This window comes from Diadema antillarum, unplaced genomic scaffold, assembly GCF_040938485.1.
Source record: "Diadema antillarum isolate AM-2024a unplaced genomic scaffold, OU_Dant_1.0 seq00001621_RagTag, whole genome shotgun sequence".
Lineage (NCBI taxonomy): Eukaryota > Metazoa > Echinodermata > Echinoidea > Diadematoida > Diadematidae > Diadema > Diadema antillarum.
The window spans coordinates 147,805-436,162 of NW_027272332.1; the positions used below are offsets into that span (position 1 = coordinate 147,805).

Consider the following 288,358-nt stretch of genomic DNA (forward strand, 5'->3'; position numbering starts at 1 on the left):
CACTCGGTTATCAAACACATTTTGATAACTTATTTGATGATCAAAATCCATCAAAATTCATCTTCCCTCTGAAAATTTGGCTGCCATATCCTGCATGGTAAGCCCATTAAACTCCAAAATTGTATATTACCGAACAGTATACATGTAAGTAGATTCCAGGGAAGCCACCATGTTTTATTACTTGCTCGCCTATTAATACTCTCAGCATCAATGATTTGTAGAAAGAAACAATTGAACAGAATGAATTTTGTTAACTGTATATCATTAAATTTGGGCGTATAAGGTGTGTGTATTTTTTATACATATCTAAGCAACTTGATTCCTTGATGTTATTTAGTTATTTTGTCCACGAGGAGACTGCAAAATACAAGCTTGACCTTTCAGCACGTCTCCTCCATTTCCTGCAATTTTAATTTCAGTGCAATTTCATCTGCTTATGACCTACGTGTTGCGTAGTATTGCCAATTTAATCTATTTTTCTTTGTTACTACATTGTATTGATATAATTGTGTTACTTTATGTATGTAAATGTTTTGCGTTTTTGCAAATGAAATGAAATGAAATGAAATATATGAAATTAACCCGAAATGGAATAGTTCACAGCTACGTAATTAAACACATACCCTTAACATGCCAATATAGTACATGAATAGTTGATAAGTCTGTGGAAAAAGTTACCCACGTAAATTGGCAGTTGTGAGATGACTAACGGAGGAGTGTATATGGGAATATGCCCCTCCTACAAAACACGTTTTTATATTGACACACACTTCTCACTCACAAACAATGATCTCATGCACACACAAAACCAACATCAGAAATGAAAAGAAAAGCAGCTGTGCAAGCATTAGAAAAAAGTTTTACGAATCTCAGCCATCTATCAAAAGTCTATACTTTAAATGTATTGCAAAAACAAATTAATAAAACATTTTAGAGCTACAGCTTAGAAAGTATTCGTTCATGTTATCTCTCCAATGACCTCTCCATGATTGAACTGCTGGGAACGTTCTGAAGGTGGAACATGATGAATATCAACACATTTCTGTGATAAATGATAATAAATAATTATTATCTCTTTTATCAATGAATCTTAATGACCTTTTTTACACCTATTACGATAAACACTTTCTTCTACACTTACCTACTAGTGGGGCAGATATCTAACAAAAATTGGTCGAAATGCTCACATCCGGCGGAAAGTATGAAATTGTGCATATAGGGGTATTTTGGGGCGCTGATTTCAAAAATTGCCGGATCCAAGAGATCTGACCACTGGGTCGGCCGCCATTTTGAATTCCAATATGGCCGCCATGACGAAACGACGAAATCCCTATATCTTTGGTTCCACGTGACCTGTAGCACTGGTATTTGCTACACAGGGGTATTTCGACATTCTCAGTTCAATAATGGATTGATATTTGATGTCTAACAAACCACACGGCCGCCATTTTGAATTCCAAGATGGCCGCCAAGAAGAAACGTTGAAAAGCCCTAGTTTGAGTTCTAAATGACAAACGGAGCTGAAATTTGGTGCACCAAGGTATGTGAACATAAAAAAGTAAATAAAAGACAAATTTGTCATGCCAGACAAGCTGCATGGCCGCCATTTTGAATTCCAATATGGCCGCCCAGACAAAGTGTTGAAAATCCCTATCTTGATCGAGTTGTAAATGAAGAGCCACTGGCATTTAGCACACAAAAGTATGTTAACATGTTGGATTGAATAATGGATAAATTGAAAATGTCCGGCAAGCTGCATGGCCGCCATCTTGAATTTCAATATGGCCGCCCAGACGAAAATCATGAAATCCCCTATCTTGAGTGCCAAATGGCATATAGAGGGAAATTTTGTTGCAGCATTGCTGCACACGTTTCTTATGCATTGTGTAGGCCATATATCTTACAGCAATAATCAACAGTTGTGCAGCCATACGTTTCAGTTTCGGCATCAGTTTCAGTTTATTTTATTTTAATTACGGCAATTTGCTTCAGCAAAGCTGTTCTTCTGCAAATCCGAGTATATCTGAGCAACATAAAAATAGCAGAAATAGATACAAACTACATAAATAGTAATAGAGAAAGTGACAAGTGTCAGGTAACAACAAAAACAACGAAACATTTTAAAAAAGTAGAGCAAAAGAAAAAAACGAAAACAGAACAAAAAGCTACAGTGACATAATATTTCGACAATATCAAATAGAGACAGAAAGAGAAAAAAAGAGAGAAAAAAATCCAAAGCAGTTGCTTTGACTACAGAAGGGATATGTCAAGAGCTTGTTTGAAGCTGGACAGAGAGAGCCTACATTTCAAATCATAAGTTAACCGATTCCAACACTGGCCTCCTCGAATAGACAGAGTTCTTTTCCCAACCTTTGTTCTTGCCTTATATCATATAAATTCTTCACAAAGTTTCGAATGCCTTTATGAGGTCAATGGAGACCATTCCAACCATTTCACTCTTATCTAAGTTATGGAGCATTTATTCTTTGACACAATAAGGAAAGTTGCCATAGTGGAATGGACATGTCTGAAGCCTGATTGATTTGGGTTTATGATATAATTGCTATTCAAATAATCATATACAACTGGTTAAAGTTCAATTACCTTTGTAATAACAGATTAAATAGATATGGGTTCTTAATTACCCATCTCACTTTGACTGCCACTTTTATACACTGGCATAACTTTTGAGACCTCTCATTGTTCTCGAATGCAATCACAAATGCATGAAAGATTACATATATTCCGAAGTGGTTTTGGAATTATACGCACATCAGGTTTTACCAATGTTATTGGCATAGTGTCCATTCCATATGAGTTTTTCATTGGCATACTTTTAACAGCTGTCACAATATCTTCTTCAGTCACATTTTCAAATGAGAACAAGGAACTCCCTTTCAATCTCATCTTCAACTGCTCATCTCGAAAGCATTGTCCTGAAAGAGAGAAAAAAAATCCTGAGCAGTTGCTTAGGCTGCAGAAGAGATATTTCAAGAGCTCGTTTGAAACTGGACAGAGAGAGCCTACATTTCAAATCATAAGCTAACCGATTCCAACTCTGGCCTCCTCGAATAGAAAGAGTTCTTTTCCCAACTTCTGTTCTTGTCTTACATAATATGAATTCTTCACAAAATTTCGTATGCCTTTATGAGGTCAATGGAGACCATTCCAACCATTTCATCCTTATCTAAGTTATATGGAGCATTTCTTCTTTGACACAATAAGGAAAGTAGTCATAGTGGAATGGACATGTCTGAAGCCTGATTGATTTGGGTTTATGATATAATTTCTATTCAAATAATCATACAACTGCTTAAAGTTGAGTTTTTCAATTACCTTTGTAATAACAGATTAAATAGATATGGGTTCTTAATTACCCATCTCAATTTGACTGCCACTTTTATACACTGGCATAACTTTTGAGACCTCTCATTGTTCTCGAATGCAATCACAAATGCATGAAAGATTACATATATTCCGAAGTGGTTTTGGAATTATACGCATATCAGGTTTTACCAATGTTATTGGTATAGTGTCCATTCCATATGAGTTTTTCATTGGCATACTTTTAACAGCTGTCACAATATCTTCTTCAGTCACATTTTCAAATGAGAACAAGGAACTCCTTTTCAATCTCATCTTCTACTGCTCATCTCGAAAGCATTGTCCTAAAAGAGAGAAAAAAAAACATTCTGAGCAGTTGCTCAGGCTGCAGAAGAGATATTTCAAGAGCTCGTTTGAAACTGGACAGAGAGAGCCTACATTTCAAATCATAAGCTAACCGATTCCAACTCTGGCCTCCTCGAATAGAAAGAGTTCTTTTCCCAACTTCTGTTCTTGTCTTACATAATATGAATTCTTCACAAAATTTCGTATGCCTTTATGAGGTCAATGGACACCATTCCAACCATTTCATCCTTATATAAGTTATGGAGCATTTCTTCTTTGACACAATAAGGAAAGTAGTCATAGTGGAATGGACATGTCTGAAGCCTGATTGATTTGGGTTTATGATATAATTTCTATTCAAATAATCACACAACTGCTTAAAGTTGAGTTTTTCAATTACCTTTGTAATAACAGATTAAATAGATATGGGTTCTTAATTACCCATCTCACTTTGACTGCCACTTTTATACACTGGCATAACTTTTGAGACCTCTCATTGTTCTCGAATGCAATCACAAATGCATGAAAGATTACATATATTCCGAAGTGGTTTTGGAATTATACGCATATCAGGTTTTACCAATGTTATTGGTATAGTGTCCATTCCATATGAGTTTTTCATTGGCATACTTTTAACAGCTGTCACAATGTCTTCTTCAGTCACATTTTCAAATGAGAACAAGGAACTCCTTCTCGATCTCATCTTCTACAGCTCATCACGAAAGCATTGTCCTGAGCAGACACATAGTTCTGTGCATGGTAGATTGGCTGCGGAACATCTGCAATTTCCAGCACACCGTTTTTTACACTTGCACTTGACCAGCTCTCGGCACCCTTTTGACGCTTCTGGCATTACTGTCCAGAATGGATGCCAGACATCATCGTCATTTTTCGCCCATCCCCAATCTGCAGGCGAAGGCAGCTCTGGGTTTGCAACTTGGGACTGTCCCCATACGTGACCAGCCTGGAAAACTGCCCTTTTCACATGTTGACGAAGAGCCTCCCTTGTAGGTGGAATATTCTCCAGTTGTCGGCTTCCCTGAGTAAACAGTTGTTTGCGAGCCTCGTTCACTTTCTTAAGAGGGGAGGTTCTACTGTACAGGACAACGAACAACCTCTCTATGTTGTCCATGTCATTGTTTGTCACTTCTGCTGGTGCATTTAAGAGACGACTGGAGACCTCCGTCAAGTTTGGCACGGAATTCCATGTGTCCCACACTTTCTTTTTGCCAATGCCAGAGAGAGCAGAAACAGTATCGCATCCGGAAACAGCGTGCAGGAAGAGAAGCCCCCATGAGCGTTCAGGACCAATGTGAGTCGAAATAGTGTGAGCAGTAATGTGCCTAAAGTTCTTACCATGACCAAATGCCAACCACATTGCACAACCTTCCGTTTTGCTCGCCATTGCGATAGCCAACACAACCACATCCGTGTCAGTTGCTTGAATGGTGATACTTCGGTAGCCCTTCAGATATGCATGCCAAGCATGGAGCAGCATTCTCGAATCAGCTTCTTCGTGTGTACATGGTTGAATTTGACAAACATCAGAAGCGGGCTTTGATTTAACCTCGTCTTCATGTGTTGTAAGTAGTGTCTTTCCGTCTGGAACCATCATCATTTGCAGAGCAGCTGCAAGGAAACTGAACAATGACAATGAAAACTTCTGTCTTGGGTGTATCATGAGGTCGTGGTGCTAAGGCTTCCAGACATGGTACAAGATCAGCTTTTCTGGTTGCCGGGCGCATTGTGCTGATATTTTCAGCCAGTGCCGGGGGCCAACCATGACACTCGTGTTCAAAGAAAGCGTCAAGATCACCATCCCTAGCTTGGCATGAAATGTACATGCGAGAGAACAGCTCAACATTACTTTTCACGTTTGCGATGTTTGTCTGAGACTTTCTAGGTGATTTCTTTGTCTTTGATTTAAACAGTGCAAGATTGTTCTTTCTGATGTTCTCATAGAAATCGACAGATGGGTCTTGGATTCTCTTCTCAACAAATTCCGCAAATTGTGCTTTGTCAGTTTCCTCAACGGATCGCATTGCGGCAATCACCTCATCAGGCATGATGACCTTGTTGTCAAGCACATACAGGTCCTTACTCTCTTCTTTGGAAGGTTTTCCTAGTTTCTCGAACGAATCGATTGCATTGCTGAGGTAATGCAAACGATTTCTGGAAACTAGGCAATTGTTCGTGGTGGCGGACATCAGTTTCCTTCTGAGTCTGAAGCTGGTCCTCAAATTCACTGACTATTCTTGCTATTTCTGAGCCAGCCACCATCCACCGGCGAAGAGCTGCTTCATTTTCGGTGATCCCAATGATTCCACCATCACCTTTCACTATGGAGTTCTGTTGTTCGTGTATCTGATCGTGTGCCAGACAGGAGAATTTGTGTGATGACTTCTGAGTTACGAAATTCCCCTCGACGAATGCATGGTAGACGTCCTCGGCATTGTTGGGAAGTTCCTGAAGGTCCGTTACATGAACTCTTAACCATCTGGCGTAATGGAAGTGATCCATGGCAAACATCCATGGGATAATTGCCGTGAGGGTCTCCACATACAGCAAGTAGTTTGCTTCCCGTTGTGATCTAATGAATGCCAAAAGAAGACACTCCAACTGCAGGACTTTGTTCCAGTAACAAAACTGGGGATACTCTCTAGCCATCTTCTGGCTCCAAAGATCAAATGTTCGCAAATTCTCAGTTGCACATGTCGTTTGGTAGTCATTATATGCTTTTCGCTGCAAAGCGTACAGTGATGCCGCGGTGACTTGGTGTGCCCATTGTGACCGCGATGTTTGCGAACCTTTCTGAAGACTCTCAGCTCTTCCTTCTGTTGATACACCTGCACTGGTCATTACACTAGTCCAACCACTCCCATCGAGGAAGTCGCCGATCACCTTTAGCAAAGCCATCTCCACATGATGTCCTCCAAGCATCACCACAAATTTGTCTTCACCATACATGCTTGGCCATGTCCACTGAATCTTCTAGCATAGATGGGTTGATCAACTGTCAGAACCGGAACTTGTCTTGGGTTAACTAATTCGGTTGCCTGCTTGATTAGGTTCATGCCATGTTTCACCATTGTTAGTGTGTGAGCACTCTCTCGAAAAAGAGGTAACAACCCAGTAATTGCAGGTGGCCGAGGAGCTTCATCCTGTAGATGTGCCATGTACGCTGACCAGGAGATATTCTCTTCACTCTCATGAGCCTTCATCTCCAGCAGACTTTGTACAAACGAAAGCCACTCTTTTTCTTTGTCCTGTATTCCAATGGACACACTTGGAGTGGGCGGAGTCTTGGGTTTCCTTGGAATAGGAAGATGAGATGGAAATGCTGCAGGAGGGGCATCACAATAAGATTCAGGCAAGGCGGTTATGGCTTTGGGACGCGTTTTCTTCTCACTCTCAGCAACATTCTCATGATTTCGAATGGTACCTCGATTGTCCTGTGACACATGTTGCGTCAGTGATATCGCGGTTCCATGAAATGAACTTCGTGCTGATACTGATGATGGGTTGTGATCTATGTTGTCTAGGTTTCCTGTTGTGAACAACCCAGTTCGCAATGCAGTCGGACACACCACCCCGTCCTGTCGGTATATCTCGATAACTCTGTTGGCCTCATCTGTGGATACTTGCAGTATGCGATCGTAGGAAACGGACAAACCACGTTGAAAAAGAACGTCAACGAGATCCCGTTTTCTTGTTTTGCTATGAATGAGGAGACCCAGGTAAAGGGGCAGTGATGTTTCACGCTCCACGTTGTGACGTAAGCCTCCTGCGGCAGTCTCCGCCCTCCCTCTTTTTACGGTGTTGAACGTTACAAGTTGGGTCAAGGATTGTACAGGGACGCTCAAGCTTCTGTTCATCGCCGTCTGTTTCTGTATACTTGTTCCAGCAAGGATCATTTGCATCAACGCTGTCAATGATGGTGGGGCGTTGTTGTATGATTCCTCAACTAGGGATCCATTGAAATGATATTGCCTTTGCAAAATATCTTTGCGCACAATCTGCGCAGCTCTCATGAGAATGACTGCGTCGTCATCTGAGCGTTGTCTACAAGCATTCAGTAGAGCCTCACCAATATCCTCTTTGAATGTCAGCACCACTTCAAGATTGCTTTTATGTGCCTCAAGTTGTGGCAGCTGTCTGAGAAGCTTGTTCATAAGGTGAGTTGAATTGATCTTCTTTGAAATATTGCCTCCTAGTTGTATCAGACGTTCGTTGTAAAGCTTGGTAAGATCGGATAACTTGAACAGAGTGTAACTATCATCTTTACACTTCATTTCTTCCAAGTTGGATATCAGTTCGGTCAATGCTACTGATTCTGGTTGCATGGTTTCACTTGAACTGGTTCCCTCTTTTTTTCTTACAAACGATCTGTATCTGGTGTGGAGAGCAGTCAGGCACTTCTTGTGATATACATCAGCACCTGATGCCGTCATATCACGTACTGACAATTTAGCCAGAAGTTTTGCATCTCTCAGTTCTGTCGCCATCATTCGAACATTGGAATCTAGATTGAATGTTGCTGCATTGCAAACTGTTTGGTCATGACTGATAATTCTATCACAAAAGAAACATGTGCTAGCGTTACTCTGTTCAATGGATGGAGATGCGAAACTTGTTCTAAGTCTTTTCTTGACAGGCGAGTAAGTTTCATCAAGTTTGAGGTGTGCACTTCGCTTCTTTGCCCTTGATTTCGCCCTGCCCACACGTGAACTGCTACACCGCACATAACAGGTTTTGTGCCATTTAGTAGAGCGGTTAAGCCCTCAAAATCATGAGAATTGTGCAAAATTTGACTAAAGCATGAAACTTTCACCAGTGTTAGTACATACCATGAGATTCATTTTAAGATCGGGAGGTAAGTCTGATTTGACCTCTGATGACCTCCAGAGGTCAATGAACTTCAAATATCAGAATATTTATGTTTGAAGGCATTTGTGAAAGATAGGCCTAGACGTTGGTTACGCTGCACTAAATATGCATTTGTACTACAATTCTTCTGATTCCACAGGGCATTGACAGGTTTCTACCTTTGACCTCTGATGACCGTTAGAGGTCAATGACCTCAAAATACCATCATAGTGATCTATGATGTTATTAGGTAATGATAAACATGATTAAGATGTGTAAAACAAGCTATCTGTTTTACAATGAAACTGTCTTCATATTCCAAAGAGCAAAGACAGGTTTCTACCTCTGACCTCTGGAGACCTTTAGAGGTCAATGACCTCAAAATATCATAATATTGATCTGTGGTGGCATTAATTAATGATAAACATGGTTAAGATGTACAAAACAAGCATATCTGTTTTACAAGAAATTGTCTTCATATTCCAAAGAGCACAGACAGGGCTCTACCTTTGACCTCTGGTGATCTTTAGAGGATGTACAAAACAAACACAATTGTAGCCCAGATGGCTACTAGCACATGTTTATAATAAAGGACAAAATAGAATAAAATAGAATAGAATAGAATAGAGTAAAAGAAAACAGATCACTGCAGTCGTTTTCCTAGACACCCTGTGACACCAATATGCTAAGTATTTTCCTCTTCTAGGAGTTTTTAAAACCGTTTACTAGTATCTTCCTTCCAGCTGTTCCCTTTTTTTCAAACCCCCCTCTTCCAAGAAAATTCTATGGTGAAAGGAATTTATGAGTTTGACATTGGCTACTTTCCCCGTTAGTGGTCAGCACTCTCCATCCCCAAAGCCCCGCGCCAAATTACGGGAAATAACGTGATGACGTGTTTTTGCCCTCTGATCCCCAAACATAAATGACCCTCTGAGCTGGAAGGTGGCCCTCCTACCAGAATGTATTCCTCTATTCTAGCATTTATTGTTTAGTGGAGTGGGTCAAACAGGAACTCCAAAGACAAATTCAGGGACAACGACCCAGAACAACGATGACGTTGGTTGTCATAAGGACACTAATATTCATTTGGTTTGTCATTTTGATATACAAGAAACAATAAAGTCTTTACCAGTGGTTACAGAGAAGAAGTGAATGAAGAAACTAACAGACAGTGGGCGAATTAATCAGAAATTGAGATGAATCATTACAAAATTGAATTCTCACAGAAACGAATAGGAGGAGCAAATTGAACATTTTGACCAATAAGGAATTAATTTCTAGTGAACACCACGCCCCAATATAAGATTGAGCCAATGACATGCTTTAGAGAAAGGAAGTTTGTTAGTAAATTAGTTATAAAAAAACATGTCTGAGCCGAGAAATCAGTTATAGTGGCAAGCACAATGGGAGCGGCTTCACACTATATAGTGAAGCAAAGGCTGCAGAGCATTTTGGAACTTTGAGGAACTTTGAGAATAGTTGGAGACCACAGAGATAAAGACAGGAGTTCCCCTTCCTTGGTACATCATGCCCTCTCCAAGTCAATCAACTAATCTTTATCGACGCTGTGAATGTGATGAGGATCTGACTGCCGTAACTGAATCCGCGAGCAGCAGCACATGAGGAGAAACTGTGCGTCACGATAAGACAAAACTTTGGTTTACGCCAATTTGGAGTGCAATCACAAACTCCAAATAGTCAACTGGTGTCATCGGAGATGTTAAAGCGCCCTGTCAGACTGATACAAAGTGGACAGTGATGGTGACGAAGAGTCTAATGAGAGCGCGACAGCATACCACTCAACGGACGGCCCAGCCACACTGACGAGATCGACAATGACATGCAGACGAGGACCTCATTCGTCGACCGTACCGATGTCGAGATAAGTGACCACACCTACTAGCATCATTTCTCCCTACTAACTAAATCCCTCCATTTCCCATAGAATAAGACGGTATATGAAATGGTCTCAAAAGCCGTAAAGACGTTCCTAAGTGATGAGTGGAATGCTGAACTAAGTTGTGAGGAAAGAAACTTGTTTGTGAAGAAGTTTTTTGTTTCAGACCTACAGGAAGGCAGGTCGTTGGAATAAATATGCCGTTAGTAGCATTGGTGTTATCCATGTAAATTTTATCATTCTAACGCATTTTGCATTTGGTGTTGTGGAACAATATTTAGTTTCTTCTACTTTTGGAATTTTGGTGATGATTGGTGTCTATGTGAGTATTTAACCCCCGACCAGTACAGAGAGAAGGTGACAGACCAATCCAATATCTATCCGCCTCTGTACAATAATTGGTCGCCGGCTTGGAGAATGTAGTAAGGAGTTTTAGGGAACTTACACAATAATGACGTTGTCTTCATATATTCCAAAGAGCACAGGCAGTTCCACCTTTGACCTCTGATGACCTCGACAGTTAAATGACCTCAAATTATCAGAATATTGATGTTTGACATCATGATTAATGGTAAACATGATGATGTTCTATAGAGAGCATTGGATGGTCCTATTTATTAATCTGGTCTGGTGCATACTGAAAACGGAAAAAGCATAATTAAAAAATCGACCATTGACCCTTGCCAAAAACGCTGCCCCGGAGCCCTACCCCACCCCCACACTTAAAACACACACACACACACACACACACACACACACACACACAATTCCGCCGCCCCACTTAAGGTGTACTCTTTAGGAAAATTGAACATGAAATTGTAAAGTGCACATCACCATGTCCCCGGTGAAGAAATATTAATTGCACTGTATAATGCTCTCGCAGATCTGTCAAACCTGTACCGCCCCACCCTGACAAAAGGCAGCAAGTGACAAATGCGATTTATTTCTTATAAATGAACAAAATAATATTGCGCTGGCGATTCCAATGACATATCTCACAGGATTGATTTCTAAGCCATATTTTTTTTTCAGGAAAATATCACTAAATCGGATTTGAGCAATTTGTGGAACCCTCCCCCCCCCCCACTAAAGTAGGACAGTATGTGTATATATGTATGTATATATATATATATATATATATAGATAGATAGATAGATAAGAGAGTAATCATTTAAGAGGAATTACTTTAATTTACGTTTGAAGACATTTCAAGAGATGTAGTCTGATTTGTTAAGGGGCAAATCATTCTAATGTTTGCAGTCTTGTAAACATACTTGTATCTTTAGCGAAAACTGTTCGAGTACGTGGACGGTGATAAGTAGGCCCCTATGAATCACTCCGTAGAGTAAATTATATATGAACCAAATGGTTTCTTTTGAACATGTGTTGTGTTAGAAAGTTCTTGGTAATTCTTTTCCTGGCAAAATGTGTAAATTACATGAAAATTCCGATTTAAAAGCATGTGATGGGAAATGTAAACAGTATGTGCGAATGCTTCTATGTTTCCTGCTAAACTTATTTGTTAGTGGGGAAAAGAAAACAAAAGAAAAGAGAAGTCTCGCTCCACCACGTCTACATACCACAACGCCTACGGATATCTTTGTTTCACATTGTTAGTGGGGAAAAGAAAAGAAAAGAGAAGTCTCGCTTCATGAGAGATGTTCAGATCCCCCTCTACACCACAACGCCTATGAATGTCTAGGCTGAAGGTGGGTTTGATTGTCTTATAGGGCCTATAGAGCACCAACAATAAGTGCAGACTAATTGGCACGCTATCTTTTGAATAGAAACAATACTTTGTTTCACACAAGATGATAGTAGAAAGACAACTGATAATCATCCGCTCATGTGAAATCAAGCAGAACTTTTTTTCAAAACATTTCAAGAGGCATCTTGGTGAGTTACAGTCTGTTACACATGCCAGTATAATGTGAAAAACAAATTGAAGGCCACCTACAATACAGCCTCGCATTTTCCGACATCACAAAAACTTTGATCAACACGTTCCATATGTACCCGTGATGGAGAGGGAAAATAATAAACAACAACATCGCAAGATTGGTGCATTTCTGCCAAGACAACAGACAGGAACTGATTCCACGTAAAATACATAAACATGTATTTTGATTTTTCCATGCATTTTTCCCATATCATTACACACAATCATTATACACGCATACTTGATATGGTGTTCAGCTCACTGTGTGCAGACTGAGCACGACCCGATAATTCAGAACCTCTACCTGAGAAAGGATTGTAGCCTATCCCGCGAATCAAAAAGAAGCTTTCTTATATCATCTCGTGCATCCTGTACTCTATGTGCAATGCACTCATCATAGAGACAAGGTTGCCTTCACCCAAACTGTTTAGATATTGCCACTGGAAGACTCTGATGACTGATCGCATACAGTGGCTGTGCACCTATAAGAACGCTGGGCTGACCTCAGGATGTCTATCCAGTTAAGTCGTGGAGGAGATCCTGGTGTGCCGATCGCGTGCTTCACTGAAGACGCAGATGCTGCCCTGTCTTGAAAGAGATCAAGGGTATGGATCTAGACCAATTTCAGCAGGTTACACTGAATCATCACTAACTTGCTGGCAGAGAGTCTTAACCGGATCATGCAGGTGATATTACCCGCTGTCAGCGTACCTGATTCACACATTGGATGCAAACCGGATGGCGGCATATTGGAAACAACCAATATTGGGCATGGGGGCACAACTCTTGGCCAGGCCCAAGTGTTAAGGAGTATCGAGCATAAAGAAGACAATTAGAGTAAATACTAGTTCCACTCCTATTTTGAATTGAGGGTACCTAAAGAGGTCATTAAAAAATGCCCAAAATTGCCTGACGTAATGACCCAACTTAATTGGATGACAATAGCAAGTTGCAAGACACAGGGTTGCTTCATGTGGAATGCATGTTATGCCTCACAGTATGTCGCTTTCCAAATGGTCCATGACGTCACTTATATGCTCCAGGACCATGAGTTATTCATCGGAACCATGCAGCCCACGAGCTTGACACTGACCGACACAGGCCCGCCAGCTCGAAACTAGGTAGCATTGCCCATGAGCTTGACACTTATACTTATAGTATAGGCAAACCAGGCCCATAAGGGTCCGACACATGGGGGGGAGGGGGAGGTCCACAAGACCTACACTGAATAGATTAAGCTTTCTGATGTAATACATATGTTAATCTCGTGGGCCTTGTTTTCGTCGAGTGTCGAGTTCACGGACCGCTCAGCTTTGGGCCTATTATATTTGATGCCGAGCTCATTGACCTTGTTCATCTAGTGTTTAGGTCACGGATGTATGACTCGTGGGCTGCGTAACTCATGTGCTGTACGACTTGGTTGTTTGGCTTGTGACGTACACCTGATGAGGTGGGCCTGTTGTTTTCTAGTTAGCATCTGTCATCCTTTCATCCAGTTCAAGGGACTTAGTTTGCCATATGCCTGTTCACAAACCATTAAGCATCAACCCAAAATATGGTACTCCTCTCCCCACCTTCCATGTTTAAGCGTACAAATTTTGTCCAGTGCAAATTGGATAATGTTGCGCATAATTTCATGCAAGCTAGTCTGCATAACTAACCCAAACATAAATATTATATTTGAGGTCACTGCCATCACTGATGAAGACATGTAAGCTTCATTTCTGAAGTAATTGACCGCTCACATTCCTGAGACCTGTTACTATGAACCAGTGCTTTGTGGAATATGCATACATATACTTTGATTATAACGTCAAGGCGTGATTTGTACATGATTAAACATTCAGGATTAAACCAATGAAGCCAAACATCAATATTTGCAGTCCTACACAAATTTTGATATTCTAAAAGTCTGACCTCACATTGTCCTTGGAGGTCAAAGTTGGATATACATAGGGTACCGTGATGGCCAATGTTCTGTGGGATGAGAAGACACTTCTTGTAGCATAAATGCTAATAGCATAATGCATAATAGCACACCAGGTATACAGTTAACCATTGAATATACATCAAATATCAATATTTTGATATTTTGAGGTCATGACCTGTCACAGTCCTCAGCGGTCAAAGGCAGAGACGTGTAAATAATTTCCCTTGATCTGAGGAATAGGAAACGATTCAGTTGTAACACAAATGAATGTTTAGGACATCGTTATCATGTTTATCATCAACTAATTGCACCAAATATCAAAATTCTGATAATTTGAGGTCATTGACCTCTGGAGATCATTAGAGGTCAAAGCTAAAAACCTGTCCAGGATCTGCGGAACATTGAGGCAATTCCACTGTTTAAAAAAAAGGTTTTAGTACATCATTGCCGTGTTTATCATTAATCAATGACAAAATATCAATATTCTGATATTTTGAGGTCATTGACCTCTGCAGGTCATCAGAGGTCAAAAGTAAACCTGTCAGGGTTCTATGGAACATGAAGACAATTCCACTGTAAGAAAAATGAGTCTTTAGTACATCATTACCATATTTAACATTAATTAATGACGCAAAATATCAATGTTTATCAAATTTTGAGGTCATTGACCTTTGGGGGTCATCAGAGGTCAATTCAGACTTACCTCCCGATCTTAAAATGAATCTTATAACATGTACTAACACTGGTGAAAGTTTCATGCTTTAGTCAAATTTTGCACAATTTTTCGGCTTATCTGCTCTACTAATTTGGCAGCATGCGCAGCTAGGGTTTCTGCAATACCACAACCGTCATTTAGTCTGCAGATGTTTATCCCGCCAGGCAAGGCATCTAAATGATTCAATGTCTTGAGGTTTCGAGCTAGAGTCTCATAAACATCTCTACTTGACTGATTGCTCGCTCTACTTGCATCTCTTAGTGGTTCAGTCTCGGAACGTTCCTGACGAAGAGCGCAAATGTTCCAGTCTATAGGACTTGCCATTGTTGACGATGTCTTCTTCGAGTCCAGTAATTGATAATGAGAGAAAGAATGTGAAATAAAGAAATTATTGGAATGACAACAGTAATGCTAGATTCTGTTTCTGTTACGGTCTTTATCTTCTCAGTGCCTTTTATAGAATAACAAGTCTTGCGGAATATTTCAACGTGCTTACTGGTACATCAAATATACCCTACGTCTAGTAGACGTACTGAAATCATGTGTTTATATAAGTATAGATGGACAAGAACATACATGTAGAATATGTAACAGCGTCAAGAGGAATGAATGTCGCAAGACTATTTTGATAAGAAAATCAAAGCATTTCATAGTTATACATTTACAAACTTCATGAAGCAGCTAACAATAAAAATACAAAATACAAATAAAGCTAACATATTCTATCAAAAACTTCGAAATTTTACAGCGTGCAAACTGCCAGTAACTGACCTTGTGTCAACCTTTTAGAGACAAAGTTTGTCTTTATCATGATCATTCTCAATTCATTCTGATATCAAACAAATAATGCAGAAATGCAAATGTGTCAGTAGAGATGCATCACGTACAGGGGTATTTTATATGGTGCAACATGCACAAGGCACAAACGACTGCATGTTCCAGGACATTTTTACCCCTATAAGAACAAGCTGCATCTGACCGAAAACGTCACGACCTTAAACCTAAGTATTATTTTCTTTATATAATACGGTTTAATGAACAAATCTCATTTACCTTTATTTGGTAATATCAGTCAACTACATGACGTAGGCGAGTTCCCACGATGTCCGTAGGAATGTATTCCAAATACGGTACACAAGACTTGGACATTGTTTACAATGAATAAGTGATTGAGCGCGCATTTGTAATTCATTGGGTGCGCACTGCTGGAGTATGTAGGCCTACATTATGACGTCAGTGAACGTGAATTACGGCTTTTTGCTGCACTTTTTTTTTGCACCACGTGCATGCGGGATCTAATTAAGTCCCGATGTTTGCTTGGGCGGCCATAATGGAATTCAAATGCCGGCCATGCAGGTGGTCAGACACATTTCGATTGACCAATTATTCAAATCGGCACGTTCTAAAGAAATCTGGGCAACAAAATTTACTCTATTTGCCATTAAGAATTCAAGATAGGGAACTTCAACATTTTCGTCTGGGCGGCCATATTGATATTCAAGATGGCGGCCATGCAGCTTGCCGAACATTTGAATTCATCCATTATTGAATCCAACATGTTAATACACTTTTGTGTCCAATACCAACGCCTCGTCATTTACAACTCAAGATAGGGATTATCAACTGTACTTTGTCTGGGCGGCCATATTGGAATTCAAAATGGCGGCCATGCAGCTTGTCTGGCATGACAAATTTATCTTTTATTTACTTTTATATGTTCACATACCTTGGAGCACCAAATTGAGCTCCGTTTGTCATTTAGAACTCAAAATAGGGCTTTTTCAACGTTTCGTCTTGGCGGCCATCTTGGATTTCAAAATGGCGGCCATGAGGTTTGATAGACTTCTAATATCAATCCATTATTGAATTGAGAATGTAGAAATACCCTTCTGTAGCAAATTATCAGTGTACAGGTCACGTGGAACCAAAGATATAGGGATTTCGTCGTTTCGTCATGGCGGCCATATTGGAATTCAAAATGGCGGCCGACCCAGTAGTCAGATCTCTTGGATCCGGCAATTTTTGAAATCAGCGCCCCAAAATACCCCTCTGTGCAAAATTTCACAATTTCCGCCGGATGTGAGCAAATTTTTCACATATCTGCCCCACTATACCATATCTTATTATGAAAAAGTATATAGCAACAGTCTGAGACAGAAGCAGATTAATATTGATTCATCAAAGCATGAAATTGGCAAAGAAGGACAATTTCAATCTTAGGGACGCACCGACAAAATCAATCTGTTGTAAGCAATAAATAGAGCATGTGATTTTCTTTTGTCTGTGTGTGTGTGTCAATGTTATAGTGCGTTTTCGAGGAAAGAACACCCAAGTGAGATGATATGATAATTATGATGTGTTATTCATATTGCAGGTCAACAAAGGCGTTGCTCGTGTAACAAATGCCACTTTGTCCTCGTATGAGATTATACCGAGGAATAAATCCTTCGTGGTTGGCGACAAAATTCGAGTCGTTATCACGGCCAGGGATGAAAAGGGTCGATCGCGGCAGATAGGAGGCGACTTCTTTCGCGCCAAGATCGTCTCCAATGAAGTCAAGGCATCTTCGCGAACGGACGGCGAGATCGTGGATCTCGGCAACGGGACATACCATGCCGACTTCACGCTACGCTGGCCGGGGAGGGTACAGGTCTACGTAATGCTGGTTCTAGGTGGACATGCCGCGTTCATAATGGACAGAATGCAGGCTGAATTTCCCTCACGAGCTCGATATCTGGCTAAATTCAAGAAAGGGGAAGTCCTCGAGGTCACCGGTTGCGATATTGACCACGTGGCAAATAAGGTAATCATTCACAAAATTAATGGGGGAGGGGAGGTTACCGCCAAAGAGGTATTTACAGTTTCAGTATGTTCTGTCACTCTGCTTTTATATCCCTTTGTCTCTGATGAAAAGTGGACTTCAAACTCGGGAGTGTTATATCAAACATTTTCAAAGCATTATGTTTACACAGTACATGTCACATTACATGTATATTCGTCTAATGGTACCAAATCAAAGGATCCCTATCAACCATTGATATCGCCCGGAACAGTGATGTAGGCCTCCGTCAACATTACACACCATGACATTTCTTTAATCGTAATTTCTCATCCCTAGGAGGCAACTCGCGCATGTCTCGTCTTCATTGAATTATTCTTTTTCTTCGCAGACACAGTATTCCGCTGAAACAGCATTGTCCAGTAATATAATATTGTGCTCAATCGAAATACTAGTTGTTTTATTGAGGTAGTCTAATACATAATATGAGACTATACCCATACTCCCTCTTTCAAAATAAACACAAGTCTTCCCTCTATAGGTTCTTAACTATCAGCTCTTTGATGATGATGACGACGATGATGATGAAGATACGATGACGATGATTGTTTTATAATCATTATCATTGTATCTTTCATCTATCTTCATCGTCATCATATCTTTTACAATCAATGATATTCTTGAGGTATGAGTTTTCTTCAATTTGTCTGCCCTCTGTACAAATAAGATTTGTATTAAAAACAAATACAAAAAACAAAAACAAAAAAGGCCGGGAGTCAAACCTGTCATCTACTGCTTCTTAGGCAGCGACACTACCACGGGCTATCCCTGGTTGACAGCAGTGATTCGATGAACTTGGAACAAATAATACCCAAGCTCCGAAATTCCGACATTGTTATGTTAGTTATACCAAGGCAGACAAGGCATCTAAAATGAAAGTTCGATGAAACTCATACCTCATATCTTCACCAATCTGTCTAATAATCCCTCGCTTTTGATGACATTCTTGTCATTGTCATTATCGTCATTATTCAATTATCATTTTCATTGTCAGTTTGGCAATAAACTGCTATCAGTATCATCATGATTATTGTTGCTGTTGCTGTTCTTTTTCTCTTATTGTTTAGAGCAATGAATGCGATTTTACGGATAAGGGATCCGTGGTGCCGTGGTTCTGTGAAAAGCCGAGACACCCGAACCTAACGTGTGAGGACTGGTATTGGCACAACTCGGATAACAAGCTCATCTCGAAATTGCAACTCACATACTTGCGCCCGGAGGAACAAGTGTTTTTCCAAGAGTAAGATTTTTGTTTTTACTCTCGAGAGAAAGCCGATTATGACTATGTCGTTTGTATGCCTGTGATAACTGGATTAGTTGATATGTTAAGTGAATGTTGACTAAGAGCTTTGAAGTGGGGTTCAATTCATTCATTAATTTTCATACATGTTCAACAAAAAAAGGAATAAATATCCAAAACATATGATTCTAATAACCCTCCCCCAAACAACGAGAACATTCATATTTCAGATAGGCCTATATGAAAATAGCCACAGCACAATCAAACTATAGGTTGTCATGCAAATGGGCATGATATACTAGTATACTAAAAAAAAAATTAAGAATGGAGGGGAAGTTAAAGCAGGGCTAGTATCATTCATCTCCCTTAGAGGGGCATTTCAGACGATTTTTATAATTTCAAATCATGTAGTACATAATTTGACAGCTACATGTATAGATTTGTGGAATTTATTGTGGTCCTTGAGCAGAGAAACAATACTCTGAAAAATCTTAAACAAATTGCACTGAACAGTGTTGATGACATAGGAGCCGCACATATTTCAGAAATGTAGCAGTGTAAAGCCATTACAATACTACTTGCTCAACAAGTTCACCTAATGTGTAGCATGTATGCATGGTATCTTCTTTTGTTCTGCTTCCTTGAGAACCAACTCATGCATACTTATGGTGAGGCTGCCATGTCATCATCCTTGTTCATTGCAATTTGTTGTAAAGTTTGAAAACATTCGTATTCCTCAACCCAATCACTATCAATTCTGAAATTCTGTACGCGGTATAACTGATTTATAGTTGTTCAAATGTAAAAGTCTGAAAATTATCCGGAGGTCTCCTTTAATCACAGCTAGCAATTGGCAAATATGAGAAGGTACCGTAAAAGGTTGGCTGCAAAGAAACGTACATTTGGATACGACAAAATATGGGACATCGACAACAAAAAACAGAACCCTAACAAAACCAAATGGAGTAAGGAATGGGGGTGGTAAGGAGTTAGAGTTTGAAACGGATCATTTTGGACTCGTAAAGAAAATTGTCGATGGAAAGAGGCAAAACCTCGACAAAACTTCAATTTTGGAGGGAGAGGAATACGCGCACTGTCATAGCATCAGAATTGATTTGAACGAATTGTATAAATCACAGTAAGAAAATGTACAAAGGTTTGATGACTGAAATTTTGAAAGTTGATGGTGATCTTCTGATAAACCGTTCCTGATGAAAGGAACTTCACAGAAACAGTTTCAGCATGTTTAATCTAGATTGAAATGACGCATTACTTGGCGCAGATTTAGTGCTGTTATCTGCAAGGGAACTCCAAGATTTAGGACCAGTAAATGTAAAATAAAAATAAACGAGGATGATTCTCGTTAACGGCAGGTAAAATGTTCGTTTCATTCATTTATTCATCTATTGGTTTTGCAACTTTTTCATAAACAGAAATTTTTACAGAGAAAACACATTCAAGATATCAAAGTATAAGGGTTTTTTTTTAAATATATATATCATCGAGATATAACATGACACAGACTTGACAAAAACAATGAGCAATATAGATTTGTTGGATGCGACGGCAGTCGTTGACAAAAAAAAAAGAACTTAAAAGCGTGACAACCCTGAAAGCACATCTATAAGTTATATTTACTTTAAAACTTAATACATATAAGAGGCAGGTGCATCGTGCAGTGGGAGCATGAAGGGCCTAATAAATAAATGCAAAAAACCTTTACACAGTATATTTGATTAGTGAATTCGTTTGAGTGACGGGTTGTATAATAAAGAATTATCGGTTTGTTTTTCTGGAACATGTCGGGAAAACTAGCTGGCAGAGTTTCATATTCTATAACGTGTACAGTTTGGTGTACATTAATTGACCTAGGAAATCAAAGTTCAAGTGACTTGAAAAAGTCTTCGTTCATACAGCACTCACGTGGATTATACACACATGCAAGCATAACATTCATATATATACATAAAACACACACACACACACACACACACACACACACACACACGCGTATATATATATACAGTAGGTCCCCCCAAAAATACAATCTGATTTTCGCATTGATAACACACTAAATGATTAAACCGTCTAAATGCGACTTCAGAATCTTAAAACATAAGATCTGAGCTCTATTTTGCAGAAAACCCCACTCAAGTTGGTTAAGGAGTCACAAAGAAATTTGGATTATTGTAAAGCACGTCATGAGTCTGATTCTTCCAAGTTTAGCAATTGATTGGATGCTCTTGGAACTGCATATTAATGTGTAAACACAATAGACAGAACTTGGAGGGAAGAGATTCCTGACATGCTCTACAAAATTCCTAATTTCTCTTTGACCACTGAAGCAAATGGAATGGGGCTTTTAGTATGATGTGGGCAATGAGTTATAGTTTCATAACCTGTAATTGTATTTGGAATTATTCACTATCTTTAAAGTTATCGTTGCGGAGGGTGCCATGTATTTTTGGGGACATATATATATATATATATATATATATATATATATATATATACATCCTTATTTTCTCCCAGTGGTTGTCTATTTATTTCCATTCCACTAAAACAAAGACAATAATCATCATAAATTGGCGCTGCTATAACAAAGTAAGCTAATTTGGACACAAATAAGAAAAGAATTATATCTTTCCTGTCTGTTTTTTTTTAGAGAAGAAGAAATCTTGAAGAACTTGATAATAATTATAAACAAATAGCATTTCAAATATATATATATATATATATATATATATATATAGCTGAACAGTAGGAACCATTAGTCTGGTAGGAATGGGGGGTCCCCATGCACCCTCCGAACACATTTTTAAAACTTACTTTTTTGTAACCCTTAGGGTGTCTAGTTAATGAAATTTTTTGTTCCCAAGAAAAAATCGTGTCCCATGGGGGTCATTGGCGGCCATCTTGGCAGCCATCTTGGATTTTAGGGAAAATCATGAATTTCCATAACTTTTGAACTACACAGCATACAATTACAAATAAAGCATTTCTTCAGGGTAAATGTGACATGAGGAATCGATTGAAACGATTATTTACATGATTGAAGAAAAACTGAAACAAGAAAAGCCAAAAAATATGACAATTTCAGTGTCATTTACACCGAAAAATACCCAAATAGTTTTACTTTTGAATTACATAACATCCAGAGACAAATAAAACATTTCTTCAGAGTAAATACGGCACGAGGAGTCGTTTGAGATAGTTATTTACATGATTAAAGCAAGTTTCATACTAGAAAAGTCCAAAAATGCAAGAAATATTAGTGTCGTTTACTCTAGAAATTGACCAAATCCTATAGTCTTATATATACATACTCATACCTCATAAGAGTGACTGACCACTTTGTCTTAATAGTCTTGTAGTAAAGGGGGATCTTCATACACCCTCCTTTTTGGTATCCCTTAGGGTGTCTATTAAATGATTGTTTTTTGTTTTTTTGTTTCCAAGTAAAAATCGTTTTTCATGGGGGTCATTGGCGGCCATCTTGGATTTGCGAGGAAAATCATTAATTTTTATAACTTTTCACATTTCCAACATACAGGGACAAATAAAACATTTCTTCAGAGTTAATATAGCGTGAGGAATCGTTTGAGATAGTTATTTACATGATTAAAGCAAGTTTCATACTAGAAAAGTCCAAAAATGCGAGCAAAACCAGTGTCGTTTACTCTAGAAATTGACCAAATAGTCCATATACATGCATGACAATCTCATACCTCATATGAGTGACTAACCACTTTGTCTTAACAGTCTGGTAGTAATTTTTTTTTTTTTTTTGGAGGGGGGGGGGGGGGTCTCATGTACCCTCCTTTTTGTATCCTTTAGGGTGTCTTTATGATGATTTTTGTTTCGTTTCCAAGTAAAAATCGTGTCACATGGGGGTCATTGGCCGCCATCTTGGATTTGCGAAGAAAATCATTAATGTCTATAACTTTTGAACTTTCCAACATGCAAGGACAAATAAAACGTTTCTTCAGGGTAAATGTGGCATGAGGAATCGCTTGAGATGGTTATTTAAATGATTAAGACCAGTCTGCAACAAGAAAAGTCCAAAAATGCAAAAAAAAAAAAAGCAGTGTCGTTTGCTCTGGAAATTGCCCAAATAGTCCATATACATGACAATCTCATACCTCATAAGAGTGACTAACCACTTTTGTCTTGAAGGAATGGGGGATCCCCATGCACCCTCCTTTTTTGTATCCCTTAGGGTGTCTATTGAATGATTGTTGTTTTTTTTCAAGTAAAAATCGTTTCCCATGGGAGCCATTGGCGGCCATCGTGGATTTGCAAGGAAAATCATTAATTTTCATGACTTTTGAACTTCACAACATACAGGGACAAATATATCATTTCTTCAGGGTAAATGTGTCACAAGGAATTGATTGAGATGGTTATTTACATGATTAAAGCAAGTTTGATACAAGAAAAGTCAAAAATATGAAAAGTTTAGTGTCGTTTACACTGTAGAGTACCCACTATATAATCCGTTTATATACATGACACAAACTACTTCACAAGTGACTTATCACTTTGTCTTTAGATCATAGCTCAGATCTGGTGTTTTGTATCAAAAAGAACATTCAACATTATCTTTAAAAAATCAACTCCAAGCATTCTGACTTCTCACTTGTTGAAATCAAATGAAGAATGTAAGCACTATGGCAATCCATATGCAAATACCCCTAAAATAGCAGATCAAAAGAGGTGAACATACAGATTTTGATCACAACATGTGAAAGTGACCGTTGATAATCGACAAAAATAGAACCTAAAATGAAATTGAATACTTTTTGTGTGCATTCTATTTCACTTAATTTGCATATGAAGAGTTTGAGTTGGGGTATTTTCATGAAAACAATCACTCTGCCAAGATGCTCTGCCGATTTCAACAATTTAGGTGCCAAAATGTTATCATTAAAACTTATTGAGGATTAAGTTAAAAGTGATTCATTCAAACGTATTTGTTCAAAGCCTTTCTGTCTGAAAATAAACATATGAATTTCACTTGACAGCCAGAAATCCACTCTGTGAATAAAGAGTGCTATATCAATGTGGATTGCGGCAACTGATTTTGGAATATTTGCATACGAATCGCTGATGTGCTTACATATGTATTCTATTTCAACAAAAAGAAATTTTAAATTGTTTGAAATTAACTTTTCTTTTAAATTCTTTTAAAATTTGTCTGATACAAGACAAAATATTTAACCTTTGATCAACAGACAAAGTGGTTAGTCACATTTTGTTACTTGTGTATTGCAGTATGTGTTTTCCATGAAGTATGGACTTAAAGTATATCGAGAAAAGTAACACAATATGACTTCACTTTGTCAAAAGTATTCTGAATTCTCATCCTGTGCAATTATACAAAACACAGAAGCGGTAAGCGATATGATAGCTTTTGGTTTCACACTTCTGTCATTTCTAGTCATCATCAAAACGATCATTGTAATTAATGTCTGGCTGCTCCTCTTCATCCTCCTCCATCTACGCAGTAATTTTTTTAAGTAATCAATGAGGGAAGTAGTAAGGATAGGACCAGTTAACCACACCGGGTCCATGATATACCGAAAGCTGTCTTCTGCCACCCTTGTCCAGGATCAAAGGGGTTAGCGCGCCATAGGACTGGCTGATCAGCTCGCTTAAAGATGGCAAGGTGGTGGTTCACACATTGACAGTGTTGGATAAGATTGCCTCTGCCAGGTGGGAGCATGGAGAAAACCACCTTGGATTTGGTCATCAGTTGCTCGCCCTCTCCCATCATCTGCTTCAGCATGATGCTGCGGACGCCATTAATAGACTTCTCCCGGGCCTTGCTATAAACATTGGCATGTGAATGCTTTAATGTCATTTGTCACCTCTGGCTCCACAGACTACCCATCACCAAGATTTCTGAGGAAAAAGCAAACAAACATAGGCACATAATGAAGTCATATTTTAAGATTTCAGTAGTGTTTATTATGATAATACAGAGCAAGTTACTAGATTTCAGTAAAATACTTCTGGAATTATGATATCAGACTACTCTCACATGAATGTTATGTGGTACATGGGGTGGCTTTGTAGATTATTTAGGGGTCCAACGTACCTTGCTCAACCCTTGAAGGTACTTAATTATTACATCTTCCCCGGTAAACACATACAGTCCAAGTATTGTGGTACAGTAGTCAGCTCATTTTGATTCTGCATTCAATTTCACTGACATTCACTATCTGGCAATACTTGACAGTCCGTTTATAAAGGAAGATACTACATTGTAGAAGTGAGGGCGATGGATTAAGCATGGAGCAAGGGGATCGAAAATGTCTGTGTCAGTAGTCCTCACAAAAGCTACCTTGCACCTAAGCTTAGGGGCGCACTTGAGGAAGAGCACGACCCTGGTGTCCGTCTGATCCTCTTGGTTAGACAGCCGCTCATGGATATCGCTTATCGTCTCCTGGAACATAATTATCATTGTGTAAACAAAAGGAATGTAACAGAAATCACATTCTCTGAAGCTCAAGTGATTCCTGTTACATTATTTCTATTCACACAATGATGCGTCCCAGGAGACAATCAGCTCTATCCATGAGCTGCTGTCCAACCAGGAGATGGACACCAGGGTAGTGCTCTACCTTGAGTATTCCACTGAGCATGGGTACAAAGCAGTTGTGGTGAGGACGCCAGACACAGACATTTTCTTGATCCTCTTGCACCATGCTCACTCCGTCACTCGCTCTATATTCCTTGATAAACGGATTTTCGAGCATTGCCAGATTGTAAATGTCGGTGAACTGGCATACAGAATCAAAGGGAGCTAACTACTGTACCACAATACTTGGACTACAAGTGTTTACCGGGGAAGATGTAACAAGTGCCTTCAAGGGTAGAGACAAAGTCGGACCTCTAAAGAATCTACAAAGCCACCCCATGTACCACACAGCATTCAGGTGAGAGTAGTCTGATATTATAATTTCAGCAATATTTTACTGAAATGTATTAAATTGTTCAATATAACATTTGATAAACACTGCTAAGATCTTAGAACATGACTTTATAATGTGCCAATGTTTTGCCCCCCTCATAAATCTTGGTGATTGGTGATCTGTAGAGCCAGAGGTGACAGATGAGATTGGAGCATTCGCATGCCGAATGTATATGGCCACGAGGCCTGGGAGAAGTCTATTAACAGCAGCATCATCCTGAAACAGATGGTGGGATAAGGCGAACAAATGGCGATCAACTCCAAAGTGGATTTCTCCATGCTCCAACCTTGAAGATACAACCTTATCTCACACATTTAATGTGTGATCCATCGCCTTACCATCTTAAAGAGAGCTGACCAGCCAATCTTCTGGTGCTCTGTATTGCATGACCCCTTTGATTCTGGATAAGGATGGCAGAAGACAGCTTTCGGTATCACGGAGCCAGTGTGGTCAAGTGGCCCTATCTTTCCCACCTCCCTCATTGACTTGCTTCAGAAAATTACTTAGGAGATGAAGGAGGATGAAGAGGATGAGCTAGACATTGATTACGATGATGGTTTTGTTAATGACTAGAAATTACATTAGTGTGAAATGAAAAGCTGACATATCGCTTATGTCACAAATGTACACACTAGTAGTTATGTACATATGATGTACTGTATGCATGGTTGTTTTAATGTGTATGTACACAGGTTGACCAGAGGAACATTCTATTTGGTATAGATATAGTACATACCGGCTGACTAGATTAGTGGAGAATTTTCTAGGTGGTATACAATGTAGCTACAGCAGGGGCGGCGCAGCCGTGGGGCCGTGGGGGCTCGGGCCCCCACACTTTTTGTGCACCATACAAAGGAATACATAAGGTGTCATCACTTTGGGCCCCCACACTTTTTTCAACCCGGAAGTACGTAAGAGGCATTACAATGGGAGGGGAGGGAATGAGCTGAGGACCTTTTTTTTTTTTTTGCTTGTCAGCTGAAGAAACCCGAAAGTGGACGGGGACGTAAGAAACCCGGAAGTGAACGGGGAGAGATGAGCTGAGGATCTTTTTTTTTTTTGCTTGTCAGCTGAAAAAACCCGGAAGTGGACGGGGAGAGGGAGAGATGAGCTGAGGACCTTTTTTTCTTGTTTTTTTTTTTTTTTTTTTTTTGCTTGTTAGCTCATGAAACCCGGAAGTGGGCCCCCACACTTTTGAAAACAGTGCGCCGGCCCTGTACAGTACATGCATGTGACAGGAAATACATGTACATTTTAGCTCACTCAATCTAGAATGGTATCTCACCCAATCTAGAATGTTCCAGGAAGTGCTTACATATTTGGCTGAGTGATGCGCTGTCCCTGTAGCCCAATGTGATTGGTAGTTATTTTTAGTAGGCTGTTATGCACATAGTTAGACAGTGAGTCAGCTCGGATTTCTAGAACCGTCTTGGACTTGCTAGAATATACAAGTGTGTGGCCCCAGGTTGGAGAAAATTACAGAATCTTTAAGAAAGGGGTGAATGGATAGTATTGTAAGAAGGGGAAATTCTGAGGTAGGCAGAGTACCCAACACCTCTGCTCTGAGAATTACGTCACTTCTGGCTCTGAAGCGACTTGCTATAGTCATTCCTGTGTTACCAGCTGACCTGCTATACAAACTGTGTTTGTGGAGATTAGGCTAGGGAGACATTTTGCCTGTAGAGAATTATTTTGCCTTCATTGGTGATAGACTCCATATTCTAATGTCAACGGACATTGCTACGGCAAAGCTGTGACGGGCTGGATTCCTAGCTGGATATTATTAAAGTGAATCATTATTCAACGCATCGACTAGACGCGGTCGTCATAACGTTGGATTTTTGTACATATTTCGCTGTGGACATATACCCTGGATATACTTAATGTGGACTATTAATTGTAACCAGCGCCTCTGGATTTACGTCGGAGGAATCATTCATCGGTGAGTCACAGATCATTCATCGGTGAATCGCAGATCATTCATCTGTGCATTGAGCATCGTATTTGGACATTTCCAGGAGATTACATGGATTTTGTGATTTGAGATTTGGCTGTAATACATGTAAGTGATTCCATTACTGATACATAATTGTTTATATTGATTATTATTGTACTGATGTTAAAAACGATTACGATTACCCACAATATCACTGTTAATAAACCGCTTGAACATTAGTTTATTGTTTCTTTTTTCTTTCTCAGAGTGATTTTGGTCGTAACACTTACCGCTTCTTTTGTTTGTACAGTTACACAGGATGAGAATTCAGAATACTTTGGCAAAGTGAAGTCATACTGTGTTACTTTATTTTTCCAATATAAGCATATACACACGTCACAGATGTAATCACTTTGTCTTCTGATAACAGCTTAAATATTGTGTCTTGTATCAGACAACTTTTAACAGAATTTGAAAAGAAAAAACTTAATTCCAATCAATTTGAACTGTATTTTGTTGACTTTGAATACAGAATGTAAGCAGAAAAACGATTCATATGCAAATATTCCTAAATAAACGTAGCAGCAATCCACATTGGTATAACAGTCCCGTTACACAGGGTAGATTTCCGGCTGTCAAGTGAAAATATTTGCTCTTTGTTTTCGGACGATAAGCTTTAAACAAATACATTTGAATGAACTGCTTCTATAACCCAGCCTTAAATAAGTTTAAATAAAAACATTTTGCCAGCTACATTTTTGAAATCGACTGAACATTTTGTGTTTTCATGAAAATTTTTCATATTTTTGGACATTTCTTGTATCAAACTTGCTTTCATCATGTAAATGACCACCTCAATTAATTCCTCTTGCTACCTTTCCTCTGAAAAAAATGTTTTATGTGTCCCTGTATGTTGTGTATGGTTCAAAAGTTGAACTATTTTGGTACTTTTCGATAAAAACGACACTGAATTTTTCATATTTTTGGACTTTTCTTGTATCAAACTTGCTTTATGGGAAACGATTTTCACTTGGAAACAAAAAAAAATCATTAAATAGACACCCTAAGGGATACCAAAAAGGAGGGTGTATGAAGATCCCCCTTTACTACAAGACTATTAAGACAAAGTGGTCAGTCACTCTTATGAGGTATGAGATTGTCATGTACTATGTATATGGACTATTTGGTCAATTTCTAGAGTAAACGACACTAGTTTTTCTCGCTTATTTTTGACTTTTCTAGTATGAAACTTGCTTTAATCAAGTAAATAACTATCTCAAACGATTCCTCGTGCCGTATTTACTCTGCAGAAATGTTTTCTTTGTTATTGTATGTTATGTAATTCAAAAGTAAAACTATTTGGGTATTTTTCGGTGTAAATGACACTGGAATTGTCATATTTTTAGGCTTTTCTTGTTTCAAACTTGCGTTAATCATGTAAATAACAACTTCAATCGATTCCTCATGTCACATTTATCCTGAAGAAATGCTTTATTTGTAATTGTATGCTGTGTAGTTCAAAAGTTATCGGGAAATTCATGATTTTCCCTGAAAATCCAAGATGGCTGCGAAGATGGCTGCCAATGACCCCCATGGGACACGATTTTTTCTTGGGAACAAAAAATATATTCTTCTTATATATATATATATATATATATATATATATATATAAGAAGAAAGAGTCTCAAATACGCCATGGATCCAACGAGAAGTTTTTTTATTACAAAATTTTCGGTCTGCCTCAGACCTTCGTCAGACCTTCTTTACACTGTTTCTTATAATTACAACATTCGAAGTCCAACACGTGGAAAGTTCCAAGATGAACATATATATATATCAGATATCTTTATTAAGACAGATGCACACATAAAGAGCTTTATATCGTGGACTATCAGGAGTGGAATTAATGACAATGATAATAATACAAAATAATAATCCAATTCACTTGGTTGCTTTCACCCGCTTTCTTTATCTCTCACAGTTATAAACGTTTCTTAATCTGTAAGGATTGCTATGTTGACGTCAAAGAAAGAAACTTTTCTCAGCTTTCCGGTGAGTCGTCTGTGGAGACAACACCCGTTCGAGGTAATTTTTTGTTTCGTTTTAAGAAGTATTAAGCTTATCATCGTGGTGGTTTAGGTTTCGGAACGAATAGTTCATTTCAGTTCAGGTTTATTTCTGAATGCGATTTTCGAACCAGTTAAGAAGAAATTTAACGAAGTGGCAGCATAGGGTATATGACTGTGAATGACAATTTATGTGTTTAGATGTATCCATATTCATTATGTAGTACAATCGTACAATCGTTAATTCGAAAACGAAATAAGATTCGCAATTCCGAAGGTTCGTTACGCATCTTCTTTTCATTTTCGGATTAACGAACCTTCGGAATAACGAACCTTACTTCGTTTTCGGATAAGCAAACCTACGGAGTAGCAAACCTTTGGAATAAGAACCTTATACCATTTTTGGACTAACAAACCTTCTAGACATTATTTTGTTTTTGAACTAAATAACTTTATAAATAATGAATATTTTGGGGAAAAAACCACAAATGTTCGTATTGTTCGTATTTTTCGGATTAGCGAACATCTATGTATAGTTGATTTGTGTGTTTCGGTTTAACAAATCTTCGGAACAAGGAATCTTATTTCATTTTAAGATTAACGAACCTTATTTCAATTTAGGATTAACATACTTTGGGAATAAAGAAAATCACTTGGAAAATGTATTAAGACATAAAGCAATGTCAAATTGAAGGTACACAATAACGGGGAACATTTCGAAAAAAAGAAGAAGGTAGGAACAAATTATTGGAAACGCATTGAACCATTTTCGTAAGCAGAGCTTGACGCGGAAGATGACCGCGAGTTAATTTACAACACAAAGATTTCATAATTATGAACATGTAGGGACCTATACGTCAAAAAAAATTGCCGCTCACTGAATGAACAGCAACCGTGCAGTGCAGGGGGTGATGATGGTAATGTGTAGAAGTAAGCCTACGCACTGTTTATAGTAACGTGGGAAGCATATTGTACTATCATGTCCTCAAACCTTATTCATCACTATTTCATTTTATTCCGTCTTTATACACCTCATAAAAAGAATCTCTCTCTAAAAAAAAAAAAATAGCATATAGAAAAATGTTAAGTAGGAATATACATGTATTAAAAAAAGGATATTTAGGACCATAAATATTTGGATGTTGAATTGCGAAAGTCACACGCTCGCAAGGATCGTATAGACTCCAAGATTATTGAGACCATCATTGGCCGCCACAGACACCAAGATGCCCCCTTGCACACCGCCCCACCGGACGCGAGAAGCACACCGCTAACGATCAAGCCAACGGCAGACCGTGACATCTTAAGCTGCGTTTACCACATGTTCCCGGCGGTCTATTACGTGCCGCCCAGTTTTTTTGCGTCCACCCCGTTTTGTCACCGCATCCAAAATTCCTCATTAGTCATGATTGTTAGCCCCGGGACTGCAGTTGCAAATATTTGACAATCTAAAAACCAGACACGGCACCCACGGCAATCACGGCCTGGCGAGTTTGCCTATCCCGTCTCACCACTTCGTTTCAATTCAAGTCTATCCCGTTTTGTTCACGGTGGCCTGAAACGGGGCTGCCGTGGTTGCCGGGAACATGGTGTAAACGCAGCTTAAGAGCTTGTTGTCGTTAAAATGCCCCACAGAACTCAAGGAGTATCCCGAAAGTCGCACTCCCGAAACCCGCCGCAACCACTGCCAACGGCGTACCAGAGATCAGAGGGCGGCACTTCAAAAATAAGGTCTACACCTCGAGACCGTGATTAATACTATAGTAACAATACAAACCCCGGGTGTAAACTCTAAATAAACGGAAGAAGCTTATCATTTGATTTTATTACATTCCTCATTGCTCACACAATGTGCCTGTCTATAGGGAAAACTATGAGTTTTATGCACTACAGGGGAAAATGTTGTGTAAGAAATGCAATGTGTCTACTGTGACTTTCACACTGCATGATCCCATTAATAATTGCTCAAAATAATCAGAAAATACTCAATTTCATTCAGGCGTAACTTGATTTCTATGAATATTCCTCAAAAGTTTACAAAATGATTGTTTGTTTGTTTGTTTTATTTCCGTCATAAACATGCATACAGATATAAAAGACAACATATACGGTACAGGGAAAATGATGCATATTGCATAGAATGAAACATACATTGTACATATAGCAAATGAATAGTGTGACACATCATCGATATACAATTAACAACAAAGAAAGAATAGAATGTACAGTAGGATTATAGAAAGATAACAGCTGGATAGCCCATAATCAGCTGCACTTTTCTGGTGCCGCTGGTCTTCCATGGGGACCAGTTATAAAGAGGTATGGAAAAGAAAAAAAAAGAGTAGAAGATTACATATTACTATATAAACATTTGATAAATACAACATTATAATAGTCTCATGAAAACTTAATGCAATAATAGTATACAAAATGTCAAGGCAAAATACGCTTTCTTGAAAAGTGTAGATACATTTTTCTTGTGTATCAGACATATATATATAATATATATATATATATATATATATATATATATATATATATATGTAGATATATAGATAAGTCTACACAGATGAAATTAAACCAATTCAAAAAGGGACCGTTTAAAATCCTTCAGTGACTTGCAGTCACGGACAGCATGAGGAAGGCTGCTATATAGTTTGGCTCCCCTGTAGAAAAATGCACGTTTGCAAAAGTTTGTCCGAGGTTTTGGAAGGCTGAGGCTACTGTGCCAAAATTGGTAGGGTTTGGGGGAATAAGATATATTTTCGTGTAAATAGGTAGGTGTTGAATTATTCCAAATCTTGAATATCATTACTCCGACATGAAATTTTTGACGGGATTTTAACGTTTCCCACTGTAATATATATCTGACAGAAAAATGTAATTTAGGATTAATATTCAGAATAATTCTTCCTGCTCTATTTTGCAGTTTTTGCAGTTGATTTATATGTTTTTCACAAGAGGACTCCCAAATAACATTTGCATAATCCAAGGAAGAATAACATTGCGATATATTAATTTCAAAGAATTTCTGTTTATGAAATATGTCAAACGACGAAGAAAAGAAATCATACGGCCTACTTTTTCACACAGATAATTTACATGAACGTCCCATCTGAGTTCGTCATCAATGTACAATCCTAGGTATTTCAAACTTTTAACCTGATGAATTTCATATCCTTTTATGCTCAAATCCAAACTGTTATATCTTTTCAACATATATCTATTACCAATTAACATACTCACAGTTTTATCATAATTAATTTTCAATTTTGTTCTTACACATCCAACTATCTAATACACATAATTCCTTATTCAATATTGTTTGTACTGTTTGTGGGTTTTATGAGAAAAATAGATAACGGTGTCATCCGCATATAAATGCACATTACATGAATCAAATATGGAAGGTAAGTCGTTGATAATGATAAACAACAATGGACCCAATATCGATCCCTGTGGCACACCGAGCTTAATATCCAGTTCTTCAGAGGTACAATTTCCTATACTAGTTACTATTTTTCTGTCAGATAAATAATTTTCAAACCATTTAAGGGTGGGGCCGTTAATACCTATTGTGAAAAGTTTATGCAGCAGGCATTTAGGGTTGATCATATCAAAAGCTTTTTGGAAATCTATACAAAAACTGCACCAGTGTATAATCCGTTATCCAAAGACTTCAACCATTCATCGGTTACTTTAATCAGTGCCTTGGAGGTTGAATGTCTACAGGTTCTACTACAGTATCAGCTGATTCAGAAATCAAACTGGTTGCAACATTGGCAAAATGGTGATTAAATTCGTTTGCTATGCTTTGACACTGACTGGGTGGAGGCTGAGAGGAAGAGCATTTCTTCGGTAATACTGATGATAAAGTTTTCCATGAGTTGTAATAACTTTGATCTTTAGTTAATTGTTCAATAAAATATTTACGTTTATATGAATGATATGGATATATATTTCTCCTTTCAAAAAAAAATAAGTAGCAGGCTTCTTATGCTTAACCCTATCAAATTTATTTCCATTCAACGAAAATCGAAACATTGTTCAAACATTTGCAAGAGATTCATGTAGACGAGATAAATTATATAACACTATATATATATATATATATATACATATATATATATATATTCAATATACCAGACACAGTACACTGGCTAGTATACATGCCTCATTTGAAACCCAAACTGTATTTCATTAGTCAGCAAATGATTGGTGTCTTTATGTATTCGTTGAAATGAGTTCAAGATTTATCTATTTTTTATCGTATAATAATATTCTACCAGGGTTAATCGCCCCATCCAGTGATATGTAAAAAAAAAAAAGATGATAATGAAATGTCACCTGCTGTATAACACATGACCACCAGAAGCTTTAGTATCTAATATGTACACTCAGCTAAAAAAAAAATAATAAGAAAGAAAGAAGGTAAACACTTTTTTTTTCAAGTTTATATTTCTCACAAAATTTCTAACTACATGTTAATGTATTATATACCATATGAAAGGTAACTTAATTGGCTATAAACTTACTACGTCAATAAAAAGGAAAAATTTACGCTTGGTGGAATAACTTTGTTTGACTCTTCAAAGGCACAAAAGTAGAAAATGCAAAAATGAACAAGTTTTCATTCATGCGTAAATACTCTTCCACGTAACAATAAGAACAAAAAACAAATGTAACACATGAAGTCAGTTGCAAAATATACCGATGATCTCTATGTATAATAAAGTTAAAGCCCAAATATCAATAAAGGCTAAAAATAATGGAGGAAAATCCAAATTCAAATGGAATGAGAAAAGAAGCAATATTGAAAAAATGGTACGCTCTTGAATTGATTTCTCAAATTAAGAAAATTATATACGATAATAGTGGTTCTTGAATTTAGGAATGAATTCTTTTTTTTTTATTCACGTTCCATATTCCACATTTCGTACAAGTTTTATATTCCATTTGATTTGAAGCAGAAATGTTTTTCACACAATGGTCAGTTTGAACCAATAATGCACAAATGTATAAGGACATATAATTAACGTGTAATATGAGGAACCCACTAAAAAGCAAAGCTTGTAGGATGTGGGTTCCAAAAATATAACATAGGGTTTTAGCACAGTATATCAAAGTCAGAAGTGACGTAACATGCAAAATTCAAAATATCGAGAATATTACAATGTTTACGGGATGTACAAAGTATAGTATATGATGTTTTATGATTAACTTATGGTATAAATGAATTCTTAAATTGATAAACTGAATGAATGAAATGAAGACATTCTATTGATTTAATCATCTTTGTGCCCTTGCTCCCTATGTCATTTGAAGTTTGAGTTGACAGAAAATCTCTCCCGTATAAAATCAATACGCACATATTACTGGTATACCATAATATTTTGAAGAATTTAATCTCCGAGCAAGTTCAGTCCATTATTTCATCCCATTTGAGATACCTGTGATTAAACCTGCGAAAAATAAAGAAAAGAGTAAGAAAGATACGGGACTTTTCTCATCACCGAATATTTCTTGTTACGCAACAAGGGAGTTATCGTATAGAACAAGTTTATTTGTGCATTTCCTGATAATGGACTTTCTATAAAGTGTTAAAAAATAGCGCTTATACCACGTTTTGCGATGAGACTCTGGTATCGTAAATTGGACTTGTTTCCTTTTAATGTTTGGACACGTGCGGATAATATTGACCTTCATATGGATGCCGTTGTGGTGCAATAATGTTGTTCATGATGGTTATGCAGATTGTGATTGGAAGTATAACCTATTTGAGACTTCAACAACTACATATGTGTCAAAGAGGTAATGAAAATGTGTACTAATATTGTAGTAACAAGTAAATACATCACTTCGAGCAATGAGCTTCAATTGAAGCTCCTAGCTTCGAGTGATATGTAACCATATTTTGATTTTCTGTGATTTTTACCTCTGGTAGTTGTTAACTCTATAATGACATTGTTACCTCTGGTTTACCTATTCACACCTTTGGCATTTTACCTGTGGTACTATTAAAGCATACGGGGTTACGGTATTCTACCTCCATAGATTCATTCACATATTGTTGCCAACACTTCTTTTTCTCTTTTTTTTTACACGGATGTGTATATAATCAGATGTGAAGAAATATGCATTGTAATTCTATTTATATTCTTCGAATTGCGTTGTGAACGAAACATTAGTACTTAAATTAAATTAAGCTTGGCATTTTTGTTTTGTGATCTCTTAAATAAAGGAGCAATTATCTACAATGAGGTTATAAAAATCAAGATCAGAGGCTAGCTGTCGGATCTACCATATCAAATTGCAGTTGCTTATTTTCTTCCTCAGCACTCAATACGGATCATGGAAGGTTTCCATGGCAACGACCTTGGAGCAGTCTCCCTCCATGTGAACCTACTGGGATCCAGAAATACGAGTCGGTTTCTTCCGGATATTTCTACCGCAACTCCTGGTTCTCCAACCAGTGCCGAAATCGCAGGTTCAATTTTACAACCGCTAGTGACTGCGTTAAGAATAAAACCATTCTGATAGTGGGCGATTCCACGTCACATCAGATATATAAATATATGGCAGCTTTTTTGAAGCACCAAGAGCTTTCCTCTCATCGATGTCGCTATCATGGAACGCGGCAGGACATCAAATTCAATTTGTATTTCAAATTTCACGGTCTCCCAACACGGGGAACCTCTGGAGGCCCAAGTAAGTGTAGTAACTGGAATGCGGTGGAAGTTTTAGACGAGTTAGAAGTCGTGCCAGACGTGTTGGTGTTAGGTTTACACCATCATTTTAGCGTGATCTCCCTAGACCTCTTTAGAGAGAGACTACGCAAAGTGCGGGCTGCTGTGAAAAGGCTTTTAGAAAGAAATCCTCGGCTTCTTCTCGTTCTCAGAAGCGCCAACACGAGGTCGTTTAAATCACTTCCAAGTATTCTATCCGACAACGAGTGGTACATTTACCAACTGGACAGAATCTTGAGCGAGATGTTTGCGGATTTCCCGAGGGTGTGTCGAGTTGATCTGTGGAGTATGACAGTGACACAGTTTGATAAGGAAAATATTCACGCCAAGTCAACAGTTATTTCAAATGCTGTAGATATGATTTTTTCCTACATTTGTCCAGTTTGACGCATATAATGATTGCAGCGTCTTAATAACTGCTAACGATATTGACGGTGAAAAAAAAATTGTTTGATTCAATTTCTACATTTTTTTTAAACAGTAATGTTACAGGTACAAAGACAATTAACCATAGTAACCGAGTGAATCTGAATCTAACACTGTATGGAAATACTTGGAAATGTAGGTATTAAAATGATTCGCTAAAATGTACATTACTTTAGGTAGTTCCATGTTTCTTTGGAACTATATTTCGGTGAGGTAATCATCTTTGATAGTTATATGGTACCGCTTAGCTTTCCTAACGGGCCTTGAGTATAGTACAGCCAGAAGAGCAAAATACAAGAAGAGAAAATACAAGTAAACTAGTATCGTTCGTCAAGTGTGTGTAGGTGTGTGCGTGTGTGTGTTTGTGTGTGTTTATGTGTGTTAACTGTTTGTGAAAATGTACTGATAGTTTTGGTTTGTCGTAACAATAATGGCAATATACAATAATCCTATACATTCCGCATTAATGTTTAGTGATTGGCCTACATAGCGTCATGTGACCATTATCACTGACTATGATGTTAAAAGCGAAAATAGGGAACCATACAGGTGTATGGCATAACGTGACGCCATTCATGGTATTTTGTGCATGCCATATCGAACACCGGTGTTTTATGAACAGCGTGTACAAAGTGATGTCACATTATTAGTATATCTCAACCTTATAAACAGACCACTATGTATTCATAACAATGGTGAGGTGGTTGGGTGCATCTACCGTGAGGTGGAAAAAATAATACTATGTAGAAAGGCTGCGATACACGATGAACATTCTCTTTCGTGAGTGAATGAGGGTGTGTAAATGAAGATATGTTGGTGTATGTTATGTTCCTATTTATGGTGAGGGGAGGGGGTAGAGGACGCGGAAGAACGATTTTCCCCTCTCTCTCTTCTTTGAGATTAATCATGTATGTGAAACGATGTTCTTTGACCAGTTATGAAAAAGTGCTCATTATATTCTTAACAATTATGTAGATATTGCAATTTACATTTTAATCAAACTATCAGTGTGTCTTACAATGAGTTTTATAAATAATATTTGTAAATGCTGTATAGTTGATGTGAACATTTCCAGAGAGAGAGGGTAATAAGATATCACCCCCAAAAAAATCAAAAATTGCACACATTGTGGTTCTCTAATAGTCTACTCTACATGTTACTTTAGCAATGCTATCTACAAGTGGAGTATTTGTTTGTTCGGTTAGTTTTATTTCTACATTTTTATCATTTCAATACGAAGTGACATTATAGATGATGTTTTCAACGTTACGGATAACAAGATATACAGTGTAATATCAGTGCAAATTTAGTTTATTAATGATGATTATTAATTGACGTCAAATAAAACGAATATTTAGGAAGAGAAAATGCATCAGACCACATTTTATCGTAAGCGTATGCTTGAAATGACAGTGGCCTGAGAAAGTGGTAGTGAAAAAAGTTAAACGAAAAAGGAGTGGAAAATATTGTGCATGGAATCGAGCAAGGTGCAGCGTGCTGTGCGTGGATGTGCATGGACCTCACAATAATACTTGATTATAAAACTTTAAAAAAATATATATTAAATAAAAAAAAAAGTTTTTACCAAATCTGGTTTAACAAAAATCATTAAAACTAAAAATCATCAAACGAAATTCAAGAATAATTGCATGGAATCCATAATGCAAATGAAATATTCAAAATAAAATTATTACGTCATCGTACAGACATATTATTATCAATTCAATATCTAGACAATATCTGGGTTTTTTTTTTTTTTTTTTAGTTGCCTTAAAAGAATAAAGGGCTATTCGTGATTTAAGTGTGACGGGTAATGAGTCCCACATGTCAGGACCATGTGCATTATTGTGTTCTAATAAGGATCTTGGAAAGACGGAAGTCAGATGATCGTCGTGTGGGGTAAGAGTATATAATTATTACCATTATAAGCGAAGAATGTTTCAAATAAAGATAAAAGTAAGTGTGTGACATAATTAAACATAAAAATGAATGTTTGGAATGTGTGGATGTCTGTAACTTCGAGTGTTTTCTTGTGGTATGACTTTAAAAAATGGACTGTGAGCATAATTATTGAATATTCTAATTGCTTTCTGTTGTAACAACGAGAGTGCTTCGATCTTGGTTTTGCAGCAGTTCCCCCAAACTATGTTGCAATAATTCAGATGCGGAAGAATTAAAGCATTGTATAAGATAAAAAGAGACTTTACGGGTATCAGATCCATCAATTTGTATAATAATAATATATTTGTAGATATTGAATTTGATACATTAACATGATCATATTGGCGTTTATAGTCACTCCTAGAAATTTGACTGAAAATTTCCTAAGAAGAGATACCATTTATCATAGCATTGTGATTTACAGGTGAAGCATGAGAATTTTGAAAATACATAAAAGTTTTGGTTATCTTTAATGATAACTTATAACATTCGAACCGTAATCATGGTAACTGAACTTTTGCTAAATCGGAATTGATCGTTGTAATAACAACGTCGACATCTTTATGTGAAGATAATATATTAGTGTCATCCGCGAAAAGATCAAAGTCAATTGTGGAAAAGACGAACAATGTTGTTGCTATACAAAATAAACAAAAGAGGGCCCATTGAGCCCTTCGGAATTCCGCATTTCATTTTCAAATGTTTGTGAGTCTATAGATTGAAAAGAAATATTGCTTTCTATATTTTGTTAGGTAATCTTTGAACCATGGCAAAGATGTGCCACACACTCCATAATTTTCTAGTTTATGAATCAAAATGGATTGGTCGATCGTATCAAACGTCTTGCTAAGGTCTTGAAAAACTCTACTCTAACACAGTGTTCCTTATTTGATAACGCATTTATGACTTTGCCGTGTAATGTATAATGGCAAAGTTTGTTGAATAAAACTTTCTAAATCCAAATTGGATAGGATTCAGTATGTTGTATTGTTTAACAAAGTCAGAAAGTTTTACGTAAGATATCTTTTCTAAAATTTTGATAGAGAAGGCAAAATTGATATGGGCGATAATTTGGTGCTAACGAAGGGTGATCTTTTTTGAATATCGGTATAACTCTAGCAATGTTTGAAGAATCTAGGCAAACACCAGAGGTATTTAGACAGATTAAAAATACCAATGAAGAGTTATTATTTGATGTATTTCCCTCAACCAAAAAACAAACAAACAAACAAACAAACAAACAAACAAACGAAAACTTTAGTATTCCGTCAGATCCTGTAGATGTATTCGGTTTTAAAGAATTAACAGTATTCAAAATTTCTTGGTGATTATTAAGTCGTAGATATAATGATTTCTGTAAAGGTTTATCCAGATAATTTTTACAATCTCCTCGCAATGCATCATTTTTTTATGCTAAATTATGACCTATATCAGCAAAATATGAATTGAAAATGTTTGAAATTTGCTCAGGGTAACTTAAATCCTTACCTTTATACCAAATGATTTCGGAAAATTATTTTAACTTTGGATCCAATGAGATCTTTAGCAATATGCTAAAGAAAATCAGTATCCTTTTCTTTTTTTAACCTATTTCTTTTTAAAGAATAATACGTCTTAGGGGATACACGTATCAATGTGGTTAACTCATTTCCATACTTTTTAATATTTTGCCTGATTTTCATTAGATGGCACAAAAAATCTTAAAGTTGATTGCTAATACCAATAAAAATCATAATTCACTTGGTACTCCGGAGATTTTTACATCATTTTTAGGGGTTTCTGTCGGATTATAGGATTTTTTTTTTCATAATGAAGCAAAAATATAATAGAACATATGCCTCATTTACATCATTCGCTTGATAAATATCAAATCATTGTTCTTGAGTTAAGTCAAATTTGAACATTCAATATCATAATCAGATTCTTTCTTACGCATATTTTATATCTTATTGGGCATTTTTACGCGTACGTTAAATTACATTTTTCTCTGGTAAAAATAGGACGGTGATCAGACATGTCGCTATACAATATACCGTTTGATCTGTGACATTTGAAAAAATGCTATCAGTCATAGTTTCAGACGTGAAGGTAATTCTAGTTTATTCATTGATATGTGGATGTAACGAAAACAGAGAGCTTATGTGTTGACTTATAGGCGACGAAAGATCGATGTTATAATCTCCCATGAGGTAAAGCATGCTTATTTTCTTGCGAAATGTTGCACGGACATGAGTAACATTATTTTCTTCCGGACTCATGCTTCCCTCAGAACATAGTGCTATTCATGTTCCCTCGGAGTCATTAATTTTATTCTGAGCCTCTCATTGTGTGGTATATTATGTCGAATTATAGTTGCTAGATACAATGTGCATTGTCGCACATTGTGGACGAAATTCTGAGCGCGAGAGAGGCGCTGGTGCAGTGCGGATCACTCACCATGTACCATAAATGTGGCTGTCTGTATATGATTGTTCGATGTCGTTGTGACAATATTCCCAGACTGGTGCAGGCTTTCAATATACTGACAGCAATTTGCTTCTCCGATATCACTTTGGATGTACTTTCCTTGAGCTTCTCCCTTTCTTGCTTTAAGGATCCTATCTGTCAGACAAAGGTATAAATAATGACCGAAAGGATACATGGCAAAATATTCTTCCTTGTGGGTGCGTATATATTGATGTCAACATGTTTCTACCTGGTTGATATTGATTCATCAGTTGCGTTTTCGTCGCTCTTGCCAAAACTCACGGAACGGCAGTTTTCAAAGGTTAGTTTCTCTATTCTTTATGCTGACATTGATTGTACGGTAATTTTTCTCAAGAGCTGTTGGTTTTTTTTTTCGCAGTATGAGGACATCACAACCATTCATAATTTCTTTCTCTTTCTTTTCCATTTGCGAAATGGTTCCATAAGTAATGACTACTCTAAGGACAGCTAATAAGCAAACTAGAGGGATTGGAGGAAAGTATTGTAAAGACATTTAAACATGGTGATAACGAATGAAAAGTCTTAACATGTCCCATTTTTAACACTAAAATAACTGTATTATCTTTTAAGAGATTGTTATGTATGTATAAGTACAATTGCATACCAACTGTATGGCATTATTTACTTAAAACCTCTGGCCATATTTCCGTAATTGTCCGTAGCTGGATGAGTTATCATAAAACACTGTTATCAATATCATCAGAATTATTTATGTCCACAAAATTGTGACATTTTGTTTTCTCGCATACACATGTCCATCCCATTCTGGTTGGCCTAAACCCGAAAGCTGTCTGATTACCCAAATGTACGCTGTAGCTTCCAGAGAAGCGGGGATGTTTCATATAAAGAATTTGCTTGCCTGCGTACCATTACTCAAAGCATATCAATATTTTTTTTTCAAACTCTTGTGGAAACACAAACTTTGACAGAATGATTTATATCAAATGTATCACTGAATACGGCGTATACGGCGCTACACAAGTCTTATATGCAAATTTATGGTTCATAGCTACACATGATTAAGCATATACCCTTCAACGTGCGAATAGTACGCAAATCGGTAGGAAAATTGCCCACGTAATGCCCCAGTCACACAGTGCTTTACGATGGATTACGTCCGCCGCGGATAGATACGAATAATTGGACGCAGGGGGACGCAGCGTGGACGCAGGCATCCGCAGGGACGTATGTAGACGTAACTGTCCGTAACTCATCCGTAAAGAAACGCAAAATGACGTCGCCGAACCTGCGAAATTTTGAAATGTTCAAAATTTCGCAGAGGGACGCCACGGACGCAAACTTACGCAAGTAACCGTAACCAATCGTAACTATCCGTAACTGAACGTAGCTACCCGTGGCTTGGACGCCGACCATCCGCAAAAAAATTTACCTTCCGTCCGTTTGCGTTCGCTGACGTCCACCGTAAGTATCCGAAATTAACCGCAAGTTAACGTATCACAACAGTTTCCTCCGCTTACGGATATTTACGGACAGCTACGGATGTTGCGGACAATTACGTCCTTCGACGTTTTCCGTTTTCCACTCGCATGGGAACACAGAGACTCGTGGGAAGGCACACTACTCCTGTTGCCAAGCTGCAGCGCCTTTACCTGAAGGAATACTACAACACAGTCGGAGCGGTGGAGAGGCAGAACTACATGGTCAAATTATGAAATTTCTCCCACATACTGGTCATTTTAAGTGGCACCCATATACCATGTATACTCATGACATCGGTTGACTCTTGGTGCTGAACTTTCTTTCTTGTACTCTTCGAATGTATATTTTTTCGAAAAAAGCAATATTTTGGGTAGGGGATGGGGTGATAGCATTTTATTCACTTTTCTGGCCGGGGAAGGTGTGGGACAGGGGCAACTATATAAAATGAGAACGAATTTAGTATTTCTCTGTAGTCTTACCCATGCACTTTACGCTCCATCGAATGTGTATTACATTTTTTTTTGTGATAATAATAATAATAAAGGACATCTATATTGCGCAGCTACTATAATAATATACTTTACTGCGCATTACAAAATGACATGCATACAAGAAATTCAAACAGAAAATACATTACTTCAAGAGATGACTTGATATTGTATTTGGGTATGGGAGGGGTGTTTGAAAGTTTTGATGTCTTTTTTTTCTGTAAAATTGATAAGCATTGCTTTATTATAAATATCTCCTTAACATAACCCAGTAAGTCATGAATATCGCTGAACAACGACAGCGTAACCACAGTTTGTCTATTCCATGACTGCAAGTAATATTTTCTCACTCTAATGTTTAACTTTTCGATCTATATTGTATTTTATTTGTGGTATAGTGATGTTATATGTGACCCTGCACCACAAAACACACAAAAAGTCGCCACACATGAAATTTTAGTTGAGAGCATATTCTGAAAGAGCAGACTTTAAGCTTTAAAATGATGTATTACTCAAATCAAATGGACTCTCCTAACCTATCTAAATAGTGGAAAGAATGCACACACTCAGAAAAAGTGTAAACTGAGAAAAGAGGCTCTGAAGTACAGTGTCTATTCAAGCGCTTAATCTTTATCAAGCCGTGCTGGTTGTGCGATGAATGGGACAAAAAACAGGATGGAAACCACCGGAGTAACAACAATGAGGGGATTATCAGATTAAACTGAAATTGATGATAATAATAATAATAATAATAATAATAATAATGATAATAATAATAATAATAATGATAATGCTAATAATAATGGATCGATTATAAGAAGGCTTATGATATGGTGCCTCATTCGTGGATCGATGAATGCTTGCAAATGTTCGGACTTGCAGATAACATCCGAGCTTTACTGACAAATTCTATGAAGGCATGGTGCACAACCCTCACATCGAATGGCAAAGATCTTGGTCAGGTGAGAATACAACGAGGAATATTCCAAGGGGACTCACTGTCACCTCTCCTCTTCGTTATATCACTCATTCCACTTACAAGCGTTCTGCGAAATGTATCGGCCGGTTATGACCTCGGAGGAAATCATGGCTCCCTCAATCATCTGCTGTTCATGGACGACCTTAAGCTCTTTTGTAAAGACGAGAAGCAGTGCGACAAGCTAGTTCAAACGGTTCGTCTGGTCAGCAAAGACATCGGCATGGACTTCGGCATCAACAAGTGCGCTACCCTGGTTATGAAGAGAGGGAGACGAGTGAAGAGTGCAGGACTACCACTCCCTGATGGAAGAATACTACCGAGTTTGGAGGAAGGAGAGAATTACAAATACCTCGGAGTGTTGGAATCTGATGATGTCTCGAACAATGCTATCAAAGTGTCTGTGACGAAGGAGTACTTCTCACGTGTAAAAAGTGTACTAAAATCACACTTAAATGGCGGACACGTGATCACAGCTCTAAACACCTGGGCGGTAGCAGTTTTGAGATACACAGGAGGAGTGGTCGAATGGACGAAGGCGGAACTGGCTGGTATGGATCGGAAGACAAGAAAGATGCTCTCGATCTACAAAACCCACCAAATGAGTGCTGATGTCGACAGGTTGTACCTGCCAAGGAAAGAAGGAGGCCGAGGGCTCGTGAGTGCGTCAGATTGCGTTGAAATGGAGCAAATCAGCCTCAACAATTACATAAACAGCAGTGAGGAAAAACTCCTTCGAGCCGTTCTGGTTGAAAGTGGAAATAATGTAAACGCCATTGATCCACTTACTTTCAAAAGCCAGAAACGAACAGAAAGATCTGCAAAGTGGAGAGAAAAGCAGCTGCACGGGCAGTTTTGCAGAGAGACGGAGAACATCAGCAGTAATGACACATGGTTATGGCTGAAGAAAGGAGAACTGAAGAAGGAGACAGAAGGACTGATCATCGCTGCCCAAGAGCAAGCACTGTCAACAAATGCTCTGAAAGCCAAGATACAGAAGAGAGATGTGGATGCCACATGCAGGATATGCCGAGAAAGAGACGAGACAGTGCAACATATCGTATGTGGCTGTAGTAAATTGGCGCAAAAGGAGTACAAAAGACGACATGACAAACTGGCACACGTCCTTCACTGGGAGCTTTGCAGAAAACATGAAATACCATGTGAGAGCAAATGGTATATGCACAAACCACAGAAAGTTTCTGAAAATGATCAAGTTAAAATCCTGTGAGATTTCGATGTTCAAACTGACAATGTCATCCAGCACAGGCGTCCGGATATCATCGTCGTAGAAAGGGCTCGACAGATGTGCACAATCGTCGATGTCGCGGTACCGGGAGACAGCAGAGTAGCCGAGAAGGAGAAGGAAAAGATAGAGAAGTACCAAGACCTTGCCAGAGAGCTTCGCCGCCTGTGGAATATGAGAACGAAGGTGATCCCTATTGTCGTTGAGCACTCGGAACAACGCCAAAGCAGCTGCGACGGCATTTGGACGATGTTGGTGTGCCAGATCGAGTGCAAACGCTCCAAAAAGCAGCATTGCTGGGGACGGCACGAATCCTGAGAAAAGTACTGGAAGTCTAAGGTTCCAGGATGGAACTTGACGTGATATTAATCTCCAAGAGATATCTTGTGAAGCTAGAGATAACAATAATAATAATGATAATGATTATAATGATGATAATAATGATAATAATACTAATGATAATAATAACAATAACAATAATAATAATAAAAGTAATAGTAATAATAATGATAATAATAATAATAATAATAATAATAATGATAAAGCCTTATTTACCCAGGGTAGCCAGGTCAAGATCGGCTCGGTTGACCCATTTCACCTATTTTCAATCCTCAAACAAAATCAGTGTGTGCGACTTTTTGTTCGTTTTGTGATGCACGGTCACAATATATTCTTTACATTTATGACGTTTATTCATATTTGAGTTGCACAAAAAAATTCAAACTTCAGTTCAAAATTTCATAAATCTTTTATTATTGTAAAGCAAATTAAAGGATTACGATTTTTTTTTCACAACTTGTACGTAATACAATTTCAGTTTTCCCCAGTATACAATGTAAGACAGTCCGAAATGATTATTGTAGTCCGGTTTGGGCAAATTCCTCCAAATCTTACCTTTCGCAATTACAAATACTGCAAAATAGATCACTTCGTATTGTTATGAATGTTGATTATATGCATCCTTCTGATAATTTATATGATACATTGAAATTAGATCGGCTACATGTAAGATGGGCTAAACAACTAGCATGTACAATGTACCGTTCATTACATGAATTATACCCTCCCTATTTAAATCAAATGCTTTGTTTTCGACAGACTGCTTATAGCACAAGGTCCGGCCCATCCAAATTGAAACTCATTCAACCGAAGACCAATTATGGTAAACGGTCCCTATCTTATCGAGGGGCCAAACTTTGGAATGAGCTTAATTATCCCTCTTCAACAATTGTATCAATTGAAGCATTCAAACGTTACGTAAATCACAGCCCCGACATACCCATTTTTGCAGGATAATGAGTCACCGCAATTAGTAGATTATTTGAGATTGTACGAGAACGATTTTTCTCACCCATCCCCACCCCCATTCCCCGATTTTTGATGTTGAGTATATCATATTGTTTCTAATTTCTTAGTATGTAGGGGGTTTTTTCCCCTTAGTTAAATTGTATAGCTCATGCCATTCTGGCTTGTTATGTAATTTTAGTTGTATATGATTGATTGATTTGTTGTTTGTACTGATGGCATGTTTTGTATTTTGGTTGGACCCCTGTGAAAACCAGCTTTTAGCTGACCAGGGAATCCATCCCATGAGTGGAGAATGAATAAATAAAATAAATAAATAAATAAAATAAAATGTGATAACCTTGCTGTCATAATACACTGACTTAATAGCAGGAATCGTAAGAGAAAACCAAATTGTCCATGATTATTATCTGTAACAATCTGTAACTATCCGTAACTATCCGAAAATATCCTCAACTCTCCGCAAGTGTTCAGAACTATTATGTGCCAATTCGTAAGAATATCCGCAAGTGGACGCAAGTATTCGCATCTGGTCGTATCTGTCCGTATCGCCCGCATTTTTTGCCCGCATGTTTTGTACAAATTTCTGGTGACGGCAAAGGATCCGCGGGGGTCCGCGGAAAAAATGACTTTTTTGGACGTAACGCCGGACGCAGAGCATTATGTGACTGGGGCTTAAAGTGGCAGTTTGTGTTGACTTTGCATGGGAGTGGCTTGTGGGCCTCTCTTGTAGATTTGCACTAACATACACTCACCACACATAAAAAATTATCTCCTGTACACGGATAAAGCCAAGAGATGTCTGTTTCAGCATTGGAAAAAAAAAATCAAAATCTTTTTACATCTTCGTACACGATACATATATGCATGTTGGAAAAAACAACAACATTACAATAACATTCCCAGAACTCGCTCATCAATAAGTTCGGTGGGACAGCTTAAAGGCTCGTTCATTGATTTTGTCGTTCTAAACTCATGATTTAGGGCCTATCAGTTGTTTATACACTGCTGGAAACTTTCCGATGCAATAACTCGGAATCAGCTCAGAAAAGTGAAATCCATCACTGCAAAGTATCGCTATGACACTACACCTCTTTACAATAGGCCAATATATAATATCTCAAAAGACATGTCGAAAAGCGAAACTAAATGCAGAAATGTCACTGTCCCTATATACATGTACATCAATTACACTAAAAATCAGTTCAGTTCAATTCCATTTAGGTGTTAATTTAAATTTTGTTTTCCTCTTTCGACAAAACATAACATACACTTCATTCTTTTTCTTCTTTACACATAAATGAAGACGATAGATTGTGAGATGAACGGTATACAATAATATAGCGAAACTTTATACTAAATTATCAAATCGAACAATTTGAAATGTACCAAAAATTGACATTGATTGAGGGACCAACTGAAAAAAAAAATCATGTAAAATGTGGGCAATGGTTGCACCTTGAAGGGAAATCATAATATCGCAACAGATCTGTCCTGATATAGTCTGGTGACCTGTTTTCCACCAGTCTTGTCGACCAGTAGGAGTATGAGATCATATTATTCGTTCACAAGCTGCAGGCAGAATATATATATACATATGTATATATATATATATACATATATATATATATATATATATATATATAAAACGAGAGTAAGGAAGAGGCGGTAGACGTTGCTTTTGAATCCTCACAATTTGATTTTACTTCGAGCTTTCTGGCTCTGCCCTTTATCAAGACTGAGGACAAATCGGACAAAATACAAAACATGGTTATCATATACAAAAAATAATGATGATCAAGGTGAAAATAGTGAAAATAATAACGACAATGATAGAGGTAGAGAAATAAATACACTAATGGGAGTGTATAATATGCTTCAATCATATACATAATATAACATGTACATACAATCACAAACAAGCATACATAAAGCACTTACAAATGCGTATGACTAAACATCTGCGCACACACATGTACATAATAGATACGAATATGTACGCACAAACACACTTGTAAATCTTCTTTTATATGTCAAGACAGGCAACAATATAAACAATAACGGCGATTAATGGTATCATAATGGTAATTAAATCAAGGAGTGTAGGTGTAAATAAGCGGAACATAGGCACAAAAAAAGAAGAACAGAGCACATCATAAGTTCTTAACCAGAAATAAGTGTACAGGAAGGGAAGAACAAAATCTATAAATACGTACGATGTGAGATGCACAGTTCACATTTGGCCTGGTTTCATGCCGGCAGTCAATTGGCAGCCGGTTGTGGGGAACCGAAACATTCTGGTGGTATTGGAGAAGATAAAAACGGGGTTTTTTATCTTCTCTTATGAAAATCCACATTTACGTAAACCTTGTTTGTTTTTATTTATTATTTCCGAATCATATAAAACACAATCATGCAAAAATAGTCAAAATATCAGGATGGTCCAATTTCAGTGACATTATTAGAATACCACTGTTCTTCCTTGGGGCCCTTCGATAACAAAAATACACACTCCTAATTTAGCAGAAAACAGAAAGCAGAAGGAGAAACATGAACAGAAACAAAAACAACAAATAAAAAACGAATTAAAGTAGACAATATTCCAAAGATATATTCATGGGTTGAATGCAATCATATTCACAGTGAATGGCAAGACAATTTATTCATGGGTATATTCGTTCAAAATGATAATTAAGTAATATTCTAAAGGATCTTAAAGTCATAACATTTCGTATTTTGAGAGGTAATTTATAATAACATAAAACAGCCCTGTAAAAACAAAATGCTCTTTTACAGCTATTTGTTTTTGGTCTTAAATAGGCAGATTCAAGTTTTGATTAGAACGTGGTGTATAATCGGATGTTTTGAACGTGATGTTTCCAGTCAAATAATTTGGAGTAAGATTATTCAATATTTTGCATACCATAGTCCATAAATGTTTTCTATAGCAGCATTCAAAAGATTTCCACATCATTTTTTTTGGTGAAAATGTTGATTGGAAACATGAGGAAATGGACTAAACTAATTCTGCCACCTCTATTTTTTGAGGTTTGCAAGGAAACAACACAACTTTCGGAAGCTGACTGCCATACAACATCACCGTAATCAAAATGAGGGAGGATGACAGTTTTATAAATCGTAATAAAAAAAAAATCGATACATATAAAACGTGTAATTGTCCGAGAAACCCGATAAGCCCACTCATTTTCTGACACATATTTTCCATGTGAGCATCCCATGTCAATTCATTATCTATGTCGATTCCAAAATAAATTGTATTTTTACTTTTTTATTCTGATATCACTTAATTGAAGGTTAAGAGCGTGTTTATTTTGATAACATGATGTCGTGTGGCAAAGAGCATACTACTTACGGTCTTGATAATTGAAAAATAACTCGTTTTGAGGCATCCATTTATCTAAAGCTTGTAATTTAGTGTTCAAAACTGATTCAAAAACATTTTCATCTTTATCAGAGTAATATGTTAGTGTGCCATCTGCATAGAGATGCACTTGACACTAGATAAATCATTCATGAATGTAACGAACAACAATGAGCTACCAATATTTGATTATGATAAAACAGTAACACAGCAGAAAATGTTGAATCTGCAAAGCATATAAAATTGTCAAAGAAGGACACCATTATGTAAACCTAGAAACAAACCGACAAAATCAACCTGCTTTAAGTATTTTTTTTTTTTTGTAGTGGCGGTGATAGAGAGTAGTAGTCCCTTCTTTTTTTGTGGAGAAAAAAGTAGAATATGATGTTTCTGTCATTTATATTGTAGGTCAACAAAGGCGTTGCTCGTGTGACAAATACTACTACTTCCTCGTATGAGATTATTCTGAGGAATAAATCCTTCGTGGTTGGCGACAGAATTCGAGTCGTCATCACGGCCAGGGATGAAAAGGGGCGATCACGGCAGGTAGGGGGCGACTTCTTTCGCGCCAAGATCGTCTCCAAAGAAGTCAAGGCATCTTCGCGAACGGACGGCGAGATCGTGGATCTCGGCAACGGGACATACCACGCCGACTTCACGCTGCGGTGGCCGGGGAGGGTAGACGTCTACGTAATGCTGGTCCTAGGTGGACATGCCGCGTTCATAATGGACAGAATGCAGGCTGAATTTCCCTCACGAGCTCGATATCTGGCTAAATTCAAGAAAGGGGAAGTCCTCGAGGTCACCGGTTGCGATATTGACCACGTGACAAATAAGGTAATCATTCAGAAAAGGGATATACTCATTGCCTTATAAACTACGTCCGGTCACTCTGCTTTTATGTCTTTTTAACTTTGATGAAAAAGGGCTTCAAACTCGGGAGTGTTAAATCGAAATTTTTCAAAGCATTATGTTCAGACATGTTCATTACATGCATGTTCGTAGAAATATCGCCGCATTTCATCTATTATACGTAATCATGTAACCAACCATGAACTGTAACTGTTCACCTGTACCTCGGTGAGAAATATTTTGTCATGCCTTACTGGTCAGGGTTTCAGGTGAACTAACTTTGTGTAAGCCTTTAGTGAAAGCAGACAGACCTCTCCTTTCCCTTTCCCCTTTCTACTATCCTATATATCTCTAGGCAAGTCATCCCTCCCTTCTATTTTGTCTATGTGTATTATGCACGAGGGCTGCACGCAAATCAAGCCCTACTGTATTATTCATTGTACGGTTGTATTGCTGATACGTTTCTGCTGTACATTGTGTAAAGGCAATGAAGAAAAAAAATATTTTGTTAACAACTGATGTTTATGTATATGTATGGCTCCAACAATGTATGTATATATACATGTACATGTACGTTCATGTAAAATGATAAAACAGGAATCAATAAATCAAATCAAAAATCAAAATATTCGTTCAGTGGCACCAAGCCAGAGGAACCGTATTGACCATTGTTATCATGAGCAACTGCTCCGGCACAGAATTATGTGTCCCAGATTTATATATATTATTTTACATTATTACCTATATGAGGTAGTTTTGCGAGGCAATTGCAGTTAGTATTTTGCAGGGTCAAAAGGTCAGCAGTCAATATTCATTGGTATTTTGCTTCTTCCGGGTTTCGCCATTCACTTTACACAGGGAGGTGGGAAGAGAAGGAGTGGAATCTCTCTTCCCACCTCCCTGCTTTACATGTAAACATTCCGATCGACCACGAAGAGAACACATTCAAGGAGGTCGCTGCGTGTCGATTACACGCACCGCAGAAGAACGCCGATAAATCAACTCATGAGGTCGACCACTTCCAGCAGCACTACGCGTCAAACAATGACTAGTCCATTTGTGCTCAATAACTGCACAGTGACTATCACTTATTGCAACTCTCCAAAGTGAAACAGAAGCAAAAATAAAGTGTAAAAGCGTTCAGATGTTTGAAGTTCGCCTGTTACAACTACATATGTATCTTTGAAGTTGGAGTTGAATGATATACATTGATGAACAATTTTTCAATTATTCGACATGTTGGTGATGATCTACAAGTAGTCAAATGTGGCTTGTTCTATATCATAGTGTATAGCCGTATTCACATATTTTCCTAATTTACCTAGGGGATAGGTAATAATTATGATATTGACTGGCCTTGAGGGAGATACCAGACAAATATTGCCCGCACTGAAAGAATATTGCCCTCGTCTTCGACTCGGGCAATATTCTTTCAGTTTGGGCAATATTTCTGGTATCTCCCTCGAGGCCAGTCAATATCATATAAATATATATAATGATATATATAATAACATATATCTCTTTAATATCATTTGGCCATCTCTCAGAGACAATATGCATGTTTCGTCTTCATTGAATTATTCCTTTTCTTCGCAGCCACTGTATTCCACCGAGACAGTATTGTCCATTAACATTTTGCTCCCTCGAAATGCCTATGTTGTTTTATCGAGGTAGTCAAAGGCAGCAGAGGTTTACCATCACATCAAATGAGACCTTTGGTACTGATCTCTAAAAATTTACCTGCGGTAACTTCAGAAACTTTTAAAGAGATATATACCGAAAATTGATTTTCGTCATTAAAAAAAATTAAAGATGCATGTCAGTCCTGAAGGTTTGTAGATTGCACTTAATCAATGCATTTGATAGGATGATGCCAATTGAATTTCTGGGATCACCCATGCATGTCCTTTAAAGTAAAACCCAATTTCGTTTTGATAGCAGAGAAGTATTTATCTCATAATCTGCAATTTGAAACGGCACACAGATTTGGGATTCACTGTACACGCTATCAACTATCAACTCTAGTAATATGATATATATTTTATGGAAAACAATTATTTAAGTGACGTCAATTATGTATGACACGTTTAAAATGGGCCTCATATAATGTTATCTTTCGGTAGACATTACTTCAGAACACATTACGCACCCTAAATCTGTAGCTGCAAAAGGATGTTCATTCATTTGAAAACTGAGAAGAAAAAAAAAAGGAAAAAGCCCAACAATTCTAGTTTTTCTCTTTGAGGAAAAAGAAATCTGACAAACTTAGGGCAGAATCTCGAGCTCCATCGGACCTGATATTTTTATCCATGAACGTGTAGTTTAATTGAAGAGAGTTTCATGCTTTTCCCAGCAAATGACGGAATTTGAGTAACTTTTGCTTCCAATTCTCTGCCTCACACATTGTCATGTCACAATGGCTTATGATTTCGTGTTCAAAATATGTCATGACTTTTCTTTTTCCCTCTGGTGTTTTCCATACATTGTGATGCCACGTTTTGTGGGGGTCAAACAAAAGGTATATAATCATATGAAATTATTGATGACACAAACTGACCACACACTGTCCATTAAAATGAATTGAATTGAATTGAATTGATTGCTTAATTGTCCACAATGCGAAAGTGGAAATGCGCCTTCCACCAGCGTTACACACAAGAGATACAAACAGATAACAATTGTTCATTGAACACGTACGTCACAGATTACTAATAAGATAAACCATAAATGTTTTGCATTACTTGTTGCAGAAAAATAAAATAATAACCATTATATTCATAGTACATATTACATATATCTCATTCAATTCATTCATTTAAATAAATTCTATAATTATTATACTTATTATCAAAAATTCAACTTTCAACAAATCTTTCACTTCTAATCAATTTTTTTTCACATATGCCTCAAAACCATAATACCTACCAAATATAATTTCAATTACTTCAAAACTGAGAAAAAATCTAACATAACTACACCTATAAATCATCATAAATACCAATTTCAATAATTACTGAAATACTATAAAAATTATTCAATCCACAAAATTATGATGAAATTATGATTACCATGGCAATGCTTTATCCGACAAACACCCGGCAAAAATGATGTGTTCCATATCTATACCTCAAAACCATAATGCCTACCAAACTTAATTTCAATTGCTTCAAAACTGTGGAAGTTGTTCACTCCACAAAATGCGGTTACCATGGCAACGCTTTGGCAAATACAAACACAAAGAGTGTCTTACATGACTACACCTATGAATCATCATAAATACCAATTTTAAAAATTAATTACTTAAATACTATGAGAGTTATTCAATCCACGAACGAAAAACAAACGAACAAACCTGGAATATTCATTCATGAACGGAATTCCCTGATGGCATGGCGATTAAACGTGTGTATGGAATTTGGCACGAATGACTGGCGAGAACGTGCACGATTGGTGCGAGGCACGCGCAGTCTGATTCCGGAGCGATTGTACACATAGTGCACATTGAGAGGGTGCGTTTTGTCCCCAACGATCTTTTTGATTTTTGACAAAAGCCTTTGTTCAAAAATGTCTTCCATTGCAGGCAGTTCCCTGCCTATTACCCTTTGTGCCACCCGTCTTATGCGATCAATACGATTCTGGTTCTTTTGTGTTGTGTTTCCATAGTAACAGATCAAATTGTAAATAAGTACACTCTGGATGAGGGCCTGGTAAAATGATTTCAGGATTGATCGGTCAACATGCAGATTATTTAACATTCTCAGAAAGTAAAGCCTCTGATTTCCCTTTTTACACAATGTTGTGACATTATCAGACCAATCAAGGGTGCCCGTGAGTTTTGTTCCTAAGTATGTGTATTCCTCCACTTGTTCAATCTCCCTACCATTTATAACGAGAGGCGTATGTTGTCCCCTTTTCTTTCGAAAGTCGAACACCACTTCCTTGGTTTTTGACGTGTTTAGACGTAGGAAGTGTGAGTCGCACCATTCAGAGAAAACCCTGACGGCTGACACGTACTCATGGGAGTTCTCATCTGTCAAAAATCCTGTGATTGCAGTATCATCAGCATATTTGATTATGGTACAGTTTTCATTGTTGCTTACACATTTGCTAATGTACAAAGAAAACAATGCGGGGGATAACACACACCCTTGTGGTGCGCCTGTGCTACTTATTCTCGTACTCAGTGACTCCCATCTTGACGGACTGTGGTCTGTTTAACAAAAAGTTATGCGTCCACAGCACAATTTGTGGGGGTACATTCATTTCTACGAGTTGAGTTGCAAGGAGGTGCGGTTTGATTGTATCAAATGCGCTTGAAAAATCTACAAACAGAGTTCTCACAAAATTCTTATTAACGTCCAGATGCTGATATATACCATGAAGAAAAACTAAAACGGCATCATCTACTCCTGTTTTGGCGGTAGGCAAATTGCAGATTATCAAGATGACTGCCAGCGTGGTTCATGAGGAGTTTTAACATGAGTCTTTCTAGACATTTCATAACACTGCATGTAAGGGATATCGGCCTGTAATCCATGAACTCGGCATGTTTGCTACTTTTAGGAATAGGCACAATTGTGGAGGTTTTCCACAGGGTTGGCACCGACACCTGGTCAACAGAATTTTGGAATAGTTTTGTATAAACGTATGAGAGCTGGTCCTTACAACATTTCAACACTTTGTTACACACTCTGTCCGGGCCTGGGGCTTTATGTGGTGATAAGCTACCGAACAATCTCCTCACTTCATGTTCTTCGATAGTCAGTTTTGACACACCTCGAGAATCATGTAAGATGGTTTGTATCATGTCTACGGCTTTCTCATTCTCATAACTGAAGTCATCATCAAACCTGCAATAATACTCATTGAGACCTTCCACAAATTCACTTGTTTGGTCATGTATTGGCGTTTTCCTATGGTTTCTGTACCCAGTCAAATCTTGCAATGTTTTCCAGGCTAACTTTGGATCATTGTTTTGGAAACCCTTTTCAATTCTTAATCTTTGATCTTTTTTGCATTCTACAATTTTCTTATCAATCTGCTTTTGCAACTTTTCTTTTGCAATTTCGTTGCCTTGAACCACTGCGATTTTCTTTTGATTAATAAGATTCTTCAACTCTATCGTGAACCAGGGTTTATTGTTGGGAAACACTCTCAGTGCTCTCCGTGGGATATTCAATTCAACACAAAAATTTATGTACTCTGATATAACATCTGCTTGCTCATCTAGTGACAGTCCGTTGTCCAGAAATAGATTCCAATCTGTACAATCGAGACACGCGCGCAACTTCTCTGTGTTGTCATTCGTCCAAGCGTAGCGTTCTTTAATGACAGGCTTGCTTCGTTTTAGCTTCTGCCTATATTTCGGGATGAGGTGAACATTCTTGTGATCCGATTTACCAAGCTGATAACAGGTTTTACTGACGTAGGCATTTAGACCGGGGGCCCAGAGCATTTATTCAGCTGAAAAGGGTCACACTTTTTGATGGTCTCATCATGTAAGGATGTGGCCAAGGGTCAATAAAATGAATTGCTGGCAAGTCACATCCTGTACCGTAAGCCTAGGGACCACAAAAAGGGACCCCGAAAAATGGATTTATTCAGCCGAAGGGGGTCACGGACAAAAGTTGGTGGATATTGTTCCTTTGGGTGTACTTATCATGAAAACAGCAATGCCAGCTATTTTATCCTGTACGGGGCCCCAGACAGTAGCCCCAAAGGGCCCCAGAAATATGGTGTTATTCAGCTGAAAAGGGTCACGGCTAATTTCTTTTGCAATGGAAGTAGTTCCCATCAGAGATATCCAAAACACCAATGCCAGCTATTTTATCCTGTACGGGGCCCTAGACAGTAGCCCCAAAGGGCCCCACCCCCCATAGGCCTACGTATAAACACACACAAACATTGATTTTATTCAATTAAAAAGAGTCACGGCTAATTTCTTTTGCAATGGAAGGAGTACCAATCAGAGATATCCAAAACACCAAAGTCAGCTATTTCATCCTGCACGGGGCCCCAGACAGTAGCCCCAAAGTGCCCCACCCCCTATAAGCCCTACGTACAAACACACACACACACACACACACATTGACTTTATTCAGCTGATAAGAAAAACGGCTAATTTCATTTGCAATGGAAGTAGTACCCATCAGAGACATACAAAACACCAAAGCCAGTTATTTTGTCCTGTACGGGGCCCTAGACAGTAGCCCCAAAGTGCCCCCCCCCCCCCAACACACATACTCACACAATAGTTTCATTCACCTGAAAAAGGGTCACGGCTAATTTCTTTTGCAATGGAATTAGTACCCATCACAGAAATCCAAAATACCAAAGCCAGTTATTCTATCCTGCATGGGGCCCCAGACAGTAGCCCCAGACAGTAGCCCCAAATTGCCCCCTTATCCCCTCCCCCTCCCCCCCCCCCCCCCCACACACACACACATTGATTTTATTAAGCTGAAAAGGGTCACGGCTACTTGCTTTTGCAATCGGAAGTACATTGTAGTACTCATCAGAGATATCCAAAGCACTAAAGCCAGTTATTTCATCCTGTACGGGGCCCCAGACAGTAGCCCCAAAGTGCCCCCTACACACACACACACACACACACACACACACACACACACATATATTGGTTTCATTCAGCCGAAATGGGTCACGGATAATTTCTTTTGCAATGGAAGTAGTATCCATCGGATATCAAAATACCAAAGTCAGATATCTTATCCTGCACAGGGTCCCGTACAGTAGCTCCAAAGTGTTTTGCTTTATTCTCTTTATTGTTTGCATCTCTTCTTCTTAAATATGCGCTCCTTCGTCTTCATTTTCGCGACAACGACAACGCGTCCTCCTCCTCATCATCAGTTTTGCTGTTCTGGCAAACATTTTCCAGCGTATCGGCTACGTTCGATTTTAGAGCGGCGAGAGCGGAAGACGTGCAAAATTGAGTCTGGGATAGCGTAGGAACAGCGTAGCTAAAGCGGCCAACAGCGTTATCGAAGCAGGAATGAAGCGTCGTAGGAACATGCCTTGATTTTATACGAGAATAGAGAACTTAGTGAGAGCGTCGTTAAAGCGGGAAGGTCGTGTTTTGATCAAGAAAGCGGCGCAGCAGCGGGACCATGTCGTCGGTGTCTAGTTTAGACTATATTTCCCGTTCTTGTGCCGCTGTTACTACGGTCAGAAAAACCTGTAATTGTTACGCTCATCCCGCGGTATTTACACTGTCACTGCTCTCTCCCCGTTTGAGCTACGATTCAAAATAGGTCAATCTTGATGGGGAGATGAGGAAGAAATTTTGAACCAGTTCAAAATTTCTTCCCGATCTGTAAAATTGCCAGATCCAACCCCATCACCCAAACGCTGCTGCTACGATGCTCCCGGTCCCCGTACACTTTTGCCGCTCTCTCCCGATCTGACAGATTGAATAGATCGGGATGCAGATCTTGATAGTGGAATTACATGTGGGGACACTTTAGGAACACTCCGTGGGGCCCCGTACAGCTTTATAACTGGTTTCGGTGTTTTTGATACCTCCTTGAGTACTACTTCCATTGCAAAAGAAATTATAGCAGTGATTCTTTTACACACACATTGACTTTATTCAGCTGATAAGAGTAACGGCTAATTCCATTTGCAATGGAAGTAGTACCCATCAGAGACATACAAAACACCAAAGCCAGTTATTTTGTCCTGTACGGGGCCCCAGACAGTAGCCCCAAAGTGCCCCCCCCCCCCCCAACACACATACTCACACAATAGTTTCATTCACCTGAAAAAGGGTCACGGCTAATTTCTTTTGCAAGGGAATTAGTACCCATCAGAGAAATCCAAAATACCAAAGCCAGTTATTTTATCCTGCATGGGGCCCCAGACAGTAGCCCCAGAAAGTAGCCCCAAATTGCCCCCTTACCCCCTCCCCCTCCCCCCCCCCCCCCACACACACATTGATTTTATTCAGCTGAAAAGGGTCACGGCTACTTGCTTTTGCAATCGGAAGTACATTGTAGTACTCATCAGAGATATCCAAAGCACTAAAGCCAGTTATTTCATCCTGTACGGGGCCCCAGACAGTAGCCCCAAAGTGCCCCCTACACACACACACACACACACACACACACACACACACATATATATATTGGTTTCATTCAGCCGAAAAGGGTCACGGCTAATTTCTTTTGCTATGGAAGTAGTATCCATCGGATATCAAAATACCAAAGTCAGATATCTTATCCTGCACGGGGTCCCGTACAGTAGCTCCAAAGTGTTTTGCTTTATTCTCTTTATTGTGTGCATCTCTTCTTCTTAAATATGCGCTCCTTCGTCTTCATTTTCGCGACAACGACAACGCGTCCTCCTCATCATCATCAGTTTTGCTGTTCTGGCAAACATTTTCCAGCGTATCGGCTACGTTCGATTTTAGAGCGGCGAGAGCGGAAGACGTGCAAAATTGAGTCTGGGATAGCGTAGGAACAGCGTAGCTAAAGCGGCGAACAGCGTTATCGAAGCAGGAATGAAGCGTCGTAAGAACATGCCTTGATTTTATACGAGAATAGAGAACTTAGTGAGAGCGTCGTTCAAGCGGGAAGGTCGTGCTTTGATCAAGAAAGCGGCGTAGCAGCGGGACCATGTCGTCGGTGTCTAGTTTAGACTATATTTCCCGTTCTTGTGCCGCTGTTACTACGGTCAGAAAAACCTGTAATTGTTACGCTCATCCCGCGGTATTTACACTGTCACTGCTCTCTCCCCGTTTGAGCTACGATTCAAAATAGGTCAATCTTGATGGGGAGATGAGGAAGAAATTTTGAACCAGTTCAAAATTTCTTCCCGATCTGTAAAATTGCCAGATCCAACCCCATCACCCAAACGCTGCTGCTACGATGCTCCCGGTCCCCGTACACTTTTGCCGCTCTCTCCCGATCTGACAGATTGAATAGATCGGGATGCGGATCTTGATAGTGGAATTACATGTGGGGACACTTTACGAACACTCCGTGGGGCCCCGTACAGCTATATAACTGGTTTCGGTGTTTTTGATACCTCCTTGAGTACTACTTCCATTGCAAAAGAAATTATAGCAATGATTCTTTTCACTTAGAATGAAATAATACGTGAGCACTTTCCAGCTACTGGCTGGGGGCCCCTTAACTGGATGGGTTTGTGTTTTACGTATCTCAGCTGTTAATTCCACTGCCAAGGAAAATAGGCATACATGACTGTTTTCACCTAAAAACAATTAATTCATATGGGGTGGGAATACCTTGGGGCTATACCTGTCAAGGGCCCTGCATCCGGGCCAATATCGCACCTCTTTTAATCGAATTCTTTAATGTTGAATTAAATTTAGCAAAAATTTCGCCTAGATGACATGGTAATTCAATGTCATATTAATCTCTTCATTCAAATTTATTTTGAAACATTCACATTACCTCTAACCTTATTCTAAATAACACTTTTTCAACTGAAATCCATATATAAGACAAGTACCATTCCACTATCCGTTCATTCATAAATTCATAATGATATAGTCACGTGATTACATGCTGCGCTCGTTCATTCAAATTGATTTCTGGCCATCTAATTTAACATGTTCTGCAGTCAATTAAACAGATATGTTCATGCTTGGCCTCTTTCCTTATATTCTTTCGTCGTAGTTATTGTTTTGTAAGCATCATAGCATTTCATGTTTTCGTATTCGTTTAAGAGACTTTGACACCATTTTTTAACGTGCTTTTTGAATCCAAAGAAGTAAGAAGCCACAAATTATCTGGCCGTTACGAGCGCTTTATTACGAGCGGTCGACCGGTTACAAGAAGTCAAGGTTATGATCCTCAAATGTTTTTTTTTTTTTATAATTCTTTCTATGTCTTCTAGAGATATACGTCTGTATATATTGTGCTGTCATGACTACAAAAATGAAGTTAAGCTGCATTACTGGTACACGCATAGGCCTATAATGACATGTATATGAAAGAGAAGGAGCGTTACCAGTCTGGTTACAGAACAACCAAATCCAGTTATACTAGATAAGAAATATGACACTTTTACTGCTTTATAACAGTAATTTATAGATGAAACGAAAACACAAATAGAAAGACATGTTAAAAACATCTGAAACAAAGAAATAGCATGATTTGAATTTGAATGAACACGTTTGGAATTTGACTGTCTTTCGTGAAATTTAATGACTGAAATACACTTTTCGGCAAGTCAAGGCGAATTTGAATGAACGTAGGGTACCAGCCAATTTGAATACCCATTTTACGAATTCGAACCTTCTATCAAAATTAATGAACCAACAAAAGTGCGAAATTGGCTGGGAAAACCTAACTGGCTTTGATGTTTTGGGTATATCTATGATGTAAACTAAGGCCTACTTCGATTGTAAAAGAAAAACAACTATGACTCTTTTCAGCTAAATGATGTCATAATAATTATGTGGGGGAGGGGCACTTTATGGCTACTGTAACCTGTGCCCAGTACTAGATGAAATGACTGGTTTTCGTAATATGGTCATCTTGGTTGTGCACTCTACAGAAGTATGCTTCCTTTGCAAATTTCTTGAGTGTTTTGCTACTGTAACCTATGGGACCCCGTATACAGGATAAGATGACTTGCTTTGAATAGTGTTTGTGATATTTCTGTTCAGTAGGCCCTGATATTAACGTTACAAAAGAATTTGTAAGACCATTTTCAGCTGATTCACAGTACATGTATAATGGATGGGACACTGTGGAGCTACTGTCTAGGGCTCTGTGCAGGATGAAATAACTAGCCTTGGTGTGTTGAATATCTCTGATAGGTACTTCTTCCAGTGCGGTCTGGGGCCCCGTTCAGGATAAAATAACTGGCTTTGGTGCTTTGGATATCTCTGATGGGTATACTTCCATTGCAAAAGAAATTAGCCGTGACCCATTTTGGCTGAATGAAACTAATGTGTGTGTGTGTGTGTGTGTGTGTGTGTGTGTGTGTGTGTGTGTGTGTGTGTGTGTGTTGGGGGTGCACTTCGGGGCTACTGTCTGGGACCCCGTACAGGATAAAATAACTGGCTTTAGTGTTTTGGATATCTCTGATGAGTATGCCTACTACCAATTGCAAAAGAAAGTAGCCATGACCCTTTTCAGCTGAACAAAATCAATGTATGTGTGTGTGTGTGTGGGGGGGGGGGGTAGGGAGCAATTTAGGGCTACTGACTGGGGCCCCGTGCAGGATAAAATAGCTCGCTTTGGTATTTTGGATATCTCTGATGGGTACTACTTCCATTGCAAAAGAAATTAGCCGTGACTCTTTTCAGCTGAATGAAACTAGTGTGGGTGTGTGTGTCGGGGGGGGGGGGAGCTCCTTTGGGGCTACTGTCCGGGGCCCCGTACTGGATAACATAGCTGACTTTGGTGTTTTTTTATATCTCTGATGGGTACTCCTTCCATTGCAAATGAAATTAGCCGTGACTCTTCTCAGCTGCACGAATGAAATCAATGTTTGTGTACGTGTGTTTGTACGTATGGCCTATGTGGGGTGGGGCACTTTGGGGCTACTGTCTGGGGCCCCGTACAGGATAAAATAGCTGGTATTGGTGTTTTGAATATCTCTGATGGGAACTACTTCAATTGCAAAAGAAATTAGCCGTGACTCTTTTCAACTGAATAAAATCAATGTTTGTGTGTGTTTGTACGTAGGCCTATGGGGGGGGGGGGGTGGGGCCCTTTAGGGCTACTGTCTAGGGCCCCGTACAGGATAAATTAGCTGGCATTGGTGTTTTGGATATCTCTGATGGGAACTACTTCCATTGCAAAAGAAATTAGCCGTGACCCTTTTCAGCTGAATAACACCATATTTCTGGGGCCCTTTGGGGCTACTGTCTGGGGCCCCGTACAGGATAAAATAGCTGGCATTGCTGTTTTCATGATAAGTACACCCAAAGGAACAATATCCACCAACTTTTGTCCGTGACCCCCTTCGGCTGAATAAATCCATTTTTCCGGGTCCCTTTTTGTGGTCCCTAGGCTTACGGTACAGGATGTGACTTGCCAGCAATGCATTTCATTGACCCTTGGACACATCCCTATATGATGAGACCATTAAAAAGTGTGACCCTTTTCAGCTGAATAAATCTTCTGGGCCCCCGGTCTAATTGTGAATGTTCCCGACACAAGTCCAAGGTTGAATGACCCCTTGTTGATACGTCAATGTATTGTTCATAGTTAGGTAATTCCTCATTCAGCCGGCATTGATTGAAGTCCCCCATTATGAAGATCGGAGCATCTGGTGAGGAGTTCTCAATAGCGTGTACATGGTTGGCAAGGTGACGACTCGCCGTTGTTACGTCGGCTGTCGGATGAATGTAGCACACTGTGATGAATATTTGCGGAAACTCACGAGGAAGGTAAAATGGCCGCAAACCTACGGTTATGTATTCCACATCCGGCAGACACGTTACATCTTTCACGGACCAGTTATTACACCATTTCCTATTGATGTAAAGACACACTCCACCTCCTCTTGATTTGCCTGAATTCGATGTGCGATCTCCTCTAACAACATCAAAATTAGGGATTTCTATCACATCATCTGAAATGTTTTGATTTAACCAAGTTTCGGTGAATCCCATCACACAAGCATCTCTGTACTCATTCATGTAGCGGGTCAGTGTATGCAATTCATCAATCTTATTTGGCAGTGATCTCACATTTCCCAAAATGACGGTTGGTAGAGGTGGTTTAGTACCTCTTCTTCTGGCACGAACTTTGACACCTCCCCTCTTACCTCGTTTCCGCGGCTTTACGTCGCTAGGGAAGTTATCATACCCTTCTGGTTTTACCGACGGGGTGCAGTGGCGTAGGGCATGGAGATCGACAGAGGTGTAGACAAGGCTACTTGAGTTGCCTTCACTTTCCAGTGCGAAAGTTGCAGAAAATGTAGTCCAAACCGTCACAAGCAACAACAACATGATAGTTGCAGTGGTTTTCTTGGTCATGATGAACATAGTCAAATAAAATCTACTGCCACTTGAAGAAATTTCAACAAAAATACCACAAAAGTGAAGAGACGAAAAAGCTGGTGGTGGTCGCCCGCTGAGCAGCGCCCTCAAATTGTGTATTTACAGCATTTGCTGGGGTGTTATCCAACGCTTCCTTCCATAAATCAATGCCATTTCCATATATATGTTACACCTTCATTAGTACATTTCATGTGGTACTATTTTCGGTACAATACATGTACATACTAAACATTAGGTATCAATTTGAATAAATAAATGAATAAATATGAATAAGAGAAAAGAGAAATGCGTAGGGAAAACTGACAGAAAAGGAAAAACTAAGAACGAGCATGTTAAAAACAAAACAAATGTTTGTGCTTCGATTTCAAAAGCGATTGGTATTCTTAGTAGGTTGGAACGCATTTTCACATAGAACGAAGAACGTTCTTTTAATCTTGTATGATTCTTTGGTTTTACCACAGTCATATTATCAATTAATGTAATATTGTATGGGGTAACTGTAATAAATCCAAAATTAATTCATTATTCATTTGCAGAATAAAGCCATCCGAATTTGCACACATTCAGCTTAATAGTCCATACCAATCATTTAAACAACTGAAAATATTAAAAGTATATTATTGTCAAACCTATCAATCCGCTATTTTTATGTTCAAATCCATCAACAAATTACTACTTCTATGACACTGTACGTATGTTACTTGTATGTATCTGTATGTATGTTACTTGTCGCCCATAGATCTATCTGAAACCATGACCTTAGACTGGGTATGGAATTCTCTGCCGGAACGAATTAAATCATGTATATCACTTTTTTTCTTTCAAAGAAAACATGAAAAAGCATATCATATCAAATTATGGGGATTACTCTATATCTAACTATTGTAAACCAAAAAGGGCTACAAGACCCCCACCACCATTGATGACCACCACAACGAAAATTCCAAAGTTACCCGTCGGCATTTGAGTTAACTTAATTAAGGCATATAAACTTTCAATGGCACCATAAACTATTATCACATGCAAATCCACACAAAACATGAAATGATATTGTGTGTCATTAGTTGGAAGAAACACAAGCATTCTCTGAAAAAATGATAAGTAAATAAAAAAAAAAACTCGCATTATAGATGTATAGCTTTCCATGTAGGGTAATTTCAGTTTGCAATCAGCCTTGTAATGCACACAAAAACATGACAGCCTTGGGTTGGTTTGTATACACACGTCATAGACGAAATATGTCTCTACTTCAGCAGGTCAAAAGTCATCGAGTGTGTTTCCTCCGTTGATAAACGAAAGAATGATAGTCAAGACATAATAACATATTTCACGGTATCCATAACAACAGAGTGGGTGTTTTTCATGTATAACTTTAGTTAACCGACATTCATGTGTATAATTTACAAAGTTATCACCTCGGAAGTTGTAGAAGTGAGTCCATTGTTCGAGCAGTTATAATAATAATAATAATAATAATAATAACTATTTCTTATTGAGCGCTTTTACAGGACCTGATCAAAGCGCTGTACATACATCAACAAACAACATTCACAAAGCATAGGAACATACTTAGTAGTTACAATTGAAATAGTTCAGTCTTGAGTTTCCTTCTAAACATTTCCTCTGAATCACATAGACGGAGTTGTTTTGGTAGAGTGTTCCAGACAACAGATCCAGCATGTGAAAATGTACGTTCGAAAGCTTTGGTTTTTGCTTGTGGGATTTGTGGGACTGTCTTATCATTTTGTGACCGGAGTTGATATCTGGTGGCTGTAGGGGTGGTTAGTAGGTTGGATAGGTATTGAGGAGCGGTATTCATCATGCATTTATAGACAAGGAGGGCTAGTTTGAAATCGATACGCTCTTTGATGGGGAGCCAGTGTAACTGCTTCAGTAAAGGAGCACTCGGGGATCTTCTCTTTCAGGCGAGCCGCTCGATTTTGGACTTTTTGGAGTCTTTTCACATCACTGACATTCATATTTGCCAGCAGAGAATTTCCACAATCAAGCCTGCTCAGAACTAGAGAGCGCACTGCATGGTTACATGCATCTTCTGTAAGATACTTTCGAACATGAGATATGTTTCTCAGATGGAGGTTTGCTGTCTGGCACACTCTACTGACATGATCTGTCATCGACAGTATCTGGTCAAAATGAACACCTAGATTTTTTACAGTGTGTGATACATTGACAGTAGTGTTTCCAAGCCGAATGCTTGTATCTCCCGTAGGGCGTAGTCTACTAGATGAGAGAACAATGCTTTGAGTTTTGTCCTCATTTAACTTCAACATATTACTCGCCATCCAGTGCCTTAACTCATGGATGCATTCCTCCAGTTTAATCCGGGCTTCGTTCAGACTGGCAGGATTGCGTGGATCGAAAGTACAGTAAATTTGTGTATCGTCAGCGTACAGATGATATCGTAGGCCATGTCGTCTGATGATATCAGCGACAGGTCTGATGTACATTGTGAAGAGTTGAGGCCCAAGCACCGAGCCCTGAGGGACTCCGTATCTTACAGTATGAGGCTCAGAGAACTTTCCCCTAGTGACGACACGTAGAGAGCGTCCGGTAAGGTACGATGTAAACCATTGTAGAGCTGTGTCTCTGATCCCATAATCAGACTGAAGTCTTGCCAACAAGATCGAATGATCTAGGGTGTCGAATGCGGCACTTAGATCTAGCAGCACAAGTATGACTGCCTTCTTGTGATCAATCTCTTGCAGAATATCTTGCTTCACACGAAGTAATGCCGTCTCAGTGCTGTGGAAGGCCTTGTAAGCTGACTGAAAGTCCTCATGCAAATGGCAATCACGTAAATAAGATGTCAATCTAGAAGATACCACATACTCAGTTACTTTCGACATGAAAGCGATGTTTGATACTGGCCGGTAGTTTTCCATGACTTTCTGGTCCAGTGACGGCTTTTTCAACCGAGGAAAGACGATAGCCTCCTTCAGTTTATCTGGGAATACACCGGAATTCATGGATGTGTTTACAATATGACTTATGACTGGTACGAAAACATCGACATATTCCTTTAAAAGCCAGGTGGGTAATGGGTATGGCGACCTGATCTACTTTTTTGATAATATTGTGGTGAGCTCAAGTAAACATACTTCCTTTTGTAATACTTAAAGGACAAGTTCACCTTCATAAACATAAGGATTGAGAGAATGTAGCAATATAAGTAGAACACATCATTGAAAGTTTGAGGAAAATTGGACAATCCGTTGAAAAGTTACGAATTTTTGAAGTTTTTGTGCAGTAACCGCTGGATGAAAAGACTACTGCAGTGTGTGAATAACTTAGATGTCACATGCGTACAACAATATAAGGAAAATATAAAGAGAATTTCACAAAATTTCATCTTTTGAAGTGTTCTACTAATATTGTTGCATTCTCTCAATCCTTATGTTTATGAAGGTGAACTTGTCCTTTAAGAACAATACACTTGACACCCTCCATTACCTTCCATTGGTGATATTGATCTGGAATGATCTTCCTTGCATGGGAGTTACTCGGACCATGCATGAGGTTGCATTGCGACATGAGTTTGAGGAAGTAACCCTCCGTTCAATTTTCGTGATCTTTTGATAGCAATGGCAATTTCGAAGGAACTCGTAGCATTGAAAACATTACTTACGACATGCTCCACTGCCTCAACGTGAGACGCTTTCAGTGTTTTCAAAGCATTTGTTGAATATATTCTGACAAAGCACACTCCATTCTCACACATCCGTCTCAAGAATCTTATTGCATGAGTGGAAGAACCGTGAGAGAGTGGATAAGGCTATAGTTCAGTTCATCTGCTCAAGAGGGGCCATGTTAATAAGACTAGGTCTATGCCATTCCCAGGTCGAAAAACCAGCACAAAGCAGTAGAAACCAGTAACCGTTTTTGACTAGTCTCTACTGGTTTTCAACTGGCCTGAACTGGCCTTGAAACTAGAAGGCAACTCCAACTTTCCAGTAAAGAAATAAACACTTCTCATTGAAACCAGTTGATATCAGTTGAAGTCACACTTGTACCAGCTTATATCTGTTGAAGTCACCTTGGTTACCAGTTGATACCAGTAAAAGTATACTGGTACCAGTTTATACCAGTAAAAGTCTACTGGTACCAGTTGATACCAGTAAAAGTCTACTGGTACCAGTTGATACCAGTAAAAGTCTACTGGTACCAGTTGATACTAGTTCAAGTTAAGTCTGATTGTGCAACAGTTGCTAACAATTAATGCCAGTTGAAGTATTACTGGTACCAGTTAACAACAGTTCAAGTCTGACTGTGTACCACTTGATACCAGTTGAATTCTACTGGTATAAGTTGATATCAGTTGAAGTCACACTTGTACCAGCTTATATCTGTTGAAGTCACCTTGGTTACCAGTTGATACCAGTAAAAGTCTACTGGTACCAGTTGATGGCAGTAAAAGTCTACTGGTACGAGTTGATACTAGTTCAAGTTAAGTCTGACTGTGCAATAGTTGCTAACAATTAATGCCAGTTGAAGTATTACTGGTACCAGTTAACAACAGTTCAAGTCTGACTGTGTACCACTTGATACCAGTTGAATTCTACTGGTATAAGATGATATTAGTTGAAGTTTTACTGGTTTCCCAGTTGAAACCAGTTCAAGTCTCACTGGTACCAGTTAATACCAATTGCAGTCTACTGGTATAAGTTGACATCAGTTGCAGGCTTACTGGTACCAGTTAATAAAGTCAAAATCTTACTGTCTACCAGTTGATACCAGTTGAGGTCTTAGCATGGTACCAGCTGATGCCAGTTCCAATTGATCCCAGTTGAATTCTACTTTTTGAATTCAGTTGACTAAACTGGTGTATTATTTGCCAGTTTCCCTCTAGTTGACTCAAGTTGAAACAAGTGGAATAAACCGGCACGCTGCCCTAAAAACATACCACACTGTAATTGACTCCAGTTGAAACAATTTGGAACAAGCTGGACCAAGCTGGACCAAGCTTGGTCAAAAACACAAAACAAGTGGATTCAACTGGCACCAATTGAAGTCAGTTGACATTTCAACTGGCAAACTGCATGTAGACCATTGTGTGTGTGTGTGTGTGTGTGTGTGTGTGCAGTGTGTGGGTGTGTGTGTGGGGGGGGGTGTTTATGTGTAAATAGTGAGTTGACACTTGAATACCTGACTGGACTTGCTTATCAGTTCATCCACGATCAAGACCCATTAACCAGCATTGAAATTTTGATACCAGTTGATTCCAGTTGATTTCTATTGGTTTTACTGGTTCTACTGGGCATGGATATTCATATAAAGCTATTTAAATTCTATTCGTGGAAATAGATAAAAACCGGTAACATTTAATGTTTTTTATACACTTTGAGCTGTATTAGAAAATCTATCTAATTTCATTCACAATTTCAACTTGTGTTATAAAGAGATAATTTCATTGTTTTATGATAAAAGTGTAGTCTACTTGGTTACCATACCTTAAAGCATTACAACTAAATGCCCCTATAGGGCTTTTTACACTTGTGTTTCTTAACCCCGGACTTTCTCTGACCCAGGACTATCGTTAGTCCCGTACCAATTTTTTCAGCTTTTTACACTGGCCAATTAGTCCCGTACTATCTCTTGTCCGGGGCTAAGGAGAAAACTGACCTTTTTACACTCGTATTTCTTAGCCCCGGACTTTCCAAACCACATGAATATTCATGATTACGCTGTGTACTGTACACGTAAACGCACGCATCGGCAGCACTTAATTGCCTCGTTTCTGATTGGTCAGTGAGGGTCGGACTTCGTCTCCGTCGCTTAGCCCAGGATTATTTTTTCGTTCTGTTTATACTCACTTGCTTGGCACCGCAATTGCGGTGCTAACCCCTGCTATTTTGCAGGGCCAGATAGTACCATACTATCGGTGGGGCTAGCCCACTTTGGCAAAAACGAGTGTAAACAGAAAGTGGGCTAAGGATAGTCCCGTACCAACGGTGGGGCTAAGGCCCCCCCCCCCCCTTAGCCCCACCGTTGGTCCGGGGCTAAGCAAAAATTTACAAGTGTAAAAAGCCCTTATGTAAATAAATGTAATATTCCTGGTACTAGCTAGGTAGAGGGTGTAGCTGTACCTTTATGTATAGGTTTTAACGCTAGCTGATTCATTTGTTCTGGTAAACACCAATACCTCAAAAATAACTCAACACATAATCAAATTTGTCAACTGGATGCCAGTTGCTTCCAGTTGCCTCCAGTTGATACCAGTTGATTCCAGTTGAATGGATACCAGTTGATACCAATTGATTATATTAACAATTTCCACATCCAACCGGTACCATTTGGCTGAACGGGCAGCCAACTGGATTTTCGACTCAAGGGCTTTTTACACTTGCAAATTTTTGGTTAGTCCCGTACCAACGGTGGGGCTGGGGGGGGGGGGGCTTAGCCCCACCGTTGGTACCGCACTTTCCTTAGCCCACTTTCTGTTTACACTTGTTTTTGCCAAAGTGGGCTAGCCCCACCAATAATCCCGTACTATCTGGCCCTGCAAAATAGCAGGGTTAGCACCGCAATTGCGGTGCCAAGCAAGCGAGTGTAAACAGAACGAAAAATAATCCGGGGCTAAGCGACGGAGACGAAGTCCGACCCCCACTGACCAATCAGAAACGAGGTAATCAAGTGCTGCCGGTGCGTGCGTGTACTTGTACAGTGCACAGCGTAATCATGAATATTCATGTGGTTTGGAAAGTACGGGACTAAGAAATACGAGTGTAAAAAGGTCAATTTTCTCCTTAGCCCAGGACATGAGCTTAGTACGGGATTTATTGGCAAGTGTAAAAAGCTGAAAAAAATTGGTACGGGACTAACGATAGTCCTAGGTCAGAGAAAGTACGGGGTTAAGAAACACAAGTGTAAAAAGGGCTTCAGTGAAATATGAGAATAAACGGAAGCTCACTGAACTAACAACTAAAATGCTTCATTGTCATTCAGATTTCATAATACCGACTATTTGTCATCTTTTGACTTCTTCTGAGGGTGTTCGAGACCTCGAGGTCACTCTCGACAATATAGGATACGTGACTCTCAATCATCAGATTACAAATGTGCTGTCGATCTGCCTCATACGGTGTTTGTAAAATTGGAAAGATAAGGTGATGTTATTATCTCGATAAGTCATCTACCGACCGATTAGTGCATGTATTTACCTCTTCACACTTGGATTACTGCAATGGTCTTCTTGCTGGTCTCCCGAACTCCCACATAGCACCCCTTCACTGAATACAAAACACTGCAGCTGGACTTATCACGCGAACTAAAAAGTCGGATCATCGTTATCATCCCAATCTTACGGTTCCTTCACTGGCTTCAGATCCAAGACAGAATCATCTTCAAAATTCTCCTTCTCATCTTCAAAATCAATCACAACCTTGCTCCATCCTATCTTCAAGATTTCGTTTCTCTGCGCTCTTCATCATCGTCCTCCACAACCAGACGTCTTCTTTCCACCACCACTGCCAATCTCCAATTATCCCCCGGACCTTGTACCAGTATAAACACTTTATGGGGATCGTGTTTTTTTCCTATCTTGCCACTTCACTATGGAACAATCTCCCTATCAGTATCCAAGAGACCAATACCTTAGAATCATTTAAGTCACTCCCTGAAGAGTGTCTTTTCAGGCAGTCTTTAAAATGCTTGCAGTAGTAGTAGTAGTAGTTGTAAGTTTTGTCGATATATATTGTCTCATGTAGTTATATGCAAATGTATTTGAAGAGTTTGGTTCCAAAAGGTGCTGAATCCATCATTTTTCAATTGATTTAGCGCCTTTTGGTTAAAAGGTCTTCATTTGTTAATTTCATTTTCTACTTCCCTTGTTTTTTCTCTGTTTTCACTTTCATAGCGCTTAAAATACGATGTTAAGCGCTTAATGATATACAATGTATACTATTACTTTTATTATCATCTATAAACATAAGGTTTGGGTTCAAATCTTGCCTGGTGTATTCATCCGTGATCGAGGTGTATTGTCCGCAATGTCCCTCTTGACCCAGGCGTATAAATTAATGGGTACTTGACAATACTGGGGTTTATTTCAAGATGACAGGGCCTGTGGTAGAGCTGTATTAGCTCCGAAGAGGCTAGCCGTGTAGCATTCAAGACCATCAGATCAGGGTGCGGTAAGCGGGCTAAAATCAACCTGCATCATCATGATCATGTGGGTCATAAGGTATCTCTCGAGGATCTTCTTCAAGTGCCTATTCTGCTGGGATGAGAGCTGTCAGGCAGTTGGAGGATGCTTCATTATCACGTCAGGCTAGATGTAGGCAGCGGAAGGATCATCTTGCAAGAGGCTGTACGAAATCAAGTTGCATCCTGCAACAGATCGGACTACCTGGGCAGCTATGAGATCTCCCAGCATTACATCGGGCTTTTCGGAGCTGGATTACATCCTGCACGAGATTATTCTGTTGAGTAGCTGAAGACTCTTTCAGAATTGCCAGACCAAGGCAGCTGGAGGTTTGTCCTTCAATAGATGAAGTATAGCTAGTCAGCTGGAGGATCATCCTGCGTCAGGCTCTAATGGCCCCATCACACTAGAGCGAATGCCCAACGAATTCGAAAATTGGAAGATGACGTTCTTTGTATTCATTGGCTATGGGATTCGGAGAGATACGCTGGAGATTTTTCACACGTTAAAAAAAAAAATGGCTCCAGCGTAAATAGTGGAGGACTATACTGAAGTGGTGGATACTTGGAAGGTGCATGGCGTTGGTGCACGGCGTCAAACGTGCGTCTTCATACCCCAAAATTTCATAATATCAACAATAATGAAAGACTCAAGGCCCTCTTGTTGCCTTGACCATTACTTCTGTGACGATGACAATTGTAATGTTAATAATGGGTTGTTTATCTTAATCATCAGTGTATATTTATTGTATAACATTGTATCTATATTGTATCATTGTATTGTAGTTAGTTGTCTATAAATCTTCTTAAAACTAAATGTATATTATTTAGTAATACTTTAAATAATCTTCCTAATAATATAAAAATAGATGATATAGTTATAGATGAAGTTGCATCAATGAAGTTTTTAGGTTTGGTTATTGACAATAAACTTTTATGGAAGTCACATATTGATAGTATTTGTCACACAATATCTCGAAATATTGGTGTTATTAATAGAGTTAAATATTATTTTTCTATTCCCACCCTTTTAATGTTATATTCAGCTTTGATTTTACCTTATTTGAATTATGGCATCATAGCTTGGGGGAACACACATCCATCATATCTCGACAGACTGTCCCGTCTCCAGAAAAAAGCTCTTCGAATAATTTGTCATGTTTCTTGGAGAGCCCACACCGATGTTTTATTTTCTGAAAACAAAATTTTAAAGATAACTGATATTTATTATTATTGTCTTGGCCAATTTATGTATAAACTTTCTAATAATTTGTTGCCGTCTGTCTTCACAAGCATGTTTGCGAGAAACCGCTCGTTCCATAAATATCCAACTCGTCACTCAGATGAATTCCATCTGCCTTTAACTAGAACAATGTTTACACATTCTATATTTACATTTGCTGGACCTAAATATTGGAACAACCTTTCTAACAGTTTGAGGACATCTCCAAGTTTAAGTTCCTTTAAGAGTAATCTGAAGAAAAATATTTTGAACAGTTATAAGAATTGTTGATTCTTTATTGGTTGCAAAGAAGTGTAAAATCCAACCTTATATTCTATTGGAATTACAGCTAAGCGGCTCCATCCATCCACTACCTCTCGTGTCCTTCTATTTTTTTTTTGTCTCTTATCTTCACACCACGCATTAAGCTGCTTTCTCCCCCCCCCCTCTCTCTCATACACACACACACACACTCACACACACACACACACACACACACACACACATACTATTTTGTTTCTCTCCTCTCTTTTCCGGCATGACAGCGACTTAGTGTAGTGTAGGGAATTGTAATATTGTATGGGGAACTTGCGGCTCTACAAAATAAATTCTATTTTCAAATTATAAAAGAAAGTCATACGTATTTGTACTGGATCGCATTTCTTGGCTTATACTGATTCTTTATTTCATGAACTTAAAACATTAAAGGTTTTTGATTTGAATATTATTCAAGTAGCAGTAATTATGTTTAAATATATTCATGATCAACTTCCATCATCGTTCAATGACATGTTTAGGTTTAATACTTCTGTCCATTCGTACCCTACTCGTATATGTAGAAATTTCCATCTTTTGAATCCTAAATTATTAGTGACACACAAATCTATCAGACATTCGGGTCCGGACATTTGGAATAATCTCCCGGACAACATAAAGTCTTGCTCAAGTATTTATTCTTTGAAAGCTTCACTAAAGCGGTATTTGACACAATCATATTCTCCCCACTCATTACGTTATTGAATTAAATCAAGTTAGTAGCATGAAATTTCTAGGGCTTTTTATTGATAGTGATTTATCTTGGAAATCCCACGTCAGTTATTTAAGTAATATTATTTCTAAAACACGGGTGTTCTTAATAAACTGAAGAGTGTTTTTCCAAGTCAAATTCTGCTTAATCTTTATTCTACTTTGATTACTCCGTAACTGTGTGGGGGAATGCACCTAGAAATCTGTTTGATATACTGTTCCGTATTCAAAAACGCGCCATCAGAAATATCAACCATAATGTCGGATATTTGTCCCACACGAATGATCTATTTTTCAAAAATAAGATACTGAAAACATCAGATTTATTCAGTTACAACGTCGGCATATTTATGTATAAATTTTGTGCCAAGGAGTTACCGGATGTTTTTACTCGCATGTTCAGGAAAAACTATTTGATTCATAATTATCCTACCCGCCAAAGTGACGCATTTCATCTTCCACGTACTCGAACAATTTTCGCTAAAAAAACCGATAATGTATACGGGCCCTAGACACTGGAATGACCTCTCCCCAGAAATAACAAGCTGCTCGTCTTTATATTCTTTTAAACGCAAATTAAAAGAGTCTTTATTGAGTGTATATCTTGCAGAAACTGAATAATTGCAATGTCTTATGTAATATTGTGGTATGTTATTGTCCGATCAAACATTCTTGTCAACACGCTGCAGATTCCATTTTGGGTCTTGCCGTCAGGCTCTCCGAATTCATCATTAGCAATTCCACATTCTACTTCGTTTCCCTCTCTTCCTCTTTCCCTCTGCCTCTCTCTAACTTTCTATTCAGAGCTTGAAGGCAGGCGCCAAATGACTTAATAGCTGTACATGTTACTTTTTGTGTCTTGCTGATCATATCCTTGCGATAGTTTTAACGCAACAACAGTTTATAGTGTTCTATACCAAAGTAGGCTTTATAATTACGCAAATCATGTTGTACTCCGGAAACCAATGATAGCTCGGTCACAGTAATGGTTCACATTTTAGTATATTTTTTTTTCTTCTTCTTTTTTATCACATAGGCATACCCCGCTTTTTTTTACTTGGCACCATTACATCATCTGGTCTTATCTTCTATCCGTTCTCCGTTTCTTTTTCACAAACACTGATTACTCGGGGCTTACAGCCAAACAAGCTTGCTTTCATTTAGGTCCCTTCATACTTCTCTTTGATCAACCCCATTTCGATTTCGTTTTTGACCAGTTATCATTACATGTAATTACTGTGTTATCACCATATATATCGTTTGTTTTCTGCACATTGTTTACAAGGTAAAAGAACTTGTTTGATTTCTGTTTTAAAGTTCATAAATGAGAAGTATGAAAAATAAATGAATTGAATTGAATTGAATCCGCTATTTTTATGTTCAAATCCATCGACAAATTACTACTTCTATGTCGCTGTATGTATGTTACTTGTATGTATCTGTATGTATGTTACTTGTCGCCCATAGATCTATATGCGACACCATGACCATGGACTGGGTATGGAATTCTCTGCCCGAACGACTTAAATCATGTATATCACTTTTTTCTTTCAAAGAAAACATGAAAAAGTACATTATATCAAATTATGGGGGTTACTCTATATCTAACTGTTGTAACCATAAAGTGGTCTATTTTCTTTTTGTTTATGCCCCCCCCCCCAAGTCTCTCTACATCAAACTATTTAATAAACGCAATTAAGTTTTAATTATTGTAAATGGCACCTCGTATCGCGTGCCTGCTGGGCATATTCACTTACACCAGCACTCACCACACTCACCTTACTCTCTAGTATCTATACAATTTTTGTTGACACTGCAATGTGGTGACAGAATACCTGACATTCTGGCGTTTTCCCCTTATTTTCTTCTGTTTCGATAAGTATAGGACCTACATATTGAATGTTTTGCCCGTTTTTCTTCTCTTTCAAGGCTGTCGTATCTTCAAGCTTGTCGTATCGTCAAGCTATATGATTATTTGACGACAGTCTTCTGCATTCACATTCCCAATACATATACCATAATTCAGTCAGATAACTGGTATCACTATCCTGAGTAGACCCTAATTGACTTGTTTTCTTATTCTTTCCTTCAATCTGCTACCAGCCCAGTGTACGCGTAAATTTCAATTGGATACGTTTTGACGTACACACTGGATGCCTCATTGTGTTGAAAAAAAAATGAATGTATTTCATTTGTGATATGTATTCAATGCTGAAAATTCCGAGAAAAAAGATTTAATTTGAATTTAAAAAAAGTTGAAAAAAGGATATAGAAAGACAAAAAGGATATAAAAAGAAATGTACATAAGATATTACAAAATCGCACAATACTAAATACCTCATTCAAAACAATAACAAAGGCGCAACATGATATCACATTCTACACAATAATTAATCCGTCCATGTTCCTCTGGTTAACATGCCGACTATTCGTGAGGTCTAGGAGGGAAAGGGGGCATACAAGACCCCCACCACACCACAAAAATCCCAAAAGTTACCCCTCGCCGTTTAAGTTTAACTTAATTAAGGATTATAAACTTTCGATGGCACCATAAACTATTATCACATTGCAAATCCCCACAAAACATGAAATAATATTGTGTGTCATTAGTTGGAAGAAACACAAGCATTCTTTGAAATAATGATAAGTAAAAAAAAAACACAAAAAACTCGCACTATATATGCATAGCTTTCCATGTAGGGTAATTTCAGTTTGCAATCAGCCTTGTAATGCACACAAAAACATGACAGCCTTGTGTTTGTTTGTATACGCATGTCATAGACGAAATGTGTCTCTACTTCAGGTCAAAGGTCATCGAGTGTGTTTCCTCCGTTGCAAACAAGAGAATGATAGCCAAGACGTAATAACATATTTCATGGTCACCATAACAACAGAGTGGGTGTTTTTCATGTATAATTTTGGTCAACCGATGTGTTTACATAACCGCCTCTGTATTTGCAGAAGAGAGTCCACTGTTCGAGAAGTTATGGTGTCCTTTGTGATCTGCTTTTTTAATAATATAATATGGTTAGCTCAAGTAGACATACTTCCTTTTGTAATAGTTAAGAACAACACACTTGACACCCTCCATTACCTTCCATTGTTGAAATTGATCTGGAATGATCCATCACGCGTGGGAGTTACTTGGACCATGCATGAGGTTGCATTGCGACTTGAGTTTGAGGAAGTAACCTTCCGTTCAATTTTCGTGATCTTTTGATAGCAATGGCAATTTTGAAGGAACTCGTGGCATTGAAAACATGACTTACGACATGCTACACTGCCTCAACGTGAGACGCTGTCAGCTTTTCAAAGCATTTGTTGAATACATTCTGACAAAGCACACTCCATTCTCACACATCCGTCTCGAGAATCTTCTTGCATCAGTGGGAGAACCGTGAGAGAGTGGATAAGGCTATGGTTCAGCTCATCTGATCAAGAGGGGCCATGTTAATAAGACTAGGTCTATGCCATTCCCAGGTCGAAAAACCAGCACAAAGCAGTAGAAACCAGTAACCGTTTTTGACTAGTCTCTACTGGTTTTTAACTGGCCTGAAATGGCCTTGAAACTAGAAGGCAACTCCAACTTTCCAGTAAAGAAATAAACACTTCTCATTGAAACCAGTTGATATCAGTTGAAGCCACACCTGTACCAGCTTATATCTGTTGAAGTCACCTTGGTTACCAGTTGATACCAGTAAAAGTCCACTGGTATCAGTTGATGGCAGTAAAAGTCTACTGGTACGAGTTGATACTAGTTCAAGTTAAGTCTGACTGTGCAATAGTTGCTAACAATTAATGCCAATTGAAGTATTACTGGTACCAGTTAACAACAGTTCAAGTCTGACTGTGTACCACTTGATACCAGTTGAATTCTACTGGTATAAGTTGATATCAGTTGAAGTCACACTTGTATCAGCTTATATCTGTTGAAGTCACCTTGGTTACCAGTTGATACCAGTAAAAGTCTACTGGTACCAGTTGATGGCAGTAAAAGTCTACTGGTACGAGTTGATACTAGTTCAAGTTAAGTCTGACTGTGCAATAGTTGCTAACAATTAATGCCAGTTGAAGTATTACTGGTACCAGTTAACAACAGTTCAAGTCTGACTGTGTACCACTTGATACCAGTTGCAGTCTACTGGTATAAGTTGACATCAGTTGCAGTCTTACTGGTACCAGTTAATAAAGTCAAAATCTTACTGTCTACCAGTTGATACCAGTTGAGGTCTTAGCATGGTACCAGCTGATGCCAGTTCCAATTGATCCCAGTTGAATTCTACTTTTTGAATTCAGTTGACTAAACTGGTGTATTATTTGCCAGTTTCCCTCTAGTTGACTCAAGTTGAAACAAGTGGAATAAACCGGCACGCTGCCCTAAAAACATACCACACTGTAATTGACTCCAGTTGAAACAATTTGGAACAAGCTGGACCAAGCTGGACCAAGCTTGGTCAAAAAACAAAACAAGTGGATTCAACTGGTACCAATTGAAGTCAGTTGACATTTCAACTGGCAAACTGCATGTAGACCATTGTGTGTGTGTGTGTGTGCAGTGTGTGTGTGTGTGTGGGGGGGGGGGGTGTTTATGTGTAAATAGTGAGTTGACACTTGAATACCTGACTGGACTTGCTTATCAGTTCATCCACGATCAAGACCCATTAACCAGCATTGAAATTTTGATACCAGTTGATTCCAGTTGATTTCTATTGGTTTTACTGGTTCTACTGGGCATGGATATTCATATAAAGCTATTCAAATTCTATTCGTGGAAATAGATAAAAACCGGTTACATTTAATGTTTTTATACACTTTGAGCTGTATTAGAAAATCTATCTAATTTCATTCACAATTTCAACTTGTGTTATAAAGAGATAATTTCATTGTTTTGTGATAAAAGTGTAGTCTACTTGGTTACCATACCTTAAAGGGAACATAAACCCTAAGAGAAATGTGGATTGAGTGAAAGCAGCAACATTAGTAGAACATATCAGTGAAAGTTTGAGGAAAATCGGACAATCGATGCAAAAGTTATGAATTTTTTAAGTTTTGGTGTTGGAACCACTGGATGAGGAGACTACTAGAGGTTATGACGTATGAGTGGACAATAATATAAAGAAAATATAAAGGGAATTCCACAAAAACTCACTTTTCTAGCAAAATGAAAGAGTACTTGACTAACCGCTTTCAGAAAGTAGGGGAATAATTGCTACCCCTAACATATGTCAGTATCAAGTTGATGGAATGTGTAATTTTCATGAAAAATGAATTTTTATTGAATTGCCTTTATATTTTCTTTATATTGTTGTACTCTCATACGTTGTTGTTATTTTGATTTTTTGGCGTGTATCATTCATTTATGAATATTTACGTGTGAGCAGTCTCCTTACCCAGCAGTTCCAACACCAAAACTTTAAAAATTCATAACTTTTGCATCGATTGTCCGATTTTCCTCAAACTTTCACTAATGTGTTCGACTGATGTTACTGCTTTCACTCGATCCACATTGCTTTTGGGGTTTGTGTTCCCTTTAAAGCATTACAACTAAATGCCCCTATGTAAATAAATGTAATATTCCTGGTACTAGCTAGGTAGAGGGTGTAGCTGTACCTTTATGTATAGGCTTTAACACTAGCTGATTCATTTGTTCTGGTAAACACCAATACCTCAAAAATAACTCAACACATAATCAAATTTGTCAACTGGATGCCAGTTGCTTCCAGTTGCCTCCAGTTGATACCAGTTGATTCCAGTTGAATGGATACCAGTTGATACCAATTGATTATATTAACAATTTCCGCATCCAACCGGTACCATTTGGCTGAACGGGTAGCCAACTGGATTTTCGACTCAAGGGCTTTTTACACTTGCAAATTTTTGCTTAGTCCCGTACCAACGGTGGGGCTAGGGGGGGGGGGGGGCTTAGCCCCACCGTTGGTACCGGACTTTCCTTAGCCCACTTTCTGTTTACACTTGTTTTTGGCCAAAGTGGGCTAGCCCCACCGATAATCCCGTACTATCTGGCCCTGCAAAATAGCAGGGTTAGCACCGCAATTGCGGTGCCAAGCAAGCGAGTGTAAACAGAACGAAAAATAATCCGGGGCTAAGCGACGGAGACGAAGTCCGACCCCCACTGACCAATCAGAAACGAGGTAATCAAGTGCTGCCGGTGCGTGCGTGTACTTGTACAGTGCACAGCGTAATCATGAATATTCATGTGGTTTGGAAAGTACGGGACTAAGAAATACGAGTGTAAAAAGGTCAATTTTCTCCTTAGCCCAGGACAAGAGCTTAGAACGGGATTTATTGGCAAGTGTAAAAAGCTGAAAAAAATTGGTACGGGACTAACGATAGTCCTAGGTCAGAGAAAGTACGGGGTTAAGAAACACAAGTGTAAAAAGGCTTCAGTGAAATATGAGAATAAACGGAAGCTCACTGAACTAACAACTAAAATGCTTCATTGTCATTCAGATTTCATAATACCGACTATTTGTCATCTTTTGACTTCTTCTGAGGGTGTTCGAGACCTCGAGGTCACTCTCGACAATATAGGATACGTGACTCTCAATCATCAGATTACAAATGTGCTGTCGATCTGCCTCATACGGTGTTTGTAAAATTGGAAAGATAAGGTGATGTTATTATCTCGATAAGTCATCTACCGACCGATTAGTGCATGTATTTACCTCTTCACACTTGGATTACTGCAATGGTCTTCTTGCTGGTCTCCCGAACTCCCACATAGCACCCCTTCACTGAATACAAAACACTGCAGCTGGACTTATCACGCGAACTAAAAAGTCGGATCATCGTTATCATCCCAATCTTACGGTTCCTTCACTGGCTTCAGATCCAAGACAGAATCATCTTCAAAATTCTCCTTCTCATCTTCAAAATCAATCACAACCTAGCTCCATCCTATCTTCAAGATTTCGTTTCTCTGCGCTCTTCATCATCGTCCTCCACAACCAGACGTCTTCTTTCCACCACCACTGCCAATCTCCAATTATCCCCCGGACCTTGTACCAGTATAAACACTTTATGGGGATCGTGTTTTTTTCCTATCTTGCCACTTCACTATGGAACAATCTCCCTATCAGTATCCAACAGACCAATACCTTAGAATCATTTAAGTCACTCCCTGAAGAGTGTCTTTTCAGGCAGTCTTTAAAATGCTTGCAGTAGTAGTAGTAGTAGTTGTAAGTTTTGTCGATATATATTGTCTCATGTAGTTATATGCAAATGTATTTGAAGAGTTTGGTTCCAAAAGGTGCTGAATCCATCATTTTTCAATTGATTTAGCGCCTTTTGGTTAAAAGGTCTTCATTTGTTAATTTCATTTTCTACTTCCCTTGTTTTTTCTCTGTTTTCACTTTCATAGCGCTTAAAATACGATGTTAAGCGCTTAATGATATACAATGTATACTATTACTTTTATTATCATCTATAAACATAAGGTTTGGGTTCAAATCTTGCCTGGTGTATTCATCCGTGGTCGAGGTGTATTGTCCGCAATGTCCCTCTTGACCCAGGCGTATAAATTAATGGGTACTTGACAATACTGGGGTTTATTTCAAGATGACAGGGCCTGTGGTAGAGCTGTATTAGCTCCGAAGAGGCTAGCCGTGTAGCATTCAAGACCATCAGATCAGGGTGCGGTAAGCGGGCTAAAATCAACCTGCATCATCATGATCATGTGGGTCATAAGGTATCTCTCGAGGATCTTCTTCAAGTGCCTATTCTGCTGGGATGAGAGCTGTCAGGCAGTTGGAGGATGCTTCATTATCACGTCAGGCTAGATGTAGGCAGCGGAAGGATCATCTTGCAAGAGGCTGTACGAAATCAAGTTGCATCCTGCAACAGATCGGACTACCTGGGCAGCTATGAGATCTCCCAGCATTACATCGGGCTTTTCGGAGCTGGATTACATCCTGCACGAGATTATTCTGTTGAGTAGCTGAAGACTCTTTCAGAATTGCCAGACCAAGGCAGCTGGAGGTTTGTCCTTCAATAGATGAAGTATAGCTAGTCAGCTGGAGGATCATCCTGCGTCAGGCTCTAATGGCCCCATCACACTAGAGCGAACGCCCAACGAATTCGAAAATTGGAAGATGACGTTCTTTGTATTCATTGGCTATGGGATTCGGAGAGATACGCTGGAGATTTTTCACACGTAAAAAAAAAAAAAAAATGGCTCCAGCGTAAATAGTGGAGGACTATACTGAAGTGGTGGATACTTGGAAGGTGCATGGCGTTGGTGCACGGCGTCAAACGTGCGTCTTCATACCCCAAAATTTCAAAATATCAACAATAATGAAAGACTCAAGGCCCTCTTGTTGCCTTGACCATTACTTCTGTGACGATGACAATTGTAATGTTAATAATGGGTTGTTTATCTTAATCATCAGTGTATATTTATTGTATCATTGTATTTATATTGTATCATTGTATTGTAGTTTTTGTAATATTGTATGGGGAACTTGCGGCTCTACAAAATAAATTCTATTTTCAAATTATAAAAGAAAGTCATACGTATTTGTACTGGATCGCATTTCCTGGCTTATACTGATTCTGTATTTCATGAACTTAAAACATTAAAGGTTTTTGATTTGAACATTATTCTAGTAGCAGTAATTAGGTTTAAATATATTCATGATCAACTTCCATCATCGTTCAATGACATGTTTAGGTTTAATACTTCTGTCCATTCGTACCCTACTCGTATATGTAGAAATTTCCATCTTTTGAATCCTAAATTATTAGTGACACACAAATCTATCAGACATTCGGGTCCGGACATTTGGAATAATCTCCCGGACAACATAAAGTCTTGCTCAAGTATTTATTCTTTGAAAGCTTCACTAAAGCGGTATTTGACACAATCATTACGTTAAGATAACAAATACTTATGGTGAAATATTGGGGTTTTTTTTCTATCTTTATTTTCTTCCTTCAACTGCATCTTGCATTCACACCTGCAACTGCACTGCACCCATCACCTGATCACTTTCCTCCAAGAGAGTTGTGTCGTTGGATAGTTATGAGGCCCCCATCCATTTCAAGCTTAATCGCTTACGATGGCGGTCTCCTGCATTCAATTATCTCTGTTATTTACTGAAAAGTACTGTATATTTCAATTTATGTTTCTGGGTATGTATACTGCTCAATGCAATCACTCATGAGTATCTATTTGTGTACTGTTATCGATTTATTTCACTGCACTTGCTATTCTTTGTCTTTGTGCTTTTGAAATTTATATTCAATCTGTATTTGATTGAATGCGGAAATAAGTCAAATCAAATCAAATCAAATCAAATCAAATCAAATCAAATCATTATCGTCACCATCATCATAGCTATAATTATCATCAATACCATTCCTGTCATTATCATTATTTTCATTATCAAGTATTATTTTCATTGTCATTGTTGCAATTACTACTGTCAGTATCATCATGACTATTGCTGATGTTGCTGTTCTTATTCTTTTATTGTTTAGAGCAATGAATGCGACTTCACGGATAAGGGATCCGTGGTGCCGTGGTTCTGTGAAAAGCCGAAACACCCAAACCTAACCTGTGAGGACTGGTATTGGCATAACTCGAATAACAGGCTCAGCTCGAAATTGCCATACACATTTTTGAGTCCGGAGGAATATGTGTTTTTCCAAGAGTGAGTTGTTGTTGTTGCTGTTGTTGTTGTTGTGCCTTATTATGACTAGGTGTAATTATCACAAATTATCCATTCTCTTTCCTTAAAGAAGCCACTTGTGTGTGTGTAAGTGATAACTGGATCAGTTAATATGATTTTAATGAATAATGATTAAGAGTTTTAAAGAAGGGTTCCGGAAAAACGGTTATTATACATGCATGCATGCATACTGATATCTACTTATGATATATATATATATATATATATATATACATATATATATATATATATATGTATATATATATATATATATATATATATATATATATATATATATATATATATATATATATAATATAAGGGCCTATGTGATATTTTTTCCATTTAAATGTATGTATGTATATATGTATGTATATATATATATATATATATATATATATATATATATATATCAGGGCTCAACACTAGCTGTTCGGGGCCCTAAAATTGACATCTGAAAGTTTGTTGGCCCGAAATAAAAGCATAAATAATGTAACAGTTCATTTTGAATCTTAATTGCCCGATCGGACCACCAAAAGATAAATTTTATGGCCCGACACCAACTTTATAGTGGCCCCGCCGGCTACCACTAATGTCGAGCCCTGTCATATTGATCTTAATTCCACTCCATGGAGTCCACAAGGCTCGTTATGTAGACATCTGTCTTAGTAGGGGCATCTGATATACAGTCAAATCTGTCTGTAGCGGCCCCAAGGGAGAGTGGCCGTTATAGACAGGTTCTCCGACATTCCATACGTGAAAAATCGGATAAGAAATAAGGAAGATATGACATTTTGAAATTTCACATCATTTTCTTATGAATATTCAAATGAGCGATTTGATGATGTCATACCCTTACAGCTCTTCATGTATCTAATATATGAAATTCGGAAAAAATTTTATTTTTAGCTTATACAAGTAAAAGCATGTTTCCATATCAAGATATATCAGAGTTGAAATTTCTTCTTTTTTATTTTGGGTGGTTTCAAGGCAAGTCTTACATTTATACAGCTGAAGTATGAGATTTTTGTCATTTCTGTATATGAAATGAATAAGAAATTGTGAGAACATGACATCATCATCATCTTGCTTATATTCATAAGGACTGGTCAAGATATGTTTTTCGGAAAAAAAGGGAAATTTTGTAATGTCATATCTTCCTTATTTCTTATCCGATTTTTGTCATTTGTCATTCTGATAGGGAATATTCTTCTCTTTCTTTTGACATTTATTTATTTTGGGGTGGATTTCCTCTTTAAGTACTTGCATTTATTGTATATGTATAGTATTTATTTGTGTAATCAGGGCTCTAGATCAGCGATGGTCCGGGACCACTAAGAATTGGTGTCGGGCCACCAAATGTATCTTTTGGTTGCCCAATCGGGCAACTAAGATTCAAATGGACTTTTACTTTTGATTTTATTTCTGACCACTACAGTCATATCTCTTCCGGGCCACCAGAATTTCAGACTGAAAGATTTTAGTGGCCCGAATGAGCCACCAGACTAAAAAAAGATACTGTCTAGCCCTGAATATGGTGTAATATACTTTTTTTTCTTTATCTTTGACAGGTATAAACGCTTCTTGACCTGTGAGGACTGCTATGTTGACGTCAAAGAAAGAAATCCTTCTGCAATGACCAGTGAGATGTCTATGGCGACAACACCCGTTAGAGGTGATTTTTCGTTTGTTCTAAAGACAGTGCTTAACATTTTGGTGGCTCGGTTTAAAAAATAATTCAGTTCAGATCAATTTCATTTTTTGCATTCCATTTTCAATATAATTCAACAAAATTTGATAAGTTTTCGGCATAATTAAGGTAGGCCATATATATAAATGATTCCTATGCATAAACATCTAATAAACATGCAGGCCTGATACAATCGTAGGAGAAACGTAGAAAATAATGACATAAAACAATGTCAAATTGAAGGTTTGTACACTATATAGCAGAGGGAATACTTCGAAATTCAGTTTATAGGAAAATTATCTGAAATGAAGGAGACCATCTTCATAGACACAGCTTGACGAAGAATATAAATGGCCACAGGTGAAGTTCTAATGGAAAGGTAAACTATCATAAAGTACCGTATACTCTAAATGTTGCCATTCACTTACTAGTTGAACAGCAGTATTGAGGATGTGCGGTGCTGTGAGGTGTGGGTTGTGCTCAAGCTGTGATGAAAGAAAGGTCCCCCGGAAGGTCCTTCTCTTATAGGTCCATGATTATATAACACATTATGCATGGCCTGTGTAGTCCATGGATTATAAATTATGAGCTAGCTCTTTCTGGAACACCTTTTTTCTATTTTGTTGTAACTATACTTTGAATCTGTATCAATTGTTCTGATTCTAGTAGTAATATAAACGAGAAGAATCAGTCGTTCCAGGGGCGGATCTAGCTTTTTATAAGGGGGGGGGGGTTGGGGCGGTATGCGAGGGAGCGTAGCGACCGAGCCCGAGCGAGCGGAGCGAGCGAGGGGGGGGGGGGGGGGAGGGTGTGGGGAGAATTTTTGTAAATCTGTGTGTGAAAATGGCGTTTTCTTGCATCTAAAACACCACTATTTTTGGTATAGAGGTCATTGCCAAATTAAAAATTACAAGTTTAAAAAAAAGATAAGATTTAAAGAAAAAAAATTGTCCCCGGAGGTTTTTTTTTTTTTTTTTTTTTTTTTTTTTGGGGGGGGGGGGGGGGTTGCATCCCCCAACCCCCTCCCTCTAGATCCGCTTATGCGGTCATATCGCGTTGTTAATTTCAATGAAAAATCTTGAGAAATGTCTATTAAGGTGGTGTGAAAATGTCTTTTAACCTTCGCTATAAGTGATCATTTTGCAATAGTTTTTTTTTATTTTAGCCCATATGACTTTTTAAATTTGGCATTACAGTAAAGGTGAACATTTTCTATTCTCTTTGAAAATAATGAATTTTTGATACCGCATGGCATATCTTCATTTGGCTGTGAAAGCTTGTGATTGGTCTATGTGAATTATGTCAGCTGGCCTGCTATGAAGGTCACGCTCCGAATCTAAAGCACATGTGAGCTGAGCTTATTCAGCCAACCAACCAATCAGAAGACTCGATTTCTAGTTTTAAAAAATTAGTAAATCTCGTCTGTTCTTTGCTTGAGAAGAGCGTGTTACTGACATGATTAGAACGTGCACCACATTAATAATTATATTTATGTATATATAAAAACAAACAAACAGAGACTTTCAGCTTTTTTGAGATGTAATTCCTACATTTGAGTTCACAATACACCATGATCAAGAGAAGCCAAAAAAGAAAATATTTTTGCTATTTCAAGCCATCTTTTTTCTCCTAAAATTGCACTTAATACAATTCTTCCAAATTTGATGTTAAATATAAGGGTTGGTTCTAAAAGTAAAACTTTTCATCTTTCTAGAAATTTGATATTCAAGTAATGTACTTGATGATTTTAAAGTATTTTGATATTTGCAATACTGTATTTATTGTGAGTCGACTTTGTGAGTATATCATTATGCCCATAATCTACTTTGTCTACGGACATGATGTTGACTGTTTGTCTATTTAAATATTTTACGGCAAGGACCCCTCTGCAAATCAGCCCATCAGCCCAAAATCATATAATGAATAAATAAATGAATAGATAAATAGTTAGATATATAAATAAATAGATAAACAAGTAATCAAATAAATGAATAAACAAATAGATAAATGAATTGATTAATGAATAGATATCTAAATGAATATAATATGTATAAATGAATAATAAGTAAACGGTGCATTTTTGCCACAAAGAAAATTTTATGAATCATGAGATTTCACTCGATCAAAGATTTAACTTCGGCAGGACTCATATAAAAAACGGCTATTTTTTAATAATAAGGATTATACAGACCTGCCGACTAACTGTGACGTGGGAAGGAGGTTGTATTTAAATATCATGTCCTTAAAGGTAAGGTGTAGTTTTGGTTGAGATGGGGGATTCAAATTTTAACTTTTTGCGAGATGATTAGAAACCACCTATATAAAATATTAAGGAGCATACAATACATAAACTACGAGGAGGAATTAAAAGTTTATTTGATGAAAATCGGTTTTGAAATGGCCGAGATATCCAAAAACAAAGTAAAACAGAGTGGTCCTAATAATTTTTTTTTTCTTGATATCTCAGCCATTTCGGAGCCACTTTTCATCAAATCAACTTTTAAATTATTCTTAAAGTTGTTTGCTCTTTCATATTTCATAAGAGGTTTCTCATTATCTCACAACAAAATTGGAAACCAAAGCCCCATCTCAACCAAAACTATACAACCCCTTTAAACTCGATGTTCAATGCTGATGTTCATTATATACAACCACAAAACACTCGAACGTACACACGGATTAAACAGCATGCTGTCACTAACAAAATATCTATAACAATGAACAAAATGCAATATCACTTGCTCATGAACCGTTTATAGAACGGATTATACTTATATTGCTATCTCTATTGAAAAAAAAAATGAAAGTGTTTTTGGCTGTTTGGAAGCATTCAACGATGTAATTTTACCAGCAGTAAAAGGGTGGAATTGTATTGCATTAATTCTGCCTTATCATCATGCATGGAGCCGGTGCCGTGGCTGTAGCAAGGTGCGCACCATTTTTTATTGTTATGCTAATTTATGCTGCGTGATTGCACAGTTGGTGCATCATAATAGAAAGAAGATTAATTTCCTTTTAGGGGAGCCGCGTGGATGAAAAGAATGTGAATGTTGGAACTTTAGATAAACCAAAAATATCGGATAAATATGTTGATCAAACAATTCCTGAATTTGTGTCGAGAAGGCCTTGACGACCATGGGGACATCACACGGAACGAAATTTCACAAGACTGGAATAGGCCGGTTCTGGTAATGTATTCAAATTTTATGCATGCTTTGTTCACAAAAGTTGCCCTAAACAACAACAAAGCTTGTCGGAATCTTGCCCTACTTCGCAACAACTATACGATTCCTGCCTATGGAACTTCTTGTAGTCCAGTCAAAATACGACAAAAAGTGGGTTAACCCACAACTAATTGCAACAGAAACGATTCCACTTGCATTTGACCCGGAAGAGCTATCAAAATAACATATTAAAAGTTCCCTAAAATTCGAGTGGTGGATCAGTGTCTAATTTGCATAAATTCAAAATGGCCGCCATACAACCTGTTTATGCCTATATCTCGGGATACGTAACCAATAGAAAGTAAATTCCGGTGTCTAAACCTATGTTTTTTAGGTCAAGGAATACAATTATGTTATCTGTAGCAACTTTCAAGCATCCCTTTATATAGTTTTTGCATATATTTGCATATAATTACATGCAAAATGGCCGCCATATTGCCTGTGCAAGCCCGTATCTTCGTATACCATTAATGTAGTACACTCAGGAATAAGTCGCTATATATCTGGACATAAAACCCACAAAAAATATATTCTGGTGTCTAAACCTATGTTTTTTAGGTCAGGGAATACAATTATGATATTAGCAGTAACTTTCAAGCTTCCCTTTATACATTTTTTGGAATATATTTGCATTCACTAAATGCAAAATGGCCGCCATAATTCCTCTACAGGCTTATATCTCTATCTGTAAAAGGTACCCAGTGGTGGTGTCTATGGTCTTAATTTACTGCTGAAAGTCACTGTTGTAGAAAACGTTCCAATCAGGAATAATTACCTATATTTCACTAAAAATTTGCATATATTTATACATAAATCTATTCAAATTAAGAGTAGCTTATATCCATAAGCTACTCTACAAAAGCTTCGTGAGTTTGGACATTTGTTTAGAGAATGTTCTTGTCATATCAGGATACCATGTCACTCACTCACTTTCTGAATAAAAGACCCAGGGGTCCAGCCCTCACTCGAGTATCTCAAGTTCACCTTCCATGCATTCTTACAGACTATTACTTGGGAGAGAGGAAATTGGAAGACTTTGGGAAGGGCCATTTCTACAAGCCTTTAGGGACCTCCATGGCCCAGGGAGGCATGATGTTCATATATTCATGACACTAGCGATAAATGCACCTACAGTACTAAGTTTGTTGAAAATTTGACCATATGTTTTCAAAAAGAGGATCAAAAATCAAAAGTGGCCCCCAATAACTGGTCCCAGCCCCAAGGCATCCGCACCTATAGGTAATATTTAAGGTGCCTTTGGGCATCCTGTGGCCTGGGGTGGAGGGGGGGGGGAGGTTGGGGTAGATGGTACCCGTGATATATGTATATATATATATATATATATATATATATATATATATATATACATACGAAGTATGGTGGCAATGCATTTCAGTTCAACAGTGCTATTTATTCAGACCAAATTTTCGACGGATACATTCATCTTCCTCAGGATCGACAATGACAATTGTGAAGAAAGACGAATGTTTGCGTCGAAAATTTGGTCTGACTAAATAGCACTGTTGGACTGAAATGCATTACCACCCTGATTCGTCATCTTTCTGTACTGGTACCAACACATTGATTACAAGTATCATTATATATATATATATATATATATATATATATATATATATATATATACTGACATCAAAGGACTTAACCACAACATGGCGGGGTGGTGCAAGGACAGTAAATCTATTGACAGCAAGTCTTGCATATATAGACGTGGCTGGTGTTGGGTAGCACCCCTTTAATCATCGAGCTTTCAGGCGAAAAGCCCTTCTTCAGGATTGTGTTGGTGCTGAGTGTGGTCTTGTAGTGTTGTCTGTACACAGACAACACTACAAGACCACACTCGATGATTAAAGGGGTGCTACCCAACACCAGCCACGTCTATATGTGCAAGATTTGCTGTCAATATATATATATATATATATATATATATAATGTGTAATATTTCGAAAATAAGTTAAACTGTGAAAGTAAACTTAAATCTATATGCAATCTCCAAGATATTCAACTTTGTACATTATACCTAGCTCTGTTACACTTGGTTCTACTTTTGTGTGTGTGTGTGTGTGTGAGGGTGTGTGTGTGTGACGGGAGTTTTTTTTTTATAATAGATTCCTTAATTTCGGGGTTCTGGGACCTTTCGGAATATGGTGTCTATTTGAACACCTTGAAAGCCTATCATCCTTGGGATGCTACTTGCCTAGTTTGTTGAAAATCTGTCATTACATGGGTTTTTTTTAAAGAGAACCTAGCTGGAAATGGTTTTTGAAAATGTATGCATGACCGACGACCGGACAGTAGAATATAAATGATGGCTATTTGCAATATTAGCTTGAATCTTTTTTGCTGTCTTGAACCTTTGGCTAAGATGAGTCACTTGATTTCAAGAAAACTTTCGTTTCCTGTACATCATTTTTATTTTCTAGCTTGTGATAATACAGATACTAAGGTATGTAATGTGATCTCTCAAAATAGAAACACGAGTATACAAAACTATAGCTTACACTCACAGTGTTTTATGTGTTTACCACAAATTCTGGACTAGGATGGTGTGAAATTGCAGTTGATTGATTTAAAGCAAACAGGATCTCGGCTCTATTTCATACTGAAGCGTGGTAAGTCTCACGTTTGTTGTAAACTGTGTCGATGTCTTTCGAGAATGCTTCTTATTCCTAGTCACCAATTAGAACAGCATAATCTCACTCCTCACATATTTTAGAAATACAACATTACAAGTGTCTGATATATAATGGCCCGCATCTGACACTGGTATGGGTTGTGTGCAGTCAAATCTGCTTGCCCTGCAACTATACACTGCCAGTTGCTAACATCCTGTCTTGCAGTTGCATCAGACTTTCTTCAGGAGTTCTTAATAGCTGCACTGTGTCTGTAGTGATCAGAACATATTTTTGATTAAACATCTTCCTAAAATCGTCCCAATTCCAATGATTGTATGTCATTTCCCTTCCACTGTTTAACTTGAAGAAAAGCTGGAGGGAAGGGACCTTTTGGAAGGGTTAGGAACAGAAAATGATGTTATGTATTTTGTTTTTTATCTGACTTAAGACTGCTTTTTCGCCAGCAAAATTGAATTCAGCCTTCATGCTGCTCGCATTTCTAAAAAACAACAACTGTGTGTTGGTGAAAATGTTATTAGTGCGAAGCCTCAATGCAATAGGAAACATTTCTTTTAATAAAGCTGCAGATACAACATGAAAAATGGTGAAAGTAAGACGTATAAGAATTTATATGTGTTGTATGAGCTTGAAGCCAATGAGAAGGATGCTGTTTGTATTGATCGACTGATGAATCCAGAGTACTAGTAATAGAAATGTTAAGGCATTTCCTTTTTTTTTCTTTTTCTTTGTATCTGGCTGTAAATCACAATGTTTTACATTTTCAGTGAGTCACTGGGTGAAACCGTGCAAAAATATGACAAAATCCACTTCCATACAAATTATCACGGTCATATGTTGCTCATTGATAAACATGCCTTTACCAAAAGTTTTGCAACAAAGGACACAAGTATCAACTAAACATGGATGTAAATCATCGTAGGTAAGAAAAAAGATGTTTGAAAAAAAAAAAACCTGCTGAATGATTTAAGACCAATTTTTGTGTACCGTAAGCACACTTTGAAAGCTATATGAGATATGTCCAAACTCATTAAACTTTTGTAGAGTAGCTTATGGATAATCATGAACTTGATGACATGCCCCCCCCCCCCCTTGGCAAAAAAAAAAAGAGAGAAGAAATAAAGAATTGCAACATAGACACAAGTAATAAGCAGTAAACATGAGGGCAAATTACAAAACATAATACATTAGATATCATGCAATCATGAAATATTTTAACGATTCCTACTACATAATTTTAGACTTTAATATTTGTGTACCTATTGAGCACACTTTGGAAGATAAGTTGAATCTACAGTTAATAAAGATATGTTCTATTCGATGCTACTTACAGTTGTTCTCTGTTTTGAGGCTGTATCTCAAGAAAATGTGAGTACAATGTAATACAATACTTTTAATAAATGCAAGAATATACACACTAGGTGTAGGATAATCATCAAGGTTTTAAATGGTATAACAATTTTCCCTTGATATCTTGGATGAGACATTACAGTACAATCAACCTTCTGCAGCTTGTATTCGTATATCTGAAATCATATTCACGGTAGTAATTTGAATAGATTTATGTATAAATATGTGCAAATTTTTAGTGAAATATAGGTAACTATTGCTGAGTGGAACGTATTCTACATCAGTGATTCTCAGTAGTAAAATTAAGACCACAGACACCATCACTAGGTACCTTTTACAGATAGAAATATAAGCCTGTAGTGGCACTACGGCGGTCATTTTGCATTTAATTGAATGGAAATATATGCAAAAAAATGTATAAAGGGAAGTTTGAAAGTTACTGCTTATATCATAATTGTATTCCCTGACCTAAAATACATCTATAGGTTTAGACACCAGAATTTATTTTCTGCGGTTTTATGTCCAGATATATAGCGACTTATTCCTGAGTGTACTACATTAATGATATACGAAGATACGGGCTTGCGCAGGCAATATGGCGACCATTTTGCATGTAATTATATGCAAATATATGCAAAAACTATATAAAAGGATGTTTGAAAGTTGCTATACATAACATATTTGTATTCCTTGACCTAAAAAACATAGGATTAGACACCGGAATTTACTTTCTGTGGGTTACATATCCCCAGATATAGGCATAAATAGGTTGTACGGCGGCCATCTTGAATTTATGCAAATTAGACACTGATCCACCACTCGAATTTTAGGGAACTTTTAATATGTTATTTTGATAGCTCTTCCGGGTCAAATGCAAGTGGAATCGTTTCTGTTGCAATTAGTTGTGGGTCATTTCATATTTTGACTGGACTATTGGGAGGGAGGTGAATGCAATGCTTCGTTACTAGGTTGGAGGAAAAGGAACATCCATAAATTGTAATACATTATTGCAGAAACTGTCTACTGGATGTCAGGGGGTGTATAATTCATTTCATTTATTTTCACTTAATAAAACATGCTAACATAAAAATGTAACAATAGTATGACAAGTATAACATAACAATGTGATAAAACAAACAAGCAAACAAAGGACCAAAGTTATAAAGTGAAGAGGTTAATGAGAAGGCAATGGGCCTTATTTAAAAGTAACCCCGGGAAAGTAAATACAACGTTGTGCCTCTTTTTTCTATAAACTACAACTGACAAAAACGTCGGCACACGCACGCACACACACATGCATACACAGACAAAACATACACCAGCACATTAGCAATACAGAAGATGCCATTTTAGTCTGGGTGCCAAAGCCACTTTTTGGGCCTAACCTTGTTTTACCGTCCACCCAATGTTTTTTGAAGGTTTTACCCTATTTCGGGGGTGCTGAATCCGAATCTGGATGATGCAACTCTTGCATCCTTGAGGGTTTTGAGATATTCAAGATGGCCGCCAAAATGGCCGCCAAAACCGGAAATTCCCACGTATTTCCTTCTTAATGGTGAGATATTGAAAAAAATTGATGGATTTACCCTATTTCGAGGGTGCTGAATCCGAATCTGGATGATGCAACTCTTGCATCCTTGAGGGTTTTGAGATATTGAAGATGGCCGCCAAAATGGCCGCCAAAACCGGAAATTCCCACGTATTTCCTTCTAAAAGGTGAGATATTGAAAACATTTGATGGTTTTACCCTATTTCGAGGGTGCTGAATCCGAATCTGGATGATGCAACTCTTGCATCCTTGAGGATTTTGAGATATTCAAGATGGCCGCCAAAATGGCCACCAAAACCGAAAATTCCCACGTATTTCCTTCTAAATGGTGTGAAATTGGAAATAATTGATGATTCTCCCTATTTGGAAGGTGCTGAATCCGAATCTGGATGATGCAACTCATGCATCCATGAAGTTTTTGAGATATTCAAGACGGCCGCCAAAATGGCTGTCAAAATGGCCGCCAATTAAAACCGGAAATTCCCATGTATTTCCTTCTGAATGGTGAGAAATTGAAAACAATTGATGGATCTACCCTATTTCTATGGTGTTAAATCCGAGTCTGGATGATGCAAACCTCGCATCCTTGAGGGTATTGAGATATTCAAGATGGCCGCCAAAATGGCCGCCAAAATGGCCGCCAATAAAAACCGGAAATATCTATGTATTAGCTTTTAAATGGTGAGAAATAGAAAACAGTTGATGGTTTTACTCTATTTCGAGGGTGCTGAATCCGAATCTGGATGATGCACCTCGAGATAGTCAAAATGGTCGCCAAAATGGCCGCCGAAATGGAAACTCCAATGTATTTCCTTCTTATAAATGGTGAGAAATTGATAACAATTGATGGTTTTCGTCAATGGCACAGTTTGAACTTGCTGTATATACAGTGAAACCAGCTCTACTGGATATCTTTGAGTTGGTACGATACAAGTGTGCCAGCAATAATTAACCCTTCAAGACTACAGATGCGGTTGAATAATTGCAAGATTACACTGTTTCCTCTACATATAATGGATAAGTTTTGAACACTAACAATTATGGACAAGACATGTTCATCTAAATCATATTGTGATAGTGATGTAGAGAAGTGTACTGAAATTACCCAACATTACCTGCCTTAATCCATGAGCAGTTTTAATCTCTTTATCCATGAACACTCAAATTGGTTATTTGGTTTATATTGGTGGTCTTGATGACATTGTTGAAGACACGAGTGGGACATTTTTATTGTTATGCTTCAATTTTTTCTTCAATATGATGTAACATTATGTATGTATATATGTATATATAATCTATTACAAACACACACGAGGGGACGGACAAATCACAGGTAACGCGCCTTGGAAAAAAAAAGCTAGATAAAAATCAAACGACCACATGGAAGGTAATAGTTGATAATCCAGTACTTACGAATATCATAATCGCGCAGAGTGCTTTTGAAATTACCCTTATTGATATCTACTATAGTGGTCATGGATGCAACCATTTCCAATGACCTAATCAGAATATGCGACAAGTTTCACAAGAATACGAGGCGAGACTCGTCAGAATACAAGACAAGTTTCAACACCAAATACCAACATGCCATAATTTGATTTTACTCTATTGATAGCCGAAAAGGATTAACTTTACATCTATGGAGCCATATTATTGGAGACCACAAGCATTATTTCATAACAAGTATGCATAAAGACATTTTCAATCGTATCTTTCTTTGCGTTTGTACGTTTCAGTATGATGTCATTATCACTTCTTCTTTTTTTCCAGTACGTGTTAAAGTTCCGTTTGAGACATATCGGAATATCTCAGTATATTACAATACCATTGTGACTGTCATTTTGACTTTCAATAAATTTTGGCTGATTTGACAAATTCGCTCAACTGAGTTGAATTCAAGAATACGAATTATTGCTTTTCACCCTGCATGGGTTTAATCTCCCGCTTCGCGTTGGAGCACAATACTTCACCATTTCAGTATAAGAACATGTTAAGGAGTTTCCGTTCATACAGGACATTAGTTGTCCGAAAACCTTCAAAGACCTTCAGCACCCTCGAAATAGGGTAAGACCATCAATTTATTTTAAAAATTTTACCATTAAGAAAAAATATATTGACATTGGAATTTCTGCCACTTATTTTGGCTGTCATCTTGGACGTCTAAAAACCCTAAAGAATGGACGAATTTCAACAACCAAGTTTCGAGGGTGCTGAATAGGGCCTAAAATTTACCAATTTTTGACAGTTATTTTGGCGGTCATCTTGGACATCTCAAAACCCTTAAAAAAGAACACGAAAGTTGCATCAACCAGGTTCGGATTCAGCACCCTCGAAATAGAGTGAAACCGCCACTTGTTTTCAATTTCACACCAATTAGAAGGTAATATAGGGCTCACATGGAAATTTTCGTTTTTGACGGCCATTTAGGGGCCATTCTGGCGGCCATCTTTATTATCTCAAAACCCTCAAGGAAGTAAGAGCTGTATACTGGAGCTTCAAATTCAGCAAACTCAAAATAGTGTAAAACCACCAACTGTTTTATATTTTACACAATTTAGAAGGAAATAGGGGGTCTACATATGAATTTCCGTTTTTCGCGGTCATTTTTGGCGACCATCTTTATCATCTCAAAACCCTTAAGGATGCAAGAGTTGTATCCTGAGCTTCGGATTCAGCACACTCAAAATAAGATAAAAACCACCAATTGCTTTCAAATTGTCACCATTTAGAAGGAATTACATGGGAACTTCCGTTTTGGGCGGCCATTTTAACGGCCATATTGACTATCTCAAAATCTTCAACAATGCAGGAGTTGCACCATCTAGATTCTGATTCAGCACCCTCGAAATAGGGTAAAAAAAAATCAATTGTTTTCAATTTCTCACCATTTAGAAGGAAATACGTGGGAATTTTCGGTTTTGGTGGCCATTTTGGCGGCCATCTTGAATATCTCTAAAACTTCATGGATGCAAGAGTTGCATCATCCAGATTCGGATTCAGCACCCTCGAAATAGGGTAAAACCATCAATTATTTTTAATTTCTCAACATTTAGAAGGAAATACGAGGGAATTTCCGGTTTTAATTGGCGGCCATTTTGGCGGCCATCTTGAATATCTCTAAAACTTCATGGATGCAAGAGTTGCATCATCCAGATTCGGATTCAGCACCCTCGAAATAGGGCAAAACCATCAATTGTTTTTAATTTCTCAACATTTAGAAGGAAATACATGGGAATTTCCGGTTTTAATTGGCGGCCATTTTGGCGGCCATCTTGAATATCTCAAAAACTCCATGGATGCAAGAGTTGCATCATCCAGATTCGGATTCAGCACCTTCCAAATAGGGAGAATCATCAATTCTTTTCAATTTCACACCATTTAGAAAGAAATACGTGGGAATTTTCGGTTTTGGCGGCCATCTTGGCGGCCATCTTGAATATCTCAAAACCCTCAAGGATGCAAGAGTTGCATCATCCGGATTCGGATTCAGCACCCTCGAAATAGGGTAAAACCATCACTTGTTTTCAATATCTCACCATTTAGAAGGAAATACGTGGGAATTTCCGGTTTTGGCGGCCATCTTGGCGGCCATCTTGAATATCTCAAAACCCTCAAGGATGCAAGAGTTGCATCATCCGGATTCGGATTCAGCACCCCCGAAATAGGGTAAAACCATCAAAAAACATTGGGTGGACGGTAAAACAAGGTTCAGCCTCTGGCACCCAGACTATTTTCACAAACGCACCCCTATCATGCTAATCTCTTATCAATTCAGAGTGATAATAGTTACGTTCAGACGGGAGCCCTTAACCTCGAAGTTAGGAAACTTCGAGGTTAGAGCTTGTAGTTAGGGACCGTGAAGACGCACTCGTAGTTAGGAAACCTCGAGGTTTGCTCGATGTTTCGAGCCACGAGAAATCTTATGGTTAGCGCTCTAACCACGAGCCGCGGGGGGTCCCCACTCGTAGTTAAGCACCGTGTGGACACAAAAAACAACGAACTCGAAGTTAAGAGTGACCTCGCCGTAAACTCCAGCCCCCACAATTTCCCTCTGCTTCCGGGTCAACCTCCCAAACGTACACCACAAATACACTACACGTGAAAAACCTATGACGCACGACACAACAACATCATCTTTTCTTCCCATGCGCTTGATCTCTGAAACTGAACACGTCGAACTCGCTACTGTATTCTATATTCTTCTCCGACGCTAAAAAAATGTTTTCGACGAATATCTTCATAAAGGCATAAAGTCATCAGTGCAGTGCTATCTCTGCATACCATGACAGAGGAAAAGAGTACCTGTAAGCGAGTCCGACAGGGTTGGACTAAAGAATAAATAGACGCCTTGTTAGCAGTGTGGGCTGAAACTTCCGGTTTTGTGGTTTTAACATCGAGTGGGACCCACTCGTAGTTACGGGGGGGGGGGGGGGGCAGAAGCTTAACCTCGAGGTTTCGTAACCTCGAGGTTAAGATTCGTCGTGTGGACACACGTCGTAGTTAGGGGGCAAGAGCTAAACCTCGAGGTTTCCTAACCTCGAGGTTAGGGCCTGCCGTCTGAACGTAACTTCTAGTTACGTTCAGACGGGAGCCCTTAACCTCGAAGTTAGGAAACTTCGAGGTTAGAGCTTGTAGTTAGGGACCGTGAAGACGCACTCGTAGTTAGCAAACCTCGAGGTTTGCTCGATGTTTCGAGCCACGAGAAATCTTATGGTTAGCGCTCTAACCACGAGCCGCGGGGGGTCCCCACTCGTAGTTAAGCACCGTGTGGACACAAAAAAACAACGAACTCGAAGTTAAAAGTGACCTCGCCGTAAACTCCAGCCCCCACAATTTCCCTCTGCTTCCGGGTCAACCTCCCAAACGTACACCACAAATACACTACACGTGAAAAACCTATGACGCACGACACAACAACATCATCTTTTCTTCCCATGCGCTTGATCTCTGAAACTGAACACGTCGAACTCGCTACTGTATTTTATATTCTTCTCCGACGCTAAAAAAAAATGTTTTCGACGAATATCTTCATAAAGGCATAAAGTCATCAGTGCAGTGCTATCTCTGCATACCATGACAGAGAACAAGAGTACCTGTAAGCGAGTCCGACAGGGTTGGACTAAAGAATAAATAGACGTCTTGTTAGCAGTGTGCGCTGAAACTTCCGGTTTTGTGGTTTTAACATCGAGTGGGACCCACTCGTAGTTACGGGGGGCAGAAGCTTTACCTCGAGGTTTCGTAACCTCGAGGTTAAGATTCGTCGTGTGGACACACGTCGTAGTTAGGGGGCAAGAGCTAAACCTCGAGGTTTCCTAACCTCGAGGTTAGGGCCTGCCGTCTCAACGTAACTAATGATTACTTCCAGAATGCCTTTCAAGTAAAATACGCTTGAAAGCTTTCTTAAAACTTTTTACCGTCTTCTTACATTTCATAACAGTTCTATTTACTACATTTAAGATGAATGGCCTGTGAACTGTTGTCGCTGCTCATACACACACATAGTCCCTTGCGAAATAATGTGCATGGCCATTAAAATCATTATACAGTGTACCATGAACGCGCCGTGCTCGCCCATGCTCATTCTTTAGGTGGATAATGATTACGTAGGTCCAATCACACGGAAACATTCTCCCCCCCCCCCCCCCCATACACACATATTCACAAAGAGTTTTGTAATAAACGTGTATACTGATCTACGAAGGCTTTGTTGATGTGATATATCAATATGCTTTGTGGTCGCACTTTTGTCTAAAATATCCTTCAAAATTTCAATCAATGAAATGATGGCTATTCTTGTTCCTTGGTGGTGCAAGGTTCCATGAGCTTTTCGGCTGCTCGGGAAAACCTTTGTCATGTTTGTTCTCGCGTTGTTCACAAAATGTATAAAACATATACAGAACATTTCTTTTATCATGTACGTGTGTTGAGACAAGGATTGTCGCCCCCGGCTCGGGGCGACAATCCTTGACGGAGTTGGCGTCAAGGATTGTCGCCCCGTCACAGATTGTCGTCTGGCGACAATCTGTGACGCTTGTGCAGTTTCCAATTTTTGACCTCGATGGCGACAATCTATGATGGCAAAAAAATTGTTGCGTGTGTGGTGGTTGTATAGTGGTAGTGGTTTGTTTGTCTGTGTGTATACGTGTGCCTGTATGCCTACGTGTTCATGTCTGTTTGTGTTTTGATGTTTGTGCGAACGAACTTTTTTGAGCAGCAGGCACTACTGTGGCAATGAAAATGCCTTCAACGTGTATGAGCACGTATTATAGAGTTCACAGCAGCGTTGATTTCAAAATAGTATGGGTGTGTCAATTTCAGCGGTGAGGCGGGCTAGGAGAGAGAGACCGAGAGAAAAGGCATACGAGGGAGGTACCCTCCAAATGTTATCTGTCCTTGTTAATTTTTTCACTGTAGTCATATTCTTCCATCAGTCTTAACTATAACTTCCATATCACTATTCTTTGTCATATGCATTGTAAACAAACACCAACAAACACTCAAATCCTCATAATGCAAATAAACCACCTCTCCATTTTTTTTTGTTTTTCCTTGATATTAATTGATTTCATTCAAATCATTCATAAATCGACCCATTCTGAGTACCATGTAACATGAACAAAAACGTTACAAATGGCAATTCGAATCACAAACAAATCCATTTGTCAATTTATACTACAAATAATCTCACTTCAACATAGATAACTCGATTATAGACCAACCCTACTAACAATTTCTTCACGAGAAAGTTTTGACATGTAGGGCCCTACCAAACCTATATCCCTTGAATATATTGGTTTGGATCATGTAACACCTTCTTACTTGCAAGGGCATATACATAAAAAAACCCACACAAATCACATTATACGAATCTAAAATGAAATCAGTCATAAAAAACCCGACCAACCCCCCCCCCAACCGAAACAAATCTACATCTATCCTAAATATTAAATCCTACCGAATGTCATACCATTTATAACTATCCTTCTTCAAATCAAATCCCAAACCCACCAACCCCCGATTAACCAAAACCTGAATCATCCCACACCCACATTCACCAACCTACACACATACACACACACAGGTGCTGTTCGTTATTCCGAAGGTTCGTTTTTCCAAAGGTTCATTTATCCGAAACACACAATTCCCTATACCTAGAGGTTCGTTAATCCGAAAATGAAAAAGGGTTCGTTAATCCGAACATTTGTGGCGTTATTCCGAAGGTTCGTTGATCCGAAAATGAAATTCGGAATAACGAACCTTCGGAATAACGAACCTTCGGACTAAAGAGCCTTCAGAATAACGAACCGTCGCTATAACGAAATGTAACCCCCCCCCCCCCGACACACAAACCCGAACCGATACCACCTTCCTTCCTGATGAAACTACTGCCCAATGTTGATACATAAGACATAATGGACCGTATGCATAAAAGCAGCATCCGCCCGCACGCAAGCACCACTCCGAATTCATACAAATCCGTCAAACAAACTCATCAAAGTCAAAGCTGCTGATAAAATCAATATAACGCGTATACCCATGCCAGCAACAGCTTACTAGGTATCCCTCCCCACGCGCAGCCAAAACACAAACGCTGACATAATAAACACATTCTTCCATCATAGTTATACACTTACACACACACACACACACACACACACACACACACACACACACACACACACACACACACACACACACACACACACACACGCACACACACACACACAAACGGACACTAAATTATCATGTGCGCGCCCACATACTTCCTTGAAACCTCACCATGACTTTTTACATGGCATGTTTGCATGCATGGATGTAGCCATGTAAGTTATGTGTTGGTATTTCAATGACTATGTCAAGAACGATATAATAATACCCAGCAAAATGTGCTTCGAGGGCGGGCGACAATCCTTGCCGCCAGCCCTCGTCACAGATTGTCGCCAGACGACAATCTTTGACGGGGCGACAATCCTTCACGCCAACTCCGTCAAGGATTGTCGCCCCCGAGCCGGGGGCGACAATCCTTGTCGCAACATATGTGTTTTTATTTCAATTATTCTAGCTGTTGGTGAAATGCCGATACTCCCCTACTTTTGTTCCTTTATTAAAGAAAATTGCGGTTTATACACGAAGAAAAGGACAAAGAAGGCCCTATCAACCTTCCAACTTTTTGCTTACGCTATCCTAATTTTCCTCACGTTAACGTTATGTAAACAATTGTAGTTTAACATTCTCTTCAGAGTTGTTCTATGTATTTACTTGCTTTTCGTCTTTATGATGGTCGACAACTCCTCCAAACGACACATCCTAATTCTCTTGATCTGTTCCTTTCTTATTCGCTTTCATTTAATTCGCAGCAAACCCTCATGCTGGCGCTCTCAAAAACAACTACCTCTAATTTTTTTGTTTGTTTGTTGTTGTTGTTGTTGTTGTTTTCAGCTGCCTAATGTTCCCGTTCAGAGCGCGACTAAAAACGGATAGTCATTCTGCGGCGTCGGTAGCGACATAATCCCTCTTCTCCGTAAAATATAAATTTCCCTGTGCCCTTGGCTCTTGTTGTCATGGAAGCGGGGGGGGGGGAGGAAATGTGTGTGTGTGTGTGTGTATGTGTGTTTGTGTATGTGTGCATGTGTGTGTGTATGTGTGTGAGTGTGTGTGTGTGTGTGTGTGTGTGTGTGTGTGTGTGCGTGTTGAGAGGGAGGGAGAAGATGTTTATTGAGGGAATGATATTGCTCGGGGAAGATGACTGCGTTGAAGCATATAGCTTCCGTTATCAGTGATTATCATTTCATACAATTAGGATGGGCTGGAGCGACGCGACGGTCCGCAGCGATTTCTGTCGTTAACACAATGTATTGAATGGTGTATCATCTAGAAGTGTGATAAGAACTATATTTGTAATATCGACCATAGATGTAACATACTGTATTTGCATCCTAATTGTAATATCAACCCTCAATGTAGTATATTTTAACCCCATGTGTATAATAAATCGTGTCAACCCTTTAATGTATATATCCAGACCCCTATAATACATTTTAACCCTAAATCAACAGGAGACAATCATACAGTATTATGTAATACATTTTGAACCCTAAATATAAAACCCTTTAGGCTATGGGCTGTAGTAGGAGTGGTGATGTAGACTGGTTACACTTTTTGTGATGGTACAGTTTCGGTTGAGATGGGGCTGGATGTTTTTAACGTCTTTTGATGATGATTTTTTTAAGGTATTGAGAAACCTCTTACGAAACATATAGGAGCATGATGTAATTCTAAGAGGATTTCAAGTTTATTTGATGAAAATCGGTTTTGAAATGGCTCAGATAAACAGAACTTAAGCGATCCTAATCGTCATCATGCTAATAAAAGATTTACTTTGTTTTTGGTTATCTCAGCAATATTTCAAAACCGATTTTCATCAAATAAACGTTGAATTTCTCTTGAACTATTGTATGTTTGTTAACATTTCATAAAGTGTTTTTGAAGTATCTTTGCAAAAAGTTAGAAGCTGAATCTTCACCTCAACTAGTACTATACCACCAACTTTATCAAGCAATGGCAGGAAAATTTAAAATCAGTCCTCGGTTTTCTCATGCAGCTTGTTCGGCTGTCCAATGTGAAAACCAATACATGTTGTTGATTCACATTACATGTATCTTGTTCCACATAACATCGAGACAAAAATTCAGACTTCGCTCAAAGTAAGTTTGGCTAATTTATATTCATATCTTGTTCGAGACTCATTATATGAATGGCGATAGGAAGAAAGAAAGATACCACTAAATAGATAGATAGACAGATAGGTTGATAAATAGATAGAAAGATAAATAAATAAATAGATAGATAGATAGATAGATAGAAAGATGGATAAATAGATAGATAGATAAATAGATAGATTAGAAGATAGATAGATGAATAGATAGCTTAGGTAGATATATAGACAGATAAATAAATAGATAGATAGATAGACAGACAGAGCCGAGACAAAGACAAGCAAAGAGAAAAAAAATATCGTGTCGATATTACACGAAGGGGTGGATATAACATTTAGGGTTAAAATGTATCACAAAGTATATTTTAGGCTGATATTACATTATGGTTTATATCACATTTAGGGTAGATATTCAGGGTTGAGTTGTATTACATTCAGGGTCGATATGACATTCAGGGATGTCTTCGGTTATTACACTGGAAGGTTAGAATGCATGACATTTGGTGTCGATGAATTAATCGCTGAATCAATGTTGCCTATATTATCATGCAAATTGTGTATGATTATAGAAGAAAACTATTATTTCAGAGTTCAGCAACCACGCAGGTCTGCAGCCAGTGACATGTTCACACTGTCATCATTCAGATTGATAATCATATTTGATTTCCTGCAATTCGTGGCTCTGGTATTTCTTTTTTTAACCTCTGACATTGTGACTTCTAGTATTTGTACCTTTGGTATCTTACCCTTTTGCATCAACAATAAAAAAATGTGAAATTTTAACATATGGGAATTCTCCGAGAATTTTTACCTGTAGTATTTTACCTCTGGATTCAATTTTTTTTTTCAAGAGCAAGGCTTTTGTCAGTCATCAGACATGAGAATTGTGAATAATATATTCACTCAAAGTTGTGTTGTCAGCGAAGCATTGTTTGACGAACTTTGATTTTAAAAAAAGAACAACAAATTTGAATTGAATTGAATTGCAATTTTATGTGAAAGACTTTGGGAAGTGGGTCTGACATAGACCCGAGGCTAGATATCGAATCGATGGGTTACTAAAAACACTATTCAATCAATTCAATTCAATCAATCATAGTTCATTTCCAATCAACGAATGTCAAAACATAGTACAAAGTATACATGTCATGAAATAATATTGTTCAAACATTTGCATGACTGGTAGATTCATGTAGTATTCGAGATGAATTATATAACAACATATATATATATATATATATATATATATATATATATATATATATATATATATACATATATACATACATACAATAATTAGGAGGAACAATGCATATATATGCTTCGTGCGGAAAATAAATTCGATTTTCGACTATGTCCCAATCGAGTTTACATTTCTCTTTCACAGCACTCAATACAGATCACGGACGGTTTCCATGGCAGCAACCATGGAGCAGTCTCTCGCCATGTGAACCTACTGGCATCCGGATATACGAGTCGGTTTCTTCCGGATATTTCTACAGCAACTCCTGGTTCTCCAACCAGTGCCGAAATCGTAGGTTCAATTTTACAACCGCTAGTGACTGCGTTAAGAATAAAACCATTCTGATAGTGGGCGATTCCACGTCACATCAGATATATCGCTACATGACAGCCGTTTTGAAGCCCCAAGTTCTTTCCCCTTATCGATGTCGCTATCATGGAACAAGGCCGGACATCGACTTCAATTTGTATTTCAAATTTCACGGTCTTCCAACGCGAGGGACTTCTGGAGGCCCAAGTGAGTGTAGTAACTGGAATGCGGTTGAAGTTTTAGACGAGTTAGAAGTTGTGCCAGACGTGTTGGTGTTAGGTTTACACCATCATTTTAGCGTGATCTCCCTAGACCTCTTTAGAGAGAGACTACGCAAAGTGCGGGCTGCTGTGAAAAGGCTTTTAGAAAGAAATCCTCGGCTTCTTCTCATTCTCAGAAGCGCCAACACGAGGTCGTTTAAATCACTTCCAAGTATTCTATCCGACAACGAGTGGTACATTTACCAACTGGACAGAATCTTTAGCGAGATGTTTGCGGATTTCCCGAGGGTGTGTCGAGTTGATCTGTGGAGTATGACAGTGACACAGTTTGATAAGGAAAACATTCACGCCAAGTCAACAGTTATTTCAAATGCTGTAGATATGATTTTTTCCTACATTTGTCCAGTTTGACGCATATAATGATTGCAGCGTCTTAATAACCTCTAACGATATCGACGGTGAAAAAAAAATTGTTTGATTCAATTTCTATTTTTTTTTTCAAACATAAATGTAATAGGTACAAAGTCAAATGACCATAGTCGTGATAGTTACCGAGTGAATTTGAATCTAACTGTGTATGGAAATACTTGGAAATAGGTATTAAAATGATTTACTGAAATGTACAACATGTACTTTTGGAATAGGGAGTTCCATGTTTCTTTGGAAATGTCTTTCGGTGAGATAATCATCTTTGATAGTTATATGGTACCGCTCAGCTTTCCTAACGGGCCTTGGATAGTACAACCAGAAGAGCAAAGTACAAGAAGAGAAAATACAGTACAAGTAAACTAGTATCGTTCGTCAAGTGTATGTAGGTGTGTGTGTGTGTTTTTGTGTGTGTTTATGCGTGTTATCTGTTTGTAAAAATGTACCAATACTTTTGGTTTGTCGTAACAATGGCAATATACAATAATCCTACATTCCATATTAATGAAATGTTTATTGATTGGCCTATAGTACATAACGTAATGTGACCACTATAACTGACTATGATGTTAAAGGGGATGGCTAGTAACTGATCAGTGGGAATCGGTGGAAATACCGGGGGATGATTGTTCCAATACTTGTGGGATTCATTTAAGAGTACATTATATATCTATTGTTGTGTGAAAATCATGTGCTTCAGAATGATTTCATATTCAAGTAATGTGCAGTTTAATGCCCCGTCACTGTACAGGCATGCCAGCCTGGAACCATTAAACTACACATTACTTGAATATGAGACCATTCTGAAGCAAATGATTTTCACACAACAATAGATATAAAATGTACTCTTAAATGAATCCCACAATAATTGGAACAATCACCCCTAGCATTCCCACTGATTCCCACTGATAAGTTACTAGCCCAGTACTGTACTAGCCATCCCCTTTAAAAACGAAATGCCGATCGGGAAACATACAGGTGTATGGCATATAACGTGACGCCATTCATGGTTCATGGTATTTTGTGCATGCCAGTGTTTTATGGACAGCGTGTTTAAAGTGATGTCACATGTATTCATAGCGATGGTGAGGTGGGTGGGTGCATCTACTGTAAGGTGAAAAAAAAAAGAATTTGCACAAAGGCTTCGATACACGATGAACATTCTCTCTCGTGCGTGAATGAGGGTGTGTAAATGGGTGCACGTCACGAGACCGACACCCACGAGTCATGCAGCTCACGAGTCATACAGCTCATATGTCATACAGCCCATGAGTTATACGGCTCACGAGTCATACAGCCCATTAGTTCGACACTAAGACAAGGCCCACGAGACCGACACATTGCGCCCCGTGTTGTATCTGTCGAACTCGTGGGCTGTTTTTATCTAGTGTCGTACTTGATGGGCTGTATGACTCGTGAGCTGTATGACTCATGGACCTGTTTTCAATGTCAAACTTATGGGCTGTATGATTCGAAGGTGTCGGTCTAGTACGATGACCCCGTGTAAATGAAGATATATTTGCGTATTATATATATTATATTTGTTCTTTTATGACGGGGGGGGGGGTATAGAGGAGGCGGAAGAACGATTCCCCCTCTCTCTCTCTCTCTTCATGAGATTAATCATGTATGTGAAATGATGTTCTTTGACCAGTTATGAAAAAGTATTAATTATAAATTATAATCTTAACAGTTATGTGGATATTGCAATTTACATTTTAATCAAACTATCAGTGTGTCTTACAATGAGTTTTATAAATAATAATTGTAAATGCTGTATAGTTGATGTGAACATTTCCAGAGAGAGAGGGTAATAAGATATCACCCCCCAAAATATCAAAAATTGCACACATTGTGGTTCTCTAATAGTCTACTCTATACTTTAGCAATGCTATGTATATCTACAAGTGGAGTATTTGTTTGTTCGGTTAGTTTTATTTCTACATTTTTATCATTTCAATACGAAGTGACATTATAAATGATATTTTCAACGTTACAGATAACAAGATATACAGTGTAATATCAGTGCAAATTTAGTTTATCAATGATGATTATTATATATTGACGTCAAATAAAACGAATATTTATGAAGAGAAAATGCATCAGACCACATTTTATTGTGAGCGTATGCTTGAAATGACAGTGGACTGAGAAAGTGGTAGTGAAAAGAGTCAAACGAAAAAGGAGTGGAAGATATTGTGCATGGAATCGGGCAAGGTGCAGCGTGCTGTGTTTGTATGTGCATGGACCTCACAATAATAATTGATTACTATATATATATATATATATAAAGATTTTACCAAATCTGGTTTAACAAAAATCATTCAAACTAATAATCATCAAACGATATTCAAGAATAATTGCATGGAATCCATAATGCAAATGAAATATTTGAAATAAAATTATTACGTCAGACATAATTATTATCAATTCAATATCTAGACAAAATTTGTGTTTTTTTGTTTTCTTTTTATTGTCTTAAAGAATAAAGTGATATTTGTGATTAAAGTGTGACGGGTAATGAGTTCCACACGTCAGGACCATGTGCAGTATTGTGTTCTAACCAGGATGTTGGAAAGGTGAAAGTCAAATGATCGTCGTGTCGGGTAAGTTTATTACCATTATAGGCGAAGAATGTTTCAAATAAAGATGAAAGTAAGTGTGTGACATAATTAGACATAAAAATGAATGTTTGGAATGTGTGGATGTCTTCAACTCTGAGTGTTTACTTGTGTTTGAAAACGGGAGTGGTATGATCAAAATAATTGGACTGTGAACACATTCTGATTGCTTTCTTTTGTAACAACGAGAGTGCTTCAATGTTGGTTTTGCAGCATTTCCCCCAACCTATGTTGCAATAACTCAGATGTGGAAGAATTAAAGCATTGCATAACATAAAAAGAGATTTCAGAGCTTTCTATTTGTATAATACTATAATAGAACTTGATAGGCCTACATCGAAGGGGATGGCTAGTACCCGATCAGTGGGAATCAGTGGAAATGCTGGGGGATGATTGTGCCAATCCTTGTGGGAATCATTTAAGAGTATATACATGTACATTATATATCTATTCTTGTGTGAAAATTATTTGCTCCAGAATGGTCTCATATTCAAGTAATGCGCAGTTCAATGTTTCCAGGTTAACATGCCTGTACAGTGACTGCTCATACATTTACACATAGTCCCGTGCGAAATAATGTGCGTGGCAATTTGAATACTATAATAACACATACCATGAACGCGCCGTGCTCGCCCATGCTCATTCTTTAGGTGGATAATGAAGCTATAGAGACCCAGTATAATAATCACCAAGGGAATGATTACGTAGGTCCAATCACAAAGAAACACCCCCATACACACATATTCACAAAGAGTTTTGTAATACACGTGTATACTGATCTACAAAGGCTTTGTTGATGTGATAATATCATTGCATTAAAGTGCTTTGTGGATTATTGTTCCTTGTTGGTGCAAGGTTAAATGAGCTGCTCGGGAAATCTTTTGTCCTCTCGTTGTTCACAAAATGTACAAACGTAACGAGGCCCCCTATTCTCTTGACAGAACATCTTTGGTATTATGTACGTGTATTCATCACAATTATTCTAGCTATTGGTGGAATGCCGATATTCCGCTACTTTTTATTCCTTTTCTATAAAAAAGAATACTGCATAAACATGAAGAAAAGAACCAAGTAGGCCATATTAACCGTCCAAATTTTTGCTTACGCCATCCTAATTTGCCTCATGTTAACGTTATGTAAAATAATTGTAGTTTGACCAACTTGAGAGTTGTTAATGTTATCTACATGCATTTATATGCTTTTTGTCTTTGTGATGGTCGACAACACCTCAAAACGACACATCCTAAAGTGCTCTAGATTTATTCCTTTCTTATTCGCTTTCATTTCATTCCATGCAGTAAACCCTCATGCTGGCGCCTAAAAAACAAACAAAAAAAAAAAAACAAACAAAAAACAAAACTCTAAATGTTTTGTCTGTTTGTTTGTTTGTTTTAGCTGTCTAACGTTCCCGTGCGGAGCGCGACTAGAAACAGTTAGTCATTCTGCGTCGGTAGCGAAATAATCCCTCCTTCTGCATCAAATATTGATTTCCCTGTACTCTTGTTGTCATGGATGCGGGGGGGGGGGGGGGGGGGGGGAGAATGTGTGTGTGTGTGTGTGTGTGTGTGTGTGTGTGTGTGTGTGTTTGTGTGTGTGTGTTGAGGGGAAGGGAGAAGATGATTACGTTGAAGCATATAGCTTCCATTATCAGTGATTACATCATTATACAAGGATGGGTTGGAGCGACGCAACGGTCCGCAGCGATTTCTGCCGTTAACGCAATGTATCGAATGGTGTATCATCTAGAAGTGTGATAAGAACTGTATAATTATGTAATATCGACCATAGATGTAACATATTTGCACCCTAATTGTAATATCAACCCTCAATGAAGTATATTTTAACCCAATGTGTATATATGTAATAATCGTGTCAACCCTTTAATGTACACTCAGCATGCAGAAAAAAGAAAGTAAACACTTTTTCGAATTCATATTTTTCATAGAAGATTTTGATGAAAATCATTGTCTTATAAAATATATTAAAGGTAATTCAATTGCCTGTCAAGCTAGTAGATTAATACAAAAGGAAAGTTTATACATGAGTGAACACATTCGTTGTTTTCCTCCAACACACAAAAAATAAAAATTGACATGTTGCCTTTCATTTGCAAATGCCCTTCATGATAACAATGACAACAAAAGACCAGTAAGCACAATTAGAGACATGAATGAAATAACAAAATGAGTTGTGCGCTCTTTATCTCTTTATAACTTCCAACAAAAACAAAGTTGGAAAGTAAAGGGGGAAAATCTTCTGTCAACTCAAACTTCAAATGGGGAGTAATATGCATAAACATGGTTAAATGAACAGATTTTTTTTCATTTAATTCTTTTATTTTTCTAAGACAAATTCAAGAACTAAACAGCATTGACAATTTTCCCATTTGAAAAAAAGAAACAACTAAAATTTCTGCCATTTTTGTTAATTATTGCTTCTTCTCTTATTTCATTTGAATTTAGTTTTGACAGGAAGATTCTTCATTTTTCTCCATTATTTTTAGCCTTCATAGATCTTTGGGGATTTAAAGATATCAGAGAGATCATAGGTTTATTTTTGCAAGTTAATTCTTGTTGCTGTTTGTAGGAAATTTGTTGTTTGTTCTCGTTGTTATATGGAAGAGCTCCTACGCATGAATGACAACTTGTTCAGTTTTGCAATTTTTACTTTTGTGCCCTGGAAGAGAAAAGCCAAGGTGATCACTCATGCGTAATGTTTTCCTTTTTGTTGATCTACCGGGTTGATAGCCAATTAAATCATCTTTGATACGGTTTATAATACATCAACTTTTAGCCAAATATTATATAAGAAATGTAATCTCGAAAAAAACTGTTTTCTTTTTTTTTTGTTGCTGAGTGTATATACAGACCTCTGTAATACATTTTAACCCTTGAATAAATCAACAGGAGACAATCATACTGTATTATGAAATACATTTTGAACCCTAAACATAAAACCCTTTAGGCTATAGGCTGTAGCAGAAGTGGTGATGCAGACTGGTTACACTTTTTGTTATGGTACAGTTTTGGTTTAGATGGGCTGGAGGTTTTTAGCGTCTTTGGGTGATGACTTTTTTTTAAAGGTAGTGAGAAACTTCTAACGAAATATGTAAAAGCATAATAAAGTTATAATTCTAAGATGATTTCAAGTTTATTTGATGAAAATATCAAGATATCCAAAACTGAAGAGATTCTACCGTCGCCATCATATAATAAAAGATTTACTCTTCTTTTTTCTTTCTTTTTTTTGGTTATCTTGTTGTATATCACCCCATGTTGTAACATGAACTGAAAATCACCATGTCTTAGTAAAGTAACATCGTTCTGTTTGGTCTCGTGTAAAACTATTTGTTACTTTATATATAAGTAAAATCAAAATTTCTCTCACTATCTTCGATTTGTAAATTGTAGACCTTTAACGAAATGTTCATTAATTACCTTTGACTGTATGGGTATTTTGACAATTTGTTGTCTGATCAGAAATACTCAAATATCACAAGGAGAAATATCAATCTGTTGATATTTCATGCTGCCTGGTGGCTCTTTCCAACTTGTTAGAGTGTCCTTGCAGACATCGCTTACTGTATTTGAAGTAAACCAATTCCCTTCATGTACTAACGCATGCCAAGGTTTTGAAAAGAAGCAACGGGCTTGACACGACCTCTTTCTAGGATGTGTTCGTGGCAAATTGTTCAAATTGCAATGAGAATAGTCTTACCTTCCGTAAAAGTATTCATATTGTTATATATCATTGTGCTTAACACTCAACGCTCACAGTTCCTAGCTTTCTCCATTTCCTTCCATACCTTCACAACTTCTAAATAAAAAAAAAAGTGGAATTGGGTTATTTGTCAGTGTCAATCTCAATCACTCAAAGTCACATCTTGACAAAAAAAAATAGTTGAAATATCATAATCTATATATGGCACGTATTTAGATATTTTGTTGGCCATATATTGAGTGAGAATCAGTGTATAATGAATCTATTCACGTTATAGTTCCTTTAACCAGAAACACTGGTTTTAGACCATAAACGTGTCTCATCCGTTACTATGGTAGCATCTCATGCATTTTGAAAGATTTATCGGTGTTTTTTTTTTCAGTTTTCACAACGTACAGTGTATAGCGTTCTGCACTACCGTTTTCATACTCCCAGTTTTCTATGTCGCCTTTCAGCGACTATAGAACAGAATGATCATCCATAAGGTCTTTTGTTTTGGATAAAATACGTTTCATCTGTATTGTTACATATATCTTTATGTTTGCAAAGGAATTTCTAGTTAACAATACACATTCGAATTTGACCATAACTACACGTGTCGCACCTGTTGCTATAATTATGGTAGCATCATCTTTTTCATATTCACAATTTTTCTATGTTAATTATAGTCTTTCAGCCACTAGTCAACATGCGTGGGCATAATTTAGGTCCTTCTACCAGATACAGATATTGGAAGTATATTGTAACATCGTTTTTCCGTTTTCACAACGTATAATATTATGCTGAATTATCAGTTTCATATCTACATCTTTTTTTTAATCTTTAGTCTTTCAGCCACTGGTATGATGAGGCCTTTTGTTTTGGATGAAATAAGTTTCATCTATATTGTTATATTGTATGTTTATGTTTGCAGAGGGATTTCTAGTTAAGCAGACACATTGGAATTATACCACGACTGTGTCTCACCTTTTGGTAAAATTTTATTGCACCATCTCGTGCCTATTGTATAGTAGTCAGCTTTCAATTTTTCACAACGTAGCATGCTGAATTATCGCTTCCATATGCACAATTCCCTGTGTTCTCTTTAGTTTTTTCAACAATTTGTATGATTATTGATGAGGCTATTTGTTTTAGATAAAACTTGTTCATGTTTTGAATGAAATACGTTTCATCTAGTAATTATATGTTTATACATGTATTTGCAGAGGGATTTCTAGTTAACCAGACACGTTGGAATTAAACCATGACCGTGTCCCACAGCTTGCTATAAATAATGTAGCATATCATGCATGCTTTTCAACAGCTCGTATACATACAATTATCGAGGAGGCTTTTTATTTCAGATGAAATATCTTCATACACATGAATGTACTTTATTTGTGCAGAGGCTTTTCTCACATTGATATTAGACCAAGGCCGTGTATCACCTGCCAGTGCCTGTTGCCATGGTACACAATGTATACGCATTTTGTTCGGCGGTTTTTTTTTTTTTCAGTTTTCATATTCACAGTGCAATTGCGATTGTTACCTTTATTTTTTTCAACAACTAGTATGATTATTGATGAGGCTTTTGTTGTTAATAAATGTCATTTCATCTATATTCACTTTTCTCATTTCGTCTATGCATAATATGATGATTAAAAATATCACACACACACACACACACACACACACACACACACACACACACACACACACACACACACACACACACACACACACACACACACACACACGACTATAGACATGCAACAAGACACACTGAATATTGCAGTATCGATGACATTACACTCGACAGCTGCTCGAGGTGAATTCTCTTGAAGTATAACAACATTAGGGACTGGAAAATACCAGAGGAGCTGGAAAGGGGGAAATACGTAATAACAGATACGAGTGTGCAAATTTAGCGGTCAATTTAATCTAACTAAACAATTAGAATCAAACAAACCTCAATACAAACAGATAAATAAGCAGAAATTTGAAGCAAAAGAGCTATTAATGACCCATTCGACACATTGTGTCAGTCCAATTAACTTGTGAGAAAATAATGACATCCTGCCAATTCAGAACAAAAAGAATTGCGTCTATAACTTGTATCGTCCATCCTTCATGAATGCAACATTCAACATAATGGGCAGGACGGGTGATTAACAGCCATCGGCAGCTTGCTCCCTATAGGACCAAGTACCATATACCATGGTGTGGAATACCATATGGTGTGGGAAGGCTGGCTCGACTGCTATATTTGAGAATCCACGTAACGAACTGGGTACAGATTTATCACTGATCTCTCTCTATTAAAGGGATAGTACAGTATTGGTGGAGATGAGAATTGGGCTTTTAACTTTTTGCGAGATACCAAGAAAACACTAATAATATAGTACAGAGCATACCATTTTAAGAGGAATTCAAAGATTATTTGATGAAAATCGGGTTTGGAATGACTGTAACATCCAAAAACAGAGTGAAACAAAGCAATCGCAATAAAGTGTGGGTCTCACACTTTATTACAATCGCTCTTTTTTGGATATCTCAGCCATTTCAAAACCAATTTTCATCAAATAAACGTTGAATTCCTCATAGAATTACATGCTCTTTCATATTTCATAAGAGGCTTCTCATTATTTCACCAAAAGATGTAAGAAATCTGAAATTAGGTCTCAACCAAAACTATACAATCCCTTTAAAGTACACACACACAGCCGAAGATTCTCGACTGGAGTCGACCGTTTCCGATGAGCGCAAGCTTTGATGCAAATATTCTATTCGCTGATGGACACTATTTGCGATGTTTTCGAAAGTGCCTTGGTGGGCAGTGAATGAAGCTTGATTCCATATAGTCATCAAGGAATCCCCAACGCTACCAGGTCTAAGCTTGCTCTTATAATAAAGTGATTCCTTATCTCGCTTTTACACCATGTTCCCGGCCACAGTAGTCACGTTTCAGGCCATCGTGGACAAAACGTGATGGACGTAAAGCAACATGGTGGGACGGGATAGGGAGACATGGCAGCTTGTGATTGCCGTGGATGCCATGTCAGATTTTTAATTAAATTCAGAGACTCCAACTCTCCCGCTTTCAACGGGAGATCTCCCGCCGAAAGCCCATTTTTGCAAAATCTCCTCTTCTCCCGCTTGAGATTTAATTTCTCCTGCTTGAAATGATTTCTTACTCTGTGTCATCGTATGTTGTAAAATAAGCCTTAGATAGCACGAGATAACATCTAGGACCCCAGAGTTGGACCCAGGCAGCAAGGAACTTCGCGCACATCAAGTTGGAGTCTCCCGTTTGCTAGGGGTTTCAGGCGGGAGAATCTCCAGATCAGAAGATGCTTGGGGTTGGAGTCTCTGTTTAAAATTGCCACGGCAGGATCCCGGTACTAATGAGAAACCCTGCCGTAATAAAACAGGGTGAACGCAACAAAACGCGGTGGCACGTAACACGCCGTAACAAAACTTGGAGGCAGTCCGTAGTGGGACGCGATGGAAAATATCTTGTAGTCTAGCCTGACCAGATGCCGTGAGAAGGGCATCTGATAGCTACATGTTATAAACAGGAGTGAAGACAGACTGGAATGAATTAGACTAGAATACGGAGGGGGAAAACAATGCGCGCTACATTTCGGGCAAACGGGGCTGCCGTGGCCGCCGGGAGCATGGTGTAAATACAGCACTAGTGGCCAAATGAAATAAATCCAAAACAACACTAGCATGGTGTTTTTGGTGGCTCACATGTGTAATTTTCCTTTTTTTTTTTTTTTTTTTTTTTTGCAGGCTAATATTCAGTGTGATATCAGCAAGAAATTCCCTCACAAAAGTGGGGATGGAAACAACGTTTAAGGATTACATAATTCTACATGTGGCAAATCTCACTCTATATACACTATGTTGATACTGACACTGCAAGAAAGAGTCATACATGTATTAAACCAAGACTTTAGACTTTCTGATACAAGTATCCAATTTAATTCTAAAAACATCCAGTAATCACAACTGAGGGAAGAAGGCAAATAAATAAAACATAAAAAAGTTAACTCACCCTCAATATCTCACCTTATACAAATGAGATATAAATTCTATGTTGTATGATGTAAGTCAAAACAACCTCAACAAAAGCAAAATAAAACAAAAACAAAAGACCCCCTAAAACCTGAAAAGGTTTAAAGCATAAAGCACTGAGTCTGCAAGACCACAGAGGTAGTGGATTTGCATGTTAAGATTTACATGCACATTAGGACACGCATTGCACAACATTCGTTCACAATCTCATCACTTCTTGGGAATCAATATAAAAACATGATTGGACAAAACTCTGATTCCTGATTAAAGGAGAATTTACCCCAAATATACACAGCGGAACCTCATTATAGGGAGGTTGGACAATACAAAACCCTATAACGTGATTTTTCTGGTTCCTACTTTTTATAGTGAATGTAGAAACATCAGTGGTAGGTTGTATACATCTATGAAGTTCAAGGAAAATCTGACAATCCATTTAAAATCTATCAATTTTTAAAGTTTGGGTTATATCCATGTGCTGCAATTGCTGGATAAGATAACAATTTGTGATGTCACAGTAGGGCAATAAGAAAATACAGAGAATGCCACAGTTTTGATTTTGTACGAAAAGTGCACATCCCCCCTCCCCGCCTTCTCATAGAGTGCTCTTCCATTAAGCTAAAAAATCAAAGTTTGCCCAATTCTCTTTATATTTTCTCAATATCATTATTCTACGGTGACATCATGAATTCATGCAGTCTTCTTGTCCAGCAATGGCAGCACCAAAATTCTAAAAAAAGTTTTGAATGGATAGCCTGATTTTTCCTCAAACTTCACTGATGTGTACTACTAATATTTCTGCATTCATTCAGTCCACACATGTGAATTTGAGGTGATTTCCCCTTGGACACAAAAAAACACGCTCAAGATTGCCTCCAAAAATATATCTCTTCTCGTAACAAGTCATTCCTTTTCTCTCTGGTCGCATATGTCTCCACTTAATCTGCATTTAATAAAAGTACAATGTATCTTATTGTAATAAAACTGTCATACAGTACATTATTATTTCAGGATTTGCTCTCACATCTTCAGAGTGAGATTCTCAAATGTAGAGCACAGAAAGTGCATGGTCATTTCTTTGTTAGTTTGATAAAACTGCACAATTTTACAGGGATTGAAGGGATCTTTTAAAAAATGTTCGAATTATGCCTTGGCAATGACCACAGCTACTACAATTTCAAACAATGTCCTTATCATGCCTGGCCATGGTATTATGTTTGGTTGAGTTCACTGAAATATCTCTTTCAGCAGATTACTGAATGAGAAAGGAAATTTTGCCCTTTCACGTTAACCCTTTAACAGTTGTCAAATTTTGGCCAGGTTTAGGTACTCTGCTACTATTAAATACACATGCCACGATGTCACAAAGTTCCAGGTTTCTTTAGAAATTTTGAAAGTGTGAGCTAAACAGAGCATAAAATAAAAGGCGAAAAACCCCACCACATTATATGCTATCTGTTGTATGCTATTGAATGCGATGCCTTCTCTCTCTCCTACTACATTGTACAAGAATATCCCTTAACTTATGCGAAAATTAAATCCAATGATCGAAACCATGAATTTTGGCCTATAACCCTTTTGCCCTCAGGAAATACAGTTCACTCTCATTATTTCAAACACAGTTATTAACTAGAAATGTTGCTATGGCGACTGGTATGCCTCCGCCATAATGCATGGTTCTTTGAATAGGTTTATAGCACAATGTCTTGACAATGACATGTGTGATGACAGTTTCACATAACTGGCAAAATATTAAAATGACAGGTTTGTCACAAATGCATTGAGTGTTCACTTTCCTTGAACTAAGTTTATATGGATAAATGGATATACTGTCTAAGAGTGCAGGTATTTGGGGATTTGAGGATTTGTACCCAACTTTTGACTCTTTCATAAATTTAAAGAAGTAAAATATAGCACTTTCACTTGACCTTTGACCTTTTGGCAAAAAATTTCCAAGAGAATCTGTATTGGGTATTACATACACTAAGTTTCAAGAAAAAAAATCCTGCAGGCATTGCATAGATAAGAAAGTTCAACATTTTGACGAGTTGACCTTGACCTTTGACCCATGACCTTTGACCCATGAACCCTAAATTCCCTACATGATCACTGCCAGTCAGTAATGCATATATACTAAGTTCCATGAAGATACCTTTAAATATTTGTGAGATATGGAGAAAAAAGTGAAATTTTAACATTTTCACTTGACCTTTTACCCTTGACCTTTGACCTCATGACCCAAAGCTCTCTCTCTGGGGAATCTTTATTTGGTAGTTCATGTATACACCAAGTTTCAAGAAAATACCTCTAGACATTGCATAGATATAGAGGAAATAGTGAAATTTTGAGCATTTGACCTTGACCTTTTGACCTTTGACCTTGAGCATGTGCGCCCGAAGGTTGATAGGCACAACTTCGCCCACTCATACATATACATGCCAAGTTTCATTAGGATACGTCTAACAGTTTTTTAGATACGCTGTCCACAAAATTGATTACGGACGAAAGGACGGACGGACGGACGGATAACCCAAATACATAATGCCTCCAGCAACACTTCATGGCGGAGGCATAAAAAAATGGCAACAACAAAGTAAAAATTCAGGTCTGAAAATCCTCATCTTCGTATCTTCATAAACTGTGTGCTATTTGTTCAGATATAGCAACATTTTGATACAGTGAATAAAAATTGCCAGTCCCAACGGCTTTCTTATAATTGGAGTCACCTGTATGTGTGTAACTTTTACTCATTATGGACAGTTTATATTCAGCTTGAATTATCATAACTTACAATTATAAAGACTGAACAGCCCTGCTGAAGTCATGTTTGGAAAACTTACTTTTTAAAACTAAGATAGAGTGACCTTTCACATAATGTCTCAACATTCATACTCATATTAATGCATATACATGTAATTGTCTACACATATCTGTTTCTACCATTTCTAATAAATTATGTTACTGCTAAATATTTCTAGTAAGGATTGCAGCTGAGAAGTGCCACTTTTGGCCAAGGTTCATTGACCTTTGAACTTTGATCCTGGCGACTTTCCAGAAAATCTTGTTTTGTGTATTTCATTCAGCAAACTTGAGCTAGGCACCCAAAAAATCCACTGAAAGTTTTTTTATGATAGCATGGTTGTAACATTTGGGGCCAACAGACAACCCAAAAAATTGAATGTTTTGTTGTTTTCTTTTTTGGGTGGAGATATAAAAATCTGACACATCTGAACACTTTGTCTCATGCACCTTTGAGAAAGGTTGGACTGACAATGTTTCAAGTGGTGACACAACATTTGCTCCAAGGACTTAGGGTTAGGGTTAGGTTTGTGATAAGTTTTTAGATCTAGTTTGATGTGAGGATTAGGATTAGGGTTACAGTTATGTTTGTGGGTAGAATTCATGCTTGGTTTAGCATGCAGATATTCTATGGCAGCTTTTGTTTGAGGAGCAAATGTCATGGAACCCTTACAAGCAGAATCAGAGGCAAAGTCAAAGGCCCATGATAGAGCCAAACATCAAGCTGACATATTCAATCTGCTGCTGAGGGACAATAAAATATTCTGAGTAAGATTTCATACACACAAATCAGAGGTGACTATTAACTGCACTTTGAAATGTTCATAATGATGGGGCACACATTTGGACAGTCTCTGGTTGGAAAGGTGCCGACCCGTGTCAAATTTCAAACTTCTTCCACGACTGAGGCCCGGCTTTCTGAAGCTTGATCTCCACCTTGGTTCCAAGCATGTTGACAACACTGCTGCTAGGATCAACAACCTGCAAAGATAAAAGGAACATTTTGTAATGGGGTAAAGCCCCCTAACAATTTTGGAAAAATGAGGAATAAAAAGAAGCAACACTGAAGAGCATACAAAATAAGTATACAGTGCACTCTTGTTATAACGAACATGGTTATTACGAAATAAAAATTCAGGCCACAACATTATCGGCTCTATGTATTTTTATTATCTATTTGTTCAGTTGTCATGAAATTTGGATGTAGCGACAGAAAACTGCTGGTCCTGAGGACTTAGTTACAATGGGAGCCCTTTGTACAGTGCACGCCCGTGATAACGAACACGGTTATAACAAAATTCCAGTTACAACGAAACAAAAATTCAGGCCGTTGCATTATCGGTTCTATGTTTTTTATTGTTGATTTGTTCAGTTTTAATGGAATTTCGATATGATGAAAGAAAACTGGCGGTCCCAAGAACTTCGTTATTATGGCAGTTCACTGTACATACAAATGTATGAAGTCTGAAAAAGAAATTAGCTATACAACCAAAAGTCTGAAAATCCTTAATCCAACCTAAATTTCCCTAGGCCTAGAAGTTACTGCTTCTTATCTGTCACATCCAGGCAATTCACAGGCTGAAAAAAATATGCGAGGGTTTCAAGCTTTGAGCTGATTTTATCATAAGATTCTATTATTGGTTTTCTACTGACACTTTGGAATAAATTATTGACTTGCTCTCACTTGTGAAGCTCTACCAGTGATCAAGATTGAAGAAAACCACAGGAGTGCAAGTACTATCATGATAATAGTACTGTTATCATATTACTGCAAGTACTATACTGATGCCACTTTCATTGGAAGTCATATGATTATTCATAGTTCAATAAAAGTGAGCTGAGCAGGGCAAATCATCCTTTTATCTTCAGTTTTCTATTCCAGTTGTATAGTATCTTTGTTGATTTGTGATTTAATGGTGAATAAATAAACAAACAAACAAACAAAATTACCCCTTCTAATGTGATCTTCTTCTCAAATTCGCTCTTCTCCTGGCCAAAGACTATGTGAACGTCGAGGGAAACTTGGTTGGCCTCGATGACAGTCAGACTTGGGTCTGCCTTCTTGCAATAGACTGAGAGAACGGCAACTTTTCCCGTCTGATGCCAATCATGCCTGATTTGATGGGGAAAAGATTACAAAAATATACAAAATACACAAAAAATACAATTTGTTGTAAGGAAGAGGGCTTTATTGGTGGAAAGTTCTACAGTTGTGACATGTATATAAACATATTTTTTGGGTGCAAGTTTCTTCACTTTGTCTCCCTCCATAAATTAATTTCGTTAAGATCGCAACTGCTGATCAGTAAATTAACAAACATAATAATATCTTTCTTTCATTCAATATGTCCAATTCACATAGGTTTCATGCTGTGAATGCTTCTTGTTTTACAGTATGTTCCTGTTTAACCAATACATGATGCATCATTTGCAGATTGCAGATTGCAAGAATGGTAAACAATACAGCTGGCAACTTGAAATGTCACCTCAGCACCTGGGCCAACAATAATCTATTCACGGCTTCCTAGCTCAACAATGACTGATTAATTCTACTTCCTAGGAAATTCACCTGCATGATACTGTCTTCTTTTCTGCATTGTTGTCACTTTTAAACACGTGGTCACCCAGAGAGCAGCCCTCCTGGTTCAAGAAATTGTTGAAATCTGACGTCTTTCGGTTACAACACGACCAGTATTTCATCCTGGGGGAGAAAAGAAAAGTTCAGTTTTCAATAGGGCGCTTACATTGACAAAGATGTTTTACAAGGGTGATTACCATTTCACCTGCATGATACCATCTTCTTCTCAGTGTTGTTGTCGTCATTTTTAAACATGTGAAATTTATCTGTCAGCAGTGATTACCATTGACAAAGAGGTTTTACAATTCATCATTTCCAAATGATTACCATTTACGAGGATATTACAGAATGTTCTTCATGACTAATAGAATCGTTGGTTCAGCCCCCATAGAAAAATCGGAAAAGGACAATGCCCCTTCTGTGGGCAATGTCCACCATCAGTTTTGCAAATAGGTGACACATGCACAAACTTAACCCTATTCCAAGTGGGGGGGGGGGGGGGGTGTCAAATTGACCCCCCTCGACATTTAACACCACGATTCCGCAACGCGCAAAGATTTTGCCGTGTCGTTTCATGACTTTTTTTATTGAAGTCTCCCGCATATTTTGAGACCAAATTTGTGACGTCCGGGTACACTGTTCTGAAGTTACATAATGTTTTGCATATGCATGTCAACCCCAAAACGGCTCAAATTCATGATATTGTGTGCAAATTCAATGCAAATTGTGTTTTTTTGTTAAATTGATATAAATTAGATTATTTCAACTTCTAACCATAGAAATTAATCAATTCTAGCGTAGATAAGTTTGAAAAAGTGCCTGCAACAAATTTTGGCAAAAAAACAATAGAAAACAAGAGGTCGAAAAAACAAACAAATACATAAGAAATTAAGAAAACAATAAAAAACAAAAGAAATTGATTTTGATTTCGCTATTTTTTTTTACAAGAAAATTGTTTGATGTGTCTTGAGGAACTCTGACACAAAAATTTAGGGATCCTTCAGTTATTTTAATGGAGTTATAGGTGAATATATGATTTCATGCATAAATTTGCATAATTAATTTACTAAAAATAGAAAGGCAATATTTTTCTATCGTATGACCATATTATCTTGTAGTTGACATCCGGCTCTATCTTCATGAAAAATTTTGCGGAGATCGGTTACGTGGTTGTGGTTGTGGGCATTATTGAGGGATGGTATAGTATTGGTTGAGGCGAGGATTGGGCTTTTAACTTTTTGTGAGATACTGTACCAAGAAACTACTCATGAAAAAGTACAGGGCACACCATTCTAAGTTTATATGATGAAAATCGGTTCTGGAATGCCTGAGACATCCATAAACAAAGTAAAACAAAGCCATCACAATAAAAGGTGGGTCCCAGCTTTCATTCAGATTGCTCTGTTTGGGTATCTCAGCCATTTCAGAACCAATTTTCATCAAATAAACTTTGAATTCCTCTTGGAATTACAGGCTCTTTCATATTTCATAAGAGGTTTCTCACTATCTCACCAAAAAACGTAAGAAACCTGAAGTTAGGTCTCAATCAAGAGACCCTCTTCCTCACCCTTCATGAAAGATGGCAGCTCCGGGATGATGCCTGCATCTATCGGTGTAGCTGCTTGGTCCTTGGTACTCCTGCAGAGAAATGTGGCAAGTTTAGGAGGTTAAAGTTTTGCTGGCAAGCCTAGTAAAGCAGCAGCCAACCGTCCTACTGGAAAATTCTTCCTCCATGTATTATTTATCTCTTCAGCAAATTTCATGCGTGAATGAAACAAAGCAGAAATGGAAAAGTAGATTCTGGCATATTCAATGGGGCTGGCAGGGGCAAGAAATGTATCCATTTTATCATTGTTGGATAATCCCACAGTGAACAACTCCCCATGGGCCTACTTGCCTTTTTACCAAAATGTTTAAGACATTAAGACATCACTGAGAATGCTGGGACACAGGAAGTGTACTCTCCAGGATGATCAATAACAGCTTTTCTCACACAGAAATAGCATCACACCATGAAAATTTAATAAGGTGAATGACAAGGAATGTTTGCATGACCCCATTTTTTTTTTCAGTCCGAACTGGGCGGGTTTGTGCTTTTGAGCAAAATGTGCAAATTTGGCATGCCTTTGACAGAGTTGGGCATGCAAACATGGCACATAAATGAGTAAAATTGGAGATTCTCCCACCTATATCCCAATCTGGGGACTGGAATGTCCATTACCGCTGTTGTCCAGTGCCTGCTTAAATTTTTGGTTTATAGATGATGTTTTCTGGTGCTATCTTAGTCCTACAATATTTCTTAATATATTTGACAGAACTAAAGTTGGGTGTGAGAAAGCTGAACTCTAAGTGAGAGAAAAATATGTCTTCAGCAGGAGACACATAGCCAAAGTGGAGGATCGCCTGCAGAAAGCAGTACAGTTGGAGTCTCTGAAATCAGATTTTTACAAACACTAGTATCCAAGATGATAAAAAAAACCACACACGCATGCATAGAATACAACTTGCTTGCACATGTCACCAACCTACTCACTTTTTGGCAGCCTTTATTCTTGCATTGTGTTCCTATTTTAATTTCCTGAGAATTATGTGACGAACCTGTTTGAGAGAGAGAAAAAAAAAATGCATGTAATGTTGCTTTCCCACAAATAAGTTGAACTTGATGAAACCACTTTGTTTTATGTACTGAGTACACCAGTGAATAGTTATTTTTTTTCATGTTTCATAATGTCAAGACATTATTGAGAGATCATCAATGCTGCCAAGACCCAAAATGCATTCAAATGCAGTGACTTACCATTTGGACAAACTGTAACAAAGACTGCAATTAAAGGTGTATGTAGGAAAATGTGGTGTTCAAAATCAAACAAGCTGGAGCAAAGTTGGATGACGAAGTTGTATCATCCCATAACTTTCTCTTTAAATCACGCACAGCAATCATGCACCTAAGGCATAGAAACTTTGGACTACAAGAGGATTAGAAGCTGAAGGTTTTATATTTGGAGAGCAGGGAGTTTAGAAAACTGAGTGAACACAAAATCTGTTTCCCTTGTCAATGAGTACCAAAAGACATTTCTGCTAATAATTCTGTTCATTCATTTTCTTATTACTGCATGCAAAAAACAGTTTGCATTTGAAGCACACTGTGGACTCTGACATAATCCTCTCTTTCATTACTTAAATTTGTAGCATCCTTGGGCAAACGATCCTGCTCTAGATTAAGATTTACAAAGAAAAGATGAAATACACTAAAAGTATCAATTATAAACTGAAGTAACTTGCCTTTTAGTTTAATTTTGAATGAAAAAAAAATCATAATTACCGTACAAAGGCCCCACTTAACATTGGTTGCTAAATAACAAAACTGTAGACAAAGTTTCTGTCAGCCCTCCCACCTTTGCTTTCTACATTCATCGACATCTTTTCCAGAGCAGCTCGAAGTGCTGAATCTACCGACACTGGTAGTCTGATTTTTGGTTCATCGGCACTGCAGGATGAGAGGAATACTTTATGTCACACAGAATACAGACGGAAAAAACATTTTTTTAATATGATGAAACAAGTGGGATATGTTTGAAAAAAAATGTTCCATAGCTCTGTCTATTTCTTTCAAGGTCCTACATTGCAGCTCATTTCATAACAAATGCTGTGAATATATTTCACTGTTCTTTCACACTTCATAAACCTTTGATAAAAGAAAAAAAAATCTGCACATCTTATAAAAGTTATGTAAGGAACTTATATCTTAAAAAGTTATATAGTTTCAAGATGCTCTGTAATGGAAATTTCCCCATCTGATAAAATCACACAGCATACAGAAGGAAAAGCCATTTTTTAATATTCCAATAACTGAGATATATTCAAAGAAAAATTCTTCAGCTCTGTTTTTTTCTTTCAAGGACCTGCGTTGCAGCTCATTTCACATCAAATGCTGAATCTATTTTATTGTTCATTCAAACTTCTTAAACCACTGATTCAAAGAAAAAAGAAGTTCTGCACATCTTGTTAAAGTTATGTAAGGAATTAATACCTTAAAATGTTATATTAGTTTCAAGATGCTCTGTGACATTCAGGAAATTTCCTCATCGGATAAAACCACTCACTGAAACAGAAGTTTGCAAAATCAGTTGACTTTTCAGGCTCACATGTAATGAATAATAATCATGATTTATGCAAGACTTCTGTCAGCAATATTTTTTTTTCTCCATTTTTGTGACATCAGTAAAGATTATGATGTTCCTTTCTCTGCACAATAGACTACCAAACAAACATACAAAAATATAAAATATTACACAGCAGTAAAAGTGGATATTTTTGCGCTCAGCCGGGTAAGAAGAATTTCAAAATCAAGACATCAACTACTGAAACACATGGCAAGCAAAAATATTCATGTGCTTTTATTTTCGTGCTAGTTTCTGGTTCTGCGAAATGCGCAAAAATTTCAACACCCTGAAAATTTCCACTTTTACATTATTGTTTAACAATTATCAAAGTAGGCTAGACACTTATACTGTATTGTCCTGTCTACCAACAAACACTGTAATTTTTAATAGAGGACTCATACACTGACGGAACTTTGAAGTCTTCACACGTGTAAATGTCTATAAATTTTGAAACCTCACTCAAATGAGTAAGTGCAATGTGGCAAGATATCAAATAAAGTGACAATGGTATAAACTGTACCTCGGTCTCTCTGCTGGATCGGCAGCTTGTATGGGTTGACGAACAGGAGGAGGTTGAATGGGCTGGATTAAGAAATATCCCAACAGTAAAGAAAAAGATACAGTAAGACAGGTTATGATTTGGTGTCGAGAAAAATGCCTGTTGCTGCACCTGATTATAGATGAACTCACATTTAGTGAGATTTACTCAGTAGTTTATGCATTATTATACAGAGCACTTGTTAGACCCATTGCAATACATGGGGCAGAAAGCTGGACATTGAAGAAAACAGACAGGGATAGATTGCAGGTTTATGAAATGAGATGCCTAAGAACTATTGCCAGGGTATGCCTTATGGACAAAATAAAGAACAGTGACATCATAAGGCAGCTCCAAATTAACAATGAAGTGACAACAAGCCAACACAAATGGTTCCGCCCTGTTATTTGGATGTCAGAGAACCAATTGCCCCTGAGGGCATACAAGAACAACTTTGACACTCCAAGACTGCCTGGACGCCCCCCATTGCGCTAGAGTGACCAGATCAGAAGTAGAATACAGGATGCTGAGGAGCTGGCCAGGGAAAGAGACATGTAATTATGTATGGAGGAGGGTCACCCGAAGGAGTGCAAGGGGACATCACGTCCTGTGCAATTAAGTCAAGTCACATTTAGTTGGATACCAGATCAATCCATCACGCAAAAACATACATAATCTGGCTACAAAGACATTGTAGTCCAAGATATGAAGTCAAAGCAATGCTCCACACAAATGGCAGTTTATAGTTTACACATTTTTGCATCATGGGGTTGACAGAAACTGTGATGTGTCAGACAATAAATTGCAACAGCACGAAGACACTTTGTTATAAGATCTAATCTTACCCAATGAGTATCCCTACGGCAATTCAACATATGTGGCATCAAGTAAAAGTCTTTTTCCATTCATATTAAAAAAAAAGAAAGAAAGAAAAGAAAAGCACTCCAAGAGCGCAGACCTCCGCCAAGCAGCTCATTTCCGTCCATACATAAATGCTGAAAATCGCTAAAATATCGAAATGAAGCTAAGCTGCATCAAAAAATAGAAGCTACAGCTGTAAGAGTGTTTACCTCATCAGTTTCCTGCTGCGCTGCTCCTCGAACATGGCACGCGCTTTGGTATGTGTTTAATGCAAACTTCAAATATGCGCATCTTCAACTCCCAAGTACATTGACCCTATTTGCCAGAATCTGAAGAAAAAAAAATCCTTCAAAACTTCATAAAAATTCCCAGATCACTACTAAAATTTAATCATCTATTCCTTGTGTCATTATCAACTTTTCCAGTAACTTTCATCCAAATCTGTTCGCAAATTTTTGAATTATTTTGCACACAGACAAACCAATGCAGACAAAAACATAACCTCCTTCCTTGGTAGAGGTAAATATCCTTGACTTTCACATAATATACAGGTGTATATGCAGAACAGTTCTGTTTTCAAGTAATGTTCGCTTAAAGTATAACTCCATAAGTACGGGAAAAAATACATAATTTCACATGGCAGTAACATAAATCCAGGCAACACTGTCTTAACTGGTAGTTCGAAACAAGAAACAACAAACAAACAGCCTTTGCAACAATTGATAACACACCCTTTTCATGTTAACCCATCGAGGACGGTTTGATTTTGCCACAACACACATTTCCCACAGACACCTGCCCGAGTATACTTGGGACTCGTCCTCAACGGGTTAAAGACTGATCAATGTCACTGTTGTCACTACACTGTACCTGTGGTAACGGTTCATCGACATCATTGGACTCTTTCTTCGGTTCTTCTACTGGTTTCACTGGATTATGGTTGGACTTAGAACATCCCTGGAAAGAGAGAGAATGAAAAAGTTGATGAATGCTCACAAATGACACTGTTGACCAAGTATACCCTGCCATACTTACAATGCATCTCACATCAATAGTGCAGTCTTTCCTCAGAAGAGACACTAGGCTAAACCCTCATGTCTGGTAAGTACCAAAAATACTTCACACATGTTCAGACAGAAATCATGACAGTTAAATACAGATAAAGTGATGAAAACCAGGTTAAAAAATAAAAAGACAAAAAGGAATATTTCAAGTACACGTACATGTACAATGCTCCATAGTAGGCCAGCTACATTTTGTATCTGCCATGTAAGTTTCCTTGCTGCCAAGCATGGATTAATTGTTGTTGGACTGATGCCAAAATGACCAGTATCTTTGTGTCATATTTGAGCAAATACAGAACCAGTCTCCATTTATGTATTAGTAGGCTTCTCTTACTTATCTTATCTTATCTTTTTATTTTTAAGAGATAACCACTTTCAGTGCTTGCTAGATGCATGCATAGCTGTGCAGCTCACTATTCTTCTGTTCCCCTGCCAGCCACAAAAATTACAATTATTAAAAATCAGGGAGGTGAGGGTGCAGACTAGAGCACAAAGAAACCTTCAGGATAATGTGGCTACAATCAAGAGACCACAAGAGTGTGATGTATCTTAGGAGTAAGCACGCACCGGAATATTCAGGAACTCTGTGAAATCAGTGGTTCTCTTTTTGCAGCACGACCAGCCCTTCAGAGCATCGTGAAAGACGGGCACCCCAGGGTGATGCACACATGCCTCTGTCATTGACATCAGAAAAGAAAAGGAAACAGTTTATTCAATCAGTAATTACTATAGAAACAACTGTGCACATTGCATTACGTTAATGTTAATGTGCTCGGTAACTGTACACCCCACCACGCTTTTGATGTTCATACAAAAGAGTTCATTAAGCATTCTCATTACATGGATAGAAAATCTGTCTACATTAAGAGGACTCTTATTATTTAACATTAGGTTCTAATTGATGAGGTATGAGTTTTGTTCAATTTGTCTGCCCTCTGCTCTGTACAAAATAGAATTTGTAAGATCGCAACTGCTGATGCTGATCTTCATTTTTTAACAAACATGTCAGAAAAAAAAAGGTACGATTTCTGAAATAGATGAAAAGGAGGATCGACCCCCGCTGGTACCAGGCATTTTTCCAACATGTTTGTTAAAAAATGTAGATCAGCAGTTGTGATCTTACAAATTCAATTCTGTACAGAGGGCAGACCTACTGAGTACTGAAGAAAACTCATTCATCGTATCTTCACCCCTGTGCTTCATCTCATGCTTGAATAATATTAACTGATTTTGACAGTTCTCCTCCTGTCAAGGCAGATGTACATAATGCAGAGACTCCAACCCCAAGCACCTTCTGATCTGGAGATTCTCCCGCCTGAAACCCTTAGCAAACGGGAGACTCCAACTTGATGTGTGCGAAGCGCGAAATTCCTATGGTTCTAGATGCTCTCTGGTGCTATCTAAGGCTTATTTTTTTAACATATGATAGAAATAAGTAAGAAATCTTTTCCAACGGCAGACAAAGAGCCAGGGCGGGAGAAATTAAATCTCAAACGGGAGAACGGGAGATCTTGCAAATATGGGTTTTCGGCGGGAGATCTCCCGTCGAAAACGGGAGAGTTGGAGTCTCTGCATAATGTAGTCTTTGTGGAACATTATTTGTACATCGTATAAATTACCATGGCATTGATACATGTGTACTGATCCCAAACAACCCAGACACACCCGATATATCCTATGTTATTCACTATTTGGTGTTTGGCACTTCACAAAAGGCAATAATAATTTAGGGTAACTTTAGGGGTCTGTGTACGGCTATGCGGCTTAGTGATGATGCAAGCAGATTGAGTTCAGCCGGCCCAGGGCCAAAGTAGTGTCAGAATTAGATGACATATCTATTTCCAAACATAATATCAAGTCATATACACCCGCAGTGAATGATATGCCATCGCCATATCGTGATACGATCAATTACAGAGCTAGCTCGCGCTCGGCCTGGTAGCTGGGAGGATGTTTCTTACCAGCGCGCCCGGGCGCCGGCGGCTCGCCCGCATGCGGCGGGGCTGAGACGGCGGCAGGTTACGGGAACCCACCGCAATGATCACATTTCCGTACCCAGTGTGAATGAATGAATGAAATGTATTGTTGGTGATGCTACGACTTTGCGAATGTTCTCGATCGTCTTGAAGAGTCCCAGAAATGCGCGAATAACTCACCTGGTCCATCCTGATCTTGAGAGTAGTTAATTCCACAACCCTTATTAAAGCACTGTAACCTTTCTGTAGCCGTCGTCATTTTGGTAAACTGCAAATGTATCCACGTTCGAATCTTCGTTGCTGAAAAGATCGAGAGGAACGAAAGCCGGTTCCGTGAAGAATCACTGTGTTTACTTGCACACACATGCCAAACGTAGATTGAGTGTGTGCGGGGCATTCGGCAACAAAGATAACAGCCCAAAGAAAATCGACACATAAACGAAAGCAACAATGATATTCGTTTTTTAATATGTTACCTTCTTTCTTTTTCTTTTCCCTCTTGTAATTCCTTGATTTTCTAGTTTTATGTGATTTGTTTATTTTTAAGCTAATTATGTTATGTTCTGAATCTTAAAAATCGATAAAAACTTAAATAAAAAAAATGTTCGCTTTAGTTCCTTATGACTGTCGGAAAATTCAGAGCTCATTACACAAACATTTTCATCATTCCTTTTTGTTAAAATTGACTGAACAATTAGGGTCAGTCGAGTTCTCAACTGGTTGCTCTCCTTATCCAGGGGCGGATCTAGTCCCAAAGATCCCAATATTAAATCATGACCACAGTATTTCTGTGGTCATGACAGCATACAAAAACAAACAAACAAACAAACAAACAAACAAACAAACAAATCTTTATTTATTTATTTTTTTGCTGACACTTCTCTTCCCAATTCGGCACACACACACGCACACACGCACACACGCACACACACACACACACACACACACACACACAAGGGCTTCACACTTTCTGCTTTCACTTCTTTCCAAAATCCGATGACAAGCAAAAAAAAGACCCCCAAAGCAAAACAAAAAACCCTTAAATCACATCTACTATTGAAATAGATTAGCTATACAGTTGTATCATTATATGAAGATGTACTACTACTACTACTACAGAGGAGGCTCGGTATGCTTATTGTGCCAGACATCGCTGGTCATCGCTCGTTATATTCTAAAAAGGTACAAAACCGCCTGGGGAAGTGTATAAGTGGGACTGATGAAATCAGTTTGTTTTTACCAGGCTCGGTTACAAGTGTATATATTGGATCTATTTATATTGATTTTCCTCTGTACAGTGTCGACGAATCACTCTCTCTGTGTGTGTGTGTGTGTGTGTGTGTGTTTGCGTGCGTGTGTGACCGATTGATGACTGCTCTTTAGCACATTTCAAATATCATTATCAGCGAGGGGGGGGGGGGGGGACTCATGTTATATTCAATGTTTCAGGGTGGTTTTTTTTTCTTGTACGTCTGTATATAGAATATGTTATAAATGTTTATATGTTATAAATGTTTTAAATGTTATAACTGTTATAAATGCTGTAAATGTTATAAATGTTATTAATGTTTATATGTTATATATGTTAAATAGTAGACCCCACTCACAAGCTGTGCTTTTTGGGGACTATGTTTGGTTTGGTTTTCAATAAATTAAATTGAATTGAATTGAATTGAATTTGAACCCAACAACATTAAAAGGTCCAATATTTTCTGCAAAGAGAAAGAGAAAAATGAGGGGAAAAGTCAGAACCTATATTTCTGCAAAAAAAAAAGGGGGGGCGGGTCCGGAAACTGTTAAAAAGGAGACAGATTTAGAAGTTGCCGGAATAATATTTTTGCTGTAGCCTGACATCATTTTTACTCCCTATCCTATCCGCTATCCATGGGCGAGACGAGGCACCTTGTCTATGCCGAAATATTACTCGCAAATTTTAGGGGCCGAGCCTATTGAACTCGCTCCATCTCACCGAACCGGAAGTGTGATGAACACTACGACAAGCACAACGAGAGAATAATAGTCTTTATCTTCAGAACTATTGAATGACAGTCTGAATTAGTTTTGCATTGATGATAGTTCAAACTCTAAGATACTCTTTATTTCAATAATCAAAGAAGCTTCATAGGTCAATTTTATTCTTTATTAAACTTTTGATTTATAGTTTCTATTTGATTTCCAATTGGCTTAGGCTGTAATATCAATAAAGTTAATATAGGAAAGACTAAAGTATCTTGTTAAATTGTTTATGCTGCCCTCTCTAGGCCACTTGTGATCAGTTTCGCGGGAACTACGACGAGCGGGCTGACTTCTTTTCAATGGTCGAGATATCAACAAAGTACCGTAAGTTCTATATAAAAATCCTTGTTAGTGTCGTTTTTGTGTGTGTTTTTATTGAGTTATCATCGCCCTGTATTTCATAACTCTTTAACTCATGTACGGTCAGTTTTCTGGTCGAGATTCGATCTTACAAATTGGCAAACAGGTCCTAATTATGATCATATCTCGGGCGGCTCGGGCCGCGGATTCCCGTCCTGTGCTGTGCGAGCCGGAGCTGTGCGATGCATTGCCACTAGTTGCAACCCGACGACCCTGCCGCGCCGCTAGCTGCACGCAGTGCAGTATACAGTACGCCGCTGCTAAGTAACTGCTGTTTTTAGTGTTGCTGATGTTGTAGAAGCCAGGGACGTGTTACAGAGATGGAGTGGCAACTCTTCGTAATTCATGCAAACACATGTTTGGGTTCAAGGCGTTACAATCATATTGACAATGGGATGTCTAGCATTCCACTACCCTCTACGCTTTGAAGTCATGCTCCGGCACCGCTCTATTAGTAGTAGTTGCAAGACGAAATTCGGAGACGAAGAACGCATTTTACCTTTCGTTGAATTACAAGTGCTCTTTATTTCACCGTAAAATTTTGAATTTAATACCATTTGATTTAGAATAGTTTAGGAAAGAATTCAATATTTTAAACATGTATTTCTAATTTCTTCGTAATGCGCAAATCAAAATGAAATGGAAATTAACATGTTATTGTTACTAAATGTTAGGCCCTCGGGAAAGACCTGCTATAGAATCTAGTGCTATGTAGGGTAAATACCTAACGTTAATATTTTTCTATAATGCGCACATTTCCGCATATTAGTTTTCTATCTTTTAATCTGGGATATTTTGATCTTTCAAATAAAGTGCTCCGCTAAAGCGTGTTCCAGTGTGCTTTTAAACTATTTGCTGTTAAAATTGTCAATTTTACACTGCATTTTGATTCGCTGCTCCAATTCAAGGTACACAAATGCATTGTTGCCATCACATTGAAAGAGAGAGCGAATTGCAGTAGGGGCCAAGTATTTCTACATTTGTAGATGTGAAGGTGCTAGTTTTAATTATTGATGCTCTCTTTTGTCAAAGCACATGGGTAACACCTGTAGTTGAACGCGTAACTTCTCGGCGGTGCCGCGCATGACTTCAAAGGAGAGCAGTGGTCTCTCCTTCTCTAGCACCTCCCTGTAGAAGCCTAGACTTCTACTTGCCGGTTCGTCGTAACAGACATAGACGCGAGTAAAACATGACATAGGCGTGTTAATATTGAAAATGTTCACCGAAGTTATATTTTATGGATTTAATTCTATTCCTGGCTTGCCTCCCAAGCCAATCCTCAGACTCAGAGTCAGAATACTGCCAGATAGGGCCTACTTGTGAACTTGTTGAAGTTGAATAGGGCTCTAGATAGTAGAATTCTAGTACTTTTTGACTGGAGACTAGAAATTAGAAATAGAATCTAACATTAGTGACATTGTTGCGTGTTGTGTAGTATCAACACTGCTGCAGCTGCTGACATTACTTACACTAGTAGGCGTTTCTAACAGATCAGAAATGTACCTTATTGGCGAAGCAACCCGTAGGGGGTTCTAATTTAGTCATTGTTAGTACCTAGTTGTATTAAAGTTTCAAGTTTCGAGAACCATGCCAATCTAGTTTAAACAGTATAATGGAGTCATTGGTGTTCTGAACACTCACCAGTATTGCTCACTGTTTATGATTCTTAAGTTAAAATGAAATTGTAGTCTGTATATAGATAGATCATCGATCATTTAGATGCTGTAATCTTTTTAGGACAGCCACAATGGAGACTACAAGTAGTAGAATCCCCTGGCCCAAATTACTGCAGTTGCATCTGTTTATTAATTTCCATCATCAGTCAAAAATATACAATGACAGAAGGTTCTATAAAACTTGAATGGTACGGTACTTAGTTAGCTGAACAGAATTATGTACTGACCGTTTGTTAACGTGTCATGTTACACAGTGTGTCAATACACTCACTAGAGCTGTATTTATTTAATCATTTTATATAATCAATATAGAATGCATGTACTATAATAGGGCAAAATGGTGCAGATAAATGGACATTGAATTTCAATTGTCTTGTCACCTACACAGATGAAGGTTGAGACTCCCGAGATTTCATGGCACGGACGCGATCCCGTCTACAGCATAGATTTCCAACCTGGCAGTCATTCCTTGCGCAGGATAGCAACAGCAAGCACAGACACAAATGTCCAGGTATCTATTACTTTAAGTTTTAAATTCTGTGGCCAATAACAACAAAAGATATCCATGGTTAATGTTGGTACTTGTCTTGTATCCTAGGCAATCTGGCCACTTTCTGAGGGTGTTTCATAAAGAATTTACAATTTGTAAGTCTAACTTTATGGTAAGATTGACTAAAAATTATGGAATACTGTGTGTGTCTTCAATGTTGCTCAACTTTCTAATAAAAATGAAGATTTTGGAGACTTTTTCATGTACAGCCATTGATATTCCATAATACAAGATAAAATGAATAAAAAAGAATTATTCTGTAAACATTAATGATAATTTGAAGTGGGTGGTAATTAGTCTAATAAAATCGAGCAGGGAAACTAGTGGCGTACCATAATTTTTAGTCAATCTTGAATTTTAAGTTGGACATCAATTCTTCATGAAACACCCCCTGGAGAAGTAGATATTTACTATGCCTCTCATAAATCTTCATTCAGCTACAGTCATTGCAGATACCATACATGTAGCAACAACTATGCATATTAATACTGTTTAGTCATCCATTGCTGTAGACCTGATCCCATAGCAGAGCCTGCAATTATTTTGAATGACATTTTTTTTTTTCAAGGTGGGTTGGCCTGTCATCAAGCAGAGCCTTGTGACAATTTAAAATTTCTGAAGTTTGAGCCCCTCCTATTAATTGCAGGTGATCAGTAGAAACAATAGATTGCTCACAATCACAGATATTCATATATATTGCAGTTACCAGGTATGTCGTGAAGACATATTATGATAGCATTGATCATTAAACAAAGCTGTTTAGTCTACCCACCTTCGCTAATTTTTTTTTTCTATTTTTGAATCACCATCCTTTTGCTTTGATGAGCTTTTGTTGCATTCTTTTTTGTTGTTGTTTGTTTTACATTGAAATGAATAAAAGTAGTCTTGCCACGCCTACTGCAGAGAAAAAGGGAAAGAAGTGGTGGTCGCTGCACACAAAGTACAATTCCTCATACCGCAACAGCATGATATAGTTGCCAATCATTGGTATTGTGATATTGGTATTACACTGTATTAGCGTTTCCATAGTCTCAAGTTTTCCTTGCATTTTTGCACATATAGATCACAATTTTTCTTTTTCTCAACTCGAATGTCAGTGACTCTATCAGGGTAGTGAGATGAAAGGTCACATATATACATACTACCCTCTACTACTCCTCACAGTCTTCTGACTTTTTCTTGGAGGTCAGATTTTCATAAAATCATTGTCTGCAGCTCATAAACTTTAGTGGACTCACTGTCTGAAACTTGCTTCAAGTTCTTACCAAGGCAAAATAGGAAGTTACAAATCCCTTCCATAAATTTCCACTCAGCATGTACAGTATCTTATATACAGTAGTTGTCAACAACCTCAAACCTTGGCTTCCTATTAAAGTATACATCTCTCTGTTCCAGTTGTAGACATTTGTCCAGGTTTGGTTGGTATACTGTAAAGGACAAGCTCACCTTCGATGTGGATTGAGTGAATTTCGCGTGCATTTTGAGGGAAATCTGATTCGGTTCAAAAATTATGAATTTCGCGAGCGCCAAGACTACTATAGTGTGCGATGTCACATGCGTACAACGATATATGAAAATAAAAAGAGAATTTCACAAAATTTTGCTTTTTGAATAAAGTGCACATTTCTTGGACTTGTTACTGATGTATACGTTAAGGATAATATTATTCCCCTTGCCTTCTGAAAGAGAGAAGTTGAGTGTTCTTTTGTTATTCGCGAAGTTAAAATAATGTGAATTTTCTTTTGCGTACATTATACGCATTGAACACAAGCTACTGCATTTCGTGAAAATTTCATGACTGAGCCTTTAAAAATTCATAACTGTCGGCTCCATTTTCGCGAAATCTGTCATGCCGTGTTCTACTATATCATGCATTTCAACCCACATGTATGGATGTAGATCATGACCTTTAAACTCAGCTTTCTGTATCTCTCCTGGTGTTGTGTGTTTTTGTCCAGGTGTGGTATGTGGAAGTAGACAATGACGGCAAGGCGCAGCCCACGTTTGCAGCCAGCCTGTCCAGACACACCAAGGCAGTCAACGTGGTGCGCTTCTCTCCCGATGGGGAGCTGATTGCATCGGGAGCTGATGGTGAGCCAAAAAATGAATGACATTTCCTTTGTGTTCTAGTTCTTGTTTTTCGTCCCTTAATGGCAGGATATCCCCCAGCAAGGTCTTATTGCTGAATTTAAGCAGGTAGTTGACTGTTCGTAGTATGAAGTGCTCGAATTGCGACTGAAACATGACTCTGCCACAATTTTTTAGTATGAGTACATTTTTGTGCTTCAAAAAGGAGGCTTTTTTGCCTCATTATTTTATGTGTAGTTCTAACAGGAGCACCGGAGGCTGTTTGCCTCATTATTCTACGTGTAATAGTTAAATGTCTGCTTGTGAATATGGGGTACCTATCATTATTTACTTTGTCCCTTTTTGTTGATTTTCTGAGTGTGATATTGTAATGCATTTGATTTCACCAGGTCATTATCTATTTGTTTATTCATCAAGTTGATAATTTGCTTATGCATTCCTCTTTCTCCCAGAATCACATTTATTTCATTTTGAGGAATATCTATGGTTCTGACATTGAAACAAATTGCTTCTCTCAAGATTGTCATTGAAATTAGTTGATTTGCTGTAGCCCACCACATAGCTATATGAAAGTCTCTTTTGTTGTTGTCTTTTTAATACCATGCTGATTATTCTGTATATAGCAAAACAAGTCCTCTATTGATTAGATTGTTTTGACCTCTTTTGAGTGATAGTTAATACCACATTTTGCTGTTGTTTGTTTGCTGCATATTCTTTAAAATCTGTAGATAGCCTAATGATCCTGTGGAAGCTGCAGGATGTCGGCATTGTGGCGCCCTCGTTTGGCAAAGAGGATGAGGACTGCAAAGAGACCTGGTCTGCCATCAAAACCTTCAGGTACATGAGTTCCTATTTGCTTGTTTGTTTGTTTCTTTATTTGTTTGCATTTTTGTTTTGTCTGTTCAATGTTTTGATTTTTCATTCTGTAAATGATGGCATGTGAAAGATCTATATTTTGATACTCTATATCATGTGAGCATGAGAGCCATACATGTATGTACACCGTAGAAGCTACCACAATAAAAAAAAACCAACTATACAAATTAGTAAAGGCTATAGAGTACAATGCAACATTATGTCCAAGGAGATGTACTGTGTGTTGGAACTTTTCTCTTCTGCCACCAATACTGAATTTTCACTCATATGTTCTCTCTCTTTTTCATTCACCTTTGCCTATTTGATGCAGAAGATGTTGAAGTATATCTTCCTTGCCCAGGTTTCAAAATGTCTATTAAAGGGAGGCAGTCCTGAGATTTCCAGTGTACTGATAATTAAGAATAGTAAAAAATATAACCTTTCACCAGTTTATATGTGTGGAAATTAAAAACTGTCTCCAAACGCGATTTTTGACAAATAATTCCTGCAGGCGATCATATAACAGCCTGTAAAAAGATCCTACGTCGTTGATGCCCTACTCTCAAGTTGACAGGCGTGCCTCTAAAAACCAATTTAAGTGTTCAAATGATTAGTTGTAATTTTATCATAAAATGTGAAAATATGTGATTTATCATTTTAAACAAAATATTTCAAGCTTAGTTAAATATAATTCATGTAAATTAATATTGTAAACCTACATCTATATATATATCTTTAAAATCAAATATACCATGTACTTGACATCAAATAGGCACTGTCCTTTTCTAGCTTCTGTCCGTGTTGCATACTACTTTGCATACAAACCACTCTCGCGCGCGAATTCTTACCATACTTATGTACACACAAAGAGATTTTTCTCCTCCCCACCAGTTACTGGGGAAAATCTCTTTGTGTATACAGTACTCTATCTAGCTGAATTTGGCGTTCAGACCGAAGATTACCATAACAATTGGCGTACGCATAACGAGCAGAACACGGCTGGGAAGAGTTGTGCCTCGGTGACGTCGAACTCTCCGCCAAGACTTGCTCATAGGCATAGTCACCATGCAGATTCACACTTTTTCAACAAAAAATTACGAGCTTATCTGGTGATTTGAAAGTTTGTTTTTGGTGAAAGTAGTTCATTTGAGGTACCAACAACAACATATTTTTTTAACCCTAAAAAGACTGGGCTATTTTGGTAGCTCGAAAGACTGGGGGGGGGGGGGGGGGGGGGAGGGCCTAAAGGGCCCCCCCATAAGATCTCGGCTGTGGATCGCGCGATCGCTGCGGAAATTTGCACAATGGTAGTGTGCGATGTAATCTACAAGATCGTATATCTTAATTTTTCAAGATAGTCTTCTTTTATTTTATTTTGATTAATTATGCTAATTTATGCGAGAAATCAGACTCTTTGATCTAAATCAGTAAATAAAGCTCCAAAAGTGCTCATTTTTGGTCTAATTATTCTTTATGGCATTCTTAGTAAATACTTGAAAAAAAATTCGGTATCAAAATTAATTTCTTATTTATTTTATTGTTTTATGAATTTCTTATGTATTTCCTTGTTTTTTCGACCTTTTGTTTTTTGGTTTTTTTTAAACAAAATTTGTGGCAGACACTATTTGAAGCAGAATACTCCTAAAACAAATTAATTTTAGCCATTGAGAGTAAAAATAAGCATATTTATATGAACCATGTGAAAAAACTCAATTTGCATTGACTTTGTACACAAAATCACATTTTTGAGCCATTTTCGGCCTCACGGGCATGTACAAAACGTTATGTAACTTCAGAACAGTACCCCCGGGCGTCACAAATTTGGTGTCAAAATGTGCGGGAAACTCGAAAGAAAAAAGTCATAGAGTATCATGGCGAGAGCATTGCATGTTGCAGAGAAATCGCGCGAAATGTCGAGGGGGGGGGGCCTTTTAGGCCCCCCCCCAGTCTTTTTAGGGTTAAAATTTGTGAGGACTGCCTCACTTTAGATAAAATTGTCATTTCAAAATGTACTTTTCAGATCCTTTTGTTGCTGACGAATTACTGTTGCTATTACACGCTATTTTATTATTTACTAAATAGCTTCGGTTTTACAATCTTGTTTTGTTTGTAGGGGTCATTTAGAAGACATCTATGACATATCCTGGTCGTCGGATGGTTCAAGAATCATCACGGGATCTGTTGATAACAGTGCCATCATCTGGGATGTGCAGAAAGGTGAGTCATAAAATAGCTGTGACAGAGAGACTTTGAAGTCACAGATATTCAGAAATTTTATGAAGTAAGAAATGCCTCATCCATTTAGCGAGAATCATATCAATTCTACATGCTGTGTTGTTCACTGAAATTATAGAATGTGGTGATAATGTTGCTGTTGATGATGTGTTCAAAGCTTTGCTGAGTTTGGTGCTAAAAGACGGCAATGGAACTGAGCTTATTTAGCTCCATTGCCAGCCGTCGGCTCACCTCAAATATCACAATGTATAGGAGCTAGTTATTTTGTTGTTATATTTGTTTCATGGAAAATGAATAAAAATATCTCTTTGAGGCGTATCTTTTACTTATATATGTAGTACATTGTATATTGTTTGCTCTATCTGAAGAAAACCCATACAATGTAGATGAGGCTGGAAGCAAAAGAAAAAAAAACCTTATATACAAACTATAAATTTGTATCATCCATATAGTCTCTATTCTCATTAACAGTAATAGTCTACCTCTACCCTGATTCCTTCATATTACTAAAACCTTGATATTCATTGTTCTTTACACCCTTAGAGTGAATCAAGTGTGGATCATCGACTCTATATTATTTCAGCGTTTTCCAGAAGAGCTGAAATGATCCTGATAATTGTCTATTCTTTGCAGGAGAAAAGCTGGTTCTTCTAAAGGACCATCGCAGCTTTGTGCAGGGTGTGGCATGGGACCCAAAGGACAAATTTTGTGCTACCATCAGCTGCGACAGGTAGTGTTATTGGTGTCTACAGCAAGTGTCCATTAACTGTAAACACAAAATTATTTGCATATTTTTTCTCCGAATTTTTCCCCAAAGTTACGCTACTTTTGGTAAACACAAATTCTAAAACCCCTCTTATACAATTTTGAGTGCAGCTTTTGGCTGGTCCTAATATTCTAATGCCTATGTGTTTTGCTGACTAGTAGCTTTCTGTGTAGGCAGTATATTGAAATGGATCGTTTGTGTTTGCCAGTACATTGATTTTCATGCATGGAGATGTCAAAAATCGCATTCTATCTTTTGTGAATTGGATGAAATATTTTACTTAGCAATTATGCAACACAATTAAAACCTGCGATAACATATTTCTCTTCTGCTCAGAGGGAGAATTTAATTATGTGCAAATAAAGATGTTTACAGCAGGCAAAAAGTTTTACTCTACAAACAATCACAGCCTTGTGAAGAGCAGAGCGTTCAGAATAGAGTGGGCAAAAGATTGACACATGATAAAGGGACTTATTTGTGTAATACTGTATACACCATACATTTCGCGAGTCTAAATTTTCGCGAATCGGGAATTCCAGACAATTTGGCGAGTGGTTAAATTCGCGATCGTGGAGTCCTGTACTGAACGGAGAAGTGTACACGCGTACGTCACATTCACATTGGGATCAGAGTCAATATTTTCGCGTGTCTCTTTAATTTCGCGAATAGCACCTGACTCGCTAAATTCGCAAAAATAAAAACCTTGCAAAATATTCGGCATATACAGTATGTCACTGAAGACTGGTATGAAGATTTCTACCTGCGTTTTGGTCCACAATGGAAACTCCAAAACCCTGCATTTACTGTCACCATTCTACGTTTTTCTTTCCCTCTTCAATGATCCATTCTGAACTTGGACGATTACATAAGCTTTGAATTACATGCTTTATTTAGGGTATTAGTGTCTCAGGTGAGTGATTTTCAAGGTAATCTGCAAGTATCCATGTTTTTGTGTGTGCTCTGGCTTCTTCACAGATCACTGAGGGTGTACAGTCTCCAGAGCAACCGATGCATGCATCACATCAACAAGATGTCAATGGCAGCCACTAGTAATAATGGCGAGGTAAGACCAGTTCCTGTATCATTTGATTGTGTGTGTGTGTGTGTGTGTGTTTGTGTGTGTGTGTGTTTGTCTGTCTGTAAGGCTGTCTGTGTACTGTAAAAGTGGACTAATTTTACGCGCTTGGCTGGGTCAGAAGAGTTTCGCGTGTTTTTAATTCCGCGGAATCAAGACATCACGCACAGGAACGTATGGCAGGCAAAAATATTCGCGTGCTTTTATTTTTGCGCTAGTTTCTGGTTGCGCGAATGCGTGAAAATTTCCACTTTTACAGTACCTGATGCTGGCCATTTCTGTACATGCTATCTGTTCCCATTTAAAGCCAAAAGGGCTCAAAATTCATCTTCTACCAGTTGGAATTTGCTTGAATACATCCAAAGGATCTACCCAGAAACTCACCAGGCTGACATGATTTGCCAGGATGACGAGTTGTTTTGGAGTATTTTGACATCAAAAGCGTAGAATAATTTAATCATAGTTCATGACTTTTATTTCAGTAGAATTCTCTCCATTCAGTATTGTGGATAGGTAGAACGTATGCGACGATTGATCGTTTCCTAGGAGTTGTGTATTCCAACAAGCTCTGTTTACTCAAGAGCGGAAGATCGATGAGTACTGCTGTTGCCCAATATGTTGATTATTGATAATTTGATTGTAAAAAATTATGCAGCAACCACAACCGGATTTACTCTTAGACTGTCCGGGGAAGCTTTTTAACTAATATTTCACATTTTCATCATTAGCCAACTGAAATTGTGTGACTACAGTGTTATTTCACACATTTCTAATGATTATGTGTGCATTTTATAACAAAAATTAACAATTCTGCAGGAACATGAGAACTATATTGTCACTTTAATGAGAACATTCCTTATTAGGAAAGAAGAAGCATTACAGTGGTAGCCAACCTTGGTGTTCCTATCTTTGACAACACCATTTAAAGGGGTGTATGGTGGGAGATGGGTAAAAATTCTTATTTTTTATCATTTTCTCCCAATACCATGACGCAAATCTCTCGTTTGAAGAGGCTGCACCCCCGTAAATAATGCCAGTGTATATCTTGGCAATCAATGACTTAAAAACCAAAGATATAAAACACCTGTTTCTTGACCCTGGCCTAATCTAAGCATCAGTCATCGCCACAGCGCCACAGGGGGGGGGGGGGGGGGGGGGGGGAGGGGGGGGGCACCGCGAGAGGAGGAGATTGTTTTGGTTTTGGCATGGGCTATGTAGCTCCATGGTGCGTGTGTGTGTATGTGTGTGTACGTGTGCATTACACATTGTCAGCTCCGGCAAACTGGGAATGCTCTCCTTCTTATTCCTGTATTTTCGTTATTTACGGGTCAATTTTTTTCGTTCGAAATGTAAAATGGATGACCATAGAATTTCTCAATAGAATATAAAATTGAAAACTTTAGAAAGGATAGAGAAAATTGAGTTCACTTTGAATGGTCTGCCACAGGCAGATATCCTTATCATGCTCTTACGTAATACGACAGCTGCTGGAGTCATTAAACCCTGGCTTGGCCTCCAGGTTTGTCATGCCTGAGCAGAAAGTTAATTTGCAATGGACAAATACTTCGACTCCCAACTCCCAAACGAAAAATCTTTAACAAGGTATAGCACCCCATCAGCTTCATGGAAGTGGGGTCTCGCCTCAAATGAGGGATTGACGGCATGCTTCCAATTTTCTGAATTGTGGGCTCGGCAGGTATGCATTTCTTTTTGTTTGTTTGGGATTGAAATGTGAAATGAGAATTGAGAGTAAGCTGAAGTGGGCTGATGGTACCTCTTGTCATTCATATAATACCGACCACTGTCTGTAGTAGCCAGTCCTACATGACGCTGTATGTGCGTTTATTTGTCAGGCATATGCTTCTGTAGTTGCACAGTGACATAATCAGTAGTACGCTCAATTATCTTGCATACGTGCTGGGGGAATTTGAATGCATATCTATGGCATAATGGAAATCCTTTGTGTTTTCAGAGCATGATGAAGCAGTACAGGATGTTCCACGATGACACCATGAAGTCCTTCTTTCGACGTCTGACCTTCAGCCCCGACGGCGAGCTCCTGATGGTGCCCGCTGGTTGCCTGGAGATGGGAGAGAGCATCCTCAACACAACCTACGTCTTCTCCTCCTCCTCCTTCTCAAAGTATGTTCTCTGCCTTTACCACAAACTTCCAGTACACTGAACAGATCCATGAAGCTTGAGTGCAATTTAGAAATGAAAATGGATGGATTTTTCCTCTTCTTTCCCACTATCATAATTATCAGTCCTTTTGAATACCATTTACTTTCATATTTGCAAAGGTTGTCTTCTTGCAAATTTGTGACTCCACTGGCTTGTGTATTTATCACCACATAGAAATTGTATTGCCACCTATTTACAATGTGTGTCAATTGTCTCAGTACATGTGACTCAGTGCAAATACATCAGTCATGTACAATCTATGCAATAATTTCCAAGCTGTTTCCTCCAGTTGGCAAAATGCTGCAATACAAAGATTTAGATTTAGTAATGAGGTAGATATATGATATATATGTGCTGTCTCTGTGCTGTGTAAGCCTGTAAGATGCAGCCAAGAATGTTTTGTGGTGGCTTCTGTGATCATATTGCTATTTTAATGGGAATTCATAATGCAGAATGTGACCATGTTAGTGCACCGTGGTACATGCATAGTGATAGCAATCACTTCAAGAGATTGTATTAAGTGAAGTGAAAACTGGAATAATCCACTCATTTTATACCCCCGCCAAACAAAGTTTGAAGGGGGTATATAGGAATCAGCGGACGGTCGGGCGGTCGGGCGGTCGGGCGGTCGGGCGGTCGGTCGGGCAGTCGGGCGGTCGGGCGGTCGGTCCGTTGCAAATCTTGCGTCGCGAACTACTTCCTCAGTTTTCAACCGATTCCCATAAAACTTGGCACAGATGTGTGCCTTGGGTTGTAGATGTGCAAGACGTATTTTTTGACAGTACCCAAAAGTATGTTGCCATGGTAACGGCATATTATGGGGGAAAATGGGTACAAATCTTGCGTCGCGAACTCCTCCCACAGTTTTTGATCAATTTTTATGAAATGAGGTACAGATGTTCATCTGAATATGTTAATGTGCAAGACACATATTTCCGCAGTGGCAAAAAGTGCGTTGCCATGGTAACGGCATGTTATTGGTAAAATATAGGGCAAAATGCTTCATGGCAAAACTGCTTCATCAGTGTTCTTCCAATTCTCATGGAATTCATATTGAATGTTTGTCTTAGGATATAGGTCAGCATGACACATTTCTTGACATGGACAAAAAGTATGTTGCCATGGTAACAGCTCACATATTATGAGCCAAAATGATGGAAAATTTTGTGTTGCAAACTACTTCCTCAGTTTTTGCCCAATTTCCATGAAACTTGGTACAGATGTGTGCCTTTGGTTGTAGATGTGCAAGACGCATTTTTTGACAGTACCCGAAAGTACGTTGCCATGGTAACAGCATATTAATGGCAGAAGATCAAGGAAAGATCTTGCGGATTTAATTACTTCCTCAGTTTTTTGATCAAAGCTTATGAAATGTGGCACACACCTTGATCTTGGTGGGAAGATGTGGAAGACATATTTTTCGGACGTGTCGGAAGCTGCGTTGCCATGGTAACGGCATATAAATGGCAGAAGATCAAGGAAAGATCTTGCGGATTTAACTACTTCCTCTGTATTCGACTGAAGCTCATGAAATGTGGCACACACATTGGTCTTGGTGGGAAGATGTGCAAGACATATTTTTTGGACGTGTCGGAAGCTGCGTTGCCCTGGTAACGGCATATTAATGGCCGAAGATCAAGGAAAGATCTTGTGGATTCAACTACTTCCTCAGTTTTTGACAAAAGCTTATGAAATGTGGCACACACAATAGTCTTGGTGGGAACATGTGCAAGACATATTTTTCGGACGTGTCGGAAGCTGCGTTGCCATGGTAACGGCATTTAAATGGCAGAAGATCAAGGAAAGATCATTCCTTGGGTAAGACTGTCGTCACGGGGCGGGGGTATTAATCACCTTCAGTGATATTTTTTATTGTGGCAAGGATTGAGCATGCATTGATGATCAAATGAGAATGGAGGGGAAGAAAAGGAATAATGAGAACTTTGGGTCAAATTTGAGAGTGTTGCAAGTGAGAAGAGTCAAAGGCAATTTGGAGGAATAGCAAATATGAATGCAGATTTAGCTGCCAGAGGACACGGGAGAATTACATTTTTTTCACTCTTGTTTTAAATTCAAGCTTAGGTTATGCGCTAAAAACTCAAATCAGGTCACTCCTTCTCTTGTGAATCATACTTATTTGTTTGTTAATGCCAGTGTGCTGCTTGTGATACAATGCATTGCATAATGAAATCAATTTAGGTGGCAACCTGCCTGTAAAGACCACCTTCTAAGTTTCCCTGGGGTGGATGCTCCATGCAGGTTGGACCGTAATAATGTCACTGAGCATATCCTCCTTTTACCCCCACCAGACCAGTCCTGCACCTGCCCGGTCCCAACAAGGCCACCATCGCCGTCAAATGCTGCCCGGTTCTCTTTGAGCTGCAGACCGCGACCAAGGCAGACGGGGAGGCTGCCAAGAAGGTGGAGATGACTCCGGTAGACAATAAGGATGGAGCAGAGAAGTCGCAGAAAGATGCAGAAAGTATGAGCAAGTGCTTCATTCACAGAGACAGTTAGGCTTAATTCATTAGCTTTGGGACCTAGGTAGAGGTTAAATATTGGATCTCTCCATTATATCAGCCTTTCAGGGTAAAGGGGACTGAGCAAGAAGGTAAACTACCTCACTGTTACTTGGGGAAGGAGAGAAGTACATTAATAAAGAAAGTTTAAAAAAAAAGATACACAAGGAATGCATTTTTAAATGTTTTTTAAAAGCAGAAAAAGTTTTACTTCAGTATGCAGTGAAGAACCCCCCCCCCCCCCTATCGACAATGCATGGTAAAACTCTACTTTTGTATGGAATTGGACTGTATGTGATGTATCTGCAAGATGTTGGTTTTTATTCACAGGATTTTTCCTATTCTTTCCTTCTTTTAACCACATACCAAGAATGTCATGTAGGATTGTTTTGTGTGTGGGAAAAGTGTCATGAAAACTTAATGCCTCCGTGCAAATTGCAATGGCAGTTATATCATTATCTTCACTTCTCAAAAAATCCACAGTTCTGATCAAAATATCATGTTTCCATGGTATTGGAAAGCAGAATACTACTTATATCTTCTTTTTGGTATTAGATGGGAGACTACAGGAGGTAAAACTTTTATTCCCTCTGCAAATTTGCAGAAAATCAAAACTTCTCTATCAGAAAAAAAAAAAAAATCACTCCAGATGGACATTACTATCCTCACTTGGCTCTTGACTTGATGATCCATTATCTTGATGTTCAACTGGCAGTATGCTAGGAACTACTGGAACAGATGAGTTGATTACTGGCCTGCTTCTGTTTGTCGATAAAACTGATGAGTTAATTTGCGTAGATGCCTGTCATGAATATTGGTTATAACATCGTATTCTATCATCTTACTCTACGCCATACTAGGTCCCATGGATACTGGGACCACAGCCCCTGCTGCAGCACCATCATCATCGTCATCATCATCACATGGTTCCAAAGCAGATGAAGGCCAAGAGAAATCTGATCCAAGTAAAGAAGTGAATGAGCAATTAGCCAAACAGACCCCAAAACCAGAAGTAAAGCCAGAAGAGGCTCCCAAACTATTTGAGTGAGTATGCTGAAGAACTATACCTTAGCTCCTGGTATACAATATATTCTTTGCAACTGATTGGCAAATTGCCTTTACACATCAACGTAAATAAGCACTAAATTGATCAGTGTTTTAGTAGTAGCCATGATAAAAATCATGGGCGTACATACTCGAGCAGGATTCGAACTTACGACCTCCTGATCACCGGACAGGCGGCGTCGCCCGTCAGCAAGTGTTGGTTATAATCCTTATAGCATGCAGCGGGTACTGCTTTATTATTCAAATTCAGATGACGCCTGTGCGGTGATCAGGAGGTCGTAGGTTCGAATCCTGCTCGAGTATGTACGCCCATGATTTTTATCATGGGTACTACTAAAACACTGATCAATTCAGTGCTTATTTACATTGATGTAGGGCAATTTGTCAATCAGTTGCAATGAAAACATCTCGACGGAAGAATTTCATGAATTTGAACAATATATTCTTGTCGACATTCTTGTAATGCACAGCTTCATTGCAGCATTGATGTCTATTTAATACAAGAATAATGTTGGATCTCTATTTTACTCTCAACAACTCTCAATGAAGCAAATAGAGTATGGAAGTGTGATTTCATAGTCATTCATTGCCATGGAAACTGGTTGTAAACAACCTCACATACCCAGAATATCTGTGAGTACAGTGATTGCTATAATTAAACCGTGCTCGAACAAAAGACTGTGACATCATCACTTTTGTACTCTGTGCTTTTGAAAAATTGCGATATCAGAGATGCAGAGAACGAGCATGGGTTTAAATTTCAATCCTCATAAGCTTGCATTGGGTATTGAGTGTATGGAAGTTCTTTGTTTTTCTTTCCATTTCAGACGTGAGAGATTATGGTACAATTTTTGACCTAGCTCAAAATTCTTGAAATCCTTGCATCAAGAAAAACACTTGAGGTTCTTTTGAATTACTTTGTCTTTTTTGTAGTCTGCCGTACCGCATCGTTTTTGCCGTGGCAACGGAGGATTCCATACTCCTGTACGACACTCAGCAGAACATCCCAATTGGTCTCATCTCCAACATCCACTACCACCAGCTCAGTGATGTCTCTTGGTAAGATCCTAAATTCTCTTTTTGTGTGTTTTTCACCTTTGTTATGCCTCCGCCACAAAGTGTCGCCGGAGGCAATTATGTTTTGGGGTTGTCCGTTTGTGCGTCCTTCCATTCGTAATCAATTTTTGGGGACAGCGTAACTAAAAAACCGTTTGAGGTATCATAATGAAACTTGGCATGTATATGTATGAGTGGGCGAAGTTTATTGTGCCTATCAGTTTTTGGGTGCCCATGCCATAAGGTCAAAAGGTGAAGGTCAAATGCTCAAAAAAATTTTACTATATCCCCCATATCTATGCAATTCCTGAAGGTATTTTCTTGAAACCTGGTGTATACATGTACTACCGAATAAAGATCCTCCAGAGATAGTTTCGGGTCGTAGCTTTAATGGTGATATCAAATATCAGGTAATCAGCAAAGTCTGTTTCCAAGTTTCTAATCATCCAAAATCTGGCAGAACTTTGCATGCCTGTATTTTGTCCATTTCTCAGGGAGTCTGGCATTTAGTCTGGCATTTAATCATGCTCCTTCCTGTGGGAAAATGTGAGATTTCAATTCGGAACAGGAGCTGAGGTACAAAGCATACAGTATATAATTACATGCATCCACTGTCACTGATACAAGCAGTAGTGTCTCACTCATTTTCCCATTCTTTGTCATTCCAGGTCACCTGATGGCAGGATTTTGGCCACCTCATCGACGGACGGCTACTGCTCATTTATAACCTTTGAACCTGGTGAACTTGGCAAACCCTATACTGCACCCGCCCCTGCTGTTCCTGCTGCAGACAAACTGAATGATGTAAAGTCGGCCCAAGCCTCGCCCGTGACATCAGCGGCGAGTATGCCCGAGCCGACCAATCAGGGCACATCGATTTTGAAAACAGCCAATGTGAAGGTGCAGGAGCCCGTGACAGTGGTCAGCTCTGTCCCGAGATCGTCCAGTGAAGGGAGTGGGGAGGTCAAGAGAATAACACCGATCAGGGTCCAGCCATCAGGGTTAGTACAGAGACAGTCTTAGGTACACTCAGAGGATGGACTTACCGTAACCGTATCCCTAGGTCCAGTTTGTTCTGATCACGATGCATGAAAACTGTTAGACATTTTCACTTTCTTAAATAAACACTATCTTAAACAATAATCTGTTGTGATTGAGTAAATTAAACAGATCTGAGCTCAAAGTAGTGTTGAAGACTGAGTTCTCATGTCCTGCATATCTTTGCACTGGCATGGAACATTATTTCTTTCTGTTTGTTGGTGTTGCTTGTACATGCTACTTTACTTATCTCTGCCATTGATATTTATTTCTGTATTTCAAAATATGCTGTGTGAAAGAGCCAGAAATTACTTGATTTAGGCACATGGGCAGCACTTGCATCCAAGCATTCACTTTGTAACCAGTGATATCGCATACATGTACTTGCAACTTGCACTCCAATTATAGGATACTAAACCTCTCCAATTTGGGTTGATTTAATGGTTATGTAGTCAATATTTTAACTAATCAATGAACATCTGGATGTTAACAGGCAAGAAGTGTTCATGGCAACAAATTTGCATGGATTCCATGAAGATTTATTAGAATTAACATCACGTCTGACTTAAAGGAGTCTGGGTTGATTTTCCAGTCAGGTAGTCAACATTTCAATAAACCAGTGAACATCTGGACATAAACAAGCAAGGAGCTTTCATGTAGCAACAAATTTGTACTGATTTTATGAAGATGTGTTAGAATTTACATCACGTCTGACTTACATAACATGTGGGTTTGGTTTACCTGTTATGATTATGCAAATTGTCCAATTGTAGTACCTTTGTTTGAATCTACAGGGCAAATGCAATCAAGAAGAACTGTAAAACATTTCAGGAATGGTTTGATTCTTATTATTATTCAGGTCTGTCAATCAGCCCAGGAGAATTCAGCTCACCACCCTGTCATCGCCAACCACCACTCCAGCAACTGCAACGTCCTCCTCCACACCTCCGTCTCAATCCTCCGTGCCAACACCCAAGAGTCCTCCGGTAGCCTCAAGCGCCCCTGCTCCATCCAAACCAATTGAAAATGAGAAGCAGCAGGAGCGTCATGACGGTTCGTCCACTTCAGAGACAACGAAAGATGTTGGACAATGTCCCAAATTGTCAACACAGAGCAAGGTGAAAGGTGATGATGAGGTCATTGACCTCACAGAGGAGGATGAGGAGGAAGAAGAGGAGGAGGAAGAAGAAGAAGATGATGATGACTGCATCGATATGATTGAAGTTGAGGAAGATTTTGCCCCACCTGCAAAACCTGTTCCAGTGAAGGCCCATCCACTGCCCCCCAAGCCATCAGCGCCGGCTTCGAGGAGAATAACCACCATCAAACTGCTCTAGGCAACCGAGGTCACAGTTGGTGTGTGTGTGTGTATGTAGTGCCAAATACACATCCCATGCTATTGACTCTCTCTCTGTAGAATGTACAGACGGATTATGTGTGATTAATGTACCACAGAGTACTAGTCCGTGGCATGCGTTGCTGGTTCTTTGGAGAATTCAGCTCATTATGACTTCCTAAGGACTGCATTGTGATGCCGCTGAAGCCAAGATGTCAATTCACCAGGTCACCAATAGCGAATAGGTATTATTTTCTCTAATCAATTCTCATTCCAACATAACAGCAATGATAACATGATATTATTTTTTTGGGAAAAAAACCCCATAAAGATTCTGATACTATACACAGGATGGTCTACCTTGTGTTCAAATGTCTACCACAGTTTCTTTTCTTCATTAAATCAGCAGCAATTAGTCTAACCATTAGACGATGGAATTCAAGTCAATGCAAGTCTGATGAGCTGACAACCAAGCTACTCTTAATTTTCAGGACTTGCAGTCAATTACAACTGAGTAGAATTAAGTCCTTTTGTTACACAGGTGCTACCCAACTGATACAGTGATGTCATGCTTGTACTGCATATTCCATTTGATGCAGAGGCCATGTGTAATAAGCACAGTGGCATCTAATTTTATTTGAATACTCTTGTGCATCAGGCATTGAAAAACACTTACAACATCAAATTTTTAGGCTGATAAAGAGTACAACTGACTGCATGACTCGGGGAAATTGTCATGTGTTATTACTATTAGTGATTGCCAAGTAATGTCAGTGCTATTGTCTGATGTGCTGCATGTATTGTCTCCAATAAAGATTCAAGCAATGCAGATGGAAAAGTAGGAGTGTAATGTGTGTAAGGTCTGGAGACATTCATTGCCTCTATGTGCGCCATGAAAAATTGGGAGGATAATGAAGATGCATTAATGGGCAACCTCGCCTAAGTGAAATGAAAAAAAAAAAAATGCAAAAAAAACCTTTGACTTACACAGTAGAATGGACGCATATTTTTATTCATCTGGGGTAAGATTTTTTTTCTTTGACTTAGCCAATTTGTTGACTTGTGTGTCATCAAGTTACGGGAGGTCGACTGTACATTCCTGCTTAACCCTTTTCTGTGCCAGGGACTTTGGACAGTGTATACAATGTTGTGGGGTTTTCTGTGCCAATCAACACTCAGAGCACAGAAAGGGTTAACACTCGGGGAGGCAGCTCCCCTGTAAGTTCATTCCTTCGAAGAAAGTAGTCACCATTAATCAGACAGTATTTCTACTAAAATTCAAGAGATTTTGTGGGGAGAAAATGTCTACCATTTCATAGAAGCTTTTCCCCGTTTCAAGCATCAACATGCTTTGTATTTACAAAGTTGCATGGGAAATTGAACAGTGACTTTTCTACTATTTTTATGGAGGATGTATATCTTGTACTCAATGAAGAGTTATTGGTTGTTTTTTTAATAGTCCCACATTGAGCATGAGGTCAACATTACTAAAAAATAACATCCTTTAGTGATATGAATGAGAAGTTTACAGTTGTATTTCAAGATTATCTTGTAATGCAATGAAAAGACAGTTTGCGCACAAAACTATAATACTATTGCAAAAGTTATTTGCATTTTTATTGAAGTATCAAATGACCAGCAAAGATATAAAACGTGTCACAGAATTCCATTACAGAAACTTATGTACAAAATTGTTGTATAGTTCAGCTCGCAGAACACACAAGAGTTGATGAATTTTGAGAACCTCTCAACAGTAGTAGAGTTTAAAGATTTAGAAAAAAAAATAAATGTGATGGTGCAGAATACCAGCAACACTAAAAAAAAAAGTTGTGACATGCTTGATAGTGAGCAACACTTGAGCACCAATTGTGACGTGAAATAGAAAACTGTACCTAACATGTAATAATATGACAACTGCATGCTGCACAATACATGGGTACATGGTTCATAAATGTCAATTAGAAAGTAAGACTGTTTGATATGTGAATCACACATGTCTGACTTGCTCCCTTTATACCCTCCCCTCCCCCCCCCCCCCCAAAAAAAAGAAGAAGAAAGAAAGACAGAAAAAGAACTCCACTCTTAATACCGTTACCATACGCTTGTAACTTGTATTAGGCTTAGCAAATTTACCTCCACTCCAATATAGAAGCATTGTATCTCATACTTACCTACCCTGGCATGCATGCCATCATTTGTAGGTACTTCAAATAGCAGACTGTGTATATATAATAAGCTCTTGCTATTCACATCCCCTAAGCTTCTAAATCATTGGAAGGAAAATGTAATGGAAGCACTTTCCTTGCAGTGCTTAACATGACTGCTTCTTCAATTTGAAACACTACTCATATACAAAGTAGTTGAAAATTTGATGCAGTGAATCAGAACGGAAATGTGATGCACCATGCACATACAAATGTATGTCCACAGAGCAAGTCACATTCAATGTGCACAAAATTATTGGAATTCCTTGTCAAGTTTGGATGCTCTTAAAGGACAAGTCCACCTTCATAAACATAAGGATTGAGAGAATGCAGCAATATTAGTAGATAACATCAGTGAAAGTTTGAGGAAAATTGGGCAATCGATGCAAAAGTTATGAATATTTTAAGTATCTGCGCAGTCACTGCTGAAAGAGAAGACTACTACAGTGTATGATGTCACATGCGTACAACTATACAAGGAAAATAAAAAGAGAATTTCACAAAACTTTACTTTTTGAATAAAGTGCACATTTCTTTGACTTGCTACTGACGTATGTTAAGGGTAATATTATTCCCCCCTGCCTTCTGAAAGAGAGAAGTCGAGTGTTCTTTTGTTATGCGAGAAAAATGGAAATATGTTGAATTTTCTTTATTCTTTCTTTATATTGTTGTACTGATATGACATCACAAGCTATAGTAGTCTTTTCATCCAGCCGTGACTGAGCAGAAACTTAGAAAATTCATAACTTTTTAACGGATTGTCCGATTTTGCTCAAACTCTCACTGATGTGTTCTACTAATATTGCTGCATTCACTCAACCCACATGTCTATGAAGGTGAACTTGTCCTTTAATGACCATGTAATGAGTATTGAGTCATTGTGACTGAGAGAAGTCTCAAGATAGAATTTATGCAGTTTTTTTCAAAAATGTAACAGGATTGAGCTATTTATTGGCACTAGACAACCTGTAATGTACAAAGATTTTTGTGTGTCTGTGTCCAGTAGACATGTACATATCAACTTGTATAATCTACATGTAGTAGGATAAGAGAGTAGCAACAAATAAAATATTCTTCAGGATTTGTAATACTGTTATCTGTTTGTCTCTTCAATTGCAAATACCTTTTTTTTTCTACTCTGATCATGTCCTTGATTTTTTAGCGGGAGGGCCTAGCCGTAATTTATCCATATAGACTTTTGTAAGTCTTTAATATTGAGTGATTTAAATGTCTTATCAGCAATACTGATTAAAGGGGATGGCTAGTAACCGATCAGTGGGAATCAGTGGGAATACTGGAGGATGATTGTTCCAATCCTTGTGGGATTCATTTAAGAGTACATTATATATCTATTGTTGTGTGAAAATTATTTACTTCAGAATGGTCTCATATTCACGTAATGTGCAGTTTAATGTTTCCAGGTTATCGTGCCTGGTCAGTGACGGGGCATTAATCTGCACATTACTTGAATATGAGACCGTTCTGAAGCAAATAATTTTCACACAACAATAGATATAAAATGTACTCTTAAATGAATCCCACAAGGATTGGAATAATCATCCCTAAGCATTCCCACTGATTCCCATTGATCAGTTACTAGCCATCCCCTTTAAGAAGATGAATACAATCACATTTTCAAACATGATATTTATGCACAGCCATACAAGTGTAGACATTACTATTTAAACAGATATGGCAAGCGGGAGCAATAACTGCTTTCACCTTTTACCTTACATGCTTAGTGTGATTCGTGGCCGCAACCCAGCAGTTTTTTACGAAGTCGCTTACATGTATTACGTCGAGTTCTGTTAGGGTCTCATTGTTGCATTTTATGAAATGAGTTAAGGCAGCATACAAAAGTATATATTCACACAGCTTTTGCAGGAAAGCAATTTAGGATTGCCTGTCTTCCAGAGGTGTCCATCTTCTGGTTGTCGTGTCTTTTTTGAAGAAAAGTGCCAAAAACGTCCAACACAAGGCATTTGTCTATTCTTTTCTGAACCTCCAATAAAGAATGATGTGCCAATTAAGACATCACACCAATTTCCATTATGTTCAATGGAAATTTGTTAGGAAGAGATCTGGTAAAACAAAAAAAAAACTAAGCATACTGATATGAAATACTGGAATGGCAAACTCCTTTTCTTTTGTCCCTACAAAATGAAATACCTCTTGCTATTTTTGGCAACTGATACAATTACAAACTACATGATATAATTGAACAAATTTGCCTGTTCCCATTAATCTCTTCAGACAGTGTTTCCACTGCATTGACAAGAAGGAAACAATACGAAAAGACATCTTGATCCCTTCCCTTTGGTGAGCTCTTTTAACTCGCCTTCATCTACGAGGATAGACTGGCTACGTCAATACTGTCTGTAAGTTCAGTGCTCCCATTTGAACCAAACACACAAGCTGTGCACATCTTGAAAGGACAGAATGCTCTGCATTGGAGAAAATGAGCAAGAATTTTAGGAGCTGCACGTCAGTTTTCAGATAACTAGAGTGCTACATGTGCCAGAAAGTGTGGTTGGTTAGCCAAATACAGCGGTCGTGACTGAAGACCACACTTCAATGCCACTCCCATCTCACGTTTCAATCATGCGTGAAAGGCGACCGATTCATCAAAATCACGCACATCAAGTGGAGGTAAAGGAATGAGACGGTCGTACAGTGCACTCCCGTTATAACGAACAAGGTAATAACAAAATTTTGAATACAACGAAGTAAAAATTCAGGTCGCACTCCTATCCGCTCTGTGTTTTTACATTATATATTTGTTCGGTTATACGTTGTAACAAAATTTTGATATAACGAAGGAAAACTGCAGGTCCTGAGGACTTTGTTATAACGGGAGTCCACTGTACAGTCACTGCATTGGCACCAGAAGAGAAAAGGTGGCTCTGTAAAACTGAGGTGACATAGAGTAATGGCATGGTTCTTCCCACAGCGGACCACTCATTCTCCGTCGGATCCTTCCAGTTTCAGAATGATGTTGCGGCAAGGGGCGTGGCAGGAGTCCAGTCGTTGAGGGCGATGACGGAATCCACTTCAGCGACGTATTTCCTCCTCCTCTCTTTCATCCTAAAGGGCTCACTAAAAGAAAAAAAAAGGAGAAGAAAATCATGAGGGTAACATCAACAATAATGAGCTCATCAGTCATGAACTTTCATATTCTTACAAGATAGAATTGAGGTGCTTGATAGTTTCATCCATGCTATTGCACTGCATCACTCATGATGCAGATAAATTTTCCTCCAGTTGGCTACATAATTATATGTAATTTCAATAAGGTTTTTAGTTGGTGGTCTCAAGAGGCTTAAAGAAATTGAAACTGAAGCTGATTTAATATCCTGCAGTGGAGCAATCCAGTGGCGCTTTTAAAATGTTAATACTTCATTTTATTCATTTTGCACTGACTGGAAGTACTTCCACGTTACTGCTTTAGTGGTTAACCCTTTCTGTGCCAGGGAATTTGGACAGTGTAAACCACGCTATAAGGTTTTCTGTGCCAATTGGCACTCAAAGCATGCAAAAGGTTAACAGAGACTCCAACTCTCCCGCTTTTGACGGGAGATCTCCCGCCGAAAGCCCATTTTTGCAGAATCTCCCGTTCTCCCGCATGAGATCAAATTTCTCCCGTTTGAAATGATTTCTTACTTAATTTCATTATATGTTGAAAAATAAGCCTTAAATAGCACGAGAGAACATCCAGAACCCTAGACCACAAGGGACTTTGCGCTCGTGATATGCGCAAGTTGGAGTCTTCCGTTTGCTAGGGGTTTCAGGCGGGAGAATCTCCAGATCAGAAGGTGCTTGGGGTTGGAGTCTCTGGGTTAAGTAAGGGAGAATTATTATGTCAGGAACAGACTACGATTGTAAATCTCAGGGTGATCACATACGGTGTAACATGTCAGGTACACATTTCCAATGTGAGAAATGGCTACAAGAAATTAAATGACCTTATTGTCTTTTCAGTACTTTTGTACATGTGAACATGGGGTTAGTTTGCCATATATTGATTTTTTTAAAAGTGTGAAATATCTACACTTACCAGCTTTCAGCAGGGAGTTCTTGCAAGGGTACAAATGTATCCGCTTTTAATTTGACAGTTCCGCTGTGTAATGAGAAAGTATAAAGAAGCTCATGATACCACCTGTCATTACGTTTGTACCTATCAAGACATTTATCTACCAATATATATTATCTATCTTATCTGTCTATACATCTTCATATACACATAAGACAAGTTTAAAGATCCAACAAATTTAACAACTATTTTCAAAGTCTACTTTGACTTCAAGTGATAAAGCAAGCATAGCAATATCACCATTGATGTGACATTTGAGATGATAATTTAGCAGCAGGTTAATGTGTTACAAAGGAATATATATCGTGCATAAATTAATTGTACTTTACAACAAAAACACATGATCTACAAATATGGCATACTTAGTTTTTGTGAAGATGAAATGCTACTAATGTGATCAATACTTGTAAATACCGCTACACTGTGCCTATGCATATCGTTTATATGGTGATTTATCATACTACCAGTAATCGAGCTAGCCATCAAAACAATGTTATTTACAATTCATAATGTTGCAAGCCTCTAATCATATACTAGCAAGTCAAATAAAGGTATTTTGTACCACTTAGTAAATACACACAAGTACTTTTATATTTGTGGAGTAATCAATCATGAATTCACTCCTGTATGTTCCTCCTTAAATTTGCCTTTATAAAAGCTAATATATTCTTGCATCTGTTCCAACAAAATGACTGAAAAAAGAGAAAAGAAAAGCATAAGAAAGTAATACAAGTTCTTACCCAAAATTAACGACAGGTCGTGCAGACCCATAATGGTGAAAGTTTGTTGAATATTCGGGAGCTTGGTACGACTTGTCGCCTCCTGCCGCTGCTGGAATCTCCCCACGCCTCTCCCACGTACTGTTCACTGTATACCAAAAAAAAAAAAAATACATATTATTTTTATGCGCATTAATACATAATCATAATATAATACACACACACATTTACATAATGTCGGGTAGATGCACTGTTTACATCACATGGCATTCTGTTTTACTTAATAAGGAAAATGCTGAATATATTTCAACCCAATCATTTATTACTACAACATTGTTGAGAAGAACTTCTTCAAGCGAGGTCTATTACCGGTATGCTCATGGTCCAAATTTTATTCTTCTGGAGTTTTTATGTGTTGCTATCATAGATGCTATTCATCTTCCGTGTTTTCCTCTGACAGACATGCCTTTGATGCATATGTGTTGCTAGTGGACTTTGCACTGGGCATGTAATTTAACCATCAAACTGTTTGAAGAGCATAAAAGGGGAACAATATGTGCAGCAAAGAATGATAACAGGAGATTCTATCATGCCCAGCAGTATGTACTTGTACAAGCATGAATACTGTAGTTTGCACTATAGCACAACAATATGTGTAATACGGAAGACTATGTATGTGAAGGCACCTACCGATCCAATTTCTATCCTAAGAATAGAAAGAATATTGAAGGTCACAGTCTAGACTCCTATAGATATTCTATGGGTCTCCCATATCACACAAATTTCTACATTGAAAACAATAGACTTATTGGTTTCCATTTGACTAAGAGCCTGCAGTTTCTATACAGTACTTGGGTTTTTCAACCTGGGAACATATAACAAACATGTAAAGGCTTTTAGAAATCAAATAAGCACATCAAGATCTTGCATGCTTAAAGATACACACAGCATACAAGAGGAGTTTAGTTTCTCTGTACATCAAGAGCATGAACTATATATTATAAAATTATCTTACATTTTCTGTTCTTTCCAAGCATCATGGTGTGTGTGACCTCATTAGATGACGTAATGGTAGCCAGATGCTGCAGCTGGCCTGTCTTTAAAAAGTTGCATTTCTTGCCGATGTGAAAACCTTCGGGGTAAGCCGTCCACTCAGCACTTGATGTTATCATGGCATTTTTGTCTGAAAAAAAAATGAGATAGAAAACAATCAAATTACAAGGAATTTTGAACCTTCTGTTTAAGCAAGAAGAAATAAATGTTTTGAAAGAAGATGGTTAATATTGATTTTAAAACTTCGAATATGCTTGTATATTGCACAAGATAAGAGATGATGATGTGTATACTAGTATAATGAAATTATAAAAAAAGATAAAGATAAAATTCAGAGGTATATCAAAGTTATGTTTCATACATGTACGTTGGATATAAACAGCAGCTATACAGTTCAGAAATCAGTATATCAAAATTATGTTTCATACATCATATTAAATAAACAACAGCAATACAGTTTAGGAATCAACATCTACAAATATTTAGTGTTACAGAATTAAAAATATGTACATATATGACTGACAGAAAGCTATAAACTCACCAGGATAAGTTCGCAACTTTGGCAGCGTTGTTTCCTCTGGATACTCTCCAGTGTAATGCTTTGGGGGAGGAATAAATCTTGCTCTAGAGGACCAGTCCAGACCATAACTGCATGAGATAAATCAAAACACCATTTCATCAACGCATTGCAGTGGAAGACACAAATAAGTCCATAGAAAAAGAAATATATAGGAGAAACAATACTGGTATATTCAGAACATGCTCATTAAACTTTTCAATTTGTGGCTAAAAAGAAATATGGGACACACTGTCATCAAGGCAGGAATATATACATTGTATATTTACAACAGATAGATTGACAAATAATTTACAATGAAGGAAATAATCAAAATGAAAGAAAGTGGCCTAAAGTTGTTTTGTGGTAGAAAAGCTATATTTTGGTTACTGAAATTAAGATATATTTGAAAGCTACAGTATATACCAGCAGTAATAGTATGACCAAAGTCATCATATAAGACTACAATGGACATTCAGGAGAAAAAAGTGATTGATGCTTTTATGCCATCAGGACATATTACACTGCGTATGTATCATAACTTTGACTAGTTTGTGAAAAGAAACAGTGATTACAGAAAGCAATACATGTTAATGAGTACATTGTAAGAGAAAAATAACATGAAATACTTGACATTGCAAACAGTTACATATGTTGTACAATGTTTACATAACTCTCTTAATGCTTTCATCCAAACTCTTCACAATCTTAATACTTGATTACTACATGTAGATGTAGGAATGCAATTAGCAAATCATATCAGATTGACTGAAGAGATATTACAGATTGACTTTACTGAACACACATCCTTATCAGGAAGTTTAACTTACTCTGTGTACTCGACGTTTCTCTTCACTACATGGGGATGCCAGTCAGGTTGGTCGCCATGTCCGGGGTCGATGAATCTCCGCCCCCTTTTCAGCTCTTCCTCGTAGCCCCGCCTCTCGCCATAATGCCTCCTCTCTCGTTCTGTAAAATATCCAATCAATATGATTTTGCATCATTTAGATTTTTTTTTTCACAGTACATGTTCTACCAAGTTTATACCCATACATATCTTACTAATCTTACTATAAATACAGAATACCTGGACAAAATGAAAATGTAGATCTACAATGTATAGTAAGAGCAGGTAGTTATTTCATAGTCTGTTGAGCATGCATTAGTGCATAATTAATGCATAATTAATGAATATCGAATGTGAAAATGAAATGGGTGTGAAGAGCAAAACTAATGGCCCAATAAGACTATTAATTAGCTGAAAATAGATCTCTATCATTAATATTCTTGTAACACCTATCACCTTGTATCATAACTTTTGCTTTTATCATCATGATTAGATGTTCAATTAGCGGAGGATCACCGAAGCAGAGCTAGCTAGCCCATTGCGTGAATTTTGAACATAAACTTTGATGCAGTAATAAATGGAATATAGCAAAAAGATTTTCACTTTGAATACAAATATGAACAGATGAAAAAAAAAAATCACGTTAAAAATTCAAATCATCACTGACATCTGCTAAAGTCGGAAGAGAAAATGATAATTTAACTTACCTTTCCTGCCAGGTTTTCCTATTTCCGTAGTGACATGTAGCGCCATAGTTTCTTAAATCAGGGTGTATTGACGACAAAAAGTAAAAAAGCACTACTGCATAGTGGCCAGTACAGTCCCCTGACCTCCAAACAGGCGCACCTGTCGGTGGGCTGGGCGGATAGCCGCGGCCTCTTGCTTGACCGTTGAATCGCTCCTCGGGTTAGTTCTGCTGAAGTGTTATCGCGATGAATATGTACCGGTAAAACGGTTTCCACAAACAAATGATAATCTTATCGTAACATTAATCTTGAGTTATGTTACTAGATGTATATCCGTATGGGTCACCGACGGTATTCCATGCATGAGGAAATATTCCAAGTCAAATCGCTAGGACAGGGTACACAGAATCTCGGCAACTTGTTTACACCGTGTTTACGCGTGAGGGAATCGCAGTTACTACCACGGGCTGCCTTTGATTGTGACGTGCGTGCTGTACGGGGGTCAATGCACCTAGCGCGTGACGCGTTGCTAGGCGATGGTCTCCTAGGCCCAGGACAAAGGGACGGTGGAGTGTTGGACAAAGCGTGCCGAGCCGCCACCAGTAGACTCACTTCCACAACACGTTTCGACGAATCAATATTCCCGCTAAAAACGCTAATGGCGAGGTAAGCCGAGTCGCATTCATGATACTATTTTAAGTCTATAACCAAAGATGGTTCTACTCTTCCGGTCCAATCATCTAGATGAGTTGAGCTCAGTTAACCAATAATAATGTCATGTTTTCGAGTGCCAGTATGTCATGTTGTCAATAATAATAATGTGATGCATTCACTCAATAACTATTATGATAGAAATTTGAAGTCGGACTATCACTTTCAAGCATCTTGATTTGTGAATGTTTTCTAACGTGTTGGGGCGCCTTTACTTTTGATTTTTATGTTAGATTTTTGACAAATATATACTCTGGCCAAACAATGCCTAATGAATCAATGAAAATTCTACATAATGTATCACAATTTTATGTAATTTTACTCTTAACAACATAGCAACACAATTTGCTTAAGCCAGTCACTCATTTTTCAGCTTACTTTAGCAATTATCACATCACCATTTATGTCATTCATAGCAAACCCAGAGACTAAGTAACGTACAAGAAGCCGTATATATATATATTTTTTTTTTTAAAGTATGGCTTAATGACTTAGATTTCCAGAGTATACTATACCTTAAAATGTGATTTTTCATTATGATTTCCCAGTCCAATTACTATAGACTCCTACAGTATAGAGAATCGATTTTGTTCGATGAGTTCAAAATACTCATTTCACCGGATTAATATGCTCGCTCATGACATATCTTTCACTCAAAAGGGCGGTAAGTTTTTGATTTTGATCATGCTGCTCAAGCAAATTACATCAGAGGCATCCGGAAAATATAAACACTTGATTATCTGGCAACGTTTATAGATATACATGTACAAAGAAAGATTATTAAATGAGACTCAGTATAACAAGATCCATTAGCCTTACTCCTGCTTATTGCTTGTTCAAAAACGTGTTCTATCTTATACGGATGACAGCATCTGTATATGATACGTAATCATACCGATCAATGTGTTTCGCAATATTGCCACTAAAATGTTTCTGACTTTTGTATTCCTTTTATTGCAATCTTCATGTATCATTATATATGGAATAATCTAGTACCAAATGTTCTTGCTTCATGGTTTCTTGAAAATAGTATCCAGAATATTACACTCGTACTTTAAAAGATAGAGTGATTTTTTTCATTTCCTCCCCATGGCATGCATGGAGATCTGCGTTTGCTAAAAAATAAAAAAAGGAAAGAAAGAAAGAATGAAAGAATGAAAGATAGGAAAAAAAAACACACACACACAAACCCAAAATAGTAGCATTCTCCCCGAAAAAAACAAAAACAAAAACTGCCATGAGGCAAATATTAAAGGATTGTTCCTCTCATATTAACTTTCAAAATATGTAAGCTGAAAAAAAAAGAGAAAGAAAAATGAACAAGTACCAAGATGATTATACTAGACAAAGCCATTTCCCTTTTGTGTGTCTTCCTATAGTTTTATATCAAACGGGATGTCGGATTGAAGATGACCTCACCTGCACGTATACCAAATGCGAGAAGCATAGTGTATTCTAGATTTATGCCAGTGCAGCGTGTCGACATTAAAATGATGTTATAGTTCTGGTTGAGATGAGTATTCTGGCTCTAACTTTTTACATGATAGAAACTTCTTATATGAAATAGAGAGCATACAATTCTAAGAGGAATTCAAAGTTTATTTGACAAAAATCGATTCTGAAATTGCTGAGATATCCAGAAACATGGTGTTCTAATAAAAGGTTGGTCCCACCGTTTATTAGGATCACTTTGCGTTACTTTGGGGTGGTTTTTTTTAATGTCTCAACCATTTCAAAACTAAAAGAAAAATTAAACAAACTGAATTTCTTTAAGAGTTGTATTATGCTCTTTGATATTTCATATAAGTGGTTTTTAATCATCTCGTAGAAGCAAAAACCTGAATCCCCGGATTCTACCAAAACTATTCCATTATATTTAATGTTGTAAACTTAAGAAATGTACACGATCCTCTGAATTCAAGTCTATTTGAAAAAGGGAGATAACTTAATATTGCGAGAACTTATAGGGAAGACGCAATAAAAGACGAACTGATCAGGAAGGATGATAGTGCTCTGATTTTATTCTGAGGCTATTGCTCTTAAAAAAACTTCCAAAAGATCGTGATTTACGTAAACAATATTTCCATATATTCAAATTATCTACAAGAACCAACAGAATAAAAGGAATTCAATTGGGTACCCTAATGGAATGGAGAGTATATAATTCAGTAAATTAACCAATAGGTAAAGAAGAGCATGAGATAATGTGATAGCTGGAGAGGATCACTAGAATGGGAGATGTCTGGGCTCAATAAAAGGAATCAAGTGTGGGATGGAATGAATGAACACACCTGAACAGAGAATGAGTGAAGGTGACAAAACTGAACAAGCTGAAAGATATCTGAAGTAATGGTTATTTTTTGCTGTCTGTGTATCATTCCTTCAAACGCATGTCGAATTTATACTTTTTGTACATTCTGTTGAAAGAAGTGAAAATAAAAACCTTTGAATTGAATTGAATTGAAATGGTGATGAGGTGACAACTTAATATCATTAACATAACTGAATTATCGCCAGCAATCAGACTGCATGGCTGTGCTGAAAAGAAATCTAATGCAAATCAATGCAAGGTCAGACAATATAAAAAAAGCAGAGTAGACAAACAAGTTGTGAGTTGTATATACAGCAAAATAGATTTACATTACAATAGGCTATACTTACCTGTACTTCACCCTTATGCAAACTCATACGTAACCATCAGTATATTACTCTTTCATTTCGGATATTTTCTTGGTTGTTGTTGTTTTTTCGCGCATTTTTCTCTTTGTCCTTTACTATTCTTGCGTATAGGGCATAAACTATGTAAATGGGATTCCACATCCCCCGCACATTCCCTACATTCCCTAACCCTATCCACATTCCCAACAAGAATTGCAGTTTATTAGGCTTTAAGTTGTTCTACTTTCTCAAGTCAATGGAATTTTATTTCGTAAAAGCTTGCTGTTTGCTTTGCTTTCTTGGTGATGATGTTGCATTAAATCAAATATCTGAGTGTTTATGTCATCATTTTGTTACTTTGTGCTGCTTTTGTCTTGAATGTGGAACGCACAAACAAATAAATGAAATGTAATGAATGAAATCATAGAGTGCAGCTCACCACGCCCTAAGTATCACTCTAGGTGAGAGTATTGAAAATTAATCAAAAAACGTCTTGTTCCGTCGCCTCGATGAGAATGCGAGGTTGGCTATTTTATCTTACATAACACGCAGACATAACGCTCTTTTCTTTCTTTTCTTTTCTTCTTTTTTTTCGTCATCGACTCGCTTCGGCACGGTGATACCAATGGGTGTGTGGGATAAGTTATACGCTTTTGGCGGAAATTGGGTTTCTTTTGGCAACAAAATACCAAGGATCAACAGAGAACCGCTGTGCAATCAAAAAAGATTGGTGACAAATTTCACATCCTGTTCGAATGTAACTTCTTCAGCACTCAGAGACAGGCTATATGTTACCTAAATATTACTATTGATATTAAAGTACTTTTAAAATGAAAAAGTTGTTTAATAGTGAAAATACAGGTATATTGCTGAAGCTTTGTAAACTGATTGGTGGTATTATTGCTAAGTTTAGATCCTCAAAGCCAGCCTAGATCCCCCCCCCCACCCTGCCCCGTTCGCTATACTCCTCCCCAACTTTCTCTCCAAACCCTCCGTATATCTATTAGCTCAGGACTTTCGCAAGATTATAAAAGTAACCATAAGTTCATTACGTATATGTTGTTAATACTGTGTTTGAAGTCTTGCCTTAATACTGTATACCTTGTATTCTTTTCTTTTTCTTTCTGTACTATATTGTACTATATTGTATAATGCAATTTATCTATATGTCTTTTTACTTTAGTTATCTTATTTTTTTTTACTTTACTTCCTACACAGTGAAAGACCGTAAGAGTAAATCTATTATCCCACACTATTGTTTATATAGTAGAGTATTTCTTACCCAAATGATGTATACTCTATATTGAAATATACGTGCTCTCTTTAATCAACATTATATTGAATGTTTGACTTGATATTTTTTATTTATTTTACTCTTATTTTCGATATTATGTACGCTGAACTGCTCTCAATGCACAGGCGTTTTTACCAATACCCCCCTTGAGTCTTTGCTTTGTTTAGGCCTATGCTTACATCGACATTTTGATATGTCCTTTTGTACGTGTGTTATGTTGTTGATATATTTATACAATGTGTATGCCCCCCCCCCGGCCCCCTCCCCCCCCCCCCCCCCCCCCCCCCCCCCCCCGGCCAAAAGGTGTTCAAGCTACCGAGGATTTACCATCGATGATAAATACACAGAGTTTAGTGTGGAAGCACACGCTGTAAGTGGGATATCTCCAAAGAGGTTCTACATGTATCCTCTTTGGATATCTCGCATTGTTTTGCGCAGCTGTTTTGTGTGCGAGATCCACAGACTGTATACTATAGGTAGTTGTGTATGTGTGTAGTGCATATATAGTGCATGCAGTGCTGTGACAACCCGGCGACCCCACGACTTCAAAATGTCATCTTCGCTCAATAGAGTATGGGTCATAATATACCGTCGTGATCTAACTTGTAAGTTTTTATATCGTTCCAACTATCTATTGATGAGTTAGGACATTCTTCATTCAGTATGAAACTTCAGTGCAGTGTAACAGTTTAGTATGGCCGTTCGTAAGTTCCGTAGCAATACATCAACAACACTATGGATGCCTCTCCGAATTTCGTTGTCCCGTGTACTTGAAACGGCGTTAGTTTATTGTGCCCATGTATGAATTGCGTAATTTGCGTAAACATCAGAATTTGTAACATCAGAATTTTGGAAATACATTTTTACTTAGACCACTAGGTCTATATGAATTGTAACCATAGCTAGAACGCCTTACCCATTCTAATTTCTAGTTGTAATGGTAGAAAGATCTACCAACACCACAACTAACCTTGAATTAAAATAAAAGTAAATGCATCTTGATCAGACAATCCAGATTTAGTAGAATTGAAATAGATCTAACGTTTTCTAGAAATAGAATGTGCGGTTATGAGTCGAAGGGAACCTAATTTCATGTTTAAAAAGTCTTGTGAGCTATCTCTCTCATAAGGGAGAAATCAGTGGAAATAGTGTGAAAGTATCACATTTTGATTGCCTTCTCTCTAGATCTATAGGCTCTAGATCTAGAAATGAAATAGACTAATTTTATACCCATTGTTTGTTTGTGCACAGCATGTTACGTGATTTCTGATGACTAATTCACCCTCTATAAAGCTTGACTACATGAAGATCTTGAGCACTGATCATTGCTGCAACAGTGAAACATGGATATTCTATTTTACATTACACCACAAATTGCCACAATCACCATATAGAGTGAGTGTTCATTGTCATTTGCTTTAATAATGAAAAGTAAAAAGAATTGCATTCTTTTTTTTTAAACACACACACATAAAGTTATATTATAATCCTACATAGGGTAAAACTTCAGAGATACAGCAGTCAATGCATACATTTTACAGACACACAACAAATGTCATTGCCTCTGTGACCTCAATGAATTGATTTTTTTTGTTTTTGTGTTTGTTTCTCTTGTGTATCTGATTCCCACAGCGGACACTGCAGCAGATGCATCCAAGTCTGTTCCGCGATGTGTCATCCTGCCCCAGGACAGCTCGACAGCTGAAGTCCAAGAAATATTCAGGAGCAGCCTGGCCCTGCAGGATGAGAACTTGGTGCTGAAGGTAGACCATTGTCATGACTCTATCTTCTTTTTATTTCTACTCTCCTTATGAGTCTCTGTTGAAATTCATCAGTTACTCCATGTTTCCCCTATATCATGTCATCAAAAGTTATGTATAATATGCTCGGTGAGTAGAGGGATAAACAATGAAATATTCTTGTCAAGGTGTTTAAACTGCATTGAGGGAAGAAAATTGGGGCCACATATGATGGACCTACATGTGTCATCTTTTGAAATACCATCTCATATTTGACAATGATGATAACAACAATGCATTTGGTAACTGTTATTATTCTAGGTAGCCAGTCTCGGTCTTAAGAAAAGGGTACTCGCCACTATCATACAAATTTGTCTGTATAGATTGCAGAGACAGATGAAGATCTATTGCGTATATTGTACCATATTGACGTCGTGTACATACATACAAGTATGTTTATTTCATTGCCACTGACAGTATGATTTCTTCATATCATCATTTTTCTTTCTTACAGCTGAGGAATAACAGAGGATCATTGATTCCCATGAATATACACATCATACCCAACTCAAAATTCCAGTAAGTATCATTTCGTTTTGATATATTACAGTGCCGCTTAATTATGTACTTGTTGAGGTTTTCATTTATCCATCCATTTGTTTAAATGCTCTCATATCCTTTATTCCCACTTTCCATCTAAAAAAACAAAACAAAACAAACAACAAATAATAATAATAATCTATCATCATATACTAAGTAACTGTATAGCTTGATTCAATGGATGACTTTTCTGTTCATGTTTGGATTGATCACAAACAATACATTCTCCAAATTTACCTTCACAATAATATCATTGCCATTGCTGTTGTTTCATTGTTATTTCCATTTCTTTTGAAGTGTGTTTTAATTACAAAAATACATATTTTCCACACAGACCATACATACTTGAGGTGACAAAACGCTACCAGAACAGTAAGTATATCAACAAGTTTGTTTTTGTTATTGTTTGTTTGTTGTAGGAGTTTTGGTGTTTGTATTACATTCTCTCTTCTTTTGTAGGATGGTTCAGTTGCTTCTTCAAAGGCTTTTGTGGGAAAGAAACGAGCTAATTCAATTAAAGCATGCTAAAAAAAAAGTGAGTAACTGTAAAAGAAAATGTATCCTTGTTTTTAACCCCTTTAGCAAATAAAATTGCCCTTCTTTATTTCTTTTTTTCCTGCAAACAAAACTATGGTATCCCCAAAGGTCACTGAGATGCAAAATCAAGTGTACAGAAAAATCAATCAAAATCTATCAGTGCTTGTTTGAGCAAACTTACATGGCACATTTACACTTTATCAAAGAGTCATACCTCCAGTCAGTCAAGGGAAATTGACTCTTTGAGAGGTGGGCAATTTCTTATATGTTTGCAAACAGAAATACAGCTGTATACAATGCACTAGATTATATATTTCTTCAGTTTGCCAACAATCAAAAGGCCAGCATTGTTCAATCTCTGACTCATGCTCTTTCGTATGTATTTCTCTATGTATTTCCTTCCAGTCAAGCCACTGAAGCGAACAGTTAAGATTAATGGGTACAATGAGATTATCAAGCAGCGCCTCCAACAGATTGTCAAAAGGGTAAGTAAAGTGTGAGTTGTATGTGCTTATTGGATGATATGCATAATATGCCCACAAATACATACCGGTACTTGGAATCACATTTGGAAAATATATTGTTTCACAATTTTGTAGTCCCATTGTTGAGATTCATGTAGACTTCATGTTGTCAATAATACCAGAACTGTATGAACTGTGAGGAAAAATGATCCCCAGTTATCCAGTTTCTCTTCTTTGTATGCATAATGTATTTTCTGTGATATGATATATCGTTGCTTTGATAAGGAATGCTATCAAGGCAGCTGACTTGTTAACCCGTTAATGACAAGTCCTGAGTATACTCGGGCAGGGGTCTGTGGGAAATGAGTGTTGTAGGCTGTAGCAAAATCGGCTTGTCCTCAACGGGTTAACTGTACTCAAAAAATTTGTGCCAAGATGAGATAACTTGTGTGCAGAGGTGTGAATCCATTTGATTATAATTGTGTTTCTTTTTAAGATAAGACCGTTGTAACTTTTCACACATGAGAATAACACCATATGGGCAGGAGGAGTGTTGCATTTAATTATGTTTTGGTAATTTTGTTTTTCACTCTCTTTCCCCCAGATTGACAAATTAGAGGAGGCAGTCCCTGAGATGAAGACAACGAGGGAGGCTAAAATCACCAAGGTGAGGGGAAGGAGGATGGCAAGTCCAGCCTACTTTCCAGTCAGCCTAAAGATGCTTTTCTTAACCCTTTATGTGCTTTGAGTTCCGATTGACACAGAAATAGTGTTATTCACACTATCCAAAGTCTCCAGCATGGAAAGGGTTTCTGTTGTTTGGCGATGAGCTGTGGAGGTAATGGTTAAAATTACAAATCAGGAGACCAGAAACTTTTGGCTCTCTATTTATGTATATACTGCAAACCCCAAAGCCACAGAAACAGGGATTTTGTTTTCCTCAGGAAGATACGGCTAAAACTATAAGAGGCTCTTTCAAGGTGGAGAAGTCAGTGCAGTGGTGCAGTGTGCATCTGTTTTGTAAGATGAGCTCAGTAATGAACGAATCTAACTCACAGCAACATCCCCATAATCGGTTTTTGAAGTTTCCATGATGGAAGATACATGTAAATTACATGTGAACCCTTTTTAACATTTGCAACTGGTTTAATCTTCACACTCATCAAGGTGCAAATCAAAAGAAAAGAAAAAAAAATCATGTGCATCCTTGATGTTTAACAAACATACACATATATATGATATGTGTATACATGTAAAAGAAAATTTGTGGTATCATTTTATTCATGATTGAAGAATATAAGGGATGACAAAGTTTGAATTCATATTATGTCATGAAATTTGGGATTTAGAAATTTACGACAAACTGCATATGAGCTTAGTCCATAAGAATAATGGAAAGTACTGTACTGAATATTGACAAGGGCAACTTTATTATAACAAGAACCTAAAAACCATGACAATTGCCTTCTTTTATCAGTCTCCTCACTATATCATTGTATTAAAGCAAAGGAATACATGTACGTTGTACAGAGAATTGAGACCAGCAAAGTCACCTTGTTAAGGAGGGTTTTGTAATACCCACCCTCTTTATAACGAGATTTCACTGGATATATGTAAAGCTATAGATGTGCCTGTCTACCAAATTTTACACAGGGTGTCGAGGAGCTCAATGTGAAGATGAACTTCCTGAACCAGAGGATGCACGAAGCCGAGTCCTCCAAGTGGCAAGGCATGTTCAAGAAGCATCCACTATGGTGAGAGAGTCGTGGCAACATGCAATGCAACCAAGTCTTGTCGCAGATTCTGTGTTTATGGAGCAGGTAGATAGACATACCGGAGGTGGCCGCCCCTTTGAGTGCACAAGATTAATGTGGAATATTGCATCAAAGAGGGCAAAGTTGAGCAGCAGGTACTTGTCTTCTTAAACAGATCATCTCCTACACAATCAAATCAGATTTGTTCTCATATAAAAATGTAGTACAGAGAGACAGATCATCAGATCTCATGCTTTTGTCAAAGATACAAAGATTTTACATGGTTATTATTTTCTCCTGTATTGATTTGAAGCTCTGCAATGCACACAATGTTTTGTTTACTAGTATCAGTATGTTTTTAGTGATCAACTCAATCCACCAGTCTTTGTTTGGTTTCTGTTGTAGATCTTGTTGACAAAATGTTGGTAGATGTATCAAGTGTGTACATTTGCTTTAGTGACAAGCACTCATGACATTCTGCACTAAATATTTTGTTCATTGTTGTGATTACCACTAGTTCCACTGTGTTATGTGTGGTGATGCTGAAGAAATGTGTTCGTAGACTGGAAGAAAGACAGGCCTGGTATACATGTATGTGGGTAAGAAGGCACTAGAACAAGTAACGATATATATTTCAGATCTAAGGCCTTTGTGAGAATCTTGATGCCACAAGTTTCGGGCCAATACAGCTTGAGATAAATTAGCAGGTTACGTTTTTTTTTACACAATGTACTATTTTTTGTATAACATACAGTAGCGTCCATGAAGATATTCTCCACTAGTTGCTAATGGGTCTGGGATTCAAACTCTAGGCAACATTGTTGCTCAAAGTATGGATGTGATAGGACCAGCAGTAGAGGGGTGGCTGGGTGGACGAAAAAGAAAAGAAGGTAGGTAGGGGTCTAATGACTTGCAAACATAACCTGACCGCGGTGGTGCTGAGTGAACCTGGATGTGGGTCTGAGCAGCAAGACTAGTCACAGTTTCCACAGTGAGTCTCAGATAGAGAGGAGACAAGTTACTGGCTGTCATATGACTAAAGGAGCTATCATCCTGCTTTCCTGTCTACTACCTTGCTGTCTGTACTGTTGCTACTATATGGAAGAGTGTTGTCAATTTTTGTTTTCCTTTGCTTACCGGTACCACTTGATTGTTGCTACTGTAATACCAACCTGTCTTTACTCGATTAAGCTTTGTCAAAATACATTGACAGAGCTCTCTCTTGGCACATTATCAAATGTCTGATGGCAAACAGGCAACAGGGTGTGCTAAAGTGATCACTAATTTTAACTTATGAGTATGACTTGTGACCATGCTGCAAATTCACACATCTGTGGAAACTTTATTTAGCAACACTTCTATGAGTCTGCCCAGCAGACACATTAATCTATTAAATCCAGACCTTAATTTGTGTCGCAGACAGTTTGGAGTTTGACTTTATCACACTTGAGGTTATTCAAACCTGAGACTTGCAAACACCATAGTGAGGAACGGGGTACATGTACTCATGGAAGTACTTTGTAAGTAGTTGATAAAAAGTTGGTGTTCAACTTTCTCCAAGATCTCTTTAAGTGGGTGTTGTATGTGTATGTGTGTGTGTGTGATTTGTGGTGTGAAAGCAGTAAATGCTTTTGCTATCATTGCACCCAGTACTAAATGTGTAAACTGTGTGATTCCCTACTTTAATTTTGATTGTATATCAAACTAGCCACGATCAGTCCATATTATGGTTATGCACAGTGTCGGGAATTCTACGGTATTGATATTACATGTACCAATCTACCATGAATGTATTTAGTATTGCTTTTACAACTATATGGCTAAAGTTGTTTTAAGTTTAGATTTTTCTCATATATTAGTCTATCAGGGGACTGTGTTAGGAGTAGAATGCATTGATTTAAGGAAAAAAAAAAAAACAACAAACATGTGCAGTTGTACTCTGTGTACTGAAGGAATGCTCAAACTTGACCAAGATCTGAAGTTCGACATCCTACTCAGGGGTAGTCTTTTTCAAAGGCAGCTCGCTATAATTTCAGCACATGCACACAGAAAGCAATGGACTCGCACACACAGCGTGCGACTGGCGAGCTGCGAGAGGAGCGAGCTCCTCTCGCCATATGCGAGTCCATTGCGAGCCGCCTTTGAAAAAGGCTAACTCAGGGGGTAAACCACTGTTGTACAAGTAGTCCCACATGGAGGCCATTTGAATGGATCAGGGATTAGGAAGCTCACATAAATCCCACCTTCTTGATTGATCATTTTGAGACATCTAAGGCCAAGTGTTGAAAAGAGTACTTAGAGGGTATGCTGTTAATATGACACAGAGCCAGATTGGTGCTGTATGCCAAGTTCAGATTGGTGCCATAAGCCCTCTAGAAATGGATATACACTGTACACGTATACGGTATGTCCCAGAAAAAACGAAACTGAGTTTCATTGCAACATTTTGCTATCAAAATCATAAATTTGCTTGATGAGTTGCACATCAATACAAAGATATGCTTCTCTTCTTTCATTTGATGTACAACTCAATGTTCATAATTCATGCATGACTGAAATAGAACAAAGGACAGTGGCACTACCTAATGTTCATTTTCACATGCAAATGGAGACTGAATTTTTCAGACTTTTACCATTATGTTTTCAGTTTGTTTTTTTGTTTTTTTCTGGGACACACTGTTTATACCTGTATTTCTCGTCACGAAACCTTGAGAACAGTACAAGAGCAAGAAAGTTCCCTCTTTTTCATGAGGTCATCAACATCGATTTCTCATTGAATAATAACGCTTTTTGTCAGAGCCCCCATTGTGTCACTATTTTCCCTGCACCTGATGTATTCTTAGCATTTTGAGGGTCAAAGGTCACTCTCTTTCATACTCATCCTTTTGACTGCACAATAGTTATGTGCTGTATGATGTGTGATAGAATGCAATGCCACCAACTCCTTGCCAGGTAATATGCCAGCTTTACGGTTAAATTGTGAACAGTGAGCTCTTTATGGTGCAAATAGACAATAAACTTGGGTATACATGTACTTTATACTGATGCTGCATGTTTCCTGTTAAAAAAGAAAATCCTTCCTGTTAACCTATCTTATTTGGAGCAGAATTTTAGCAGTGGTTGAATAAGTTGCATAGGTCATAATCCCATTGATATTAAGATAGTGTCACTTGCTATGTTGTAATGAGGGTAACAAGGAATACAAGGGGCATTTTTTGTTGTTGAAATGTTTACAGTATTATGTTTTGTGCAAGTGTGAAAATAAAAACAAAGAGGAGAGGAGAGCAGTGACGCTTTACAAGCATACTATATAGATGCAGACATAATAGTAATTATGTGAATGTGACCCTAGTACATCACAGTATGGAACCATAATTCTTTGAAGGCAAATTGACTCTCTGTTAGGGCCATATTGGAGAGCTGTCCTGTAAAATACCGTCATCATCTTGCCATGTCTTGAGAATATTTTTTTTTTTATTATGCCACAAGTGTGCTCTGACAGAAAACAAAACAAAACAAAAACAAAACAGGATCACATGCCTATGCGTATTGTGGACGTGGGTACATCGTATGCAAGGTGAATCATTTCATTGGAAGGATGCAACTACGATGTACTTCTAAGGGTTCAAACTGACTGTTAAAGCAAGCTTATTGTCTTACCAATTGTATAGACCGATTCGGGTTCGTTGAGGGCAGCAGACAATTTGTGGCACTGGGCGCAGCCATGAGCTCTTTTTTGAGGTGTCCCAGCCGACCCCCCCTCCTCTCCCCCACCCCCGGGCAACATGTTTATCGCGCACTTGTAACAAAGGTTCGCGCACTAAGCAAGCGTTCGTGCACTTAGTACGAGACGCCTATTGGCTAAAACAATCATGCATCAGTTTTTCATTCCGCGCGCGGAAGGGGGTGGGGGGGGGGGGGGGGTCAGCTAAGACACCGCGTAATGGTGCTGCCCATGCCAAAAATACACATAGCGCGTCACAGAATCGGTCTACAACGTGTATATGGGTTTTGTTTCTTTGGAAGTAGGCAACACTTGGGGGGGGGGGGGGGAGGGAATGGGGATGAAGCTCTGTAAGTGAGAATATGGTTCCAAGATGATGAGATATAGATGCATTGTACATTGTATATTTCTTAGTCTTTAATAGAGTGAAATATCAGTCATAAAATTCCAATCAGTACTCACATTGAATTACATTTTGTATTTCTTTCCGATGTAGCTTTATGTCAGTTGCGATTTGTGATGATTCAGGATTTGACTTTGCCATTTGCATCGAAGCAGGGTAAAGTACAGTTTGTACTGTGTGTTGTGATATTTCAAATCCTGTCATTAAGTTAAATTTTGTCGTTCATTGCCCAGATTTTGCTTCTAGAGAACATACCCGTGTATACTGTAACTGAGGATGACTAGCCACATTTTATGTGATTTCTGTATTGTATGACAGGTGTGCCATTTTCACATATTTGTTAGAAGTTGTACGTGTTATAGAAATTCACCGATATCTTCCATATCATTCCTTGGTTTGGATAACATAGAAAGCTGGGATTCATTATCGACTACATGAACAGCTCACAAATTGTTTCGTGTTTCTTGTTTAAGTTGTAAAATTTTGATGTTGAAGTAATATAAGTTATAATAGCCGTATGATCAATGTTTTATCTCCAAATACATATTTATAGAGTGTGTAGAAAGGCTGATATTAAATAGATTATTTATAATCACACTTTTAAACAGTGTCATAAGTCCTATTTATTTGTTTTTCTTGTCTGCACAGTGAAGATACATACCGGTCTATTAATAATGCGAGTGTGAATGTGTATGTAAGTTATGTGTGTGTTTGCAAATATTTATTTTTTTCCCGCAGCTTTATCTTGTGAAATTCAGGTCTAATTTTGCTGTAGATCTATAATCATTTCTATTGGAGATTACCGTTAATTTAACCGAGTATATTGTGTTTGCAAAAAATAAGATAGAACTGCGTAGAGTCATTAAATATACACAAATCAAAACATACTCAAACATTCGCCAATTTCAGATGGAGACAGAATTTTAATCTTCTTACAAGTGTCACCAATGTAAGGCTATGTTATACCAGTATAAATTAATACATTGTAGTGATGTAGACTAGATGCAGTTGTATAGGACTTTGATATCTCAAACCAAAATAACGCTGCTTTCTGACCTGAATAGGCTTCAAATCAAAGAGTTTCTATTCTACCTCAAAATGAAATTGAAAAGATGGAAGACAAGTTAAAGAATAACAAACAAATCCTGTAGTATTGCATAGCACAGTCTTGTTTTTTTTTTGTATAATACATGTATCATGATAAAATTTTTAGAATACTTTTGCACTTGAAGCTTGACTTTCGCTTTCTTTTCTTGATTTTTTCTTTGTTCATTTTATGGTCACTTACGTAAAACACTTGAAATATTCTTCTTCTTCTTCTTCTTCATCCTCTGGTTAAGCCTGACTCCTTCAATTTAAGATTCTTTATTACCAACATATATAGCGTATTTACCAAAAAATGTTCAAACGCTTTGCGTTGTCGATAACAAAAACTATCGCCGATAATCTCAGCTTTATACAGAAGAGCACTACAGGCACAAAACCAGATACATTGTACATACCAGGTGCCAGGTAAAAATGTCAGAGGTAAAAATGTAAGAGGTAAAAATGTAAGAGGTAAAAATATCAGAGGTAAAAATGTAAGAGGTAAAAATATCAGAGGTAAAAATGTAAGTGGTAAAAATATCAGAGGTAAAAATGTAAAAGGTAAAAATGTAAGAGGTAAAAATGTAAGAAGTAAAAATGTCAGAGGTAAAAATGCCAGAGGTAAAAATGTCTGAAGTAAAAATGTCAATCAGAGGTAAAAATGTCAACCTCTGCCATTTTTACCTCTGACATTTTTACCTGTGACATTATTACACCGAACCACATACCATACGAGATGTGACGAAGGTGAAATACAATTATTTCGTGGTTGGTCCTTTTAAGCTAATGATGTCTGTCACAATTGCAAGATAAACATTAAAATGACGGTAGTATGGCGTAGATAATGATAGTAAAAACAAGAATAATAATGATGATTATTACATGTATAGGCCTACATGTTGTTGCTGAGTAAATGTATAGGCCTACATGTTGTTGCTGAGTAAATGTTCTAAACTTGTGTGCATGGCATGTATACCTAGGCAATTCCCTGAATACTGATTGAATCAATACGAAAAAAAAAAAAAAAGGTGGGCGAAAGTAGTAACTCTTTGCATGCCATATTGATTTCCTATCCATTATGCCTGAGATTTGTGCACACAAGACTCGTTGGGACAGGAAAGGTTAAAGTCGCGCTACGGTTGGTTAAGGATGTTCCGGCGCACTTCTCTCACGTACTCCTCGTCGGGCAATGGGAAGCGTCTTGGGCTAGAGAGGTAGTCTCGGATACCAGGCTGCTGGGAAATATGATCGACGAATGCCTAAACCATGGATGTAAATAATACATAGACAGCGGGTGTTTAGCGACGGACAATGAATTTAGAAGAAAAAACAAACACAGAACGAAACACATTTATACAAGCAATCACATAATCATTAAAAAACAGAGCGAAAAAAATTTTTTTTTGAGTGATTCGGACACGAAATGAGATCTGTATTTCTCCGGTTTCATATGTTTTAGCAAGGCAGTAAAATCGGTCACAACAACTAGTATATAGTATAAAATCGAAAGAAATGATGGCGTTATGGTCTCAGAACTCTCCATCGAATTTGATTGATAGATTGATTAATTTTGTCCATGTATTTCTTTTTCATACCTGCATAAGTGTAACACAAAATCTATTGGACGGAGTTCAAGTATTGTTTGATTTTAAGAGTTGAAACCGATAAGCGATGTTACGTACGATTTATTCCACGATAATATACAAAATCAAAACGAGCAGATGTTATCTTATGCATATGCAAACTTAAGAATGACACGCACCTGCCATTCAAAAGACAAAATGAGCAACTCTAAATACAACAAATGCATGAGACCATCATCACACAAATAAAACGCTTGACAAGGATAATGTCCTCAAACATGGTTGAAGGTCAAAATCTACAAGAAGAACAGTAAGTAAGAAACTATTCAAAAAACAATTTTGTATTTTGAAATGACACCCGGAGGTGTTAATCTAACACGATATATGAACACCAGAAATTTAACACCAGCTCGGTGTTTTATATTTAACACCGGACTTTTTTGCAGTGTGTATGTTAAAACTAGTTGTTATGCAACACGACACAACCAGAGACGAGAGTATTATATACGTATACTCTAAACCATAGGACTTTTGAAACGCTTGTCATAAAAGGAATAATTGTCTACAATTCTTAGTTGTATTTACTTTGCACTGAGGAAAATCCGCCAGCACCTCCGTCAGAATGGGTATGTCGTCGAAGTAACTGACCGGATCAAAGAACGCTAGGTCAGCCATGGTCAAGGAATTGCCGACCAAGAAACCGGATTTGTTGGCGGTAAGCGTCTGCAACAAATAATATTGATCGAGCACGAGCATCATTTTTGAGATTTCTTTGAAAGCTCTTTCTTATTTGATTTATAACGCGCATTAATAGCCGTCAAATATTGAAGCTTCATAATGTATCTGAATTTATGTTCAACCTGATGATAAAACATTTTCCTAACATGCCTAAGCAACTGGATAGTTCAATTGAATCAGCCTCTGATTTACGGAAGTTATTTAGGAAGGTTACACAGCCCAGGGATCCAGATTACACAAAACACGTGAAAGAAACATCCATTTATGCAATAGGATACATTCAGCAATCATCATCATCATCTCGTGTCATCACACAACCATTTCCTAATGTCTAGCGCATGCAAGAGCCACGTCATTCGCCACTGCCAGGTCCCTCTCGGTACAAGGTTGTAACATTGTATTGCAGCTGAGAAGATGAGGCATAGTCTCGCTGCCCTGCCCACACTCACACTCTGCAGAGCTATCAGTGTACCCCCACTTCAGCATGTTTGCCTTGCACTTCCCCATGCGCGATCTTAATCTGTTCAAACAACGCCAGGTGATCCATGGCTGTTTGGAACCTGCAGGGAGTGACTCAATTAGATTGATTTGCATGTGATTGTCGTTCAGCAATGGAAGTATGATTATGTTATTATCACGTGAACCCCTGTTCAAGGCATGCAGGCAAAGCTGGTAAATTAGCTTTCGAACTGTCGATATTAAGGAATACAGCTTTGAAATGAAATCATGAAAATTGAGATGCCCAAAGTCATGAATTACATCTCATAGGTCAAGGCGATTAAATTTGCAGCACCGTCAGCCTGTATCTGTGCATTGTATATAAATTCTCTATGATCGTCATTTTTTAAATCTTTACTTGAGGGCAGGTATCATTTTCATTCCCAAGTATTTCCGAAAATCTAAGGGTGTGGTAAATGAGAGAAGTACATTTACCTCTTTATTTATTCAGTTTGTTTCACATTAAGATATTGCAGCGACGGAATTGCCTAAAAGCCACCAAAATCTTTTTCGATGAAATCAACACTGGTCGTGATTTTCCTCTTGTTGCGTGCCATTTATCGCTGGTGTTAATTGTGATGGAGAGGGTATCCTAAGGAAAATAAAGGCCAAACGATATTTTGTTCTACTCGGAACGGAAAGTCCCATTTAACTAAAACCCCCTTTTTGTAATTTCATACATTCTCTCCTACTTACAAATCTGAATCGTGTTCGTAAAAAGTAGCATCTTTCGTTGACCGTAAGCTGGCTTTCTATGGAGGCGTTTTTCATGCTTATACTCAATTATCTTAATCTAGTAGTTACATGATTTTAACCTTTTCAAATATAGGGAGATAGCGTTCTCTGCTCTGCTTGGCTATGTTCTGTATGATTTCCTCCTGTTTCTCTGGTGGCGAGAATTTGAAACTTGGGAGCCCGGACTTCAGCAGATCTCGTGCCCCAAGTGTGAGCATCTCAATCCTGGAAAGAAAAGAAAAGCGGAAACAATAGTATTAGTAACGAGCAATTATTGATAATTATGATAAAAGTGATAACAACATGAGGGAGTAAGAACAAGCATTAAAACTGCAGATACGACATGCTTTAAAAAGGTACTCGTGCATCCATTAGTATGTGACTAATAGGGCAAACGGTTTGGACTCGGCTGAAGATATAATATACGAAGAATGTAACATGAAATGATAATAACCATATTGAAATCGTTATGATTTTGATTATAATTATTAGGATGATAACAACAATAATGGTGATTTCTTTATCCGGGTAGTATCTTTATATCGTAAGCATTGTCATTCCAGTGGGCTCAGCCATGTTCTTTACCCCAGCATTTAAGGCATTCCAGTCTGTGCACCTGGGTCACATTTATGGGGCATAAATTATAATGGATAAGAATATCTTGTCCATGGATAACGCTCTAGATACACACCAGACAGGAGTTGAATCCAGAACCTCAAAGAGTCCACAACTATAATCCTCTTCATTTATAGAGTACTCGCACTGCAGATTAAGTGCAGCAAATCTAACTGTATAAATCATAATGTATATGAGTTTACAGGTGAGAAAACTGTATAGGTCTATGAAAAGCAGCGATCGTCGCACGTCTGTATTTTTTACGCAGAGTATGAAGTATGAGTTTGTGAAACTTATAGAGAGCATCTATTATGCAGGTATGCACGTATGTAATACATTGTATATTTTTGACGAAGTCAATGCAGCTATATAACTGATATTAGGCCCTATCATAGTCATGACGTTCAACTTGATTTTGTTCTTCGGCTTTACGAATTCTTTAAATATGCTTAATTGGTTTATATTTTGTTTTGTTCGTTTGTTTGTTTGTTGTTGTTGATTTTTGTTTTTGTTTTTGTTTTTTTGTTTTTTGCTAGACATTTTCCTCGAATGCTGTGAGGGAAGTCAAATTTAGGTTCTCACATGGCCTGATCTTTGTCTGTCTTTCCCATGAGACCCGCCTTGTTGCAGACATAGCGTAGGAGGGCGTCACTGCCTACCAAACAAATTCCGTCCATCTCCAGCAAAGGGATTTGGTTGAACAGCAGTTTCCCATCTGAACATTGAAAGACATATGGAATACAAGATATATGGATGACCACGCATGCGAAACGATATGGAGAAACGCATGCACCCATTATCGGTGTTGTCATTACGCCGTATTAACCGTGAATGTTCATCACGAAAAGGGCATTTGCCTCAGTGACTCAGGCGTGATTCTGAGGAAGTGATATAGTTTATTAATGAATATAATACAAACATGCACTCCGACTCTTTCCTTCATCTTGATTCGTTACATTGTTGAGGGTTATCTCGTATAAGGATCAGAAGTAGGTGAATTTTGTCATTGTGCAAAGTGTGAAGTCGTTTGCAAAAGTATTCATTACTGATTTGATATTCATTTTTACTTGGTAATTAAAACATGCATACGAAAAAAAAAACACATCACAAATGAACAGCTATGACATGACCATACGAAGGGGGAAAGGGTTATTAAGTGAAGGGGTTAATGAGAAGGCACTGCATGTGGCCTTACTATAAAACTAACCAAGGCAAACTAAGTACAGTGTTATGTCTTTTCTTTCTACTGCAGACTGTATGGGGACTGCACTCCCCACCCCACCCCTTTTTTTTAGGGGGAGGGGAACGGGGACAAAATCGGAAAACGCAGTGCAACACTCCTCCCATCGCTCCTTTCCATCGAAGAGAAGGGGGAGGGGAGGGGGGGGGGGAAGGAAGGAAGCACTGACCCCTACAAACCCAACCCAACCATTCGGAATCTTTTCCCTGAAAGGTTCACAGCAATACCATGAACTTTGAGATGTACAGGCACTTCTGTTCCCAGGTCCGATGTAGTGTTTTCAAAAAATTGAGAATTCAATAAGATAAGATGTCTAGCTTTCAAAATGCCATCACAGTTAAAAAACGTTGCTTGCCAATTTCTTTTAAAGGTCAAGGCTGCCATGCACGACTCCAATTTACCACACATTCAAAACGTATACACCTGTACTTTGTATCACGGACAATTTGAGCTTGTATCACAACCTTTCAAACGAGGCGAAGGTCTAACTGAGTTTAAAGCCATATGAAGTTCCCCTAATATTGCTTTTAGATTGCTAGAATGATCAAATATATTTATCATTAGTATGACAATTAATGAATCAATGAGATATGTACGAGACATTTCAGGATAGCTTACCATTAATCAACTGCAGAAAAGCTTCGCGTGAAGTCAGGTAGATGTCTTCATACTGGTAAAATTTACAAAAAGAAAGAAAAAAAAAAAGCCCCAGAGATACCCAAGAGTCCTAGTATAGGTCCGAGTATTTAGTTTACAACTTTGGCATAACAAATGCTGGTGATGAAATATTGCCCAACTTTTATGAAAAGGAAAAAAAAATACGCAACTATAGGTATTTGGTGTGAGATATATTAACATCCTCATTCTTACAACCTATGCAAAGTAGTTAGTCACAGGTCTTTACTGTTTGTTCAAAACACACCGTGCACCCTTACACACACACACACACACACACACACATACACAGAAACAGAGAAATGCATTGTGCAATGCATTTCTCTGTTATGTGAGCGAATATAATATAGGTTTTCCCATTCATTTTCAAACTTTTTTCATTCAATTTCACAAATTTTTACTGCAATTTCGTCGCAGGATGTCGGGAATCTTACTTTCAAATTCGTCTTTCGTCCTTCATTTTCAAATAAAGTCCATTCAATTTAGTCATTTGGCATACATTTTCGTCATTTACAGTTCAAATTCGTCAGTCTCACTCGCAGAATTCAAAACAGCAGGATCGATTTCGTCTTTTGTTAATCATTTTCGTTAGATTTTCATTCATATTCGTCTCATATCTCTATCCGGTGTGATTTTCCGGTCATTCATGATTTTTTTTTCTGTAACCGTTCACATTTTACATTCAAGAGTTAACATACACACAAGTGCCTCCCCCCCCCCCCCCACACACACACAAGCAATCTGAGTACACACTGATACAAACAGACGTATCATCTCGCAAACGAAAACCCTGACAAACGATTTCTAGGCAAACATGATTAAAGACAAAATTTAAGTGTAGAATTGTAGCCTGTTTAATGTCAAAGAATGGACAACATAATTATGTAAGCTGCTTTCCATGGTACAAAAATTAAAGTTTGCTTCATGCATTATGATGCGAAAACCTGAACATTACGAGATAAAGTTTAAGGGGTGACACTGACATACTGTCCTGGGTTATGTCTTATGACTGCCGTTTATCCTTCAATCAATTTTGGTTGGCAGTCATCTTTTTCGTATGTATTGTCAAAGCAAGTGGTTAGAGAATAATGTGTAACGATACAATTTACGAGAGAAAGTAAAAATATGTCGGCTTAAAGTTGGTTCACCATCAAAATAAAGAATCGACAACATCTGACTAATCTGAATGAAAAATTCATGAAATTATTGTGTGAACAAAGACGAATTCAATCTTCACATTCTGCGATCCGTCAGCGGGAGGGATGAATTTGAATGACAATTGACGATTCTGAATGCTATGTCTTCGAAAATGTTTGACGAAAAACGAATTACAGTAGGCGTTTTCACATCAGCCCGATAAAAATCCAAGCTCGAGATATTTTTTAATGTCCCAAGTCAGAAAAATAGCGCGCTCTTTCGAAACATCGGGCTGATGTGAAAACGCCCAATGACGATTGACGAAATTGAAGTTAGGATTTGCGTTCCACGTGCTTCTCGGGACGAAATTGAATAATAAATCTTTGAAATTGAATGACAAAAGTGCGAAAATGGACGGGACAGCCTATACTATTATCCACTGACGTATACGACATATTGCAGGAACGTGCATCATGCTTAATGGCAGGCAAAACTGTACCGACTTGAAGATTTGTACTTTGAGATTATACTGACGATAACATTAAAGTTGTACACATCCCTGCACACATACAGCCCTGCACACACACACATACATACATACATACACAAAATGATAGATAAATGCGTTGTATGTGCGCGAATATCTATACAACGTACACGGCATTTTGCAGGAACGTGCATCATGCTTAATGGCAGGCAAAACTGTACCGACTTGAAGATTTGTACTTTGAGATTATACTGATGATAACATTAAAGATGTACACATCCCTGCACAAGCATAATTGTTATACACACACACATATTCCCTTAACTCAAACAATACAAACACGCACGCACACACATATAAGACTCATATATACACACACATAGTACATTTACGATATGCGTTACTCATTGGCTGTTACAAAGTTCACTCAAGTTATCACATTCTTCCCCATCTGTGGCTCAGAAATTTGCTGGACTAGCCGTAGACCCTCACAAGAAAATGTACATAACAACACATTCAATAATTGCAACTGTAACCTCTAACTTCTTTAGATATAATTGCTATTAAATGTCATTAGTTCTCACCGTGACTGCCCTGGGTATAAAGTCTATAAAGGCATGCAATAACTAGGTGTATATTACATCGTACCTCAATACCGCCAGCTACTAGCGCCAGTCGGGTGACTTCAGCGAGTCCGCGCCCGGGAGTGTACGTAAGTCGAGGTTTGCCGTCCGCCATGATATGGAGAGCGGGAAATGTTTCTTCAGGCGTCAAAATCAACTGCTGCCTGAAGTGCGTAATTGATGTTATGTATCAATGTAGATATGATGGCATTAACTTCTTGTCTTTACGACAATCTAAGCAACAGCGATCGTTTCCCAACCCTTGACCGGGGCTACATCAAAAGTCATAAAATTAGCCTTTTGACAAGGCTTCGATTCTCAACATTTTGAAACAAGATTGACAGGAGCGACAAGACTGCACTGAGGGACTACGATGCAGATTTTCGCTTTCAACCAACTCATTCTTTCTCTGATACTAATTGATTCTTTATACATCGGTTTTTGGTTGATAATTTACGTCCGAGGATTTCAAGTACTATGATGTCACCCTTTATTTAAAACATGGTATATACATGTATTGTAATCAAAAATTTCATAATGGTGGCAAGGTGGTGAAAATGATAGCCTCATGTTGTATAACTACGTAGGATCTATACTATACACGGACTTAGTCACGGCGGAAGCACACCCTCAATGACGAGAATCCACCAGAGAGGAATGAAATTCTACATGCACAATTGTTCAAGTTGATTTTATCAAACAAACAAACAAAAAAAAACATGTAAAATCAGGTAAAGTATTTGATGGAAGTTTAACCTCAACCGGATGAAAAAAGAAAGTGATGGACTTGCTTTCACCGAATATTGCCTACAGTACATGAACTTGAGCCATCACAGCTAGAGTTTGGTGCTGGCGATTATAAGAGAAGAAAATGGCGTGAGAGGATATGATTGTACTACGCCGTAAGTTTATTGCTTGGCTGGTATAGAAATTATCTTTGGGTCAGGAACTTTAAAACTCACGATGAATACGAAAAATGGGGATCCCGATGACAATATCATAATGGTGTTTTCCCTGTTTATTTTGTACTTTCACGAAGAGATGTGCACGAAAGCACTAGCGACCATTCAATCGAATACATAACGCAACAAGATAACGCACTTCAAAGATATAAACGCTTGTCGGAAGTCCACTTTTCACAGTTAGACTACATACGTTCAGGAAAATTGTACATAAAAAAATCACCTGTATATTAACGGAATGGCTGGTTTCATTATAATGGTAGTTCGTATAGTTCTTAACTTGATCTCTTCACCGGGTGTGGAAAAGATCGACATGTATGGTTTCAATTTAAGCCTCGTTCACATAAGAAATCTCTTGAATATTTTTGTTTTTGTCATTTTTTTTAAATTTTTCTTTCTTTGTCATATAAACAATATAAAAATCAATTCATTACAAGATAATACAACTTTCCTTATGACAACATTAATTCCACACTGTTAATATTACGAATGAAAAAGAAAGAATTTTGAATATAAAAAAGGAATCTGCATCTGCATGGTACTTACATACGTACACATACAGACACATGCACACAAACACTGTAATTTTTGTTTGATTACTGGACATGATCTCTGGGTCAAATTGGCCCCATTTTAAGCAGCACGTCTAGTAAAGATATCATGTTTGCCTATCATTGATTTGCAAAACTTCTTGTTTGCACATTCTAAGAATAAATACATAAAGACATATATTTCTACATTTACTCATTTCTATAGAAATTAGAACTTATTGTGCAACGAATGATACATTGGACAAAGTGCATGAACAGATTGACGAAAACACGTTAGCACAGAACAATACTTCTGGGCAATTTCAAAATCTCGGAGTAGTACGTTCACACTTTGAACAGACTAACAAATCATAATCATGGTAATAGCATCGGAAAATCTTTCTCGGCATCTTCAGGCTGACTACAGTACCAGTACGATGGTTCACACTATAAGCAACACAATAAGCAGTGATAACATGAAATGATTCATATCCTTCATTTTACACATACATTAGCCAAACGCAGAGTTTAGACATGTCAGTGACGTGGACAATCTAAAGGTAATCTTGTGTGGTTCAACGGTTACTTAAAGTTTACCCTGGTTATTTGTACTCTTCTCACTACTAGTCAACATGAATATAATTATGGATTTGAGTTTCCGTCAAAGAAAGCGTGTATGTAACAGAATTACAATCTTTTCGAACAAGACTACACCTATACCCAAGAGAAAATGTCCTTCACTACTTGCACGAATTTCTCAGACAAAAGAGGAAAGTTGTGGGGACCAACCATGAACTCCTTCAAACCCGGTTGATTTCGAAAGTGCTCAATAAAAGCCTGCACAGATGCGATGTCAAGGAGAAATAGAACAAACCAAACGCATAGAAGACAATAAGTAACTCTTGTAAAAATGCAGACAAATTGGTTATTAGGGGTTAGCGAGATAAAGTGTTCTTGAGATTTTAAGTTAAATCATAATTATAAGGTTAATAATGTACTTTGAAACAGTCACGTTGATGCCAGTATACAAAAACTGAATTAATCGTTAAAGGTCCTGTTTACCTTTGGGAACTTAAGTAATTGTAAAAATGTTCGAGATATGACATTTAATGCATGTGTACGTCTCTTGTACCATGCACAAAACATACTACCACATGAAAAAAAAAATCGCGATAAAGCCTAAAATGTAAGGAAATATCTGTATTTTTCTCAATAAACTGTAACCGTATAGACGGTTTAGTCTGGAAACATTTTTATTGTAATTGTTCACATTTTATATTTAACAATTTAGACTTAACATCGATTTTACCGATTCAAATTTTACAGTGGTTGTTTCTATCCTTAACTCACATTTTAGAATTATTTTGAAGCACTAATGCTGAGTTTTTTGTTTCATCTGCAAATGGTAAATTATGCCTGTAAAAAACAATATCACTAACAAGGAGAAGCATGTCAAATATCCCAATCATGTCCAATAGTTCCCACAATGGTATTCTATACTTCATTCAGAACTCATTTGTTCCACGCTTTACTTTACAAAATCCTTTAAAAATTTCGTCAAATGCCAATGGTTTGTTTGATAAAAACCGAAATGAAACAAACTTGTAATTGAAATTGAATTTGAGCTTACTCTGCACTTGGGGAAGTTGGCGAGCTCTTTCTCCAGGTCGGGATCGTCGCTGATGATGCTCACGGAATCGTAGAACACGATGTCCGCCATGGACAAGCAATCGCCGACCAGGAATCCAGACGAGTTGTCTGTCAATGTCTGGAAGATTTCAATGTATATTATATCATAATATATATATATATATATATATATATATATATGTATGTATATAGGCATATATATATATATATATATATATATATATATATACAAAAGTCACAGTTCAGTGTCTCACTGAAATCTAAACAGATTTGAATATGCAAGTGTCAAAATTGATTGTATGATACAATCAATTTCACACTTGCATGTTCAAATATATATATATATATATATAGCGAAAACTTCTGACCACACGAGCAAACAGAGTTAAGGGTTTGGGACGAACACCGATCTAGGGCTTTCAATAGCTCAGTCGGTAGAGCACCGGTCTAGTAATCCGGAGGTCTCGGGTTCGAATCCCGATGAAAACCCATTTTCTTTGCTCAAAAAGTTTTCGCTGTTTATTATTACAATTGTTTCTGGTCAGTTTTTCCTTCCTTGTTTCAAAACATGTATATATATATATATATATATATATATATATATAATATATATATATTTGTGTGTGTGTGTGTGTGAGTGAGTATCTTTCATCAATGGAAAAACTTACAAATTGCCTGCATCCATTTCGCCTGATTTTAACAAATAAGCTACAATAAGACTATCAACAGTTGATCATTCTGTTGACGACTTCCTTCTATATGTCGGATTATCTCCGAAGTATAATGACGTAAAGAGTCAGCCATGTTCGGTTTCTTGTTTGGTTTGATATAGTACTTCTACATAAAATCATCAATTAAGTAGCCTAACATCCAGCAGCATAACGTAATCAAGTCGACACCAAAACAGAGGGGAAATACAGTAATGCAGGAGTAAGAGTGGGTGTGTGTAACATCTGTAGATAAGGTGGTAGGTCTTAAATGTATCGGGGAAAAAATATGTCTTTCTGCCTGAATCTATGATGGCAAGTATAGAAAACCTCATGTGAACGGTGTACAGACAGAGTTTTATGTGACCTTTTCAAAGACGGGAAGATACCGTTCCCTGGCTTCTTTGAGACCGCGCTGCAATTCTTGGTCCTTCCTCTCTGGCTCAAAGAATTTGAACATTACAAGGCCTGCCTTCAGCATGTCTCGGGCTCCATGCGACAACATTTCAATCCTAGAAAAGAAGAGATAACAGCTTTTTTCATGCCACGTCAAGTAACGTGACATTTTTGCATCCCTCTTCAGAAAGACAAAATTTCGCCTGAATAGACATGGCAAGAAGATCATTTTCTCTTTGCCTTTTTACGAGCTTGTATCTGGATAAGTCAAACACAGTTTCCACAACCTTTCACTCTTAAAATGAATGACAATGTATTACTAAATGTATAATTATATACTGTGACATTGCTAAGCGAAAGAAAGTGGACATGAAAGGATAAGATTACACCGGAAAGCATTACTCATGCTTTCCTAAAGTGGAAATAGTCACAATCACTATGCAAATTTATAAGATGAGGCGAGGCTTTAGTTTATCGTCCATTGACTTATATATAGACACGTTAATCAATTTCCATGCTTGAGGTCAACTCATTGCAGGGTACATTATCTTTGCAATGTTGGCTTTATAAGGGGAGAATTGTAGTCGGACCTATATTATGTCAGCTACCAAATACATGTCCTTTGTAACACACTTCTGTATACTATTTTATGAAGCCTGTGAGAAAATTGTGAAAATATTAAAATCAACACATTTTAATTTTTTTAGCACAATGAAAGGGCACTTGACTCGCTTCTCTTAGAAAGCAGGGTGAACAAGAACCATTTACATAATATGTCAAGAACAATTAAGTCCAGGGAAATTGTACTTTTTGCGACTTTTTTTGTTGTGGGGGGGGGGGTATTGCTCACTTGATCTCTTCGTCAGACGTCTTGCCCATGAGTCCTCCTTTCTTGCAAACATAGCGGATGATGCAATCACTCCCGATCAAATTTTTGCCGTCGATTTCGAGGAGAGGGATTTGTTTAAACATCAGTTTCCCGGCTTGACAAATAAAAGGGACCAGAAAAAGGAGAAAAGAAAGTCATGGCAAGAAGGCAATTTCCGGGACGTCTCCAAACATGGTGACAACTTATTTGACGTCGCCAAAATGCCTCCACGACATCTCTGATACGTCTACTTAGTCGCGGAGACGTCTCCACAACGTCTACACATCCTCGCCGCGTGTATAGGTGTCCATGGGTCTCCGCAAGTCGCGGACAAAATTAGTCTCCGCGACTTGGTCGCAACTAAGGAGACGTCGCGGAGACGTCTACGAGACCAACCGGAGACTATACAGTGCTATAGAAAAAGTCTCTGAAAAAATGGACATGTTCGATTCTCTCGCGATTCCCCGCATGGAGACCAGGCTAGTCCTGTCGCAGGGAACGTCACGGAGACGTCTCCGAGACCAGCGAGACTCGAGTCGCTACCAAATTATCTCCAATTTTTGTAGTCTTACAAACAGCAAGACAACTGAATATCTAGAGCCTTTAATAGTACTCACTCTCGATTAGTTTCAGAAAATCTTCTCTCGTCGCCAGGTAGGCATCCTCGTACTGAAGAGAAAAATACAAGACAGAGAGAGATGACGAAAAGATAAGAAAAAACAAATACACATTCATGAATATTAATCTGCAGCTGGTAGGCACGCAAAAGATAATGGCGCGGTTGGTGCGTTCCCTAATAATATTGAGAGGAGGTCTTGTGGTTCAGTGGATAAGACAAGGGACAATTATCACTTATACAAGGTCCCTGGTTCGAGTCACCTAGCAACAGCCGTTGTGCCCCACTCTAAGCACGGCACCTTATCCTCACAGACTCGTCATTTAATTCAGTTCAGTTCAAATATATTTTTATTTTTCCACAAAGCATACATTTCTCTTGCTTTTGTCACAGAGAATAAGGAAAAAAGGGGGCAATATGAAATGAAGTGAACAGAGTATACAACAATAGTGAAGCGTTATAGTAATTATACATTGTAATACTGAAATGATCAGGATGAAGTGAACAATATGCAATATGCCCCCTCAAAAAAAATGGAGGGAGGGACCCGCTGAAAAATACAATGTTTGTAGAATGTGGGCCTCCGTGGGGAAAAAAAAAGATCAGTATATAAACATAAAAATTTTATGTTTAGTCAAAGAAGAAAACGGGTTTGAACAGCTTACATATTAATCTCCTAGCTCCGTAAGTATTCTATAGTAAACAACATAAATATGGCTCTGCTGGCGGGTTTGGAACACGTACCTGTGTTCACAGACCTCACCTCTATTTTGGCGGCAGCCAGTGCGATCCGTATGGCTGACGAAAATCCCCTGCTAGCTGTGTATGTTAACCGTGGTTTCGAGTCCGCCATGGCCGTTGCCGATGGTACGAATATGAAGAAAGCAAACACAGCACGCTGAGCACACGACACAACAGGGCAGTCCTATGATCTCACGTTGCCAATTTGATTACACAAGATCAATTTTCCCTTAGATACGCGTGTTAACAATAATGAAATGAAAAAGAAAATAATGAATGGTTCAATTATGTCGAAATTATATTCTATGATTTTGTTCTGATTGGTCAATGTTTCTAGCATTAAGGGACCGACTTCTTTGACATGTTCCCGTTTCCCCTAAAGGGTAATTCCCGACCAGCTAAATGTTAGTCTGATAACAAAGAGTTTAATTCTAAAACCTTAACAAATGAAAATTTGTTCAAAAATTATCAGTTAAAAGTGACCAGGATTAAGGAACAAGTTCGATGAACGTAACATTGTTGAGTTTCGCCAACTTTCATGAAATCGCTCTTGAATAGTGAGGACATGATTACATGCAAATGAGTGAGTTGACGATATCGTGGCTTCACAACTTCCCTCGTAGTGTGTACACAAATCTTAAAATTTCCAGGGGTTTTGTTGTTGTTGTTGTTGTTGTTTTGTTCAACGCCATACTGCTCCTGTGTCTGATCCTAATTCGTCTAGCTGATCATTTTGAAGTTATTCAACCAGGAATAGCGTGTTTTAAACATTTATAGCACGAACAAATATGGACTTTGATTTTATTATCGTACACGATTAACAAAAAATTGGGATGACATCAGTAGCTCACTCAATCATTCGCATATTGCTTTACAACAATTCACGAAACTTCACAATTTCCTAATGTTAGTGATATTTGTCTACTACGGATTAGATTTTCACTGTTGTGTTTATCAGATATTACTTTTTCCTTCCATACCAACTTTTAACTGGTCTGAAATTCCCCTTTTAGAGCGAGAGAAGGCAGTGTCGTTTATTGGAAACATTGAGAATTTAGGGCTTGAATTTTGAAGAAGTAATCCCTGTTGCAGCTTTTCGTGGGAAGCTATACTGGGATGGTACACGGTGACATCAACGGCCAACGCACAGAGTGTATTTACAGTCTGATGGCAAATATACTAGTAATCAGTTATACAAAATAAAAATTTTGCCATGTGCAAGTAAAAACCAAACCGGTGGATTTATGCATTCTGGATCCTACTGGGGGCTGCATATGTTCCGAATAGATGAGAGGGCAGCCTCTTGGAAAGCAGTACGTGTTCTTGAAGTAATTGTAGAGTATGGTAGGCGGTTCCACAGTTTTGTTGTTCTTCGGGAGGAATGAATATTTGTATGGATCAATTGTAGCTTCCGGGACTGTGTATTTGAGGAGGCGGTCATTTCTGCCAATATAAGTTGCTGGGATTATGATGGCTGGGAGGGAGATGTTCACCTGTTTATGTTGTATTTTGTAAAACATTGTTGCTTGTGCAAGAAGACGGCGGGTGAGTAACAGGTCCCAGTCTAACTTGGATAGTAATGGTGTGACAGGAGATGAACGTCTGTAGGGGGTTAAGGTGCGGTTTGGGGAAAGTGAAGGGGTTGTGTATACACAGATGGTGCCAAATAGTTGAAAACGTTTACAGTTCGTTATTTCGGAGGTTCCTTTATGATGAAATTAAATGAAAATGAAATAAGGTTCATGAATCCGAAGGTTTGTTAGTAGGACGTATACGCACCGCCTTTCCATTTTCCTGCTGAAAACGGAATGATTTTGGTCTTTCTGACAGTGTATACGGTACAATAAAAAAGGTTTCTGGTGTGTTTGGTTGTGTTTTTTTTTCAGTGAAATTGCGGACTACGTCTCAGACCTTTATTTGACGTCAATGCCGATCCACCATATACCAGCGATGCATGATGTCCATTGTGTTGTAAATACTAACAACTACATATTGTTATGTATGATGTCTCCAACTTTCATCTGATATTTCACACAGATCACTCTACAATCTTCTCGTTCCCATGGTTACACTGAGTTACTCTGACACTGTTTTCTTCAGATTTTATCATATAGCACATCGCCATCTCCATCTGCTATAATGGTATAGGCGCCCACTGTTTTGTAAAGGCATAACGTTTATAAACTTCAGCATTTGCACCTCTGCAAAAATGTTACATTGAACCCTTCCGGAACGAATGAAGTGTTATTCTGTTTTTAACTGTACATACGTGCAGATATCTCAAAGCGCTTTTGTATCCATCGCACTAAATCAATATTAATCACACTATGATGATAATGATTACAAGGTTTATAATAACATTTTTCACACGCTAGAAAATCTTCTCATGAGGTCAGGCAGACAGCTCCATACTATGGCAGAATTTATTCAGAAACGAAAATGAGAGATGTTCCGAGAGTCAGTTGTATAATGATGACAGTTACCGAGTATTACTTGTTAACAGTTAACCCAAGTATTAATACACTATCACAATATCATATTTATCTACACGATGAGTAAGGCCACTTTTAAACACACACACACACACACACACACACACACACACACACACACACACACACACAAACACAGACGCACAATTACACACGTATACATAACGCCCTTACACATCTACGCCCACACACACATTCAGATGAACAACGCATTTTGTTAAATACATTGTACAGTGTAACTAGACAATGTTCAAGTATGCAGATATCATGATTGCGTATTACTATCAATTTGCAAACACCTTCGCTTGGACCTTCCAAAGGAAACAATGAAAGACATTTTTTCTATACTTGCATTTTATTACTTAAACAACTGTGGAACGATCGATACATTTCACGGTTAGTGAACAGACTGACAAAACATGACATGAACATTTTTTCTCGGCAGCTTCAAATTCCCTGAGTGCCAGTATGATGGTTCACGTTCGATCAGCCACATAACGACAGGAACGGCTGATACATTTCACACATAAGCCAATCACGTAACAGAAGTTTATACACAAGGTCATGTCAGTGACATTAAAAAGGTTTAAAATCAATCTATTAGCGGTTCAAGACCCGTGTTGCTTGAAAAGTTTTTACCAGGTAACAATGATGGTTCGAATCCACTTTAAGTACGATCTTTAGGGCAAACTGCTTTCAAAGACAAAGACATGTCATTGCCCAGCGATGCCAGGAAACATTATACCCCTGTAATTGTACAAGAGGGATAGAGACCATAAAATATCTTGCCCGAGGAAGTATACGCATCGGGCGGGTTTGAAACTATAGCTTCTCCTATTCAACAGTGTTTGAGATTTCTACAATGCGTTAAATTATACCAGGTACAAGGCTTAATAATCCATACACTGTACTACGAACACTCTCTCTCTCTTTCACAGAAATACAAAAATAAAATAATTCTTATCTTTTCATAAAGAGTTGTAGTGGAAGATAGAAAATAAGAAAATCATCCTTTGCATCAATTACATTTTGGTAATAAAACAAAATAAAGAGGAAATATTATCTATAGCACAGATTACAGAGATGCAATGACTATCATGCTCTAAAAGGAGATGGTTACAGTTGCTTAATCCTAATTTTAAGTTAAAGTAAGAGTTTTGAAACGTTATGAGACGATAACATTGTTACTATTAGGGCAGCCTCTTGTAATCTGCATATACCTGGTTGCGAATGGTATGAACGTTTTGTGAAACTTCAGCATTCAACAATCTGCTGTTTTGCTGTCCACCATATCTCTTGAAACCTTGCACTGTCCTGCTGGTTTCATTCTTTACCCTTCTCCCTACCGCCAACGTGCTATAGGAAACATGGACTAAGAGTTTCCGTTAAAGAATGCATGTCCTTAAAGGGATAGTAGAGTTTCAGGTGAGATGGGGCTTCAGGTTTCTAACCTTTTTTGATGATAAGTTTTTTGAGATGATGGAAAGCCTCTTATTAGATATGAAAGATCATATAATTCTCAGAGGAATTCAAAGATAATTTGATGAAAATAGGTTTTGAAACGGCTGAGATATAAAAAAAGCGATCCTACTATAAAGGTGGGACCCACCTTTTACTAGGATCGCTTTGTTTTTGTTTGTTTTTAGATATCTCGGCCATTTCAAAACCGATTTCCATGAAGTAAACGATGAATTATTCCTCTTAGAATATGTATGCTCTTTTGCATTTCACAAAGTGGTTTCTAAGTATCTTGCAAAAAGTTAGAAGCTGAATCCTCACCTCAACCGACACTATATCATCCCTTTCAAAGAAATACGATCTACTTGAACAGACTATGGTATGAGAAAGACGCCCTTCACTTCTTGCACGTGTTCGTCGGACGGGGGAGGGAAGTTGCGAGGACCAGTCATGAACTCCTTCAAACCCGGTTGACTTCGAAAGTGCTCAATGAAAGCCTGCACAGATGCGATGTGAAAGGGAACAAAGAATAAACCACATGCATATATAAGAAGACAATGATAACTCTGGTCAACAAACAAAAAACACGTTATTAGGAGTGAGTAACATGGAAGAAAGCGCGTGTTCTGTTTATTTCATTTGCATAATATTAGTTCATTTTCCTTTTTTGCAGGGGGAAGGTAGATTCTTGAGCTAGAGAGAGCGAGACAATGGCCCCAGGAGACGAAAAGATAAGCAATAATGACGTGCTATGGTCTTGTGACTGATGTTAATACATCTTGAGCTTATATACTGATGTATCACGCTTAACGCCGGTCCACGAGAACTGAATAATGGTAGAAACAAAGCCAGTTACAAGGAGCAAGTGATCCAATATTCTCACATGTCTTACCATGATGTGTTCTTTATTCAAAACCCATTGTTCAACGCTTTACTTCACAACAAAATTTAAGAATTATTGTCAGTGGTCTCTTCGATGGAAACAAACTTAAAAACCATAACGTCAATTTGAAATTGAAATTGAATTCGAGCTCACTCTGCACTTGGGGAAGTTAGCTAGCTCTTTCTCCAAGGCGGGATCGTCGCTGATAATGCTCACGGAATCGTAGAACACGATGTCCGCCATGGACAAGGAACCACCGACCAGGAATCCAGACGGATTGACTGTTAGGGTCTGGAAGATGCAAAAAAAAAAAATTACATTACACAAAATATTTTAGTGACAACTAATAACTAGCCGACAGCCATTTCGCCTAATGCCAACAAGTATAAGCCTTACTGCAAATACCATATTATATTCCAGTTGACGACTTTCTGCTTGATAATGTAGTTCTAATCGTCAGATTATATCCGAAGTATGTTCTATCATCAAAATGACATAAGGGTCAACACAATTGCGGCTATGATATGTTACGGTTCAGTTTCACTTTCACTTTTTATTTCTCAACTTGTACAAATGAAATAGTTATGACAAAATCAACAATTTTCACATCAAAATGGGTTGTACACAATAATACTAAGAAAAATATACAATTACGTATATGACGTATACGCACAAACTACATATCTTTTCAAGGCATGATTACCATTTGCAGATGAAACAAAAACCCAGCATTGGTGCTTCAAAATAGTTTTAAAATGTTAGTTAGGGAAAGAAACAACCAATGTAAAAATTTGAATCAGTATTATCAATGTTAAGTATTGTTAAATAAATGTTAATGTGAACAATAGTTACAATAAAAATGCTTCTAGACCAAACCGTCTGCAGTTATGGTTTATTGAGAAAAACAGTCATATCTCCTTGAAAATACACAAATATAGGCTTTACTGCAAAAACTTTATATGGTAGGATGTTTTTGTGATACCGTTTACTGACCTACACATATGCATCAAATTAATGTGATATCTTTAACATTTTTTACATCACTGCTCCCAAAGGTAAACAGGATCGACCTTTAAAAGCAAATTAATGTTAAGGTATACAGGTGCATGGAGGAGACTGTCATTCATAAGCAATTCCCTTGACTGGGATTACAGTCTCTTGGGGATATCTTAAAAAATGATAATTCTCACTTAAATTTAACTGCAAGAGCAACACAAATACGCAGATAAACAATCTATAGATACATTACAGAATTACGCCTCAAACCAAGGCAATAACACCAACGTGTCGGAGCAAAGCAAAGGTGTCTTATATGCCCGAATAATTCAATTTGTTCTTCTTCAATTTGACTCAGTCTGTCCTCTTCATAAAGTTATTTGGCAGAATAATTTTAATGCCCACACCAGTCATAGTGCAGCATAATGCAGTGACGCAGAAGTCCTGTAACAAATCACTCGTACCAGAGTGCGAAACAACTGTAAAGAGAAGGCGGTAGTTTTCATGGTAATGGTATAGTAGTAATTTTGCCTTTCTGCATGGATATGTATTTATGGTAGTGCGTTTTTGAGCTCCATAGACCCTGTGTGTGACAAAGAGCGTTGTCTCACCTTTTCAAAGACGGGAAGATACCGCTCCCTGGCTTCTTTGAGACCGCCCTGCAATTCTTGGTCTTGCTTCTGTGGTTCCACGTACTTGTGCATCACGAAACCTGCTTTCAACATGTCTCTTGCTCCCATAGACATCATTTCAATCCTGGGATAAGAAATTAAAAGGTAAAATAACGTTAATTTACACGACATCACGTGACAATGGCGGATCCAGGCGGGGACGCACCAGGCGCACCCCCCTTTATCTTTATTTTTTGTTAAAACAAAAAAATAGATAAAAAGAAAAAATGGGAGTGGGGTGCGTGCGCTTCCCTTTAATTTTGCAAAGGCTCCCCTACTTTACGGAATTCCTGGTTCCGCCCCCGCGTGACATGCCATGTTTGCATCCTCTTGTAAGACAGACAAAATATTTGTAAAACTTCCCTGCATTGGTCTTCCCCAGATGTGACAGGTCCAGATGATAATAATAGTTTGCTTTGCGCACTTTTATGAAGTTGTATCTGGATAAATCAGACATATTTTCTTCAACTCCACATTAAAGTGAAATGTTACTTCATGTTCACTCTCACCTCAAATAGAAAATGTAAACGGTATTCTCTGTTTAACTTCATCGAAGCTGGATATAGAATTACACTTTTGCCAACAGAAAATATCACAAAGTATTAACAAGGTAATAGTGGTGACGAGGATATGCAAATTAGAATAGGTTATGTTATATTTTACAAAAGAATACACATGACACAGGGCGTTAGCAAGGATTATCCACCCGATATAGTAACTTTGGATCAGTCGGAAACATATGCGAGGTGAAGGCGAGTGTGTTTTGAACTGGTCAAAATTGTGGAGGATGGACAATTTTACGAATGCCAGACCAACTCAGGTGCATTTTTTACTTTTATAAAATGATGACATGAGTCATTTTCGCAAGATTCTCAGGCGAGCATCAGCTTTCCACGCTAACTCAACCACAGACACAAAAATGCACAGGCAATATAGCTTAACACAAACAAGCGGTCGTCAGTGTCAGTCATTAGTGTACTATTATAAACGCCCAATGAAAAATGAAGTTGTGCCATCAGGCAACATTAAGGACTGGTCACGTGATTGCTCTCAGCCAATCATTAGGATCCACATGTCCATTTTATAACTGTTATTGATCTATAGACAATTTGCAATCAATTCTCTTGCCTGAAGTGTGCCAATCCAAGGAAACATTTTCATTATTTTGTTTTGTTGTGACAAAAGAGCTGTCATCTTACCAAGCATAATTATGCATGTTCATTGTGACGGCCACTGCAACAGTTTTGTTATGAAAGAGAAAATGCAATGATCTGCTGTATCTCGTATCTGAATTACTTGTGGAATGTTTCTAAAATGACATTTTCTTAGAAATCTGAATTTTACTAGAATAATATCCTTATACTATCATCGTTGCATTTTCGTCTGTGCATTTTATTTTTGAAATAAAAAAGCAGAAACAAATTGATATTCAACTTGACACAGACATTGGAATATGGAGTGGTATTTCTGTCGTGTTATAGGACTTGGACAGTATCACCCTGGTTGATCTTGAATGTCTATAACAGCATCCTTTGAAACTTCTTGTCGATGTCTCTGTTATAGGAATCTCCCTATGTACTCACCAAGGTCAAAAGGTCGACCGACTTCCTTTAAAAGCGGCATGACTGCTTCCTTATCGTAGAACAAGGGATGTGTTATAGAAATAACGAGAATTTCTCCTTTTTACTCATGCTCCGTGCCACGGAGGAGTTATGCGTTCTATCGAAGGTGTCACTTCAATACTGAATTATTGCTTTGACAGAATTCCTATTTAAAAACGCATCATAATCACAACACGCCCAACGAGTAGCAGTTCGCTCCAGTGATTCTTTCAATAATCTCATTTATTACGCGTGCAACAACAACAAAAAATGGAAAAATAAGCAAAACTTGTTCTTTAATTGCTATGCTCCTAAATCATAGAAAGACGCGTTAGCCAATCACATAAATCTGAAAGATCTTACATTCGATTGCCACGCTGTATAACCTATTTACACGCATAAATTTGCAAAGAAATTTCACTCGTAAGATATAAACAGTTCCCTGATTCAACGTGACCCATATGAATCCCTTCATTCCTGCATGCACTTGGATAGAGAAAGACCTAAGGTCGAGATTCAGAATGCCCAGCGTTGTCCACTAAAATACAATAACCCTCTCACGTTCATCAAGTCACAATTAAACTGGCATTGCACATCATCAGGTTGACAATGGTTTTGAAGGAGCTATAATAGTGTTTGTTTGCCGTTGTTTTGGGGCGTATCAGGGCAATTACCCCCCGAGGGCAATTATCCCCCCTCCCCTCCCCGGCTAAGTACTGGTTAGTGATAAGGTTAGAGTAAAGATTAGATTTAGGGTTAGGTTTAGGGCTAGAGTTTCGGTTAGGGTTAGGTTTATAGGTTCCGGATTTAGGATTAGGTTTAGGATCAGGGGAAGAGTCCGGGGTAATTTTCCAGGGGGTAATTGCCCTAGACCCGTTCTGGGAATGTGGGGGGGGGGGGGGAGGGGAAAGTATTCCTCACTTGATCTCTTCGTTAGCCGTCTTTCCCATGAGTCCTCCTTTCTTGCAAACATAGCGAACGATGCAATCACTCCCGATCAAATTTTTGCCGTCGATTTCAAGAAGAGGGACCTGTTTAAACATCAGCTTCCCGGCTTGAGGAACAAAATGGAGTCAAATGAGAAGAGAAAAAGTCATGACAGTATCAATGCCCCATTCCACTTCCAAAAGAGCCATAATTCATGGTGGACCAAGAGGGAATAATTTTCCTTTTTGAACGCTATAAGAGTGAATTAGTTTTCATACCCATGTTCTATCTGTGAGAAATGCCTATGGAGACGGAAGACGTTAATCGCCCAAGATCAGGTACCTGTTGCCGTGGTATATCATAATAACGTTCCCATGAGTAAATTTGACTCACTCATGAAAGATTACTTAACTGTGGGGCGCGGTTGTGCCCATTTGGACAAATTGAGATCTTATTACCTAGGAGACGCTACCTGCTAAGTTTGGTGAAAATCCGTCATGGGGTTCTCAAGAAAAAGCTGAAGAGCTAGATTATACAGTTTACGCACGAAGACGCACGACGGACGACGCGCGACATGCCGATTGTATAAAAACTTGTAGCACAATTCAGCCTTTGGGTTAGGTGAGCTAAAAATGCGAGGAACAAGCATAATTTACTTCCTCTTTCTATTGCTCTAAACTGATAAACAATATTGTCAAAGACCGACAGTATTCTCGCCAAATGCTTGTGTAAATGATGGCATTATGAACAGAGTAAAAGGAAGGATCATCGCAAGAGCTCCTGCTCATCTCTTCGCCAAAAAATCAACCAAACACAAACCCACAAAACTCTAACAACTAACAAACGCAAACGAAAATTGCAGTAAAAATGCATTTTCATTTACACTCCACTGCCTTCCACACAGCAAGGCAATTTAACATCATTTTATAGCCTTTAAAAACACTCACTTTCGATTAACTTCAGAAAATCTTCTCTCGTCGTCAGGTAGGCATCTTCGTACTGAGAAGAGTAAAACAGAGAGAAGGAAGAAAAGAAAAGAAAAGAAAAGAAAAACAATAAATAAAATATGCTACAGCAGATCAGAGATAATGGTACTGTTATTGTCCTGTGTGGGTATTGAGGAATTTGTTGCTTTGATGCAGTCATAGTGACTTCATTAGCACATTACCCATTACACCATCTGCATATAAAATGTGCATTTGAAAAATACGACATTTCTGGTGACTGCATAAGGGAAATACGAAAATGTGACAGATTTTTCGGAAAATCCTACACTTATCTCAGCTCAAAAGTCTATAAGACATCATAGTCCAGATGTATGGATCTTCATTGACTGACGACCTTAGATGCAGACTGTCAGATGCAGTTTTCTCTACGCAACCATCGTGACGTTTTGAATCCCCCTGTTAAAAAAAAAAATCTTCTCGCAAAGTAAACTCGAATTCGAAATTATGCGTTTCATCCTCATCGTTTCTCATTGTTTAGAATATAAATCTTTAGGACAAATTACTTGGTTTCTTTTCCCGCATAAATCTCCTAACTCCTGAACACTGTATAATATCGCTCCTCTTCTGTTCTCATTTCTTCTGTCAGACTGTTCTTTTTCTCTCAACTTTTCACATTATTTTCCTATTCCTTTCTTGTCCCTCAATTTTCGTCCTGTCTCGTTATATCCACCTTGTGTTGTCCTCGGTCGAATGACATTGAAAATACCAGGCAATAAAGCTGAGGAAAACCTATAGTCGTAAGCTTCTACCACCCATAACATCTGGCAATCGTGCGACATCATTCTATTGTGATTGTCTTCATTGTTATAACTTTATCATCCTGCCCAAGATTGCAAGAGCGTTAGATATATGATATATATATATATATATATATATATATATATATATATACATATATACATATCATAATGCGCGTGTGAGTGTATAGTAACTGAGTCAGGGAGGTGTCTCACTGAGATAAACCCTGCCGTGTGCAACATAGTGTAATGATGACCCGCACTCATACACGCAGAGCAGAAAGAAACAAACTGTCTGGAAACTCGATCAATATCTCATTAAGGATCTCTTACAGAAGAATATATTATGAACTAAGTTTCTGCGCTTTATAAACTGACACATTATTACTGCCATAAATCAATCTTCACAGTTGCTATATATCAAAGAAGAATATATCATGAACTAAGTGTCTGCGCTTTATAAACTGATACATTATTACTGCCATAAATCAATCTTCACAGTTGCTTCGTGAAGATTGATTATTCGTGAACAGTATTAACCCCCACCGCAACACACACACACACACAGACACACAGACACACACACCTACACACACACATTTTCCTCATTCATCTATGAATTACATAAGCCAGTAGAGAGTGTTGAAATACGCGTGTAATGTCAGTAAACTGAGACTTGAACAGGATTATGACCTAAAATTGACCTATAAAAGATCAGGATGTAAGACTGTTCCAAAGGTATTTTATCTTGTAAAGAGTTACGATTGATTAGAGTCAATCGAAAATCCCTAATCAACCACAACTTTGGGATTGATTTCAATTCAATCTTTTTTTTTTTTCAAAAAAAAAAATATCCACAATAGCGTTTCGGAATGAACTGATCGCAAATCTGTCAAAAGTTATTGATTCAAAATCACGAATCAAAATGAATGTCAACCGCACGATTTGTGTCATAAAAAAAAAAAAATCAGTCACAGGAGGTTGCCATGGTATATCATTATGCAACGAATCCATCAACCTTGACATCTAATTTATGAATAGGATATCATTAGATAGTGGGGATAGACGGGTTATTCTTTAACATGAACGTAAATTTAAAAGTCACTGTGCATGGAAATTTGTAATCATACGAACACACCCGAAAATGGTCCTGGCACAAAAATATTATAGGCCGGACATCTGGAATTCCTTACCCGACAAACCTAAACGTATGTAATTGTAAATCTATATAATTTATACTAAAAAAACCAAACAAACTAATGTTGGAGGTATAGTGTCTTTAGTGTTAAATCAATACCAGGCTGACGATTTGCGCATATGCCTCTTCTCCTGCATTCACTCTCATCATTCAAGAAAGAGCACGAATTTTGGGACTTTGTGTAGCGAGGACCCTATTCAGCATACCATTGACCTTGCTGACCTCTGAATCCCCCCCCCACATCCGCAGAACCCCTCCCCCCCCCCCCCGAAAAAGTTCCAAAGCCCCATGCTCAGTCAATAGAGCAAACATGACATACAGTGTAGTTTGCATATTATATTCTCCATCGCATATTTGTACACACAACTCTTCACCACACACACTCTCCATACTTTTGCGCTGTATGTTCCACTGCATACACATTGTTTTTCCCGCAGCCCCTGCTATCGACAGAGACATGACATGGTTTGCATAAATATTCTCCGTCGCATATTTCATACACACAACTCTTCACCACAAAAACTCTCCATACTTTTGCGCTATGTTCAACTGCTTGCACATAATATATTATTGCCCCCCCCCCCCAGCGAGTGGTGACTGCATTATCCATGCATAATGATACTTTATTGTATACTGTGTAGTGTGTATTTCCAAGGCCGATCCTCGTCAAGCACCTGCTTAATGATATCAAAAATTAATGGTCTCCCACATTTTCTATTAGAATTTGCTTAAAGGACAAGTTCACCTTCGTAAACACAAGGATTGAGAGAATGTAGCAATATTAGTAGAACACATCATTGAAAGTTTGAGGAAAATCGGACAATCCGTTCAAAAGTTATGAATTTTTGAAGTTTTTGTGCAGTAACCGCTGGATGAGAAGACTACTGCAGTGTGTAATGTCACATGCGTACAACAATATAAGGACAATATAAAGAGAATTTCACAAAATATCATCTTTTGAAAAAAGTACACATTCCCTTGACTCGTTACCGACATATGTTATGGGTAATATTATTCCCCCTGCCTTTAGAAAGCGGCAAGTCAAGCGCTCTTTTATTATGCGAAAAAAGTGAAAATATGTTGAATTTTCTTTACATTTTCTTTATACGGTTGTACGCATATGACATTACAAGCTGTAGTAGTCTCCTCACCCAGCGGCTCCAACGCAAAAATTTTAAAAATTCATAACTTTTGCATCGATTGTCCAATTTTCCTCAAACTTTCACTGATGTGTTCTACTAATATTGCTGCATTCTCTCAATCCTTATGTTTATGAAGGTGAACTTGTCCTTTAATATTTGTCTCAATATTGAACCGCAGGTGTGTGACATCTTTCCCTTATAATAAACATGTTTATCAATAATGCCTCTTCATTAAATCCATTTTGTATCATTGAGAAAAACACTGATGCTTCACAAATAAATCAATTACCAGTTGAAGTATTTCCATCATCTAGATTCAAATATCAATCGATAACTTAACGTCTTTGTATCTGCAGTATTATAAAACTGATACACAGTTCATACAGCCAAATAATGTCTTTCAATTGATCACAATTTGAGTTCAATATTTATACCACGACGAACATTTGGGATGGCTAGAGTAGTTTAAACTGTCTTCAATCGCAAGATTAATAAAACGGGGGCCTCAATCTGTCAACGCAGGACGTACAGTCTTTTATCATAATCATAATTATGATCTATGAGTAGGCCTATATGAAATGTCCGGAAAACACGATTGGGCTGGCACCTTTCACAGTTCACACAAACACAAGACAACGTGGCTATGACTTTGAACACGTGCGTTTATGTACCGACAGAGCTCTAGACCTCACCTCAATTTTGGCGGCAGCCAGTGCAATACGTACGACTGACGCCAGTCCTCTGCCAGCTGTGTATGTTAACCGTGGTTTCGTCGAGTCCGCCATGACCGTTATCTATGGTACGAATAGCAAGCACACACGGCAGGCTGAGCACACGACACAAAGTTGGTTGTGTGAGACAACCAGGGCAGTCGACATCCCGAGCAGAGAAAAAAAAAAATGTTACGTTGCCAATTTGACCACATTTATTTATCATCTCTCTTCTTTCTTGCCTTTTAAAGGGATGTACAGTATTGGCGGAGGCGAGGATTTGACTTTTAACTTTTTGTGAGATACCAAGAAAAGATGGGTCACATGTTTTATCAGGATTGCTCTATTTTGCGTATCTCGGTCATTTCAAAACCAATTTATATCAAATAAACATTAAATTCCTCTTGGAATTATATGCTCTTTCATATTTCATAAGAGGTTTCTCATTATCCCACCCAAAAATGTTAGAAACCTGAAGTTAGGTCTCAACCAAAACTACACAATCCCTTTAACCCTAAGTTGTAAAACCCACCAGTTTCTTGGGAGAAAATAGGGCCTATATGAGTATTATCATTACTGATTATGACGCAAACATATTCATATATGGTTTGACTCACGACAATCACTTTTTTTTTTCAGATGCAATGTATAGGATCAATGTACCACTGCATGATATCTGTATGAAATATCACCTCCTATTGAGATCACTGGAATACACTGAATACACCGCTGATCTTGTAATTTAAGGGAAAGATATTTTTGGTTGAAATGGGTTTATTCAGATTTTAACTTTTTGCAAGATAATTAGAAACCACCTATTACATAGTGAAGAGCATGCTAAGAGGAATTCAAAGTTTATTAATGAAAATCGGTTTTGAGATGGCTGAGATATCCAAAAACAAAATAGAACAAAGTGGTCCTAATAAAAGGTGCATGGGTCCCAACTTTCATTAGGACCTCTGTTTTTGGATATCTGAGCCATTTCAAAACCAGTTTTCATCAAATAAACTTTGAATTCCTCTTAGAATCATAAATGATAATGCTTTTCATGATTCATAAGAGGTTTCTGATCATCTCACAAAAAAGTTGGAAACCCGAAGCCCCATTTCAGTATACAAATATCGACTGCTACTGAGGGAGATGGTGAAACTATTTGCACCGAGGTGATTTCTCAACAGTGCTATGCCCCGAGATAAAGTCTATGGCAAGAAGCTTTACATCAGGGATATAATAAAAACTATACCACAAAATTATCAGAGGTCAGTGGAGTACCCTGGGCGCCAAATAGACACGCCCCTATGGTCGACGCTATTCATCCAGTTCAGATGTCGCGAGCTCATGTATGACACCTGGGTCCTGTTTCATAAAGCTTGTTATCAGTGACAACTGCCACATTTCTATGACAAATTTGCTCTCAGCCAATCAGATGCAAGGATTTCAGTAAAGTAACAACTAACACGTTAGGTCTATGTCTACATCTATAACAACTTGTCACTGATAAGTTTTATGAAACGGGGCCCAGAACGCATGGGTTTTCCGTATACAGTAAATATGCGTGTTGAATGTAAAAGATACGTGTAGTAAATGGTCATCAAGGAAAGAATATCTATCCCTCACTGTTCCAACATTAACTTAAATGAAATCAAGCAGTCATCACGAATGAACCAATCACAACACTGTATATTGCACCCTTTTTCAGTGTACAGGTATACCGACTAACTTTACTTCAGTCCTTTTAGTCACCAAGATTTCTGTCGACTTCAACTCCGTTCAGGAGGGCTGATGATGGCATGTTAGGTTCTCTCGCCACAAAGGAGCGTCTTTTATAGGGTGCATGTCAAGAGACCGACACCCACGAGTCATACAGCCCACGAGCCAAACAGCCCATGAGTTCAACGCTAAGCAATTAAGGCAGACAAGACGGACACACTATGAAAGCCCCGTGTTGTAGCGTCGAACTCGTGTGCTGTTTTTACCTTTACCTATAAGTGTCAAACTCATGGCTTTATTTGCCTATATAGCGTCGACTCCACGAGCTGTATGACTCGTGGGCTGTATTATGCATGACCCATGGATCTTTTTTAAATGTCAAACTCGTGGGCTGTATATGACTCGTGGGTGTCGGTCTCGTGGCATGACCTCGTTTTTTCGGCATGCCTTCTCTCATTTGATAGAATGAGTAAAAACGCTATCCGATACAGTATTGTTTTCATTGCTGCTGTTGATATTTTGTGGTTATTTACAAGACGCATACCGGGAGAACCTGGAACAGATTATGACAGTGTTCACGGTTTTTCTCTGTTAACCCTTTCTGTGAATAACAAAGAGTCGGAGAATGTGTAGGCCTACATTATGCCATGGGGTTGTTCCAATTGGCTCTCAAAGCACACAAATGAGTTAAGAATAGTAAAAACTATATACGCCATTATACGTCTAAATACTCTATAGTTTGTGTTTGTTTTGTTTCATTTATTTTCCGTATAAAAACAACAACAAAACAGTAATCGTACAGTCAACAGAATGATATCTAAAATACGGCTGGATTGCCCTACTCAGCTGTTACGACACAGCTGTTCTAACGAGGGGTCCAGGAACAGAGTAAATTATAAATGTAATAGAAAACATCGAATGCAAAAAACAAAAACAAACATTACTATAACTTTTAAACAATATCTTTAAAAAAAGAGCAAAAATTAAGTAACACCCCACCCACCCATCCTACTTTATAAACTTAATACTTATCTTAATATGAACATAAAGAAAAAAATACATATAACAAATACAGTTTATCTTATACCACATTTAAATAAAAAATATTTCGAAATAACATCATTTATCATTTTATTAAAACTGGTTACACTTGAACAGCATTTGGGCGCTGAAGGTAATTCATCATAACTGGAAGCTCCTCTGTACGAAAACATTCTTCGACAATATTCGGTCTTGGGTTTTGGCAGTGAAAGGGTACCATTACGGAGAGAGTAATTTCGGGACATAAAATTAAATAATTCTTTAAGATATGGGGCACTGTATTCATGGAGACATTTGAAAACCATGGAATTTAAATGCTTTTTACGCCTTACGTTTAAAGAATCCCAGTTTGGAATTTGATGAATTTCATGATTTGATATGATGAATTTCATGCTTATATGGATTTATCCTAAGAATTATCCTTCCCGCCCTATTTTGTAACTTTTGTAATTGCGAAGTATTTTTCAGCGAGGTCGAGTCATAAATCAAATCGGCATAGTCGAACAGACTATGCCGATAGTATTAGTCTATAGTATATTATTATCATTCTCTGAAATCTACAAACTTAATTCAAATACATGATCAAGTCACAAAGCTCAAACAGAGAGACAGCTCAAAATAATCACTCTGTCAAGAGTTACGGTAGTGATCACATGAATAGTTAGTGATTTCGTTGCCTTTGATCCCTCTTCCCCGTTTGTTTTTCTTGTTGCATGCATGCATTAAGCCTATACGTTTGTACCTGCGACACAATGGCCATCGTCTATTATAAGATCTGGCTCGATTTAATACATCAACATGCCCATTTGTAAATGCACCTATTATTGTGGACAGAGAAATACTGTCAGCTCATGCGTCGCGACGATTATTGTGTTGCAGGTATAAATGGTCGCATCTGTACCTTTACAACCGTTCTGACTTTTTCATAGCACCTCGATACTGATCTCTGCAACCAATTCCGTGCGGAAATATTATGAACAAGATTTATCAAATTCACGGGTGCATGAATGAAGCAATAATGAAAAGTAAAAACAAAAACAAAAAAAAAACAAAAAACAAAATACAGACAAAGCCGTGACGCCGGGTTAGCCTTTCAACCAAGCATGTCATAAACGTTTATACGAGAATGAATTAGGCCTTCGTGCTAAATTTTAGCAATTTTCCTAAAAGGCGACAATAACATTTTTTGAAGCATATCCTAACATACTCTCGTATGATTTTAGATATAAAATGTATATTTGGTTTTAAAAAGAAAATATCAAAACATATCACATTCTGAAATGATAGCACAGTGTAAGTGTTGTATCACGTATTCAGTGTCAAACGGCTGATTAATTTTGACAAACAGGGTGAAATGGCCGCAAACGGCATTCAAGGAACCAGTTCAGGGTGATCTCGACTATCAATTTCAGTGACTTTTGAGTAACCTTTGAACAAAAATTAAGTCTGGGTCGCAAATGTGTATTCTTTGGGTTTTTATTGACGGCGATGTAGATTTCTCCTCTAGGTCCCTATACTGCTCCAGAACTAGGCCTACATGAAACAGGTTCCCCCAAATCTAAAATTTTCATCAAGAGTTGGACAACTCTCAACAAAGTTTGAAGACATTAATTCTGAAACCCAAATGGACCAATTGAACTCGGACTCTCACTGCCCGGTATTTCCTATTACATTTTTACAATGCCGACCAATGTCATTGATGATATCTCCAGTGCTGTTTATGTATTGCGGACAATAATTATACAGGATTGTCAGTCTCAAACTGTCATCTCAATACATTTCACACGGCTGAGATCGCTTTATCTGGTTAGATTTACTAGATCTAATTAGGTATGTATCAGCAAATTAGCAAAGGTAAATCAAATTCCTTGGATGGCGTAGGGAGACACATACGTTTCATGACGAAAATACAGAAGGGTCCTTGTAGAAATTTAAAACGCTTCAGAATTCACACTTCGTTTCGTGACATCAGCGGTAACAGATGTCGCGAAAAACGCTGGAAATTGACACCCCCACCCTATTTTGTTATAGTTTATGTCCTCAAGTGGATGCATATGGAGGCCATATATTTGAAGGCATATATCTCCAAGTTGAACACAAAGGATACAGTGACTCCCGTTATAACGAACACGGATATAACGAAATCCGGGTTGCAAAGAAGTAAAAACTCACGCTGCAACATTATTCGCTGTTTTTTATTGTTTTTTGTTCGGTTTTAACGAAATTTCGATATAACGAATGAAAACTGCCGGTCCCGAGGACTTATTCGTTATAACGGGAGTCCACTGTAATCGCAATTAAACATCGTGTATTGAATTAACGTCATTATCAAGGAGATACATGGCGAGCTCGCCTATAGTACATTGTAGGCCTATACCTCCTATAGGTCACGGGGTACGTGTATATATGGTAACTTTCATGTACAGTAACACGTTTTGTCACGCAGTGTGTACTCCTGTCTACAAACAAAATGCGCGTATATGTGAACTTTCTGTAGAAATTACATATCCCAATTAAAAGAAACGTTACCGAGTAACCAAAAAACATGTGTATGTCTTTATCCTGCAAGGCTTATTCCAAAGCAAAGCAATTATTCTACGAATTTCTCTTTCCATGATGTTGGTTATTTTATACCGATCGCCTTTATCCAGATCCAGCATAGATGGGAAAGGCATTTTGATAGGATATCACTGCCCTTTGTCATTTGTTGTTGTTGTTTTTTCCTTGTAAAGTCATTAAAGAGATAGGACAGTAATCGGTGGGCGGATCCAGGTGGGAGAGCACAGGGCGCGCGCCTCCCCTTTATATTTTGTTAAAACGAAAGAAATAAACAGAAATAAATGGGGGCATGCGCCCCCTTTGATTTTGTAAAAGCGCCTCTCCTTAACGGAATTCCTGGATCCCTGCGATTAACAGAAAACATGAATAAAAAAACATGTATCTGTCTTTATCTTGCAAGACTTGATAATATTTATATTCCGAGGCAAAGCAATCAATTCTTCTGTGTATTTCTCTTTCCATGACCTTGGTTATTTATACTTGTCGCCTTTTACCCAGATAGCCTATTACTTGGTTTGGACTGGGAAAGTTATTTCAATAAGATGCCAGTGCCCTTTCTCATTTGTTGTTTTTTCTTGTAAAGTCATTAAAGATATAGGGATATAGGGCTTTGATGAGAAAGATAAAACAGCTTGACCTCAGGATGCTCGAGTGGCTGTGTCATGTCCTTTCTTTCCTGTGTGGAGTAAGCAACTTTCTGCGAGAATTTCCGAGTTTCCCCTTAGCGCCCTCTTTTGGCGATACATGTATAATAACCCAGGAGGCATCTGGAAAGAAAATTTACTGATACTAGGCCATCGACGACAGAAGAGGGTGAACCGAAACATGGAAACTTTCGTTGTAAGTCCATGACCAAAAGAAGGGCGGTCTTTGACAGAATAAAGGTCAGTTTCTCACTTTTCAGTCCATCCCGAATTTTCAGTTAATTGAAGGATTTTCAATTAGTTAAAGGGAAATTCCAGTGTGGTTAAAGGTTAGTCTGATTTTTTTTTTTAAGCACAACAATGACACTTTGATTAAAATCGGCTGAAAAAAGTAAGGAAGTTATGGAATTTTGAAATCTCGCTATATTCTTTTTCGAAACAGTTCTTGAACAGTCAATATGAATATGCAAATAGTGAAGGGAATATTAACATGTCATCCCCTCACAACTTGCCATACACAGTAGTTTGTACATACAATTTTGAAATTTCCAGTTTTTAATGCAAACACAATAACTTTGCCCTAGTCTCAAATCTTGATTTTTTTATCTGACTGATCATTATTTGAAGTTATTCAGCCAGATAGGCTATATACTAGTATTTTACACTATGATTTTAAAAAAATTAATTTTCATCACTTTTTTTTCACAATCAAAGAAACTTGTGAGGTGATGTCACCATCAGCTCACTCATTTGCATATTCATACAACTGTACGAGAGTTGTTCTACAGAAGTAAGCGAAACTTCACAATTTCGTAACTTCCCTAATATTTATCCGATTCGATCAAATTTCCACAGTTGTACTTGTTTTGTTTTACTCTGTTTTATCAGACTAACATAACTGGCCTGGAATTCCGCTTTAACAGCAAGTATTACATCATACAGTAGATTAGATATTATACGTTTCACTCATTCGGCGCTGAATAGAGACATTTGGTGACATTTAACCTAAAGCTGTATTTAGACTTACTATCTAATGCAGAAAATTTGCCAACTGCGCAGGAGCAAATTATCGCGTGACTCACTGCTTGTGGTCCTCTATATTTTCAACTTTAAAATTTTCAACTTTATTTCAACTTTCAACTTTATTTTCATTTCCATTGAATAAACAGGGAAAATTATATACAATGCATTATCAGAACATATTTGTAACAATTTCAAAGAAAACGTACATGGTATTGTGATCACGAGTAACAACATAAATTCATTTTCTAAGGTACATATACACATGCATAATACAAGGATTGGAATGGAAATGGAGGGTCCCACTAAAAAGCAAAGCTTGTAGGGTATGGGACCCTCGGAAAATACATAAGAGAACAAATAATGACTTAATGAAACTACAAACATTACATGAAACATTGTATTTCTAATTATTTGTTTGTTGGAAATGAAATAAATCAACTTGAACTTGAACTTGAAATAAAATCAAAGAAACCAATGTGAAGGACTCGGCAATGCTGACAATTTGTCTTGCCTAAGAATACATCCGCTGCTGGCAGCGGACATGAACCAGCGACCTCACGAATGGGGAAACCATTACAATGTTTATCTTCTAGGCCACAACGGCTTTTACAGACATTTAGAAGGGATACATGTATTAGTGCGCTTTAGATCTGCGACGCGAGCGCTAAGACGACGCTAAATAGGCCAAATATAGTGTTCTGCACATGCGCGGGACAGCTGTTTCCATTGTTCAACCCGAGAGGCTGCGTCACCTTAGCGTTCGCGTCGCTGATCTAAAGCTCACTAATGATCCACTTATGAAATCGCTTGATACTATTCAATTTATTTATTTTATTGCAAACAAACGGACAAATAAATACATAAAACAAATTGAGAAATTGGTAAAACACAATACAAAGCATAATTTCACAAATCGGTATAAGGTTTAACAATTTGTAAGAAATAATGTTTAGCACAACGTGAATCTTAAAGTGCATTACAAAGTAAATGTGCATATGAATATATCACAGTTGTAATAAGAGACACAATGCATACTTTGCAGTACAATGTTCTTTACGTTAATCCTAAATATGTGAAAATAATGGGTGAAAATACCTAAATGAAATTTGAAAACAATATAAAATTACATTTCATGACCCAAATGAGAACTGATTGTCTTCATAAAGATTGTATTTATTATTTATCATTATTATACATGTATCATAAGACTCGATACAGCATCAGCGAAACGCAGAGAATACATAACCGTCATGCACAAATGGCGAGTTAATATGAATGTTGCTTCATAACACGAAATACAATACATTGCATATAATAAGCAGCATTCAACTATAAAAGCGTATGGCAACTCGTATGAACCATCTTAGCATTGGACTTTGCAGTTGTGTGTGGCATCCCCTGTCAACTCAACAAATGAGAAACGGTCAACAAAGTGTTGTTGAAATCTTAACAATGATACCGTACTTATCATTCACTCATAACACTTAGTATAGTTAGCCTTCACATGTAGCTTCAATAAGAAAACAATATTATCTGCAAATAACAGTGGTGTAACACGAGTGTGTTATGCGTGTAGATTTTTGAATGCACATGGGCATCCTTTACACATTGTTTTTTCATTTTTTTCATGACACATTTCCTTTCCTTTCCTTCTTATTTCATTTAGATGCTCAGAGTATCTAGATGAAATCCAATGGAAAACATCGATTCTGTCGAAGATGAAGAACATGATTAAAGTTCCTCTTTAGGATTATCATCAAGAAAGCAAATATATTACATTCACCTCTAATTATGATTATCTAATGAACGCTCTTATTGAGTCAGTGGTGGATCCGGGGGGGGGGGGGGGGGGGGCGCCAGAGGGGGTGCACCGGGAGCGCGCCCCCTCTTTATTTATTTTTTTGTTTGTTGCTAAAACAAAAGAAATAAAGAGTAAAAAAATGAGTGGAGGGATGCGTGCGCCCCCTTTAATTTTATATAGGTGCCTCCCAGTGGCGTACCGTGGGTCAAGACATTTGGGGGGGGGTACTTCGTGGAAAAGTATCTGGAGAATGGCATAACGATTGAATGCGAGCGAGCGAAGCGAGCGAGCTTGAAAATTTTGACATTTTACAATCCCCAAACTGCCGTTTGTAGCTATATATTTTCGCTTTGGAAATTAAGGGGGGGGGGGCGCACCGGGCTGGCGATTACTGGCAACAACATCAGGAGAATGGCATAACGATTAAATGCGAGCGAGCGGAGCGAGCGAGCTTTAAAATTTTGATATTTTACAGTCCCCAAACTGTCGTTTGTAGGTATATCTTTTCGCTTTGGAAATTAAGGGGGTGCAACGGGCACAACTGCTGGCAATTACTGGCAGCAACATCAGGAGAATGGCATAGCGATTAAATGCGAGCGAGCGAAGCGAGCGAGCTTGAAAATTTTGACATTTTACAGTCCCCAAACTGCCGTTTGTAGCTATATATTTTCGCTTTGGAAATTAAGGGGGGGGGGGCGCACTGGGCAAAACTACTGGCGATTACTGGCAACAACATCAGGAGAATGGCATAACGATTAAATGCGAGCGAGCGAAGCGAGCGAGCTTGAAAATGTTGACATTTTACAGTCCCCAAACTGCCGTTTGTAGCTATATATTTTCGCTTTGGAAATTAAGGGGGGGGGGGGGCGCACCGGACAAAACTGCTGGCGATTACTGGCAACAACATCAGGAGAATGGCATAGCGATTAAATGCGAGCGAGCTTCAAAATTTTGACATTTTATAGTCCCCAAACTGCCGTTTGTAGCTATATATTTTCGCTTTGGAAATTAAGGGGGGGGGGGGGGGCGCACCGGACAAAACTGCTGGCGATTACTGGCAACAACATCAGGAGAATGGCATAACGATTAAATGCGAGCGAGCGGAGCGAGCGAGCTTGAAAATTTTGACATTTTACAGTCCCAAAACTGCCGTTTGTAGCTACATTTTTTCAATTGGAAATTAAGGGGGGCGCACCGGGCGCAACTGCTGGCAAATACTGGCAGCAACATCAAGAGAATGGCATAACGATTAAATTGAAGCGAGCGAGGCGAGCGAGCTTGAAAATTTTGACATTTTACAGTACAAAAACTGCCGTTTGTAGCTATATTTTTTTCGCTTTGGAAATTAAGGGGGGGGGGCAGTGCGCCCCCTGGATCCGCTACTGTGGTAGTCAAGGATGTCGCTTTATGTTCATGATTGGAGAGGTATGACCAGCGAGGGGGCGTCGAAGTGACCAAGCGGGGGAAAGAAGTCCAAAATATGCACTTTAGAGCATCCCCTAATTGTTTGTGTTTGTGTGTGTGTGTTTTATATACATGGAAAAATTAGGAAATAACCCAGTTCGAGTCTTATTATTGGCAATGCAAGGCATTTTGATGTAGACTAGTATGTAAAGCAACACTGCAAAATCAATGGTCTAATTGTGATATAACGAAACGTAAGGTACAAAGGTGTACATTTTACATCTATTATTACGCAACATTGCAGTGACTCTTTTTGCCGTTCGGATGTTCTGAGTACACTGCTCACATCCTGCTTCTATTCAGAATGCCAACCAGGAATCACGCTGAATCACAATCTTTTGTCTGCTCCGGGCTTTTTAAACAATGTTTTACACTACATACCTCCTTAATTACGATTAAAAGAAGTCTTAGAAAAATATCTTACTTCTTGATCATCCTTTCATGTCCATTTTAAAAGCAGTTTACCCACCCTTGAATTACCTTTTTTTCTTCTTTTTTTTTAACCAGCGGATGGCCCCCCCCCCCCCGTAGTTACGCCACTGGTGCCTCCCCTTTACGGAATTCCTGGATCCGCCCCTCAGTCACTCTGAGAGTCACTCGGGAGGCGAGTGACTAGTATATCTTCTCAACGTACTTCCAATTCGAATGCATGCTGGTGTTCGACGTTAATACAGAAAACTATAGAGTAACAACATGGACTAGCACCGTAAGGGCTTTACCAAAACCCCTTGTGCGTCATTTAGAAGTGAATCACACTACTGAATAAATAAAAAAAAATACAATTGTTATTAATGTCCATCTGCTGACAGTACATGCATGTACTAGGTGTTACAAAAAACATTTCCCACTTTTGATTAGTTCAACAACTATATAGCAGATAACACAGGCATTGATATGAGCAATAGCTGAATAGTGTACAATTTTGTTGGAGGTAATTTGAAAATGTTAGCATCAGTTTCATTAAATTCAAGATTTATTTTTAAGTTAGGTCTCAGATTTTGCTCTATTTTCAACCCTTTGTACAAAACTTTGACTTTGCACAGGGGTCAATTGGTGTGTATGGGAGTGTGTGGTTAACACCCAAACAATGAATCTGAACAATGGCCAGGGTTTGAATGCTCTATTACATATTCATGAGAAATTCCACTATCACAGCTAGTCTTTATTCATTCTGAAATTAAGTGTATGCAAGCACATGAAAACATGTGTTTATTTCTTTCATGCGCATGCATTTTACCCTTTACCGTGAATTCAGACCAGCAGTGCTCAGGGCAATTAATCATGAATTATTGATAAAGCATTCATATGCCTTGGAGCAAGAGTCCAGAAACCTAGTCAGCAGAGCTCTGGAAAGGGTATTCGTGGTATTCATGTCTGTTGTTCAGGATCATTGTAAGAACACACTCAGATACACATCATTGGTTCTTGTGCAAAGTTAAATTTTTTACAGAGGATTCAAATTTGTCCAAAATCTGGAACTTTGCTTTAAAATCAATCATGGATCTAACGAAGCTGATTCATGCTCTCATATTCAAATCACCTCCAACTAAATCGTACACTATTCAGCTATTACTCGTATCAATGACAGTGTTATCTGATGTATAGTTTCCGAACTATTAAGGATCAAACGTGGGAATTTTTTGTTAGCACCTAGTATAAAAAGAGAAAAGACGAAGGACATTTTGAAATAGTATCAATACGACACATTGATACAGACATTATCGATAAGAGCACATATTATAGCAACCAAATCCGCACTGGTGTGCATTCTATTGTGTAAATGAACGAGTCAATAACCTTGCATGTACTTTGTGCACGGTCTTGCCAGTTGCTTTGGATTTATAAAAAACTTCCCTTACCCTTGTAGCGAATATGCAGTGTGAAATATTATGACTTGACGCAAAACAGAAAGACAGTCGAAAGGGGAGAGACAAAAGCACTCTAAGCAATGACGTCACGAACTTCATCTGAGCACGGTGGTCTTCAGTTGACAAGGTAACTGACATTTAAACAGCATATAATTTAGGTTCGAATCCAGCCTAGAAATCTATATTAACATCTTTAAACAAGATAGTTTACCTCAATTGTCTCTCCTGAACATGAGTATGCCTGAGTATCAATCATGACAAGAATGTCTTAAAATAAAAAATGCTGGCATGAGGGTGCTTATATTCGTTGTTTAGGAAGACCATACCAATTATCATGATTATTATGATCTCATTCTCCAAGTGTCATGGGCTCGGCACACCAAGCACGGTAAGGGCAGTGGTCCGGTTATTTTGCTATGGTGCGCCAAAATGAACCATGTCTGGTTCTGTTTATAAAAAAAAAAATCAATAAGTCGGTACAAAATCACCCCAAATCTTATTCTCATGTCAAAATCAAGTGCAATAAAGCAATTGAAGATTTATCTTGTAACAAAATTATTAGCGGGGAAGTGATACTGTAATAGAACCAGACATGGTTCCGTTTGGCGCACCACAACAAAAAACCTTGACTGTTGCCGTTACCGTGCTCGGTGTCCCGATGCCTTTATCATCATCATCATCATGATAAAACCGTCTTTGTCTTCGCGGAGCTGATGGGCAAACAAGGCAGCCAACGCCTCAGACGACTGTTCCAAGACCACTTCCAGATTCCACGGCCTTGGATGCCTTTCCCTTCTGGTATCTTTTGAGAGACACGAGAGCTACCGTTAAAAGAACCGTGACTGCACACATCCCGCCAACGATGCGGAAGACAACGTCAAGGGAGCCTGTGACGTCATAAAGCTTCCCTGTAAGATGGCGGAGATCAGGGGAGGCGGTTTGAAAGTTCGACTTTAAGTTTTCAGAACATCAAATTACTATATTGATTATACACTAATTCCAAAAAAAAAAAAAAAAACAGATTTACACACAGCTTAGATAAAAATTATCGCTGTAATGAAGCGCCATTTTTACATCCCGTTGTTTCTCTCTTCGTTATATTGGCAACGTGGGTGCACATGAAATTACGCATTGTATAACGACGAACAGGCACACTGCACATAATTATACATTCAGTCATTATTTATTGAGTTTCCACACAAATTGCGTGAGTGACCTACACCTAGAAATCACTGAATACTACTCTTTTTTTTTGGGGGGGGGGGGCAATTCAACGTTTACAGACTGAGCCTATTTCGTGATACATTCTGGAGTACGACATATTCAAATTGGAAAATAAAAAAGAAAGTGCGGGGGAACCGACAGAAAGATAGATGCTTGTGGGGGTAAGTCCCCATTACAGAAGTCGCACACACTCATTCACACACACACTGAACACATGCAAGTACACCTGCACGAACATGTGTACACACACACACACACACACACTCAACGCACACAACAAAGACAAATAAAAGAGAAAGCACCAACAAAATCGTCATACGGACAACATTAAGTAGAAAATAATGTGGGTGCCTGCAGCTGGGAGAGGGAAGAAAGTATCAATAAAAAGAAGTTGGGAGATAAGACTATGAGGTCGTGTTCAACAACATCATGCGTGCATATATTACATAATCTTATACACATGCCATCTACTTACCTGTAACATATCCGGACACCACGACCCCGATTCCGGTTATGAAGAGTTTTGTGGAGAGCATTCCGGTGAAGTTTGCCTCCGAGACGTACGTCACAAGGACGGCGTAGGACGCAGCAAAGCCGGCGAATATACCGCCACCGGCAAAGAACGAACATGCGAGCAGATAGGCGAAGCTGGTGTGGGCGGGATATAGGCACATTGCTGCTGCAAGTGATATCATGTTAATGATAAATAGGGCCGCTCCCCAACGTTGCCTGTAGTGCAATATGACGGTGATAAGTCCTTGGAAGATGAACCCTCCAATGGACCCAACAAGAGGTAGGTATGCTGCCTCCGGTTCCTCATAGCCCTTCGACATTCCGAATGATACAATGAAGAGGGTCCAACTCACCATGGCAACTTGCAGAATGACCTTACACGGCATGAAAAGAACAGTGAAGGCCCACTCCTGCACTAGCGCTCTTACGCCCAACTCTACCCACACAAAATGCCACCACCTCCCCCACATGGACAACGGAGGTTCAGTTTCACTGTTTCCAGGGGGATCAGAATCGGGAGGCGTCGGATGTTCTAAGGAACTCAGTTCCATCACATTGTCACTATCCTTGGACGGCAGACATGGTTCTTGTTCCTCTGTACTGCATTTTTGTGTGTCGCCTATAAAAGGCACCGGACAAGTTGCTTCTACAAAGTCAGATGGGGGTCGTAGTGTCATAGCTATAGGTACACAATTCAGAAACACGCCTCCGATACAAAGTAGGGCGCCCTCAAGTCCATACGACTCCAGCAAGGAAGAGGTGAGAACAGGGAATGCTATGCCTCCAACGAGGCATCCCATAAGGCACATAGAGTTTGCGTAGCCAAATCTTTCTCCGTAATACTGGTGTAAGACGACATGTGAGATCTGGTTGATGGGAGAACTGAGAAACCCTGTGGGTGATATAAAACACATATCATTCTTTATGATTTATACTATTTTCACGAAATATAACTACAATGTACTGAATAAATCAGGAAACGTTTAACAATTCTGCGGAATATTTTTCACACACATAATAAAACTAAGATGTTGGTTCCATTTATTGCTTTTCAAATAGGCCCCTATACGTTAAAGGACAAGTCCACCTTCATATACATAAGGATTGAGAGAATGCAGCAACATTAGTAGAACACATCAGTGAAAGTTTGAGGAAAATTGGACAATCCGTTCAAAAGTTACGAATATTTTAAGTATCTGCGCAGTCACTGCTGGAAGAGAAGACTACTACAGTGTATGATGTCACATGCGTACAACTATATAAGGAAAATAAAAAGAGAATTTCACAAAACTTTACTTTTTGAATAAAGTGCACAGTTCTTCGACTTGCTACTGACGTATGTTAAGGGTAATATTATTCCAACTGCCTTCTGAAAGAGAGAAGGCGAGTGTTTTGTTTTAGGAGAAAAATGGAAACAGGGTATGTTGAATTTTCTTTATTCTTTCTTTATATCGTTGTACTCATGTGACATCACAAGCTATATTAGTCTTTTCATCCAGCCGTGACAGAACAGAAACTTCAAAAATTCATAACTTTTTAACGGATTGTCCGATTTTGCTCAAACTCTCACTGATGTGTTCTATTAATATTGCTACATTCACTCAACCTACATGTCTATGAAGGTGAACTTGTCCTTTAACAGCAACATCACCCACAGTGTACGATATCAAAACAAATCCATGTAATTGAGGAAATAATATTACCCAGAATATTATTTCGAAAACAGACGAAAAAGAGACGCTGTTATCATGGAGTAGCAAAGCTCCATGCTGTGACATTTCATATACTTGCTAGCCATCGACTGCTATACATCAAAGAACATAGCACCTATTTACTAATGGTTGATAAACTGAAAGTTCATTGCGTTGATTTAAAGGTCGGAATCTCCATACTCGTAGTTTTCTGATCAAGATGATGAAGTGGCAAATTATCTTACCTGTGAGGAACATTGCAACACCAAACCATAGCGTCGAGCTTAAATACCCTGACACCATGATCGCAACGGACGCACCCACGCTTCCCACAATGCACAGGGTTCTGGGGGGAATCTTCCGACTTGCGACGCTTGAAAGCGGACCTGGAAATTCAATGACAAACAGAATGTAACCATTATAGCAATTTGAAATGTATACCCATAACTACACCTCATTTGTCAGTTGATATTGAACAATGATGAATCTTATGCCATTCTTAAGCTTGGGTAGGTCTCATCGTGCTCAAATCACATTACCTGAATAGCAATTCAGAAAAACCCAAATAAACAAAAAAGAGAGAGAGAGAGAAAAAGCACACCAACATAAACCAAACAGTAAAGCTTTGTGATTATAACTGGCAACCATTCTGTATGAAAATTAATATATGACGCAACGCATAGATGTGATTATCTCACAGATGTATATAACGAAAAGTAACGAGATTACAATTCGTAAGAAATTTTGGAGGCATAGAAAGCAAGCATGTAGTCAAAAAATGGAACACCATGAAGAGTTCTATTTCCTGATATGAAATATCATAATGGTGACAGAAAATAAATATTATTGAGTACATACAGACACTTAAATAATACCATATTTTGGCGTGAACTCATGTACTTACAGGCTAGGAAAAATACTGTCAGCTCCATTGCCAACATGAATCCGATAGTACCATAATCTGTGTCGAGTTTCTGGACCAAAGGAGGAACCAAAACTCCAAAGGCCTTCAGGAGGCCCTGGGTGAGGCAATCCAGGCAAAACTTTGCCCCCATCACGACATACTTCCATCTGTCTTGCGACTCTTTCACTTCAACGCCCATGGTGTGCGAATGCAAAGTTTCTTCTTAGGAAAAAAATATGGGCACAGCATTTATCTAGAGTATAGAGAAAACAACAAAATTTGGTTGGAATTACTTATCAAAAACTATTAATCGATGTTACAAGACAAAGAAAAAAACATGTCGTAATCACACTACACCTTCATGTATTGTGGTTTCTTTCTTAAAAAGTACTGTTGATCACACGACGTTAAACTTGACTTTGAGAGATATGGACTGAACCGATCACAGGGAGTCACGTGGTAGAGGTCGGACCTAAAAAAAGTGGTTTATTGCCACTTAATTGGTCTACTATCCGATGGTCTACTTCCCAGTTCGTCAAATACCACTACGGCAACACTCATTTGGTATAGGCCCTACTCTCAATTTCGACTAATACCCATTTGTTCTAATCCTCACTTAGTCTAATGCCCAGTTTGGTTAATTATAGTTTCGTCTAAAACCAGATGGTCTAATTGCAATTTTGTCTCCTTGGGATATTTTCCCTTTTGGTCTAATAAACTGTGGGTATTAGAGGAAATGGGCATAGCCAATCTGGAAGTAGACCAAGTGGCAATTGGACTAAATGGTCATTACTAGTTGTAGACGAAACGGGATTAGACCATGTGGGTTGAGACTAAATGGCTATCGGACGAAGTAGGAGTAGACCAACTGATAGATAACCAAAAAGAATTACGGGTTTTTTCCTTCATTAGAACTTAAAAATGTCTCGGTTTTACTGTTATGTATACCTACCTGTATCTGGAACGATTTGTATGAGACCACCTCCATTCTGCTTTTTATCACCAGTCATTTATTAATGCCAACTTGAATATGCTGTGGAACTAAACTTTAACATGAGGGCCTTTTGTGATCATGCTCAACTGTATCGAATCCTGAAAATCCAGTCATAATCAGAATATAGGTTCATCCCATATATATATGGGTCATTCCTCGCTAAGTGTATATTTCTGTGTCCCACCAGTTTAAAGAAAATATATACAAAAATAAAAGGTCATTTCATTACTTTCTGTTCCGTTTACGATGAGTTACTTTCATATGATTAAGATAACATACAAAAAAGAGGGATGAATGGTTTATCTTGACCTATTATCTTAATTTTCCCGTATCCGTACCACTGAAAACCCAATGTCCCAGTGATACTACAAATAGATCCTTATATCGCATTTCAAGATGGAAGCGTGTTGAAACGTTTTTAAATGCTTATTTGTTTCATTTCAGAACGTACTATTTAGTTATTAGCATAAGATATACCAATATCAAACGATTTAAGAAAAAAAATGAAATGAATAATTCAAAATTGTGTGCCCACCATTTTGCGTCATCTCCGTCACAAACATTCAGGGCGCCATTAACTAAAAATGTCGGGTACCCTAAGTATAAATTTTAGTGCTACATGACAGTTACATGCTGAAGTTGAAGAACTCACGTGGTGTTCCCCCTATTTTAATCAAGAAAGTTATTTTTTTTTGAAATTTTTGACAAAAGCCACGTCGTACCTTTATTCAGCGTCATCTCCGAACGCTTAAGATTACATATCAAATCAAATTAATTTATAATTTTGGTGGCATTACGGGAAAGAAGATCATACCCTCTACCAGTACACACGGTTCTTACAGCAGGTGAATGGATCAGGAAGATGGTATGAGGCCATTAATTGTTAAACCCATCATCTCCGTCACGTCATCTCCGTCACGAAAAGTGACGGAGATGACGTTGATGGAATTTTTTCTTTAGTACAAAATAACATATAAGTGATATTGAAAATGCATGGTGTTAATCATATTGGAAGTCCTTTAACCACTGCTATTTCTTTTTTGTTCAGGTGCATTAAATATCCATCCTGAAATTTGTTTATGCCATGTTAGATTACCAAATGTCATCTCCGTCACGTCATCTCCGTCACGTCACATTTTGCATTATCATATTTATAACTGCAGCACTAAAAATTGAAAGTTATTTTAAATGAGGAAACACCCCATAAAGATTGCGCCCGTATTAGATGAAGTCAACATTCATCGTGATTTTCCCACTTTATAAAAGATTTGTCATTTCTGAGACACTTTTTCTTTCAATAATTTTGTAATGCCGAAAATATACACTTAGCGAAGAATGACCCATCTCCGGCATATATATACTTATATTTATGTTGTGACGGAGGAAAAAATATATATATGTATATATATAATATATAATATATATACATATATATATATATATATATATATACATATATATCAGTATCATTCCACTGATATATGATTCGCCATGTAAATAACACGTTTCTTCAAATCATATAATGTAAGAATTATTTTTATTTATTCTGACATTCATGCTGTCATGACAGCAAAGTAGATTCAAGACGCCCCTCGTTATTATACTTTGAAAAATCATTCTGGGTGCACTATGAACATTTCAGAAATCGGAATTGACAGTTAAGTACTTGATACACATCATTCATGTGCCTATCCAAACACAACCAGACCTACATTGTATATGCAAATTAAAGCCAGCTGCTTTGATTCGCCGCGCCTGTAAATCATTGTTTGCACTGCCTCTGTTTATTGTGATAAAGCTTGAAGTGTGTATGTAATAAAGTAAGGGAATTTAAAGGTTGGCTCCGAATTTAATTATTTGGCTATATCGAAGTGGAAGGACAATGGATAGTTTCCATAATATTTTTGCGAGGGAGCGAAGCAATAAGGGGCGGGGTAGGGGAAGGGGAATGAGGTATACTTTTAACAAGTCATTATAACATGGCGTAATAAATAACGTACACATTACAGAGTGCTTCTGAAATACATACTTTACATGACGCATTCCTGATTTAAATGGGATTTTATTATTTATCTGATTACAAACTGCCTAAAGGGGTCTTGGTCAATGTACCCCCTGGGCAATTACCCTGGACCCTCTCTTGCTCTCAATTAAGCAGTAACGCCGTATATTCACTAAATTTAAGGGAGAACGGAATTAGGTCTGTGGCCCGTAATATCATGTGATTGTCGTATGAAGGAGCATAGGCTATCCTGAAAATCCCTGTCTCAGATTTGCAAATTACAAACCCGCCCTACATCGACCTTTGTAAGTGAACATGCGTATGACTAATTGATTCCACACACCCGAAACGTGCTTGTTTCCTGTCATTAAATTGCCCAAATGCAGGGCAAGATCAGAATTTTCAGTTTCCTAATTAAGAGTTGGACTTCCATATTATGTAGACGGGGAGTTTAAGTATCAAACACCTGTATTCCACTTAATTGTTGCAATGTTATTTTAATACTCAAACGAAAAATCATGTAGTACGATTTGTTAATATAACCCTCTTTACAATGTATCATCCAAGTGGCGGAGTAAGACACAATACTCCACCTATAGATTGGTAAAATGTCTAGTTGGTAAGTCTATTTTTTGTTTCTTCATATCACATATGTACTACTATAACGATAATGACATTGATGATAATAATAACTACATCAACAATAATACTAATAACAAAAACAATGATAATAATGTTAATATGCATTTATAGAAAGCGCATATAAATCTGTACGATAGCAACGATTTTCTATACGTGCTTATACAACCAAAGCTTTTAAAGAATCTGCATATTGTTTATTGTCTGTTTCGGCGCAAAGTAAGTCCGGCAATTGCTATTCCACAAAATTTTTCGGAGCTGCACCAGCCCAGCAAAAAACGATCTCAATAATTACGAAGGATCAAACTGATAGATACAATTTAAGTACACAACACTTTAAGAAGAACGGAGATATCTTGTCTATAGGTATAAATGGAGTAATGATATCTAAATGAAGGGGATTTAGGGATTATAATTTCTTGGCATATTAGAAGAACAGTTTTATACACAATTCTCTGGGCTGCAGCTGATAACCAGTGCATACAGGCGATTCAACCAACAATCGGGCGAACTTGGAACCCTGTTAATTATCTATCGGTCGAGCAGCACTATTTTGAATTTGATATTTTGCTGTAAATATTTTCTCTCAGGAATGTGATAAAGAAGAACGTCACATGAATCTATTCTAGATGAAATAAATATGCTATGTCTGAATTTGTCTGTGTGTGTTTTTTAACTTTAGAACTTACGAATATCTGCAACTTTTTAAGAGCAGACATAAAATCCAAATGAATTACAGCCGACATTTTCATTATTATTTTTTTCATAACCTTTAAGTTGTGAATGCTGGCCCATGTGAAACCCCCTGGTTCCGTGTCATCACGTAGGCCCATAGGGGCCTTTGCTCATTTACAAAGACCATCAACAAACAGCAATTTATTGGATGGATTGAACCGTTTATTGAGAAAAATGCAGATATCTCCCTATATTTTAGGCTTTATCGCGAAACTTTTATGTTTGGTGATAGGCAGTACAACAGACCTACACATGCATCAAAAAATGTGATATCCTGAACATGTTTAAATCACTGCTTTCAAAGGTAAACAGGACCTTTAGGCATGATTTTCTTAGTCCATGCAACAGCGTAAGCAATATCGACATAATAATCTCTCTATGGCTTTTTGTTGATCTCAAAGGGACGACAAGGTCATCTGCATAACACCTAGGACGCCCAATCCACTGCGCTTCTCTTTTTGGCAACAGGAGCACTGTGCATAACATTGAACAAAATGAAATAACTGATCCTTGGCAGTGCTTGGGGTGCATTGATATATTTGAGTGAATATGAAAAAGAATCGCAAACCTGCACGACATGGAGAGCGATTTGACAATGTTACCAATATGACTGCATGCATTGTCGTTCGTGCATAATGAAAGGCCTTCGCTGTAGCTAGGTAAATATAATTAAAAAAACTTCTTTTAGCTGATGGTAATACGAAATAATGATAATCAAAATTAATCAAGACTTTCTTCTGGGATCTGATGTTTCAAACTCTAGGGTATGTAGCAATGGTAACATTTGCGATGATGACATTAAACAATAGTAAAGACAAGGACTGATAAGAGTGCTGATAATGAAAAAAAAAAGTTGTAAGCGGCAAACAAGCCGGGCAAATACAACATTGTAAGTTAACAACTCGGGTTGCACACGTTATAGAGCCATTATGCTAGTCGTACAATACAATACGTCGGAGGGGCTCGTAATGCATTATCTCCTTACCTCTACGTATGATAGGCGCTCATCATTTTCTCCTTGATTCATGCGGCACAGCTCTACCAGCAATCTTGCGATTCATTCAGCACCTTCCGTGCAATCCTTCTCATCAGCTCTTATTGCGTCTAGCCGTCTACATAGACTTCTTGTGCCGAGGATTGGGGCGTGGAATAAATACCGGGTACGTGTTCTCATCAAACTGTCTCAGGTGTGTCTATTTTCTGTTGGCCAACGTGAGTGGCAGCGCGCAAGCGCCATACATCGAACTACACTGTATAAACAAAACAGCATCAGAAAAGCAGGCGCTTTGTCTCACTAAGAAGCTGGCCAAGAAAATACTATGCATCTACCTCCTTAGTCCGACTGGGGAGGATTATAACCGACGGAAACTGTACGATGTATACAGTGAATACATATAGTATAGCTAGGTATCGATCCCGTGGCATAGTGTGCGGTGTGTATAGGCCTAATACACGTTGGAAAGGCTTGACCACTCAAGATGACCCTGACCATGCAAGGAAGGTAGACCGGTGATTGAGTACAACAGTAAACAAGGCAATCACCATGTTATTGTGCAGACAGTGTCATATACATTGTACCATGCATCCAGTGCGTTAAAACTATGCACTGTGAAGCAGAACAATCAGCTGAAGCCAGTTGTTTGTTTCCCGTGCAAGAACAGTAGGGCCTACGAGAGGCCTCAAGTCAGTTCACTTTCAATTCACTTCAATTCACTTCATGAGCTGTACCATTATTTGTTGGGATGCCCTGGTACAGAATAAAAAACTAATGTGAATATATATATATATATATATATATACGCATTGTATATATATATATATATATATGAGATATATATATATATATATGTATATATATATAAATATATGAGATATATATATATATATATATATATATATATATATTATAATATATATAATATATATACACTGCAAAAAGTCCGGTGTTAAATAGTGAACACCGAGCTGGTGTTAAATTTTCGGTGCTCATTTATGGTGTTAAATTAACACCTCCGGGTGTCATTTCCCAATATAAAACTGTTTTTTGAAGAGTTTCGTAGTAACTGCACTTCTTGTTGATTTTTAATTTAAACAAGACGATCAAGAATTTTACATTAAAATACTAGATTTTTGAAAAAAATGTGAAAAATAAATTAACACCACAGTAACACCAGCTGGTGTGGTCTCTTATTGAAGCTGGACGGGTGTTAAACCATTGATATTAACACCAACAAATATCAAATCAACACCATGTGGTGTCATTTTTGAATTAACACCATAGCAGAACAGTGTCAAAATATCACCAGGTACAGTGTCAAATTAACACCACGAAGTGTCAGGTGAACACTTTTCAACACCATCACAGTGCATTTTCTACACCTGTGGGTGTGGTCCTCTATTAACACTTGATCGGTGTCAAATTTAACACCCATGGTGTTAAATCTAACACCGATGTTTTTACAGTGTGTGTGTATATATATATATATATATATATATATATATATAGGATTAATAGTGCATGGATAACATTCAATCTCTAGTGAAAGCAAATAAAAAACGGGACCCTGGTAATTTGTACAGGTATATAGAGAGTCAATCACAGGTTGGTTCTGTATAAGTCAAGGTCGAGGTCGAATTCGAGGTATAGTCCTGTCATCCACAGAAACTCGTATGATCCAATCTTCAAACTTTGAGGTCATATTTTTCTCCAGATCTCCCGCTCTCCTGCTCATGCAGCGAGTTTGAATTTCTCCCGCTCTACTGTATATCCCCCAAAGATTACAACGGGACCCTCCACAATGATAACTTTAAAAATAGTGAATTAATCCAAATAGAATTTCAAAGTATGAAACTATAACTCATTGCCCACGTCTTACAGAAAACCCCATTCGATTTGCTTCAGTGGTCAAAGAGAAATGAGGAGTTTTGTAGAGCATGTCAGAAATCCCTTCCCTCCAAGTTCTGTTCATTATCTTTAAAAATTAATATGCAGTTCCAAGAGCATCCAAGTGCTAAGCTTGGAAGAATCTGATCTACGACATGCTCTACAGTAATCCACATTTCTGTGTGACTACTTAACCAAATTGAATGGGATTTTCTGCAAAATAGAGTTAAGATGTTATCGAACTTTAGACAGTTTAATCACATTGGGAGTTACCAATGCGAAAAACTGATTGTATTTTTTACTTTTATTTTTTATTTATTTTTTTTGTGGGGGGGGGGCATATATACTGTAGAACCGTTCAAGATGCAATTTCTCCGTCGCTTTGGTTTTGCCATGTATGTGAAAAAAAAAATACGGCTAAGAAATAGCACCAAAGACGATTTGCAAAACCTAAACTTCCATGCAGAACCCGTAAGAGGACCCTGGACTGTTTCCTATTGTTCTTTGTCTGCGGCAATTACTGAACCATATTTTTGCCACTCTGTACGGAAGATTAAACGAGCGGTGAGATCGTTCAGGCTTTTCCGCTTGTAGCGATGCTTGTCAGCTTATAGGCCCTTCTTTTTGGGACAAGATTTTATTAGCTGGTTTATAGGTCTGAGAGAATGCAAGTCGCTTGTCATTTCCTCATTCGGCATCCACGGAGAGCGCATGTGACCTCCGCCAAGCAGCTCATTTCCATGCAGCCATATACTGTGATTTCCACCCAACCTTACCCGCCAAAACAAAACACAACAAAACAAAACAAAAACAAAAAACAACAACAACAACCTCCTGAATCCAGAAGCTGATCTGAATCACGACCAATATGTAATCATCTGTTCCTTGTATCATTATCAACTTCCGCTTTTCTTCTCGTTTCCTGAGAGTGTGTATGTGGGGTGGGGGCTGCAGCACCAAGCCGATACTGATATAATATTATAATGTTTGCCTGTGTAACAATAGTGAGAAAAATATCTGTCTTGCCAAATCAGAATTCCAGAATACTGTGTTGCTGCCTATCCCAGTTGCCATACACACTCACACACACATATACCTTTATCATGCATATCTATTTTGGCTTCTTTTGATTTTAAATGAAGATTTATGAAATTACCATCATATTCAGGCTTTGAATTGTAGGGTTACCATCTACTACATGGGCCTACTCGGTAAAGTGCGCGGACCGCACATGGGATTAAAAAACAAAAGAAACATTACTTTTGAACGGCCTTTCCAATTTTCTTATTCTTTTTAATTCTTTCAAGGAGTATTTCACTATTTTTCTACATCCTACAGTGTATTTTCTTCAATGAGGAACGATTTCTGTAGAGGCTTAGAGGGAAATTCCCGGCAATACAGCTACAAGGTCAACCACGCCTGTAGCCTTTTGACAAGGCTTCACAAGGAATGAGACTAACTCGCCACACCGATCACTACGAGAAACGGGTGAACGAGACCGACTCGCCGTTCACTGGTTCCCTCGCAGTTCGTCTCCTTTCCAAGCCTCAGCCGGGAGGCCTTGTCAAAAGGCTATTAAACCAAGCCTCGGGCAAGCTTTGTGGCGTCATCCGTAAACCTCGAGAAATAGATACCGTGTGTGGACGAAGGGCCTATACCTACAGTTGTATGCAGTAAGCATGTTGATGGCACTTTGGCGGCTGAGTGATTTGCTATTCACGAATGTAATCTGCTTTTCTGCATGGTTAAAACAGGGAGGTGTGGACAAAGTTAACTCGATCTAAAATAATACTGAGGGGCAGCCCGTTTGGGAGGCATACAGTTGTTAAAAAAACCCTCGAAATTATGCAGAGTATGCTTGCTTTTTATTTGGGATCAAAAATTTGATAGAAGAATGGGGAAATATGAGGCGAGAAGTTGCGTACGTATTGGACGCGATGTTGTAGCGGGATGCTACACCAGGCTATACACAGGTGAACGTGAAGCAGCTCGCAATGTCAGAATCACTTTGTGATGTCACAATTGCTTTGTTTTTGTCGCTTTTCACAGAGTGGGGTACGGATAGAGCAGCGCGCGTAATTCTCGCTACCCCGAATAGCAATTCTATCGATATCCGATCGATATACCGAAAACACGCATGGAATTGTGGGATAGCTTTTTGGCATTTCAGCTTCCGGCCACTAGTATTATTTAGTAACGTAATTCGCAGCATATGGGACTGGGGGTACTGTGGGCTGCAGCAATCGCGTCGCTGCGGTGGCATGCACCGTACCGCATTGCAAATGCATACACCGCACGCTGATCTTCTTTTAATTTCTCGCCTTATTCATCGTCTATTTTGACGTTTCATCAATTATTTTTGTGCGAGTTTTGAAAGTACTCACGATGGTTTTCTCGTGTGAGGCTGCACAGTGTTGGGCTCATGATGCTAAACGTAAAAATCCTGAGAAATGGCCATGGATGAAGTCTGTGACCTGGGTGAAATTTCCCACCGAAGCTGGACCACGGGCGACATGGCTACGATTGATTCGACGGAAGGACAAGGTGAACCTTACGAAAAGATCGCGGCTTTGTTCCAGACATTTCGACAAAGAACAGATGTATGCCGATGGTCATGCTAAAGGATATCCCAAGTACTTTTACTGGAACAACTTTGGCCTCAGTGAAGAAGAACGTCCAACCACGTCGATTGACAAGAGGGATACCGCTAGAGCAGTGCTTTCAGTTTCAGCCCAACACTACCCCGCTAGCGCGCCGCCGGATGAAGCCGCTAGCTCCAAATCCAGTGGCAGTGTACGTGTCCATGATCGCGTTTTTGCTGGGACAGTGCATCACCCCGCACTAGACACAGTGCCAGTGGGAAGTGAAGTTGAGGTGGAGTCTCTGAAATCAAGATCAAGGAAGGCCAAACCTCCCAAGTCTTCGTTTGGACATGTTGAACGTATGTACTCTGAAAACGTAATCTAAAAATGAACTTAAAAGTCTAGACCTACATGTACGTGATACGTGTTAGAATCGGTCTAGAGCTCTCTAAATTTACCTACCCTAGATCTAGTACATGTATAGTACAGTGTACAAATGTAGTACCATAGTAACAGTTAATCATCTAGATCTAAATAAGTTAGAGTACCCTGTACTATTATGGGGGCCCCCAATTACGGACACCTTTTTTCAAGCAAAGAGAAATTGTACTCAGAAAGGTAAAATTGATACAATTTTTTCACCATTTGATAGAGGAGCATCTGTTCTATAATATTCCCAAAAAACCATCTGCAGAAAGTCAAAATTTCATCTCTAAATTGCAGTCAAATGGCCCTTCTTTACAGAAATTAAATCATATAAAAGCAAAATGGGGCCCCAAACCCGGACAGCATTCCCTATGGGGATTTGCGTGTGAGGTGCAACCGTGTTGCTCGAAGCAGTGCATGGTGCACTGATGATTTTGCCGATTTCGGGCATGGGGATTTTTGATTTCGTCATGGACTTTCAAATTCATTTCTACACGTACAAGTATGCCGTGATCTGTGACTTTTTAATGTCGATCCGATCCTTGAAATCGCTGTGCAGAGTTTTGCCCCTGCCAAAACTGTTTACACGCTGTTTTACGCTTGTCCGGAATTGGGGCGCTGTCCGCAGTTAGGGCCCCTGCTGATACCAAGATTCGACCACGCAGGAAATTACCTTCCAAACAGCTCATAAAATATTGTTCAACATCACTCAGTACACATATCAACATGTCAATTAACTAACTCAAACGCACACAAGTCACAACATATGCCAAAAAAAATAGCTCAAACTTACCCCTAAAATGTCACATTTTTGTCAATGAAAAATGCATTGTCGCCAAGAAAATTTGAGAAAGCATGATCCTTATGCCAGCGCTAAGAAAAGAGGGTCACAAAAAAACACCTGCAAAATGCCCCCCCCCCCCCCCCAAAAAAAAAAAAAAAAAAAAATACCGAAATTTGACCGGAATTTTTGTGATAGCTTCTCTAGACTCTAGAATCACACTATCTACATTACTAAAAATCAATTCATGGGTGACTTTTTTTTTTTTTTTTTTTTTTTTTTTTACTGTGCAGTGCCAGTGTGTGTCTGCAACATAAAATAACTCTTACAGTAGAAATTTGCCAAATTTTAAAAAGATCTACAACTATACTTTACTGGTTCACAGAAATTGTAACAAATGTTTCAAAATCAACAAGACCTGACGTCACATAGCCATGACGTTGTGTGAAATAAAGTAGACCTCTAATGTAACACTAAATCACATGCTGACTACAGCTATAAATACCTGGTTTGATTGTCATGAATTAAACTTAGCTTAGAGTGACTTATTCTTTATGCTGAATATGTATTTCACATTAAATGAGTTCAATATCTTATCCTTGTATATTTTTTCTTCCATTTCTCTCTTTTTCGGTATAGATATGGATGCTCTTCCGGAAAATATGGTGACTCCTAGTCAGCATGACTATCTTCCTTCAGTAGAAATGGAACCACTGGTGCAGGAAGTGCAGACACAAACGGATCTGACATGCGAGGATATTGCTTCTCTTGAGGAAAAATCGACAAAGAAGTGCAAAAGCAGAGGAGAAGATACCATTGACTGCATTCTGGACAGTGATGAAAGGGTCAACTTCTACACAGGGCTTGAAGGGAGAAGCATGTTGAATGGTAAGTCTCGTTTTTTTTTTTTTGGGGGGGGGTGGGGGAATAAATTATGTAGCGTTTTATTAAAAATCATGTGAGGATAATACAAATGAGAGTAGAAAAATTAGTTATAGTGTCAATTTCTTGTGTCAGTTTACATGTAGCCTACAATCATTCTGTATTTTGTAATCATATCAATTGTTAATTGCGCGTAGAAATACTAAGTATGCTCTACTGTGTAGTACAATATCGAAAACATACATACATGTATACAACTCTAGTTATATTTCACCAATGAACAAATGTTATTTCAAACTGCGTCAAATTTTTTCCTAAATCTATTTTGACAAACATATATTTTTGTATCAGAAAGTACATTGTACTTTATTTTCAAATATTTCAATTTTGTATTACAGAGTAATTGTGACTGTTTCTTCAGCTCATTCTTTTTCTTTCCTAGTCTCTCTCTTTGTCTCCTCATCACTTTTATTAAGTTTAATGACCTCTTTTTCTGGCATAGTAATTGCTTGAAAGAGAATTGTTTTTTAATATTAATGTTGAAATTTCTCTTCATTACTTTTTCCAGGTGTCTGGGATAGCATCAGCGATGGTGTATCGAAAATGAAATACTGGACTGGGCCTGCAAGTGACAAAGAAAAGCAATATGAGAAGAAGGGGTACAAGAAACCAGGTCGACGACGTCGGTTTGATCCATTCTTTGAATTTGTAATGACATTGATGCGCATCAGACTCAACTTGCCGCTCCTCTTACTTGCCGACCTTTTCAGTGTGAGTACTACGTTTGTAACAAAAACAACAATAACATGGATTGCTTACTTACATCAGACACTGGTTCCGGCACTAATCGTTTGGCCATCTCAGCTGCTAGTAAGGAGTAGGATGCCATACGAATTCAAGCAATATTTTCCACGAACACGGGTTGTTATTGACTGCACAGAGTTCTTCATTGATAAACCGGCAAACAAAAAGGAACAATATCGCACGTACTCTCAATACAAAAGTCACCATACATATAAATGTCTTGTTGGCATCAATCCGAATGGAGCCTTTACCTTTGTGAGCGATTTTTGGGGGGGAAATGTGTCAGATAAATTTTTGACACAGAACTCTGGTTTGTTGGAGAAACTAGAAGAAGGAGATCAAGTTATGGCAGACAGGGGTTTTCATATTGAGGACCTACTCCTGGACGTCGGTTCAACCTTGGTAGCACCACCCTTTACTAGAAAATGGACAACTGGAAAAGGAAAACGTTTGAATGTAGAAGAAATTAATAGAACCAGACTCATCGCAAGACTACGTATCCATGTTGAGCGAGCGATTCAACGCATCAAAACATTTCGCATTTTGAAACACCAAATACCGTACTCTCTCAAGGATGTTTCATCAATGTTAGTTCAAGTTGTCGCTGCAATTTGCAATCTGAAAGGTCCCCTATTTTACAGTCATGGAGACCCCAAATCTGGAAATTCAAAACGCAACAAACCAGTAAAACGTCTTCAGTCATCTCCTCGGAAGGGAATGTAGGACTGCTAAACTGTTACATTATACAGTCTGAATCTATAGCATTTTTGTTTGTTTTTTGCTACATTGGATGATTTGTTGTCCGAAACTGTATTCTCAAATATTTACAACTCAACTTGCAAGGGTGGTGGAACCAGGGGGGGGGGGGGGGGGGGGGGCATTTGCCCCCCCCCCCAAAAAAAAAAAAAAAAAATTTTCAGAATCAGCAAAATGCCCCTTTTTCTGAGCAAAAATGGCCCTTTTCCTAGTACAAAGTGCCCTTTTTCTGAGTGCCCTTTTTTGGTTCCCCCCCCCCCAAAAAAAAAAAAAAAAATTGTTCCGCCGCCCTTGTCAACCTGTAATGTTTATTTTTAAAGAAACATCTTAAAGGCAGGGAATTTTTGGCCTGTATAGAAATCAATGTTGTGTTAATACACTGGTAGTCTGGTACTCTATGTAAAAACAAAATACCATCTAAGAACCTGTTTAGGAGCTAGAAATTCAGTTCAGTTGAAATGTCGTAGAACTGATGGACTGTAACTCGAATTGTTTCATAACAACAAAAAATTCCCAGGGCATTCTTGAGGTGTTAAGTGAAACAGTAATTTGTTTTTCTGCACAATTTTCCATGACAAAATTATACACACCTGTCAAGTTTCTGTTTTAGGTTGGTTGTACATGTATTAGTATGCCGTATCATTTAACGTCTCATTTAAACAAAGTTCAGTGTTAATGTTTTTATGTGCAATGTAGTGCAATGTAGTTTTTAATGGCAGATAACTTTTAACATGTTCAAAATCTTCAAATGTCATGAATGCAATAAGAAACACAACTCACATGGAGAAAAAAAAAAGAACATACTTGCCTGCATGATAATCTGTAGTTACATGTACTTATATGTTTTTTTTTTCTACTACGGAATTTTTTACTGGTCAGTGTTATTAAAGTTTGCATATATATTTTTTATAAACCAGTACAGTACTTTCACACCTGATAGACTTCTTGTGACTTCTTGATCAAGTGGTTTGATAAAAAATGATTGTTAGTGAGAATGATTAATGTTGTTTGGGTGGTCAAGATTATGGATGAAAATGATATGAATGGTCTAATTGTGAATATTGAATGTTATGGTGGGATGGACTAATAAATTTGATGTACAAACGTACATGGAGATGATGTTTATGGAGCTGTGTAAACACGTACGACCGAGGTGATCATGTTGTTGAACAGGAGTGCCAATAATGTTTACAATGTGTTTTTCCTTAATTTCAAATGCCTACGTAGTATGTGTGTGTGTGTTTTGGGGGTGGGGGTTTAATTAAAGCATGGAGTGCAGCACTAAAGATAGATATGTGACCCCCCAAAAAGGCATATGTAGTGTGTGTGGTGTTCATGAAAACCAGATCTACCACCCACTTTTCAGAAATCATGACACACACACACACACACACTCCATGCATCTGATTCACCCTCACAAACACACACAGACATACATGATGGGCGTCACCAGGATTTTTCAAAAGGGGGTGCGTTTTTGAAAAAAAACATGGACCCTTTTCCCCGCCAGCGCCGAAAAACGCGAAGACCGGGAGGGGAGGGGGGGGGTCATGTGAAATTTTTTTCAGACGCACTTTGACAAAAAGATGCCATTCGTATAAACATCACCCCCTTCCCCTACGCACACAACCACCTACCAACGGGAGCTGAAAAGCAAAAAAAAAAAAAAAAGGGGGGGGGGGGTCTGGAGGGGGGTGTGTTTGCACCCTCCGCACCCACCCTGGCGACGCCCATGCATACATGCACAAAGCATACCCACAAATACTTCCCATGCCCAACATACAGGTAGTGACACAAGAATTTAAGTGATGCACCTCCCCCCCCCCCCCCCCAGCAAAAACAGAAACAAAACAAGATCCATGAGACAAAGGATTTGAAATTTACAATTCATGTATCAGTACATGATCAATCCATGGACACATTTTATTCAATTTTCTTTGTCTACGCCACTGAATTTATCTGGATAGTGGATATTCACACATTCATCAGATGACAGCTGTCATTATAGAAGTTGTATGTTGTACAAAAAATAACTATTTTATTAATGCTGTAATTTTTCACACTAGGCAGCTCAAAAACATTCGCAGGTTGTTGAAATTGCACTGAGTAGGAGCTCAGTGATCCTGTTTTATGAACATTACTGTAAAAATCATTCAATACATGTACATATATGGCTGTCCATCGATTTCGATGATGACTGAGACAGTCTATGTGTAAGGATGCGAGTCAGTTCTTATTATGCTTCCTGACATGGCTCCACAGACCAATTCTACTTGTAAAGATGGTTAGATAAGGATACACATTAATGGATAGTCTCGCCTTCGCTAAGATTAAAGTGCCAAACACCGCGCGACTGTTATGTTGACATTCTCAGATCCCTTAGTTCAAGATCCAACGGAATGCCGAGGCATGACGGCTGGTGACAAAGGGACCCGGGTTTCCTGAGTTGCCTTCTCATACATGTACTAGGTTAGATCTTATTCCTAGCCATTCCTAATCGCAATTAACAACGATTTGTACATATGGCTATCAGTACATGATCAATCCATGGACACATTTTATTCAATTTTCTTTGTCTACGCCACTGAATTTATCTGGATAGTGGATATTCACACATTCATCAGATGACAGCTGTCATTAGATAGAAGTTGTATGTTGTACAAAAAATAACTATTTTATTAATGCTGTAATTTTTCACACTAGGCAGCTCAAAAACATTCGTAGGTTGTTGAAATTGCACTGAGTAGGAGCTCAGTGATCCTGTTTTATGAACATTACTGTAAAAATCATTCAATACATGTAATATATTTAAAACCTACATGCATGAAGCAACACATTGACAAATATGCAATTTCCATACATAGTATGCAAAACTGCTTACAAAATACTGCATATATTTTCGAGGGTTTTTGAATTGGCGCTTGTCAAATTTTGCACGAAATTCGTGAAAATTAATGTACCACGAATATTTTGACTTGTACAGTACAGTACTCAAATATCACACATCTTCATTTGAAAGCAGTATACCTGTAGGTACATCATGCATGAAGTCATAGTATACAGTTCCTTTGTATAAACATTGAAGTGAAACAAGTGAAAAGGATGTTGCATGTATCCCGCTACCTTTCATGCATTCTCTTAACACTTTTGGTTTGATACATTTCTCAATTTTGCTCAGTAAATGAAAAAAGTCTTGAGTCTACACTTCATTATATTTTACAAGTAATGGAACTATTCTCTTGCAAAAAACATGAGTCGCTTTGCCCTTCAAAGAATCCCACAGAACATGGTCAAAAGGAATGTCAATCACATGAACTCCCTTTCTGGTATATATGACAAAATCACAGCTATCAACTCCGAGAACTCCCATCTGGTGTTGAGCCTGAAAGTACCAGGATGATGTCTTCTTCAATCGTACCTCTCCACTGGATGACTCAAGGTGATATGAAGGGTCCATTGCTGGAATTTCTGCCACAGACAAATTCTTGTGCTTTAATGTGCACTTAATTTCTACTACTCTCTTTGTGTGACATGCACATGTCGATATGCCATCTGGAGACGCACCAAGAAATGGTGCTTCTGGTAGGAGGTGTAAACCTGTTGTAGTACATGTAAAGTCTTTGTGATTCTTTTCCATTTTGCTGGCATACAATTGTCGAGCAACATTTTCATGGGCATGCCCATAGGCCATCGCTTTTGTTTGGACCTTCGGTGCAGTGCCCATGACTCGTTGGATGACAGACTTGCCTTCCGACGAGTCCTTCAAACTGTGAACATCACCGGCGATGCTTGCAGTGATGCGTCCAATTCGTGCATCGAACCACTCCTCATCATTTTGACTGAGGCTGCAGAAGTAGTCAAGATGTTCATCTGTTGTTGCTTCACGAATGAACGCAACAATGTCGTCCTCATTCGATGACTTAAGTTGAGTACATAACTCCTGCATTGATGGAGGTGTGTTCTTAGGTGGTGGTGGTTGTATTGACGTTAACACAATTGCGTTCTGTCCACTCGCCATGCATGATGCTACAATTTTCTTTCTTATTTTTAATACTGTCGATTCATCAACCGTTGAAACAGGTTTAAATGATGAAGTGCAAATGGCCTGCTTCCGTTGTTTTTCTTTGTTGTGGCGGTAATCCAACTCCACTATCCTTACTGGAATGGATTCACGTCGAGGCTGGTTCCACTTGCATTGCTCATCAGTGCCAACAGCTGTCCCTCTATCAACATGTCTGGAAGAAAAATTTTCACTGCAAAGAGTAATGCAGCAACGTGTTTGCATGACCCAGCATCCCTGTAAGAATGAATAGAAAGAAAAAATAAATAAGTATTGTTGTGTGCATTTTTAACCATGGCACAGATAATTTCACTTTTTTATTTCAATTAAAAAACAAAATTACATCAATAGAGACCAAATCTTATTTTATTTTTTTTTTATCCCTTCATCATTTTGATGAAAATTAAGTGAATATTGGACGAAATTATTGGCAGAAAAATGTAATTCAGGCGGTCACCATCGATTCGTCAGTACTCACGTACTCACAAGTCACATACTAACGGCCCCGAACATACATGTCATTCAGGCGGTCACCATCGATTCCTCAGTACTCACGTACTAACAAGTCACATATACTAACGGCCCCGAACATACATGTCATTCAGGCGGTCACCATCGATTCCTCAGTACTCACGTACTCACAAGTCACATATACTAACGGCCCCGAACATACATGTCATTCAGGCGGTCACCATCGATTCCTCAGTACTCACGTACTCACAAGTCACATACTAACGGACCCGAACATACATGTCATTCAGGCGGTCACCATCGATTCCTCAGTACTCACATACTTACAAGTCACATACTAACGGCCCCTAACATACATGTACATGTACGCCAAAGCTACAAACAATGTTCCAGTACTTCCACATCCATGACCGGTCATGCCAATACTGGCAATAGGCAATATGGCAATGCATGTGGTGGCAATCATGGAACTTTGTTGCTAACCTTGTTCGAGGCAGGGAGTATGTGTACAACTTGTACTATCTTCATAATGAGTGATTCATAATACAGTTGTACATATACAATAGAGTCTCATGTATGTAAATTTAAGAAATGAGTACACTCTAGATCTAGAACTTACGCTGCTACACATCCACAACCAGCTGACTTTACTTCTCCAGAGCTACAACACAGCAGCCATGTTAAATATCTCTCAGCGGACTGTCGCTGCTCCGGCTTCACTTTACCACGAATGTACACAAAGTCTGTGATGTCAACAATTTTCCCAACTTCCACCGTTTCTACGTGCTTGTCCACAAACATACGATAGCCATCGTCTGACTTATGGTGCTTCAACCTTTGCGATGACCACCGACATTCCACCGTTAAGTAGGCAAAAACATCACCAAACGTGATTGATGGCATTTCCTTCAAGTCAACAGTCCACTGTACTGTTTTGCCATTGAGATCCACTACAGTGCCATCCTCCGCAGCAACACGGCGTCGCTTTCGCTCGGAAAGTTCGTGGTCACAATCCTCTATTTCATTATAGAGTTTGATGGCCTTTTCGGCAAGAGTCACAAGTTCTTCCCGACGCTTTCCGTAACAAGGTATTCCTCTATCAGACAAGATTTTCTTCAGCTCCGAAACCGTTTTTTGATCCATTTTGTGGTGGACTGTAACTGAATTTGGTCGATGTTTGCAAAGTACCTGTTTGCAATGCGAAAGCATTTGAGGCTGGTCGCTGCAGTGTAGTTTGAAAATAGAAGTTTATTTTATATTGTTCAAAATAACGGTCATAGAAATAAGATCAAAATGCATTTGCAATAAAAAATATTTTTACTTTTATTTTTATTCAATTTCAGTAAAAACTAAATGTAAATAAAACAAACTCATTATATTTTGCGGGAGTTTCGCGATCGTTGCCATCGTTTTCCATAGCGCGGTATGCAGCGCATGCATGCAGCACACAATCGACGTGTGTATGATAGCAGACGACGTACCGGAAGTGGGATTGACTACCCGCTCAGAGGAAAATTATCTCGTCTCGCGAATTTCGAGATTATCGGACCTATTTGGGGTAGCGAGAATTGCTTTGTGATGTCACAATTGCTTCGTCCCCCCTCATTTCACAGAGTGGCCATACGAAGCAGTGCGATTATATCACTTAAAAGAGAATCTATAATTGGAAAATATTGGAAATAGAAAAAAGACATCAAACTTACCTACGAAGTTAAGATTGAATATGTTACAATTGTTAGATCAATTTTCACAATTATATTGATATGACATGATTTTTACCAGTCTTAATGCTTGTGACTGGTCGTAACAACGTCATAACGACGTCATAAAGACGTCGTACGATTTGTTGCTGTATCGATCATGCATATTCATGAGATTGAATCTAATAATGCAAAAACTAGTGAAAATAACGAAAAACATTAATATTCACAGTATTTATGCTGTGTTTAAACTTTAAACTGTGTCAGAAATTATACATTTTATTCTTATCTTATTCAAACTAATCCAACCTTGTGTTATGGAGACATATTTTCATATTTAATTGGGCTTCTCACAAAATTGTGGCCAAGTTTAGTAACCATGTCATGAAGCATTACAACTTTTTGCCCGTTTATATAGAAACGTGATACAACAGTCCAGTAACTAGGTATAGGTGGTAGGCATAGGAATAGGTTTAGGAATAGGATTTAGGACTTTAGGAGTAGATGGTTAGATTCGATGGATTGTACCTGGAAATGCCCACACCTTTGTTAGATCTTGTAATTTACATAGTATATAATGCATCTCGGCTTAAAAACGACGCCAGACTGACGTCTTTTTTTCTTTATTTATTTTCGTCAAAGTGACGTTTTTAAGATGTCATTTTTCTGTATACCAATACACGTAAAAAAAAGGTCGTAAATTGACGTGTACACGAGATTTTTATGACGTTATTCTGACGTGATATGTTGTCTTTCAAGTAGTAATCTAAACATCGTTAATAAGGCGTCTTTGTACTTTACATAGTATATAATGCATCTCGGCTTAAAAACGACGCCAGACTGACGTCTTTTTTTCTTTATTTATTTTCGTCAAAGTGACGTCTTTAAGATGTCATTTTTCTGTATACCAATACACGTAAAAAAAGGTCGTCAATAATTGACGTGTACACGAGATTTTTATGACGTTATTCTGACGTGATATGTTGTCTTTCAAGTAGTAATCTAAACGTCATTAACAAGGCGTCTTTGTACGACCACCTAGACGTCATTTGAGCAAAGATACATTTTGACGTCAGCCTAAGACGTTTGAATGACGTCCATTACCTTTGTTTATTTATTCACGTCGTTAAGACTACATATTATGACGTCTTTCTTACGTCTTCCATTTGAGCAAAATTACGTATTTTTGTCGACAGTTTTCGACGTCTTTCTGACGACAGCCCTGACGTGAAATAGACGTCATTCTGACGTGTCTCTGCTAACAGGGTACTTAGTATTATATTGCTTTGTGACATCATTACTTCCGCCAAGGGAGGAGGTTATGTTTTCATTACCGTTTTAAGTCTGTATGTCCGTGTGCAAAATAACTCACAAAGTTGACACGGATTTGCATCAAACTTTCAGGAAAGGTTGAGAATGACACAAGGAACAGATAATCAAATTTTGGTTGTGATCCGGAAATTTTTATGGATTTTATGAGGGATTTTCGATATTTTGGAAGGTAGGGTCAATGGACTACACACAGAGAAATTAGGGTTCTATTAGGGTTCTTATTTTCACCCTACGAGCAAATCTAACTAAGTGGCACCTTATAGGGTTCGGGATGGATGTAGGGGTGCAAATCCGAACCCTAAAGGGAGCCAAGTCTTAGGGGTTCGAATTTGGAACCATTCCATAGTCTTTCCCGAAAGCTGACATGTGGGTGTTGAATGGTGTTTGCTTGAAATGCCACACTATTTTTGGATATTATCGTATATTTTTATTTGAAAATATAACTACACGTTGTTAAAGAGTAACAGTGTCATCAGTAATACTGTACTCAAAAAATTACTACTTGAATTAAACATTTGTTTTTTCTTCTCGCACCGGGATCAAGAATATCATTTCAAAGACGTTATCATAGAGTACACGTATTATGCGTGCACGCGTAGACCGTTGAGCACTTGGTCAATGGCAAAGCTAAAATCGCATGCGCACGCCACGCCGTTGGTCGCGCGGTATACGTACGTACGTGCATACTACTGACGTTCCTCGTTTGAAATGGACAGACGACCGTGAGGTTGGAATGATGAATTAATCTTTTTGATGAGCCAAACTTGTGAGTAGATAATTGTACTGTCATTCCGTTGAAAATATTTCACAGCAATCGATGATGATATGTGTGAATTATGCTCATAGAATGCTGAGTGGTGAAAACTGATGCGAAAGAGTTGTATCGAGGTACATGTGTACTAACATGTCAGAAGTGCGATCATACCTACAGTAAAGCATAGCGAATAAGTCAATGAAAGTGCACGGTAATACGGAAAGCCTCAACCAAGGTACAGTGTACTAACTACGACCAACAGCCCCATACGCATAGCGTAATTACGCTATGCGTATGGGGCTGCTGGACGCAGTTACCAAGGTACGTACGTAAATAGGTGACCGGATATAGTCGCATCATTTACGTTAATGGGAATTATTACGTTTGAGCCGAGTTGAGGCTCAGTTGGATATTGGTTTCTGTGAAGTTGACAGAAAGAACGATGTAGGCATGTATGATGTGCCTAATGAAGAAAAATAGTGTTCCTGGTTCATTTAGGAGAATTTAAGACATGTATGAAGATTGAAGTCAGAAAATTTAGGTTATTGGCCTTGACTCCTTGTTGTCTATCAATGAAAATAGAATGTGTGTTATAAATTAGCAATGCCATAGTCACAGAGCATAAGCAATGATACACGATATGTGAATTTAGATAATATCTACTGGAGAAGTTGCATGTGATAGACATGACATAAAATAAGTCACACAAACAAGGTATGTAAACAAAACGGTAAATCACTTCAGAAGTACAACTACTTGATCCCATACTTTAGCAGGTAGATATTCCAATATTGATTGTATGTTGAACTTTGTTTTATTCAATTACAGGTTGAACCTTGCTGATCCATGCTGATGCATGGTGTTAGCTTGGTCTCATACTGGGCCAAAGGGACCTGTGTTTGATTGATTATTTATCATCGAGTTCACTATGCAACAAGTTCAATAATGGTCTTCAGGATGAGTGATGCTGCAGGTCAACCTCGAGAGACTGGTGAGCCATATAGGATGCCAGAGCTAGAGATGGAAGATGTTCAGGATGTCAATCCTGGTTCCTCGTTGAGTCAGTGTGGAAGCCATGCCAGTTCTTCTGAGAGTGATGGCCAGAAGGGCATACTATTTGGCAGCTGAAGAAGCTGCTATAGAAACGCATCAAAAACTAGAGCTCAAGGAGTTTCGACTTATGCAGCGTAAGATGAGATTAGCTATGAATACCAAGCTGCAGGTTGCTGAAGCAGAGGAGCAGATATACCTTGACTACGAGAACAAGAAGTTGGGAGACGGCTTTCCTGTGAAAGCAGAGGATGAAATCTTGCTGTACCCAACTGAATGCGCCATCCAACCAGTACACACGAGTACACCGATTTCCCTGACTAGAGAAGTAGCAAAAAAGTTATTTTCAAATTTTCTTTGACTTTTAGCAGATATAGTCCAAAAGCCAATAAGATCATCAGCATCATGTAGTATCCCTGAACCAGGTTTGATGAAAGCCCATCAATTTTTCCGTAGATACATCCGCACAGACCGGGAGACAGACAGGTAACCTGAAAACATATGCCTCCGGCACCATTCAGGGCGGAGGCATAATAATGAGACTCCTATATCATATGTCATGTATGTTTAAACCATATAAAATTTGAGACGGGTCACATTGAATCCCCCCCCCCCCCCCCCATTAGAATTGCTAAACACCACGGCTCTAGAAACATCTTTCCATTTTAATCCAGAAAGTAATCACCTCCCTGTTTTTAGCCGAGGGTGAGCATGAAGCCACTCCATGAAATGAAGATTACCATTTTTTTTTTTGCAAAATATATGTGAGAATGTCTAATTTCATAGATAACGATAACTATTTATTCTGTCTTCTAAACTGTTGTCAGGTTATTCCCTTTCTTAGAATGCACTGGCCTTGAATATTTACAAGAATACTCTAAAGAAATATTTAATAGAAAAATACAAGAGAACGAACTTGCAAATTACAAATTTAAACACAACCTAAAGAGAACTTGACTTCTATTCACTTTTATCTTTTTCTCTCTTTTTTTTTTTTGGGGGGGGGGGGGAGGGTGGATTATGGATGAAAATATGAATCTGCTAATGGATATGAAATACTCAAATTATGCTTTCCATTTCCATCTGTGAAGAAGATGGCTGGATAGCCCATATTCAGCTACACTAAGCTGGTCTTCCATGGGGTCCAGTTGGATGTGGGGTATTATATTTCATACTAAAATTTTAGATGGGGTTAGTTTGTATTGTTCATATTTTAGATATTTCTTCACCATCGATAGCCTCAGTGCTTCAACAACACATGCACACTTTGAATTGATTGTTTAAGTAGGGAACAAAAAAAAAATAAGTCGCCTGCTGTTTTTTTGTAGTAGACAGCCACACAATGTATGTCAATTTTGGGCAATCTCTGGCAATGCAATGTCATAAGTGGAGTAGCTTTGTGACACTTGACAAAAGCATGATTTTCTCACAAACCCTTTATGTATATAAGGATTGAAAAATAGAGTTTGTTCCAAAACCTGAGAAAACTCAACATATCATATCTACTTTTTTGCATATATAAAAGAACACTGGACTTCACCCTTTAAGAAGGCAGAAACTATTATCATTGCCCTTACATACGTCAGTGACTTGTTGAGGAAATGTGCATGTTTTTCCTAAAAGAAAAAAAATGTGAAATTCTCTTTAGGTTTTCCTTGAATTGTTTTACGCATGTGACATCATAAACTCTTCTCACTCTGCTGAGACTGCACAAATGATTTAAAGATTATCAACTTTTGAACTGAATGTCCGCTTTTCACTTTTTTTTTTTACTAATGTGTTCTAATAGTATAAGCCAGTTCGGGGTACCAGTTTGAGCATGTGCGGAAAAAGGTTATTTGTACCGAGAGACAGGTTGGTTTTTTAATTTCATTGAGATAAGCATCTGTAATGCTAGGATTATTCATGGAATCCTTATGAATGGTGCCTGCCAGTACATCCACTTGACAGCAAGCCTGGTATTTGGCAATGTTAACACACACAAAAAAAGTTTGTTAACATATTCAAAACAGCACTTAATAAAATAGATGATTCCCTAAGTGTTGATTGACGAACCATACTGGTCACTTCATCTACACTGGTTAGGTTCATTCTTTGTTTGAATATGAGTTCCATAAATGGCTATGGTGGGCAAGCTGCTGCATTATGTCACTTTGAATTGAGTGAAGTGCCTAACCAACTGAGAAAAATGAAAGGTCAGTTGTACCTATGTACACATGAGTTATCTCCGGACTGGCTTATTGCTGCGCATTCACTCAATCAACATGTAGCTCTATATGAAGGTGGACTTATAATTTTTTTTTCAAAATAATTTTTAGCTTTCTTTAAGTAGGTTGTATAAAGTGCTGATATATTTGTGTAAGGTTTGGTGAAAATTATGTGTTAAAATGATTGGAAGAGTTGTGAGACTGTAACATAAACACTTGAGGTATTTCTCATGCATGATCATAAATCTCTGTAAAATATTGATGGTAATAGTAATAATGATAATAATGATGATGATAATAATAATAATAGTTATAATGATGATAATAGTAATAATATATTTTGCTTCTGATCATTATGCTTGTGATGGTGCCAATACCAATACCTGCTTTATGAATGTGAAAAATCGACTGCTCTTTACAATATTTTGAATGTTGGGGCTAAACTGCATACATTGTGTAATTATATTTATGGTCTACTGAGTACAATGTGCTTCTTGTTTCCATCGCTTGAAAAAAAAAAAACAACCAATGTATCAAAAAAATTGTTTTTAAACTTGTCTCACAAGACATATTCCTTCCTCTTTATGTCCAGTTTGTCATACCACTGATTGGTTAACCTTATTCTCCCTTTCTGAGGTAACATTTTCTGTGGAATTGTTAATGTTAATTTGATGCAATGAAAAGTGTTTTCAGATGTGCTATTCTGCCCAAGATTTATAACTGGGACATATCTTTAGCTGTGTGCATAAAAAAGTAACCAAATTTAGATGTGCATTCTTCATTTTTGATTCTTTTTTCACCTTTCTTATCATTGGTGTAATTGTATATGAAAAACAAAATGTGAAGTATACTAATTGTATAATGGGGCACATTCGCAAGCTCTCAAGCTTGGAATTGGATTGAATATGTCAGTACAAGTAGTGAGTTTCAGATATATATGACAGAACTTTTCCATACCCTTCATTGTTTTGGCAATAACTTGTGTACGAGAAATCAGAGTTGACATATCGCTGTTAATGTCTAAGAGCGTCATAAAGGTGCTTTTGATTACCGTAAGATGTACCGGTAAATTCAAGGTACATATCTATGATCCATTCTAGAAGTAGAAGGACAATGTGAAAGATATTTGTCACATAGTTTACTATTACTCTGCACAAGCTTCAGGGATTTTTTTGAATAAAAAGAATTAGTGCTTTTTGTCAATGTGGTAACTTCCTTTAAAAGAAGAAAAAGTAATCATTTGATGGAAAGAACGAATATTTTTTTTCTTATTCAATGTACTGACCAAATTTCATACATTTTTGATTTACATTGCCCTTTTTATGACAAAATATGATTCTCGTATTAGAATTTGTAGAAATACAATGTATATTTGATGTTCACTTTAAAGTAAACCATGAAAAAGAAAATCGCTGTTAACTTGTCCCTCTTCCATGAGACATATGTTAAAATCTTAATAATTTATATGTAAGTATGCACTGTATTCATTATGTTTATGTTCTATTTGTTGTTGAATTGAAGTCTCTGACTTCAGTTTTCGAAAGATTGTGGATTTAATTGACTGAGAAACTGTGTGTAAATCTATGCATGCTATTTTGCGTCATGTCTGGAGTGTTACCTTAGGTAATTGTTTGTGAAGTCAGTAAAGGCATCCAGTAGACCTTAGGTAATTGTTTGTGAAGTCAGTGAAGGCATCCATTATATAATTATTTTGGTTTAAAAAAAAAGTTTATAATTTTCACCATATGAAATGAAACAAGGACTAGGCACTCTCAAGCATGGGAAAGCCCCTGGCCCTGACAACATCCACCCAGAACAACTGTTACACACTGGCCCTCGCCTTAATGACTGGCTCAGACACTTCATGTCACGATGCCTCTCTGATGCCAAAGTCCCCCTGCTGTGGAAGAAGGCCACTGTTGTAGCCATTCTAAAGCCAAACAAACCCAGAAATGACCCTAAGAGCTACCGCCCCATCTCACTTCTGTCGGTGCCCCTGAAACTGTTCGAACGACTCATTCTAAACAGGATAGAGCCTATCCTTGAGCATTTCCTACCAGAGGAACAAGCAGGCTTCAGGAAAGGGCGTAGCACTGAAGACCAAGTGCTTGCAGCAACCAACCAAATCGAAGCTGCCTTCGAGGACAGGAAGAAATGTGGAGCTGTATTCATTGACCTCTCATCTGCCTACGACACAGTCTGGCATCGAGGACTTACCCTCAAGCTCCATCAAGCACTACAAGACAGACAGATGGTCCAAGCTATCACAAACATCATTTCAGACCGCTGCTTCAAAGTAATCATTGACGGCGCATCCAGTAGAACAAGGACCCTCAAGAACGGCGTCCCCCAAGGCTCGGTTCTTGCACCGGCACTCTTCAACCTGTACACAGCAGATATCCCCCACATCAGCAGCTCCAAATACGCCTACGCTGATGACCTGGCTATTCTCTCCACATCAAACTCCTTTGAAGAAGCTGAACACACCCTCACCCAAGATATGCAGACTCTGCAGACCTACTACCACCAATGGCGGCTAAAACTTAATGCACAAAAGACCATCTCTTCTGTGTTCCACCTGAACAACAAGGAAGCAGACCGCCAACTCCATGTCAAACTTCAAGGAACTGATCTTCCATTCTGTGCTACTCCTACCTACCTCGGAGTGAAACTCGACCGCTCACTCACCTTCCGTCACCATGCACTGAATGTAGCTGGGAAAGCATCTGCCAGAGTGTGCCTTCTACGCAGACTATGCGGCCATGACTGGGGAGCCGATTTTACCACCCTCCGCTCCACCGCCCTCGCCCTTGTCTACGCTCCAGCGGAATACTGTGTCTCTGCCTGGGGGCGTAGCTGCCATACCAAGAGAGTGGACTCCCAACTCAACTCTGCTCTCCGCACCATCACAGGCTGCCTGAAACCAACCCCCACCCATCAGCTCCCTGTGCTAGCAGGCATTCCACCCCATCACCTCAGAAGAGAAGCCGCTACAAGACAGGCAGCACTGAAGGCTGACACGGAAGAACACCATCCCCTCCACACCAAGATGCACGCTGACCTCCCTAGACAGCGCCTCAAAAGCAGGAAGCCTTTTATCAGGACTGCACAAGCCCTCTCCTCAGAGAACAGGAACTTCAGTCGGAAGGCCTGGCTCACAAACAAATGGAAGGAGCAACAGCCTGCAGGCAGACTCACTAACATGCTGCCACTTACATCTCATCCCTCTGGCTGCGACCTCCCACGAAAGGACTGGTGTCGCCTTAATCGACTCCGCACTGGAGTCGGGCGCTTCCAAGCATGCCTGCACCAGTGGAAACTGTCAGAGACAGACAGATGCGACTGCGGGGAAATACAGACAGCAGATCACCTGGTAGAGGACTGCACCATCCATCGCCTGGCGGGAGGATGGACTGCCCTCCGTAGCCTCACCCCCGCTGCCAGGTCCTGGCTGAGGGACGCAGCCTTCACTGCATAAGACTCAAGATGACAGATCAGACAGACAGACCACAAGCAAGAAGACCATATGGGGTGCAGAAAGGTAACCATATATAGAGACATGTGCAAATTGTATTGCATCCTATATTGCGGTGACTTTATCACCCCATAGGGTGCAAAATTACAACAATAACAATATGAACCATAATGGGTGCAGGTATGAGGTGCAGAAGGGGAACCCTGTATAGAGGTCCATATTTGCACCTTATAGGGTGTTGAATATAGGGTGCTAAATAAGAACCCCCCAAAATAGAACCCTAAATGGAGCCGCTGGTGTTACAACGATATGAACCAGAAAGGGTGCAAATTTGCACCTGAATTTTTGTTCACCCTATGGGGTGCAGAAAGGGAACCCAATGGAGGGGTGCAAATATGCACCAGATATGGTGTTTAATATAGGGTGCTAAATAAGCACCCCCAAAAATAGAACCCTAAATGGAGCCGCTGGTGTTACAACGATATGAACCCTATTGGGTGCAGAAAGGGAACCCAATGGAGGGGTGCAAATATGCACCATATATGGTGTTAAATATAGGGTGCTAAATAAGCACCCCCCAAAATAGAACCCTAAATGGAGCCGCTGGTGTTACAACGATATGCACCCTCTAGGGTGCAAATTAGAACCGTAATTTCTCTGTGTGTACGGAGTTCAAGCTGCGCATTTTTTTAGGTTTTCATACGCGTACTTGAAAGTGCGTGTTCGGTTTTTTTTTTTTTTTTTTTCTGGTCGGGTGAGAAGCGCCGCCGCGCAGCTGAGGGTTAATGACGTAACAAAGGCTTCTTTATTGGGAAATCGGGCGATTTTCAACATGCACACGGTTTGAGTGGAAATCACTGATCGGAGGTGGATAGTAGCTGCTTGGCGGAGGTCTGCGCTCTCGGAGTGCTTTTCTAGTTTCACAAATAGTGCACTATTTGAAAAAGCTCGTCATAAACAGTGACGTCATTTTCCAAATGGAACACCATGGTGCGTCAAACAGGCCAACATTCTGAGATAGTGGAAAATACATACATTCCTAATCACGTGAAGCTCTTTCAACAATCACTGAATTGAGGACTAATTCTCGATCCAAAATATAATATCATTTACAAGTTTGGATCAAAAACTTAACCTTCAGTGATTGGTACTATTTTTGGACAATTTTAGAGTGGCATATTTGACAGTCCATTATTGTGAAATGATGTCACAAAACAATCACCACTTCACAAAGCACCTGTGACATCACGCACTGCTCTTTGTGAAATGTAACAATAAAAACAATTCAAACTTTAGTATTGTGACATCACAAAGCAGTTTTGTACGTGACATCATTGATCCCGGGCCCTGATGATTCATACGTCTCTACAGGCACGGCGATAAAGCATTACACCTCGAAGCCTCATTTGCATAAAGTAGACAGCTTGTCTACGCAAAACCGCTGGGGAACTGTTGTATGGTATGGTATAGTATGGTATGGTTTATTAAATGAAATGTTCTCGCAGCCAAAAGGCTGAATTGCAACATTTGTTCACACAATACATAGTTGATTAAAAAAAGAAAGTATTTAAAATTTTCAAATCATTCATATTTAAAGAATAACAATTAACATCATTTACAACATTATTCATTATAAAATATATTACATTCACTACATTCAACACACTATACGTGACGAATAAACATAAACTGATTACAAGGGACAAAAATTGTGGCTGCCAGGGGAAGTAAAGTTCCTGGTAGTACAATCAACATCACATGCATGTCTCTTTGCGATAACAATTCAGGACAAGGTGAAAAAACGAGAGAAATCAACACACCGATTTCATCTTGCGTGGCCTCAGCTACACAGCGCCATCTATCCTGTTGCAGGACAATCGCAATATCTCACCTCAAAAGCCATCAAATGATTAAATCTATACAGCAAATAGAAGAAGAAACTGTTCTCTAACTCGCAATGTTAGTTTTTTGAGTTTTATTGAGGATAAACCTGTGAAAATAACGTCGAAACTTAGCTTCCAAAACAGCTCTAACAAAAAAGTCCTGTGGTACTCCCTGTGGTACTTGTCGGTACCACACAATGTACCACACACTTGCAATGTTACCAAAGGAACTGTGTGGTACTGTACCACAGGCTTGTAGGGTACTCCCTGTAGTAGCCTACTTGTCAGTACCACACAATGTACCACATAAATATATGTTACCACAGGAACTGTGTGGTACTCTATTACAGGATCATGTGGTATTACTCCCTGTGGTACCTGTCGGTACCACACAATGTACCAAACAAATATATGTTACCACAGGAACTGTGTGGTACTGTGTCACAGGCTTGTGTGGTACTCGCTGTGGTACTTAAGTCAGTACCACACATACAACACAAGCATATGTCAGTACAGGGACTGATGTGTGGTAAAGGAAAGAACCACAGGACAGTACCACAGGACAGTACCACACGAATTGTCCTGTGGTATTTTGGGACGTACCACAGGACAGTAGCACAGGAATTCCTGTGGTAATTTTGGACGTATACTCAGGACAGTACCACAGGACAGTACCACATGAATTGTCCTGTGGTATATTGGGACGTACCACAGGACAGTACCCACAGGACAGTACTATATAGGAAAGTACCGCAGGACAGTACCACAGGACAGTACCACAGGAAAGTACCACACGAATTGTCTTGTGGTAATTTGGGACGTACCACAGGAACTAACCACAGGAATTGTCCTGTGGTATTTTGGGATGTTCCACAGGTCAGTACCACAGGACAGTACCACAGGAAAGTACCACAGGGCAGTACCACAGGGCAGTACCACATGAAAGTACCACAGGACAGTACCACACGAATTGTCCTGTGGTATTTTGGGACGTACCACAGGACAGTACCACATGAATTCCTGTGGTAATTTGGGACGTATACCACAGGACAGTACCACATGAATTGTTCTGTGGTATTTTGGGACGTACCACAGGAATATTCCTGTGGTAATTTGGGACGTACCACAGGACAGTACCACAGGAATTATCCTGTGGTAATTTGGGACGTACCACAGGGCAGTACCACATGAATTCCTGTGGTAATTTGGGACGTATACCACAGGACAGTACCAGAGGACAGTACCACGTGAATTGTCCTGTGGTATTTTGGGACGTACCACAGGGCAGTACCACAGGACAGTACCACAGAATTATCCTGTGGTAATCTGGGACGTACCACAGGACATTACTAAAAGAAAGTACCACAGGACAGTACAACACCAATTGTCCTGTGGTATTTTGGGACGTACCACAGGACAGTACCACATGAATTCCTGTGGTAATTTGGGACGTATACCACAGGACAGTACCAGAGGACAGTACCACGTGAATTGTCCTGTGGTATTTTGGGACGTACCACAGGGCAGTACCACAGGACAGTACTACAGAATTATCCTGTGGTAATCTGGGACGTACCACAGGACATTACTAAAAGAAAGTACCACAGGACAGTACAACACCAATTGTCCTGTGGTATTTTGGGACGTACCACAGGACAGTACCACATGAATTCCTGTGGTAATTTGGGACGTATACCACAGGATAGTACCACATGAAAGTATCACAGGATAGTACCACAGTACAGTACACCACACGAATTATCCTGTGGTATTTTGGGACATACCATAGGACAGTACCACAGCTAGAAAATTTGGTCTCAAAACAAGTGTTATTTTTTCACATTTCCCTTCATTGCTCCAAAATGAAACTTCGGTATATGACTAAATTGGTAGTATATCCATACTGTGTTCCAAATATCTATTCTGTATCATTCTGGCGCACGGATATGTCCAGTAAAAATCGAGATCGCTGTCACTTGTGACCCATGTAAAATCTATAGCGTAAGCAGTACGCAGTCCGATGTATCGGTTTTCGTGCTGCGTGAAACAGTTGAAGCACATCATGACATGGTTCGCAGGGTCCCTCTCTAGATTGCCCACTCCGGACCCAAAACCGAAACCTGTCGCATTGCGCCGAACCTGACACCGCTGATTGGCTAAGCGTGCACTGACCAGTAGAGAACGCATGCGCGGGAGGATGATCTAGTTGTGCATGTCCAGTATTTTCTCTTTAATTGGGTTGTCTTTGTTGCTCTTATTTTCACCTAACTACTTGCTCCAACACTAAACTTCGCATGTAGTGAGTCTGGTGTGTACAGACTATAATGCAATATGTTAATTAAATGCATATTCATGCGGGCGCAGACTTATGTCCAGAAAAAAATCGTATCGCCGGGTGTCTATACATGTACTAGGATCGCTCCACAACATCGCATGTATACCACATACGACTTCTTGCCTCATTCTACTTCCCTTCTTTGATTTACTTCTTCGATCGAAAATGTACTAAAACATATTACTGTACTCCTAATGATAATCATGCCTAATTTCGAGTTTCTACATGGTTAAAACGATGGGCCTCACGGTGTATGCGGACGGCCCCGTACGTGACCAGGAATTCCGTAAAGGGGAGGCGCCTTTACAAATTAAAGGGGAGGCGCCTTTACAAATTAAAGGAGGCGCACGCACCCGCCCCCCCCCCATTTTTTCCTTTTTATTTCTTTTGTTTTAACCAAACGGGGGGGGGGGGGGGGCGCCCAGTGCGCCTCCCTCTGGATCCGCCATTGCGTGTACTATTCACTTTGTCATTATGGCTGCAAGCGTCCCTCAGCAGTGAATAGCACTATTTTGGAATCACCTCTGCTTACAGTTCAACTCTGAAACTTTAAAAGTAGAAAAGATATACACTCAGTAGAATACGAAAGTAAACACATTTTCTTTTTCATTACGTTTTTTTTTTTCATAGAAGATTAAAGGTTGTTTAATTGGCTATCAACCCGGTAGGTTTCAAATACGAAGGGAAATGTTACACATGAATGAACATAATATACTCGTTTTTGTCTTCGAAGGCACAAAAGTGAAAATGGTAGAAATTGACATTTTGTCATTCCGCATTTTCAAATGCCCTTCATGATAGCATTGACAATAAAAGACCAATTTAACACAATGAGAGACATAAATGAATAGCAAAAATTACTTTTTGTCCCTGGTATCTCTTTTATCCTCAAACAAAAACAAAGTGGGAAGTTAAAGGGGGAAATCAAGATTTCTCAACTCAAATTAAAATGTCGGAGTATTTCAGGGAGTATATAGCGAGTAAGCCGCAAAACTGATAAAAAATTGAAAAAAAATTTCGATCTGCATTTCATTCTTTTAATTTAGGAATTTAAGAATTCATAAGACAAATTGGAACCAAATATAATGTTCAGTTTTCTTGATTTGAAATAACATTTAATTTCTACCATATTTGTTAAAATTGCCTCTTTTCTAGTGTTATTTAAATTTTGATTTGAGAGCAGATTCTTCATTTTCGTTGTTATTTTTATTCTTTTTTACCTTTCTTTATCTTTAGGGGCTACAAAGACATCATAGAGATCAGTAGGTGATTTTTGCAAATTACTTTGTTTTTCTTATTGAGTAAAATCGTCCTTTGTTCTAGTTATTATATGGTAGAGCACTTACGCATGAATGAGAACTTGCCCATTTTTGAAATTTTTATTTTTGTGCTTGGAAGAGAAAAACGTTTAGCCAAATATTCTATGAGAAATATGGATTTGAAATAGTGTCTACTTTGTTTCCTTTTTTTTTCTTCAGGTATAGTTGCATAAGCGAAGGGTATAATCATATTGGTACACCTATAGTCAGAGCTACCAAGTCTCACGCATTCTGAGTGAGACTCAAGCATTTAGGGGTCGATCGTCTCACGATCTTACGCATGGCACCCATTTTTCTCACGCATCGGGCAAAGTTTGCAATTTGGGCCCATAATAAATAGTTACAATTGAAGATATAATTTTCATTTAGTCTTTCAAAATAAGTAAAAAATAGTCACTGAAGTATGCACCTGACCGCACCTAAAAATTGAAAAACCTCCCTACCGTGGGAGGCCACGGGGGGGGGGGGGGGGGGGGGGACCCTCCCACACCCTCCCTTGCGCGCACATTCGCTCGCCGAGATGCCGAGTCATGAAAATCTCGGTAAGCACTATCTGGGCACCCGTCCCGCTTCATCATGAATATTCATCATCTACACAGGGGCCGGGGAAGCGGGGGGCTGGGGGGCTGTAGCCCCCCACACTTTTTGATCGTGTAAAAAAAAATCAAAGAAAAAAAAAAGAAAGAAAGGGGAAAAATCAGGGGAAAATCACATTACCCGAATTTCTCACAAAAAGTGTGCTTCAGATCGCTTTATCTTGATTTCAAAAACGCAAAAGCCCCGTCGATTGGGAGGGGCATCCCCCTCCCACACCCTCCCCCTCTACCTCATTAGACTTTGTACATACACACAAATGATGCACACGCGGAATAAGAGCTAAATGCTGTGATTTTGCTATTTAGTATTAACACTTTCCTGAAAAAATCTAAATTATTTCCATAAATATATATTCTTTTTAGGGGGGCTAGGGGAGCTAGGAAAAAATCCAAGTATTGCACCAAAAGTTTGCACCAGATCGCTGAATTTCAGGTCTGAAAATGTAAAATCACCTTCGTGTAGGAGGAGAAATATCCCTTTTGTATACACCCTCGTGAGCCTGCCTTTTCTGTTTGATTGCTTAACAGACAACATTCATGAAATCAATTGTAACAATAAGTTTATACAAGAAGTTTATTCATATGCTACCACTTTATAGGCAAATTATTCAATAATAATCCACACCAAAATATCCTGCTATACCTTAAACAAGTACTTGGGCCGTTTCAAGTCGATAAAAGACGGAAAATATGCATCAAATTGCACCATTTACAACATAAAAATGCAAAAAGTTCTCACCGTGGGAGGGGGAACACCCCCTCCCACACCCTCCCCCCTGTTCCCTAAGCTCGCTCGGGCTTGGTCGCTTCGCTCCCTGGCATAGTAACCACAGCCCTCCCAATATCACAAGGTCATTATCCAGGCTACGCCGGTACGTGTAAGCGGGGGGGGGGGGGGGGGGTGTTCAAGTCTTTATAGGCAAATTGTTCAATAATAATCCACATCAAAATATCCTGCTACCTTAAACAAGTGGGGGCGTTTCAAGTTGATAAAAGACGGAAAAGCACCATTTACAACATAAAAATGCAAAAAGTTCTCACCGTGGGAGGGGGAACACCCCCCCCCCACACCCTCCCCCCCCCCCCTTCCCCCCACTCGCTCGGGCTCGGTCGCTTGGCTCCCTCGCATAGTAGGCCTAACCGCCGCCCTCCCAAGATCAGAAGATCATTATCCAGGCTACGCCGGTGCTTCTAAGGGGGGGGGGGGGGGGGGTTGACCTTGATCCCCCCCCCCCCCGGGCTGCGCAGCCCCCCCCCCCCCCCAAACTGAAAAACGTTCCGCGGCCCCTGCTACATGTATCCGTAATACTGTTGAAATACATATTTTTTTCATTTCCCGGCAGCGTTTTTACATTTCTCGGCAAAACTGAACATTTTTCCATCTCCCGGCGAGACGTTTTAACATTCCCCGTTGATGCAATGTTTCGAGATTTTTACATTTCCCGGCCATACGTTTTGCACGTATCCAGCGTTCTGCCATTTACTAGTACAGTATCTTACTGCCAGATGAATATTCATGATGAAGCAGGACGGGTGCCCAAATACTAAGTAGTGCTTACCGAAAATCTCACTCATAAAAAAATTTTTGAACTTGGCATCCCTGCAATCTCCCAGGGTCCCATTGTAATTGTGCCCACGTGGGCCCACCTGCACTTTGACCCTGTGCCACTCTAGCATGTGATGCTGCATGACGCATGCGTTCAGATCCATCCCAGGCACCACGTTTACACATACACCGTTTCCATTCTTTTGGCCCGATCATCAGTAGACGCCGGGTACGCCGACTCCATCCGCATGCGATATGTGCTGCAGCTAGCTAGCTGGCGCTACTACTAGTTCTTGGCGCGATAGCTTCGACAGCAGTGAATAACGTTGACCGAAAGATCGGTCTGTATCTGTCCGTCGGGGAATGTTCCGCGGAGACTGCGTCTGGCTTCACGGATCCCCTCCGTATACAGACCGAAGTCAATGATTGCGGCTCCTGTGTGGAGCAGTCGCGCACAGATCAAACGTTACGATAAACCAAATTTCAGACAGCTTTTTTACATTCAAACAAGTATGACATGACATGACACATTATGCAGCAATATTTGGGATAAATTTCTCACATTGTGCAGTCGAAATACTCACATAACCTCGGTTATAATGCAGAAATTTTATCGATATCGCAACATCGCCGTTCGCGAGCAGTAAGTCGCCATTTTGAATCTATAACAATTGCTAAGCTAATCACATGCGAGGTACGTGTTTTAGTAAAACAAACACGTAGAAACTACCTCGCATGTGATTGGCTAATAGATTCATAGTGTATGTTTCTGCAGTTTGAATGTGACGACGCGACAGGCTGTGTTTTACGTTGAAAATTCTCCTAAAATGTTGGATTATTCATGAATCTGGTGAGTGTAACGTATTCTTAAAAAAATAAATTCACCATACAAGCTTAAATTTGCCGACCTAGGGCCGTGAATTAGACGCAATCGAGAAGGGTGAGGTACCTCACCCAATTTTCCATAGAGACAGTGGTTAAGAACATCCACACAGCAATGGGTACTGCAACCTTCCGTCTGTCTACGGAGGACAGCGTTAATGGCAAAATATAAAAGAGTCCTCCGGACAGACGGATCTTTCTGTCTATGAATAACGTAGACAACCTGTGACTGTGTGGTGAGACCAAACGTTAGTATGTGTTCATGTTTTCAGAATTAATGGTGTTGAATGTTAGTTTTTACGTTTCATCAGTCACGTTGTTGGCAAGACTGAGTTACTATTATAGTTATACTAATTCTCACGCTCGTTTTACTTCATTCAAGAGGCTAATTGGCTGAACCCATTCAACGTTGACTCAGAAAACTGAAAGGGAGAGAGAAGTTTGCTATGGCAGACAAGGGGCGACCGCGACTGACGTATTTTGCTGGACGAGGACTCGCTGAGGTCATACGATTAGCTTTGAATGCTGCCCAAATCGAGGTAGGACTCGACTAAGCTCTACACTAGCCAGCTCTATAAACCAAAGTACTTGATTTTTTTTCTTTTTTAGTGTTCCAGTCACAATATTGAGTTAATAACCGATAACTGTCATTGTACTGTAGGCCGGTCGGTCGGCAGGCAGGCTGAGGACGCTTTGCTTTCTTCGGGCTGCGTACCTGGTCCTGGGGATTGTTTCATAAATTAAGCTGTTTGTAAAGTTTCTATACGAACGACTGGTGATCAGTTCTTGTGCTGAATTATTGAAATTCTGATAAGTCAGTAAGTAGAGGTCTGTAGCACATCAGAACTGATCACCAGTCGTTCGTAACTTTACGTATGCGAGTATACAACTTTGAAACAGGGCCCTCTTGCTGGGGCCTGGTTTAGTGGGCAGCGCCCCGGGGCCGGGCCATCGAGCCTGATGTGTGTAGGTGATCTTTCATTTTTGTCTGTCATGTATGTTCTATCACTGGATCAGCTCCCAGGCGATGCGTGTGAAGGATATTGGGATATAGTTCTCACAATCCGTTTTGTTCCCATTCTTGAATACAGCCTACAGGAACAACATTTCCTAGCCCCCTGTCATCTGGCACCTCCGTAACCCAGGGGCGCTCCTTCGTTCACGTTCGGGCTGGTCACAGTTAGCACCTCCCTTGTCTGGTAGGAAAGCCTGAGAATGGCACAAAGTCAGGGGTGGATCCAGGAATTCTGTAAAGAGGGGTGCTAAACAATATTTCTGGTTCTACTTTAAGGTTTCATCTTATTTTTTCTTTTTATTTCTTTTGTTTTAACAACAAATAAAGAGGGGGCGGGCGTCCGGTGCACCCCCTCTGGATCTGCCACTGAAAGTGCTGGGGCTACTACTCTTGACAGCTTCTTCACGTCAAGACTGAAGCTGGGATTCCATTCGGTCCATGTGCTTTCCTTGCCAACTTAAAGGGGCATAGTCCCGGTAGTGTAGAGGGCGCTGTTGATAATACTGCCGATCACCGTTAGCATTGATACGAAGATTACCGAAGTTGAGCTGTCATCAGAGTAAAGTGCGTAGCTGTTGCTAAGTAACGTAGCCTTCGTTGTCTTATCTGCGCATTGCGCAGTCTGTAGTAATGCCAGGGTGCGTGCATAATGCTTGTTATTATGACATCACAAAAGAAGATTGCTAAAGCTGTCATCCCCCTCAACCGAATCATGAGCCGAACTGTGATCGGACCACTGACTACAGTGAATCGGACTTCTTCAGACTCGGGAAAGTGGGCCAAAGCGTAAGCGCCAAAGAGGAGTCGATAGCATACGTTTCTATAGGAAACTTGCGCCATGCGCCCGCGTACGCATTTCATGACTAAAACACCGGGACCATGCACCTTTAAGTCTCTCAAGCAGCTTTTCAGTGCCATGAGGGATGATGTTGATATCTGGTATTGTGTCAAATGGTGACACTTCAGGCAGAAGATTTGGGGGGCAAGTCTGTTTCGGCTGTGAAGGTTTGCTTGAACTTCTCATCAAATACCACAGCTTTAACTTGGGGATCAGTCACCACCTTCTAACGGCTGGCGCCAAGCTTGAATGAACATTGTGGAGGTTGCTAGGAGCATACCTTCTATTGTCAAACGGTGAAAACCAAAGAGTATAGAAGCTATAGCACTAGCTTCTATACTCTTTGGTGAAAACTGTCTTGCTTCCCCTTGATCATCATGATAGCGTTGGCAGGAAAACTATGAAGGCGGTTTTCTCAAAACACTGATTTCTTAAACCATTCGACATGCGCTAATAAAATCATCCATATCTCCTCAACCGAGTATTTCTATGAGTCAAGTTATATGTGACATTAAAGTGGAAGAGTAAGGGAATAATGTCATGTCATTTTCAGAAAATTGTCCTCCCTCTACTTTTGGATCCTTTTGTTGCAGCAGGTCACAAATGTGAATGCACCTAGTAATATTAATTAGTGTCATGTTGCCGTTCAACTAAAGTCAAACAAAATGAAAGCTGTTGTGTTGGCAAGTGCTTATTTATTTGATTACTTGTGGGACTACATGTATGCTATGGTTGATGGCATGTCAGTATGATCATAATGGGCTCATTTGACTCATGAAGCACAATCTACAGTGTATAAATGCATCTTACACTGTTAGTAATATGTCTGGCATTTATGCAAAGTCTGTGCATCAATCATGATGTAGGCCCTACACATTGTACGTGTATATTTAAAGTATGCAAATTTCAATTTAAAAGCAAATCAATGATTTTGTTTGTTATTAATTAAGACAGCAAAGCCTCCTTCTTTCCAGTCTAGGTTTTTTATGTACCTCAGTTTGGTTAGGTTCTTAAAGGGATCGTACAGTTTTGGTTGAGACATAATTTCAGGTTTCTAACATTTCTTGATGAGATAATGACAAACCTCTTATGAAATATGAAAGAGCATGTAATTCTATGAGGAATACAATGCTTATTTGATGAAAATTGGTTTTGAAATGGCTGAGATATCCAAAAAAAGAGCGATTCTAATAAAGTATGGGACCCACACTTTATTATGATCGCTTTGTTTTACTTTGTTTTTGGATGTTTCATTCATTCCAAACCCAATTTTCATCAAACAAACTTTGAATTCCTCTTAAAATGGTATGCTCTGTACTATATCATAAGTGTTTTCTTGGTATCTCGCAAAAAGTTAAAGGCCCAATTCTCATCTCCACCAATACTGTACTATCCCTTTAAGCTGTCCCACATCTCATTAGCCTGTACTCCATTTCTGTACCAGTATTCTATTTCTTTCCCACGACTCTCATTCCTTTCCCATCCATGTTATTCCTTTCCCATCTGTATTTACAGTTATCACCTCAGCTTGTTGTCACATCTGATCCTTTTGTTTAACATTCAATGTCTACAGTAGTTCTCACCCCAGCTTGTTGCCACCTTCATCTGGGTTGTTTTCATTGATAGTCTTCATGAATTGGGTTCTTTCATTTTCATAGTTGGTCTCTTCCATTTCTGCTACTCCTATTGGTCCTCTTAGTTCATTTGAATATGTAAATATGTAAATACAGTTTATGGGCAATTCCATGGGAATGTGGACATGGCACTAAAATTTCAACTTTATCATATTGCAAAAGAATTACTCATTATGTATTACCCATATATTGAAGTTAAAGAAACTCAAAGAATTATATCAATCGGTCAAATATTTCCCGAGAAACAGCTACAAATGTTGAAGACAATTTTTCAGTCATCCAAATTGCTAAAATGCATGCTTAACTTGATATAATTTTTTTTAATAGAAAAATTCTGCTAGCACTTCAATTAATTTATTCTAAAGAAGCAAATTGGTTCTACTTCAGTCTCCCATGAGGAAATTTTTATGCCACCTTAAAAAAATTCTAATCACCACATGAAAGTTCAGCCCTTGAGCCATGTAACGCGAGTTACCGAAACAAGAAATATTTTTCATTCTGAAGGAAGCAGTGGAGATAATTTGTTGGGAATCATAATTTTCTAAATTCATCACACCCTCATACTGTACACAGGATGTTGACTTGAATAAACACTGTTATCACATTAAAAAATGTCAATGAAAAGTGTAACGCGAGTTACCATGTAACGCGAGTTACCGGCATGTAACGCGAGTTACCAACTATAAACACAAGTTTCCCCCAACATAAGCAAATTTTAGCACTTGATTGAGCTAGATTGTGGTGAAAACAATCAAATGCAGTGCTATACACACTATGCTGGACTGAAACAAAGGAGGGCAGCCTAATAAACTGTGATTAGCATCAAGGCCACTGATCACATGCCACATTGAAGAGTCTAGCCTGGCTTTCACTGCATACTGTACATGTATCCAGCAGTGAATGAGACCATTAGATTTATCTTTTGAATTTCCTGCATCAGTATTACAGAATTTTTATTTCAGGATGCTATAAAGCACAGCAAGTGTTGGTTCTAATCCTTGTTCGGTGGTCTACTGAAGATGACACCTGTCCAGAGATAAGGAGGTTGTGGGTTCGAATCCTGCTCAAGTATGTATGCCCATGATTTTTTATCATGGCTACTAATAAAACACTGATCAATTCAGTGAGCTTATTAACGTTGATGTAGGGCAATTTGTCAATCAGTTGCAATGAAAACATCTCAACGGAAGAATTTCATGAATTTGAATAATTACACAGTACCCACTGCACTTGCTGTCGGGCGAAAGCACAGTGGTCTAGTGGAGATGACACTTGTCCGGTGATCAGGAAGGTCGTAAGTTTGAATACTGCTTGAGTATGTACGCCCATCGACTTTTTTATCATGGCTACTACTAAAACACTGATCAATTCAGTGCTTATTTACGTCGATGTAGGGTAATAAGCCAGTTCGTATACACTGTAGCTCATGTACACATTGGTACATATGACCTTTCTTTTTTCTCAGTTGGTTCGGCACATCACTTGTTTTCAAAGCAGCATAATGCATAAGCTTGCATGACATAACAATTTATGGAACTTCTGTTCAAAAAAAGAATGAACTTGCATTTAGATCAGGGGATGAGAATACTCCCATCAGTTTATAATTTAGCAGGCATCCATTTCATTGTTTTGTATTGAATGCAGTAACAGCTTATTTCCGTTTATTTTGCAAAATACCATTCTTGCTGTCAGGTGGATGTGCTGGCAAGCATCATTTAGATAAGGATCGCATGAATAATCATCGCATCACAGATGCTTATGTCAGTGAATTTACAAACCAAAATGCCTGTTCGTCCAAATGATCTTTTTTTGTTCATGGGCAAGTCCAAGATAAGGTCCCCTCAGAAGGCAAAATTTCATCTTTGCTCAATATTGACAAATTTGGTATCATTTTGAAGCTTATGAGTTGAAGTTTTGATTTCCATGGAGGAAAAAATGATATTTTGTAAATTTATGCAAATTTCAAGGGCTTCATTTGCATAAATGTAAAACACAGCGTTACGTATGGGACATTTATAAAAATTCATATTTATTCAAAGGAAAGCAAATGATATTTGATTAATATGTGGACATAAGAAGTTCATCAGATAGTTTAACTTGGTATGAAAATTTAGGGATTATGCAAATGATTATGCAAATTAGCTCGTGTCCTATCATGAGATGTCCCATACGTAACAAAATGAGGTCATTTTTTTAGGTTTTTTCTAAAATTGCTAAGGTTATTTGAATGCCCTTTTGGAAAGTTCTAATTTATTGTTTAGAGAAATTAGATACCATAGAAAAAAGAAAAAACAGTAAAAGAAATATTCTTTATTAGGCATTGAAACAATGTTACGTATGGGACAAATGTGTTACGTATGGGACATCCTCATATATATTGCATGTGAATGCATGTACCTAGCTGGGAAGGTCTCTCAGTACACAAATGGTCAATCATCCTGGAGAAAGCATCCTAACTTTGTAGCTACTTTTTGAGTTATAGACACTTGAAACAATACATGTACTTGACTGAACAATTTTCAGAAAGGGGGAGGGGAAGATGGCAAAATACACAATGAAAATCAGCATGAAAGGGATGGTATAGTTTTCGTAGAAATGGGGATTCAGTTTCCAACATTTTATGAGATGACTGGAAAGCAATAATACGAATTACTAAAGAGCATACAATTCTAAGACTAGAGGAATTCAAAGTTACATAATTTGATGGAGATCCAATTTGAAACGGTTGTGATATAAAAAAAAATAATAGAATAAAGTAAAATGATTTTTTTTTTATTGCAAGTGATACACAAATTGTCCTTATTCAGTTTTCAATAGTAGCCACAACAAAATTCATGGGTATACATACTGAGGTGTGACTCAAATCAATGACCTGACTGCTAGACAGACATCATACATCTACTCGATTACTGGAATTCCAGGCAGCAGGTATTGCTTATCTATTAAAATTAATATTTCTTGTGTCAAGTTGTTTTTTATTGAAACTAAATGGCAAACTGCCCTTCATCAATGGAAGTACACACTTTAAACTATTCAATTTTTTAGTAGTAACTATCCTGATAAAAATAGGGCATACATACTCAGGTTGGTCATAAAAAATATAGAATATGATTGAATATGATTATGATGGTAAATATTTGGGGGATGTTGTTCCCTTGACAATCTGGATCAGTATTTGAATAATTTCAACTGATTCCACCTCAATAATTATGCAAAAATTTGTTTATGGGTATTTTGCAAAATTATTTTGCAAAATACCCATAAACATGGTTCTTCACACACTAAACGAATGGGGGACAAAGGGCATGCATACTCAGGTTGGTCATAAAAATATAAAAATATGATTGAATATGACTATGATGATGAATATTTGGGGAATATTGTTTCCTTGACAATCTGGATCAGTATTTGAGTAGTTTCAACTGATTTTACTTCAATAATTATGCAAAATACCCATAAACATGGTTCTCAACACACTAAATGAATGGGGGACAAAGTGTCCCATACGTAACTGTCCCATACGTAACACGTCATGTCTGTCTTTAATTAGAACCTGTAATTAGAGCTTTTTGCCTAATGACATGAAACTTACCTGTGATAATCTTGAGTGTTGTGACTTTCATCACAGTGAGTTACAAGTTGTAGAATGACCTACTTTCAGAGAGTTTTGAGGTTGAAAAAAATGTTCCAAAAAACAAAATTTTTCTGGTCCCATACGTAACGGCACATATTTTCTCTTCTAGAATATAATTGTCACGGTCATTTTTCTCAATTTTTTACATGATTATACTTCTCCTAGATATCAATCACCATGATAAAGTTCAATATGATCAAAGGCCATTAACACTATTTTTCAGGTCATAAAAGTCTCTGAATGTCCCATACGTAACGCGCGTGTTATCTTGGACTTGCCCTCATGCACAAAGTGGAATTACAAACTGGTCTTTTTGTCAATCAGTTGCAAAGAAATGTACTAGTTTTCACTCCTCACAAAGATAGGATTTGAATTTTTGAAAGATTGTAAGCTGTTTCGTAAACTTGTATATAGGGTTTGATACTTTTATGTTTTGTTTTAAAAAGACTTTCAACATTTTTCATCTTTACACTCTGAAACTTACAATGTAATAATACACCTATATCATCTACAGAGTGTAGTATATATTCAAACATATTCAAGGTCTCTATGAGGAGTGAAGCTCTTATTAGTCTTAAACACACTCTTCTATTGGGTTTATTAGTAAAATATTTGTTTAACATTTATTCGTTTTACTATCTACACAAATAAGCATCTCTCAGATTATTCAACACAAGATTCAGTGCCATCAGAACAATTGTATGTCATCAATTTGTGTCACCCTGTGTTAGTGGACATAATGTAACGCGAGTTACCGTAACGCGAGTTACCGACATAAAGGCTCCCTACATTTTTCCAGGTCATTGTTACTCAACTTTGATATTGTTAATTTATGAGTCCTAACCCACTATCAATTCAAGGTAGGAAAACTTTTATCAAGATTGTCTAGTATGAGGAGACTTTCCAAAAAGAGGTCTTCATAGAATTGACCATGTCCTTTTTGTGTAACGCGAGTTACCGAAATTAAATGATTCAAGAATCCCAACATGTTTGTCCTTTATTTTTCTTTTTGGATTCATTTAGTTGGTGTATGTCTACTTAACCCATGATGAAAAAAGTAACTTGTAGATCCTACCAATTACAAAGATATTGGCACATTATCCCAAAAATGTACCCATTATTTGTAACGCGAGTTACCGTGGAATTGCCCTTATGCAGATCATGTGCATGATGTTGAGTTTTGCTGAGGGCAAGTCAGCCTGAAAATAAATCAGTGTGCTTCTCAGGACTTAAAGCGTGCAGGACTCATGTTTACAGTCTGCATCCCTGAACCTGTAGCTATCTTACAATTGCATACAATTTTATTCTAGTGATGTGATATGAATACTGGAACTGTAGATACTGCACTTGTACATACAAGTATGTACAAATGTTACCATGTAATTTTCAACTTGTTGAAATGTTGTTTGTCATTATTATTCTCTATATAATCAATCATGTGTGTATGAGTTTGACCCACTGATCTCTGTAGGATGTATCTGGTTATCCATTGGTCCATTCACGCCGTGCAAACATGTGAAGTTGTGCCGCCATGTTACCAGGTACAAAATTGTACATTGTTGGGACTTGCACGCATTTTCCAGCAGAGCAGAGACTGTCGCCAAGATGATGTGAGCTCCATACTCAAGTGCATGGGAGATATATGTGGTAAGATGGCAGCACAGTGGTTTCAAAGCGATTGGCCTGCGAGATATCCAGATACTTCCTCTAGAGATCATTGGTTTGAACATTGTACATTAAGCTGTGGGAATTCCATTACCTAGTGGCCTCTGTTGGCTCTTTTGCTGAACCATGTCCAAGACTTCTTGATGTTGATGTGGAAAAAAAACCCAAAAACCCCCCCCCCAAAAAAAAAAAAAATCTGGAAGTCAGACCTTTTAAAGGGGCATAGTCCCGGTAGTGTAGAGGGCGCTGTTGATGATACTGCCGATCACCGTTAGCATTGATACGAAGATTACCGAAGTTGAGCTGTCATCAAGAGTAAAGTGCATAGGTGTTGCTAAGTAACGTTGCCTTTGTTGTCTTCTCTGCGCATTGCGCAGTCTGTAGTAATGCCAGGGTGCGTGCATATGTGATTGTTATTATGACATCACAAAAGAAGTTTTGCTAAAGCTGTCATCCCCCTCAGCCGAATCATTAGCCGAACTGTGATCGGACCACTGACTACAGTGGATCGGACTTTTTCAGACTCGGGGAAGTGGGCCAAAGCGTAAGCGCTAAAGAGGAGTCGATAGCGTAGGTCTCTATAGGAAACTTGCACCGTGCACCCGCATACGCATTTGACTAAAACACTGGGACAATGCACCTTTAACCTGTACTGTACTTTATCCATGCCATCCAGTAATGACTATATCATAATGTATGATTGTCTGTTTCTTTGACTGTTCAGTACGAGGATATCTACATGAGAACAAGGGAGGAGTTTCTCCAGCTGATCAAAGGTACAAGCAAGCAGAGATTACATTATTAAAATTTGAACATTTCATATAAATGGTTTCTAATTGTCTCTCAGAAAGTTAAAACCTGAATCTCCATCACATCCAGAACCATACCATCCCTAGTGTGTCTTTCATATTAGAGATTATAGAGATGAGTTGGGTACAGTACATGTATTTAAACTAAGTAAAACAAGGGCTTCAGGTCAAGTGCTCATCAAAATAAAGGGGAGGGGCATGAAAAGGTTGATTGACATTCCATTCAGTGACAGGAAAGACATAATTCAGAATTTTAGTGTCACAATGTTCTTAATTTGAAAAAAAAAATAAGTAAGACAAAACACATGTTTTTACATGATTAGATTAACTTTACATGTGCACTGTGGATATTCGTGGGTGGTAGACACTCCATACACATGAACAAAGAAAAAGAATGAAAAGGCAATCTTAAATTCTACTTTTGTACAAAGTTCTGTTTTATTTTTGTATCTGATAATGCTGTTCAACCTTTGAACAGAATGTCACTGGAACAGAGTGTGGTTGTAATTTCTAGAGTCAGTGTTAGTGATAGTCTGCTGTCTCAGGCTATTAAAGAAGACAATACAACTCTTTATCTCAACACTTACCCTCTTCCTGGCACCAATTAAATTGCCTTTTCATTTCCTCAGATGGGAAGCTGATGTTCAAGCAGGTTCCTCTTCTAGAGATGGATGGAAAGAACCTGATTGGGAGCGAAAGCACTTTCCGCTACGTCTGCAAGAAAGGAGGCTTTATGGGCAAGACGGATGACGATCAGGCCATGTGAGAAATTCAAAGTCAATTTGTTGTCTTTTACTGCAAATAGTACTCAAAACAGTTCCTATACCATAAAAAAGGAGGCTCTTTAGTAATAAATCGTTGCACTGGGCCAATTTAAGTAGACTTTCCTTTTTAATGTCACAGATGAGATATTTTTGTGCAGAATTTGTACATATTGGGATGTTTAACGAATTGGATTACATGTTGCTCTTTTTGCGCTTGTTCAATTAAAGTGTGAATCTCGTGAAAATTTCCACACCGCAAAAAATCAAGGTTGACTTTTGTGGATTCAATAACTGCAGGAAATCAAGAAATGACATTAATAGTGAAAAGGTTAGAGATATCAGGCTGGCAGTACAAAAGTCAAGAAATCTCCTTTTTAAGCTTCTAAATTGTTTTCCTGTATTGCCTTTGGATGGAAACACCACAACAATTTCTGATATCATGCCAAAATGGTGGTGTTAGAATATGAAAAAAAAATGAACCCTTTACCTTATCCTATTGGAAGGCATATATAGAAATGGGTTGAAATTTTAGTCAGTGGATATACAGACATGGTATTACCAGACACCATGGTTATTCTGAACACATACAATGTATATCTCTGCGCAACAATGACATTCTATATGCATGGGATTACTTAGACCTATCTCACTGAGGTTAGTATGGGTCAACATTGCCAAAATGTAAAAGTGCTTCAAAGTGCATTTTTGTATTTCACATTTTAAAGATTTAGATTTATCAATAGATTTTACCGCTTTAATTGTTGCAAATGTTCATGCTTGACTTTTTTATTGTACAGTAGGTAAATTTGACCCTCGGTGGCCAGAATTCAGAGCAGCAGAAAAATCAGTGTCAAATAGACTGTCCTACCTAAAGAATAAGTCTGGAGACTGTGCATGTTCAAAAAAAGAAAATAGTGAAATTATGAAATTCTTGGTGCATTCATTTACATTTTCGCCCATCATCTCCAACACCCCCCCCCAAAAAAAAAACAAAACAAAACAAAACAAAACAAAACAAAACAAAACAAAAACAGGAAGGCAGTGACAATTCCACATCTCCTCAGATATGTCCTTTTCCAAATTTTGCATTATTTTTGTTTGTTCTCACCAGGGTTGAAATGCTGTGTCTTGGAGCTAGAGACATGTTGAGGTCCGGCTTTTCTAACTTCCAATTTGTAGCACCAGATAAGCAAGAAGAAACTCTTCAGAAGGCATTGAAGCTGAGCAGGGAGCGCTATTTGCCAGTCTTTGAAAAGGTAAATATCATGTTCATTCCCCTTCTTAGTCTGTGTCACTGTGAATCACTGAAGATTTAAAACAAACTCCAACTTTTTGGAAGCACGATCAAGTATATCTGAACCATTTCAAGTAAGCATTTGTTTCAAATACACGTACATGCTACGACTGTAAAAATGAATAGTTGAAAACTGTACGTACAGTGCACTCCTGTTATAACGAAATGCCCGGGACCGGCAGTTTTCTTTCGTTATAACGAAATTTCGTTATAACCGAACAAATACAATATATAAAGAAAACAAGGAACCACGTATATATATCATATTATTTTTGCTGAATATTCATCATACACTGGAAAGCTATGTAAAATGTGATGGGATAACTGTATTACAATAATAAACGCAAGTTCCCCTCAGAAACTGTGCGTGACACAAGGAGCGAACACACAGTGGTGTGAAGCGTTCACCCATGCAGAGACGCTATAAATGCTTGTTCCGCTACGTATTTTCGAAAGCAATTCGCATTTCGTTATAACGGAGCACATTTCTTTTGTTTTTCTTTGTCTGTGGCGCTCGGAAAAGACTTCGTTATAACGGAAATTTCGCTACAATCGTGTTCGTTATAAGCAAATTTTGTACCACAGACTTTAATGGTGATAATTTTGGGACCAGAAGAGTCGCTTCGTTATAACGAAATTTCGTTATAACCATGTTCGTTGTAACGGTAGTGCACTGTATATATATTGTATATATTTATATTCATATAATGTTACATGAAGGCAGTCTTTTCTTTGTATCAAAGTTTTTTAAACTACAAATTGTCATGTGTCTGATGATAATATTTTTTATGAAAGCACAAGCTTAGCTGCCTTGGAGAACATGGACTACTATGTAGACAACAACATTTTCTTTCTTTTTTTTTTTGTGAAATCTTTTGCCAGATTGATGCTTGAGAACGATGCTAGTCTGTAGCAACCAGAAATATTTGCAGTATGAAACTTCCACAAATTTGAGCTGATGACCTTTTTTTGGTGAATTGCCTCTGGAATTTAATGCGTTGTGTAGACCTAACCTTTCACAGACATTTTACTTTTGCGACTCCTGTCTCCTTGAGAAATTATGCATGAGAAAATTTCTGGTTTTACAGTAAGCATTGAATGTACGCATATCATTAAAGTGCACAGATGAAATGTCATTCATGCAATTGAAATACCAGGCAAATTCTGTAAACAGCATTGATTGCTTTCTGGCTTTTCTCCTCACAGACGTCTTAGCCATGCTTGAGAGATTTCATTTGGCATATACATGTAGGTCCTACATGTTCAATGAAAAGACAGTTAAACAGAACTCTTCCTCATCAGAAACTGTCTTTGATTTTATGACTTTTGACTGGAGGAAATTCAGGTGTACGATTAATAACTCGCAAATCCAGTAGGGGACAGCACCTGAAAGTCAATCACCACATATAATGCAACCTGCATGTGACAGGAATGGAATCCCGAGAACGCTTTCATTGTTTTGTGGCATTTGGAGGCGTGGTTGTGCGATTGTAGTAGAATATGTGAACTTGGCTCGCTGTTGACTGAGTGGGGCATGCGAATATGGCCCATAAAGAGTTAAAGCCTCAGAGGGGTGTTCTTTCTGGCCAGAAATGTCAGAAATACCATGGTATTACTTGAACTGAAATACTGTGGTATCTATAACTGTGGTATTTCAGCAATTAGAACAGTGACAATAAATTACAGATCTATATATGGAATAATTCACCAACTCAAATTTGATTAGATAGAAATTTCAGCTGATGAGTAATATTTAAATACAGTAGTATCCTGTACACTTCTGTGGAAGAAAACAGCTTCACAACAGATACATGTACATGTAGTTTGTGTGGTAGTGGAGTAGAAATGCATAGCAAATTGCAATGTGATACCAGGAAAGTTATTCCCTCAATATCATGATAATTCTAATGTGAATGCACCTATCGTTGATTTCTCTCAGACACTTGAAGAAAGCAAGTCTGGCTTCCTAGTTGGGGATTCCTTGACGATGGCAGACTTCACATTCTATGATCCACTCTCCTACATCAATGAGATTCCCAGAGTGAAACATGAATTAGATGCTTTTCCAAAGTGCAAGGTAAGTGATTTTTTATTGATCCTTTTACTGAGGTAATGTCAAGGTATGGACATACACATGAAAATCTTCAGCTGGATAAAGGAATAATTCCCCATCTGCAGATGAAACAAAAACCCAGCATTAGTGCTTTACAACGTAGAATACAAGTAATTCTAAAATGTGATTAAGGGATAGAAACGACCACTGTAGAAGTTTGAGTCCATACAATTGATGTTTAGTATTGTTGAATACTCAAAATGTGATCAATAGTTATAATAAAAATGTTTCGAGACTAAACCGTATGACAGTTATGGTTTATTGAGAAAAATACTGATATCTCCTAATATTTTAGGCTTAATTGCAAAAATTGTATATGGTAGGATGTTTTGTGATTCATTAGACCTACTACACATATGGATCAAATGTGATATCTTGAACATTTTTTTAAATCACTGCTCCCAAAGGGATGGTTAAACAGGACCTTTAAGCATCATGTGAATTATAAAAAGCTGGTAACAATAAATGAAGTACAAGATGTTTTTCTCCTTTTTGTTATACCCCCGCCAAACGAAGTTTGAAGGGGGTATATAGGAATCAGCGGACGGTCGGGCGGTCGGTCGGGCGGGCGGTCGGGCGGTCGGTCCGTTGCAAATCTTGCGTCGCGAACTACTTCCTCAGTTTTCAACCGATTCCCATAAAACTTGGCAAAGATGTGTGCCTTGGGTTGTAGATGTGCAAGACGTATTTTTTGACAGTACCCAAAAGTATGTTACCATGGTAACGGCATATTATGGGCAAAAATGGGTACAAATCTTGCGTCGCGAACTCCTCCCACAGTTTTTGATCAATTTTTATGAAATTAGGTACAGATGTTCATCTGAATATGTTAATGTGCAAGACACATATTTCCGCAGTGGCAAAAAGTGCGTTGCCATGGTAACGGCATGTTATTGGTAAAATATAGGGCAAAATGCTTCATGGCAAAACTGCTTCATCAGTGTTCTTCCAATTCTCATGGAATTCATATTGAATGTTTGTCTTAGGATATAGGTCAGCATGACACATTTCTTGACAGTGACAAAAAGTATGTTGCCATGGTAACAGCTCACATATTATGAGCCAAAATGATGGAAAATTTTGTGTTGCAAACTACTTCCTCAGTTTTTGCCCAATTTCCATGAAACTTGGTACAGATGTGTGCCTTTGGTTGTAGATGTGCAAGACGTATTTTTTGACAGCACCCGAAAGTACGTTGCCATGGTAACGGCATTTTAATGGCAGAAGATCAAGGAAAGATCTTGCGGATTTAACTACTTCCTCAGTTTTTTGACCAAAGCTTATGAAATGTGGCACACACCTTGATCTTGGTGGGAAGATGTGGAAGACATATTTTTCAGACGTGTCGGAAGCTGCGTTGCCATGGTAACGGCATATAAATGGCAGAAGATCAAGGAAAGATCTTGCGGATTGAACTACTTCCTCTGTATTCGACTGAAGCTCATGAAATGTGGCACACACGTTGGTCTTGGTGGGAAGATGTGCAAGACATATTTTTTGGACGTGTCGGAAGCTGCGTTACCATGGTAACGGCATATTAATGGCGGAAGATCAAGGAAAGATCTTGTGGATTGAACTACTTCCTCAGTTTTTGACAAAAGCTTATGAAATGTGGCACACACAATAGTCTTGGTGGGAAGATGTGCAAGACATATTTTTCGGACGTGTCGGAAGCTGCGTTGCCATGGTAACGGCATTTAAATGGCAGAAGATCAAGGAAAGATCGTTCCTTGGATAAGACTGTCGTCACAGGGCGGGGCTATTAATCACCTTCAGTGATATTTCTAGTTTTATTTGAAGGACATATCTCCTTGGTGCACCAGGGGATATGAATACATTAATAAAGGTCATTAAAAGCTGAAAAAAGATAAGACACTTTCAAATTGAAAATCATACATCTCTCTGTGGTTAATGGTCAGTTGCCCATTTCACAGAATGACTGTGCTTTGGCAACATTTACACAATCCTGTGTTGCTATGTATAAGCATTTTATCTTTTGTTGACATTTAGGTTGATATTGATTTATGTTAATCATATTCAATCTGGTCCACCATTAAATTGACAGAGATTCAAAGTGTAGAATAAGTCATGTTCAAAACTGAAACAAATCCAGTCACAGTGTGATTGTTTCCCCGTTGTTTTATTTTTTTTAACGCAAATGTCTGAACTATTGATCCATGCTTCTAGGAAGTAACTGTAATACATGAATGAATGTCTGTGTTTTTTCACAGGCTTACATCGAGCACTTCTCCAGTCAGCCAGGTCTCAAGGAGTACCTAGCCAGCCCTCGGCGCCATCCTCCCCCGGATGCAGCGTATGTGAAAGAAGTCAACCTCGTCCTCAACTGGTGAAAGGATGCTGTGTGTCTCTTCTGCCTTGTGTTCTTAATTATCAGAGTAAGCCTAATACAATACATGAATGTGGAAAGTCCATGTTGTGTGAAATTTCGTAGAGTCGTGGAATCATAGCAGTCAAATGCCAATCTTGATGGAAAAATCATGCTTTTGGGAAAATTTATTTTATCTCTAGATTATGGCCTGAATTATTCTGAGGTATCAAGGCCAAGTAAATAAAACTTTCTGTTTTCAATAATTATATATGATGATGTATTTTTACCAGGGTTACATTCTCATGAATTTTTTTCTGAGTGATTACAGTATATTTGATACCGGTGTGAAATCCAGTTTGTGTCAGCTGATGTACACATGGATTCGTAGTATTAATGTTATGATTGGCAGATATCAGTTTTTATCTTTACATGACGTGAATTCAGTTTTTATCTTTACATGACATGAATTTGAAACTGCCATCATTTGTTCATTTCTGTGCCAAATAGTATTCTTAAGATAATGTTTTTACATGATCAAAATTTTCATTGTATTAACATGGAAAACTTTAGGAGATTCTAGTGAACATAAACATAATTATCTGCTTTTATGTAGAAATCAACTCCTAGAAGTTTTAATTTAAGTTAATTTTAGAGTGAAAAGAAGGGAAGAAGTGTCTAATGAATCCTGGGTCAATGGAATTTTTTTTTTTTTTTTTTGGGGGGGGGGGGGGGGAGGGGTAGGATAACTGACAGAAACTTCTATAGAATCCATTTAAAACTTGGTTAAGGGCTCATGGAATTAAGGCAGAGCTGGTTTTGAGGCAAGTAGTTGATGCAGGGAACAAGTGGATCTGAAATATTTGGATGGATAAACCATTTCTTTTGTCTAAGGGGTATCACATGCCCACATTGTGTGTTGTCTGTCTTCGTGCGAGTGTGTGTGTATGTGTTCAGTAGTCATGTCATCAGTTTTGACCTGAAATTGAAAGGTCAAGGTCATTTTATGACATTTTACGGGCAAGCTCAAAGTCCTTGTGCTTCTGTCGCTTCTTGTGTGAAAAACATTATTCACCATGTCCTACTCTTAAGACTTAGTCATTAGTTAAAGCAGGGTACGTTATATTCATGCGGTGAGTCTTCTTGGAGACCCGTGAATCTCTCATCTGACAGTAGAGGCCATGAATTGCCTTCAAATCATTTAATAGCACAACATAATGGTTAGCAGTCAAATGACAGGTGTATATTGCATGCTGGCTCTTTCTTTGCACCTGGTACATCTATTGTAATTACAAATCTTTTGAACATATTACAGAGGTACAGCCAAAAAAAAAGTAAGAAAGAAAATCAAAATGAAACAAAACAACAAAGAACAAACAAACACTGATATTTAAAAAAAATAATAATGTTATTTTGTTTAGATACAGTTGACTCTCCTGTAACAAATTCCTTGGGACCAGTAAGATTATGTTGTGAGGACAGTATTTTGTTGTACCAGGGTTTGAAAAACAAAACTGTTTTAAAAAATAGTGAACTTATGAGTAGGGCAGATGAAAATACCTGTGGTACATTGTACCATGATATAATGAGAGCTTGTTATATCAGAGTTTTTGACCTCAAGTCCCCACCTTGTCAGCTGCCTCAGGGATTGTCAGCCTCTACCTGGTGATGATAATATTGAGTTTGATGCGACTCTTTAAATTTGAAAAGTGATTTTCTTCATCATTAAAGAGACAGTGAATTGAAGAAAAAGCTTGCAAGCCTTTTCTTTGTGTGATAGGAGGAGAATGGTGGATTCAAATGCATGCTGTTGGGTTTGATTGTTCGACTGTGTCAAGGGTCAAATGAGAACAGTCCCTTTATATGAAATAGCTTCTTCATCAGGTTGAAACTCGATGAAAGTCAGTATTGTCACATGAATCAGAGTATGTTAGTGTATGTGCTTTACTGAATTTTCATGGAGTCAAAATTCTTACTGTAGTCCCATCAAATTTGATGAACTGAAGCTGAATAGAGAGAATCAAGAGGAAATATTGTAGGAGAGATCATATGATTGCACCTTTATGTGTCTGTGTGTGTGTGCGTGTGCTTTTGTGTCTCTACTTCTGTTCATGTGTCAGATACTTCACGTGGTGAGTAAAGCAAGGTTAATGAGGTACAATCTATCCCCGTTCCATGTTCTCAAATAAATATGGATTTAATCTTCAAAATAATACACATGTACACAAACAAGTAAATAGTAGTTTTGATGACACTGTGACAGTGATAATGTTGATCACATCAAGTTTTGGATGGCTTACACTGTACAGTTTACAGTTCCGCCTGAGTCGTTGCTTCTGTGCAGTAATGTTTTGTAATGCCATGTGTGTATATATAACATATACAAGATACATACACACACACACATAAAGATATAGCACTTTGCACACTAATTAGCCTTGTATCAGCAGACTAATAGGGAAAGAAGGGGCAAATGTTTAGCACTATTATGTTCATTTTTCTAATGATTCTAATATACAGATACATGTACACATATATTCGTTTTATTATCATTATCATGTCATTCGACTGATTCAAATATGGAAAAAAAATCAAACCAACTGCTAAATAAAGGGACGACAATTTCAGATCATAGACGAGAGGCGTAACTCAACCTCGGGTGGGCCCCGTTGTGTAAAACAGTGGTAACTTTACAATTAATGGTAACTCTTCAGTCAATAGTAATTACCATAGCAACGCTATTCCATAGCTTATCGAAGCTAAGAAATCGCTGATGGCTACTGTTGTTTGCAAAGTTACCGTTGATTATAAAGTTGACACAGTTTTATGCAACCTGGCAGCGTGTAGGTTTGGAGCAGGTCCATAAAATCAATGTTTAAAGGCAGGTATATCAGCATCAGAAATATGTACTGTTATACAAACATTTCATGCTGTCATTTATTTGAAAAAAGTGAGGTCATGTTTGAGAAATGACACTGAAAACATGTCGGAATATATTTGTGGAGGTTAAAAGAATGGCCTGTTCCCAAATCTTACTTATAAAACCGAAAGAGAGACATAGAAAGGAAGTCCAGTTGTATTGATGTGTTTTCCCAGTCATTAGTAATCATGAAATTTGTTATTTTGCAAGATACTGATTTTTATTCTGTCTTTCATTTCACATTGAAAACGGAAATAATCAACCTTATCAAGTTGATTTTAAAAATGAGAGAAAAGAAAACGATTTTCAGAATCTAATTTCTCCTATTTGCCGAGAATGAGGTTCACCTCCTTCAAATACTGGTCGGTCGGCGGAGGATGCCGCCTGGGGCTGGACAGGTATTCCGAGAGACCGGGTTGTCTCGAGAAGTGCTCGATGAAGGCCTAAAGAAGTGAATATACAGGATAAAGGTTAATTAGGCAATATGAAGAAGAAAGAATACAGTATTAAAAAATCGTAATACCAGGAATGTCATTTGAACATTGTACGTATTAACACAAAACATTGACTTCCTAAGACATTACTGAAAGAGTAAAGGTTTTATTCATTTTTTTTTTGTATTCTCTCTCTCTCTCGCCAGAGATAGACGTCACCGATATTTGGAGAGTTAACAATCCATACGTATACATTTAAGTATTATGCATTAATTTCCAAAACAGCGGCATATAGAGGCTCTATAATGCCAATAACACACCTATATATTTTAGAACTGAATGCATCGAGCATATCTATAAAAATATAATGAGGTTTCGTTTAGTTTTCGACGAAGGTACAAAGGTGATTGTCCTATAAAGATCTTGTGTAGTGTTCACTCACCCTGCACTTGGGGAAGTCATCCAATTCTTGTTTGATGCTTGGGATTTCATTTATGTAGCTTAGTCCATCAAAGAACATGAAATCTGCGATGGTCAGAGAGTTTCCCACAAGGAATCCAGATTCGCTCTGGGCAAGTGTCTGGAAGGGGAAAATCAGAATACAGTGCATACTGGGTAAAGGCTCATGAACAGACAGTACGCATCTTGTTCTTCTGCGTGTACATAATTATACTTTGTCACACGTGGGCCCCGTTTTATCAAAAGATATAATCGATTATAGATTTCCTTGCCACACCCACACAGGCTGCATATAGACTTATGACAGAAATAAACGTATAATCAATTATAACTCTTCATAAAACAGGGCCCTGATTTCTTTCCGGAAGACCTTGCTTCACGATGATGGAGGAAAATTAAGAATCTTCTGTCAAATCCAAATTCAAATGAAATGAGGGAAGAAGTAATATTAGTAAAAAGGGAATAATTTTAATTGATTTTTCAAATAAGGAAAATTGTACATGTTATTTGATTCTTGAATTTGTCTCATTAATTCTTAAATTACTAAATTAAAAGAATGAAATAAAGAGATTTTGTTCATTTAATCATCTTCCTGCCTTTACTCCCTTTGTCATTTTAAGTTTTAGTCGGTAGAAAATTCTGATTTCCCCCTCTGGTTTCCCACTTTGTTTTTGTTTGAGGTTTCAAGAGGTAAAAAAAAACCCCGAAAACTTATATTTTTTCTAATTCATTCATGTCTCTCATTGTGTTAAACTGATCTTTTGTAACCACTGTTATCTTGAAGGGCATTTTCGAATTAGAGACAACATGTCATTTTTTTGCAGATTTTACTTTTATGCCTTGGTGGACAAAAGCGAATGTGTTCACGCATGTGTAAATTTTGCCTTTGTTTTGACCTGCTAGGTTGATAACTAAATGGTCTTGAATACTGTATGGTGTATAATGCGTTGATTTCATCAAAATCTACGAAAAATTTGAAACCATCTACCAAAAATTTAAAATTTGAAAGTTTTTTTCTATTTGTGTTTGTTTGTTTGTTTGTTTGTTTCGTTTCATTTCGTATCGTTTCGTTTCGTTTCATTTCGTTTCGTTTCGTTTCGTTTCTTTTCGTTTCGTGTCGTTTCGTTTCGTTTCGTTTCGTTTCGTTTCGTTTTGTTTTTGTTTTTGTTTTTGTTTTTGTTTTTGTTTTTGTTTTTGTTTTTGTTTTTGTTTTTGTTTTGTTTTTTGTTTTTGTTTTTGTTTCTTGTTTTTTGGCTGAGTGTACATATTCTGTTGCCAGGACAGGATGATTTTTTTTTCCAGGACGGCTCCAGCAGAGTCCGGGGAAGTCTGCAAGTCAGAGAATTTAATGAAAATATGCCAACTGAGTATATCAAAATATTATATTCAAAACAGTTACAGGATGAAAGGTGTTGAAATAACTGAGCTTCGTACTCAAATCTTACGGGGTGTGTACCGCATATCACGGAATCAATGTGGATGCACACACGAACTGATACAGGAACACACATCCGATGAATATGACTGAATACCCTGCTCGATAGTAGTTGTAAAGTGCTAAGATAAAAGAAGTAGATCGAGTGAATTATATTGTTTTCATTACTGAAGTATTTTCATAACAAAGAACATTTTATGGACCTTCATCTCTCTTCTGAGCAGTAATAATTACCTCGGTTTTCACTGGCCATGCTAATATCCAGAACGCTGGACTCCAGTTTTCGATTTGTCGCAATAAAACAATTCGACGGAAGAATGCCTTGTTTGAAGAATTACTACTACAACTCTGATCAATTCAGAGCTTATTTACGTCGATGTCGGGCAATTTGTCAATCGGTTGCAATAAAAAAAACCGACGGAAGAATAAGTTTCATCGACTTGAAAAGCAAAATACCTTTTCAAAGTTTGGAAGGTGATATTTCTTGATTTCTTTGATGCCATATTGCAATACTTCCTCCTGCTTCTCAGGTGGCGTGAACTTGAATCCAGTCACCCTCATCTGAATGTCTCGAGCGCCATCGCATAGCATGTTGACCCTGCATGCAAGAAGTCGGAAAATAATGAGCCACAAAGTGAGTTTACATCGAGAGAGATGCATTAGGAAAATACAGAGACTTTTAGATGATGTTAAAAGAAAAATGGTATCTATAAGAAAAAATATGCTTTTGCAGATTGCAAGTTATAATGAGAGATAGGGCTAATATGCTACTGAATTACTGTCTACAAATCACGTAATGGAGAAGCACTCCCTTCGAATAATTTAACCCCACTGTCACTTATACTTCGTTGTGTCAAATTGCTTTTTTTTTCGTCTTTCAAATACTGTGAGGTATGACATGCTTCCATACTAACAGGTGTAAGATGTGATCACGTGACCAAACGCCCAAACGCCCAAACGCCCGACTTCATATCAGGGCATACAATACCTCTCATTTTCCTGCCCGTGTAAAAGGCCTATTCATTCATTCATTCATTCATTCATTCATTCATTCATTCATTTTTCATTTCCAACAAAAACATAAATATATTACAAAAATTGAATACAGTGCATAAATTTCATCATACAAAGTAAAGGATAAATTTACAGAAAATTTGTAGGTATAGGAAAATGTTGGAAATGGGGAGGAATGCTAAAAAGCTGAGCTTGTAGGCTGCATTCCCCCCACACGTAATACAAGAAATTATATGATCGATAGACTGATAAGCATTGAAAATGGATGAAACAAAGAAACTAAGACAAAAAGACCTATAACCTAACTTATCCGAAACAAAAACCTTGAACAAATCCCTACACTAAGTCGCTGTCATGCCAGAAAAGAGAGGAGAGAAACAAAATAGTATGTGTGTGTGTGTGTGTGTGAGTGTGTGTGTGTGTGTATGAGAGAGAGAGAGGGGGGGGGGGAGAAAGCAGCTTAATGCGTGGAGTGAAGATAAAAGACAAAAAAAAAATAGAAGGACACGAGAGGTAGTGGATGGATGGAGCCGCTTAGCTGTAATTCCAATAGAATATAAGGTTGGATTTTACACTTCTTTGCAACCAATAAAGAATCAACAATTCTTATAACTATTCAAAATATTTTTCTTCAGATTACTCTGAAAAGAACTTAAAGGGTGTGTACAGTTCTGGTCAAGGTGAAGATTTAGCTTTTAACGTTTTGTGAGATATTCAGAAACCACTCTATGAGATGTCAAAGAGCATGCGGTTCTAAGGGGTATCAAAAGTTTATTCGATGAAAATCGGTTTTGAAATGGCTGAGATATCCAAAAACAAGGTGAAACAAAGAGATACTAATAAAGTTGGGGCATGTCGCCTTTTATTATTAGCACTTTTTTTGATATCTCAGCCATTTGAAAACCAATTTTCATCAAATAAACGTTGAATCCTTCTTAAAATCACATGCTCTTTCATATTTCATAAGAGGCTTTTCATTATCTCACTTAGGAATGTTCAAAACATGAATCCCTACCTCAACCAGTACTCTACAGTCCCTTTAAACTTGGAGATGTCCTCAAACTGTTAGAAAGGTTGTTCCAATATTTAGGTCCAGCAAATGTAAATATAGATTGTGTAAACATTGTTCTAGTTAAAGGCAGATGGAATTCATCTGAGTGACGAGTTGGATATCTCACTGGGGGAGATATCTCACTGGGGGAGACGTCGCATCGCGACGTCGCCGCGACTACCGCCGCTTTGTCGCGACTATTTAAAGGAGACGTTGCGGAGACGTCTCCGACACCAACTGGAGACTGGAAAAAGTTTTGAAAAATCGAACATGTTCGATTCTCTTGCGCCAGTCTCCAGGAGATGTCGCGGAGCAGACGTCTCCGCGACCCCTCCGTGACCAGCGAGGCTCGAGTCGTCACCAGGTCGTCACCTAGTCTCCAAGCCAATGAGATACCCACTAGAGATGGCTGAAGTCCGCGACGTATCTGAGATTTCTCCGAGACCTTGCGGACACGCGTGGCGACCAACCCGTGACGATGTGGAGACGTTGCGGCCGTGACGTCCTCGCGACGTCCTCAGGACTTCCGGATGAATAAGCTGTCTTCTTGTTTGTTGATATTTTGGAAAGCGCCCTGGAGTTGCCTCTTTGGTGAGAGCGCGAGCCTTATATCTATATATATTTTTGTCTTTCGAGTTGCACGAGTCACCGCGACTGATCAGGCGCGTTTCCTCCAGTAATTAAAGACCCCTTACAGATGACAGAGGGCCGAAAAAAAACCTTCTGTTCATGATAATTAAATCTTGGGTGTCTTTCTTCGCCTTTATTACAATATGGCTAGTAGCTGAAATTATATCATGTGCATCACGACTAAAGCTCTGTGTTTTCTCTTCTCACCAAGCCTGGTCGTCTTCACTCTGTGCTACGAAGCCCGCCTTCTTGCAGACATATTGCGGAATGCTCCTAATCCCTGTCAGGTTTTGTCCGTCCATCTCCAGGAGGGGAACTTGATTGAACTTCAGCTTCCCATCTGGGATATTAACATGAAAAGAACAAAAAGAAAACCCACTGAATCATATTAATAGTCTAATGATTATGATGACGATATAATAGCAGTAACATGCAGGGGATCGGGAGGGGGCAGCCCCCACCCCCACACTTTTGATTCTTCAAAAACCAAGCAAGCAAACAAACAAAGCAATCCAATTTTACGTGTCGAACGGGGTGGGGGTATCATTGGCCTTACCTTAGCCTTCACTTACTCCCCCGCTAAAACAATAACAAAACTTTTAGGTCCCTCTTTATGTGACATGCAACTTAGTATAAGAAAAGTTTGAATTGTGATGTGAATTTGTCCTAACCAAATGTCTCTCTATAGCCAATAGGCATACAAAGTTTAAGTGCATATGGGTTCACTTTCGCCACATATCGACTGCAAGGCCATATCATCCGACCTAGGTATATAGCTTATAATCTCCTCAGGGGATGAACATAGTTTTTGAACTGTAGGGAGATCGAGGAGGAGACGCCAAACTGAGGGGAGTGGTTTTCTTCTTATACGCGCAATGTTGAACTTTGCTTCCAGTTTTGAAAATCTGAGCTCTTTGGTCCTACATAATGTGCGAAGGTATGAAATCAGTCTGAAGATACTTTTCATAGAGGTATCTTGATGAGAACAGTTAATGCACCTGTTGCAAATGTTGCACAGACTTACGTCGTATTTCATAACGAACAATTTTAATCACCATCTACACTGCAAAAAGTCCGGTGTTAAAATATGTAACACCGAGCTAGTGTTAAATTTTCGGTGCTCATTTTTGGTGTTAAATTAACAGCTCCTGGTGTCACTTCAATGTATGAAACTGTTTTTTGAAGAGTTACTTAGTTACTGTTTTCTTGTTGATTTTGAACTTTAACAAAAACGATCAAGAACTTTCCAATAAAGTACTTGATTTTTGAAAAACAAAAGGTGTGAAACTATTTACACCATAGTAACACCAGTTGGTGTGGTCCCTTATTGAAGCTCGGCGGGTGTTATACCATTGACATTAACACCAGCAATATCAACTCAACACCATGTGGTGTCAATGTTGAATTAACACCAACGCAGTGTCAGAATATCGCCAGCTATACAGTGTCAAATTAACACCACGAAGTGCCAGGGGAACACTTTTCAACACCATCACAAAATACTTTCTACACCTGTCGGTGTGGTCCTCTAATGACACTTGATCGGTGTTCAATTTAACACCCATGGTGTTAAATCTAACACCGATGTTTTTACAGTGCAATTAGGATGATTGCAGTTTACCTGGTACATTTAGCAATCAGCTTACTGCCAATTAGCTAGTATTAGTGTATTTGGTTCAGTGTTTATAGTGTTTATATAAGCAGACACCTGAAAATTTCGAAATGATTAGTTAATCAGCGAATGAGTTAGTAAAGTGGAGCCAAGGACATTTTCCAGGCTCGTTACCTTTGATCAGCTGCAGAAACTCGTCTCTTGATTTTAGGTACACGTCGTCAAACCAAAGAGAGATTAATGTCAAATAGAAGTTAACATGACGTAATATATAGGTTGAATATATAGTACTAACACATTTGAAATTTTCAATTTTTGCTCTCTCTCTCTCTCTCGCTCTGTCTTTCTCTTTCTCACTCTTTACGAGTGTATCTCTATTTCTGTACATTTTGTTTCGGGTTTTTTTTTTTGGTCAATTCTCAAAAGTTCAACTTTCAAATTTTGCAGTCACTTCTTGCAGACATTCCGCATAACTACAGCTTTTATTGTTACGACAAGCATCACTCGACACGTAAGTGTTGACATATCCCTTATAGTTGGAAAGTGTTAAACTTTTCTTTTCAACATTTCCCTGTTAATTAAATCTACAAAGAAAACTGTCAGCAATTCTGTGTCTGCCTACTTAGATTATAAGAATTCTTATGACTCACACATAAAACTACTCATCACCTTCACACACAACATACAGGGACTGCAGACCCCCCCCCCCCCCCCCCCCGCACTCAGACGCACACATACAGAAAAAAAAATCACAAAAAACCCTTTTCCGCCCGGAGATTCTTGTCACAGGAGGGGAGGGATGGATTAACCATTGACCCTTGACCAAACCACGAGCATTACCCTTGATATGCCCCCCCCCCCTCACACACACTTGGGGCCCCTGATATGAGATACAAGACTATCCGTATATGGAAGGTACAATTCCTATACACACGTGTATTCCGAGTGAGTAAGAATAACGGCATATTATACAGAGATCGATATGAAGAGCTTGCAACCAAAAGGCGTTAAATCCATTGAAAAATAATGGATTTAGCGCCTTTTGGAAACAAGCTTTTCATATACTTGCAGCCGAATAATGTACATAAATATACAACCCACGAACACAGACACGCCTGCATGCACACGACTCACATGCACACACAGGCTTTCTATATGTTTACACATATGTGTAATGAACATGCCATTACACGAATATCAATTATTTACGATGCGAGAGATATCACGAACATGGATATCTAAGTATTTGATAAAATTAATTGTTCGTAGGATCTAATAATACTGACGCCTGCCGTGATCGACGATTTTAACAAAAAGTATGGGCCTATTAATCATTGCAAGCAGGGAGGTACCTCCCTGTTGCAGCATGCGTCTCCTGTCGAATTTATGCAAATTCGCTCATACCCGTCTCTCTACAACGAAAGTAGTCGTTTAGACTGCAGACCTATGCCTATATACACTCACTTTGCAATTCGATATGATGTCAGAGTTCACTCTTACCTCAATTTTTGCTGCAGATAATGCAAGTCTTGTGACCTCTGAGAAACCACGACCATCAAAGTACGTTAGCCGAGGTTTTTGACCCGCCATAACTTCTGTTCCTGGTATTAATTATCCTGCTTTGAATGTGATTCCTTTCGAGGTATAAAGCTGAACGAGTGGATTGCCAGTCATGTTTAGTGCGGAGGGGAAGTCGTTAAAGTATGTGCGTTTGTAAATTTTCCAAAGTCATGACTATGATCCAATTGTGAACACCACAGTGCACTCCACTCTCTCGACATTGCTAGGGAATGAAAGAAAATATCTTGCCGACAATTCGCAAAACCGCCTACTGTTGCGGTTTTCACTTCATACATGTATTATGATACAGTACTCGCACACATGCATCTTGTATGCATGACATCTATCAAATACAATAACCATGCACCCCAACTTGCTTCCTGTCATTTTTTTTTCTACATGTACATGCGCATGACGCCTGTGTCATCGACCGTGAACTCAGATGTTCTAGGACAGTTCTATTTTACAACCTTGTGTAACCTTGCCTATATTAAAGGGATGATATAGTTTTGGTTGAGATGGGGATTCAGGTTTTATCTTTTTAATTAAAAATCTGAAAAATAATTAAAAACCACGTATATGAAATATTAAGGAGCTTACAATTCTTAGAGAAACTCCAAGTTTATATGATGAAAATCGGTTCTAAGATCATCGGCTGAGATATCCAAAAACAAAGTAATAAAAAGTGGTCCTAATAAAAGATGGGTTCCACCTTTTATTAGGACTCTTTGTTTTGGATATCTTTAAAACCATTTCAAAATTGATTTTCATACACGCACCCAAAACATATACTCAAACACAACACACACACACACACACACACACACACACACACACACAACACACACACATAATTTCGGGTGAGCAGTTCTTTATGTTCCTCAAATTCATCAAGACATCACTTCAGAAAACGAAAGACAATGATGCGGATACTTGGACTAAATTCAAAATTTATCATCATTCCATGACGTGTCTCATAGGGCACAGTGTCACATGGGAGAGACTATGTTTGCATGTTAGTGTGTTTGGTTGATTGTCTGTATATACTTGTGCTCGTGAATCAAAATATTTTACAATTGTTTTGTTTTGCACTTATGAGTAAGGCAGATTTTTACACCTTAATCAGATGTGCTCATTGAACGTGTCGACTTTAGTCTTCAAGTGAGTGTCGCAAATAAATGGTAATTATGACGGTAATGGTAACGCTGATGATAACAAGAACTATCGAGCTAAAGTCCATCTGATTTTGTGATCCCGTTGAGGAAATCATAGTAACACATACTAAATACACTAATATATAAAAGATATTACATTCAATTGGGCTAAAAAAAAGCAATTCAGAAGAGCATGATTGACAGTCTTTTTTTTTGATAGATAAATCTTTGCTCTCTGCAGTAGGAGATTAGAAATTCAAAGAGTACCTCCCTGATGCGTTTGCATTTTTTTATATCCCTTGATCATTTGAATTGAATTGGATTGATCTGAACTGCATTGAATTGAATTGACTTGAATTGAATTGAATTGAATTGAATTGAATTGAATTGAATTGAATTGAACTGAATTGCATTGAATTGAATTGAATAGAAATGAATAGATTTCCCCACACCTTCCCACACGTCATTTAGACATGTTAACGCATGGTTATCTGCATTGAACACATACCAATAACGTTATACCCTAGCCAATGATGATTATAATAGGGATAGAGGGCAGGAGAAAAAAAAACCATAACAAAACAAAACAAAACATGCGGGCACAGTTCTTCCGTTTTCAATGCTGGCTTACAAAAAAAAAGAACTACATTTATATCATCCATCTATAACTATAAAACAT

General features: G+C 38.3%; 12 protein-coding genes, 1 long non-coding RNA gene and 1 pseudogene across 15 annotated transcripts; 5 read left to right on the forward strand and 9 right to left on the reverse strand.

Annotated features, from left to right (window-relative positions):
* The first annotated feature begins 16,118 nt into the window (after window positions 1-16,118).
* On the forward strand, window positions 16,119-19,099 carry LOC139711168 (NXPE family member 3-like). The gene is made up of 3 exons (XM_071623083.1): window positions 16,119-16,124; window positions 17,391-17,819; window positions 18,923-19,099. The coding sequence occupies exons 1-3, from the start codon at window positions 16,119-16,121 to the stop codon at window positions 19,097-19,099; spliced, it is 612 nt and encodes a 203-aa protein (XP_071479184.1).
* Window positions 19,100-119,953: 100,854 nt separating this feature from the next.
* On the reverse strand, window positions 119,954-131,539 carry LOC139711166 (cysteine and histidine-rich domain-containing protein 1-like). The gene is made up of 10 exons (XM_071623081.1): window positions 131,398-131,539; window positions 129,809-129,915; window positions 129,048-129,134; window positions 127,299-127,360; window positions 125,988-126,102; window positions 125,149-125,193; window positions 124,183-124,253; window positions 122,607-122,738; window positions 121,988-122,150; window positions 119,954-121,018 (listed from the first exon to the last, which is right to left on the reverse strand). The coding sequence occupies exons 1-10, from the start codon at window positions 131,474-131,476 to the stop codon at window positions 120,917-120,919; spliced, it is 963 nt and encodes a 320-aa protein (XP_071479182.1). The 5' UTR covers window positions 131,477-131,539; the 3' UTR covers window positions 119,954-120,916.
* Window positions 131,540-133,528: 1,989 nt separating this feature from the next.
* Window positions 133,529-152,183, forward strand: LOC139711169 (chromatin assembly factor 1 subunit B-like). The gene is made up of 13 exons (XM_071623084.1): window positions 133,529-133,557; window positions 135,658-135,780; window positions 137,778-137,910; window positions 138,636-138,744; window positions 140,876-140,979; window positions 141,631-141,727; window positions 142,739-142,826; window positions 144,811-144,980; window positions 147,329-147,501; window positions 148,399-148,582; window positions 149,537-149,662; window positions 150,328-150,660; window positions 151,557-152,183. Exons 2-13 carry the CDS (start codon window positions 135,658-135,660, stop codon window positions 152,032-152,034), a joined length of 2,118 nt encoding a protein of 705 aa, XP_071479185.1. The 5' UTR covers window positions 133,529-133,557; the 3' UTR covers window positions 152,035-152,183.
* A 5,038-nt stretch (window positions 152,184-157,221) lies between these two features.
* On the reverse strand, window positions 157,222-162,563 carry LOC139711182 (spermatogenesis-associated serine-rich protein 1-like). The gene is made up of 7 exons (XM_071623097.1): window positions 162,210-162,563; window positions 161,486-161,624; window positions 160,641-160,747; window positions 160,062-160,229; window positions 159,068-159,194; window positions 158,292-158,354; window positions 157,222-157,333 (listed from the first exon to the last, which is right to left on the reverse strand). The coding sequence occupies exons 1-7, from the start codon at window positions 162,253-162,255 to the stop codon at window positions 157,222-157,224; spliced, it is 762 nt and encodes a 253-aa protein (XP_071479198.1). The 5' UTR covers window positions 162,256-162,563.
* A 4,821-nt stretch (window positions 162,564-167,384) lies between these two features.
* Window positions 167,385-173,435, forward strand: LOC139711187 (uncharacterized). Its single transcript, XM_071623103.1, has 7 exons — window positions 167,385-167,456; window positions 168,484-168,614; window positions 169,105-169,169; window positions 169,525-169,562; window positions 170,133-170,212; window positions 170,796-170,858; window positions 171,845-173,435. Exons 1-7 carry the CDS (start codon window positions 167,402-167,404, stop codon window positions 171,947-171,949), a joined length of 537 nt encoding a protein of 178 aa, XP_071479204.1. The 5' UTR covers window positions 167,385-167,401; the 3' UTR covers window positions 171,950-173,435.
* Window positions 173,436-181,914: 8,479 nt separating this feature from the next.
* LOC139711185 (uncharacterized) lies at window positions 181,915-185,579 on the reverse strand. Its single transcript, XR_011709499.1, has 3 exons — window positions 185,515-185,579; window positions 183,186-183,237; window positions 181,915-182,042 (listed from the first exon to the last, which is right to left on the reverse strand). It is a non-coding gene; the product is annotated as an uncharacterized lncRNA (long non-coding RNA).
* A 185-nt stretch (window positions 185,580-185,764) lies between these two features.
* LOC139711184 (glutathione S-transferase alpha-4-like) lies at window positions 185,765-192,084 on the reverse strand. Its single transcript, XM_071623098.1, has 6 exons — window positions 191,982-192,084; window positions 191,220-191,271; window positions 190,585-190,717; window positions 189,706-189,850; window positions 188,612-188,749; window positions 185,765-187,818 (listed from the first exon to the last, which is right to left on the reverse strand). The coding sequence occupies exons 1-6, from the start codon at window positions 192,069-192,071 to the stop codon at window positions 187,696-187,698; spliced, it is 681 nt and encodes a 226-aa protein (XP_071479199.1). The 5' UTR covers window positions 192,072-192,084; the 3' UTR covers window positions 185,765-187,695.
* Window positions 192,085-196,153: 4,069 nt separating this feature from the next.
* LOC139711170 (glutathione S-transferase A4-like) lies at window positions 196,154-199,681 on the reverse strand. Its single transcript, XM_071623085.1, has 4 exons — window positions 199,659-199,681; window positions 198,400-198,544; window positions 196,946-197,083; window positions 196,154-196,406 (listed from the first exon to the last, which is right to left on the reverse strand). Exons 1-4 carry the CDS (start codon window positions 199,679-199,681, stop codon window positions 196,284-196,286), a joined length of 429 nt encoding a protein of 142 aa, XP_071479186.1. The 3' UTR covers window positions 196,154-196,283.
* A 1,296-nt stretch (window positions 199,682-200,977) lies between these two features.
* On the reverse strand, window positions 200,978-205,886 carry LOC139711171 (glutathione S-transferase 3-like). The gene is made up of 3 exons (XM_071623086.1): window positions 205,764-205,886; window positions 201,935-201,986; window positions 200,978-201,114 (listed from the first exon to the last, which is right to left on the reverse strand). The coding sequence occupies exons 1-3, from the start codon at window positions 205,854-205,856 to the stop codon at window positions 200,978-200,980; spliced, it is 282 nt and encodes a 93-aa protein (XP_071479187.1). The 5' UTR covers window positions 205,857-205,886.
* A 12,003-nt stretch (window positions 205,887-217,889) lies between these two features.
* Window positions 217,890-227,722, reverse strand: LOC139711172 (monocarboxylate transporter 3-like). Its single transcript, XM_071623087.1, has 5 exons — window positions 227,579-227,722; window positions 222,224-222,476; window positions 221,565-221,705; window positions 219,591-220,520; window positions 217,890-218,799 (listed from the first exon to the last, which is right to left on the reverse strand). Exons 2-5 carry the CDS (start codon window positions 222,420-222,422, stop codon window positions 218,630-218,632), a joined length of 1,440 nt encoding a protein of 479 aa, XP_071479188.1. The 5' UTR covers window positions 222,423-222,476; window positions 227,579-227,722; the 3' UTR covers window positions 217,890-218,629.
* A 6,422-nt stretch (window positions 227,723-234,144) lies between these two features.
* LOC139711174 (uncharacterized) lies at window positions 234,145-237,513 on the forward strand. The gene is made up of 3 exons (XM_071623088.1): window positions 234,145-234,154; window positions 234,717-235,448; window positions 237,494-237,513. Exons 1-3 carry the CDS (start codon window positions 234,145-234,147, stop codon window positions 237,511-237,513), a joined length of 762 nt encoding a protein of 253 aa, XP_071479189.1.
* Window positions 237,514-238,028: 515 nt separating this feature from the next.
* On the reverse strand, window positions 238,029-241,658 carry LOC139711164 (uncharacterized; annotated as a pseudogene).
* Window positions 241,659-259,533: 17,875 nt separating this feature from the next.
* Window positions 259,534-275,698, forward strand: LOC139711186 (glutathione S-transferase alpha-4-like). Of its 3 annotated transcripts, none has more exons than XM_071623101.1 (7): window positions 259,534-259,554; window positions 259,701-259,857; window positions 268,829-268,880; window positions 269,543-269,675; window positions 270,789-270,933; window positions 272,911-273,048; window positions 275,316-275,698. In XM_071623101.1, the coding sequence occupies exons 2-7, from the start codon at window positions 259,765-259,767 to the stop codon at window positions 275,433-275,435; spliced, it is 681 nt and encodes a 226-aa protein (XP_071479202.1). In that variant the 5' UTR covers window positions 259,534-259,554; window positions 259,701-259,764; the 3' UTR covers window positions 275,436-275,698. The 3 variants fall into 3 exon arrangements, with proteins under 3 accessions (XP_071479202.1, XP_071479203.1, XP_071479200.1); XM_071623102.1 differs by having other exon boundaries at window positions 259,535-259,566; XM_071623099.1 differs by lacking the exon at window positions 259,534-259,554 and having other exon boundaries at window positions 259,649-259,857.
* A 2,955-nt stretch (window positions 275,699-278,653) lies between these two features.
* Window positions 278,654-286,555, reverse strand: LOC139711175 (glutathione S-transferase alpha-4-like). The gene is made up of 6 exons (XM_071623089.1): window positions 286,467-286,555; window positions 285,140-285,192; window positions 283,561-283,693; window positions 281,115-281,256; window positions 279,207-279,344; window positions 278,654-278,773 (listed from the first exon to the last, which is right to left on the reverse strand). Exons 1-6 carry the CDS (start codon window positions 286,553-286,555, stop codon window positions 278,654-278,656), a joined length of 675 nt encoding a protein of 224 aa, XP_071479190.1.
* Between the last annotated feature and the right edge of the window lie 1,803 nt (window positions 286,556-288,358).

What these genes read in the sequence shown, in the direction of transcription:
- LOC139711170 (XM_071623085.1), bottom strand. Translation starts at nt 199,681, where the DNA reads ATGAACATGCATAATTATGCTTG. An exon ending in AACATGCATAATTATGCTTG is followed by an intron (nt 198,545 to 199,658) that starts GTAAGATGACAG and finishes TTCTTATCCCAG; the next exon opens with GATTGAAATGATGTCTATGG. An exon ending in CTAACTTCCCCAAGTGCAGA is followed by an intron (nt 196,407 to 196,945) that starts GTGAGCTCGAAT and finishes GCATCTGTGCAG; the next exon opens with GCTTTCATTGAGCACTTTCG.
- LOC139711169 (XM_071623084.1), top strand. Translation starts at nt 135,658, where the DNA reads ATGAAGGTTGAGACTCCCGAGATTTCATGGCACGGACGCGATCCCGTC. An exon ending in GCACAGACACAAATGTCCAG is followed by an intron (nt 135,781 to 137,777) that starts GTATCTATTACT and finishes GTTTTTGTCCAG; the next exon opens with GTGTGGTATGTGGAAGTAGA. An exon ending in TCCTCCTCCTCCTTCTCAAA is followed by an intron (nt 144,981 to 147,328) that starts GTATGTTCTCTG and finishes TACCCCCACCAG; the next exon opens with ACCAGTCCTGCACCTGCCCG.
- LOC139711174 (XM_071623088.1), top strand. An exon ending in CAGACTCATCGCAAGACTAC is followed by an intron (nt 235,449 to 237,493) that starts GTATCCATGTTG and finishes CCCAACATACAG; the next exon opens with GTAGTGACACAAGAATTTAA.
- LOC139711182 (XM_071623097.1), bottom strand. Translation starts at nt 162,255, where the DNA reads ATGGCGCTACATGTCACTACGGAAATAGGAAAACCTGGCAGGAAAG. An exon ending in CGACCTGTCGTTAATTTTGG is followed by an intron (nt 158,355 to 159,067) that starts GTAAGAACTTGT and finishes CTCATTACACAG; the next exon opens with CGGAACTGTCAAATTAAAAG. An exon ending in GAACTCCCTGCTGAAAGCTG is followed by an intron (nt 157,334 to 158,291) that starts GTAAGTGTAGAT and finishes TTTTTCTTTTAG; the next exon opens with TGAGCCCTTTAGGATGAAAG.
- LOC139711168 (XM_071623083.1), top strand. An exon ending in TTGACCACGTGGCAAATAAG is followed by an intron (nt 17,820 to 18,922) that starts GTAATCATTCAC and finishes CTTATTGTTTAG; the next exon opens with AGCAATGAATGCGATTTTAC.
- LOC139711184 (XM_071623098.1), bottom strand. Translation starts at nt 192,071, where the DNA reads ATGGCGGACTCGAAACCACGGTTAACATACACAGCTAGCAGGGGATTT. An exon ending in ATCTTCCCGTCTTTGAAAAG is followed by an intron (nt 188,750 to 189,705) that starts GTCACATAAAAC and finishes GAAATCTTCCAG; the next exon opens with ACATTGACAGACAACTCGTC. An exon ending in CCAACTTCCCCAAGTGCAGA is followed by an intron (nt 187,819 to 188,611) that starts GTAAGCTCAAAT and finishes GCATCTGTGCAG; the next exon opens with GCTTTTATTGAGCACTTTCG.
- LOC139711171 (XM_071623086.1), bottom strand. Translation starts at nt 205,856, where the DNA reads ATGGCGGACTCGACGAAACCACGGTTAACATACACAGCTGGCAGAGGA. An exon ending in TGGCTGCCGCCAAAATTGAG is followed by an intron (nt 201,987 to 205,763) that starts GTGAGGTCTAGA and finishes TACTCTTCTCAG; the next exon opens with TACGAAGATGCCTACCTGAC. An exon ending in TTTTCTGAAGTTAATCGAAA is followed by an intron (nt 201,115 to 201,934) that starts GTGAGTGTTTTT and finishes TTGTTCCTCAAG; the next exon opens with CCGGGAAGCTGATGTTTAAA.
- LOC139711166 (XM_071623081.1), bottom strand. Translation starts at nt 131,476, where the DNA reads ATGACGACGGCTACAGAAAGGTTACAGTGCTTTAATAAGGGTTGTGGA. An exon ending in CAGAGTTCCTGAATATTCCG is followed by an intron (nt 129,135 to 129,808) that starts GTGCGTGCTTAC and finishes CTCTCTTTCCAG; the next exon opens with GGATGTTCTAAGTCCAACCA. An exon ending in GCTGCCATCTTTCATGAAGG is followed by an intron (nt 122,739 to 124,182) that starts GTGAGGAAGAGG and finishes TTTCTCCCCCAG; the next exon opens with GATGAAATACTGGTCGTGTT.
- LOC139711172 (XM_071623087.1), bottom strand. Translation starts at nt 222,422, where the DNA reads ATGGGCGTTGAAGTGAAAGAGTCGCAAGACAGATGGAAGTATGTCGTG. An exon ending in GACAGTATTTTTCCTAGCCT is followed by an intron (nt 221,706 to 222,223) that starts GTAAGTACATGA and finishes TTGAATTTCCAG; the next exon opens with GTCCGCTTTCAAGCGTCGCA. An exon ending in TGTTGCAATGTTCCTCACAG is followed by an intron (nt 220,521 to 221,564) that starts GTAAGATAATTT and finishes TATCACCCACAG; the next exon opens with GGTTTCTCAGTTCTCCCATC.
- LOC139711186 (XM_071623101.1), top strand. Translation starts at nt 259,765, where the DNA reads ATGGCAGACAAGGGGCGACCGCGACTGACGTATTTTGCTGGACGAGGA. An exon ending in TGAATGCTGCCCAAATCGAG is followed by an intron (nt 259,858 to 268,828) that starts GTAGGACTCGAC and finishes TTGACTGTTCAG; the next exon opens with TACGAGGATATCTACATGAG. An exon ending in ATTTGCCAGTCTTTGAAAAG is followed by an intron (nt 270,934 to 272,910) that starts GTAAATATCATG and finishes GATTTCTCTCAG; the next exon opens with ACACTTGAAGAAAGCAAGTC.
- LOC139711175 (XM_071623089.1), bottom strand. Translation starts at nt 286,555, where the DNA reads ATGGCGGGTCAAAAACCTCGGCTAACGTACTTTGATGGTCGTGGTTTC. An exon ending in ACCTTCCAAACTTTGAAAAG is followed by an intron (nt 279,345 to 281,114) that starts GTATTTTGCTTT and finishes TTCCCCTTCCAG; the next exon opens with ACACTTGCCCAGAGCGAATC. An exon ending in ATGACTTCCCCAAGTGCAGG is followed by an intron (nt 278,774 to 279,206) that starts GTGAGTGAACAC and finishes TCACTTCTTTAG; the next exon opens with GCCTTCATCGAGCACTTCTC.
- LOC139711187 (XM_071623103.1), top strand. Translation starts at nt 167,402, where the DNA reads ATGTCATCTTCGCTCAATAGAGTATGGGTCATAATATACCGTCGTGAT. An exon ending in ATGAGAACTTGGTGCTGAAG is followed by an intron (nt 168,615 to 169,104) that starts GTAGACCATTGT and finishes TCTTTCTTACAG; the next exon opens with CTGAGGAATAACAGAGGATC. An exon ending in GGGAGGCTAAAATCACCAAG is followed by an intron (nt 170,859 to 171,844) that starts GTGAGGGGAAGG and finishes AATTTTACACAG; the next exon opens with GGTGTCGAGGAGCTCAATGT.